The sequence below is a fragment of the Thunnus thynnus genome, chromosome 1, assembly GCF_963924715.1.
Source record: "Thunnus thynnus chromosome 1, fThuThy2.1, whole genome shotgun sequence".
Taxonomy (NCBI): Eukaryota; Metazoa; Chordata; class Actinopteri; order Scombriformes; family Scombridae; genus Thunnus; species Thunnus thynnus.
The window spans coordinates 31,382,030-31,606,685 of record NC_089517.1 but is presented as its reverse complement, the minus strand read 5'-3'; the positions used below and the strand labels follow the sequence as shown (position 1 = coordinate 31,606,685).

The window sequence follows — 224,656 nt, the reverse complement described above, 5'->3', positions numbered from 1 at the left end:
CCTGTTTGTTCTTTTTTCCTCTTCAAGCTTTTTATAAATCAGTTTTTCTGGCCCACCCATTTTTATATTGGCCTACGCCACTGGAGTAAAGCCTATAATATGAGAAACTGTGTAGCATTCAGATACATCATGCAACCCTAAAGTAATTTCCTGTGGTGAGTCAGGCAGGGCAGAGTGTGAAGGGGTGGGTGGGTGGTGGGATTAATAGACTAAGCAACAACTGATTCAAGTGTTGTTCAGCCTACTGTAGATAACACTGAAATGTCACACCATGAATACAAAATGAAAATAATCATAAACAGTCTGATTTGATCACCTGTTTCAGCCTCAACAACATAAACTGGTGTTTATGAGTTACATTTTAATGTCGATGCACCTGTAATGTAGCACACGGGAAACGTATTGGTGATCTCTTCACATCTCTGCCTCCGGTGAGCATTATGTTTTAAAAGATGCTTAAAAAACGGAGTATTTATTCAAAGAAGAGTGAATGGATGTATTGTGTGTGTTGTGTATAAATTTGCACTCAGTCATTTAGAAACACCCGAGGAGAGAAATCAGTCCTTCTCAAATCAATGGCAGTACAGTGAGATTGATTGTGCTCAGACTGATCGCTATTGGATCATCAGTTTGAGAGCGAGGTTTTTAATGGTTTCTTCGATGGGCTGGTAATGATCTGAACCACACGTGGTAAAAGGCAGATCCATCACCTGTAAAGATCAGACTCACTGTTGGTGTGAAAGATGAAAAATGTTGGTTTTTGAAGGAATAGGTGATGAAGAAGAGTAGAGGGGGGGAAAGAGCCGCAGCAGGGATGAGCAGTCAGCGGTCAAATGCTTGAACTGGCAAGTGAAGTTGAGGTGAGAAACAGCCACAGATAGACAGAGTGGAGGAGGACAATCATCTTCTGTACATCCCCCGTTCCTCTTCATCCTCTCATTTGTTTTCCCAGAACTTCTCTCTCAGTCACATGACATCTACTGCATGACCTTTCCAGGGTCACAGAAATAATCAGCGCCGAATCATTGACCTTTAACTTCCTTAATACAGGTTGGGATCCCAAATCCAATCTTTCCTACTGTGGCACTGACTGTAAATTCTCCTCAGTAAAGGTTCGAAACAAGTCAAATATGAAATGTGAAATGAATGAACCTGAAATGGAGTTTAATTAAAGATAAAATGTCAGTTTAAAAAGTGAAAACTGTAGGATAATGGAACATAGAGTATGTACACAAGGACTCTTTCTTAGAAAAAAATCAGCTGTGCTTTCGACCAATGAGTTATAAACAAAGCACGTCACAGAGATGAGCAAGACAACTCAAATATCAGCTTAACCACAGCTTCAGAAGATATTTGTCCCATATAAACCAGAGAAATGTAGGAAGTTTTCTCTGGTTCAAGAGAGATTTAAATGTCTGCTGTAGATACATCATTTTCTTACTTCCATACAGTAAACTTCAGTGATGTTTCCAGACTGTCCTTAAATGCACTTCATTTCAGCACACTTAGGTCATATTAAGACCAAATCAGCTACATACATCGGCTGTACGCTACACTGCCTGATTTGATCTGAATACAGCCTTACAGTACTTTAAAAATTCATGTGTATAAAATCATGACAGCCTAACAAAAGCACAGATGTGTGTACCCTGCAGTATGCTCTTCTCTTTTAGCTCAGCTTCTCGCTGTGTATTTTTGGTAGTATTCAGTATTCACATCTCATGCCTTGTGGCACTGGTAAAAAGAGTATTCATGTATTTGACTATGTAAAGTCAAGGACTCCAGGGGCAAACAGCGGGACACTTCATACACTGAGGAGAATCTCAAAGAGACTTTCTATCAGGGCACACTGGTACTCATACACACATACTGTATGCCTGCATACACAGTGGTGAATATTAGCAGTATTTAAGCATGACAAGCAGTATGAGCAGTGCTGTAAGCTGAACACTGACTTGGATGGAGCGATTGTGAGATCATATGATGCATTTAAGTTAACAAAGTAAATTTGTAAAAACTATTTCTCATATTTTTTTTAGATGTTAATGATTCTGTGTTCATGCAACATTCATGAAAATAAAGAATTAGATTGAAAGTGAGAGAGAAGAAACAGATGGAAGCACAGCTTTTAAAATGCCATCAGCCATCAGCTGGGTTTCTGTGCTGCAAATGTGTGCGTACGTGTGTGTGTGCACATGTGCAGGTGTGTGGACGTGTCTCACCAGCTGACATCAGTGTATGTCAGATGGTACCTGCACAATTTGTGCACTTTGAAGGGATAAACAGGTTGTTTTCTGCACAGACAAATGGAGAGGATGTGAGATGTGTGAAGAGGATGCAGAGAATGAAAGTGCGCACAATTTCAATCTCGCTCTGAGTCTCTAACACTGAATTTTAATGTGGAGCACTTGTTTGTGTTTGTTCTCTGCAGCCTCACTCTGACACAACGCTATTTACATTTCAATAGTATCTTGTTATTAAAAGTTTTACTTTATTATTCAGCTGATTGTTTAATCATCCTTCTTAATAAGTAAGATTAAAAATATCACAATAATAATTTAAGAAAAATACAGAAATGTCAATAAATATGTGCAAATACACTCGGCTGTATCTGCATTTTCATGTGGACACACAGCTCTCAGTAGCCAGTCTAGTAGCCAACATGGCTCTGAGGAGCTCAGCTGCCCTACCTTTTACCCGCTGCCTCTGACGTCAGAGGGCGCGGACATTTTGTGAGCAAAGTCAAGCGTGATGCAATGAGGCAGGAAGTTGAGTGACTTAACCATCACATTAAAAGCGATCAGAAGATTAAAAACAAAGAACATGTTTAAAATATTATTATTATACTGTTAACTTTAAATTTAAGAAATCTGCATGATCGAAAATAATAATTAACAATAATACAATAATATATCATATTACCTGCAGTTAGCATGTACTAGCCTACAGTGAGGACTGAGACTGTCCATTTATAATCTGAAATGGCTAATCTACACTAACAGGCAAAATTCTTAATGAAACTGGTTTGTCATTAAAATTCTTAATAGATTAAATAGGGATATTAATTAACTGTCGCTTAACAACTGATGTTGTTGAGGGACAGGCAGTGAGAAACAATCCTTTCCCTAAATGTTTTCGTTTTCCCAGTTTTAGTTCAGAAATTGTTCATTCTTTTGCCATTTAAAAAATGTGTCCGAGTAGATGAAGGTTGGTGTTGAGTCGTGTTGTTGTGATATTTTCTGGAATAATTGGAAGCTGCAAATTGAAATAGTCTGACAGCTGCGGTAATCAGAATCAGAATCATCTGTGTTGGCCGAGTATGTTTACACATACAAGGAATCTGACTCCGGTTTAGTGGCTCTCAAAGAACTTACACAAAAAACAACACAACAATCTTCAGAAAGATACACAAGGAATGACTAGATACATGTGAAACTGTTTCTATGAACACTAAACAGGATACAAATAGTGCAAAAAGAGTGAAGAGTGCTGATAAATATTAAATGTTTAAAAAATGAGGTTACTTTATATACATATAATAGGTAGCTGTGGACAGTATATGCAGCCTGTTCAGATATACAGTAGTGAGTGAAATGTATTGAACAGTAATGCTAACTCAACATGTCTTTACAATATTTATATGGTTTTGTTCTATTAAACACGGTGTGACAGGCTGCAGTAACCCAAACTACAAATTGATACTGAATGGAATGATATGTTATTTTGTAAAACACTAACAGGAAGTGTGTAACTTGTAAACCCGTCCGGTTTAACACTCGGTGTGTTTCCACCGGGGACAGTCCCGTTAAGCGGAGCGGCAGAGCGGACAGACATTTTCAACCTGAGTCCAAACAAACACAGCAAAATAAAAAGAAGAGGAAGAGCAGAAGAAACTTGCTGAGGTGGGTCAGACTCATTTGTTTTTCTTTGTTTTCCACCGGTTGAATAATAAAATCAGTTAAAGTTTGAATTATTGATTAAAAATGTAGTTTTAAAGTCGCACTGCTTATTTATTACAAAGCCCATGAAGTCACATGTAAAGGGAAAATCATTATAATGCTCCTGTGCTGTTGCTGTAGTGTGTGAAGCGCATCGGTACATGTTTATACGAGGAAAGGAACCAACTTTTGAGTGATTTTCCGTTTCAACTGATAGTCTGGATCGCAGTTTCCGTGCTAAATAGCCTGTATCTCAGGATTAAAGTGGTTGATAGTTGTAAGGATTAAATTAGAGGATCGTTCAGCAGCTGTGAAGTAGTTTTCTCGTGTTTCAGAGGGCTCGGCTGGAGGCGGAGGGCTTATAAGCGTCTTGCAGAATGAATCGAGTTCAGCACCGCGGACAGCTCCGGAGCTCTCTGACATACACAAGTCAACCTGCAGGCGCACAGTGACATTCAGTGTGTTCAAATCACAGCGGAAACAACCACATTTATCTGAATGTTCTCCTTAAAAAGCGGGAGGATATTTAGGAAGTTTATTTGGCTGCGAAGCAAAGCAGAGAAATCAGGTTTTTCGACTAAAATGATGCCTGAGATATTAAATAATAGTAAATGATCTCATCTATGTTGTCATATCTTTGATAGAGAAGAGATGTTCAGCTGGACACTATTTTGTATTTTGTGGTGGAGAAGGCTAATTCTATCTATCTATCTATCTATCTATCTATCTATCTATCTATCTATCTATCTATCTATCTATCTATGCAACATCTATCTTGTTGGGGAGCTTTGTGGAAAGTTAAGGAACTGTTGTTGTTGTTTGACAAAGACTCTAACATTCTGGCAACAGTTTTGTTCCTGTGTTTCAGCTGCGGGTTACTGAAGTTGAGGTTGTATTCAAGGCAGGACTTCATTGTAAAAAAAAACAACAACAAATCAAAACAAAAAACAACAACAAAATGAAGTGAAATTATTTTATCAAGAACTGCATGATTCTAGAAATGAATTGCACCTTCATTCCAGATAAAATCACATTATACAAACTCTCTGCTCCCTCTGTCCTGCTTCTGTACCTGTTGTAATGTCAGTGAGGACAAAGAGCTCAGGCCAAGCAGATCTTAAGCAGATCAACACATGTGTGTTGTCTTTGTTTGGCAGCCTGGTTTTGTTTGTAAGCGGGAGTAAACAGACAGATATTTCAATGAGAGGAAGTGACCACAAAGCATCTGACATATGCTGCAAGTGTGTTATGATTCTTTTGTCTAGTGAGACAAAATAAAAAAGGAAGACTTCTCTATTATTCTTTCTTATTATTATTTCTGCTCCAGTTTTAGTTTGTGAAGAGGACACAAATCTAAATCAAATCAGCTTTTAACTAGCTGTGCAGTGTGAACAGCTCTGTTCTATAAACTGCTGGTTGAAATGACGGTTTATTTAAGCTGCAGGTGAAACAGGTGTTTTTACTGATTCTTTGGCTGAAATGTTATGATGAACAAGAGCCCCGGGTGAGAAAACAGTTCCTGCTTTGACTGGCACAACCCTTCCATCCCCGCTCTCTCCCTCCCTCCCTCCCAGCACCCATCACTCACCACTCCGTCACCCTGCTCACAAAAAGATGAGAAATCACCACCAGCCTCCAGCTCAGTCCTGCTGCATCTGTGGAAAAACACACAGGCACACACACACATGATAACACACTCTTTGTCTTGTCTCTTTCCAACCACAGCCAGGTGTATTACTCTTATTATTCATAGTTCTTTTTGTGCCGCTCTCCTCGTTGAATTTCAATGTAATCTGCTATAAAAATGCTAGATAGTAGATAAACAGTAATATCCAAGAATACACTGTGATCACAATCTTGTTTTTCAGTGTGTGTTGCTCACATATTAGGTTTCAGCGGTAAAAACTGGCAGGGAGATCGCATTCGCAGTCCGTTTTTGGCAGCTGCTGCCTTCTTTAGCCTGTGGGATTTTTAAATACAGATTTGTTTTGGACACACACTCCGTTCAAACCTGTTGATGTTTGGATGGCACATCATTTAACAAAATAGACTTGTTGTAAATGTGACAGTTTGTCGGCTTTAGTCTATTCTGGCTTTTCTGGGAGGAGGGAGAAGCTCCACAGGATGTTTTGGTCTCACCCACACAGTCTGGATTTAGAGTTAAGTCATTTGTGCCACTTGCAGAGGTGTGGACTTGAGTCATATGACTTGAACTCAAGTCACAAATGTAGTGATTTTAAACCTGACTGAAACAAGAAAGACTTGGAACTGACTTTAAAAGTAACTCGTGAATCTGCTTACATTTTCTTCCTTTGACCTGGAATGACTTGATATCCTCCCAAACAAATATTAAAAATGATGTTTTTTTTTAAGTGTGCAGCGAATTAATTACATTGAATCAATCAGATGGCAACCAGTCACATTGAATGAGGAGGAGGGAAAGACCAGCAGACAGACAAATAATGACTTGTTTAGGACTTGAAACACAAAGTTTCACTTAAGACCAGGACTTTAACACTTACTGTACTCTGTCAGCATAAAAGACAGCTAAACAGTCATCATTTAGAAGATGTTGATAAAGTTTCTTGCTCTGACCAACCTCTCTTTCATTTCACACACACTCACACACACATCTGTTTTCTGATCCTGGTGTTCCATCGACAAAGCAGATCATTTCACATGTTTGGAATTATGATCTGCTCTCCTCTCATCGATCAGGCTGACACGACAGATCTGTAGTAACCTGACGCTCTGTAGGGATGCTCATCAGTCTCTCCCTCTCTTAAGGCAAGGTTAAAGACTTTGATGATCTGAACACAATTTTAAAGTGGTTATGAACGAATTTTGTGAATAACTTTGCAGCTTTTTCTCATGTGACACGTGTGTGTGTGTGTGTGTGTGTGCATACTGCAGTTGCCGTTTTGGTTGCCGACATGTGGAATAAGCTTTAATCTTTCACATGTCTTATTTCTTCTCCCTGTGTTTCATATGAATGTGCAGCAGGCAGTATGTGTGTATGCACCTATCTATTTTAGTATGTGCTGTATATGTGCCTGTCACCTCTGTTTGTGTGTGTGTGTGTGTGTGTGTGTGTGTGTGTGTGTGTGTGTATAAGTGAACAGCATGCACAGAGCAGCATGTTGACAGGTGTCCATTTGAATGTGCGCAAGCCGGAGGAGAGCAGAGAAGAAACAGAGGAAAGGCGGGGGTGGTGGAGAATGTGTGTGTTTGTGCTTGTGTGCTCCAAGTTTAGTGCGTGTTAGTGAGAGCAGAGAGGCTGTGAATGCCAAAGTGAAAGAAAAGGGAAAGCATGTATGAGGAGGGAAAGTAAACGAGAGTGAGGGAGCGAGAGTGGTCCATGTGTTATGCAAGTGTTGTGAGGCACCTCTCTCTCTCTCTCTCTCTCTCTCTCTCTCTCTCTCTGTGTGTGTGTGTGTGTGTGTGTGTGTGTGTGTGTATTTTGTAGGACTACAGATTAATCCAGTGGGTTTTATCCTCAGTGAATGGGACAGTGGGGCTTTGCAGTGATTATCCCTGCAGGCCTCAGATGATTGCTTTGAATCTCCTGTACGTCCCACTCTACCATGTTTCCCTGCCCGCATATTTGTCCATCTGCACATCACTCTGTCTGTTCTGCCTCATTTATTGTAAACTTGTTTAGTAAATGTTCCATATCATAACATGTGACATTTCTGTAAATCATAATTTTATAAAGTTACTGTTATTACGCTTTAAAACAGTTCAAAACGGTTCCAAAAGCTGTTTTAAAGTATGGTTTAATACGTATTTTCTATCTTTCTGATGGCCCGCTACACCTCTGCACATCTTCCGATCAATAGTTTGCTTTGTCTTCCCGTCCCGTCCATTCCTCTGATTAATCTGCCTGTTTCTCTGCCATAGCTTTCCATCTGTCTGTCTGTCTGTTTGCCCGCCTTTGGATTATATAACCAAGAAATGTCAGAAATGCAATCTGCTCAATCATCCCCGCTCAGCTGAGACAAAAATGGCTGAACCCTGGGAACCTGCCCCCACCGTTTGTTTTGGGTCCCCTAATCCTCCGTCACAGTGAAGGTGTGAAAATCAGGTCTGGGGGCATCTTAAATAGTGCATTTTTTCACTCGCTGCCAGATGGTTAGGTTGTGACCTTGTACCTCTTTGTTCAGTCACTGAATAGCAGCTGAATGATTATGAAACAATAAAGGAAACGTTTTGGCAAATTAGAAGAGTTTTTGAGATAATGACAATTTAGAAGTAGATTATTTGTTATTTGTGGCATTTTACTTCAAAATTAGCACAAAAAGTAATGTTTTTAGGCATCCATATATTTTCCTGGTGAGTGGGCTTTTCCTCCAGATCTCCTCAGTGATTTTCCATGGCAGATTTCTCTCTGTGTGTCCCTCCTGTCTCTCCATAGGGAATGTTATAATTCGCTGAGGCCATATTGACACGGCAGGCGTTGCCACGGGCAGAAACCCAGCTCTGTATGAGGTTTTCTACCTTGTTCTATTCACACTCAAAAACTGTGGTCAACCTGAAATGATTATAAAGCTGTCGTCTGAGCATTAACATCCCCCCTGCATTTTGAGTACATCTTTGAATTTATTTTTTGTAACTGAAACAACTATACTAGAATAGTGCTCAGACTATAGTTGCATTCATTAAGACTAGCTAGGACACCCAAGTTGTGTGTGTGTGTGTGTTTGTGTTTGTGTGTGTGTGTGTGTGTGTGTGTGTGTGTGTGTGGCTGTTCATACATGTACATGTATGGTATATTAGCAGTCAGGCGTGAAGTGGTGGGTGTACTGTCTGAATAGTTTAGCCCTCAGGCTCTCATCATGCTCTGTGGCCCGGTCACATCTTGGCAGATGTGTTTACTGCTTATAGGTCAGCATGGAGGTACAATATGTATGTAGTATTTGTGTGTGTGTGTGCAACTGCAATTGCAAATACATTTTACAGGAAATATAATACCACTGAATTACGCTTTCTGTCCACATAATGAGAAAATGTATTTGGCAAGTAACAAAAACGTTGATAATGAATGTACTGTATGAGTAAAATGTTCAGTCATAATGTATTTCATTCTAACAAAGTATAATAGTACAATATCTGCTGATAGTACAGCATTATTAAACTTTATTTATGGTTATGTTTAGACTCTGGTAGCACTTAGGAAAATCATGGTTTTGGTTTAATACAGAAAAAAGTCTGCAGTGACTTGCAGCACAAGACATGACGTGTTTATTAACCAAATTCAATTTAACCAAAACCACAATCTTTCACTAACTTTAACCAAAGTGTTTAACCTAACCCCGCGTGGGTTTTGGGATGCAAATCCCTGTTTCCGATGTCAACATCCTGTGTTTTATACGCCCTCCATCCACCCTGAACACCCGCCTCCAAAGTGTGCAGAATATAAATCTAGTAATAAGATAAAAAAAAAAATCTTTGTTATATACTTTTCAAAACCCATGTTACAAAGTGCTTCACATGGGCAGCAAAAAATGTGGTGCTACATTCATTCAAAACAATGTTGCCTGTGAACATAACACGTTTGCTAACAATTGGGAAAAAAATTTAGTAGTATATAAACCTACTTTTTATGAGACATGGGTGGTATGTGTGTACTTCAGTCTGGATCATCGCTCGAGCCAGTTTTTATCCATGCTAGTTAGAGATGCTAGCATGATTAAAAGCTGCACTAAAACAAAAGATATCTTGTCTGCTTGTAATGGAATTTAAATATATAAAAGATGTATTTTTATCAGTAGACCTATAATCAGTAATATTTCAGTCTATTTCATTAATAGACGAATTAATAGAAAAACAGCTACATAACAAACAACCAGTGAATTAAGTTTTGCTTGCTTGCTTCTTGCTTGCTAGATATGGAAACTGACACTTGAACAGTGTTAAACTCAAAAAGTTTAGCACTTTGCATTTTAGACCCTAAAATGATCCTGTAACAGAGACGCAGCAGGACATAAACGCAAACAAAGAAACATGAGCTACAGGAAGTGATACACTGCAAAAATCCTGATCCTTCACTGTTGCGTGGACACACTTGATGTAAAATGAAGGTCGTTTGAGAATGAATAACAGCGACATACAGTACCAGTCAAAAGTTTGGACACACTTTCCCATTTACTTCAATGACAAAGTGTGTCCAGACTTTTGACTGGTACTGAATGTGTATATAAGTGTTTCTTGTCTACATCAGCAGGTGCTCTTATCTCCTGAGTCTATATGACAAGTTTGGTTCTATATGTTGCTCTGCTCTGTCCTGACTGGTCAGGTTAACAGCAGCTGACAGACAGTGAATATGGGCGAGTGTATGTATGAGCTTGTGTCCATGTGTGTTTGCTGTACATGTATTTGTGTGTGTGTAAGTGAAAGGTATCAGCCTCCTCATCTTAAGAGCCTCTCTGATGCCGAGATAAGTGTTTTTCCTGGATAACAGTAGGATCCACAGGGTTACACAACTACATGTGTGTGTGTGTGTGTGTGTGTGCGTGTGTGTGTGTGTGATCTGCTACAGTATATTGATTGCAATAAAAAGCCGAGAGAAGTTGAAAACAATGTACTGCTTTGTTGAGATCCTTCTTAAAATAAAGAAAATTACAAATATCTTCATTTAATTTAGCCTAAATATATGATATAATCTGTATGGCAGAAGGCAAATTTAGTCTTGATATTGTTCTTATCGCTAGTGACGTAGCCACGTGATTATATGAGTGTGATGAGGAGACTAGAATTGCTATTTGGCCAACAGAGTTAAAGTTAGCAGCGACTGCATGTACTGCTTAGGACAACATAATTAGTTCAAGTATGGACAGTTATTCTTAAAGGTCCCATATTACACACTTTTCCAGTGTTTTATTTGAAGTTTTGATACCCATAAGAAGATATTTGTGTGGTTTTAAGTACCAAAAATCATCTCAATATAGTTTTACATCTCCTCTGTCAAGCTTCTCTCTGGCGCTCTGGCAAGGACAGGGTGTTTTGTGTCTGTCTCATGACCCTGTTCTCTGATTGGCTGATTGAGTGATGCAGGCCAGCTATAGGTAATGGACTGTAGCCTACTGTAGCTAGGTATAACCAGGGCTCTGGGTAAAACTCAATTATTAAATTGCAATGGCCACTGCCGAGAATAATGTTATCCAACCTTTGGAAGGCTATGCAGCAACAAATTTGCTTTCTGACACACCAACAACTGTGCAGTTTTTCCTCCGCAACTGTCCATCCTCTGCTCCGCTCTGTGAGTGTGTGGAAGGGCTAAGCCCCACCCCCGGTGAAACACAGAGAGCAGAGCAGGGGAGAGAAACTAGCACAGACATAAATGACAGCAAAACGCCGTAGAGACTCTCACACTGAGCTGAAATTAAACAAGCGCATATAAATTAGATGAATAACATAAATAAACATATTTTGCTTGTTTCAGGAGGGGTGGGGGGTCCCATTGGAGGTGTGGGCCGACCCCGCGAGGCAAACACTGAGTGTATAGTTGTGACATCACAACCTTACGGAAGTCCAAACGGCTCATTTGAAGGCACGGTTTCTGAATATAGGCTGTGTGCATTTCTCCATGGACTGAGCATTTTGATACTTTCACAGTATTTTTATAGCACCTAGAACTGCTTTATAAAAAATAAAGAAATAAAAATCTCCCTTTCTATAATATGGGACCTTTAAGTGTGTGATGTGAAAGTGATTTAATTCACCAATCCTAGTCTTTTTCCTTTTTTTTCATTTCTAGAGTTAGTTTTTGTTAACCTACTGCGGGTTGGGAACCCAGATGGTCATAGTCTTATAATTGGAATTTGAAAAATAATAGATACGCTTACACACACACACACACACACACACACACGATGTTGACCTCGCCCCATCCAGTGAATAATGAAGCATGGTTCTGCTTTGATGTGGTAAGATGTGAACCTGCCTACACACACCCCTAGACCCACACCAATACGCACACCTACACACAAATACACACACATACACACCCCTTATCTGTCCTGCTGCTGCTCTTCTTCTTGTCCTTGACCCACACACAAATACACACACACAGTAATTCATAGTGTGACATGGTGAGTCTATTGTCTCCTCTACTTTCAGTGTAAAAGGACAGGGCCTAGAGAAGCAGAGCCCTTATGATATGACATAATTACAGAGATTATTGTAAAGCTGTTATTATTAAAGCCATAATTATGAAGTTTTAGCTGCAGTCTGGTATACCTACTGGTGTACTAATTATCATGATGAATTCAAGAAGAAATATAGGATAGATAGAAGACAGAAGGTCACATCTCATTTAAATAGAGGAGGGTGATAGGGAATAAGAGAATGCTAAATGCTCCTCAAAGATATTTCTACCCTTGCTTCTTTCAAAATCATTAATATCACCTCTTTCACATTCATTGTGTTTCGTGCGATAATACTGAGGTAAGACATGCAAGAATGAGAACAAAACTGCTTCACTGTGTTGAAATCTTTTTAAGCTTTCCATTACAGTTCCTTCATGCATGTTCTCCCCACAGGGTTGAATTGTTATCCTTCCTAAAAACCCATTGACTACCCGGGGTTCACTTTTGTGCCATTCAGTTCTACACAACCAGCTTTGCTCGCAATTATACAAAGAAAAGCAGCATTACAGAAATAGCAATGCTAATTTTCAGTCATACCATGCCCACCGTCTCATTTACCCTTCGTCTCCCTAACTAATCCGCAAAAACAAATGCATGAAAGCGAGGGAAAAGTGCACCAGCTAGATTAGGTTAGTGCTTCTAAACCCGTGAGAAACATACAACTGAACAACTGACAAGCTGACCTGGTTTCCCTGACTGTGAGATGTACTGCAACCAGAGTGTCCTGATGTCCTATTTCCTTCACAAACATTGTTTATCTCAACAGAACATGGCACTTGATTGATAGCAGTCCTCTAGATTCATAGTTGAGGCAGTTTATCACGACAGCCTGCCAGTCTGCGTGTCTTTGTCTTTTTAATCCCACATCCTCTCCTGAATTAGTGTTGTATGTAGAGGAAGACACTGTAGAAATTCACATGGAAATTTTGCATCTAGTCTGCATTAAATCTACCCATTGAAGGTGAGTCTTAGAGAGGAGAACTAAATTTGCATTTTTATGCTGACTGTCTTTTGTCTCCTGGATGTTAACAGAATCCAAACCGACTGAAATACTTTATCTGGTACATGCTTTATGTTGATTTAAAAAATGTATGTGGTTTGTTTTTTTAGCAGTGTTCATGAATGCCCCTTGCAGTCATCTGTCTAGATTTACATCCTTTGTTTTACCTTTTGTTGTTGGTGGTTTTGTGGCTGTTCAGTGCTGGATTTTGATGTAAAATGCTTTAACTTGATTAAAATCTATGATATACTGGGAATCTCTGTTGGGCTACGGCTTAAAGCACTGACCATGAACCGAAACATCCCTGGACAGGGCCCTTTGTTGCATGTCACTCCCCATCTTCATCCCCACATTTCCTGTCATCTCTCTTCTGACAGTTATCAATACAGTAGTCCTGCAACTACCGATTATTTTCATTATTGATTAATCTGTTGATTATTTTCTCAATTAATCGATTCGTCTTTTCAGTCTATAAAATGTCCACAGTCCACAAGCCAAAGATATTCCAGAAACCAGAAAACATTCATGTTTGAGAAGCTTGAACAACAAGAATTTGGGTCAGTTGACTGACTAATCAATTAATTAGCTAATCGTGGCAGCTCTGCAATAAAGGCATTGAAAATGCTCAAAACATAGAACAGTGAACAGTGTGCATCCCATTAAGTCATGTGGTGCGACAGAATAGCTTCAAATGTCACAGAAAATGTTGGGATATTTGTTTGCAGATGCCCACAAAAGAGACGAAGGTGTGTTCTTGTATAAACTGTTTAGGTGCATGCAGTTTGTTCGATTAAAAACCCTGTCATGTGTACACTCTAGCTTACTGTTAAATTCTTGGAAAACAGCACGTCTTTAATAGGTCATCCTGACCTGACAAGAAGTCCTGCCATCTGCCCCTCCTGTCAATCAAACAGCCCCTTTCTCCTCAACTTGTTGTTGTATCCCACAACATCCTGTTTAAACAGAAAATACATCACATATGTATAGGTCCAATGAAATCAGACACTTCCATAATCATTACATACAGTTGGTGCATTTCAGTACATTAACATATTGAAAACACACACTGCAGATGCTATATGAATGTGTCCAAAGTGTTGAGAAAATCTACAAATTGCAACCTTTATTTGGATCAACAGGTGAAATATTTCCAAAGTAGAATCAAAGCTCTTTCCTTACTGCTTCCTCACTTCATTGTCTTGTTCATACAAACACATACTGCTTTTTCAACTGGGTATTCAGAGTGGAGTTTTCCATTTGTGCGCTTTGACAGGATTTCTCTTTGTTGCCTGAAATAGCTTGTCGTTGGATTCTTGCACGATTGGGACTGTGTGGCTCTGTGTTAATCATGTCAGCCTATGACAGTGCTAATCCATTCCTCTTCTGGAGATATGTGCCAAAACTGTATGCTGCTCTGTTTTACGGCACTGTCTTCAAATGCACACACACACACACACACACACATACACACACCATGAAACAGACTTACTTTATCTAATTCAAATGATGAGCCGGTATTCAATGGCATTATAAGAAGATGTGATGATGGATGACATACAAAGTGGGAGGCGAACAACGACAGAAAAGAATGTCCATGAAAACTAATTCAGGACTTTTTAACCCACAAAAGAAATGACAGCATTAGGAGCCCACATATACAGTAGCAGCTGAACTTTTCCCTGGTTAATGTAAGGGCAGCACTTTTGTCCGACTATAACACTCTACAGCTATGCTAGCAGCTATGTGAGGCTGTTAGGGACAGCAGTGTTTTGAGCTAAATGCCAATGTTAGCATGCTAACATGCTGATGTTTAGTAAATCTGATTTTCAACATGTTTATCACCTTAGCTTAGCCTGTAAGAATTTTGCTAATTAGCACTAAACACAAAGTACAGATGGGAATGTAGTAGTTTTGCTGCTAGCATGGCTTAAAACAACAGACACAATTCCCGTCCTTGTCACGTGACGAGTAAAATGCTACTGTGTTGTACATGTTTCTTTCCCTCTCTCATCCTGTTTCCACATCTGCCCTCAACAGCTTTTAGGATTAATGCTATTAGCCTAATATTTTGATCAATAATTCATTGGTGCCCTTTTAACGTCTCCGTTTAAGTCAGTGTTTGAAAGGTTGCTGTTTGTCTGTAAGTCAGAGGGCCAGTCCTTTCATTTGTTGCTTATTTTTTCCTCGAAGTGAAGCACTCATTGCTGCGGTGCTTTTGCTCTGCACTTAACATCGCTCGTAACAGTTATTATGATATGATGGTTTTGTCCTGTGTCCTTGTCTGAAGATTTCTGTAGGTAAGATTTCAGCAATAATGGCTTCTCGTGCTTACTTTGTAGTCTTCCTTCCTTTGTGGGAAATTGTATCATTTCCTGTGTGCCAGATAATTTGACCTAGAAAAGATCCACCTGACACCAGCAATGTAATATATCAGCTACAGACAAGTAAAACAAGTATTCACTTATAGGTAGATGTTATGGATTGTTACTTGAATCTTCTGTAATATTTGCTCTCTCATTCACTGTATACATTCATGGACAGAGAGGGCGTGGAGAAGGGATGAAGCGGAACAAAGAAAGCAAAGAGAGAGGAAATGGAGTTAGAGGAGAGAGTGTGTGAGAGAGAGAGAGGAGAGTAAATCCTCTTTCCCCCCTGACTTTAATCTCTCCACGGGCTGAGCCTGGCAGTTCAGGCCTTACAGCAGCCGTCAGTCAAACAAGTGACAGCCAGCAGAGCCGCAGGTGGGGGATGGGGACGGCCGGACCTTGTGTTACGTCAGCTCGACTGTCGTGTGTGTGTTTGTCTGTCTATGAAACATGTTAAGCATGTTAAAGAGGAGCTGACTTTCAGATGGGGGATGGATGAACACAAGGATTTGATTTTGAGTTACAGTGTGATGTGAGACATTCAAAAAGCTGACTGGCAAAATCTGAAACATTTTTTTTCTTTTGGAATTTGTAACCATGAGTGACAATGATGCAGACCTGCTGTTGCTCCATTATGTTATGTTATGATCTGTTATGCTTGTATGGCCATTAGTTGGTGCATAAGAATGTTTCCAAATGTCTTTTTTGTTGAGTTGCTATCTGCACATTAAATATCAATTTTGTTCACTGTTTGGTTTTCCATTTTCAGTAAGTTGATTTTGTTGCCATTAAAAAATGGAAATGAATATAATTTGGGCCTATGCTCATATCATGTTTTAATTCACTTCAGTGATGTTAAAATCATATTAAACTTACTGTGACACTGTAAACTGTTGTGTGTCTCTATTGTACAAACAATGTACTTATAGCTAAGAGACGCTAGCTGAGCTAACATGAACACACAGTAAAACACAAAATAAACTAGTAGGATAATATAGTAGAGCAACTGAAGTTAACAGGGAATGTCTGCTTGCTTGTTTGTTACCTTGTGTGAGATAAGATGTGTTTACAGGATTGTGGTTGTTATTTGAGCAGATACTGTGGTCAGCCACTCTGTGGATGTAAATGTCGGTCAGTCATTCTGGTTGAGACTGAAGTATCTCTACAACTATTGGATGGATTGCCATGGAATTTGGTCCAGAAATTCATGGTCCCCAGAGGAGGAAATATAATAACTTAAGTGATTCTAAACTTAAACATTTGAATGTGTCCAATAGACTTGGATTTATGACCAAATTCCTGCAAAATAAATGACATTCCCCTCAACTTCAACTGTGCTTTGTGTTCAGTGATAATTAACAAATATCAGAATGCTAACAAGCTAAACTAAGATGGTGAACATGGTAAATATTATGTCTTCTTAACATGAGCCTGATAGCATTTAGCGCAGAACATAGCCCAGGCCTATCTCTGACTTGAATTTTACTTATTATAATACAAAATTAATCTGATTTATTAGTGGTTAAATTGATAAGATGCCTGTCAGTTAACAAGCCTGAAATTTGTGTCTAAACTGGTCTTAAATCAATGTCCGCTGGGGTAAATCTATGGCTTACTGTACCAGCCAAGGTTAAACTCAAAGTGAGATTGTTACATGAAAGAAGAGTGACAGGAAGAGTGAGTGTAAGAGGGAAGAGCAGAGAGATGGAGTGATTACACGCAATATTGATGGGTGAGATGTTTTAAGGTCACAGGTGACAGATCCAATTATCCAATCAGGGACAAATGGTGGGAGTACACAGTTCTTATACTCAGCATCCAAACAGAATTAACTGCACTACTAGGATGCATCATTAAGGATAAATAGCAGAGCATGTCCAGGACATTTAATTGTTATTAATAAAATGAATAAAGGTTGGTTAAAAGAGAAGCTGGAATGCTGATCTTAATTTTGATAGAATGAAAGAAAAAGATGTGGGAGATAATGATAGAAAGGCAGTGTGAGAGGAAACTAGAAGATGAATCTGTGTTGGATGTGTGAGTCAACAGGAAGCAGCTCAGCAATCAGCGACTGATCAATAACAGCAGAAACCTACACTGAGAAGATAAACATGCTGAGGAGCAACAGCGAAAGAAACGATTGAGCATGTGAGAGCACGTGTGAACAACACAGTACTTAGTTATATTCAGTTATTGTGTTTAAGGTCTGTAAATGTAGTGTGACATGTTTCATTACAGTACATTAACAGAACAGTCTTTTTTAATGGAACATGCATCACCGGATCATCAATACTGTTGCCACTGACAACACAACAAGTGGGCATGAAGTGAGCATTGCTATGGATATAATCATTCCTGGATCCCTTCCATTTTGGAAACTTCATTTTTTTCAATCATTCATATCTGAGCGGTTCTTTTCAACAGAAAAAGTCATGTTTGACTGGTAAAATCATATGAGCAGCTGCCTCTTGTACCACCTGAACCATGTGATGGATTTGGCATTTGTGCTGCCCTCTTTTGACATTTTCTTTGTCTCCTCGCTACGGGTCACCTGTGATGTTGCTGATCTATGAACTGATGCTTATTCTGCTGTTGCAGTCATCGTAAGGTGCTCCAGGTTACAGCGTCAGCCAAACGGCTAAAATGTAAAATTTCCACATAAATATTTGAAAGTGCAACTGTGCACCAGGCATAACAAACAAAAAAAAAACACACACACGCAGAGAGAGGGAGGGAGAGAGCATGAAAGAAGGAGAGAAGCACTTTCAAAAGGCTGTTTTTCTCCCTCCCCCCCTCCCCTCCCTCCATCTCTTTTCCCGGCACATGTTCAATTATTAACCGGCCTGACGACTCTGCTGGGATGGAGGCAGAGACAGACAGACAGACAGAGGGCGGGATACAACAAGGAGATACTTTATCAAACATCCAGCTGTGGCTCTAACTGACCTTGTGTCTCCTCACCTCAGAGTTGTCCTGACAGGGACTGACTGATGGACGCTTCAGGCCTGAGCAGAAAATGAACTTTTTAGGTCCCAAAAACTGGTACATCGACAAAACTCACCAGCTGTGTTACCTATTTTAACAGCAAGTTAGAGTTTAACAGTGTCAAAGCATTAAAATAATGTAAAATAAAATATAAACAGAAAGCAACTTAAAGTAAGCCTAGAACATTGATGTTTTAGCATGATGATATTCCACTTTTATCCTTATAAATCTGGTTTTGGAAATGTTGTTTTGTCTTGGCAGGTTAATGAAACTGACAGTCTCTTCCTACAGCTACAGCAGCTGATTGAGACCAAAACTCAGTGGTCTCTTGGTCCCATCACTATACTGTATATTGCAGTAGATTACATTACATAAAGCTTTAATGATCCCTGAGCTGAAAGCTGCTTGGTGGTTAAATTTATATCAGCAATGAGCCACATTAGAACAAAAACTCTTCAATATGATTTGTGCAATAAAAACAAAAATGCACTCGAGGCACAAATGAGATCTGATTGGACCAAAGCAGATTATTTCCCTCATTAAAGGCTTGATTGTCCAGACATACAGCAGCAGAAAAAGGACAAGGAGTGAGAGAAGCAATGAAGGAAACAGAGACTGAGCTGGTCTCCTCAGCCCTCGCCACCTTCGTCCTGAGCAGCAGCAGCAGCAGCAGCAGCAGCAGCGTGAAGCTCTGTCAGCCTGCACAGTAACAGCCACATGTATTTTTCATGGACCATACCTCCAGCTCTACTGTGTGTGGCTATATGAAACACTGTCTGGCAGCGCATCAGAGGAACAAAAATAGACCTCTGTCTCTGTCCTGATACTTTTTCTTCTAACTGTTAGAGCGATGCCACTCCTACCTCGTTCATTTCGATTCACTGTTGATCCCTGAGGAGGAAATTCAGGGTCAGCGAGGTGGAGGTTTCAACTCGCGATGTTTTTCTTGTCCAGACATGCACATGTATGGTTGTGTGAGTGACTGGGGCTGTAGACAGAAGCAGAACCTGTTTACCTACGGTGTTTTAAACAGTAAATTATTCATCACTTTTGCTTATGAGGTTGCATTTCTCTCTCGCTCAGTCATCAACTCTGGTGCCTTTCTTTTATTTCTAAAACATTGTTTAGTCTCATGCGTTGATGGTCTTTTTCCCTGCTATTGACAGTGACTTGTAACGACAAACGCTTTTCACACTTTTTTCACATTTTTGGCTTCTGTGATCGCAGGAACTTTTCCAGGAACCTTTTAGGGAACACAGGAACTTTACCTGCATTGAAACATGGTTCCTGATCTCCCTAAAAGTGGTTCTCTTTCATTGCACTGTGAAATGGTGCTTTGACAAACGACAACTTCAGGGTTGACACAGGTGTCAAGTTTAGTGTTCAAAGTCCTTCAGTGTTTTCCTGAACGACACTGTGACAAGACTAGTTGCTGTGAGTGATTGAGTCTGTGACTCTGCTGTTACTGAACAATCTTTCAAAAGATGAATCTGGCAACAGCTGAGAACAGAAACTGCCACAAAAAAGTTTGAAAACTTGACTCGGCTACAACAGTTCAAAGATCTCACAATGGAAGTAATGAAGGATCAGAGCTGTGCTGCCTGTACATTATATTGATGATGAGTAAATATATTGATTTGAGTTAATGTGGTGTATCTGTGAGGTTGTTGGGGACTGACAAGTATAGGAAACAGACATTTGAGCCCACTGGCCACAGTGAATGGTGTTTCAAACAAATCACATATAATTGAACTATTTTATCCAGAAATCTAGTGATTTTTAGACGTGAAATTCTTTCTTACACTGTAGTTCACATGCTGGACATACAGTAACATCTGTTGGTGTACTAACCTCCAGTCTCTCTGTCCTTCTTTCTTTCAGTCTTTCTTGTTTGAGGTCAAAGTTCAACAGTCGTCATGGCAGATGAAGCAGACATGCGCAATGAGCTGGCCGACCTGCAGACACGCGCGGACCAGATAGCGGATGAGGTACTGTAGAAGACACACATACACACCTGTGTACACACGGACCAACAAGCTTACACAATGACACACACGAAAACACTGTTGTCTGCTCTGATATTGAAAAGAAAGATAAAACATCACATTATATTTTTCAAGTAAATACAATTCACAGAATTTCCCTCAGGGCCAGAAAAAATATATTTTTGGCTGCAACTCAAAGTGACTCAATATGATCTTGTGTTATCTGCTGAACTGGCTGCTGGAGAGCTCTAACTTATAAATCTCTCATTTATTTGTTATCTAGTTATAATTATCCAACTTCATTGCATTTAATACATTTTAGAAAACCTACAATAACAGCCCAAAATATTACTTCTTATTTAAACTATTCAAATTGCAAATTATTTCATTATTAATCTCAATAAGAAAAGTGTGCCATTTATTATCATTTGAAACATATAATCTTCTGTATTTGAAATTAATTTCAACTCTTTTTTTGGGTTAAATAAGCACCAGCCTCCAGTCAAATTATGATTGAATTGTATTTGTCAACCCTTCATTTTATACTGAATATCCAGACAGAGGGTTGTATCCCAGGTAGTTAATCTTCAATCAATCAGTCAATCAATCAGTCTTCATGAACATGCGCACATCTAACCTCACGTCTAAAAACATGCAATTCAATTAAACTTGAAACAGAAACAGAAAAAAACAGAGAAGTGGAACTCTCTGGTACAAACAGATAAATTGTGTTATTTGTAAAACTTGGTCTACAGTCAAAACTGGTTTTGGTTTATGAAGTGATAATTATAATTTGACATTTCAAAATGGCCTGTTCTCATGAGGACAGAAATGTATTTCCAAACCCTCCAGGCAAACAGACACAGCTGCTGTAATGTGACCCTCCCTTGTTTAAGCGATTTGTTCTCTTCCTCTCTGTAGTCTCTTTCATCAAAAACTGTGCTTTTTTGGGGGGAAGGAAGAACTTTGCCATTTTAATGAGTTGAGAGGAGCTCAGGAAGAGGAGATAATTCTGTGCCGCGGAATAATAGAGCAGCTCAAATGGCCTTATTAAACATTCATGAGGAGATAATGCACGGCCAAGAGGCTCCAAGGAAGTGATGGGAGGGAAGGAAGAGAGAAACAAGTAAGGCAGGGATGGATGGATGGATGGATGGATGGAGCAACAGAGGGGCAAGGGAGAAGTAGGAGATGAGGAGATTACAAAGGGGAGAGAGTGGAATGAGGATTAGGAATGAAAAGGTGTTTGGTTTAAGAAATGGTTGAGTTTTAGAGGGCAGAAAGTTAGCGAACAAAAGGTAGAAATCAGATCAGGAATAATCAAGTCTAATTATGCAACCAAGTGTCATTAATTTGCCTTCACATCTTTGAATATAGAATATTAGTGATGTTTTGTTCAAAACCTCAATCTTTCATCTTCACACATTGAGATGTTTTCGTGATATTTCTCACAGGTGATGTACTGTACTGTGCGTCTGTATTTGCTCTTTTGTGGATGTTCAGCTTATCATCTTCTCTCTCTCTCTCTCTCTCTCTCTCTCTCCCTGCAGTCTCTGGAGAGCACTCGGCGTATGCTGGCTCTGGTTGAGGAGGTGAGTCCAGTGACACACAGCAGAGAGGGAACAGGCTTACTCATATATGGCACAAACAACAATTTGTTTTGGTATTTTCAGTTGTTGACATTTACCAACATCTCTCTCATGCTGAATAATTAAAAAGAAGCCTGGGTTGGCTGTATAGAGTGAGACCAGTATATAGTTTAACCTGTACCCATACGTTCATTCACACCTTATGTTTGAGGTAAAGCAATGATTAACAGCAGCAAAGGGAAATGTGTAGTAAATGAGAAAAGGTTTCCTATCATGGCATCAGTAAGTACATTTTAAACATAATCTCATGAAGCAAACATTTCACAGAGGACAGGCAAATACCATCTTCTATCATTTCCTATCACAATGGTGACATGCTGTATATCGCATATAGTAATTTTCTTTACAGTAAAATCAATTGGGAAACGATTAGATAAAATTTCCAGATTACACTGGGTGATACTGACTGAATTTCAGCAGATGAAAGTGAAAAAATCCTTCTAGTGTCAAACTGCACATACATCACTCTGCACAGTGAAGCTCAAACATCCAACTGTAGGAACAAGAAGAAAAACACATTTTTGAGTGAAGGGGAAGAGATACAGTGTCTTGATATTACAATAACGAGATAGCAAATCTTACATATCGATATCGATATTAAATTGATTTATTACCCAGCCCATAAACATCACATATAATATAGCCACAACTTGATAAACAAAACAGAAATACTGTTCACATCATGAGAAATCTTTAGTCTAAAAGGCTCCTCTGAAGTAAAAGTTTAGATACAGCACACATTTCAATAGTAACCTGTTAACAGTCCTGAATTTCACGACACAGGAGAGTTTGAATGAAACAGCAGTGATCCATTACCTTTCTCATATCGTCATTGTGCATTTACAGCCATATGTTCAGCTACAGTACTCGCTGAATTTGAACGAGAAATGGGCTTTGTGTCCGAGGAGTGTGAACAACAAGCGCAGTGACCATCTGTAGAAACTTAATGGAGGGTTGAATAGCCAGGTGCCTGCGCCGAGTTTATTCATTATGCTGTGCGTTTGTGAGATTTTAGAGGTATAAGAGGGGGCTCAGCAAAAATATCTTGTACAGCCAGCCAGGTCATTTTGTCACTTTGGAAATGATGTTCTTATAACACTGTAGACACATGGTGAAGAGTTTGTATGTTCACTCTCTTATAGTTTAAGATGTTTGTCTTGACGTAGTCTGTACACAGGAAGTGCTCCTTTATATCTTTTGTAGCTTGTTTCTTATGTTCAGGTGGCATTTTGAGTTCTTGAGGCAAGAAACTGAATCAATATGCAAGCTGATACTGTTTTTTACTGGCATTTCATCGCCATCAGTCTGTGTTGGACCTTTAGTTCCTGTTCTATTCCCACTGGCTCCAGAGACATGGCCCTGCTCTAACCCCTTGACCAGCCACTATGTCTTAATGAGACAAAGCAGCGAGGGACTGAGCAAGACCTGAGGCTGACCTGGACAGTGACCTGCTGGACAGACAAACCTTTTCACTGGCAGTGGCTGAATTTCAACCTTTAAAGATAATGCCAAGGGAATGACATTTGCTCGATTCTACTGTTAGATACTGATTTGGAAATGTCCTGTAGTTTTTTATCTCAGAGTGCGATGGCTTGTGATGCTCCTGGACTGCGACTCTCAAGTTGAAAACTAGTGGAAAGACACTGAGACAAACAGCTACAATGTCATGTTTTGGCTTCTTCTCTCTGTCTGATGAAATGCTCTCTATTCCGCTCTCTTACCATCTCTCTGGAGAAACAGGCTCAATATAAACTGGGATGAAGCAATAACACAGCATGGATTATGGATGAGAGTCAACATGCCTCTTCTTATAACATACTGCAGATAATATAAAACTATCTTCGGGTTTATTTGAGCTTATAGCCTGAAAATGTCTTTTTCACAAGTAATTTGATTTTTAGCATTCATCATCTGACAGTTCTTATTACTCTGCATGTTGACAGTAGTTTCCTTACATGCACACTAAAAATAAAACAGAAAGTTGTTAAGCCTCTCCGTTCATGACGAAACAAAGAACATGCCAGTTTTTGGTACAGTGGAGTGTTCAAACTATGGCATGCATGGGGAAGAAATTGTCATTTTAAGAACAAAAGAAAGTCCCCTCTTTAGTTGGCACTCATCAGACATAAACAGATCTCTAAATTATTCTCCTGACTCTCCATCAATGTTACCAAAACTCACAGAGAGAGATTCACCAAGTCTGCTATTTTTGTATTTGCTATATTAATTTGTAATGAAAGTGACCGCGCAGTGCACTTTTCCTTCTCGTAGGAAACTGTGAGCACATGCTAATGCTCCGTGACCTCTGTGTTACAAAGGCTTATTCTGTAGTGAAGCTTACACTAATTGAATAAGTGGAGAGCAGCCAGAGCAGGGAGCACACACGTCCAGTGATCTGTGCAGTGATACCTGTCCAGGTCTGATTCTGCACCGAAACTGTCTCAGATAACACATCGTCCAAGTAAATGTATGTCTGGAGAGAGTTTTGATACTGTGTAATGCTCTGCTAAAAAAAGTGACAGTGATGGCATCTAGTCGAGGCTGTTCTGGTTAGTCAACACATTAAATTCAACAATTTTCTCCAATATCAGATTTTCTTTGTTGTTGTCTTGCGCTTCTTAATTTCTTACAACAGTTTTTGTTCTGGAAAACCTGTTTTCTTCATGACGTTTGCTTGAACAATTTGATGATATTCCTTTACATAATGTTTCTGATGATTTCAGTGTATTTCTACTGATATCTATTCTAGTGTTTTTGGTTAGTCTAACCAATAAATATAACCAGTAATATCATTAACAATTGGATCAATGTATTTCTAAATGAAAATGAGTGAAAAATAGCCTGGCTGTAACAGAACAGTTTAGAGTCATTATTTCATTTTTAGGATGATTATGCTCAAACTCTGTGTGGTCTTACTCCTGCTGTTTTGGTGCCACACTGAGACCACAGAAAATAATTCTGATTACACTTTATAATTCATGCATTTATGTTGTGAAAAATGACACATCTGGAGCGCTACTACATTCTTAATAATTCTACATTCATTCAAGTGTACAGAGAATAAATCAACCAGTAGATAAATCTAACCCTCTTTAAGCCTTCTCTCCTTTTCTAGAACTTTTCGCTTACGTGATCCTTTAAGGATAACACCCATACCGTCACCGCACTGCAGCTCTCACTCACTTAACTATCTATTTGTTGTAATGATGATGAGCCTGCTGAAGTTAAAGCTTCTTCTGCTTTTGTATTCTGTAAGTCGCTCTGGTTGAGATCATCAGCCTAATACCTAAAATGTAAATGTGAAATCCATGCTGTCTCATTATACCGCTATATGCATGGAGTCTCATTTGAAATGCATGAACTTACATTTGAGAGCAACACTGTGAAATCAATTTATGTGAAGTGCAAAAGTAAATCTGAGAAAACTTCCAGAGCAAATAATAAACAGATATTTCTTGGTTTGCTACTGACTCAGTATGTAAAGTACATCTGTAATAACTGATGTAGAAAGCCATAAAACACTCGAGGACATTGACCTTCATTACTTTTAATTTCCATAAACAAAAAAACCCAACAACTTTCTAACAATGTAATGTAGTGGCCAGACTGTGACAATCACAGTGAGTGATACAATGTGTCCTTGTCTCATGCAGATGTGACCCGTAAATCATTCTCGCCACGTCTACGAGATGACCTTTGTTTTGTAAGATAGCAGGAAATGTCTGAGCATATCTCCTCCCATCAGCTGACTGACACATGTACCGTGGTGCTTCGCTCCCTCATAAATAAACTCCAAGCAGGGATGAGGTTTAAGGCTTCAGGCACTATTAAAATTTAAATGAGTGGCTAATATGACTGATATATCGGGGCCTGTACCATTATGTCTGAGAATTCTCATGTAAGATATTTCGTGTTACATAGCACAGGGTAGTTTGAGGCCAACAGCAGTCTGACAGCGAAGAAGATTTCAGTGTGTTACAAATTATAAAAGTCTTCTCTCTTTTATTTTTATCCAGTTCACATCAGTTTATGCATTCAAAATCTATGCATTAGTAGAATAAATCTTATGTACAGTATCTAAAGTGCATCTGCAATGGAGAGATGTGGGTCACTGAATTATTGGAAGTGAAAGAACTTTGTAGTGCAACACATTTAATGTATTTTTGTAAAAAGGTTTTACCAAGAAAGATCCAGATTAAAGTTGTTATGAAAACTGTTATCTTTAAATTCAGCCTGCAAGAAAGAAAATAAAATAAAAAAATAGAGAGAGATGAATATGAGAGCGACCGTGAATGAACATAGGGATAGATGGACAGACTGATAGTAAAAGCCTGTTCGGTCCAAATCCAATGTCTCTGTGGAGCAGATTTGTAAAATGAGAGATCTGATTTGATGAACAGCAATAGGCCTAAAGTCAGAGTACATTACACAAGATGGACATGATATGATGCAGGCCACTGCACTGTAACTATTCACCGTTAGTAAATCATTTAATTCCTTCTTTTCAGTCTTAAAATATTAATTTTCTTTTAAAACTGAGAGAACTTATTATTATTAATACTAATACTTACAATATGTATTAGTATTGTTACCAATGCAAATCTGTTTGTTTAAAGAATTGTTTCAAATGATCCTTTACGTGGTTGTTGTAGGGACATCTGCTTGTAAACTTTAATATGAAGTTCACATTATAATGGTCACAAATTCACCCTCTGAAATTCTTTGTAATTTTTCAAACAAATGTGGTAGACAAAGGCATTCATTTTTAGCCTATGATTTTGCCGGCTGGAATGGTAACTGTCTCTAGCAGATTTTAACAGCTGTACCTATCTAGCTAACGTTAGCTACATGAGTTGGTTTAAAATGTGTTGTTTTTTTTCCCACCCGCATTCTGTGAAGACCCGTCCCTACTCTGCCTCTGATTGGCTCTGCCCCTGATATTCTTACCCTAACCATGGATGTATAAAGAGAACTGGATACAGCGTCTGAGGCGTTCATTCCTATGAAAGTTGCTCAGTGGTGCATGAAGCCAAGAAAGCCTCCTCCCGCTGTAAAGAAATTACCCGGATGAAAACATACTGAGCATGCTCTATGGGCCCCATGTTCCCCATACACCCATAGAGCATGCTCACTAGAGACTTCTGCAAGCTGAGACAGCTAACTTCTGGGTTAGCCTTCCAACCAACTTGAATGGGGCTAAAACAATAAAAATATGAGGCTCTTCTAGACTTTCAAAATGTCATTTCACAGGGTTGTGATGCTCAAAAAAAATGTATCCACTGTTTTACAGCTGCTCCTTTTCCCTGTGACTGTGTGAGAGAAAAATACTTTTTGGGCCCCTGTCGGACCCGGAATTTGTAATTCCAAGGTTTGGCTACTATGTCAAATTGGTGTCAAAGCCCGGTGCTGTTCCTGGGGGCTTGACCCTAACTCTAACCATCTCACTCTTCATGCCTAAACTTAACCAACCTAACCAGCGAAGGCAACAAGTACTAGCCAATCAGAGGCAGAGTAGGGCGGGTCTTTGCAAAATGCAGGTGGGAAAAAAAAATAGGACGTTCAAAACTCTTGTCTCCAACTGACTTTTTAACGCTTCCAGCTAAATCATAGTATGGTGAGGAAAAACACAAGATCAGACTATTTCATTGTAACATAACCTTGTTTGGCTTCTTAGCTTAGCTACACACTGCCCATATCTTCAACAGTATGTTTCAAGAGGCCTGTAGAGGCTTTTTGGATGGAGACTAACCGGTGTTTTTGGCAATAGTGCTCTCAGGTAACGTTGGCTGAGATTTCTGGAGTATTAACCTCCCCAAATCCAGTAAAGGGCAGGAGCCTCTAGCCTCATGGTACAGATATGGCTTATACTACAGCCTCACATACACCACTTCGACATATTGAGAAATCCAAAGCTTGACAGGCATGCCATGCCTAGTTACGTTTGCTGACCTAGGTCCAAACAGCAATTGAAAGGATGAGTTTGCCAATTCAGACGAGTAAATTAATTTACATTTGTAGTGGTTTTCATTTGTTTTAGGACAAACTAGAATAAAAGGCTGAAAAGCTTTTTATGATGAACATTTTATTGTAGCTGTACTGTAAACCCAAACCAAAATAATGATGACCATATGATACAGTTGAAAACTTCGGAAAAAGCTAGTTAGTGGACCTTGAGTTGGAATTATAACTATTTTGACAAAACAATTCTAATTCTAATTCAATTTAAAAAATTCACTGCCATTATCTGTTGTGGTTGCACAGAAGTGAATAATATACATGGACACATTTTATCCTGGTGCAGGCGTCCACAGTGGCTGAATTAGAACAGATTCCAGGAGACAGCAGAGCGGATATCTCAATGAAAAATCAATACCAGTCCACCAAGGACTCTGTCTTAATATCCACAGACCTCTTGCTTGCTTTATTTGCCTTGGTCTATTTTCTTACTCCCGTGTTCTCTGTATTATTCATTTTCCTATTTCTTGCCTATATGGACTTTGACACAAAGAAAAAAAAACTTTATCTAAGCAGAGAAAACTGGCAATAATTTATTCTGATGATGGTAACTGATACAGACACCCCCTGAATGTTTTACCAGCATGTTTACTACACCTCACCAAGACAACAAAGGTTTTGGACAAAACATAACTACTCGCATGTCAAAGAGAATTTTACATCTGACTAGATCTGTCAATTAAAAGAAAAATTAAAGGCTACATTAAAACTGACCTTATTAGTCAACTAAATGTGCTTGAAAATCACAAAATATTCTGAATGGATTGCTTTACAGCAGCAATGCTGCTATTCAAAGAAATGAAGAACAAAAAAAGAAAGATGAAATGAGTTTAAAATATTCATCCCTATTAATCTCTTGAAAAGTCGTCAGCTCCTTCTACATTCCATTTCCTGGGCGGCAAATTATTTTGGGAGTAGCTGTTAAAACATAACAGAGACTGTGGGACTCACTGTATCACAGCAAAGTGTAAAAAAGACCTGATAGTATGTTTGCATGTGTGTGTGTGTGTGTGTGTGTGTGTGTGTGTGTGTGTGTGTGTGTGTGTTTTAACTAGCCATGCAGAAAGAAGTGATGTCACCGCATCACTTCATGCCAGTTGGCGTGATCAGATATCCTGTCCTGTAGCTCTGGAGCCACGACGGCCCTCGCAAGTCTTTGATTTCCCATAATTCCTAGTAGGTAAACAAACAATTCCTCACCAAGTTCCCATGCTGAGGGTTATATGGTTATCATTTAGTTTTCTGTAAAGCCAAATAAACGACTCTGTTATACTTTCTGAGCAATCATTCATCAGTAGCAATTTAACTTCACACTGAAACAGATCCATGGCCACTGGCAGATCTTTTCACAGTCAGTTTGATTGATACTAATATCAATGGCATGTCTAACTGGCCTCCAGCCCTGGTCTCTATCTATCACCGCTCCAAGAAGGTCAGAGCACACTTTGATCCAAAATAGCTGATGCATGAACTGAACGGCCTTTGGACTTTAATATCTGTCGGAGGAAGTCTCAGGCTCACGGACAGCACAAAGCTGTTGTTTTGTCAGTTGCACAGTGGTTAATGTAGTTATTGTGTGCTTACTGAACTGTGTTATTATGTGATGAAAAGCCCAGCGTATGCATGCACAGAGAAATAACAGTGTATGAGTGGATGTTTGGTCCGTACATGTGTGCCTGCTTGTGTGTCTGAGCGTGTGCCAACTCTGTAAGCCAAATCAGAATGTTACATTACTGGAGCTTTGTCAACAAATCTCTGCTACCAGCCCAGTGAACATAACAAATATAGCACATGCCATTTGGTGGACGAGTTTATCCCGAGAATCTTTGCAGGATCGTGCATGAATATATTTGTGGCATTTTCAGATTTTTTCAGGTTTCAGGAGGTGTGCCATCTGTGGTGGAACAAATACTCAGATACTTTATTAAGTAAAAGTAGCAATAGGCTACAACTGTGTAAAAATACTCCATTACAAATAACATTTCTGCATTCCTACTTAAAATTCCTACTTAAAAAACTAAAAGTACACTCAAACTGTACTTGTAGTATCAAAGTTATGACCTGGTTCTGCTGAAAACTGGTTCTTGTGACTGATATATTATTAAATTATTAGATTGTTAATTCTGATGCATCAGTGCATAATTAGCAGTTTCTTGTTGAGGTGTAGCTAGTTTAACTACCTAATATATAGTTTTGGAAAATACACTTATTATAGTTAGATGAGACAATCATTCTGATGCCTGTATGCTAATTGTGGAGTTGTGGTTAGCTTAGCTTAGCATAAACACTGGCAGCAAGGGGAAACAGCTAGCCTGGCTCTATCCAAAGGTAAAAGAATCCACCTACCAGAACCCCTAAAGCTCACTAATTAAAATGATAAAATTATATCTCATTTGTATAATCATTACGAAAACCAAAGTAACAGACGTTGTGGTTTTATGGAGAGTTATGTGCTGGACTTTTTCTTGGATGGGCTCAGTGATTTCCTAGATCTCTGCTCTTTGCCTGGCAAGGCTCATCGATTATAACCTTTGGTTTTTGTGTAAATCAAACAAATGCATCACAAAGTTGTGTTTTTTTAACCTTGAGCTGTTTCTCCCTGCTTCCAGTCTTTATGCTAAGCTAAGCTAACTATCCCCTGGATGTGGCTTCATATATGAGAGTGGTGCCAATCTTCTCATCTAACTAAAGAAAGAGGATGAGCATATTTCCCAATATGTCAAACTGTTCCTCAAAAGTCAAGCGGTTCCCGCTGTACCAAACAAGATCAGTCACGCTCTAAAAAGTGATTGCCAATTGTAATTCGACTCACCTCTGATGTTGTAACAGCTCTGCTCTGTTCCACTCTGTTGACCTTCACTGATCTGTCACATTTTTCCTCTTTTTCCCCTCACTTTTCTTCCTCTCTTTCCTCTTTTCATCTCTCTTTCTGTCTTTCTGTTAGAGTAAAGATGCGGGCATCAGGACTCTGGTCATGTTGGATGAGCAGGGAGGTAAGTTGGTAGGGAAAGATCACGTAACACTATCTCGCTTAACATCTGTCTTCACTTTTAATCTGCTCCCCGCCCAATTCTCTCGCTGCTATTTTATGCTGTATAATGGGAGAGTCGTCATCAGTAGAACATCCAGTATAACTCTGTAGAGTCCCAGTGCAATTACAACACAGAAGAAAATGAAATGACTTTCATGGTTTTATAGTTACTTAAGAAGAGGAGCAGTTTATTTCTGGAATGGAACATCAGCTGCAGTCTGAGCTAATAGGGCTAACATGATTATACTGGATGTCACTGATGTGCTAGACTTCTGCTTTGCCTCCCAATACTACACTTTTATGCTTATTTGCTATTTAATATATATTTTGTTAATCTTAGTTATTATGTGATTATGTAGTGAGCTTTGTTAAGTACTTTTAAGCAATATACAAGGATATAAACTGCTGTAAAACAAATACATCAGTGCTTTTAACTGTGCTCTCTGAAACCTGGTTGCTGTGTTTTCCAGGACACCACTGACTGACTGAGAGAGGTCAGAGGTCAGCCGGTAATCAATATACTTTAACATTATCTTTTTTGTGAGGGGAAATAATGATTAGTTATCATATTCCTCCACATACTCTCAAGTTCTGCCCTGTTTCTGACTTGTTCCATGATTAAGAATTAAAGGGGCACTCCATTACTCATCATGAGGAGTAGGCTGCTACTCAGCCTGTGAAAGCGGGTTTATAATAGCTTCTGAGCCTCTGGAGAAGATTTGTTAAGTTTGAGAAAACTCTCCAAGTGATGGTTGGGTCTATTGATTGAGTGATTGACTCATTTGTTTATTTGAGTGTCCTGCACCTTTCTGGTACCAGCCCATATGGGCTTATAAGACACTAGACAGTAACCAGGATGGCCACATGACAAATCATAATGTTCAGTTCCACAAATTCAAAAGGAGAGTATTTCAGAGCATTCAGTTTACATGACAGAAATGTCCTGTTTTGATGGATACAGTGTTAGCTTAGCTTAGCCTTAGCTGCCAAGTATCTCCTATAAATCTTGCCAAAACACAAATCTCTACATCAAAAAGCCAACTCAACATATAAACTTCAGACAACCATAACAAGTCACGATTCTTCAATTGGATCTTTTCAAACTAATAATTCCTCAAGTCACTGTCCTCGGCAACACCAAGATCACAAAAAACACAAACGCAAAGCAAAGTAGCAAATTAACACATCCTCATGTGTTGCTGTATGCTACTCGTATGACTGTTTTACACTTCAGTGTAAAACAGGTCATAGGCTATTTCTGTCACTTGGTTCAGTCTACGGCAACGAGACATTTACACCGAGCAGGACACACTGTTAAAAGTATTATTCTTTGGGACTTAAAGGTCCTTAGGGGTCCTTGTCCAGACTGTCCCATGAAAAACTGCATGAAAAAAAGATTTAGAAACTCACTTCAAATATAGGATTTTACAAGGAACCCTTAAGAGATATTTTTTTGTAATGAGGAACCAAATGGTGCTCAAAGGTTACGGAGGAATGTCCGATCAATCCTTTCCAGCCATGCTAGCAGCATAGCTCTATGGCAATGTTAGTCCACCACTTTGGTCCAAATTAAAATATCTCAACAACTATTGAACTGATTGTCAGACATGTATAGTGCCCAGAGGAATAGTCCTAATTGTTTTGGTGATCCTCTGTCTTGTCATCTAGTGCCACCTTTCATTCATCCTTTGAAAATATCTCAACATCTGCAACATTTGCTAGATGGATTTGCTTGAGGTTGAGAGAAAGACTAATGTTTAAAAACTTGAAGGGAAATACCATACTTGTAGTCGTGTAGATTCAAGTCACATTTATTGTGTAGAGGAGTTAGTGAGTTAGTTAGTGTGGCGGATGTGTGTGTGTACATATATTACCAAAGGCTTGTGCTTAGTTCCATGCATGAAAGAGCAGCCTAATTGGCCTGTCAAAGGAACAGATAACCCCCCCTGTCTTCTTCCCTCCAGAGTAATAGCTGCCACAGTGCACAGCACACTGCTGTTGTCATAGGACAGCAATCAATTCACAGATTTAAATTACCTCTGCCTCTCGGCTAACGTCCTCTATACCTGATCCTCCATCTGTCTTCCTCTCTCCCTCTTCTTCTGTCCTTTTCTCTGTTTCATACTCCTTCACTTTATTCCCATCAGCCCCTGCTCTTATTACCTTACCTTTTATCTCCTGACCTCTACTTTTTCTCCCCCTGTTCCTTTGCCTGAAGATCACTTTGGTTACAATAATGATGAAGCTATTTCTTGTCCTCATTCTCTCTGTCTCTTCCCCATCTCTCCTTCCAACTGAAGTACACAAGCCTGTCGCTGCTGAAGACTCATGTTTGCCATATTATTTACATCAAGAATCCCCTCTTTATATGGTTAAAAAAGGAAAATAAAAGACTCATAAGTAATAACTTACCAAGTCTGTGGTAATTAATACAGTCTTGTTCAGCTGTAAACTGGGGTGTAACTAATCCCTCTGCCCTTTACACACACACACACACACACACACACACACACACACACACACACACATACAGAGGTCATACATAGGAGGGGATTTGTAATTTCTTGCAGTGATGTATTACCTGTAGTGGAGGTCTCACTGCAGCTAATGAGACCCTCCCTGCTTGTCTGTTACATGCATGTTGACCTGAATTACACCTCAGTCAGGGCTGATGGATTGCATCTCCGCCTCAGTGAGCCCTCACTGCTTGCAGCGTTGAAGCCAGCAGCACACAAACATGCGTTGGCTGTAGCTCCTGCAGACTGAAAATGTACAGAGAGCGTAATAGGGGTTTTGTCCATGATAATAGCTATTAATTGCATAAAATGTATAACTGGAGATCGCAGTCTGTCCATCTGTTTGTTCACTGGAGTGGAGCATTATGGCTTGTTCCAGTGACACCTTATTTCCACGCTCGTTTCAGGGTCCTTGTGTTGTACGTGCTGTCACACTGTCATGGCTTACTAGGACATTTGAATAGAACAGAGGCATTGTTAATGTTATTGGTAACACCTATGCTCTTCCTCCCACGAGAGCTGTGGAAAATGCCTGTTACTCCTTGATTTGAATCACTTTACGTTCTAATTGGTTGAACTCGTGTCTGGCTATCCAGTAGAGAGGAAGGGAAGGGAGGCCCTCAGTCTATAATCCCCAGACGGAGGGGAGGAGGCATGTTGTTAAGTCTGGCCTGGCTGGCTGAAGCTGAGGAGATAAACCATGCTTCTCTCTCTCTCTCTCTCTCTCTCTCTCTCTCTCTCTCTCTCTCTCTCTCTCTCTCTCTCTCTCTCTCTCTCTCTCTCTCTCTCTCTCTCTCTCTCTCTCTCTCTCTCTCTCTCTCTCTCTCTCTCTCTCTCTCTCTCTCTCTCTCTCTCTCTCTCTCTCTCATTCCTCCTGCACTCAATCCCTCTCTTTGCCAGGGATTAATATCGAAGGCCATTTAGCTGTCTTGTGCAGCACTTTGTCAGTAAATGCCAATAGATATATATAAAACTCAGCTTTTGGAAATAAGTTTTCAGGTCAGTTCTGTTAAGAACTCAGGAGGGACCCAAACACAGGACCAGGACAGAGTGGTGTTGGTTAAGAAAAAAAGGTTTATTGCAGGAGTTCTAGGCTTGGAGTGATGATGGGGAAAGGGATCTAGTGGCAGCAGGTGAAGAGAGGGGAAACAGAGGTGTGTGGGGAATGAGGGGAAGCGTAGCTGGCAGGGGTAGCTTGAAAGCTAGGAGGCAGCTGGCAGGCAGGAGTGAGATGATCCTGGGACACAAGGGAAACAGGTTAGTATTCAATTAAAAGTGTGACACAAGGATTTCACAAACTGAGTTGGCCTGAAAACGTTTGCTATCACTGTGGTTGCAACAACAATCTGGTGAAGAGTGGGTAAACAGCCACAGTTGATATACTGGAGAGGAGATGAGATGATGGATGGCAGGTGTGCAGGTGAAGCAGGAAGCCGGGAGAGTGAGGAAGGGAACGCCAACAGACACACAGACAGACAGAGGAGCACTAGAAATACAGAGGGTGAAACACAAGAAACACTCGGGAATCTGCTGGGGTACAGCCACAGCTGTTGCAAGTTCAATGGTCACGGCATGATTTTATTATTTAAACTTTAAACAATAACCAAAACCAGATTGTTATTTACCATCAGAAGTAGAGACAATCTGTTGAGTATATGCAGGTGTTTCTATGAAATATGAAAACCTGAAAATGTCCTTTGCAACAGCTCTTGGTAAGAGATCAGTAGCACAAACTTCTACAGAACTTGAAGCTGTGTTTTGTGTCCTCTGCATTACAATGTGACCTATCAAACCTTAAGAGTTTTCCCTGGAGGACAAAATGCCCCTTTCCACTGATGGAGATTGCTGCTACCCTGCTCTATAACCATTAACCAGCCAGAAAGTGGAACTGACCTTGAATCAGCCTTTTATAGCTGTGTGCCCCATTGACCATCTGAGTAAGGAAGCGTGCGTGACTTCATGTGCCTGAATGATGCTTTTCATCACATTCATTACATGATTTGTTGCTCATTCAATCATTTGCCATCACATTAACAGACATTTCATGTGTTTCTGTCTGTTCTGCCTCCTCTAAATTCACTCTTTCTTCCTCCTAATTTCTGATCCACTTCAATCTGTGGTGTTGTTCCCCTGTACTTTGTATCATCAAGGGAGTATTCAGCCTCACAGTTCTTCTTATCAGGCTCTTTCATTCTCTCTGTCATCTATTACTGTGCAGGGGTATTCAGACAAAGTGGCCGAATTAACATCCTCATGTACAGATGCGGTACTGGATGACACATACTGCTACAGATGAAATACTTAAAAAAGCAATACATGCCTTTGGATGGTGGTAGGAAACAAAAGCTGTTGCAGCCATGCAGAATGCAGGGAAAAATTGTCAGTTTTTTATTCACTGTGTGAACAGAAATAGCCAGGTATTCTCAATGCTTGTTGCCTGCTTTGCCTACTGCATCTAGCCAAAACATTTTGCCTCTTGCACTGTAGCGTAGAGCGCCAACCCTCAAAACAAACCAGTCACACTTATTTCACTACTCTCATGCCTTTGTCCTCACCAGAGCAACTTGATCGTGTCGAGGAGGGCATGAACAAGGTCAACGCAGACCTGAAGGAGGCCGAGAAAGATTTAAAAGATATAGGACAATGCTGTGGTCTGATATGCCCATGTATTAAAAAGTAGGTACCGGCCAGGAGCCCCACGCTCTTGCCTGTCCAGTGCTGGTAGTGGTGGTGGTGGTGGTGGTGGTGATGTCTGATGTCTCTCTTGTCACAGTCAATGTCTTTTTTTGTCTCTTTTCCTTTGTTTCCTCTCTCTACTCCCCCCCCTTCCCTCTTCCCGCTACTTCTTCCCCCTCCCTCTTCTTCTCTTCTCATGTGCTTTCGTTCTTTTGCTGGGAAAAATGACAATGTGTTGATAATCAGAACAACTGGAGCGCATCGAGGAGGGGATGGACCAAATCAATAAGGACATGAAGGATGCAGAAAAGAATTTGAACAATCTAGGACAGTTCTGTGGTCTATGTTCATGTCCCTGTAACAAGTAGGTGCTGCCTATGTTGCCCGACTGCATGTGTCTCAGTGCCTGCCTACCTGCCTCTCTATCCGTCTGCCTGCTTCTGGTGTATAGAGCATGGTGAACTGTGGTGTGAGCAGTAAGGCCCGTAGCCACATCAACACACCCTCTGAACAGGCACCTGCACAGCATGCATGTGTGTTTGCTGAAGACTGAGATCGAGTGGATGATTGTGTGCATGCATGAAAAACACACATCTGCAACAACAGGTCCGACGCCACTTTTTCTTCTCTCCAGCCTCAATGGCTGTTTTCCTCAAAAGCCCTTCATTCCACATTGGATGAGAGATTCTCTTCCAGCAGGTAGCAGCATCAGCATGGATCTGGGCCACGGAACACCCCCATCCCAAACCGCACCCAAACACCCACCCTAACACCCTGCAGCATGATGCCTCATGCTGCTTACAATGTCCAACCAAAGAATAAATCTACTAGTTGCCTTCTCTTCTAAATTATTATTGGCATTTTAGTCATTTTGCTGCCATTTGAAAGCCTGTAAGTGTTGGCGTTCTCCATATTTTTACTTCTTTTAACTAATTACATCATCCTCTGTGTTTAGAAAAATAACCTCTTGGATCTTGTAGCCCATTTAAAGAAAAACTGGCAGCTATTATAATCAAGCACAAGACATTATATTACACAGCAGGTACTTTCAGCCAAGCACTGACATGGGTCATTCAGATCATTCCCCAAAGTGTAATGAATTGGTTCTTATGTATTTATTCTCATGAATGTGTAGTAATTTGTATAAAATTATCCAAAGAGTACACATTGTTTGGTTGTATTGCAAGCAACACTTAATATCGTTCAAGGTTTTCTTCATGCAGATGAGAGGTGATACAACAGGTGGAGCAGTAGAGTTTCACTTATTTAACCATTTGCAGTACAGTTATTGCATAATCAAACACTTTTTGTAACGCACTCTTTAACACACCAATGACGTAAGACCCTCAGACTACAGGTTGTAAATACAAGACGCCTCAGGTGGCTCCCTCCCTCTCCTCCCTCAGGACTGTCCTACATAATGAAATCTGTCATGCAAGAGTGAGGCAAACTTGTTTCCTGAGCACAAACTCGAGCTATTAAAGCCTATGTTTGCACTTGTGTGCACCATACTGATTATGTCTACAGCTTTGATGTGAATTTAGCATCCTAACGCCAGTTTTGCCAAACTCCTGTGTGAACTCCTGTTCTCTGGCCCTCCACAGCCAAACTATGGCCACTGGGTCATGTCTGAGCATTCAATACTCTGGGACCAATAAATGTACTGTATACAGTTGTCTATCTCAGAGCTATAGAAAACACAAGTGGCCGACCAACCAAGAAATAAATTAGTTTATTGGATTTTGTTTTTTGCATATTTTTGATACATATACTGTGCTACATTTGTTAGTGTTGGGTTTGTAGCTTTTTCAGACAGTTATGGGGATGAATAAAGTGATGTCATGATGATTTACCGAATGCAGAACATGTAAAGTCAAGTATCAGTGCAGAATATGCTGTTTTTTCTCTTCTTGAGGAAAGGCTAAAACAGAACCAGGAAAACTTACTTTTATGTGTTAGATCTGACTTAGAATGGTACATTTTAGTATTATTTTTCTTTGCCTTCACTGTGTATTACCCCAATTTTTAATATTCACTCTGAAGATTAAGTGTATTGTTAGAAATTTCACAAAAGATTATTCTTTTCTCCAAAACGGGGCTGAACAGGCACAGCAACTTGTAAATAATCGGCTTTACTTGCACCACAGCAGTCATTTGTAATAGCGGGTCATTTTTAAACAAAATAGTCACTTCCTGATTTTGGAATTAAATCCTTTGGTTTTTTGCATAAAGGTATATTAGGAGTTTGCTGCTTCCATTTGGTCCATTTTGGTCCAGCTTCCATATGTTTTGGTTCAGATCTTGTCTATTCTATAGCTCTCCGGTCCTCCCTATCATGAGCCCCTTGTTACGTAATCCTGTGGTTATGTCATGTGTTTCATCGGATTTAGACTTTTTATATGGCAGCCCTGGGTCAAATAGCATAAGAAACATAATTCTTACTTATTGTTATAAACTGTCTGGAGCACCAGATGGGTGTGCCTTACCACCTCAAGACAACAATGTTGCATAGAGTGGGATGTCATTCATTGAAAAGTGAACGAAATCAACTTTACAGCCCAAAAAAGTGTATATTCTGTTGTCCTCAGTGGTAGCCTCCACTCATTAGATGCTCCAAGCAAAGTAAAACAAACGCTAAGAATTACATTTGTCTATTTGACTGTATACAGTGAATCATCCTACAGATCTATCCATCCAGATGAAATGAAGGGCTGATCACAGCTATGTATAACTTACACTGTTCACTTTGGGGTTTTTTTTTGGTTGATTTTTCACCATGGATCTAACTGTTTGGCTTTCTTTTAATAGATAGAGCATGTTGATGTGCTCTGATCCTGTTCCTCTTGACATGTTTTCCCTCCCCATGTCACTTTGTGTATGTTTCTGCCTTGCATGTCCTCTCACTCTGCATGTTTATATATATATACTGTATATATATATGTGTGTGTGTGTATGTGTGTGTATGTGTATTGTTTGTGTCACCTCTGTCTTGAGTCTGTCACGATGTTCTGTTTGTGCTCTTCTGTATGTGCTTGTGGGAGAGGGTTTTCTGAGTCTTTAAAGGACCTTAATTACTTTCTAACACAAGCCACATGTGAGCTTACTGTGCTCAATTCAATTGATCTGCTCATTGGATCAATTATTCACTAACAGATTGCAAATGCATGTATGCAACTTAATCATACGTGGCTGGCATGTTGCTTTTAGTAGACGAATTGGCTTGACGTCATATTATGCAATGCATTCTGAACATATATTCATGTATATGTTTCAATAGTGAAAAGAAAACACGCACTTAACACAATATAGACACCCATGTACACATTCCACTTCAGTGCAAACATACACTTTGTCACACACACACACACACACTCACACACACTCAAATGCAAACTCAAATACATTTACATTCACAGGCACGTACTGTACGTCCACACACAAACACTAGTATACATGAGAGCAGTTACAGCCGCCCTGACTGGTAAATGTGTATGTGGTAGGATTAAGGGCGGGGGCCAGGCCTGGGGAGGGAACCAGGATGGAGTTGTGAACAGCCAGCCAGGGGCTCGGGTGATGGATGAACGTGAACAGATGGCCATCAGTGGGGGCTTCATCCGCAGGTAAGTGTATGTGTGTGTGTGTGTGTGTGTGTGTGTGTAGGTGTTGGTCTGCTCATGCTCACTTGTTTCTGTGTGTCTGCATGAGCACTTGTGTGTGATAGTGTGTTCATGTGAATGTGTATTTGAGTATGTGATACTGTTTACATCCGTTATGTTGTTTTGTCAGTTATTGTAGGATATTATTTTATCCTTAAATGTTCCAATATGTGAATTCCAAGGACATGTAATTGATTTTACTGATGTTAAGGAGTTCATTAAAAACATACTGTATCTACTTGTACTGCACTATAGAGTTTTGTGAAGCTTTCATTCAACAGACCACAAAAGCAGCTACTTGCAGTATAATCTTTAGGAACTAACCAGTCCCATATCCTCCTCCTGTGTCTTCCAGGGTAACAGATGACGCCCGGGAGAATGAGATGGATGAGAACCTGGAGCAGGTGGGCGGGATCATTGGCAATCTGCGTCACATGGCCCTGGACATGGGTCAGGAGATCGACACCCAGAACCGCCAGATCGATAGGATCATGGAGAAGGTACTGTACAAAGAGCACTAGGAGAGGGTTAATTTGTTTCTAGACAAAGGCACAGCTCTGCTGTAGTACTTACAGATGGAAACAAGTTTCTTTCAGTACAATTCTACAGCCTCTCCTTAGTTGTTGGAGTAGCAAAGTCATGTAAAATCCAAGGTGGACAAGATTGGGCAAACAAAGTTTACAGTTAGAAGTGTGATACTCAAAAATATTGGAAATATGGAACTACAATGAAAATAAAAATGGACTGTTGTTATATGTAAGAAACAAGATGTGAAATAAGCATTTACAGGCCTATTTGTATTGATGCTAGGATAAGGTAGAGAAAACTATGAGGGAAAACAGAATGTGGTTTGATTTACACATTTATTTAAAGTCAGAAAATGTGGCACTATAGTGTCAGAATTGAGGGTAAGTAAATGAAAGGCAACAAATCTAGCAAAAACGGTGGCTAATATATAGAGTGTTAAGCTGATATTTAGGGTGGATTACATGCTTAGCATTACGCTATGTTACTGATTTTGAGCCGATTTATCTCTGGTTTGACACAGTAATGGAGAAAATCTGACTCACATGCCAATAGGCAAAATCTGGGTGTTAAACACCCTTATTGTGTATTTTGTCTTCATTAAAGTTACTTATCCCCAGCCTCTTTTTGACCACATTTCCACTATGACCTGAGCTGTGTAACAACCAGTCCTTTTTCCCTTTCAGGCTGATTCCAACAAGACCAGGATTGACGAGGCCAACCAGCGTGCTACAAAGATGTTGGGCAGTGGCTAAACTGCAGCGAAAAGTGCTTTCATCCCCGTTTAACCCCAATCACCCTAAAAAACAAACACAACACAAACCAAACCCAGCCCCCAACACCAACAGCCAGCGCCCACTTCCTTTGCTCGACAGCAAGCGCTGCAAAATCATGCTTTTATTGTGATACTTGTAGAGGTTTGCACACATGCACATATCATATGTCCCTCTGATCCCCACCCGATCCCCCCAACTCTCTCATTTCAGCCCATCACTTCCCTTCGCCCCTTCCACCCCTTGTTGTCAATGTTGTTCTGTGGTGTCGGGCTTTTGATTTTGTTAAAAAATGATAGCTCTGTTTCAGAATATCCACTCAAACTCTCTCCACACTGTACATAGTGCTTCTATAATGCTTCATTGATTTAGATCACTTGTCCTGTTTTCTTCATTGCTCTTCTTTTTTTTAAAAAAAAGTCTGTGTGTAATATAACTGTATCTTGTTCAGAGATGTCCTTCCTCGATGTCAGTATTCTGGTGTTGTCCATGTAAGACACACGGTGTATTCATCAGATAAGATGTTGTGATGCTACATGATAAGGCCACCGTGAATATAGTGAACATACAGCCCTCACAGCTTATAAGCAAGGCCACTGTTTAAAGTTATTTAATGTAGAACCGCTCCAATCTTAATAACCACGACATAGTAGACTACAAACACTCTGTTAGGTATTTGTAAGTATTTGAGCCATTTGGATGAAAATATGGCGTTTTGGTCATGACTGTTAGTTCACCAGTATTCCACCAGCTCCGTTGATGGAGCAGTGTTGACGCAATTTGATGCCATAGATTGTATATAAACCTTTTCCTCAGGGAGCTAAATCTGACCATTTAAAATCAAGGTTTGAATATTTCATTGATGTGTTGTAATTCATAATAACTGATACTTCATATTTGTATCATAAGGCTCAGTTTACAGTATATGAGGAAATCACATGTATGTGGTCTGAAAACTGATTAACAGTAAGAGCTAAAATTGTGATTGATAAAGGGGATGGAGCTTTGCTAGAGGTCAAAGTTCAACAGTTACCCATTCAACTGTTACTGTTGGCTCTCCACTGTCAAACACAATGGCAGAGGGGTCAACAACCTCTTCTCATTTCAAGCCAGACTGCTTTACCCATGATTCAACCCTAGCACTATCAAGCAGCGCATTAAGTGTGTTATGCATGTCCATCCGCTGCTAGAAGACACTGAATAATTCATTTATCTAGGCAGAAATATCTTAACATGGCAACCGCATGCTACTTATGTAGGCCACACAGAGGACAGGCCCATATTTACTCCCCCTCTGCAATAGTGCCACTCTTTTTGTTCCATGTCTCCTTACCTTTCCGGACTGTGACCATCACTGTAAAATAATACCTTGAAAAATGCCAATAAAACCATCATAACTGTAGAACCAAACTGAGATTCATTTCTATTTTATGAGTTTGAACACTGATAGAGTTAATATCATGAGAGAAATGTTACTGCATGCTTACCAGGTGTGTGTTTCTTTAGAAACTCAGTAACAACTTCATGTTATTGATACTGGTGGTTTCATTTACTAGAATTAGCTTCAAATATTAGAAAAAACACCAAAATTATTAATGCAAGGATCAGAACCACAGTTACTGTAGATGTAAAAACTGTTGCTTGAATAAGAAATAATTGACTGCTTAAGTGAAAAGAAGATAAAGATCAGAAAAAGGCATGCATTGGGGACATAAAGCACTAGTTTTTTGAAATGATGTGAACAATAAAATCTTCCCAGACACTCAAAAATCTTTTGTTTCAAAAAATGCATAAACGATAAATGTTTAATGATGCAGGATATCACATCCTGTACTCAAGTATCATCCTATTTCCACTGAGATCTCATATTATGTTGAATTTTCTACTTTCCATCAGAGGTAATTGATTCCTCTGTAATGTTGAAAAAGTAAATTCCTTCACTGACACAGAAAGGTGACAGCTGACTTCAATCTCCATCCTCCACACAGTCAGATGATTTAGCTTTACATAAGAATAATGAGATGTTACAATCACAGTAGCTTCATTCAACTGCTAAAGATTTTTTTGTAGGTGATATGACTGTGGTAATATTTTGATAACATAACATAAGTTAATATAATGTTATACAATATTCATTAAATTCAAGAAATTGTGTTTTCTCTTATGTCCTTTCACTGGGAGGTCAGAGGTCAGAGAGCTTATCCTATCCATGAGCCTAAGCACTTGTTTTAAGACGTTCTGAACCTGGAGATATATGGCTAAAATATGCAATGTAACACATATTCAAAGCCTGGAAGCAAAGAAGACAAGGGACAAAATACAAGACAGACACAGATGGAAAGAGAAAGAGACAGGCAGAGACAGAAGGAACGATGTGCAGCAGCACATTACACTAATGGACATCTACTGTGGTGCCCTGGGCTTAGGGCGGATTAGAGTTTACCACGTCACTAAGAACACTGACACATACACACACACACACCAACTTGAATCAACAGTAGATACACACGACAGGGTAATCCACTATACCTTGGTTATATCCATTATGTTACATCCTGTACATGCATGCTCACAAAAACACATAAAATGGATGAATGTTATCAGAATCTAACTTAAAAAATTCAAAATACATGATAATTTGTGGTTTTATTAAATACAAAAAGATTTTTTCCTCAAAATGGACGTCATGTTTTCTGTTCTTCTGCTCCTCATGTGCGTTCTCATGTATTATAAAAGTTATTAGCAACTAGACCAATAAATGAAAAAAAAAAAAAACTAAATTGTTGAATTCATTTTTAAACCAAGAGCTCCCCCTAGCTGCAGAAGGCTATAGTGGACTTTAACCTCTGGCATTGAAGGCCTACAGCAGTGGTTCCCAAACTGAGGGTCGGGTCCCCTCTGAAGGGTCACAATCTAAATCTAAGGGGTCATAAATGATTAATACATTGAGAAGAAGAAGAAAAAGTTCTGCTTCACAAATTTGTATTAATTTTTGGACTTTTCTCTAATCTTTTTTTGTGTGTGTATGAAAGGTTGGATAATTGTAAGAGTTATTTAAATGAAACCATCAGAGAGGTTAAGAAGCGAAATCACTCTTTGTTGGAACTGCAAACAACTCATAGACATCTGAAACATGACAAATGGCCCCAACCAGACATTGTTTTTATATAAGGGGTCATAAGCCAAAAAGGTTGTAAATCACTGACCAACAGGAGCCATGTGTATTTTTCATGTTTTATCTGGCCAGTGATCTTAAAGAAGACAAACTCTGTCCTAACCAATGAGCTGTTATTGTTTTGTCAGTAGACTATTCCTGAAAGCCTTTAACTTGGGTTATCACAGATTGATATTTTCTACTCCAACCATTGACAATTACTCTCAGTGGTTGTAAAACTCCTTTTAAATGTACACACCCCCGACAAAAGTTTGAAAATTCAATTATTTAGGTAGTATACTAGTTTAAATTTGGCATTAAATGTCAATCTATATTCAATTTGCACAGGAGCCCAGGTTAAACCAATTTAGGTCTATGACTACAGTTTGACCACAGATTATGGTCAGTGCTAGAGCGAAAATCAAAATCAACCAATGTCAATCAGACTGCCCATAGCATGACTGTATCTAATTTAATGTGATTCCTTCAAATAGCCAGCAACATTTGGCTGTGATGTAGAAATGAATTCTCCACATTTATAGTGCATCTGCTGACTTGAGTAAATCACACAGTATTAAATAAATATTTAAAGCAATCTTTAAGACATTATATTTCTCATGCAGTTAATAAGTTAAACTCAAACCACTCACATTTACAGTACGGCCAAAGAAACGGACCAATCAGCAGCTTGGACGTAGAGCCTTCGTGTAGTTCCGTCGATCACGTGACCCTCGTAACCCTCATCGTGTACGCCCGGTCAGGCTGTCTTTTTAGCACTCAGGTCGGTGTTGCCACCACTGCGACAGTATGTTCCGTGCTGTGTTCCGCCTGTCGGCCACCGGAGCCCGGAGTCTGGCTCGGTCGCGGCCCTGCTACTCAGGTACGACTGTCAGCTTCACACCTGCCGTGAAATAAAGCAGCTTCTGTTACAAAGATGACTAGAAGCAGCCTGCTCGGCGAGCGACTTAGCTTAGCTTTCTCACCCTCTGTGTGTACGTGAAAGCTAACGTAGGGTGACATTGAATTATTTTTAGGAGTATGTATCCTTGTGAGCTTGAGTTGAATATATTTTTTAAATCCACAACTTTCATAGAGTATTTTAAAAGAAGCGGCGCGAAATGAATCTTAATGAAAAAAGGCTCGACCTTGTGATGACCCTCCTCAGTTAGTTCAAGAGTGTCAGTGAGCGCAGTTTATACGCAATTTTAACGTCTGACACGTTCAACACAGACTATATTATATAGTATGTATATAAGGATATATTTAAAATACAGATGTGGTTGACTGTGGACGTTTTGGAGAGTTTAGTTGGTGACCTGTTGTTACTATTCACCTAAAATGAACTGTCCTGAACTTCCCTATTTAGGTCATCATGCCCTAGCTCACTATAAGTATATGTACATGTGTGTCTATGCAGACTACTTTAACAGGTATTAAGATGTAATTCACTATTATTAATACAAGAAGAAATTATACATGTATGTATTGTATAAAATGCGATCCAAATAAAATGATATGCTTGTGTCTGTGATGAGTTGACGAGATGGAAATGAACTGGAACATGCTGCATAAATAAGTTGTAATTATGTCAGATAACATGCTAGTTATCTCGTTGTTATGTCATTGTTGTGTGATATAAATCATGGTTTATAATTTGTGTGGGTTTTACTTTTTATTGTTTTGAATTGAACATATGGTGGAAGTCACAAGACCAATCACTCATTGCGTTTAAAGAAACTGAAGCTAACCTCATGTTCCAAGTCAAGTTTATAGCTGTGTATCATATACACGTCTAAACATCAACCACCCTGATGAATATAGCTGCAAATGTTGTGCCTGCTTTAACTGAACCTACTTTAATTGATTCAATTTGGGTCCTGCAAAATATATTTTTCTTTCTTAAGAGCAGTTGTTGTCAGATAAGAAATTTGTAGAAATGACAGTTTTACTCCTGGAAAAACAGAAAACAAAATCATATTTCTTACCAAATTGTCTCTGTTAGATGTTTGCTTGCTCACTGACAGTCATATCATGTGTATAACATGACGTGTTGGCTTCTTGAATACACTGGGTGCTTTGGTTTGACAGATTAATTCTTGGATGCAGTGTGAGGCTATCACAATTAAAAACCAGGAAATTATAACTAGTCACTATCACATGTCATTATCACTGCTTGTCATTTTGTTTAGTCATTCTTTGATTCAGATTTTGGCCTGTTTCAGTTTCAGAATGTATTTTATTCAAGTTCTTGTACCGCTGCTTGTGTTAAGCAGTAGACAACATATTTGTTAACATAAAAAGTATTTTTGTTGATAAAATCTTTGTATTTCTCAAGGTACATGTCTACTTCCTGTTTTTCAGCTCCGTTGGCCTCCAGATGTTACTCTCATGGAAAGGTGGAGACAGACGAGGAGTTTGATGCCCGCTGGGTCACTTACTTCAGCAAGCCTGACATCGATGCCTGGGAACTGAAGAAAGGTGACTTTCTTCAGTCTTATCACATTCTGATGAAGTGACTTCCTCCCTTTATTATTTCTTGGTTTTATTATTGTTAAAAGTCCAGTTTTGTTTAATTTTCAAATCATTATGAGATCATTTAGTCACAGATTTGAACTACGCCAATATGTATTTTTGAAGTAAATGTGGTCAAATTATGAAGCTACAATGATAAATCACTTATGTCGAAAGATAGAAAATGAATCAGCAACTATTTTGATAACTAATTAATTGTAACATTCTCTGGTTAATCCAATACTATAGATTCATGGTCCATCAAATGTTGCTTTTTCTCTGTTATGAGTTGCAGCTGTTCTTCATTTTGATTCTTTGAAATCACAGATGATTTTTTTCTATTAATTTTAACCTAAAGGCATGAACACCTTGATCGGGTATGACTTGGTACCTGAGGCCAAGATCCTGGATTCGGCACTAAGAGCATGCCGAAGACTGAATGACCTGGCCAGCGCCATTCGCATCCTAGAGGCCGTCAAGGTGAGTGACTTCATCATAGCTTTGTACAGGGTCTGCCAAACATTTTGTCTGAGCTTTGTTTCATTGAGGAGGTGTAACTTCTGACATGCAGAGAGCTTGAATGAGAATCACTTAACCAAAGTCAAGAGTTTGTGACAAATCAACAACTTCTACTAGTTCATATTGTCACACAGGCTACTGAGAAAAGGACCACAAGGTGCAAACGAATAGTTACAACAAACAGAAAAATAAAGCTAGTTTTGAAAAGTGTAGCACAACTGCACAGTCTATTCATTGTTTCCCCCATTATTTTCATAGTAAGTGTATTACACAATATTACAATATTATATAATAAACAAATGATTATAGAGAAAACAGATACATCATATTGTTACATCCTGGAGAGACTAAGGCTGCATTCAGACCAAATCAGGCGGTGGGGCGTTAAACCACACAGTCAAGCGGAGATGTGTGGGTTTGTGAGTGTGTTTATTTGTGCTCTAGAACGTCACCTCTGTGAAACAATCAGAAAGTAATGTTTTACTGATCTGATTCATCAGCTTTCTTGCTATCAGCGCTGCCTCTCTTCATTCACTCTCTAGCTCGCTCGACCACAGCTGCTCTCGCTCTCTTTCTCCCGTCTTTTTTTTAAATGAGTTGGGAAGCAGACAGCAAAGTACTAACGTTATTAAGCAAAGAGAAATGTCCTTGCTTTGTCCTCATGGCAGAATTTACAACTCTTGTCAGTCTGATCTCCCGCTGTGATTGGCTACCACAGCCTTCAGCCGCAGTGACATTGGGTTGCATTTCTCCAAAAGTTGACTCTGACTCAACTTGCCGGCCGCAATCCGATGCGGCACCACAGTGGCCAAAACGGCCGCAGCCAAGCCAAACTACCCCCATTCAAATGAATGGGGCGACTGGCGTTTTCGCCGCACCACCTGATTTGGTGTGAATGCAGCCTAATCGTTACTTAATTGTCTGTTACCAAGTTTGCAAGTTTGGCCTCTGAAAAAATGCTCCTGATCTGTTGTTGACATTTTTTTGTCTTGCAGGACAAAGCAGGCCCCCACAAAGACATCTATCCTTACCTGATTCAGGAGCTGACACCCACCCTGTCAGAACTCGGCATCTCGACACCAGAAGAGCTGGGCATTGACAAGTTATAGACTGTTGAGGTGAGACCGCATTATGTCGTACTAATACAGGTTACCAGAGAAGGTGGTGTGTCTGTAGAAAGGTTGTTTCAGGCATCAGTACTGATGGTGTCCAGTGCTGCCTGCAACCTTGTATGTGTACACCGGCCTACTTTATGAACAGGCACTAGCAACACAATGAGGCAGTACAGCAGATAATATGTGCTTTTCTTTGTGATGGTAAAAAAGAAATCACTCATATGCATTCACCTGACTACATATAATACTACTACTGCAGCACTGTATGCAGTAACATGGATCACATTGCATATCACTTGCTTGCAGCTGAAAAGATCTTTTGTTGCTCTTTCCTCAGGTCGTTTGCTGTGTAAAGAGATGAGCTCTCCCGATTCTTTCCTTTCAAAAATGTCTATATTGTTAATTGAATCCATGACGTCTTGTTATGTGCAAAATGGTGGACCTAATAAAGAAAACCAATAATGGAAGAATGTGTGTTAAGTGTTTTTTTTTTTCTGGTAAACCATTGAATATTTTTAAATCTATAAAATCTCATGGAAGGTGAAGTTGTTTTGGAGCAGGGTAAAAAACAGTTCAATAACTATTACACTGTTTCTGTATACTTGGTCATTTTTCATTTAACCCTTTTAAAAAAAAAATGCAAATTTTCAAGGAGACAGTTTAGACAGACAGAGAAGATTTACCTCTGAACATCATTAGGATAAGCGGAAAACTTTTTTAGCAGTGTCTTTCTCTATGAGCAAGTCAGGATTTCTTTTCTGTCAGCTCTTCTCTCACCCACCAGAGGTCGACAGGAGGCTGGAAACCTTTCAGCTGGATTGTGCATTTTGTTGTTACAGAAATGAGATAGCATGCAGTTCTCTGCCAGTGAATATTGTAAGCAACTGACTCACTGTACAGTTGTATTTGCAGTATATTCAGTATGTTTTGGAAATACATAAGGAACTCCCCTGTGGAAAATGGAGTCAGGGGACTACGCGTAGATTTTGTTGGCATTATTTACAACTATTTATAAAATATTATAAACCCTGTTATATAGTAATCGGATTTTCATTTTGTGTCCCTATCTATTGATTTAAAGTTTCTGGTACACTTTTTGGATAACTCCTTTTTGTCCCTCTCTGTTAAACTAATGTGATGAAGGGCGTGGTTAAAAAAAAAATACGATTTTTAAAATTTACTTAGAGACAAACAACTGAAAAAGACGTTATTTCACAAAAAGAGAAATTGTGGGTGAATCATCTGACTTCTCTACCACACAGTGACAGTGTGTCATCAGGCTGTTTTACGGAACATGTTCGTGACTGCAGCTTTCATTGGACGAATTTTGAGCGGAAGTAGCATAAAAACCTGTCACTGATAGCATTAGCATAGCAAGCTAACAGAAGTGCCTACCTCCTCCTCCTGAAGAAAACAACAAAGTCCCTCTCCGGCGGGGCGTCTATCATCATGACTGTGTTGTGGTGTAATTTGTGACAACTGACGCCAAGATGATGAACGACATCATAGAGGAACCAGAGAAAGACACCCTGCTGGAAGCGCAGCCGGAGCCACAACAAGTTTTGACGGTAATGTCAGCAAGGCTAGTGCAGCTAACGCTAGCTTCTAGTTAAATACAGTCTGGGAGGCTAGCTGACTAGCCTAGCCTGTGATTTTTGACAGTTGTTTAGATGAGACATACATGAGAAATTATGGTCGAGAGGGTAAGCTTTCCAGCTGAAGACATTATAATGTTAGCATACTAACTTTCACTGTAAATGACATGATTAATAGGCCTAAAACACGTCAAATTGATTATCTCTTCCTTTAAGCCGATTGGACTTCTGGGAAAGTCTTAACCCTCTTCAAGTTCTAAACAGAAACTAATTTGATTCATGAAAGTGTGATTTGTTTGTGAATTGGTTGATTGGTGGGTTGGTTCACATGCTTTTTAAGACATCCCTAAAAACTTTATTGTCTCGTCATTTATCACATGAAAATGTTTACCTGGCTACTATAAATGAATATTAGATACATATTCTCCTTCATCTCTGCCACCTCAGGGGCCCAGCAGCGGCACCAGACCTAAGACCACTGATGGAGGCATCAGGCCGGTGGAGAAAAGAGGACCTTACATCATGTCCAGAGCTCCAGCCATCCACCTCAAACTACGTAAGTGTTTCTTTGACTCACCACAACCAGTGGCATCAACAGGCCATTATTATGCCTGTTGCTAGCTCAGGAGTCCTTTCATGATAACTGTTGTTTTTATGAGTTCAGCTGCTGGTTCATGCTGTTATACACCTCAAAAAAATGGGTAAGGTAGAAAGTGTTGAATGTGTGGCCAGCAGGAAAGCAGAGCCTGAGTCTTCAGACCCGGATGAGCTCAGTAGCCCACAGTTTCACTGCGTGGGTGTGTGTATAGAAAGTAGTATGTATAGTCAACTTTTCATAATATTGTGCACTGCCTACTTCCATCATATCCAAGGCACTGACATCTTTGTATCACATAAATGAGAATGTGCTGCATATCTTTAAGTTGTTGAGATCTCTGCAACAAAAATATCTGCATTGCATTACTGACAGACTGGTGAATCTGATTACAGTATTCATTTTGCATCTACAAAACGGACTTTGTGTAGCCACATATCACTGCATAATGCCAGGCAAATGTCATAGACAGGGAGGATTTCCACTCAGAGAAGAGGTGATGCTGGATGTTGTGCATGAGAAGTCGCTGTCGTGTGAATATGTCATGTGAGGCTGGAGATACAAATTCCATAAGACACATGACATTTCACATACTCTTCTGTCTCTGTTAGAAATAAGCCAATATGTTCTCACTCAATAAATAGGAAAAGAAAAGTTTTACCCAGTGTGTTGTATAATTCTCTGGAAAGTATTGTTATAATCCAGTTATCAGTTTATCAAGCATCTATAGGCAGAAGAGTAAAATATTTGATCAACTTTTTGAAACCAGAAAAGTCATCATGTCTCCTCCAGAGAGCTGCAGAGCTGCTCCAACCTGTTAAAATTTCTAACTCGAGAAATGTGATTGGACAAACATGCACATACATTCCTATATGTAGGTGTGCATATATATGTGATGTTTAAGTCCTGTTTGTAGGTTGTTAAATAAGCTTCTACAATAACAAGCTTATTGATTGGTGTGTTTTGGACCATAAGAGAAGAACAACAACAGTAACAGAGCCGAGGCATGTTTACTTTTACAGTTTTTCACAATTATTTACACATGTTTGCTGAATCTTTGGCTCATTTTCTCAAAACTCTAAACACAAAACTCTACGAATCTCTAGCAAAAGCAAACACTGCATTCAAAACTGTTTTATCTCCAAAAAAAAACCACACCGATGTGCTCAACACAAAACACTATGAATATCTTATCTGTAGGTTTATGCCTTTTGTATTTAGAGTGTTACTGTAGCTGGTTGTAAAACATTGTTACAGTAATGTGTATCTACTAAAATATATATAAATAAACACACAAATGCAATACAGTAACAAAAATTTTATTTGTTTCCAAAATGCAGTCAATATGGTGAAGCACAATACACTATAATGCATCCTGTAGACTTGTTTCATCTGGATTTGGTTGTGCTGTAATACACGGTTCAATGTAGACAAGCCCACCTGGGGAATATTATTGAATATTGTGTTGTCTGCAATTATATGGTTCTGGATTTCTGGTAGTCTAGTAGTATTGTTTGCCACTAATGGTATTGTTTGTTGGCCTGGTCTCAAAAACATATGATTTGTAACACTGAGCTAAAATTTATTTTTCTTCAATATGAAATAACATTACTGTAACACTGGTCAACAATCACTGAGTATCATAGACCTACTGATATGTCAGACTGCAGTGTACTACAGTATACAGTGGTATGAAAAAGTTTAGGCACCCCTCTGAGGCTGCATAATAATTTACTTCACAGAAAATGATCACATAGGCATGCCATTCATTTTCTAATAAAAGCTGAGTACTGGGGTATCTTCCAGACAAAGATTTTTAGTGTAGCAATATTAAGTTGTATGAAATTAAATGAGACGTGACGGGCTGTGCAAAAATTTGGGCACCCTTGTCATTTTGTTGAATTGAACACCTGTAACTATTTAGAACTGATTCATTGGAACACAAAATTGGTTTGGTGAGATCATTAAGCCTTGAACTTCATAGCCAGGTGCATCAAATCATGAGAAAGGGTATTTAAGGTGGCCAATTGCAAGCTGTTCTTCTCTTTGACTCTCCTCTGAAGAGTGGCGACATGGGGGCCTGAAAACAACTCTCAAATGACCTGAAAACAAAGATTGTTCAACATTATGGTTTAGGGGAAGGCTACAAAAAGCTATTTCAGAGATTTCAGCTGTCAGTTTCCACTGTGAGGAACATAGTGAGGAAATGGAAGACCACGGGCACGGTTCTTGTTAAGGCCAGAAGTGGCAGGCCAAGAAAAATATCGGAGAGGCAAAGGCGAAGGATGGTGACAATGGTCAAAGACAACCCACAGACCACCTCCAAAGACCTACAACATCATCTTGCTGCAGATGGTGTCACTGTGCATCGTTCAACAATTCAGCGCACTTTGCACAGGGAGAAGCTGTATGGGAGAGTGATGCGGAAGAAGCCTTTTCTGCACACACGCCACAAACAGAGTCGCTTAAGGTATGCAAAAGCACATTTGGACGAGCCAGCTTCATTTTGGAATAAGGTCCTGTGGACTGATGAAACAAAGATTATTGTTATTTGGTCATAACAAGCGGCGTTATGCATGGTGGCGAAAGAACACAGCATTCCAAGAAAAACATTTGCTACCCACAGTAAAATTTGGTGGAGGGTCCATCATGCTGTGGGGCTGTGTGGCCAGTGCCGGTACTGGGAATCTTGTTAAAGTGAGGGTTGCATGGATTCTACTCAATATCAGCAGATTCTTGAGAATAATGTTCAAGAGTCAGTCACAAAGTTGAAGTTACACCAGGGCTGGATATTTCAACAAGACAACGACCCAAAACACTGCTCAAAATCTACTCAGGCATTCATGCAGAGGAACAAGTACAATGTTCTGGAATGGCCATCCCAGTCCCCAGACCTGAATATCATTGAAAACCTGTGGGATGATTTGAAGCGCGCTGTCCATGCTCGGCAACCATCAAACCTAAGTGAACTGGAGATGTTTTGTAGGAGGGATGGTCCAAAATATCTTCATCCAGAATCCAGACACTCATTAGAGGCTGTTATTTTTTGCAAAAGGAGGCTCGACTAAATATTGATGTGATTCTTCTGTTGGAGTGCCCAAATTTATGCACCTGTCAGTGCATGGTTGAGCGTATGGTCAAGTAATGTGACCCTGATCTCATCTGAGACACTTTCTGTCCTCGTCCTCTTCCTCCTCTTCCTCTCACTCTTTGACCACTAGCTCTTGCTTCACCATTGACTTCCATTTTCCTCCAAAACAGGAGAGCTCATCTGTGGCCTTTTCGTAGTGCTAAGCTCTGATTTCTAAGTGAACAGTTAAGCAACTCGTGTTTACACCTGTGAGTAGCTGGCGTTGCCAATTGGTAAATAAGGCTCGGCATCTTGGTTAGTGTTGCTTTCCAAAGGAACACAAGACATTTTAAGTTTGAATGCTGTGCATAATGTAGAGAATTGTGTGTGGTCTTTTGCAAAAAGTGTGATTTAGAATTGAAAACTGAGTGTGAAGCAGAAATTGTGCTTTGCAGATTTGGTTTAGGGTTTTGGTACATGAGTTTCAGGTTTCAGTGATCGTGTTTCAACTTCCAATTTTGGTGTGTAAACAATTGTAAAAAGTTGTAATATGGATGTACAGTTGAGGTCCAAAGTTCACATACACTTGTCAGGGATATGTTTACTATGGCAGTATTGGGATTATAATTATTCATGCAGCTGTTTTTGTGTTTTTGTTTTTATGGTTTTTTGTTTTTTTGTAACAATGCATTTCCTTGTTTTACAAAAATATTCAGAAATTTGGCTTCTTTATAAAAAAAAAATTATAACAAAATGTAATGGGTCAAAAATATACATACAGCTGAGCTAGTATTTAGGTTGCATGTCTCATTGTCTCTCAACAGAGGGACAATTTGACCACTGTTCCCAGTGATAAGTTGCTTGCACTGATGATCTTGGGACTTGAAGTTGCTTTGAGATGGCCTCAAGTTGTGTAAATCTATTATGAGCTTTCTGTACTGAACTATTGACTTTCCTATTGTAGTGTTTGTGACTCATTTTGACACATGCAGTCGAACAAGCCCTATTTATACAAGCACAGAGAAGCTACCAGCTGTAGTCGACCACAGTCCCTGACAGGAAGTTGAGAGGCACTTTCATAAAGTTAAACAAAATTTTAGAACTACCTTTTCTATGCTACCAATATTTTTAATATACTGTAAGTTGCAGAGACCCACAACAAAACCTAGAAAAGAAGTTCCCCAATCATTCAGTCACAGGAAAAGACCAGATGCAGAAATTCCCAAACGCTCATGACAAAAATGCAATTGACGATTGAATCTGTAAAGCATTCATTTAACAGATTTGTTTGAACAGGCAGATATAGTGTGTGTGTGTGTGTGTGTGTGTGTGTGTGTGTGTGTGTGTGTGTGTGTGTGTGTGTGTGTGGTCAACACTAAGCACAAAAATGTCTTGTTCTCTGATTACTCATAGAAAAACACAGGGAGATGGCGAGGAAAGCACTGAAGAAGAAAGCCCTCTCACCAGGACCTCCGGTGATGCATCAGCCCAGACAAGGAGCCAAAAGGTAAAGAGAAGCGAGGAAAAAGGAAGCTGCTTTTTGTGACGTCAGCATTACGCAGGAGAGGATTTGTTTGTTCAGGGTGATTTCATCAATTTCTTTTTTTCTCCATTTAGGACGGTGAAGTTCAACAAGGGCTATGCTGCTCTGAGTCAGCATGCGGAGGATACTTTGGTAGCACTGGAGTCAGACAGGTAAGGTTACACCAGGTACACAGGTTATAGGGATGTAGAATTCACTTTAAACCAAATAGTGGAAAACTACAGTCAAACCTGATTTAAGAAGGGGAGCAACACATTTTTTTCTATTTATCATTCATTAGAGTGCATCAGCAAAAAACCTTTTCTAGTCATTTCATTTCATTTATGTTTTGGGGAAACAAAATCTAAAGCTGTATTTGTGAAATCCAATTACAGATGAAGTCTTTTGTTATTTTTCTCTGAACTCATTGTTTTACATTGTCGCTATAAAATCACATCACCTGGGCATTTCATGTTTAGAGGTACCCTGTGGAGTTTTTGACCTCTAATAGTGCTAAATAGCGGTTATTATTTTTATAAGTGGGCCCCGTTCCCTACCAGCAAAGGCAGGAAAGAAGAAGAGTGCAAACAAGTAAACATGGATGTAAACCAATCAGGTTTCAAAATGTTCTATTTTTCTTTTGTTGTATGAAGAATTAAATGCATTTAACATGTTTTCTTAGACTTAAAGGATACACAAAATGTGTTTTTAATGTAAACGTCACTTTTGTTTGCGTACAAGAAAACTCCGCAGGGAACATTTAAGTATCAATCTGGGCATTTTCACACAGCTATGGTTTCTGTAAACACAATCCCAGTAGACACTTAAATGGTTAAATCAGAATGACAGAACCTGTTCTACTTGTTTTTGCAGTGATGAAGAGATTGATTTTGAGCAGTACTCCTCAGGATACTCTTCAGCTGAGGTGAGCTTCCCCGTGGCGGATTCTTTACATGCTATCAGAATCTCAGTTACCACGTAGTCAAACTGGCGGGTTGTGTGTCTGTGTGTGTCTGTGTCTGTGTGTGTCTGTGTCTGTGTGTGTGTGTGTGTGTGTGTGTGTGTGTGTGTGTGTGTGTGTGTGCGCGTGCAGAAATCTGTTTTTTGGCCATCCATGCACAGCTATTTTCAGTCAAGGGCTTTACTTTTTCATTTTTGTCTTATTTCTGAGTGATTTCCATGCAAACTTTAATAAACACTAATATAGTTTAGTCAGTTGGAACTGTGACTTTGGAAATCTTGAAACAAATCTGTCAGTGAGATAAAACTTGTAAAGTATTTATGGAGTTTTTGTAGGGTAGTTGCACTATTAAATGATGCAGATTGCCAGACAGTAGTATACTGTACATTTTAGAAAGCAGTTTAAGGGAACAGATTTGTCTCAAATGATTCACATAAAACAACACAAACTCATTTAAAAGAATTAGTACAAATGATATCAGTACATCAAACATTTAGAACTGTGGCCAGATCTCGTTTGTGTTTGAGTGTTTTTATACATATTGTAGGTACAGTATTTACTGTGTGAATGGATGTGAGAACAAAAGCTGTCTTTGTTGTTTTTGTCAGTCACACACACTAAACCTCTGACTATTTCTTCACCTCAGTTATGTAGCCAGAGTTGTTAACACTGCCTTAAATTCAGTTTTACCTGTTTTCTCACATTACTGTTGAGCAACTGTAGGATTTTCATCATACCTAAGATTACATAAAACAAAGACATAGTACCAGTCAAAAGTTTGGATACACTTTGTCATTCAAGAGAGAATGAGAAGGTGTGTCCAAACTTTTACAGGTACTGAATGTGAATAATTCATGATGGAGACAGACTAATAGACCCCTATCCCAGCTATGCAGTTATATATTTGGAGTGGATAGGGTTTGGGTTATTCAAACTTAAATTAAAAAATGTTTAATAGCACTTTAACAACTGTAATTGCTAGCAGTCACCATCAGACTGGAGGCATCACTGGCAACCTGAGTTGAACCCAAAAGCCAGTTGGATCTATCATTGATGCATGTCCTTTCTCAAGGAGTTCAGTTTGGTGTTGTTTCATTTAAATGTTTTAATTGCTTTAGAACTATTTAGGCAAGCCCACACTACAATTATCAGAATTCTTGTTGAGTTTGGTCGCTTATTCCCACCATAAACTACATAGTTACATTGGCAAGAAAATGTCTTGAGCAAAGATGACTTTTGATTTAAGACCATAAAGAATATCTCACATACTGTTACTCAAATCTGTTATGTCCTGTTTGAGGTGTAGGGTGCAATTAGTTTGGTTCATAGCAGCAAGGCTACGTAATCATAGGCCATGAAAAGGCTGCTATAAGCAGATGATATGTGTGTGTGTGTGTTGTCAGTGAGGTCTCTTTCTTTGTTCTTCAGGTCCATCCTGATTTAAGCAGGCAGCTGCTTCAGGACGGCTACCGTCTGGACGAGATCCCAGATGACGAGGACCTGGACCTGATTCCGCCCAAAGCCCTGGGCTCCTCAGTGTGCTGCTGCTCCGAAGGTCCGTCCTGCTCCATGCAGTGATGCCGTGACTCGAACGTGACAGTTAACAAAGGCTCGGCTGCAGTTCCAGTCCTTGACTTAAGTCACTGGTTCTGAGGCCTTCTTACTAACCTAGCTCCACTGGCTGCTTCCAGCTCTGAAGCCAAATCCCTGCTCATGCAGGACCATGTGCACCGAGATTGCTCGACCCACATGAAAGCACGGATGGACGACAGAACAAGCCTTATCCACTGTGACCCCAAAGCTTGACCTATTTTTTTAGTATTATTTTCTTTTTATAGAATTACACGAGATGCTAACTATGCCACCGCTCAAAATAGAGTGGCAGAGTAATTCATTGTTTGGGTTATTTCCTCTGGACCCAATGAAGATCTGGTTACTGTCTCATCCTCTCTGGTCAACAAGTCTGCAGCCCTCTACACGAGGTGAAGGGACATGCACTACAAGCATACATGTGTGGTGCACTGTGTTTTAATGTTCACTCTCTTTGGTGAATCTGCATTTCCCAATTCTTAACTAACTGCTAAATGAAGTAATGGCACCTGACTAAACCATTGACATTCCTTGACTACTGTTACATTAACTGGCTGTTTTATTTTTTACCTGTATCTGTTCTCAAAAAATTACATTCGAGTTTTATTCCAAAATGAGATGGCCACCACTTTGGGAAAATATGACATCAATTTCAACAAAAACAACTTAAGTAATACTTTTTTTAAATATGAAGCAGAGCACTGAATTGCAAAAGGATGTGTAGTGTTTGATGGAAACCATGTCATGTGTTCATGGCTCATGTGTGTTCTTGTTCAGCGAGTCTTACTATCTCAAAAACCTGAAATGAAGTGTGGAAGGTAAGCCTGGGCCCAAATGATCTTCTAATGGATCCTTATTTTTTGTGTTGCGTCTGAGAGGACAAAGAATTGATTACATTTTACTAATTACACTCCTACATACCAAGAAGGACGCACTAAGTCACTGCCCCGGAGTGGAAAGTGTATGAAAAGTTGTCCCAAAGTTAGAAAAAACACTGTTTGAAAGAGCCACAAGTACCAAATGATGCACTACTGTAAACAACACAAACACAAGCAAATGAGTTACTGAAGTGCTTTGGTGGATAAACCAATGACAGTTTATTTGATTGGAGATAAGTTTCATTCCCATGTAACTCATCTTGTCATTGTGATACATATTATTATGTAGGTAGATATGTATATGGTAATCATTTAAGTGATCTGTTTTTTAAACAGTTGATACATTTGGAATGAAGGGATTTTGATTCATACACTCAGCAGTTTATTATGTACACCAACCGACAAGTAATGCAGTGTAATACAACAGCCCTGCAGTAATATCACACCCTTATAGAAGGTGTAATGTTTAGATTTTGTTTCCAAAGGTGATAATTCAACTTTACCATCATTTTGTTGCTGTAGTTTGCGGTGCTGTTGAACTGTTTTCCTTTATTCTGACAAATGTTTCTCATCTTTCATCCACCACATTTAAATCAATGAGTGGAAAAACACAACTCGGTATATAACCAAATACAATTTAAACAAACACACAAATTACAGACTCCAAAATAACTGTTAAAGTTGAATCAAGACGTCTGTAAAACATGTTCAACAAAACGTAGCATTTATTGCAGAGCCGTTGTATTAGATATTAGGTAGTGTTAGCTAGGTGTACCTAATAAACTGGCATCCGAGTGTAAATTTACATTGATAACCTTTTTTTTTTTTTGACAAGATGTGATCTGCTGCATTTTGGATATGTTGTCCGGGATTAGATATCACTCCTAAAAAGGATGTGTCATCTGAAACACATGGCAGATTTGAGCTACATTCTTTTATTTATTTATTTATTTGTTGGGGACTCTAAAAATAGTTGTTACAGGTTAAAAACAGTAAAACAGATTTTTCAAAAGGATTTCTAGCCTTGAGGTATCTGACTACTCTTGTTACTTATTAGGCTTTTGAGATATAAAACCATATTTACATTCATCAGTTTATACTAAGTGTATTATGTTCTGTTTGTGTTATTATGTGTTGTTGTTTCTCATACAGGTGACACTTTGTGTGCTGAAAATGGCAATTCAGAATCTATAAAAAAAAGTGTACACTACACAAAATGTGTCTGCTCACTTATGTTACAGTCTGGGTCATATTTTACTATTAAATGTTGGTGTTGATTTTGAAACTGCATTAACAAAAATAGTTCAATATCCTCAGGAGATTTTGTTTGTGAGTGTACAACTAGAGTACTTTGCCTTTCACATACATTTTTAAAATTAAAAAAACAGTCTGAAAAGTGCATAGAGGTCTTAAGTCAGGATGAGTGTGTGGCTGCTGTTACACGTACCTGCAGACCACATTGTTAAACCTCATACTGCGGTGTTGGTTGTTATGAGGCGTAACTCTGTCATATAAATAACTGGTATAGCAGACCACTTGACCACCAAGAAGAAGTTAAGGACTGGAAAGAGTTTGAAATGTTTAAAAAAGGAATCCTGATTTGTACTCAGTGGAGTTTGGGGTCAATTCACTGTCAAATTCACTAAGTGGATTTTGTGAAAACCTGAAAATTGGAAATGTTATGTTTGGGTTTGCATTATCAACGTGAGTAATGTACACTATCTTTGCCCAGCACTCCATGGTTGTAATGTGGGTGGTTTAGGAGTAAAAGCTGATTCTACCATTAGACTAAGTGTGAGTCACTTGATACAAGTGTGAGCTAAATGCTTTAGATGTAAGAGAGTTGGGTGAATATAAAGTGTATCAACCCCAGCCATGGCTCTGCATGATGTTTTAATGTACATAAATATTGCACTTAACACCAGTGGTCAGTAGCAAGTACACTTGACTCACCTGTACTATGCAACTATTGGGACAATCTGCTTGTTATACAACATTGTGACAATATAGTGTTATTGAGTGCTAAATGCAATAGCTTAAATTGTTATTTTATGATGTTAGACACTAATCTTTTTTATTTGATTGTACCGTTTATTGGTTTACATTATTAAATAAAGCTCAGTTATCTATACTGTCGTGTGTGACTGTTATTATAATTATTGAGAATCTGAATTTCTTGTAGTGTTTGTGTACAGATGCAGCTGCTAATGAAGCTTTTCCATTATGGGATAAAAAGCCACAGTAACCATTATGAACAAGGTAGTTGTTGTTCCACAAGGGGGCAGCATGGAGCTACGCTGCATTCCCAATGCAACTACTAATCCTTCATTACTATGCACCTTTAAATTAGTATTTGATGGAAACATTACACTACATTCATTATCAAGTTATGTAGCATTCAGAAATCGATTCAGTAAACCATGTATAATGTGAAAAAAAACCCCAAAACAATCTCCACTGGTGAAAACATATATTTCCAACCCTGCAATTTGGATTTTTAAAATGATTTATTTTCATTAATAGTGCCCATAAATATATTTAACAGCATGTAAATAATTTCTGATTAGAAAGCTGTAAAACATTATATATCCTTTTGCTTTGGGTTTTTAAATTTAGACCATGTGGTGCAGTAGGATGCCATTATAACTACTTTTGTGTGCGTTGGCCTACCTACGTTTAGTTTTTTAGCCTTCTGAATGCTATATTACAAATAAAGAAACCCATATGAAGAAATAACTTACAGGTAAGACTACTTTAAGTCCCCCTCCACTCAAAAATATGTTATTTTTTTCTTGTTCCTTCAGTTTGATATTGGGGCTTCACTGTGCAGAATGATGTATGTGCAGTTTGTTTTCACATTTATCTGCAGAAAGTGGAAAGTTTCTTTGAGCTCAATGAAAATCTGATTTTAAGGGGTGGGCCTACGAGCATGATTTATGACATAAATAGTTTGGAAGACAATTTTGGTCTAAAATTCAACTCACACAATTGTGATGTGGAGGCTTGAAGCCTCCAGTGCACTAACACTGAGAATTGACTTTACAGTGAAGTAGGAGGCATCTCCTGTCCAGCAATTAAACTACTGAAATTAAATATATTTGCATATTCATAGATCTGGAATTTTTAATGAGGGAGATGACGTAGATGTAATTTTAAGGATTTTAACAAGATAATTGAACTTTTTTTGGTGGAAAAGCCATACCGGACACAAATTATTATTCAGAGTATTTTATATAGGCTCCCTCTTATAACAGGTTTGGAGGGGATCTTTAATGAGTGTCATGAAACTGAAAAGGCAGTGAGACTTGTTGCTGTCGCTGGGCGGGCCTAACGCTGCTGTGCGCCATGTGGGGGGGTGTCAATTGAAGGGGAGGAAAAAAAAAAAAAGACGACTGAAGGGAGTTACCTCAGCGCTCTCCGAGATATGAGATCAGGCTATTTCCCAGTCGATCGCCCTCTCGATTAAAGAAGTAAATCAGAAAAAAAAACAGCGGGGAAAGAACGAAGGAAATACAGCCACATTTTTTGGAGAGGTCGCCCAGAAAAGAGCATACATAGCGCCTTTCTGCTGGCGGATCAGTCGGAGTCACCGGTGCGTGCACAGGATTTCTGCGTGCGCGCGCGTGTGAGTGAGTGCGTGCGTGTTGGCGCGCGCGCGTGTGTGTATGTGTGTGTGTTTACAAGTGTTTGAACGAGTGCCAGAAACGAGGGAAGAAAGGAGGATAAAGCCAAGGAAGGAGGGATGGTGGACAACTCAGGCAGCAGTAAGGCACAAATGGTGAGTCGTCGTCTTGCTTGGTGTCGCTTTTACGTTTTTCTAATCAGTTAACGAGCGAAAAACCCTCCGAGACACGCAGTTAAACCGCTCCGTATGTACGGAATAGAGTTGGCTTAATATAACGTTAAGAAGGAAGAAAAGTAGGAAAACCTCACAGAGCTAATTCGACCGTATGGTAGGCTACTTTTTACTTATTTTACAATGTCAAAAAATACACATTTAGATGAATATATAACGTTAGTATGCTAGTTTTGCCTGTTTGTGTGCTTAAAACGTGCTTCGTATGTATTACGTGGATGTGGTTGTTAGCAAAGCGTGGAAAAGGTGTATATTTCTGACAGCCTGGCTTATTCTGTCTCTCAGGTGGTTGTTCGCCTTATAATGATGATGACCCTCCTTTTTTCTCCTTTTTAATGCCGAAGTATCGGCTGCAGGCTGTTTGTAAGCATTTTATCTGCCTCTCGAGTTATTTAAGAGTTTTGAACACTTTGCGGATGACTTTTTACTGTCCACACTAAAACGCAGTCGTTTGGGCGAAAGATTCCCACCTTGCTTTGCAAAAGGCGTTCAAACGTGTAACAGGATTCATTATGAGAGGTCCCTCAAGAGCATTTCCTCTTTTTTCTTGTATTGCCAAATATTTTTTGTGGTTGCCATGTGTAACATCTAGCTCTGACGATATGTGAGGATTAACACGCTAAAACGCTCTTTAAGATTGCTTCAGTCCCTTTTTTCGAGCCTGACTACTTTGTAATGAACCTGGTTACATTAGTTACAGTATTAGTGAATTTTCCTGCTTCATTGTTTCTAATCAGGTTGAGTTTAGATGTAAATATTGAGAGTTGAAGCCACAACCGGGTTTACATATTTTTCTGATTTAGTCCATGTATGTATGTACTTACTTTACATTAGTGTCTTGTTTGCACTAGTCTTATTTGCACTAGTGTCTTGTTTTACAGTTTACATTGTCTTTGCACTACTGTCCTGTCCCATAGTCTATATTGTTTTTCCACCACCGTCTTCATCTCTTGCGCTATTATGTTATGCACTGATTTGTTCAGTTTATGTCCTCAGGTTTTATGTCATGTATTTCAAGTCTTGCATGTTTAACTGTTGCACCACAGGCTCCTGGGACACAGCATTTAATCCCAAATGTATACTTGTATATGGATGGGTTTATAATAAAGAGAGTCTGAGTCTGAGTATGAGTATGTAAATGTAGTTCATATTTATTGCTCTGTGGATTTTCCAACTGTTGACTCAGTGGCATTCAGCTAAGGTCCTCTGGTTCAAACATTGACCAAAGTGAATGAGTGCAAGGAGTTTCATCTTAGCAAGTTTTTACTACATGCACCTGATGGAAATGGTGTGGCAGGATTGTCCGTATGTGTGTGTGCGTCAGTTTATGTTTCACTATGTTTCAATCTGGCTCTTTTGTGTCCATTGTTGTTTTGATTTTTTTGTGGGACGCAGGTGCTTTACACACGTCTCATTTCAGTATATTAGGTCATCCATGACTCCTTCTCTTCTACCCACAGCCCAGCATGTCTCAAGAGCCTGGTGTGGCTTTTCCTCAGAGCACCTCTTCAGGGGGGATGAAGCTGGAGGCAGTGATGGAGCAGCTCCAGCGCCAGCAGCAGGCGCGACTGGAAATGGAGCGCAAGGAGAGGAAGCTGCGAGAAGCCCACATCATGTATGCTCAGCAGGTCGCTGCTCAACAAGCTATCCTGGCGGCTGCCCGGGCCTCTGGAGCAAGCTTCATGGGTAAAGGCCTGGCTGGAGGAGTCCCTGGTGGCGGGTTGCCTCCCCGGGTGTCCAATCAGAGCAGTGTGGACTCGGAAAGAGAGGATGACGAGGACAGAGGTCGGGATTCTGGGGACAATGATGACGACAATGAGATGATGGAGGGGGATGAGGGCAGTGACGACGAGGAGGGAAGTGCCAGCGGTCTGGAGTTCCTCCGCAAGCAGACCCTTGCTTTGCAGCAGAGCGCCTCACGCATCCCGCCCCGTCCGTTTGGCAGTTATTCTGCGTCGGCCCCCCAGAGGGCTGCATCGCCACCTATCAGAGTGAAGCAGGAACCTGACGAGGGCCTGTCTCCAGCGGGGCCTCATTCTGCTACCTCTCCTAACGGACAGGCCGACTGGGGCTTTGATGATCACTTCAGACAGGTCAGTGCTCTGCCTTGGCGCCCTGCCACACTGTCTCTTCCTTACTACATCAATTCCTGTGTTGGTCTTTTCCCAAAGCTACCTTCCTGTCAGGTACACAAAAACAGGATTCCTCTATCTAGAATGAATTTTTTTGACACTATCTCTGAAGATTTATCTCCAATCCTAGTTTTGGTTTAAATTCTTGTATCTTTCCTTAAATTTAGTGAGAGAACACAGAGCCGCATCATAAAAACACTGCTGTTCATTGTGACCTAAAGAAGGAAGTCCTTTCAGTCTTCACTACTCTCCCATTGAGCTTTCTGTTTGATTTCTCAGTCCAGCCCCCTGCTGTGAGCAACTGCTTAATCTTAACTGTAGCACAAACTTCTCCAGCGGTATCTTTGTGAGACACTTAAAATCTCAGTGGAGGGTTGACCGCCGATTGGCTTTTGTGGCTAAAAATCCTCCTAAGTGAGTCCTGGCAAAGAGCCAGGCTGGGGTGCAATGTGTTCACGCTCAATAGTTCTCTCCCCCGTGTTCACGTTCTGTGTGTGTGTGTCTCTCTCTCCCGTTTGCTTTCCCTCTTGGCGCTTTGCTCAGGCTCTGGTTTGGCTCTGATCCAGGTAGCGGAGTCAGGCAGGGCAGGGCTGCTGCTGTGAGGCTGTGGGTGGTTGGCCGGGTCAGCACGAGGATTTTGGGTGGGTGGGAAGTTTTGAATGTAGTACACAGTAGCAGCCCGTTACACCCCCCCACTCCCCCCACCCCAAGAGTTTCGGCTGTGTGCCAAGTGCACTTTCCCTTCAAGGTAAATATTGCCTCAGCACAATGTTACAGAACGCTGGAATGCCAACTGGGAACCAAGCCGAGCTACATGTGGTTTAGCATCATAGCTCAGGACATAGCAGGTTAAGGAGAGCTCAGCAGCCTGTGGGTGATATAAAAAGCCTTAGTTGCACAAGAGTGGGCAGTGTCAAGAGGACATATCTGAGCTTGATCAGTGGGCTGAGGGTGCTGGACTATCATATGTCTGGCTTTTATTACTGTCTATTTAAAGGCAAATGTCTTTGAATGGTGCCTCTCTTGACCACATTTCCTAATTTAGCTTTGGAGCACGGACATTTGGTAATGACACGCGGGAGCCCTGCAGCACTATGCTGAGGGAAGGCAGTAGTGTAGAGGTAGGAGGAGGAGCAGCAATAGTAGTTGTTTTTATTATTATAGTACTTCTACACTCACAGGGATCTACCGGAAATTATTAATAGCACTCTATAGCGTAAGGTCACAGTATGAAATGGAGTTTCACTGCATTGTTTCCAGCTGCTTATTGTTTCCAGAGGTGTCGGAAAGAGTTGAGTAGTAGTATTCTGCAAGGTGGCCGGGCTTTGTGTGAACGTTGTCAGAACAGAAGATCAGAGCAGCAAAGTTGTAGCTGACCAGTGCCCTATCTGTGGCCCGGTGTCTTTTATTAGGAGAGGCGGGCTGAGCCTGGGGGTTGGGGGAGGCATTATGGGACGAGAATTGGTCTGGCCTTTTTTTGTTTCCTCTCTTTTATCTTTCCTGTCATTATGTCAGCTCTGCAGTATTTAATGACGGCTCATCTCTTCAGGCAGTTTCAGGTTGCACCACTGTAGGGGGAGGGGGACAGTGGAGGCAGGGGAACTGTTTTTTTTTTTTTTTTTTTTGATGTCATTGTCTTCGAGAGGCCAGAGACAAGCCTGGCAGATGCCGCAAATACCGACCCCCTATAATAATGGGGGGAGCGCATTTATTATGTTTTAAAAAGTGACAGAGAGGAGATGAGATGACTAGCTAAAAGAGCCAAATGTACAGAAGACCATTTACATTAACATTTACATTTCATGCAGCCTGTCACAGTGGGTGGAAGCTCATAACCAAAGTACCGTGTGTACGTTTAATGGCTGTGGCCATTCTGACAGAGGTACCGCCATGCTGTTGAGCCACAGCGGACCATATTTAAAGAGTTTGGCTCCTGATTTTGCGCAAAGAGCGCACAGAGAAGCAAACAAGAGCATAATGTTTTCTAATTCAGCAAGACTGAGCAACAAATAGTGATAATTGTTAAGATCAGTTATAAACCTGAAACAATGGACGGGCCATGTGTAACATGCCGTAGATATAACAACAAACAGTCGGCGTATATTCCTGTAGTAACAATGTAATGTCAAGATGTATGTAATTTTCCTCACGCAGCAGCAGCATTCGACTGACAACCATTTCATTAGTCCATCTTGAAGTCCTGTACTCCTCAATGTTTTGAGTGTACACCAGTGGTAAGGGCCTACACAGGTCAGATGGGGGATGACGGACACTGGTAGCCAGTGTTTTCGTGTCAATGATGTATGTGTGGTGACCTCAGCCCTGTCCTAAACAGCAGAGTAAATAATTGTCAAACAAGGGGATGGACAAAGGCGCGTGTGGAGAGAGGGCTGGGGCGGGCAGCCGGCCAGCCTCAGCACTTTGGCCTCCACCGCAGTGGGACAGAGGCTGCATGACCCCTGTAATCCACCACCCCACCCCTCCTGCTCACACACACACACACACACACACGTCCATAGACCCCTCCGCTCCTTGCGATAATCCCTGTGTGATTAATAGACTTTTAATCATGCCTGCAGAACACAGATTGTGTCTCATGTCCGACTGTATCGGTGGTGACACTGCTTCGCTTGGATTGGCTGGACGTTGTAACTGAGGGATGTTCTGTGTGGTATGCTACAGGTGGTGTGTGAATGCAGTGGTTTTTTTGTTAACATGCTGTTTGTTCCTGTACAACTCTGCTTTCTGACAATTGAGGCAAAATGGAGGCAGTGAACAGAGCATGTCTTGATTTGCATTGCTGTGATCACAGAGGTAGAATGATGACAAAGCTACCAGAAACTGATGTGAGTCTATTTCTTACAGTTTGGCATAATTTGTCCATATTTTAATTTTAATTTTTAACTTGAGTAATGACGATTCTGTGTAATGATACCCCACAATTCAATGAAGAAAAATGACTTTACATAGCACAATTTGGTTCTCTCTCACCTTGGGTCACATAAACCAGCAAGTACAATGACATAAATTAACTCTCACCTAAGACAAGTGGTTAAGCTTTACCAATAATGGAGCATAAAATTAACTGTGATAGACTGTCAGTCGTCTAGTAAATTCAGATTTCACATTTGCATGATAATATATTTACCAGACTCAAAGGCAGGACCTTCAAACTGATTAGATTTGTAGTTTGTCATTTGAGTAAATCAGACGATTTTGATCTGGAGATGCCGCAAAAGCAGGAAAAGCTGGAAAACGTTAAGTAAATCAGTGCAACAGCAGTACTCTCATTTGCCTTGGAAAAACATGAAGGGAAAACCAGCCTACAGCTTAGATGAGGGAAAAGTTACTGCCAACAAGGGCAACAAGACCACATCACAGTGGTCCAAATCTCCCCAGAGTAACTGGACCTCTGTAACTGCTAAGCCCTGCCATCATTTTGCCACCCTTGAGCTCTGCTCTGCTGTTGAGGCGCTGAAGCCTGTCTGTTGAGCCAGCGCTGTTGCATAATTTAGCTGTCGCCCCAGCAACACATCAGCCAGGAAGTGGGGAACTGCACGGCTGCAGCGCAGAGATCGATAAGGATTGTGTGTGAGCTTTTAGAGGTAGGAATGTTTGGCCTTGTTCATTTATGATAAATGAGGAGGACATTGTATTTAACAGATGGACTCAAGTTTTCATTTTGACGGTGGAATGTGGAACAAATATTCCCTAGTGCATCAGTCCAGCGCTGCATTGTTGTTGGGAAGGCCACTGGATGTATGACAAACATACTCCAGTATCACCATGGCTCTTTCTGGTGTTGCGGTGGGAGCTTGGAGGCGTCATTGCCTGTTGTGCAGGCTGTGTATGCCAACTTGGCCCGGTTTGTGCTCTCTGAAATGCTATGTTGGTGTCTCAACATGCCACAACTGTCAGTGGGTTTTAAATGGTGTACTTAGTCTTATTCTGTTTACTGGACTTCCTGTTATGCTGATGTAATAAGGCTGGAATTACAGTCTTGACCCCTGCTTGTACAAACCGCCTGCAAGTGGAGGTCATTGAGATGAGAAATAAGAAGGAAAGCTGAGGTCCATTAAAACATTTTGCAGTGCTTGTTCAGAACAAAAAGCGTGACTGTAATATGTGAGACCTGTATTGTATTTGTCATGCTCAAACTGTTGAGCTACACAGGGAATTGAAAGTCCATTCGCTTCTACTGTGAACACACTGCATATCCATCTACCTGCTTTTATGCACATTTTCAATTTGCACATAAAAAAACCCCTCAGTGCCATAAATTCACAACAAGGTTTTTATGTTTGGCTGAGGTGGTTAATTTGCATTTTGTTTTGCCTATTTTATGGAAATTTGATTAAAGTTTGAGCTATATTTGGATGGAAACTTGACTACAACATACATTGTCTCACATGTTTTGGCGCAACAAGAATCTACAAATGTAACAGTAAAGGACTGATTCAAATTGGTATCTGTTCAATAAGTCATTATATAAACATTATATATAGTATAATATTGTGTAGCGCCGTGTGAGTTCTTTAATTTCTTTTTCAAGCTACTTTTGTGTAGCGGTTCTGTTAATTCTGCATTTGAGTGTTTCCGAGCACCATGAACACCAACATTTAACACTTTGATCTGCTGTAATCAAATGAGAGGAACGACTTGAAGATCATCACAGCCGGGCTTCCTTCACCTTATGTGTCAATGGATATATAATTTTAATTTACATACACTATAAATAGATTCCCAAATCTTATTGTTACATATATTTTTCATTTGAATATGTTAATGCTCTTTTCCATTTTTCTTCTTAATGCCTTTTTGTAAATTTGAATTTATAGTTCCTCGCCAGGGTCTTTGTCTTGTGAATGACTTCATGACTACAAAATTATATTACTAATGGCATTTGTGATGAATAAGCTGGACACTAAATGGTTAACCTAATTTCCAGATTTGCCTCCTTAGCTACAGCACTGATCCTAATACAGATTAGGCTGGGTGAAGATGTCTGATTTTAGCTTTAATTTTAAGTCACAGGGGTGATATTTCTCCCAACATTTTAGCCGACCCACCATTTCTTTCTCTCTTCCTTTTTTGCTGTCAGACACATGTTCAAATAGAGCAACGTCACAATGAATATGATGTGTTCTAGTCAGGTTTACTAAAACAGGCAGAATGAAAAGATTTTGTTGCTTACTGTGTATTTCAAATTATTCAGGTTTTAGCCTCAAGCACTGCCCTCAGTCTAACATGAGAGGAAGAAGAAGTAGTGCTGCCTTGAGCTGCAATGGTAGAGATTTTGAAATTTTCACGGGCTGTTAACATGTCACTTTATTAAGTTTTTAATATTTTTTAGGTGAGAAAGTAACCATTTAGATCAGTGAGTGATAATTCTGTGAAAATGTTGGTGGTTTCTTTGATGCAGGTGGCTAAATTTTACATAGTGCACCTTTAGTGAGAAATTAAAGCATGCTAGTGCATGTTTTCTTATCAGGTGATAAACTCTCAAAACAGTCGGTGGTAGTCGAGCATTTTTAACAGACTGAGGTGAGGTTTGGCGTTTACACAGTCATGTATATGGCACATTGCTTTGGGATTTTTTTTGTTTATGTTTGTAGTTCAATGCTGTGTGAACCTTGTTTTGCCTCATTAACAGCAGACTTTGGCTGGATGAAGGCAGCCGGGCTTTTAGCTCTGGATTGCCTTTTTAATGGCATCTTTCTGATGGATGCTGCTCCATGCTTAATGTAGCCTGATTGTTATGGCTACAGTTGAATTTGTGTCAGGATGGAAACAAATACAAGCCTACAACTACATGATTAGTGATGCGTAATTCTATTTTGCACTTCCAGTTTCCAGTAGAATTGGTGAATAGGCAAGATTGGAACATTAAATAATTAAATTTAATCTTGCTTGTATTTAAAAATAGTCACAAGAGGTCAAAAGTGAACTTGTTATTACAGTATTTATCCAAATAGCGCAACCCGTGAGCTCCTAATGGCATTTGCCAAATTATGATACATTTATTTGAAAATGCACATCTTTTGGTTACTTTTGGCCTCCCATCCCACTAAGCTGATGACATTTTTTGGCTGCAACTAAAGATTAATCTTTTAAAAAATGCTCTGTATTTTTGAAAAGATGAAGATGCATTTCAAATATTGGCTAGACTTATCTCCAATATCACATATTAGTTTGGACAGGGGAAAACAGAGTGTTTTTGGTGTTGATTTGATTCATGTATTCATGTGTAATGCTTCTTGCTCAAGTGACCTGAGATTGTAACAAATTTCTATGATTTTTGGTGTATCAGTGTGGATGGCAAACATCTATAACTAACTGAAAATGTCAGTGTGGGTATTAAAGTTTTCACATGCGAATGTCAGTTTTAGATTTATATGAATTAGTGTGTCAGGTGTAATCTTACTGGCAAAGACCATGCTTCATTTTGTGCTGACTTGCTCTTAACAGTTAAGTGTGGAAGATTCCCCCTGGCCAGAAATAGAGGTATTGAATTTAGTAGGGAGATGAAGGGGGAGGACGAGGGGGGAGGAGATGCTGTGGAAGGAGAAGAAGGGTTAGTGGTCTGGTTCAACACACTAAACTGCCCCACCCAGAGGAAACATTCCAGACGGAATTAAAGAGTTAACTCTTCAAACAGTGAACATTCCCACCGGGGGCTCCCAACAAGAGACAGGGGGTTTGATGGGGGTGGGTGGGTGCATGTCCGTGTTGTAGTCGGGCCCCTGATTAGTGATCTTTCAATTCATTTCACTCAGTGTCGCAGGGGCTGTAAAAGAAAAAAGCCAAAGGGCCTGAATGGGAGGAGCTGGATGGGAGGTCCCGCTGGTGCAGGCAGAGACACTTTCTTTATTTGTCTGAGTGCCAAAGGGCACATCTGCTGCTGGCAGACAGGAGGACGCTTCTCATGGTGTGTCCAGTCCCTTCAGCTCCGCCACACCATGGCCCGGTCAAACACAGCAGTAACTGGCAGTGTCAAGTCTTGTCATCCTTGACGTCATGATTCTTTCGTGCACGCACAAGACTGCTGGGTTTAGCATGTGCCAGGTTATTCATTCATCGATTTATCAACTTACAACTCTCCACTGTTAACATGGACACAAAGACAAACATCTTAAATGCAAAATACTTGAACCAAACTTTTATTAGACTGAGCTCTGCGGTCCCATGATTTGAAAATATTTAGCAACCCCTGGTCATTTGTTACATATCTAGTGTGTTGTATATCAAATTGAAATTTTCTTTGCTCCTATTCATTGTTTTATTATTAGTATTATTATTACTACAGATGGCAATTGTAATTTTGTTGTAGATTTTAATTGGACTTTCCCTTGTTCCTCATGTCTATACCTCCTTTGGAGAAATGGAAAATGCAGCTGTTGCTACATTGAAATGCTTATTTCCTTTGTGGTTGTATTGTCTATATGCTCTAGTGCTTTGCATTGTGGAGATATTTGTGTATAGTTGTGCCCCCTTAAAGAAACGAAAAAGGTGTTTATGAGAGGAATAAGTATATTGTGCTCCTCTCAGAAGGCCCATTTAATTTTGTTTTCCACGTATACCTGTTTAGAGCACAAGGTCTTCTTGCCTTTGTATGTGAAGTGTCTGCTTTACAGCTGCCTTACAGTGTTTGCTCCTGCAACATCATGCAAATGACTTTTTGGATGACCCCTCATGCGCATCGTCACTGAGGGCCACACTGCTCTCCATTTAATTGAATTGAAAGGCAAAAAGTTCTCACATTTAAATGCAAATCGTGCATGTCCATTAGTTGTCACACTTTTTTTTTCCCGAATCGACCCTGGAGGATTGACTTCCTTGCTTCTAATGGAAACTGAGCTACTGATGCCTGCTGTAATTTGATCAGTCAGTAGTGAAACCACAAGCCCCCCTCCCCACACCATTGCTGATTCCATTCGTCCTTTACAGCCACTCCCACTCAGCATATCTCAACACCTGCTCTTTAATGAAGGCAAACAGAGAAAGGGGAATAGCCAAATGAAACAAAGACATCCACCAACGCCTTTGGCAGCTGCAGGGAAGTAGAACCAAGGTCATATGACACTGTTGAGCAAAGTCTCCTTGAGTTTTATATAGGCTGACTTCATATAGTGATATATACAGTGCACATGTATATAGACTACTGTTCACACTGTGTTGCAGTGACCCTTGGCACAATATGTGAGGTCCTGTTGTTCTTTTACCATATATGGTCTCTTATACTGTATACTGCGTATTTAACTTGTTGGTCTGTACCACTGCTCACATGAATAATTCTCAAGCATGAAGCCCTGCCAGGTTAAATATATTTCTTAGAGGTATAACTATCCTCTTATATTATTTACCACACAAATATTTTACAACCTTACAATCATTAGCTATTCTAATATAGTCTATCATATATTAATATATCCCTTCTAAAAAAAAACACACAGGTTTGAACCATTCGAATATCTATTTTTGTGAGACATAACTGCTTGTATAGGTATATTTAATTCAACATAAACGTGTCTTTAAAAAGATCTACATACCTACATATTACAAAATAAACAAATAAAATAATGTACTATACTGTAAAACTTCATTTAAAGACCTTAGACCTCTTTCACTCACAAGGCAGACAGCCACGGTAGTGCTGCTTTTTTTCACAATCGAATATTAATTTTCACAATTGAATCGTCTTTTTTTCCTCTTGTGGGATGCTGACGAGTGAGGCTGTGCCATCCTGAATGAAGCACTATTAGCATATCAGGTGCTTTCTTTTAATTTGGTTGAATGGGTTTGTTGTATTAACTCCAGAAGAGCCCACTGTTGTTCGACAGAGTTAACAGATAACTTTGGCTTGGGAAATATCTGACACTGCATAGCCAAACCATTCCCATACTACTGACGTTGAGCTCTCTTTTGGCACAAGTGCTGTTGTTCACAATACGTCACCCAAGGTAGAGCACCGTGAAGTTATTCGTCCAATAAGCATATCATATATCGTGGATCTGGTAGTCAATGAGATTATGTGAATTTTAGAAACAGAAGTAAGAGGATATTAAATACCACAATCTATGATTCGCCTGAAAAGTAGATTGTGGACGCCTTCAAGATCGATCACGATCAAAATCATCAGATGGCCCACCTCTACTCTTTAGCACATAGAATAATACTCTGTGCCACAGACACAGTTTTGTTGGTCATGAGGTTTGATTCACTGATTACATGTGAAGTGACTTCACTAAAATAATAATTTACAACGGTCGGTGTGTTGTAATGTTGCTCAGTGTAAATAAAGTCATACTGCAGTAGTGTGATATTCATTTTTAGCACTCCGGAGTAATTTAATGATGCCTTTGATGGAAGTGAGTAAATTTTAGCTGTATAGCGTCTTGGAATAGATTGGAGAAAGCAGGCAGACCTGAGGTTTACAATTAGCAAAGTAATCAGGCTGCATCTGCTTTAGGGCAGGGAGGAAGAGGAGATGTAGCCTATTTCCTAAATTTCATTGTGGCCAGAGATCCACTACCTGAAAATGCTAGGACACAAGACAAGTCTTTTTCACAACATTTTGTGGACTTAATCAAAGAAACGGTTCCAGTGTCGTAATGGAGTGCAAGGGAGCGACTTCAGCAGCTGTTTTACCCAGAGCACAACTCTATAATGCTGATACAGATCAAGTAAAAATGCCCTGATCTGCCCAAGCCTGGGTTTCTGGTCCCAGCTTTGCTCCTTGTATAAAGGACCAGCCAGTGAGGAGGCTTGGAGGCAAAGAGTGAGAGTTACGAGAGTTGTCTATTGTTTGTGGTTTTCTTAGCTGTCTTGTGCCACTACTTTGGCTGAGCTCCAGGCTGGTGTCAGGGGCCTGTAGGTGCTAACTGGGCCACTGTGTCAAGGCCCTTGGGTAAACACAGCAGCTGACGGGGACCTGGCACAAAGCCATGCAGAGGAGAAGGAAGTAAAAGTGGAGGAGGCTTTCCTTTCACTGTAGCCCGCCTGCTTTTCAGCTTGCACACTCATTGCGCTGCTTGCCAAAAACCCATGTAGTTTATAGTAGCATGTGGCCACGCTGTTTGTCTGCCAAATCTTCAAACACAAGCTGAGCGTAATCATGTGCTTGTAAGAGGGCGCTACCATCAGAGGAGGAAGGAAGAAAAAAAAAGAAAAGCTCCTGGCTGCTGCCCAGGAAATGTCACATTACACTAAAAGCAATGTGTTCACAGATCAGTTTCAAACATTTACACTCTACACTCAAGGCTGTACGTCATCCAAAGCTGCTCCCTTTTTGGATCACAATTATCACTAGAAACCACCAACAAGCAGTGTGTCTGTCAAAGCCACTGGCCAGTAATCCTAAATGTTGTGCCAGTGTACACACAGCTTCATATAGGAAGAAAACAAGCTTATTCCCACTAGCATGAGCAAAGTCCTGTTTGTAACATAGTGATTCATTTACACAGTTTATTGTGCAGCAGATGTATGTTGACTTATTAGAGTTTTATTTTCTTTGGGATAAAATCACTTTTGCAGATGAAATGCTCAGAATTGTGCTTATCAAGCATTTCTTAAATGTGTTGATGTATCTACAATAATGTACGTAAAGTAATTGAATAAAACAAGCCAAAGAAATGGACAGATAATCACATCATGTAAGGGATGTAATGAAAAATCAAACTTTGATTCAACAGGGCATGCTGCTGTCATGATATAATGCACAAAAAAGAAATACCTGGGAATCTGCACTACATCTCCATTATCAGTTTATTTATTCAGCTTTATAGAAGTGAAGTATTTCAGACTATGCAATAAAAAAGTAAAATGTTTGACCCTTTTCGATTAATGTATTGGTGTTATCAGCACACAAATTGTTGGATGTATTGAATTAAAAGTTGTGTATTGAATCATTGAATTATTTCAGATGACAAAAAACCTACATCAGGTTTGTGACTTGTAGCTGATCTGGTTAATAGACAATCACTCTGTGAATAGTACTATGGACCATGTCAACTGCAGTCGATAATTTCAAAAGCCATGTTAGTAAATGATTAAAGAGTGGCACAGAAAATTGAATTATTAACAGCGGGGGCTACAGTGAATGTAGGTTATTATAGAACTGTATGTTGTAGCTTGAGGAGGTCTGCAGTGTAGAATTTTTCCATTGTTCTTAATTATTTGACAACAGAAATGTAGTTGGGATTATGCCATTGTTAATGTGCAGGTGAGTGCAGCTCTCCATGTCTGAAATTTACATAAAGTGCATCGGATTACAAGCCTCTTTTCGAACAAACATCAGCATATTAATGAAGAACATGGTTCAATAATGTTAGTGGTAGATTTGGGATGCCCCAACCCCCAGCAGAGCCAGCCTTGATTAGCCAGCCATCTGGTCAAACAAAGGCATCTCAGGTTTTCCTGCCCTAAATAAATGTGATTAGAAAACCTGAGGAAGCCCTGTGCTTTCAGCACAGACAGGATGTGTGGTCAGGCTATTTATTTTTTTAAAAGCAGCAAGTACAAAATGATTGATAGCACAACATTGGAACACTTTTGGTAGTGTTGATCACACATACTTTGGAATCACACTTAAAGTAATGTGCACTTTACATTAGTGACAAAAATGTCAGAGCAAATTAGTTCACCAGCTAGAGGATTGTGCTTTATGGAGTTAGCAGGGTTAAAAAAACATTATTTACAGTGGTTAAAGCTATGCACCATAGGAGCTGAATTAAATTTGTACTAGCTTGAGTGAATGTGAACTACTGTATGTACTGTGCAAATATCTGCTCAATTGTTAATCTGTCTTTGGAAACACTGTACGTCTTTGTAGGGCTGGGCGATGGTTTTCACAATAAAATCTTCAACAATAAAGGTGATAAACTTATGAGATTTTTTTCCAATAGTTATTTTTGAGTTTGTTTTCCTCTGCCCACAAAAACACTTCACAAACAGCCCAGCGTACAGCAGAGAAACAAGCACATGTGGTTGACGCATGTTTCCAGCCCCTCCCACTCACAGCAACTCAGAATGACCACCTGTGTGGAGTAGCCTACTCAGAAGAAAATGAGCAGCTGCCAGAGCAAAACCGAATGCAGTGTTAACCACAGAATTAGATTTTAATTATGGTGGTAGCGTGGCTGAGGACACCGGGGAGAGTGAGTGATAATGCCAAGCCTGTGGCTGGCATGCTAATCTGCTAGCTCACACCAACAATGGTTGGCAAACCTCAACAAACTTTTCTGAGGGCAGGACTGATCCCGGTTTACCTAACGAGGTTAGTTACTTGTCAAGCCTGAGACAGTCGACAGATTAGTCTTTCTTGCAAGAAACCTGTAGTGAAGATGCAAAAAAAATGTGCAACATAATCATCCTCAACATTGATAAAGTTTTTATTTTATTTTATTTTATTTTATTTTATCAATGTTCATTAGTAAACTACCTCTAAAATGTTTGAGAGATGTTTGAAACAAGGTATTTGATGTGATGGGAATCATAGCAGTTGTTTACATATTTATTATTTTATTTAATCATTCAGTGTTTAATGTAAAGCCATGTTGGTTCTGTTGAATGTTTCTCACCTATTCAGTCTGATAATAAATGATTGTATATTATAAACCATAATTAACCTTCTGGTTTCTATAGGGTTCTGTCCTAAAGAGAATATTCTTCAAACTGTAAATTGAGCATTATTATTATTATTATTATTGTTATTATTATTATCATTATTATTATTAAATATATATTGTGATAATTAGGGACATCGATCAATATAGTGTGATAACATTTTTGGCCGGCCCTCATCTATGCTTTTATTGGTTTGACTATTCTCAATATGTGCTTTTTTTCTGCGGTTGTAATAGAGTCTATTTGCTCTTTTATCTATACCATATTGCCTGCTGCTGCTGCAGTAACCCAATTTCCCCATGAGAATCATTCATCTAATCTGATCGTATGTGCTACATTTCTGTGATGTCTGCTTATGGACTGAACTGCAGCATAAAGCAAATGTGTAAGTGGGTCTGGTATTTATTTTTTAGGATAGTACTTTTATTTCTGACATCCAGATTGGCAAAATACACAGATTCTCTAAGTTCCTACTCTAATTCACTTTTTCTCATCAGCACAGCAGTGAACAAAACATTTAGCTCGCAGCTTCTTATTTTTAGACAGAGCTGACAGTCGTTATCGCTGGTTAAAATGATGCTTCCACCGGTGGATTATATCAGCTATTGCTAATTAAAGTTAATTGTTTGAGTAACTTGTTGAGAGGCCAAAATTAAACTGGGATATTGTTGGTTTATATGCTCTCTGACAGCCAGTGTCTCTACTTCCTAAAGATTATTTTACACTCCACTCTGTAACATCAATGTACAGCGGACTGTGTTTCTGTAGTTCCAACAACTCCAACAGAGTGATACGTCTTCTCCAATAAAAGTATCCAGATCACATCAAGTCAACTTTATGAGTCACATTCTCCCAGTAAAACTTCAATTATATTGATAATTTAAGGGACTAGATAAGTAATATCCAGTACTAGAGCATATGTTATTATATAGTTAACTATTCAGGGTTGGTTTGCAATAGTAGAATGCTTTGTGTGGTTTGTCTGATGCAACAATGAGTGGAGTTAGCTGATTAGCTAGTAGAGCCGGCAGCTGATGTAATGCAAGCATTATTTATCCATATATTCATGTTACACAATAAAATTACATTGCAGGTCACATACAAGTACAGTGTTGGGTTACACAAACTGGATTCTCAGTTTTTTTTTCAAACCAGTCAAAAAGTTTCATTGTAAAGGACCAATGCAAAAAGTAGTGCCAAGGCCCTACCACACAGCATGCCTAACATTTTATTCGGTGAACTTGATAGTTGCTGGTCTAAATACAGTTACACATTGACAGCATAACTTCCACAGCAATGACAGTGAAATGTCTTAAGCTTTGATTTCTTATATTTTGGTTCAGTAATCTCCATACTAACAATGAGTTTTGTATGGTATGTTTGTTCTTTCAAGTTTTTTGGTGTCTTTGCTGTCTTTTGAGTGTCCAGTAGAGATGTAGTGGCTTGTCAGACCCTGGAGATGAGCTCCAGATGCGTGACGGGTTGCACCATCCCAGATCGGGTCCCTGGGGGGTACTGGCCTGTCAGAGGTGGAATGCCCCTGCACACTTAACGCTAGCTGAGAGGAAACAGATACCTCTGGCTCTGAACAGGGAAATCGCTCCCTATCGATTAGACTCCACAGAAAGCTGTGAATTGCGCTTATGGTTTGAACATTTGATACTGCGGATTCAGAGAGATAGTCATAACACTAACTTCTCTGATGGAGGAAACCCTCATAATAACAGGACTGGTTTTATACCCCCCCCCCCCAATACCTCTCTGCCCCACCACCATACACCAGACAAAGAAGTCATTTACCCATCTGACTGCAGGCGTTGTGACCTCTGTCATTTCATATGTAATTAGATGTGATGTGTCCTAATAGCAGTCAAGGTTTTTTGTTGATTGTGAATGTATCAAGTTCCCGGCGCTGTCACTATAATGAGAATGTATATAAAGGCCTATCAGGTCTGTGTGATGTCTCCAGCTGCCATTAGCACGGGGGTGAAGTGGATGCTTGCTCTTTGAAAGATATGAGATATGCAAGGTATTTTAACCAAGGCTTTTAACCCAGAAGAAACCCTCATAGCTGCTTCAACCTGAATGCAGCAGAATAGCTTGTTTCTTACAAAGGGCCTTAAAAATTTGGGGGTTTTTGTACAGATTTTTTATTGTTATTTTGATTCTGTGAGAATCTGAATATGTTTTTCTTAAAATAATAAATACTTTGCATATTGGAATTTACTTAATATCTGTCACTGTACACTTCACACAGCAAAACTAATAGCTTCAAATCAAATTATCCGCGATGGGGCACCGAGGGGGCCCCGTGCAAGTCTGTGCATAGTTCAGTTGGAAAATCCAGTCTCTGAGGTCTAGTTTCTTGTGGGCCTGAAAGACCGCTGGAAAGGGTTAACTTATAGAGTACTGTATGTGGTGGCACAGATGTGATTCACTAAAATGTTTGCTCTGCCTGTGAAAGGGTCTTTGAACCAATGAGTGTGAACTTCTGGCCACACCAGCCTATAAACGTTGCATTTGTGTGAGGCAACGAAAGGGGCCAGCTAGTGTAATGGGGGATGGGGCCTCTGCTTGTGGAATGTGGTGTCTTGGTGAAAGGGCTGGAGCTGTATGCAGTCAGTTTATTTGGCAAACCAGACTTTCTAGTCACCAACAGACATGTTTACCCAGGGACAAAATATGCAGATCCTCCCCTTTCTTTCAGACATAGGTCTTTCTTGTTGGTTAAGCTGCCAGTATACTCCGTCAGAACTGTTTGTCGGATGGTTGAATAGCCTCCTCCCCACACACCTTTCAGACTTTGGAATTGGGGTGCTGTGTTCAACAATTTTCGGTAACTTTAAGAAACCAAAAAAACTGACAATCCAACATTCACACCCACTTCACACAGTGATTGGCCAGCTGTGTGTAGGTGAGAAAGGAGCCAGGGTTTGAACTAGTCTTTCAAGCTCTCTGTTTTTCATTCTTTACACAACTATTTGTCACTTTTCACGTCTAAAACACTATGAATTCCTTCCAGGAGAGACAGTGAAAATGTGCACCTTTAACCCCCATATTTAAACAATATCTCATCCCCCACTCTCTTTGAAGGCCGGCTTTTCAGTCTGAGTGGCCGTTCAGAACAGCTATAAACACTTGATTTCTGATGTGGTTGGACAACATTGACTACAAACCTTCCTCACAGTGTCCTCTCTCTCTCTCTCTGGGTCTGAAAATGGACGAGGTGAAAAAGTGGACTGATCAGTGTATAATTTAGTTTTTTCTCTGTGAGTGTCTGTCTGCCTATTTTCATTTTGTCTCTCTATCTTTGTCTCCCTCCCTCTATTTTTCCCGTTTTTCTTTTTCAGCTTTGTAATTGGAGTGATTAATGGAGGGAGGGGTGGTCTTGCCTGGAGGCCTGTTTTTCAGTGGCCTGTTTAGAGGTGCAGCATTGCTGAGGCCAGGGCAGGTAGAAACACGTTCTGCCCCTGGACGTTTAGCCCCTTGTCCCCGCCACTTTGTCTGTTCCCCAAAAAGCCAGAAATCCCCTCCAGCTACAAACATGACCGGACATTCAAAGGCAGGCATGCCCCTGGGTTCTGTTTTCTGCTGCCGGCCTGCTCTCATGTGATATGTGACCTTTTTTATGCTCTATAATAATTCTTAATGAGAGCAAAGAATCAGCAGTGGATCTGTTTGTAACTAGGAACTCTACCATATGTTCCCGAGTGGCAGCGAGATTTACTTCCCTCTCGTCGCACATGGAATCACGATTAGCCAGAGCCTTTGTTGGCGGTAGCGTATGGCAAGCTCACCATGAGATCCTTTACAGTATTTAGCAGATAAAGGACACCATCCGCTCAGCCTAACGCCCCCGCCCCTCACCCCTCACCCCCTCCCCATGGCAAAAGGCACTATAAATGATTCCCGGAGTCCCGCAGAGGGATCAGGGCTGCAATTATTTGATTTGGATTAGAAATCGCTGCCCCCTACAATGCTCGTTTTTACAGGCATGCTGAGAGGAAGCAGATTCGCTTTCTTTGAGAGCATGAAGGCGGCTTCACAGATGGACTTAAACTGAAGGCAGCAAGGCTCTCATTCCTCAGTAGATGAAGAAACAGGCTTACTGTATATGCAATCTGCTTCAATCACATATCCACTTCTCTTCACAAATTCCTGTACAAAGAAAATGCCAAATAGTTTTTATCTTTATCTAGTAGTTGTAATACCTTTTTCATTCAATTGTACAAATTAAGCAGTAGTTTAACTACTAAGCAAGTGTGAAGCCTCTTTTCTGGCTACTCTCCATTTATCACTGTTGTTGGCTGTGATCCAGATTTCTGTCGGAGGCCTTGATTAAATTACTGCCGCTGTGTCTGTTTAAAAGATTTCCCTCGCTGAACTGTTTTGACAGGCAGCAATTTGGCTAAAAAAGATTAGCCCGGGAATGAGATGTTAAGAGTACCTGTGGGATGAGAGGGGCTCTCTTGTTATTGTGAGGTCCTGTTACTGGTGTACAGGAATGTTGGTGAATTTCGCTAAAGTCACCCTCTCTTCTGTCTCTATTCCGGTAGAGCTCGCACCGAGAGCACTGCGTCATTTCGTTACTCTTGATTTACTGCCTCGGCTTGCTAAAGGGATGTTGCTTGTATGTGCATGTAATTTGTTTTCAGTGAGGATAGGTGTGGTTGTTTACACCTCAGCCGGGTTACCGACACAAGGGTCTCCGGCAAAACAACACTGGATTGTCCGGCAAAAAAGTTTAACCTGACTCAACTTTTGGTGCAACACAATGTGATCTGGCAAGACACTGCATTGGCCAGTCATATACATGCAAGCGCACATTCCCGGTGGTCACCACAATAACTTTCCCGACTTGTAAAATCCAGTCTGTGAGTATTACAAACTGCTATGTAGAGTTCTGGTGTCCATGTGGGAGTTGCCATCTACAGCAAGCCATGGGTAGTCAGCTGTAGAAGAAGAAAGCGGGAAAAGCTGAACGCAACAGTCATAGATAAAACTTATACAGTGGCCATATGTCACCACTTTACAGCATGTGTGTTTTTCTACTTGCTTTTTTCGTCTGCTCGTCTTTATAATACATTATCTAGTTAGTGGTGTTTTTAAAAGGAGTGTTAATGGGTCCAACGCCTGTTCACCAAAGCTGGGCAGTGTCCGACCCACATCCAACCTGGGTCAAGAGGATTGTTGTGAGGGAGGGTCGGCTGATGCTGGTCGACCCTCATCACTGTGTCAGTCTGAACTGGGTAAAAGTTAGGGTGTTCAGTTGTAAGTGAAGGGGTTAGGTCACTCTGGGAGCTGTGATCCTGCCCTCATCTCAGTTTCCCTGGCGTGGCGGTAGATGACTGAGGATGATGAGTATTGACGTGTGCTGTGAGATTGCGTCCGGAGGGGGCTGGGGACTTCCCTGTGTTTGCACATCCAGGGCTATTGATTTTGGCCTCCTGTTCAATGACTGTGGCCCTGGGGATTTGGTCTGCAGCGTGTAGCTGTGTATTGTGGGACACAGAGCCGTGACAGTAGCTCGGAGTGGGAAGTCAGGAGATAGGGGATTGGCTCAGGGCTAAAAGGACTTTGATATGGCAGAGACACGTGCCTCTCTTCATTAGGCCTTGTTTAGTCCGCAGGATCACACTGGCAGGCTGCTAAATAACAACTGTTCTCTGGCCCACTCTTGCCAACATGTCACTTATGTCATCTAACCTGTTATCTATAGTATGAAAATGAACTATTTCACATAGGTTCAGTGCTGTCTATACAGTATGCAATTGTGGAAATTAGCTTGATCTAGTTTTCCCCCTACTTTTATTATTTCGAGATAATTCCCAAAGCGAGTCAAACACCATGAATATTTCCATCACCCAATAGCTGCTATTTGAGCCCCACCTCCTACTGGAAGAGTGAAGGCAAATCACATGATGCTTTTATTAAGGACAAGCCTCTTCATCTAATAACAGCTCCACTATCAAATTGGAGAAGTGCTGTCAACATCCTGAGCAATCAATGCCATCCATCCCCCACTCCCCAAGCAGCAGCCATTAACCCTTTTTGTTCCGGCATGCCTGGCCTCACTAAAATGGTGGCTCTACTCCAGACATCTTTCTATAATGGCTGCGTAGAATTACCCCCAAGCTATGCATTGACATTCAAGTAGGAGTGTGTTGTGAGGTTTGTGTGATGCAGATGGTGGGATATGCAAAGAATGTCAACTTGTTGTAGACTATCCACTGTAATGTGTGACAATAATGTCACATGATTGCACAGTCCAAACGCATAGATTTCACAACTGGTGCAGTCAAAATTGAGTGGTCTAGGAAAAGGGACTCACAGGGAGACAAAAAAATGAGCCAAATCTTCCCCATGTCAAAAATGGACAATAATAGTTTGTGTAATGTTATCAGCACTGGAATAACAGTGGAGATTAACCCATTTTTACAATCTGTACAGGGTAATACCAAATGGAATTACGTGGTAACCACCTGGGCCATCTGCATGAAACCTTTTCCATAAAAATCACTTTTTTAGGCACAGGAGCACTGTTTGCATATTAATGTGTGGACAGCCCCCCCAGCCCTCCCACCCCACTTGGCGATAGCCAGCTACAGCTCACTTCTCATCTTATCTACCTTATTCTTATCCCTGATTTGGCCCTGCGCCAGTCAGTCACGTATGGTCATAATGTGATTAGGCCACCCACAGCCTGGCCAATAAACCTGCTAACAGCATGAGAGAGACAGAAAGGAAACATGGGCCGCTTAAACATATGAGGGCTTCAGTTCATCCCACATCCAACACACACACACTGCAATGTATGTGCACAGACACACACACGCACGTTTAATGTGTTTATTTGAATATTATAATTTAATTTGACCTAATTGAAATTGTAGTTTGCATATATACTCTCAGGTGTTTGGCTTTAGGACTGCCTAAAATGTAAAAAAAAAAAAAAAAAACTGGCAACAAAGGCACACACAAGATGCATACATACACACATAGTATTATATTCGAAACAATTACGCAGTATATCAGGCAAGTCAAGCCTTGTACGTCTCTGTCATGAACGTAGTAGGGTGTGGGAATTTCTTTTTTTAAAGAAGTTATTTCAGGGTGGAGCACTGGATGTGATGAAGGGGCTGAGGTGACTGATCATAAGGAGTGGTCCCAAAACATCAGTATCCACTCTAACTTGACAAAAAGCAACATAGTGTTAACATTCCTCAGCTGACCAAAGTCCCAATTCAAGAGCCAACATGTCTATTCACGGTTAAGGGCTTCCATGTTTCAATTACTGTTCTTTTTTTGAACCAGCTAGAGAAGCAGACATGGTTTCTTAGATGCAAATAATGTAAATTGCCCTGTTTTTGTTGTTTTTTTTTTTAAAAAAGGGGGTTAGTCTATTCTTAAAGTAGTTTGGTTTTATCTTAACTGTCATCTGTCCTTTTCATCATAGCAGCTGCACAGCCTCAGCTTGCTCTCCACATACTACACAGCAGTTGAAGAGGGACAAACTGTCAATTCTTGTTCAATGCAAAAGAGCTCTCCATGTTTCAGTTAAAGTGATGCTACAATAGTCTGTTGGGGCAAACACAGGTGGATATGTTGTTTTGTTTAAGTTGCCATTATGTGGGTGGGAAATTGCAACAGATGAATGCTGGGATACTAGTCTGTCCCAGTATGAGACCTTTTTCTAGGTTGTGCTCTAGTCAAACAATCAAAAAAGCATTTAATTCAGAGGAACCAACATAAGTGTAACATTGGACTTTATGATTTTTTCTTTCTACACATGGATATCAGCCTAGTAGGAATGATTTCTGTTTGTGGGACAGTAAAGATCTGAAATCAACTGAATTGAATGAAATATTACTTTTCTCCGTATCTCCCACCTCTATGTACAATCACCATTTAAAAAAAATAAAGAAAAAGTAATATCTCCAGTTACTTTGGCCCTCATTAACTGCACAATTAAAAAGGACGTCAAAGTGTTCTACATGGTCAGTGAGAGGAAAAATTCAGAATCAGTGGCAGTTTCACTCTTGTGAAAATGAGAAAGTAATGATCCAGTTTTTTTAGCCAAATCTTGTCTATTACAGGCATCTCAGAAAATGTAGTAGAAGCAGAGCAGGGAGAGGAGCAGGAAGCTACAGCCTGACACTGACTGGACAGTGGTGTTCTGTCATTTTAGACCTTTGTTCTCAGTTGATGTTTGGACCACCTTGACCTCTGCGCTCCCATGACACAGAGTGTCCCTCAGGGAGGCACGAGTGTGTTGGTGTGCATGTGGTTTGTGTGCAAACACATTTGTGTTCCCCTAACAAATCCAAGGCCAGTAACCCAGCAGCTACTGTCTGCTCTTTTGTAGTTACATCTGATACTATGAGCTGGGAGCTCCTTCTCATTTTGGAAGCCTCAAGTTTTTTTCCTTTGGATAAGAGCATCTGTTAAATGACTAGACTGTAAATGACATATCACTAAACAGAGTTCAACTATCAGTGTACTCTGTATCTACGTACACACACAGTAGATGAAGCAGTTTGGGTTATACTGTTAAAAAAAAGTCTTTATTAATGATATTTGTTATAATAATAATACACATACAGGTTTATTTAATTATTATTAAAGACTGGTATTGATATTCCACACGTTTGTGTTCCGGTTTTTCCAGAATATAACTTGTTTGTACGACGTGTTTTAAAAAAAAAAAAAAAAAAAAAAAAAAAAAAAAGCAGGGCCTCATAGTGAGGGGGAGACTCAGTAATCATTAGGAAATGGGATGATGGTGTACCTTTTCAGACAGTCTCTCCTGGAAGGCATTCATAGTGTTGCACTAAACACAAAAAGTGACACAAATAGTTGTGTAAAGAATGAAAAAAGAGCCTGAGAGAGCAATTCAGAACCTGCTTACTTTCTCACCACTGCAATCACTGAGTGAAGTAGATGTGAATGTCGGTTTCGGAAAGTTACTGAAATTGTTGGACACCAGCGCCCATTATTTTGACTTTAGAAAGGTGTAGGGAGCATTCCGAAGCCATTTGACCATCCGACAAGCAGTTGGTGGAGTATACTGGTGCTTCAACAGAGTACTGTAACTCACTAAATAACAGAATAATGGTGTTTCCCATATAGCTTTATGGCTCCCCATTTGGTTATTGCCTGTGAGATTACACAGTGTCGACTTCTAGGCAATTGAATAAGAAACATTCTGCGTGTATAAAAGGTGCCGAATGCAATTTTTATGCCTCTGCGCCACCGACATCCCAGAGGCATTATGTTTCCTGGTTGTCTGTATGTCCATCCGTACATCTGTCCGTCCGTCCCATTCTGGTGAACAAGATATCTCAGGATCTACTTGAGGGAATTTCTTCAAATTTGGCACAAACGTCCACTTGGACTCAAGAATGAACTGATTAGAATTTGGTGGTCAAAGGTCAATGTGACCTCACAAAACACGTCTTTGACCATAACTCAAGAATTCAGACGCTAATTATGACAAAGTTTCACACAAATGTCTAATAGGATAAAATGATGAAGTGATGATGTTTTATATCCAAAAGGTCAAAGGTCAGCTTCACTGTGACATCATAATGTTCTGCAAAACACTTTTCTGGCTGTTATTCAACTCCATAATTCAGGAACAGAAGAGGAGATTGTGACCATATTTCACATTTGGTCTGATACTGAAATGGTGACATTAATCTTGGTGTCCACCTTGAAGCTGTGGTGATTATATAGATCTTCTGTGCTGCTAGGTTGTCATCTATTGGATTATTTTAGAATTTGTAGCTTCTTTGCAGTGATATCATATCTGAAGCATTGTCTATGGTCTATCAGAATCAGCTTTATTGGCCAAGCAGGTGAACACATACAAGGAATTTGATTCTGTCTTTATTTTGTTTCTCTCAATGAACTTACACACTAATAGACACACAGCAGAACAGCAAAGCTGAGGCAAGGGAAAGGAAATGAATAACAAGCTAGAAAACAACAAAAGGAATAGTTTTCTAGGGAGTTGACTAGGGAGGTTTTGCTTACCACTGTAGCTGAGAAAACAATCTTGCAATGAATGGGTGAAGAGCCAGGGCTGAAATACTGAAGAGGTAATGAGCTGATGAAGGCAGGTTTTGGATGAGCTGAGTCACTTTGTTCATAGAACAGCAACCCAAATCACATCATGGTCACTGTATGAGGAAGCAGGACAGGGGGCCTCCTGTTCCTCTGGTAGTCCACCACAAGCTCATTGGTTTTGCTGATATTGAGCTTCAGGTGACTATCGTTACACCATGTGACGAAGCTCTCTATCAGTCCTCTCTAAAAATAGTCTTTAAGTGAAGACAGCATGTTTCTCACTGGAAATTACTCACTGGAATCAAACATGTCAATATAATGATAACTTAATTTCGCCAAAAAGTACACTTTATATCTTTTTATTAATTTCCATCAAAGTCTTCACTACAAATATTATATAGGTAAGTCTAGACAGACATGGATGTAAAACACAACTTGACTGGTTGGAGGAGGCATACAACCACAAGGCGGTATTTCTAGTTTTTCATACAAGGGCAAGCATGTGAGATTATATGCTGCAGTCTGAATTATCTTCTGTTATAATTGTTTATAATGGTTAAAGGTTAACAGAAGTGGTCAAACTGTGTGCAAAGGTCTGTAAGTCCTTCAAATGTACTATACATTTACCTTCACATGATGATCTTGCTGTAATCTCTGTCACATACTGTAGATAATGTTGACCGCAACATGAACTGTGATTTTGATAAGCACTGCTTAGCTGTATTTTTAGACTAATTTCAACACATGGTATCAGTATATGGCCAATATGATAAAATGATGATCAGAAAAGAAAAACTCATGGTTTTATTTTATTTTGGCTGTAAATTTGAAATGAACTTGAAATACTAGTTTTTAATACTGGAAATGAAGTATTTTGGAACTTAAGTTTTCATGCTAGTTTTAGTAAATAAATAAACCCTTTTCCCATTTATCAATGTTGTGAAAGTTAATTGCCAAACTTAACTAATAAAGATTAGTATTTTGAGGACCTTTTAATTTTTCCTGTGTAAGTGAGGATGTTGCCTGTTCTAAATAGCAGATAAGTCTAATCTGAAACAAACCATTTAGTGTGTTTGCTGGTTAATGGCTGATGAGTATTTGTTTAGGGAGCATGAATGTTGACAACCGTTATACGTACAGAGAGTGAGAGGGTGAAAATGACTTGCTCTCAGGGGCCTTGACAACCTTTGCCCTCCTGGCTCTCGTTTCAGGCCCCGTAATTGCCACTGACCAATGGGCTCCCGGTTGAAACTAGACCCTGAGCTGGAGCTATTAACGTCCCCCTCCAAACGGATCTTGTTTTGATTCCTGATGCTTTTATAGGTTTTGTCTTTAGGAGACATTCCTGGTCGGCACATACCGTGCACCCCTTTCTGCCCCTATTTTCCTTCCTTCCCGTCTTGTGGGGCCATTGCCCCCCTCCCTGCACTCACAAACATACACACAGCCATGATCAGCCTCTGCAGAGAGTGTGTGTGTGCAGAGTGTGTGTGAGAGAGAGAGAGAGAGAGAGAGAGAGTAAGGGCTACTGACCAGCCCACCCTCCCCTGGCCCCTCCTGATAGCCAGCTACACTCCATGAACTTGGCCACCCGTCACAGCTGCGTTAAGATTGAAGGATGGGGGGCCCTTGTATCCAGCTGGGTCGGAAGACACGGGTGGGGGCAGGGCAGGCCCAGATGCAGATGGTTTAGGTCAAATGGAGATGTTTGAGGATGAAGGGGGAGGGGGACACAGGAGCTCAGGGGCACAATAACTCCAGAGGTTACTCCTCCAACCTCTGGAAAAATGCATTCTTGGAGTTTGAGTATATATTAGTTTTCACATGTTTGTGTTGCAGAATGCTGGCAGTTGTGATAACTAGTTCAGAGTTTACCTGTTTTCTTTAGCCCGTTATGAACTTTTTGACCTGCAGTCAGTGTCAACCTAATGAGGTCTTTGTAGGTAAATATCAAATAAACACATTTTAGAAAAAATGTTACATTACAGATTTGCACCTACTTTAGTGTTTGACACGGACAACATCCCTGATTCGATTTCAGCTGAGGAACTTTGTTTTATGTCATACTCTTCTGTCTCTCTCTCTACCCATGTTTCTTGTCTATATCTCTACTGTCACCATCAAATAAAAGCAAAATGTCTCATAAATAATCTTTAAAAAAACATCATACTATTGCTGTTTATGGTATTCCTACTACTACAGTCTGGATCCTCCTCTGTGTACATGTTTATAACCACTTTTTTTTAGTTTACTGAGCTTATCTGTGTTCCCTCTCTTGTCTGTTGCAGAATGGAAGTGCAGGCTGGGCGGATGAGGCTGACAGTAGCAGAGGAAGAGGAGAGGCTTCCAGAGACTTCGCTAAGGTGAGCATTTTAGAGATTGTGATCAGCTATCAACTCTCACTTTTGCACCAATTATATCATAACATTAATTCAGTGTAATTGTATTTTCAACATATAGAGCTATAAATACATTTCTAAGGGCCCTGAAATTCCAAGCCGGCTTCAAAGAACCATCACTGACAAAGACTCATGTTACATCACCTCTTATGTTAAAAGTTGCACTTCACAAAGATATAGTTAGTCAGTAGCTTGTGTTTTTACTCCAGAAAACATTGCAGAAGAACAAAACAAAGTACCAAACCCTTTTAACACCACTGTGAATCTGATTAAACAGTACACACTGAAAATATGTCTGATAAAAATGTTTCCCTGGCACAGTAAAGTTTGTCATTGTCAGCTTAGTGTTGGAAGAAGAAAAGAAAGAGCAGAGATGAAACAAATAGAGAAACTCTAAAATCAGCACAGTTCACTATGCTGAACAGGCAGACAGTTCTTCCAGTGACTATTTAACATGCCTAATAGGCCGACGACTAGAGCTTACACTATTAGATTCTCAGCATAAACTACGCATTGTGGTCGGCCACATGAAGCCCAATGGCGCCTGGTCAACTGACAGCTTGGTGCGTAATGGCCCTTATAAGCTTCTGTTTTCTTCTTTTAGTTGTACGAGTTGGACAATGACCCCAAAAGGAAGGAGTTTTTGGATGACCTCTTCACCTTCATGCAGAAAAGAGGTAAATGTTCTTTCCAGAAATCTACTGTATATTAAGCAGCAACTGCTTCCTCATTATGTTCCTCCCACCTTCACTAGCGCTCTCATAGACGCACTAGCATAGACTTTCTTTTACATATGTCAGATCCAGCAGGTTTGGCATACACTTAAAAACTGGTGGTTCAGTTGGGGTTTAGGTAAGATTTAAATGGAACCTCAAAGTATGTGAGGGTAATTTTTCTACAAATGTGTTTCCCCTGGTGGTTTCCTGAAGAACTCATGTTTTGTGGAGTTTTGTGGAAATTTGTGTCTATGTTAAGGGATACCTCAATGAAAGTAATGCTGTCAGGCTGTAGGTCCTTTAGACAACTCGATATACATGTATATTCTATATTCAAAGCTACAACCATAATGTTGGTCATTTTCATGGCATGTGGGGTATTTTGAATCCAATAGAAACACCTTTGTGCTATAAATTGCAGTGTGAGAGTTGCCACAGGTGAGACAATAGCTGTTCATTTCCCGCACTTTGCCTATGTGGAAAAGGAAAATACCACAGGACTTCCATTTCTTAAGAGTCATTTCCTGTCTCATTGTGAGGATGGGTTTCTATTTTTTACAGAGTTTTTGGAATTTCACTATAGGTTGATTGTTGTTAGGCCTGCAGCACAAATGGTTTATTTAATCATACAGCATTTAGAAGCCATATGAGCTGAGAAAGGATAAAGGAATAAGAATAATAGTTCTTTCATTTGTGGCTTTGAAATGTATCAGCTTGTTACATGGTTGTTAAGTGTGCTATGTCACTGATGAACTCAAAAAACATGCTGTAACTCTCACTGGCTAAGAAATCCTGTACTAATTCCCCTCCCCAGAGTAAAGGCCTTACGGGGTCAGCAGGTGAGATCTGCCTCCGCTGATCCTGTGGTTCTGCAGTATCAGAGCCAAGAGGATCTGGCAGTGGCCTAACTTATTTAGTTGGCCAACAGCCGGGGAAGCTCAGCTGACCGCATGCTGCTTTGATATGGCCTACAAGACCCCTCTGACCAGGGCAGCTAATGTGCTTAGGCATTTATCAGACAAATCCGTTACCAAGCAAATGGCATGGCTCAAGCAATACCTCCCAAGGTGAATCACAATGTTATTACAGTGCTGCATATTTCACATTATGTTTTGGCAGGTTATGATGGGTTATGATGGTCTGTGAGAGTGTGTGTGGTTCATACCTCATTATGTTTTGTCACAGGCAATGATGGGTGATACCATATGTATACGAGTGTGTATGTGAAGCATAGTTTGTTTTGTCACACTGTGACGGATGATGATGGTGCGTACATTTGTATAGATGGGACCATGTGCATCGACATTCATGTGTGTCTGCTCGTACGCAAATGTTGGCAAGCTCACGAGAGCAGCAGCTTCGGAGTGTCTGGTCTGGTCTTAGCACCCGGAGGTCTTGTTTGGAGGGTGATGAATTAAGCTGAGTCAGAGAGAGGGAGGGACAGGATCTGTCAGGGCCCTGTTAGCATCTCTGTCCAGTGGCAGACGCTGGGAGCTGTTGGCTGCTGACCCTTTACTCACGCTGGTCAGATGGAGAAATCCATCAAGTTGACTAAAATGCCACCTGACAGCAGATAACTGGCTGATTACAGTCCACCACATCACATTATTTTCATTATATTTTAATTTGCATTTATTTAAGACAGGGAAAATAGTTGACTTTGAAGTGAGTTTTATAAACAGACCTGTCTTTTTATTTTTACAGCCGCAAAATGAATGTGATAATTAGCACTCTTGTCATTTACATTTTGTTGAACTTGTTGTGAGTGAATTACAGTGAGTGCAACAAGAACCGACATGGATCAAGTTCCCTTATCATCTTCAGTACAAGTGACCAGTAGTGAGACAGCACAAGGGTCAGTAGCCGACAACTGTTGTAACAAATATAACTGTGTCTCCAGAGTGCTCATCTATAATAGACAAGAGTGAGGCGAAGGAAAAGAAAATGAGGAGAAACAGAAGTAGCTTTTTTTATTTTTTATTTTAGTATTTTCATTTAGGAAAGAGAATGAGCACCACAAAAAACATTCTCATTGTTAGAACTGGTAAGGTGAAAAATAAACAGCCATGGCTGCACAGTGCTTCAAATAAGGATGCAGGATATGACAGGGATGTTGCTATTGACATTAGCGAGACCTGATGCAACCATTGTACTAGAGGGTAGGGTATAATTTCAGCTACTCCAGAGTGAGTTCTTCACCCCTCCCTTAAGACAAGAGGCACTTGGCTGACCTCTGCTGTCTCTCAAACTGGAGTCTTAATCACAGGGAACAAATTGCTTGGCTGAATTCCCTTTTTGCCGATAGTGCCAAGAGTATATGAGATGAACAGCAAACCTTACAAAGCTCTTGTTGATGGCACCCTCTAATTACTTTGCGTTTACTTCTCCTTCCATTTCCACTTCATAGATATTGGTTCAAGATTATTGCACTCCTTTTTTTTAATGAAAGAGCACTCAGGCTGCTGTTTCAATTTAATGTCATTATGTGCTGTTTGTTAAAGCTGGTCGTGTGGGAAAATGTCAGCCTCTTTTGACTGACCTTATAAGCAAAATGTTTAAAAATACTGGCCCATTTTGTGAAGCACATTGTGAGGTTAAGTGAAATCCAGTGGAATCTCAGGATGAGGGGAGACAAATGGTGAAGTGCTTTTCCCACCTCGTCGTGGGGCCTCCAGGCCTTGAGAGGAAAGCAACAGCGGAAGGAAACTTACGAGGGATTCCCATTTCCTGCCTCTGTGCTTAAAAACAGGCACGTGTGTGTGTGTGTGTGTGTGTGTGTGTGTGTGTGTGTGTGTGTGTGTGTGTGTGTGTGTGTGTGTGTGTGTGTGTGTGTGTGTGTGTGTTAATGGTTGAGGAATTTTAGCAGCTGTCCTAAATCCTGTCTTTGCGTAAAGGGGCCCATTGATGGGCTCTGCATCACAAAAACGGCAGAAGACACACATACAAATCCTCTCTACCTTTACTTCCTTGGTTCCCTTTTCTTTGCTGATTACTCCTCTGTCTTACAAGATCATTGTAGGGACACAATAATATTTGTTAGATCTATTGCTGGGCCCCTTTATGCATTGACCTGCGTACTATTTGTTGCTTGTAATGTTAGAGAAGAATCATAGTCCTATTGTACTAGAAAGCCTCTTGTCATTTGCTCCAGATAAAAACATCAGCTAATGGCCTGACATGCAAATATAATGTAAATGCACCGTGGCTGCTCATGTTGGAAGAGTGTGGGTGGAGGATATTAGCCTTCATGAGTTACGCCGACATCATTGTCCATCATATCCATTACAGGTTTTGCTCCTTCACCCCCCACTGGGAGCGCAGAGAAAAGCTTTGACGGTGGCTTGATGCCATTAACCACCTCAAAGGTTTCGATTAAGCAGATGGGTGATTGTTTGTTTTGGTTCGACACCCGGCCACTTTCTCATTCGGGATGGGGGCAGCGAGTGAGGCTGCGGGAGCTATGGGTGTGCTATGAAGAAAAAAAAGAGACGAAAAAAATAAAAGAGTGATGCAGCCAACTGCCTGTCAGCGCTGTCCACTTGAGATGATTAATGGCCACAGGCTGTGATGGACAGACACAGAGAGAGAGGCTCCTGTTCAGTGAAATCACCAGTCGAGAAGGGCGGGAGTAACAGGCGGGGAGTAAAGACAAGTGTTTTAGCCCCTTCTTCTCCAGCCAGAAAACCCCACACGTTGCGGTCAGCAAAGGCTAGATCCATCGCAGTGTGACAGTCTTGTGAAGTGTAGATTCAGCTTAAGAGGGACCACATGGTGTGCTATCACTGCCTTAGAGTTATTTTAGGGGAAAATCCCTTCGTAGTAGATTTAGGTCTGTTAATAGTAATAAAGTGGTAAGCCGGACTTGTCTGTGCCATTAAGTCGTAGTGGTCTTAATGAGGCTGAAGAAAGATGTATAGAATTAGAGGAAGGAGTAAGGAGGGGAGGAAGGGGAGAAGGTAATGATTATAATGAAGATGTCTCATTTAGCTGCAGCTACATAATAAACCAACTACCAGTGGCTCTGCTCTGTTTGTTCCTGTAAAGATTTACTGAGGCTGCCAGTAATGTTTTCAGGGGCCACATAGCAAATGAACACATGTGGGCTTTTGTTTGGTCTACAATCAAAATGGAGCATGTCAATAAGTGTCATTTTCGCCCTGCAAAGCTTATTTTCCTGAAATAAAGAAACAAACTGACATTTTTAATTTACTACAGATAACATGAGAACGGCAGACCACGCTCTAAAAAATTTAGATAGCTCATGTCTTTGCCAGTTTTTTTTTCACATTTTTAGAAAAGCAAGAATTTTGCGTCTGTGTTAAACTGGATACTTTTTGCAGTATTTGTGCTATGGGAAGAGTGGCCTCCCAGCAGGACATTAGAAGAAGTTCTCTAACTGTAACCCTGAGACCAAGAACTCTGTCCACACCAATTACACCATGAATGGGCTCTGGGGGATCCATGTATGCATTATATTGCTCCCCCGGTCAGCCTCACACTGGCCCTCGTAACAGGCGGGCCCTCTGTACAAACACAACACTACAATAGGAACATTCTCTGACTCTTTGAAATGGCCTCATTTTCCTTTAGTTAACACCCCTCAACTTCTGGAAAGTGGCAGCACCTGGTTGGTTTAACAACAAAAACACAAGGTATTGTGAGCACATTCGCCCATTTTAGAGTTGGATTGTGAGTGAAATGATTTTCATTAGAGATCGACCTTTTGAACTGCAGGGCAAATATTAGACAACAAATGTAATAGTTATTTTAAATTTGGTGACCAACTTATTTAAACCGGTTTCTATAATCTGGCTCATTACAGATGCAATTCTCAAGATGGATGCGGTCTACGAGGCCTGAGAATCATGTTTTACATAGAATGCACCAATAAAATGTAGTTAGGAAATTACATTTTGTCCTCTCTTGTCTTTCTTTCTTTCTGTCTCCACCCCCTTCCTCCTCCTTTGCACCCACCCCATTCTCCTTCCCCCTCTGTTTATTGTGCTACAGTTACAACCACTGAAACTTGATAACACCATGGGGGATAGGGGCAGAGGGCCGCGCTGTGGCCTGCTTGGTGAGGCCAGGGGGAGGAGGGGCTGGATTAAGGGGCCTCCTGTCCTACATGGGATGATTAATGATCTCCAAATAAGTGGGGGCCAACCTTTTTGATAGGGCAACGCTGACGGACAGCAGACAAGGGAGCGACCGTCGCGTGTCTGAATGTGTGAAAAGAGAGAAAAGAGAGGATGAAGGATGAAGAGGGCAGACATGGAAACCACAGTAGGAGACAAGGGCAGACGGGGTGCCATGGTGACACAGGAGAGGTTAAGGGAACCATTGACCAGCTTGTAGAAACAAGGCCATGCTCTTTCATTTCCCTTTGGAAGCATTCTGTCAGTGGGCTGAAGCTGACTAAACTTGCCAACCAGACAGAAAGATAATCAGGCAAACATACTGAAAGACCAGCACTGGTAGCACGGGGCCCCTACATTCAGGAAAGGGTGGGAACCCAAATGATATACAGATTCCAACCACTGCTTTTTAATCATTGCCCCAAGACAGACTCCAAAAGAAGAGGGCAAAACTATTCTTATTGGACACATCCTTCACTGCATTTGGGATCAAAGATTTTATGGTTACCGTGTTGATATATCTGAGGGCTGAGATTATCTTCGCCTTTGGCAAACTCCACCCGTTGGCTGGCAAATTACAACCCAGCTTTTGGGGAGTAAGCACATCTGTGGCAGCTCCGCTCTTCTCTCCCTTCAAAACAAAAGGAAACACTAGTTTTCCTGGTGTTTTTTTGTGTTGGAGGGTAAGTCAGATTAAAATCTTGAGACTTTTTGTTTGTTTCATACCAACCAGGACTACTCTTTGTGTCTCTTCCTCTCTCTGTCTCCTCATCCCAACCCCCAATCCGTATCGCCTCCCTGTTATTTCCTCTGTCATTTAGCCAGACTGTTCCACAGCCCTAGATTGCCACTGTGCTGTCCATCTTTAATTACGACCATACTGTACAGGGATTTGAGTCTCTAAGCTGCAGTGCTGGGAGATTCTTAATCACCACGCTCATAAGTAACTGAGCAGAGGAGAAGACGAGTGCAGGCCTCAAGCAGATTCATGCTTCCCAGCGAGGTCATCGGTCAGGGTAAAAATAACATTGGCTGCTCAGTTCATCTCAGCACCTTGTTTTGTCTTCAGTTGAATAAATTTGCAAATACTCTGCAAAACAAATGTGGCAATCAAATACTCCTATCCATTTACTGGGAAATGAGGAAATGAGCATGGATAAGATGAGAATGACACGTCAAGGCACAATGGAAAAAACTTCCATCAAAAGAAGCGTGAGGGGTTAGGGCACATGCCACATGGCCACAGCGCCAATGGTTCGATTCTGGCTGGGGGATCTTTCTTGCATGTTGTGCCATCTCCCCACGTTTCCTGTCTGTCTCTACACTGTGATTGACTAATAAAGGCAAAATGCAAAAAAGAAAAAGTGTAAAAGAGTAAGTTAAAAAAAAAAAAAAAAAACGTGATTAAAATGTTGATTCTCTGTAAAAGCAGTACAGAGACATGATGGACATATCCTAGAGATGAATTTAATTTCATTCAATATAGTTGAAACACATTTAGTTGTGACATAAAACTTAAGGCAGGACCCAACATTTTTCAATTCAAAAAAAGAACATTAAGCCGCATTAAGAGACTTTGTTAAGCTGTTCCCACATGAAACTCTCTTGTGACGCAAACTTCTGCTATCCCTGCATATCTGTGTGTCTTGCTTCTCCATCTGTGTCCTGTGTGTGCTCTTAAAGCAATGTTTCCTGGCCTCCACACCCCTGTGATGGATGGTATGAAATACATTACAGCCCCCAGAGGAGCCCTACACCAGTACAATAGCCCTGAGCTCACTTCCAGTGCAGCTCTGCAGCAGTGTTGCATAAGCCGCACACTAACAGAGATCTGAGTGCAAAGGGGCCTAATGGAAAACAAGACGCTTGATTTGAGGGAAGAAATGGACATGAAACACACAGTTGCCAAATGCTTTTACCTCTTTGTTGATGGCAGTTTAGTTGATGTGCTGTTTGAGATACATGAGTAGATAAAGGTATTGGTCAGTTAACAAGTTATTATAGATGAGTGAGCAAAGATGAGTTTTCATCTTTCATAACTAGCTTGACTTTTCATGTTGTACACTTTATATTCCCTTTGTCATCATTCTCCTTTATCATTCTGTTGTGTAACTGTCGGTCCTTAAAAATATTAAAATCTTCTTGATGTTAAAGGCCCTAAGAAGTGTTCTAAATACAGTAATTAGTCATTTTCTTTTTTTTTAACTAACATTTTTAATATCATTTATTTGATGCTTTGTATTGTTTGTAATTTAAGAAAAGCTGTGTGAAAAGCGTCTTCTGCTGCTGACTGCATTTTAAGACACTTTGCATAATAGCATCAGCGAAAGCCCTGAAAGGTAAATGTATGACTCTCTGTCATGGATTCCAAAAGCCAAAAGTAATTAGCATTGACAGGAGTTAAAATTTCAAAGATGACTGCACAACCCCCTACAATCTCCTCCCCTATTTCAACATATCGCTCTTTCTCCTCGGCTTATAGCAGCTGATGTCTCCTGTATTGATCGGTGCTGCTGGGCTCCAAATGGGGCTCGTCAGCTGATGGCTTTATCTGTCAATCCGGGTGTCCATTGATTGAAGCAGTTAGCTGCCTTATAAAGCTTGCTAGAAGGGAGAGGGAACCCCCTCAGTGTTGCACCTGCTAGTTAAGACATCACTGCCACCTACTTACCCTTTAAACCTAACTGGCAACAATCAGAGCTTGAAATTGAAGCCAATGCGGAAGTCTCTTAAAGTGCAATACCACTGACGGTCACTAGAGGCTGGCTCCAAGAGACTCCCATTCAAAAAGCGTCAGCTTCTCTTGTGAAATACTAAGTTAAACATTTTTTCAGCGAGCCATTATGGTCTCAATCTCTAAATTCAAACCCTATAATAAGTGTGCTGGTGGTCATTTTGGAAATTATTGCTCCGTTAATAAGATTTGAAGGCTTATAGTAACTTTGATGTGTGCTGTGTGGTTGTTGATTGACAGTTCGCTCACCTGCTGCTCTCGACTATTGTGACTATTGTCGTAATATTTCAGTAAGTTTAAGGTTACTTTATAACTATACCTGCTGTTTTAATTAGCTAATGTTAGCACAAATCTGCACGGCTCTGTGTTCCCAGTAAGTTAGCGTTAGCTTTGGTCCAAGGTAGCGGGGTGTGCTTCTAGACCCCTTATGTGGAAGGTCCTGGCTCCAAACGGAAAAGACGGCGCCAACCATAAGCAGCAACTCTGGGCTTCAAACCGGCTCCAATGCAGACCAATGGGTGAAGTCACGCCTTGCTACGTCCATCGTCATATATAGTCCATTTGTAAACCAAGAACACTCTGACCAGTGACCTGTCACTAGTGTTGGCCACAGATCTATTTAAGAGATACTCTCATTTCTATTTCTGACCCTCTCTTTTTATGTTTCTATCTAGAATTCCCTCCTTCATTCTTAAATTGTGTCTGGAAAAAAATACATTGGGTCTGTCATATATGGAATTTTTCCCTTAAACTCTGTGTCTCCCTTTGTTCATTTTATTCTTTCTAAATATTACTCCCTTCCCTCATTATCTGACTCTCTATTTCTGATTTACTTTACCTGAGTTTTAAGTGACTTGAATGGAAAAAATTAGGCCTACTTACTGTACCTTAATCCCAGCAATCTACAGTTGATGCCAAAGCTCCTCCCTCTATTATGCGTACAACATACCATTGTCATGTTGCTGTGACATATACATTCTTGACATTTCTGCAAAGATCAGAGATGGCAGTTTACAAGGCCAAGCTATTGTTACTTTTCTCTCACTGGATCTTCCAGTCAGATGTAAACATGGAGCAGAGGTCTTTTAGTATAGGCTGTAGAGTTTTAAATTGTGATTTCAGAATGATATGTACTCTCTCAAAAGACATGTTCTTATTGAGTGATCTGATGCAACACATTAAAAACTAAATGAAACTACTTAGACATTAAACATGTTTACACAGCAACTGCTTTAAATAGAAATAATACGTCTTGAAATGTAGTTGACTGTATACATTTTTGAGTTTACATGCTTGTTGAGTAGTCAAGCTTGTGGATAGAAAATAACTTTTATTGACCTTTTTCCTAAGTGACTGTAACTCATAATACAGGGCTGTATCAGACCTGTATTTACTACCATTGTATATGTCAACAAAGAGATTTTACCTTTTCCAACAACTATACACTCTAAATCTTCTCTGTCATCTGCTATTCGCCCTTGTTTCTAAAGCTTACTCATAAATCCAGTGTTGCCTAAAGATATTTTCAGTCTAACCATAATTACGACGTGGGCCTTTTAAGCCAGTTCAAACAGGAATGGGTGAGACAGAAAAAGGAGTCATTGATTCCTTCATATCAGAACGGGGTATTCAACTGTAATACTTTTTGAGTTGTTACCAAATTATGTCTGTAGGTCAAAGTGTGGAAAACTTCTTTATTTCAGAAAATATAGCTAACTATACCAATACACTATTTAGGCAAAGCTCCTATACAGCTTTTTCTTGCTCAGACAATACTAAATTCTCTAGAAGAACATGTTTGTACATGCAAGTAACGGACACTCAATGCAACGTTTGTAATGATACCATTTCTTAACCACAACTGTGCAACAAGGGTGGTAAAACGTTCACACTAAATGTATGTGTCATACATGCAACAGGTTTTAGTGGTTGTTGCAATCAGTAGTGCTTCAGACATGAAGCAATAAGAAAAACGCAACACTTTCCTAAGACCAATTATTGTTTTTATTATCTGAATCATTCATTTACTCACTAAAAGCACCTTCTTTCCAGATAATTGGTTGTTACCTTCAAATATGGCTTCTGGGTGGAGCAACTTAACCCCCTGAAGCACTAATGGATGGATGCATAAACAGATACACATACTACACATTGACTTTATCAAGCCCAAAGCAGAGCAGAGAGGGGTAAATTTCACTTGTGTATGGTAGGCAGGTAACAGACATCTATCAGGTAGCCTTTATCCACCGAATGTCTTATTTTTCTATGAATTTCTATCACAAAATTGTTACATCCTCATGACCTAAAACTCGTTTGCCATATATTTGTAATGTGCTGAAGAGCCATTTCTCCACTAGAAATTAATGTATGCAACTATTTGTATAGTATGTGCAACTATATAGTCCAGTATATTCCTCTAATGTGATTTTCCCTAATATGAATGGACATCCTGAGAAAGCATATCAATTATCCAAATTTTCCCTATCTGGCATACACTTCTTAGAGGTCCTCTTAATCTTTCTGAGGTCCTCCAGAAATTGAATGACCAGTGACCCAGAGCAACTACGTAGTGTAAAAGACATCAACCATCTCTCCGTCAGTTCATCCATCTCTCTGTTGGCTCCATATCAGCCAGTGTTGATTGGGGTCTAGTCAGTTGATCTGCCGGGTCTCTGGGGATCCAGGGGACTTGGGTTACAGTTGGAGAGGCCATCTCACTTTTCGCGCCATCCAACCTTTTCAATCCCCTTCCCCCTCTATTTCACCAGGTGACCCATCTTCATGACCCACGGAGAAGGAGTCATGTTTCTCTCTCTTTTTCTTTCTCTCTTCTGTCCGCCTCTCTTATTCAGTTCAAAGATGCTTTACTGGCATGACTGTCAAAAGATGAAGTCTGGCCAAAACAGCACAGTACGTTAAATATCCTATAAAACTGTATCTGTAACTCTATGGCAATACAGAGATTTATTGCCAAATTGCATTTGACAAACTTCTAATCGTGTAATTCAAGTTTTAATAGTGTCATTATTTGCAGTCTGACAGCCTCCCCAGTGTGTGAACAGCAGTGAGATTTACAGCTTCTAGCTGTTGTTTGGAGCCTCGCCAGTTTTGCAATGTTTTACACCACAGGCTGAAGCAGTTGACAGTGCACAGAAGACAGCTCCTTTAATATATTGGCTGCCTGCTTGCTGTAATAATTCTTACTGAGAAGCTACTCTCACTGTTTCCTGAGTAAATATAGCTTCAAGTGACTTATCCATCATTGAATGTTTCCTTTTTTCCCCCCTCTTAGTATTTGTTCTTTTAATTGAGACAGAAGGAAAAGTGAGAGGAAGAGACAAGAGAGAAGGATGTAGTGGTTTTTGATATTCCTAAAATAACAAGCTGAATCTGAACTGTGTCTACAGTGAGACCTGCAGAAATGGTTGTTTAGGCCCCAAAATTTATGAAGATATTTACATGAAAGTCATAAAAATATATGTCGAGTATATATGAGATTCTTACACGAACTCCCAGACATTCCTGCTTATTGTGTTCCTCATCACATCTCAGCTTAGTACAGTTGGCAGAAGACAAACCATTATTTCTTTATCTGTCCTGTCTTGCTGCTCTCCCTTTGTCTGCCTCTCTCTCCCTGCTTTTCTCCCTTTGTCAATTCACATTAATTGCACTTTATTGACATGGCAGGAATGAAACCTATGCAGCCGAAGGTATAGAGCATATCGACAGACATATTTTAAACTTTATTAGACGACTGTCCCTCTGTTTCTATCTCTCTGTCTGTCTCTGTACCAGCTGTGGCTTTAGCTTCATGCTTAGAATAGCGATGTATCTATAGTGTAACGTTACATTTAACTTCCCTTATGTGGAGGGTACATATCTTAACACTTGATATGAATTGGTCCGTCATGCGAGTGGTGGCTCTGCCTGGACTAAAGATAGCGAATTCCATACACTCAAGGCTTTTTTACCTTTTATGTCCCTGGCCATGCATTAAAAATAAAACAAACATGCCCCAGCATACAGCGGGGTCCTGACAATATGCTGCCCCGACATACGAACATATAAACTACAGCCAGGGGCTGCCCGACATAAAGTAAACTCCCAGCATGTGGAGTCCAGACTCTCGTCTCTCCTGTCAGTGTCTCTCTGTCCCGTGCTAATGAAGGGTTTTGGCTGTTCTGTATTGGTATTCCCATCAAACGCAATTTTTGAAATGATGGATTAAAGGTGGCAAACAGGTATACCACTTATTATTGTAATCCTTTTCTTGTCACTGGTGTAGTTTATGCCTTCAAATAATTTATCTTCTTTATATAATAAAGAAATTTAATAAAGAAAGTGTTGTTGCAGTGGACAATTTATAAACTGCTTTGGCAATAGGGTCTCTTACTAAAAGCCATTCCACTAAGTGAACTAAATATACTAATTTTGAACATACTAAGTGGTCTTAAATGCAGAGTGAGATGTAACCCTGGTTTGGTCTGATGTGGTGTGTAGATGTGGTGGTTGGGGCTTGGAGGAGGGGGAGGAAGGTGTGGGGGCTCTGAAAGGACTCAGACACTGCCATGAAGCCAGGGGCTGTTTGTGTTGGCTGACACCTTCCTTACAGCAGTAATCCAGTCTTTCTCCAGCTGGCTGGCTAGTAGCTACCACACCTCCCCCTTCTTTTTTTCTTTCCTTCCTTCTATCCTTCCGTCCTTCCCTCCTAGTGGCAGAAAAAACAGTCACAGAAAGTGTTTCCTTCCCTGCTTTTTTTTTTCTCATCCTTTACCTTTTTTTTTTTACGTAATCTCTGCTCATTTCCCTCCTTTCTTTTCTCATCCCTGTTCTAGTTCTGTTTTTCTATCTTTTGCTCTCTTTGTAATTATATTCATTTCTTTGTATTTATATTCATGTCATTAATCTGAGTCTCTTCCAGTAATGATCAGTAGATTCAGTAGAGTTCAATACAACCAAACACTATGAGATGATGTGTTGTTTCCTCCTCTCTGTTCGTTTCTTCCTGTCTTTCCTCGCTGTAGATGATAGTGAAACCTCACACCAGCCAATGCTCATTCAGTAAAAAATTCATTTCCTGTGTGTTGTCCGCTGGAAGGCTGTCGCTCTGTCACTTAATTATTTAAAAAATGCCCATCATGTGAAGTCAGTGATATTTAATTTACCACTACTGGCGTCAGGGGCACCCAATTGATTTATTATAGAGGCCCTTTAATGTGAACAGCTGTTTCCTGCTAAAAATAGGTCAGGGGTCAGATAAAATGACCTTGTTCCCTCTTTTTTTTTTTTGCCCTCACATTGAGATAGAAAGCTTGGACTGTAATGTGAGGTGGGAAATGTTAATGTTTGATTCAGATGGACAGTCTGCCTCTGTCTGTCACAGTCTGTTTAATGTCTCCCAGTGCATGAGGCCAGTACTGGCGATGGTGATTATTACGAATTGTGTATTGATCAATGTCCCCAGCCTCTGAAATTATGGACATAAGGCTTTTTACTTGATTACAGATTTTACTGTATAAGTGAGTGTGCATGAACATGGTTTATTTTCATTCTCTTGTGTGTCAACACAGAGATTTATTTTCCCTCAGTGTAAATGCTGAAAATTAAATTAATCAAATACAAAGATATCGACTATCTGCACAAAATATCCGCTATATCACCTAACATTAGATTCTCTGTAGAAGTATCAGCTTCAAAAGGTCTAGTCAAACCCTAGATTTTATGTCTTTATCTCAGCTTTTACAGTCTTTTTCAGTTATACTCACAGCCTTTTTTCCCCTCCTCTGTCTCACTCTCTATCTGTATTCCTTATCATTTGAAGTCTAGCCGTTTGAAGGCTAGCCGTGTGGCTCTTGTGTTCACAGTGGAAGTCAGAGGAAGGACTTAGGGAGTGGTTCAGGGGCCCTCAGCCGCGGCACTTCCCACCAGAGCGACCTCTGACCCCTGGTGCCATTAATCACTAGGCTCCTGATGGCCCTGTCCCTGGGGGAAAATCAGTCCGGGGCAAAGGATGATGGGAGGTGAAGCCTGTAGCCAATTACAGATTGGCTCAGAGCAGCCAAGTGGACAAATCACGGCTTTACAGAGAGATGAAATATCCAATAGCTGCCTACTTGAGTCCGACGTGGCCTGATGCCATGAAGTGTTTTTATATGTGGTCTCAAATCATTGTGGATTCTGTTGTCTCTAGTCTTCTCTAAAAAAAAAGAAAAAAAAAAGTATGCAATAGGGTGAAATGGGAGCATTTATAACAACAGAATAATGCATAAAAAGGGGCTGTGAGACAGAGGAGTTGTACTGCTGTGATCAAAAGAAATGTTTTGGACTGGTCTAATTAAGCCTGTTAGAGCTAAATGTCTCCAGGGTTGAAAACACAGCAGATGTGGGACACCAAAGGCAAGCGGCAAATTAGGGAACTCTCTGGCTAACTGCCCAAGTGTTGCTAATGTGATTTTTGGTCAATTACAGCATTATCAAAGGTGCTTTCCCAGCTCTTTCACATATGATCGGGCCATGCTGAAATGTGAAACCTGGTTGATGTCACGTGTTGACTAATTAATGCTGTTTTAGGTTTCAAAAGCAGCTCTGGTCCTCTTAAGATATATAGATAGCTATTTGGTTTCCTCTCTTCCACACACAACAGTCACTGTGCTCCTGTTTAAAATGTAATTTTATTTTCTCTCTTTGTGTTCTTATTGTTAAGTTGCTGAAAATAGCTCTTTGTGAATACATTAAATCAGATTTTGATTTGACAGCAGATACTGATAAAGGGCTGAATAAAAGCATAGGTGTGAATTAAAGCCTAACTAACAGCTGGCCTGTCACTGTGGGGCCAGCGCTGTTGTGTCTCATTTGTTTTGCTCTCATTGTTCATGGCCGGGCCAGTATGAAAACATGGCTTCCTGCTGACCTGCAGTTTAATTCACACATCAATAACCCCTGGCTGATCTCTGACCCCTCTAGTTGTACTAATTGTTTGATGCAGGATTGATGTCCAACGCTGCATTAAATAACTGACGGGGCGCTGGCAGCAAAGCATTCCTGGTGCTTTGATCCACTGCGTGTTCTGGAAATGTTGCTACTGCCCAGAGTTGTAGTCAGAGGTCTGCCAGCAACATCATGTTTACTGTGCCACCACAGGATACAATTTATCTTCTTTTTCAGGTTGATAGGAGGGAGAATAAGCAAATGTGTAATCTACAGAAGGACAGGATTATTTAAAATGTGAGATTTACACAGTTGCCTATTAAACTATATAGTATTTGTTGTAATTTGTGTGTACATTTATATACTACTATGTATGCTGGTAACTTGGTTGCAACTGAAGATATATCAATACAGCTGCAGTATGAAAATAGCTACAACACAGTGTTAATAGTAAAAACCAATTAAGGTCCTTTTTGAAGGCTAATTTAACTTATTGGTGAACTAAATGGTAATACAAGCCTGACCTTTTAACAGAGACATTTAATACTAACTTATTGCTCCTCTCCTCAAAGCTAATCCAAATGATCTGTAAGGATGCTGGTATCTTGGCCAAAGGCCCTCTTGTTTTGCTAATTGTTAATTGGCTCTAGAGATAAGATGTCTGTTTTCCTAGAACAGAATTTTCTGCAGCTTTAAGAAGCTGAACAATATTAACTGCATACAGTGTGCTGTGGTGCTGTGGTTATGCTCAGGGTGAGAGGAGGCATTACAGATCTGTCTAGGTGGCTGTAATTTTCTTTTTTTATTTTCAAGGTTATATCTGTTTTCTACTGTTACCACTAAATCACACCGGCATTCAGATACAATCTTCTAATATTTTGTCTACCCACATGTACATAAATGGAGGTGGAGGTGTACTTGAGGTGTATTTGATTTTACAGGTGTACCTTATAAACTTGTTCCACTCTACATTTGTATTCCTGCATTCCTACCTGTATTTTCTGTATTATCCCGGCTCTCTCTGATTACTTGTTGATCTGTGTTTGAATGTATAGACCTCAGCAACAGGTTCCTATTCTCTCCAAACTCTAAAAACCTGATTCACATTCCATTGTTGTAATGTTAACGTGCAGAATGAGGAAACTGTGATGCCAAACAATGATTGTTCGATGTTGCAGCCACACCGGCACTCCCAACACCTGTGTAGAGAAGCAAGTGCGCCATAGTCACGTATATTAACAGGCTTACAAGCCTTTCCTCACTCCCGCCTTACTCAAATACCCAAGTCCCAACACCTGTCTGCTAGAAATGTGCTGTATTTATGTTTTTACATTTCACTCAACCTTTTGAGAGTGTTTTTCAGTTAACACAACAGTATAAGTTTTACTTACTACCACCAACATAACAACCACTATTATTAAGCGCACGGGTCAGAGCTGCCACACCTTCCTGATCTCCACTCTTATGCAGGTCCATGTGTTCACTTAGGCCCTTTGCACATGGCTTAAAGACATGTTGCTAACTTAAGAAAATGAATCAGGGCTAATCTTCATGGCCTGATCACACTGCTATTTTACAAAGTCATTAATGAGTCCAATTCCAGGTTAAGAGCAGCCTGTGGAGGGGCTGAGGGATTGGCTGGCATTAACTGAGAAGGCAAATCTGTACGACTCCCCTGCGCTGGGCCTGGCAGCACTAACAGCAGAGGGGTGTGGATTTACTCAGTACAATCCTCTAAATGAGCTTCATTATACTGGCCTATCCAGGAGCCCCCCACCCACCGCTACCCATGGATTAGCAGGTCGTCACAATCCCCAGTCCCCTCCTCCCGCTCCGTGCTTACACTGTTGCACATTGCACTTTTTGATTCTGTTGCATACTGCGAACCACCCCCTCCTCCTCGCTGTCCTCCCCCCGCACGCTCCCTGCAAGCTTCACTGCAGATAAGCTGTTGACAAGATTAATGCATCTGTATCAAAAGTCTAGAGCCGCTTTGCTTTGTGTTGTTTGCGAATCCCCTTTTCCAGGTCAAGCCAGATTGCCTTAACTGGGCTAATATGTTTTCAAGCCAAATTTAACAGACGTACAGGCAACATGCCTGTCGCCCTTGTTTTACCAGTTTCCTGACAGCACTTAGATCAGTATCTGAAGGTCACAAAATGATCCCGACTGTTTCACCATTGATTTGTTGATGAATAAATGCATAATGTAGAATTCATGCTGCCCTTTTCACTGATGCAGCTTTAAATATATTTTCTGTTTTAGGTGCTAGTATGTCTCGGCAGGGACACACGCAAAAGAAATTGTCAAGATTATGTCCTGTTCTCATTGATACAATCCATGTTTATTGTACGTCACTTAGCTATTCATATTCAGATGTATTTGCACGGTATTGATTTATTTTCTGGTTTTCCTCTCCTCCATAGGAACCCCAGTCAATCGTATCCCCATCATGGCCAAGCAGGTCCTGGATCTGTACATGCTGTACAAGCTGGTGACAGAGAAGGGAGGCCTGGTGGAGGTCATCAACAAGAAGATCTGGAGAGAAATCACAAAGGGACTCAACCTGCCAACCTCCATCACCAGTGCAGCTTTCACCCTGCGCACACAGTGAGTCTTTGTGTCCGCGTCACAAAACAACCAGCCAAATCAGTTGCTGTGGTTACTATAGATTGACTGTTTACACTCAGATACGCGGCCTGTTCTTAATGTCTTGTAAACTCTAATTTAATTTACTCCAAGTAAATAAAGAATCTCAAGTGTGTGACTTATCAGCTGGCAACAAGCGGCTTCCTCATGCCATGAATATGCGTGCGTGTGTGTGCGTGTTTTGAGAGAATGTGGATTTGTGTGTGTGTGTGTGTGTGTGTGTGTTGCTGTGGGTGCAGATGTCAATATTAACCTGTGCCCGATTGTTTATACACATGCGAGTTTGTTTCCTCCACCAAGCCGCCTTCCCTTTTCACATTCAATCCCTCTGTTCATTACATCACACATAGAGCTCATTGATTCCCATAGATTTATTGATGTGATTTGGGTCAGAGTTCACAATGACTAAGGTGGGGTTTGACTGACAGCTTGTAGGCCGAGCCTCGACTAAAACTCTCTCGCTCTCTGGACGGAAACCCTTCAGGAGACATAACACCTCTCTATCCTGTCCACTAGCAGGGTGCCCTAATGAACCTTTATGTATTTTTAATGTTGGTGGGCTGTTATGTAGCATCGCTCCACTGGTTTTATCTAATGGACGCTGCTCTTAGCTTCTTATTGATCCTCAGTGCTGCTATTCCACCATTATGCAGTCAGCATGCATATGTTCATTTTACTGTATGTTCTAATGGGATGGAAAAAATACCAGAGCTTTGACTTTGCATACTTTTACAGCTTATGTGACGTCATCCAAGTATACTCAGTATACAAAACACGTTTTGAACAATTTACATACCAGGTGTTTCACTAAAGTCACTGTGATAACATAAATGACAGGACAACAAGGGACCTGGTTGCTATAATAAGTGTATAGGATTAGAGAAAAGTGGCTAACACAGCTAGGTATCTACTAGAGAAACCTGATTTCTTGACCTTGTATTTACATAACCAACTTTCTAACAGGGTTTTTACATGTGTGTCCTAAAAGTAGATTAAAATCTTTTTTTATATTTTGTAAACTTGTGGTGATCTGATGTATTGATTTGTGTGTGTGTGTGTTTTTCTCTTAAGGTACATGAAATACCTGTACCCATATGAGTGCGAGAGGAAAGGCCTCAGCTCCCCAGGTGAGCTTCAGGCCGCCATCGACAGTAACCGACGCGAGGGTCGTCGTCCAAGCTACAGCAGCAGCCTCTTCCGCTTCTCTCCTTCTCCTAGCACAGCTCCCCGCATCCTCTCACCTCCCAAGATGCACCTTTCGGCTCTGGGGGCAGGGACCTCAGGGGCCCTCAACGGCTTGCAGGCCTCACCAGGACCCTCTCTGAAGAAAGGTAGGCACCTTAGATGTGAGTTGCAGAGGAACTGCGGCACAGAGACTTCTGATGGTGTGAATAAAATGTGATTTTTTCACAGTTATGTCTAATGAAGCCATTGTGTGTATATGAGTTTTACACTTAATATTTAGTATGATTTATGTTTTGAAAATAATCACAAACATGTGGCTGCCTATAGAGGAGGGTAATCTTTATGCCACAAATGAAAATATGGGAAAAATAAGTTTATGGTATGCAGGGTTTTTAAAACATTTTCTGCCCACAAGCAAACAGGCTTTTCACAGATTTACACGTGTGTAGCTGTTAAGAATGAAGAAGGGTTTTGCTGGAAAAAAATATGCTCAGAAACCCTTTTTTATGGATTTATGAAGGTTTTATTAAACTGGGTAAATGTTTACTTCAAAGACTGGAGCCTCATTACACTGGTCAAACTGGAGTGTTCCAGTTTGAGACGTGTTGAGACTGTGAAGTATTTATAGAGATATACTGCCCTCTGTCGCAATTGACAGAAACTACATCTAGTCATTGCAATCTATAAAGGCATGGATGGAACAGTACTTACAGATAAGGTTATAGTTAAATGTTTATGGAGGCTTTTTCAGTATCAACATGATTACAAAGCATTTGAAAGACATTTATAGGCCCTGATAGTACATTAAAATGTCTTTTTTTTTCATCATAGTAGCTTGTTCCCTTTTTTGTCAAGTGTGTGCACAGGAATGTTGGTACAAGAATGTGTTATTACATGTGTTTATTACATTGAGTACAATGACCTTCCTTGTCTCCGCTGTGTCCCGTCGTTAGTGTGTGTGTGTGTGTGTGTGTGCGGGCATCTTTATGGTTTTATATGACTTTGTGAGTAAGTGCGTGCCCCAATGTGAGTGTTGTCCGTCCAGGTGTTTAAGAGTCCATGTGTGAACCAATTCTGCCTCAGGCTGCTGAGAGCCCTCACCTTTACTACTGATTAATAACATGGTTCCCACGCCGGGGGACACTTTATGAAATTGGAAGCCTTGAGCCCACATCAGTAGGATCCTGTTGATAACTGTCATTACCCTGCTGTCTGCTATCTGATGTCACTTTGACTTGGCTGGAATGTGACTCCGCCATAGACCCCCACACTATCCATGTTGACTTGTAAAATGCACTGTATTTTACTCCTCACTCACTTGGTGTTTTCATGTAGGATGTCACATGGTTTTGCTGACCCAATCAATGTTGGTGTTAAACTGTTTTGCATGCTCAAGATCAGCTCTGTCTGTCCTAAATCTGTGGTTTTAAAAGTGGAGTTATGGGAACTAACAGGGGATCTAGAAGAGGGGTCAGGGGGTCCATCAGCAGAATAAAGAATGGTTTCATTTTAATGGAAGTTATACTAAATAGAGATTGCTTGAACATTATGCCACTATTTAAAATGCTGGCGGTCTCTGCAGTTCATTACCACTACAATCACTTATTTTATTTAGAACTAAAGGAGACAAATTCAAAGTTTTAGAAATCTTTTATGAAATTCTTTGTGCAAAAACTGAACTTTTCATTCAAACTGATTTCCTGAGAGATCTGTATCGTCTTTGCACTTTCCAAGTTGCAAATGAAGTAAAATTATACGTAACGTTTCTCTTACTGATAGGAAAATTCTGTTTCATTTAATGTGAGGATATATTCAGATTCTTGGACTAATGAATAATTAGCATTGCATAAAACTATCTGTCCATTTCTCTGTTCCAGATGACCTGACCGCCTCCATCATGGCAGCAAGGCCCCCTATGGCATTGACCCTGGGTCAGCAGCAGGTTGCAGGCTTGGCACGAGCTGCCACGCTGGAGCAGCTGAGAGAAAAACTGGAGACCAGCGGAGGAGAGGGGCCGGAGAGGAAGATGGCTCGTCTTGCAGAAGAGCAGCAGCGCCTGATGCAGCAGGCTTTCCAACACAACCTGCTGGCCATGGCTTCCCAAATGCCCATGAACTTGCGCCTGGGAGCCCCCGCCATCACCACCAGAGGTCAGAGCTGCCACGTTTATCAAGATTATGTTAAAAGAACCTGAAAATGTTTCACATTCAGTGTGTTTTATGTCACAAGAGGAACTTAGAAAAAGTTGTGCTTAACAGGTTTGCCACATCTCATTTCAACAAAAACAAGAACTTGACAATATTCTCTGAACATTGTTTTCTTTAAATCAACATTTTTCTACAAAAGTGAATGAACCTTGTAACTGCTTTGAAGTCAGTATTTGGTTGAGGGACTTTTGGCATCGGCATTTGTAAGCCCACTATTTCTGAATAAGCAGATCTAAATATATTACAGGTACTGTTTAAGGGGGAAATGTATAATGCATGTGTAATGTTGGAACACAAAAGATCAAAATTATTTCCTAAAATACAAAATACACAAAAAACTTACCATTTAACAATTATTTCTGTGTATCTTCAGATGAGAAGCAGCAGGACATGTCTCTGAGCATCTCAACCAATGGAAATGCCAGCATCACTGTCTCAGTGGAGGTCAATGGCACAATCTATTCAGGTGTGTATGGGGAAAGAGTGATTAAATGTCACATATGATTGATAAATAATAACAATGTTGAGAGCCCTTTACTTCCATTCAGTGTAATGTGTAATTTTTCCAAGTTAATAAGTTTGTTATGAGGATTTTTGGCCTACAGCCTCCACCACCATTTCTTTTTTCAGGTTTTTAACTAATTTGATGTCCCCCGTCTTCCTACAGGAACCCTGTTTGCCCAGAAGTCTGGAGGGGCCCTGGGGCCCGCTGTGTCAGCTGCTGCTGCTTCAGCCTCCCCTGCTGGAACCAGCTCTAGCTTTGGCTTCTCTGCACCCCTGGCTCAGACCCTCAGCCCCACGTCCTCCTCCTCCTCCAAGGGTCCTGGCTCGGCTGAGCCGGCTCCCAGCGGGTCACCCTAACTCAGGCTGCCCCTTGTACCTGTTCCCCAGGCCTCTCTTCCACCGGGAGGCCCAGCATGAATATACAGTACAATGAGAAACCGATAAGAATAACAAACTGTTGCACAACAAATACCTCATCGACCCTGTCAACCTCTTGGCTGTCCAATCATGAACACAGAGCCCGAGAATATAATATGACAACACGTGCCCAAACGCACAGCTATGCATTTTAATCAACATACAAGTACATACGCACACCACACCACAAACACACACAATCATACACATACAGACACATAACCTACACATACAATCCCAATGTACATGCTAAACACAATCAAGTCAGCCAAAGCCCACTGACAGGTGTAGTCACAACTGAACTTGAAAAGTTTTATCTTAGGACATTTTGTTTGTTTGTTGCCATTTTGTTGTCTTTTTGATTTTGTGTTTTAGAATGATTTTGTTTTTAGTTTTTCTCTTTTTACATACCTCAAATCAAGTAACCTGCAGTTGTGTCTTTACCTCAGGAGCTGTAGTATATTTAACCTGAATCAACTTTATTTTTGTATTCTTTTTTTGACCTAGTTGCAATCAGGGGAAGTCGGGTATCTCTCACCAGTGGAACCTCGTGTACAGAGCACCCACCTCATAAAAAAAAAAACAGGCCTCCAACCTGGGCCACTCAGGTTTCTTTAACATGCTGTAGCCTCTCACTGAACTCAAACTGGTCAATGATGGGATGCTGTAGATCAGCACACTAAATACCTAATTTCATCACTCCGCCCTCAGTTCAGATCATGTAAAGTCCATTAGAATGGCTGGAAGGTTAAAAATGTACACAAACCTCCCAATGTGGACGTGATGTCACCAAACAAATTAGCAACGTGTGGGATTTTTTTATGTCCAGAGAGAAACTTCAACGTCTTGCAGGTCTGCACAAGCTGTTTTTAAACAAGTAGCGCACAATTTTTGGGGAAACAGCAACTCTAATCCACCTCCTGCAGGCCTAGCAGACCCTGAGATCATTTTACCTCCCAGTTCCCACCTATCTAACAGAGAGCTACAGAATCAGGTTTGAGTTTGTTGTCCTCCATTTTGTTTGCGCATCCTTCCTCCAGCTGCAGCCGCAGAGTTGAATGTCAATCCCAACAGCGTCATCATCAATACATAGTCTCTCAGACCTCATACCGGCCTCTCAGCTCTGGAGGGCGTCTCTCTCAGGAAGCAATGTGACAACTGCAAGGAATCACTGTTAATTTAAAGAAGAAAAAAAAAAAAGGATTCACAACTGAAGAATGCACAAGTCTACATGATGTTTAAGAATACCTCATCGGACTCTCTCAAAAGGAGAGCTACTACATACCTCATACGGCTGCAAAGCCATCGAGACTTGACGCCTGAACCCATGATGGAAATCCTACCTGAACCGAAACCGACAAGAACGTACTGACACACTGCTGGTGGATTTTGGGGACAAACAGAACTGGGATGGGCTTTCTATCTCTCTCCTGCATTTACTTGTAGAACTTGTTTTATGCTTGCTTCCGTTTTCTTCTTTTTTTTTTTTTTTTTCTTTTTTTTTTTTGAGATGTTGTCTGAAAAGAGTGATATATCTGCTTTTTTTTTTTTTTTCCTCAGGGAAGAGGATAAGACACTGACACTTGTATTTGTAGAATTGTTAACAGGACTCAAGGTCGCAGAGGTCAAAAAACATAAAAACAAACGACCACGTAAAGCTTAAATTTGACTGCGAACACCAAAAATCGCAGTTAACGTTTTTCACGACAGCGGCGAAATGATATGCATGTGTACAATCATGTGACCAGTGTTTTAACACCTTGATCCTCTGGTCCACGTTAGCCTCTGGTTATTGCACAGCTAGATACCAAAGACTAGCCCAGTCGCTCCTCTTGAAGGATCCTTGTACAATCCCGCCCACACCAGCAGGTGGCGCAGTGGGTGGCAATTAAAATGATACATCTCATTTAATTTGATTTTGAGGGTTTTCTTGAAGCAAGTGAAAATATCTTTAGATGAGGTAAATTCACCAGTTTCAGGAAATAAGTGGGAATATCTGTTTCAGTGAATTCAGTTCATTATCCTTTTCTTGCTTGATTCAAGAAAAACTGGATTTAAAGACTCAAAATCTTATTAGATGACATGTCTAGATGGACATTTTTAAAGGCTATTAGTATATATATTTAAATCCTGCCATCAATAGCAGTAGCGCCTGTTGCTGTGGCATTCTTGAGCTAGCCCCCTAATTAAATCTTAACACTCTCCACCACCCACTGTGGACGTGAGCCACTTCAGCCAGTGTGGACAGAGGCCCACAAATCTGGCCCTTTTATTTAAAAACCAACTTCCCGATAATCCAGAAAGGTATCAGGTATTTTTCTCCCTTTAAAGTAAACTTTTAGCATTTTGAAATACCACAAATGAATTTTCTAGCTTTATCTGTGTTGAATGTGGGGCTTTTTAACTGTTTAGAGACCTCTTAAAGCCCAGTGTGATCAGAGTTGGGCAGCCTTGTTGCTTTTAGTAGACTGTACTTTAGCCATTACGTGTCAGATGTTGCAGACGTTTTGCAGTGCAGATCACAGTTGAGGGAGTGGAGGACTTTGAGGACGGTGCCGTTAGTCCTTTGGTGTACCCTTCAGAACCCTGTATGACACATAACTGTATTTTATAAACGTGAGAATTGTAGATGCCGCCTTAAAGTAGTTGCTGGTGAGAACCGGCCAGTGCAGGTTTCACTACTCGACTGGCTGGGAAATGTCTCTCTTTCTTCGAGCTTAAACCTTTGGAGAGTAATCTCTTTTTTTGGGAAACAAATCAATCAGATGTTGAGACACCAGTTGTTGTGTTAACAACAGAGTTTTGCTATTTATTTGTTCTGAATTTTTTTTTTTTTTTTTTTCCTGGTGGACCTTTTTAGTAACTATTAAGCTTGATCATTTAGGCTGTGTTACTAAAACATTTTCTTGTTTTCAAGTCCAAGCTTTCTGTTTCATCTGCTTAGTCTAAGCAATGACTGTTTGATAGTGTAGCTTCACTGCCTTTGTATGTACATGTGTGAGTGTGTGTGAGAGCAAGTTCAGTTCATGGGTGCAGTGTAGTGTCTCATCTAAACACACAGTAATACCATTAAAGAAACTGCAGGTGGCACCACCACCAGCTAAAGGGGAGAAGCTTGCGTTGCAGCCCACACAGATATATTTGACAGCTCAGACATGAGTGTTGATAACTTTATTTTTTGTTTTGTTTTTAACATTTATTAAAAGGGGAATATTTCCAGCATCAACCTCCTTTACATTCATACAATTTCAGTGGAGTGGGAAGTGTTGAGGGTTGGTCACTCACGACTTCTCCTCTCTGATCTCTGGGCTTTAAACTAGCAACCCTCTGACGGCTTCATGACCCTCCAGACTCCTGTAACCTGACTTGCTGTGTGTGTGTGTGTGGTTGAGTATAAATGAAGTGTTGTGTGTGTGTGTGTGTGTGTGTGTGTGTGTGTGTGTGTGTGTGTCTATTAGAGACCCCCCTACCTCGTCATACCACAATACCTCAGGGCAGTGGGCTGCAGTCACTGTTGAGTTTGATGTTGAAGCTACATTGAGGGGCGAGTACTGACGGAAGCTGCGGTCACTTGGCTGAATGCTACTTAAGACTGACTTTGGTTTTGGTGTTGCATTTTTGATTTTTGTCGTCAGTAACTGCAGGCAAGGTCTCGTCACTCAGGAAGCTGTGAAGTTGGAAGTCTGCAGAAGCTTTTGTCTCTCAGATGATTTTGGAGTTAATTCAGTTTTAAATTGTTTAAAAACTAACCTGATCTGTGTAAAAACAGGCGCATATGCAAGTGGTTATCGAATACCTCATTTATCAATTTTATGTTGTTGTTTTTGGCTTGTACAATGCTCCGTATATTAATTGAACTGTGGGGTTTGTGCATATTTTTGTACTGTTATTATTATTATTAGTATGGACATGATAATAATGATATTACTTATATTATAGTTTTCTCTTTGATTAAAGCAAACAAAAAATAGGACAAAACACATGAATGCTTGTAAAAACTGGTTTGTGCTGATTGTATTTAAGAGGAGCACTTTTCCAAAGTGGTTTTCACACATTCAGTTTTGTTCATATTAGTAATATAAAGATATGGTTCTCAGGGCTTTAAACTTGTATGTCATGATAAAGTTTTACTTTATATCTTAATCCATGTGTGTTTGTTTTACTTCTTCTTTGAAACAACATCTGGCTTCTGAGAACACCACATAACACACCCATTTCTGTTTATCTCACGTTTGCTGTTTGCTGCAACACAAAGATTAGAAGCATTTTTCTCCCAGAAGCATTTTCATATCTTTTTAAAGTGTTCTTCCAGTAAGGTGGTTCAAACAAACTTACACTTTTTACTAATGTCCATAGGCAGGTTTGTGTTACATCAGTTAAACAAGTTCCCAAACACGAAATGCCACCCCTAGGCTTAATTATTGAAATTTGTTACTTCACCACCACCTTGGGCTTTTTCTGAGTCATTCAGGGTTGGGAAGTGCCAATACGTAGATAACGTTAAGCAAGGGGTATTTGCATGAAAGCTTCCCCTCCCCCGTCACACCTTAAAGTGATATGTGGGTGACACATCACACTCAGGAAATGTCACAATGCAAGTTGAAATCTGTCTTCTCTTCAAGCCATTTCGTATTTTACCACCAGTTATAGTGTCCTTTTACATTACTGGGGCCAGACTGGAGCCAGTTGTTATTTGTGTGTTTCAATGGAAACTGTCGATGTGACCTCAAAACCAAAAGTGTCTTTTTCTCGTCATATGTGTGGAGGCTAGTTTCTGTGAAAGGGAAGTGGTGCACATAGTGTGATATTGTAATTCCCTATCTGATGACCTAGTCAGTTCAGAGAACATTAACTAGTAGAATATTAACAGTTACAGTAAACCCCAGGATGACATTTAAATAACAGATTTGCATTTTATATATACACCAGTACGAAAAAAGAAGAATGCACATACACACAGATACATGATTTAAAGATCCATTTTTCTTAACATACAAAAATATATTTATCAGTGTAAAGTTCATGTGTACAGATAAAAAGGGTTAAGATCAAAACAACATCCAAAACAATCAGCTTTTCACTGCATACTGATGTCTGCCCAGTGTTGGATGTCATTAGCAATGCTGGAAAAAATAGCTGGTGCATCAAAATGATATTCTATTTACAGCATCTGTAACAATTTACATTTTTTTGGAAATGTACATTCAATATGCTTTGAAGTGAGCAGCACCAAGATCTGAGATACAGATGTATTAGACCTGAGCACATGCAGCCAGAACTATCTTCATGATTAGATACTACTCTAGGTAAGTAAGTCTCTGTAGTTTTACAAATCAGTGGTTTTAGTAATTACTTTGATGGGTAATCAGCAATTGATTTGGATTTTTGCCCCATTTTTCTCTCGACCTTTATTCCCTTGAGTGTTTCCTGAGCTATAATTATCAAAGAGGAACTTTGATTCTTTATGGTTCTAAAAAAACACTGAAGCAACATGTTAAAGGGGAACTGAACCATTTTCACGCATCACAGTCTGTTTAAAAGTTTTGAGAAGTATCACTATGTATATGAAAAAGATTTTTATGGGAGCTGTGTAAAATCTGAGAAATTCCCTCAGCTGATGTCACTGAAGGCAGCGGAAGGAGCTGAAGACTACAAGTCTCAAACTTTTAAAAAAGGTGAGGAGGTGTGGCGTTAGAAAGAAGGGACGTTACCAGAACCTCTGTAGCCTGCTGCCCAGCTCTGCTTCAGGTTAGCCCTTCCAGGCTACATTATCCACTAAGAGCATAACACAAGTTGCACTGTGGGGAATGTAGTCACCAGGTTTTGGCAAGGAGGAAGAAATCATAAAAAGATTGCTTCTGCTGTGTTGATTTTGATAGCTTTTTACAACTGCCCATCATGACAATTATAGAGATGTGTGTGATTTGGTTGAACACTATAAGTAACATTAAACGTCACACAATCACATTAAACATTCCCAAAATAAAGTGCTTAAGCTCTGACTGAAAGCAATAAGGTGCAATGAACTGGATCATATGTTTAAGTGGCAACAAATTACACAGTCACCAAGGATCACAACTCTGTTCTTCCAATTCAGACACCATACTGACTAAATATAGGCATGGCTGGAAAAATAGAAGTCTCAACTGCATTTTCAACACAAGCACTATGTCACAATCTGTAGTTTTAAGCTTGAATTTGTCTCACAGTCTTGACTAACAGAAAGTGGTTCAGAGTGCAGGCTGTTGAAGCTCAAAGCCTGTTAACCAAATCTGAGGTAGGACACGATGTGAAAGAGGAAATTGCAGCAAGTTCACGCCTCTCTTCTGAAAGTTCACATTAAAGGAAATGGGTGCAAACACTTGCAGTAAGTCAGAAGTGAAATGCATCATGCTGTAAGAATCATACTGCAGGAGTGAGTCAGCTTTCTGTTTGACATGTATAAATCTGGTTTTAGCATACTTAACACCATTCAACGTGGATTTCCTACATGCTGCTAGCTTGCCCTAGTTCATGTAGTATAATTACATTTCCAGCAAAGCGTCTGGTTTCCTGATAGATGATCACTAGACTCGCTTCCGCAAAAGGTTCTTAGATTAACAGATAACAGTCAACAAGGTTTAGATTTAGAGAACATGTTTCTCTACACATATTATTAATCCAACGATGGCTCTTGCTCAATTTGTACGGCACCTTAACAAAATTCAAAAGTTAAATTCTCAAACACATTTATTTATATTACTTTCAATTCATAATAATATTTATATGTCAAATTTTCCTGGTGTCGTACAAAACAAGCAAGAAGACAATATGTTATCTTTTATCCAGTCTTTTTGTCTGCCATCTGTGACTTGTATAATAATAATAATAATAATACATGAGACAAACCATAGTTGTCTACTCCCATTTTACACTGAATTTTGGAAACTTATTAAAAGCAAAATCCCAGAGAAACCTAAAAAAATAATAATTTGCATTGAACACATATAGAACATAGTTATCAAGAAACATAGATACAGTAAATCAGGAAGATATGTTTTAACTTAAATTATGCTAACAAGACACAGGTTAAAAGGGTCAAAGGATTTGCATATGTTAAGAGGGGAACATTTGACATTTTACAACTAATCAAGTAGGATAGACGTTAAATAAATTTCAATTTCCACAATCAATGAAGCAGATTGTTAGCCAAATTAAAATACTTGTTGTCATCAACAATTGCCACTGCACTTAAAAAAATGTAATTTTGTTAGTTAAATTAAAGGAAAAAATTGTGATTGTGTCATAATTTGTAACAAATTCATTTAGTCCTAATGTTGCAGCCCTCACATAAGTAGGGTTGGATGATGATTCAATATCATCGTCTGTCACCTTTCATTGGAATCATATCATAATATTTACTCATGACCAGCAGGGCACACTCTTGATCAGCGCCACCATCAGACAAACCCAAACCAGCGGGCTTGATGAACGGCCTGCCGATCCACTCCCCAGCTGTAGTTGGTACTGTGCAAGGTCTTTGCTGTAGCCCATCTCCTCTGACTTACATGTGTAAGTCCCCACCTGCTCAGGACCCATACTGTCGATCAGAAGAAGGCACTGCTGATCTCTCATGCTGCAGGATACTTGTTTTTCACCATGTTGCCAGAAATACTGGGCATGGTGAGAAGTCACCGGGCACTGGAGGAAATACTTGGACTCTGAGGGAATTGTTACGCTGTCCTCAGCCTTGTCACGTCTGAATGCTGAGAAAAGAACACAACAAGGTCAAACTTTAAGGGAGATTTAATTTGCTTTGTTTATTTAACCTTTATTTAACCATGGAGGTTTCTTATTACAATTGCATAGCGTGGAAAGCTTGCATAGCGTGGCATGGACACAAGTGCCTGGATCCTGGATCCAGGGCGTAGATTTATTGAAGCAATCATTTCATTTAGATAAGATAAATGAAACGATCTCTTAGCTTTTACACATTTGGAGTGTACCAGTAAATTATAGGTGAAAGAGGACATCCTGTATTGTATGTAGGAGGGGTTTCAGGATGTAGGATGGTCTTTTATTTTGTCAGGCAAGTAAAATAACTGAAAAATGATGGTGAGGGGAGATCCGATTAAAATTGATTTAAAAATTTGAAATGAACAATCTTTGCAGAAAATGATGAAAGAGACTCTACTTTAAGTTAGGAATGAAAATACATTGTTGTACGCTATGGAGCCGCCAAAGGAGGGAATTATTTTTCTCTAAGCTACTTTCGCTGAAAAATCGGCGACTGTTAAAACTTCTCAGTTAAATATTAGACTATAGAATAACAATCCAAAATACAACCACAACCTGCAGGTGTCTCACACCTGTCCATCCCACATCACAAAAGATCCACTGTTCATACCCAATACAACAGATACTGTTTTCAAAACATGGGATAAACATGGGTTGACAGGATTCTGGCAAATGTACACTGAGTACAAGGACAAACAGACAAATCTAGACAGAGTATTCACCCCCTTCTGAAATATATTGTGACAAACTACAAGGGGCGATACAAAACCATAGCAGACGCTGTGTTTAAAATTCTGCAGGGAAAATATGAAATTAAAGTTGGAACTAATAAGGCAAAATGGAACAAAGAACTGGGAAAGAATTTGCATGGAAGGTGACGTATTTCTTAACCCCAGATGTCAAACATCTCCTCTCTTCATTAGCATTCATTTGGAGTCTAGCTACTTCATTAATGTAAGTCCAATGCTACCTCTGCTTTTAGCTCTGTCTTGGTCTCCATCAACTCCTGAGGGAATATCTAGCTGCTAGATGCTCCATTGTGTTCACTGGCTAACTTCTTCTGTCCGCTGTGCAGTGGTGGACAGGTAGTGCAAAGTGGGTTTTTAGAGCTTTTTCAGTGAACAGCTGCCTGCTGCAGCCAAAAATGCTACTGATGAGATTGTTGAGAGTCAACCAGAACAGTTAAGTTTCCATGCAAGAAAACAATGAAGACGTTGTAAAGCTCTGTCAGCTGATAATACTGATCGTAACAGTTTTACAAGCAGTTTACCAGCAGCACAACATTGTGTGCGACCACAGAGCAAATGTCATGAGCAACAGTCACTGTGTCACTGACACAACAAAAGAAAAACCATATTGCATGCTAAGCAAGATATCACACGCTTCTAAGAAGTGCTGTGCTTGCTAGTGTCCCATATCACTTGACGCATGTGGTAATGATAAAAATGATAAGAGTTCACACCAGTATGGACACCAAATTACAGGAAGTGTGTCTCGGCAGAACGTGATGACTACTGAGATACGATGCTGTGGCTGTAATAATGGGGATTGCTACTTTTAAGGCAAAAACATAACAAGTGAACCACTAAATTCAAATTCAATATTTGGTGCTGTAGGCAGCCTTGTCTAAACCCGATGATCTCATACGAGCAGACACCTCTCCCAAACCTTTACTGCTTTACTGCCTTACTGTACACAGTAAAACAGGTTGAGCTCTGTCTATACTTAGATATTATGTCCAGCATGTTTTACATGTATATTTGACTTTATGCTGTTTTATTTGCATAGCATGTTTGCCTATTATCAATGCTGTCCCAATGGAGACCCGTTCTGCTGCATCTGGTTCAACAGCATTGTGTAGAAATGAGAGAGAGAACTTGAATGAACTTGAACTTGATTAAAGGGAAATAAAATAAAACCCAGCTTTTATTTGTTACAAATACACATCTTTTACATATATGCAGACTCTGTGCTTTGCTTAAGATCACTCGCTAACATGAGCTCGCAGCAGTTGTTAGCTCATATTTGGAAGACATCTGCCTGTCAGGGATCAACATCCCTTATGTGCAAGGTGTCTTTCAAGGCCATACAGAGCAGTTCCTGTCATCATCTATTCAGTTCACTAAAGATCAGTCCACTCAGCAAATAATACAGCAGACTTTAAGATTCTTCCTGGATGTGTCTGTTCTGCAGCCATAAATTAACTGATGCACAGTCACAAGTCCAGTATGAAAAGACCTGCGAGTAGGCAGGTGAGCTGTATGTGAACTGTAAGGCAGACAGACTTTGAAGTTGTATTTAGTCATTTATGGTGGGGATAAACAATAAGATATTAAGGTTGTTTTTATCTATAATGGTATGTTATTAGAACCATATAACTATTGTTGGCTGAATAAATTGTTTGAAAGCCTGTTTTTGTTGTGTCTAAGAGAATAATGGAGCCTATGTGCGGCCCTCACCCTTATCTTTAAATGCAGTAAATATGCTGATGCTAAGAACTATTAAAAGTGCTATTTATGACCAGCTGAGACCACAGCAACTTCTTGTTTTTCAGTACACTGTAAACAGCATGTCGAACCTCTCTGTTATATAATTAATAAGGTCTTAAGCAATCACAGATTGGACTTTTCATGTAGTAAACTCATAAATATCCTCATACCTTTGCCAGGGAGCTGAACCGGAGACCTGCATTTATTATGGTTCCCCTCATCCACATCCTGCATTGTGTCCCTGTGAAAGGAACGATGCATCCGGGTTAGAAAGATATATCAGTCACATGACACACATAGTGAGTGTTAGAGACTACAGCAAGTAATAAAAACTCCCCACCCTTATGCACACACATTCAAGAGAATTAAATGTACTTAAACCTACAATGTCAGCAGCCCATGAAAGTGCTTTTGACATTCAAATACATTTTGATGCAGAATACACAATCCCCTCTCACCAAGCTACTTAGACTTTACTGAAACTTACAAGACTTAACTGACAACAACAGCGTAATTAACATGCAGTGTGAACACGCAACGCAGAGTACAAGCACTAATAAGAACAAGTTAACAACAAAGTTCAGGAAATCTATTTTAGGTTTACTTTCTGGCCAGACTTTCTGGTCTGTGTTCTGGCCTTGCAGGCTTTTTACTTTTAAAACATTTTAGGTAACGTGTATAGAGGTTATTTTTGGAAACAACAAGGAATCTGAAGAATTTAAATGAAACTGAATGGTTTCAATATTTGCATTCATCTGCATTCCTCTGTAATGGATAATAGTGTTGATTTCCACATTTATGTAGTGAACCCATGCCCTAGAAGGCTAAAAAAACTATTACTCAGAGCAACAATACACTCCTATCATTGTCATTCTTAGTCAGTCTCTCTATGTGTGGGCAATATGATCCATGACTGATATTACAATCATTTCCTCCCAACCAAGCCAATGAACAAATTATGAATCACGGTTGCCTTTGTACAAAAAACACCTCTGTTTCACTGTAGTTGGGGAGGAAAGTCATCAACCACATCACAGAGAGTGTGTGCAGATAAATTCATTTTTAGTACAATAGGTGGTTTTAGGTGTGGATATGGGTTACGGTACACTTCCACACAACTACACACACCTACACACAAATCACATACTGAGTCTCATTCTGGCTAATTCTCATAGTTTTAGGTGAGAGCCTTTCTTGTCACAAATGTTGCTTCCTTTACAGTGGAGTTGCCCTTTAGGTTTACAAATCAACTTGTGATCACACTATTAGAAGTTTGTGTCTCTGGCAGCTGCACAAAACTATTGTACTAATTATAAAGTTCTCATTTCTTGTTATGATGACGCCCTTTTATTATCAGACTTGATCAGACTTTCTTTTTGAACAGTAAGTGGCTAAACAGAATGAGATATATTTTACTTTTATTTCCTCAAGAGATAAACACACTTTTTAAACGTTATATATTCCCCAAGAGATAAAGTTTGCTGTACTGTTAAAAATCCATCACATTTTTTTCTCATAAAAATGAAAAACATGTCTTGTCATAATGAGAATTTGTTGTAATAAACAACAATGGCAGTTCTGAGTTGTGGTACTTTACAACAATCACAATGTAACACACAGTGGGCCTTGCTTAAGTCAAGTGACTGCAGTCATATGACTTTTGTTTAGCTGCCAGAATTCCTGACGGCCACATCACATGATCATGAAACCAGCAATCTTTACACTGGAACTCAAACACTCCTCACTGGCACAACGACAGTATTGATTAAGTGCTTAAGTATTTACATAACATGAATTATCATCATCAGAGCAGGTGCAGTCTGCAGTGAGTCAGCTGTAGCAGGCTAGGCCACATTAAACTAGACTGATGACACAAGTCACTGATTATGAAACACTGTACACACTGTGGGCAAGTTTGGAGGATCATGTGGTATATTCTTAGCATATTATTATGTATAAATTAAAGGTACCCTGTGGGATTTTTGACCACTAGTAGTGCTGTGGAGCAATGTTTTCACAGGCGGGTCCCTGTTTTGTTGGTATCATGCACACACGCACGGATGTACAAACATTCACAAAAGCACTCAGGCGTTGCAAACCACATTCATGCTGCCACTTTCACGTTATTCTGCTGATCGACAGTTGGTGGCGGGAAAGCCAAGAAATTCAACACCAAGAAACCCAGTGAAGAAGAACAAGCTATCAAACATGGATGTTAATATGCATGATTTAAAATATTTTAAAAATCACCTTTGAAATTTTATTATGGGTGAGGTAACGCATTCAACACATCAGTTAGAACTCAAGGATAAACACAAAATGCCTTTTGGTCAGAAGCAGTGAATGTAAACATAGCTTTTGTTGGTTAACAACAAAACTCCACAAGACATTTTTGGTATGCGTGTTACAATGCTGCAACTAAAGAACGTATATTTGGATATTTAGTTGCCAACACTCCCGTTTTTCCCGGCTTTCTGCCGTGTTTTCACCCCCTCTCCCACTGGCTGTTTTGTTGTTTCTTCTGGGAAACTCACGTAATTTGCATGGCCCTCAACCTCTATTATGAATAGTCATCATACACACGTTCCTTAAATTTTGTATGTCTGTCTGACGTTACCCAAGTTGCCAGATTGTCTATGAAACACAATCTACACACACAATCTACACAACATAAAATGTCAACCAATTTGTCACCACAACCCGATTCAAGGGGCTTGTGCACAGCTGCCCTCTGTCGTCCTCCCTCTGCTGCTGATGTGACTGCCTGCAGGTACCGCTGGTAGAGAGAAGGGGCTGGTTTGTCTCAGCCAAGCAGGTAGCTCCCAGTTTGAAAAGTGAACCAATTGTGGAAGTGCCTTAAACCTTCATTCTCTCTAATGGCCAGCAGGGAGTGACTCTACAGGCTATAGTCTCAATCACTAGTTTCAAATCTTCTTCAATACAGCATGATGTTCATTTTGTAAATTATGGTCCCATTCAGAGTAAAATAGACGACAAAGCAGGGTATGCTTTAGGGTGTGGCTACCTTGTGGTTGTCAAGTCGCTACCAGGGCAACAACGTTGATTACGTGATGTTACTATGGCGTGACACCAGATTCACAGAGTATAGGCATAGCTGTCGCTATTTGACAATGTGTTCAGTTCATGAAAGTACATTGTAACATTTTGGTGGCCTAAAAAAGTCTTGTTCAGTGTTTGGTTGTACTAAAAGACCCTCTAAGGGGTCGGCTGTTCAGTTTTTCCAGTAAGAACATTTTGATTTAATGGTTTTAAACCTGTTTTTCACCAGCGAAAATTAGCATTAACACAGTTAACCATAGACTGTAAATGCACTGTGCTAAATAAACTAGGCGCTGGTGCTAGTGTCAGCTCCACCCTCTCATCCAAATATGGTCACTTCTGGCTACAAAAATCAAAGATGACGATGCTCAAATCCAAGATGGTGACAGTCAAATCACCAAACTCAAGGCTTCAGGATGGCAGTCCAAAAACCAATGGGTGACATCACAGTGACGATGTCAATTTTTTTTACAGTCTATGGTCTCAGCCAGCAGCTAAGTTTACTGGAATTTGCCGAATTTTAAGATACGTGTCAAACTCAGATAAACAGTTAGGCTACATACAGACAGCTTTCATGTTATTAGCTTAACCAGCAACTCTGTGGTTGTGTAAAACATACCGGCAGTGAATGGGACACTGCATGCAAAGCAGCTGAAAATACCTCTTGTTGTGTTTATGCTTGTTAAACAGGTGGTTTGATAAAGTACTTATTAGCTTTACAGTAATGAGCGTAGTTTTCGTCAACTTGAGTAAAATGTTACCTTTCACTTCATCCACCCCCATGAATGTTGGCAGGTATGATTAAGTTTAAAGGTTTCCAGGTAGAGGATCGTAGGTCTTACTTTGTCTCAGGGCTGCAGTGTGTGCCGTTCCAGCCGCAGTAGGGGTCTCTGGCTAAGATACATCCCTCGCAGGTGTCTCCATACTGGGCACAGTTCGCTACGTCCAGTTGGACCAGTTCACTTTTGGAGCTTACATACAGCTTACTCTGTAAAGAATACACAGTACACATGCTTTCTAAAGTAATGGTCCATTATTGACCTTTTTATTAAAAGTAGCTAAGTAGTAGTACCAGTATTCTGGGATAAGTTTAGATTGCATACAAAAAATTTCCAACCTTTTAAGAACCATTTTCGTTTAACTCTCAATACACAATTGCAATAAATAAAACTCTTCCATACTCCCACCATGATGGTGTTGAGGTGGGGAAAAAGCTACTTAATACTCACAGTGGAGGGGCGAAGGATGATGCTGAGGATGTGGTCTCTGTGCTTGAAAGGTCTGTACTCAGCGATGACGAAGGCCTGACTTTCATTCTGTGTGACCTTGTGAACTGCATTCTCTATTTATAGACAAAGGAGGGAGGAAGGAAAATGACTATATACCAAAAACATGTCTAAACACACCAAAATCACCTCTCTCATATTAGCAGTTACTGCTGGATAGGGTATTTATGATTTAAAACTGAAAAAAGTCTGAAGTGAATTTAGGACTGTTTTGGCTACTCAGACTCTGCCAGTTGGTGTGGCATTATATAACAGTCTCGAATGCTCAGTAGGTGAATTTGCACTTACTTAGAGGCTATAGGCTATATCCGCTGTAGGTTGTTATCATATTTACATTATCAGTCAAAGGTTTGGACACACTTTCCCATAGTGTGTCCAAACTTTTGACTGGTACTGTAAAAATGAGCCATATGCCATGTGTCCTGCCCTTTAACACTGGAAAATGTTCAAATGTTTCAACAGTCTTCAGTCCTGCTAGTGAGAGCTTGGAGCTGAAAAGATGGTGATGGTGATGAACAATGTAATTATAGAGCTCCCTAACTTTTTGAAGTAGAACTGAAATTAAAGTTGCTACTGTATATATTGTATCTCCTTGGTGTTGTATATGTATGGCTCAAAATTGAAATGACCAAAAGGAAAATAGAAAACAGCTAATGCTTGATCGTGTGTAGCAGCTGCCAATGAAGCAGGTGTTGAAAAACATGGATAAAAGTAACTTCTGGGGGGAATGAGTGCTAATGTTAGCAAGCTAGGCTAACTAATTTCCACTGTCCAAATTGAATACAAACTCAAGGGCTGGATGGATACTCCCAGATGGTGAATGTTTAAATCGCTAATTGTTGATATCCAGACGGGCAGCTGGCTGATATAACATGGCCTAGATGGATGAGAATCTTCACAGAAAATTGATAAGATCTCTTTTGAAAATTAGAAAAAAATATGCACTGTATCATTATAGTTTGTATTTCCTTCCAAAAAGAAAGTAAGGTTAATTCAAATTTCAGTTTGACTTTAATAGATTGTAAATGTGTTGTCATCTAGGACAAAGTGCAATAAAGAATACAGTGACACATCATATAAATCATATAAGATGAAACACCACAAGATAACTTCACATGATGCATTTCTATTATTGGGAAATAACAGCTAGCCTTAAATCAAAACTGAAGGCCTGGTTCTAGGTTATCTGGAGGTCAGTCAGTTGTTTAGTCATATGAAAACACACGCAGACAGGTAGATTTTTAAGAGGCCAAGTAACGCTAAATTACATCCACGGGATAGAATGGCATCATTTTAAGGAAAAGATTAAAATCTGGGAGTTTTGGTACTCAGTCCGAGCAAACTTGTGCCATGTACCAATGCATTTCAAATTGTTTCATTGTTTCATTTCATTTGTTGTTCAGTTTACAAGTTAAAGCCAGCAAGGTGTGAGATCCAAACAGGAAACACTTGCGTTTGACACCGCAAGGAGTCACATCACACACCTGCTACAACAAGCCTAGAAGGTGAATTGTGCCATGTCCTTATTACTTCCTATCTACTATTCTGTAATACTTCTCCCTACATTGATTCACAACCCAGAAACAAGAGACAAGTAAGGGCTTGTGGGCCAAAAATCATTCGTTGTGATTTCCACTCCTAACAAATCTATCATTTGTTTCATCTCAGACTGAATAAAGTACAAGTATTTTGCTCTATTTGTTATGTCCTGCACTGTCCACGTACACTGCAGGCTACAAGCCAGTCTTATTCAGTTCTGTGCTGCTACAAGTGTCTGCAGGCGTTTTTCCAGCCAAATACTAGAATTTAGTATTCAGTGCTGCAGTAATGGAAGACGTCAAAGCCATTACACCATGTGGAATTGAACATATTTTCAAATGCTTTCCCTCAGTATAACAAACTAGTTAAGGGCTTTTAACCAGTGTGTGTAATCATTCTCCAACATGCAAAAATAAAGAGCACAGTGCACTATTATTAGTATCAACTTCCCTGATTCATGTTACTGTAGTACTCACTTAGAGACAGAAACAGGACCGGGTGGGAATTGTTCCTCTTGTGCTGCGAACTGTCAGCATAGATGTGAGTGTAGCTGTGATGATTAATCAGAAGTGGGCGAGACTTTCCCACAGGCTGGACCCAATCCTCCATCTCTGAGGTCTGCTTGATTATCCCCAGGACGTCTATAGGAATCTTTGTGCTATCTGTAACACACTGGAAGAAAGAATAGTTTTAGTTGTACAGCAATTAAAGAGGGAAGTAGACTCTTTCTCTTGTGTCAGACAGAACTAAATTTGCTAAAATTTTAAAAATACATAAAAGTATCGGATAAGATGCACTTAGGACATTTTACTACCACTAGAGGGTGCAAAAGTCTGGAATTCTCAAAATAAACACACAGTGACTTTAAAACGCAAGACAGTAATATTGCAGTTATGTTGTATTTTCATGACAGCAATTATGACTTTGAGGCTGAAACTGATAATTATGTTAAGCCGAATTTGGGAAAATGTTTATTGAAGAAATAGTGAGAAACACAGCTATTCTGGTGCCTCAATGCCATCTTTAAGGTGTGCTGAAACATCAATTTATGATTGTAACTACAATTAAGATCATGGCCATAGTATTATTGAAGCTGGACTCTGAAGCCAGAAATTGTTTTGTGACAAGACTAGTTGTAACATTTTTCACTTCAAATGTATTTGAATGAAACATACCTCCCTAGGCCTGACCTTATGGCCGACAGTTCTGTGGCCTTTGAATGCAGAGTTTGTGAAGACATTGTCAATGTCTTGTATCTTGTAGAGACACACAGCGCTCATACCCCTGCAGAGAAACATAGTGGTCAGCAGGTCTATACTGAACCATCTGCAGTAACAACAACAAGAAACTGCTCTGAGGTCAGCAAAGATTTAAGCCATGCTGTTAAAAAAAACAGTGAAAAAAGGCTGAGCAGACAAGGTTAAGTTTAGAGGGAGGAACAAAATACTTTGCCCAAAAAAACTAAGAGGAAGCAAAAAGAAAGCATCATCTGTTCAAACAAGTAAAAAGAGAAGCAAACACCTCATCATCATAATCTTCAAAGCACATAGATGATCTGTGATGGTTTGCCCATTTTTTTCATCTGAAGACTTCACTTTCTCTTGTTGTACTTCTGTGTATGCTCTTATTTGTATTTGTCTTTATTCCCATCTCGTGATGGTGTGTGGTCACATATTTAGGTTTGGTTTTACGGATGGACATAACATGTGACTCTGCTGTTTTACATGGAGACATAACAACAGCCAAGTCATTATGGACTTCATATCACATTCTTGTGGTTGACTTTAATCACATGATGCTGAAAAGTCCAAGAATTTTGCCAAAATAGGCCATCAGTCAAGTTTTGGATTATATCTTTGGAAAAAGCACAAGCAATTTGAGTCAGACTTGTTTATCTGATGAAACTCACACTGTTTTTACCTGAGTGAGACATTTAAATATCATTTCCTCCCTTGCTGGAATGCATGAATGATAATGGAGTCTTACCATTCATTTCTAAAGAGTGCATAAACCCTCGTATCCTGCCACCGGTCTGCATGCACAGTAGCCACATCTACCAGCTCAGAGAAGTGCTGTCTGCTGTCAGGGTCTCCACAGAAAAGCCTGGCATTCATCTGGGACGTCCAGCTAAACTGCAGGTTGTTCTTGGGCCCACCAATATCTGCCTAGACACAACACACAGCCAAAGGACAATCACTGGAAGAACCGATTTCTCCTTAAAAATGCACATGCAATAATCAAGCAGCTACTAAAAGCTGCAAATTATATAGTTTTTCTTCATATAATCTTGCTAATATGTTGTGTGACAGGTATTTAATCTGAAACTGTGATTTTGCAGGCCTTACCATGCAAACCTGGGTCACAAAAGGCAGCCACTTCTCACTGTACAAGCCTGTGTCCTTGTTTTTCTCCTTATAGAAGGCATAAACTTTGTTCTGTGACTCATCTTCTCTCCGTTTGCTGAGCACCAAACCCACATAGTGCTGCTCTAAAGACAGAAAAACAAAGAAATAAGTTGTCTCTACAGCCTTGGGACATAAATAACATTTAAGGTAACATCATTTAACTAAAGAAACCTTTCAGGTCTTAACAGAAAACCAGTCAATCTCCATATTAATACCTTTATCGTGGATTGTTGGTCTAACTCTGTATTTCCCAAACTTGTGGATGCCAACATTCTCTTGAGATCCGGAATATGTAACATAGAGAGCTGCATCTTCCGAAGATTCTGGAAAGAAGAAGAAAACAAACAATTGCAATTTTAAAAGGTATCATAGTTGCATCACAGTGCTTTTGGTTTGCAGCAACTATCAGTTCAACTTTCATGTCCCAGACACCAGTTTTTCCTGTCAGTATTAGTTAAAAACTGCTTGTCCATAACTAGGCCTACATCTTTTGTGAGAGACATAATGTGTCTGTAGAGGATTTGATACCTGTAATTCAATCGGAGAAACTGGAATCTTGAGTGATGCACAAAGAATGGCAGGTAAAAGCAGGAAGCATCAGTGCCATCTCATTATAAGCAATTAGAGCAAAGTAGAGGAAGTAATTTCCATTATGAAATGCAACAGACAGATAAGACATCACACAGTAGAGACACTGTAGGAAGTGTAGGGCTGAGTAAAATATGAAGCGGGTTAGCAGTGCTGAATAAACCACAGAAAACTGGTGAATCAGAAAGCAAGAAAAATTCATCAGGAAATTTAAAAATAATCCCATGAGTACAAAAACAACCCTCACCAAGAGCAGACGGTTCGCCTTTCTTTATGACAAAGTCCTTTATGCTTCTTTTTATTTCCCCCAAATTTTTAGAGGGAACACACTCGGCTTGCTGCTCGGACTGCATCTATAATGAAACACAAAAGGTCTTAAAGTTGCAATACATGAAATTCAGCCACTAGATGTCGCACTATAGCACCAACATCTCAGATCAAAACAAACGTGTGTCATTTACTCAATAAAGTTGAAAAAAGAAAAGAAAAAGAAAGCTGATAACTCATGAAACTCAGATCAAACTGTCAAACTAGGCAGTGCTGATCAAACATGGATCAATATTCTGTTAGTGCATTGCCTATTTCTCACCTCAAATGTTTTCAGAAACATATTTTAGTGTACTGTTATACATATATACTGCTAACATGCAAATGCGGCCAGTGCAGCCACCAAAACAAAGAACAGAGAAGCTCGGATAACAACACACACAGAGGGAGTGTGACTTCATTCACTGCTCAGGTCGCCATTACTCCACTATATCTTTACATAGCAAATAGTTGTTTGCTGACATCCAGTGAGGCTCAATGTTATTTACTGGATCTTTAAAATGTCCCTGCATTTCTCTGTCAGCTTTTACATTTGGTGCTTTTAACAAGCACTATATTACAGGTAGAGATTTTTAAAAAAAACTCCAGCTCCACTGCAAAAAGGTACAATTCTCTGTAACATATCAATAACATCTCTGCAGTATCCTACCATGTTACAGCACAACGTTTCCTTGCCATTGGTTCCACACACAAACACTTGGTTGGCCTTGTCCATCTCGTTGACAACATAGATGCGATAGATGCAATCCTAAAAGACAAGAACAAGAATTTAAGGAGTATTTAACAATCAGTTATGATCCAACCAATACTCCAACTGCTCTGATCTGTGCTCACTGTTTGTGCAGCTTGATTGCATTCTTCCCACAACACCCTCTTCTTCACAGGAGCCTGTGAAGAGAAAAAACATAGGACTATCACTTTTCTGTAATTTGATTAACTGACACAAGATGTTTGCTTGAGATGGCCTTTGTAATCAAACCTTATCAGAAATACTCGTTACCTTCTTAGGGTCTTGAAAGTTGAATGAATTCAGGTGTGTTTGTCCAACAACTGTTACAATGTCTCCTTCCATGAGAATATGTACAGGTGTATCTTGTCCAGGTAATTGAAACCTTTTCATTGTCGACTCTACAATAAAACAACATTGAAATCGTGTGACAACTTAACTTGTTTTGGTGTACGCGTACATTTGTATCTTCCTGTAAATGTGTTCTCTGTGTAAGTATTCTGAGAGTTACTGATAACAAGAGTTTATGTATTTTGAAAGTTTAATTTGACTCTTATTGTGATCAGTAGCATTGCCAGAAATGTGATCAGTGGGTCCTGATATTATTGGGTGTCACAAGTAAAACTCAAGTCGACAAGCCAGAGATAGGCCTGTGATTACCAGGTATATTGTTTACCATCTTACTTATTAGCCAGCTAACATTTGCTAATTAGCACTAAACACAAAGTACAGCTGAGGCTGATGAGAATGTCCTAAGTTTTACAGGTTTAAAGCCGTAAAACAAAGCTGGGCGAATCAAAAAATCTGACCTGATGACGGCGGCAGGTGAAAATAGCAAGAATCACTAAAGTTATTATAATTCCTCCTGAGAGGGACATGGATGTCTGTACCAAATTTCATTAAAGTCCATCCCAGAGTTACCAAGACATTTCACTCAAACCCACAAATGTCATCCTAATAGTGGCTAAAAATGCCCACTGCAATCTCTCCAGCCCACAATGATACCTTCAAATTGCTTGTTTTGCCCAACCAAAAGTCATAAAACCAGATATATTCAATTTACAACCATATAAAACAGAAAAAACCCATAACATAACAGATAGACTAGATAGATTGGATTATAGCTGCAAATTGAATTAATAATTTCAAGAAAGGTTCCCTTATTGAGACTCTTTGTTTTCACTGTGCCTGTACAATGTCTTGTCTAGCACAGAAAAGCACAATATGAATGACAACCATCTATGTTCTTCTCACTAAAATCACTGGTGAGGTGTGCTGAACCTTGCTCACTTGGTGCAGAATATCTTCTCTAAAATTAGCTGTCCATTCATAGCCACAAAGGCTTGAAGTCTGACAACGACAGATATGAAGAACGTGCCTTGTTTGCTTCATGTCTCACATAAGACGATAAGATGAATGCCTTCCGATCTTTAAATCCACTTTTGATGAAACAGTACTCTTTGGCTCCTTGGCAGAGTTGACAGCAGCATTGTTTTTTACATGGGAAGGGAATGGCCTTAGTTTGACCTGGCAGAGATTTCCCAGAGGTTACATACTGGCTTACCACCTAGGCCTGATCCTGCCTCAGGCACAGTGGGCTGGGCTCGGCTTTAAGTCATTAGTTTAGTTTAACGTCTGTCTTTCAACAATATGTATTTATTATCTATCTCCTTTCAGATCCAGTAGAATATTTTGATTAATAAATTTACTTATTTACTTATTTATTACTTATTATTCATTCCATGTTTACATTTAGGTTTTCTTACTTTGTGTTCTTTCATTTCTAATTTTTTCTCTCCTCTCCTGGTTGGAGATAACACTCTTGAATGTGTGTAAGTCTCATGCTCTATCAGGCACGAACAATCAGGTTTTTCTTGTTTGCAGAAATACTGGCTCGATCTTCATCAACAGACAGGACCCATACACAGCAGTGCAAATGAAAACATGTTTAAAAGCATGTAGGTTGAACTGTGACTCCCAGTAAAATGCAAGAGGTGTCAGATTGATTTTGCTAGTCAGCAAAAAATGACAAACAAGTCAGCAGAGTCAGAGGACTTGTGAACATGGGAGACTGTTCGTTGTGTTTCACGATAGTTATCAGTGCTACATTACTTTATGATCCAAGGTTCAGGTTTTTATTAATTTATTAATTGTATAATCATATTTATTAATTCTATTAACCATAGCTCTGTACTTTTCAAGTTTAAGACATGACAGTGTGACAGTGAGCCAGCATTAACAATATCAGCACCCTGGAAATGAAGCAGCTAAATGGAATTCAGCCATCAGTCATTTTATTATTTACACCTGTGCTTTTTCTACTGTGACATTATGTAAAAAAAAAAAAAAAAAGACCCATTGTCTGTGACCCAGTGACATAACAACTTCCCCACATTGGTTTAATTCAGGTTAATTAATTTTATCTTCTTGTTCATGTATACATAGTTTTTCATACTTGGTGTTAGTTGTGATATTTCCATAATATTCTTACAGTGACTTTGATGGTAAGCTACTGGTTAATGAGTTCATGGTGACAGTAAAATCTGATATTAATCTCTGATTGCTTTACAAAGCATCAATAGGATCTATTCTTATGGCAGCTATGACTTTAAAGTTTGTGTGTGTAACCACGTAGTCAGCAAATAGCGTCAGTGATGTTAATACTGTACAATGTTGGAAAAAATTAAAACTCAAAGGGAAACATTAAAGACTACTCTATCTTCCACCCAAGGGCTTGAAGCTGCCAAAAGACTGCTGTTACTGCCAGAGGAGCATTTTGATGATTAAACTGAGGCAATGCAGCTCTTTTCTGATGCTGTATGTCGCGACTATAAGGACTTAAAGCTGGTCCATAATGTAACCTATACGCTATAAATGTCTGTTTAATATTAAACAGAAAAAAACATGTACAACAGTTTTAAACACCGTCCTTGTCCGCTCTCTCTTGTGCAAATGACATGTATCGCGATGTTAACAGGCAACTATTAATGTGAGGAAAAGGCGAAACATCTCTTACCTTTGTCTGTGAATATCATCCTTGGTAAATACGTTGAGTTCGCCTCTGTCAAACTGTTGAGGCTTGATAAAAATAAACATACTGGTAGAAATAGGAACATCATTTTCTGAAGGTCTGAGGTGTCGCTTGACAACTACTGTGCGTCTCTTCGCTTCACTGCTCTTCCCTTATCTGAGCTCTGTGTTGGTGTTACGTCAAAATCAGCAATTGAGGAAGTTTCGACCTTCTGCGGTTCTCAGTGGAAGATTTTTACATACATAGAAACAGTCCATTGAAACAGTCAGGCACAGTTTGATTAAGGCAAGATTAGCATTATATTAGATAGGCTACACACTGGACATACATAAATACACACACATAGACCTACCTGGACTTTACATAGACACACACACAAAATCATACTCAGAGATACTGTAGATCAGTTTTAGTTCGTTTTAGTTTAGTTGACTGATAAAAGTTTAGTGTGAGTGAACTAGTTTGAGTGACTTGTTGAAAGTGAGAGTGTGTGACTAGGAACCCTCAAAATATTCATATCCGCATCAATGGTCAGGAAACTGCTGAAATAAAGTGCATGTTGCATGTGAGGCAGCAGGTATGAATCTCTGTTAGTTTATAATCAAACACCAGCAGGTACTATGGAAGATGCTGTCTTGTGTTCTTGTTGTTAGTGTGTATGTAACCCATGCAGCCTCACTTCAGTTCAGTCTTTTGATAGCTTTTAAGTGTTTGGATTCAGCAATGGCAAACCATAAAAAAAATATGTTTATCAGTCTCCCCTGTTTTACAATGCAGTTGTAATCAATTCATTATGGCATGAGTGATATGTGTCATTTGTCTAACGGGCACAAAAAAAAAAGTACCAGAAGAGTGAGCAAGAACACTGATACATTGTAATGTAATGAGTCACCCATGATGGTGCATTGGTCACAGTTTCAAATGAAAAAAAAGATATTAGTAATTTACACAATGCAGTGTTCAGATGAAAGATTTAAGAGCAGATTTTTTAAATGCATGTTTGTTTCTTACAGCAGGAACGTTCTAAAACAGTAACTTTGAACTTACCATTAGGGAGAGCCCTGGATGTCAGAAGAGCTCTGACTACAAATTCAACAAAGGTATTTGTTAAAAACACAATGCAGCACAAAAGGCTATTTGAAAACACTTTGAGACCTAATTTGACCAAGACCAAGTGAGCAACAGGCCACCGCATAGACCAAAAAAAGTTTGCAATATGTTGGCAGAACGGAAAGAGACAGCTGTTACGTGTAAGGTGGTGGGTGTTGTGTGTGTGAGGTCAGACCCCCACAGCTGGCCAGTCTGTTGGTACACATCTTTAAAGAGTCTCTGAATGAAAGTGATCACAAAATAAAAACTGTACATGTAACGGAATATCAAAAGTGACATTTAGTTTAAAATTCATATTGCAATTACATTAAAACATCTTATTATTTATTTATCTTTCAGATTACTAGAGAGTGAAAAACTCAAGCGGACGGAGTGAATACTGTGAAGTATTGTTGTTGTTGCTGAGAGTACTGTGAAGTATTATTGTTGCTGCTGTTTGTTTGTTTGTGTTTATCACACTTAAGTGATTTGTGTTAGCCTGCCATCGTGTGTGAGACTGTGGTTGCATTTTATTTGTAACCCCAAGTGCTGTTTATTGTTGCTTGTGTTTGATAGTTGTAGTTATATGATAGATGTTTGTTAATTGAAGCATTATTGATTTATGATTGGTATTGCTAAAGTTAAACTCTGTTAAAGAGTTTCCTGTGGTTGTTTGTAAACATACTGTGCTACAACAGCTTGGTGACGATTCAGTGCTTGAATTCAAACCTTCACTGTTCATCCTGTCTTGTTAATATCTGTCACATGTCAACATTCTTGGATCAAAACCCTTATTGAGACTGTTTTCACTGTTTGGTTATTGGTCCCTGACCTCAAGGTAGTTTAAATAATTATTGTTGATAATTATTAATTATTGCTAATAACCAAACCTGCTCCTACTGAGTCAAAACACTAATCTATCTAATTTGATATAAACTAATGAGATTTAATCTAATTCATGGTTTAGCTTTAGTTTGCAGAAAAATGATTTCAAAGTAGGATGAAGGTAGTTAGAGGAGTAAAAGACAAATTTTAAATGGTGATTGTAATAAATAGAGTAATTTGTCCTCCCATGAGGGGATGGTGGTGAGTAAAATATTATTTTTAAAGGAATGAAAAGAATCAAAAGAATAGTAGTGTGTGTTTTCCAACACAATCAAATCAAATGTAACACGACAGATTCAAATCTGATTTAATATGATTTGATTTATTCCAAAATATTCTAATAGTCTTATTTCACACTCATGTTTTACACAGATAGAAAAGATGTACGTAACACTTTCTTTGTGCTGTGAACTGGACAATTCAATCTTTAAAGTTGAACTAAGATTAAGAAAATAAAAATTGCTAAAAATGAACAAATGTCATTGTTGTTTGTTTTGACTTGTGTACTTGTTTGGCTCACTGAGACTCTCCAATGTAACAAAGTGTTTTTCTTGTTATAAATTGTGAGCTGGGTTTGTTGTCTATGTGCTGTTTTTTTACAGGATCTTTGAATACAAAGCTACATCATACAGTTACACAGCATCATTTAAAGCAGCACATGTGTCGCCTGACAAACATCTCAAGTTTTACCAGAGTTAAGATGATCCATGATCCAAAGCTCTGAAATCTGGAAACATTTTTGATATTTTATGATATTTTCTGTTTCCATTCTGTTGTTAGTAAACAAAAACATGTTTTCAGGACAATAAATTGGTTTGCTAAAGCAACTAAAAACTGACCAATAAAAACAAGCAAATTATGTCAAAAATGTTTTGAGTCAATGTAAAAAATAAGATGAAATAAAAAAAGAACATAACACTACGCTAATACAACACAAATATTTCCTCATCATGAGGCTCCAGTGATGCAGGTCTCTGGTTGGTTCATTTCTATCTATCTGGATGTGATCTACATGATGAAGGAAACTTTGCCAGTCTCTGCTCCAGCAGTCAATCATCATGGATAAAAGTCCCTTTTACCCTCAACTTGAATCTAAACCAATGAAGTACTCTGTATACTGCTTCACCACCAGCAGGCGGCAGTGTAGGTTCATTTCTGACTGGAACTTTTTTCTTCTTTTTTTTTTTTTTTTTTTTTACCACAGTAAAGATGAAGCAGAATTTCATTTTACCTCACTGGAAACAGCTGACCATGTATTATAAGGACCTTTTTTTTTTTTTTTTTTAAATAAATGGATACAGTAACACATGAGATGAACAGTCATCTACTTAAAACAACTGGGGTTTGATTCCTGTCAGTTTTGGGTTGGATGTCCCACATCACATAAACACACCATCTACTGCGAGACTATAACTCAAATGAGGTGAGTTATACTGATTGTTTATTGATCATTTGGATGGTTGTTAGTTGTTACCACGGCGACAGTACTTTTCCTGGGCCCAACAGAGCTCACACAATCTATTTTCTTAAAGAGACTAAGAATAGAAAGCCTCACTCAATAAATCACACTGTCAACTGGCCAAATTATGTCAAAACTTCTCATAAGAATGATTGTAAAAGACTATTACTGCTCTGAAATCAAAACTTTAATCACACTGGATGTGTGCGTGTGTGTGTGTGTGTCTGTGTCTCTTTGGCCAACAGCTGGAACCAGACTGCAGTTCTGGACTGGAGGACTGGAAGTTAGCCAGCTATATTGTTAGTGCTGCAGCAGCACACATGCTGAAAGCTCACCACTGCAGTTAGTGGTCAGAGCAGCACAGGTGGCTGAGTTAAGTCAATTCACACTCGTGATGCTCAATGAAGGATGACGCCATGAAAACGAACAAAAGGAGAGCATTTTCTAGATAATTTTGAGTCACTCATAATGAAAGGATTTCACCAGCCAGCAGACCAACAGCCAGTGGATGCTGGCTCTGATGAGGCGTGAAGGCTCAACACATGTGAGTCAACTGTTCTGATGTTTGAAGTTTTACTCTTTTTCTGAGACCTTACAGAATTACAGCTGCTCTGGAAATGAGGCAATGTCTTTTTCATTTTCAATTTTACGGATTGATCACTCAAGACAAAGTTTTCCATTTTAAGACTAAACAGGTGTTATATTGTGAGGAAGGATCTGAAGGATGGAAAGAAAAAGGCCTGCAGGTGGTGCTAGTCACATCTCTTACAGGGCCAGGGCCCAAGGGGCTAAAGGCAAAATTTAACCCCCCATGAAATTGGAGAGCCATAAATATCCTAATAAATTTTAATTGCAGTGCTAAATTTCAGATTTATACAGCATATTTTTAACAATATAAGTGCTTTTTCTGGTCTCACCACTCTTTTTATCTTTGATTCCTGGTTCTCATTGCAAGCTCCATCAAAATGTTTTTCCCCACAGATGTTTACCTACAATACGTCGGTCTCATTTCTGTGGGGCATGATGCCTTATTATCCAGCCGAACAGGAGGATCCCAACCAGCCTGAATGGCAGCTTGTCGTGTCTTTCTTCTGTAACGGAATGATCGAAGGCGTCATACTGCTGCTCCTCTTCTGGCTCCTCATTCAGGTTCTCTTTGTCAGTAATCTGGAGGGTAAGCTACTGGATATGACTTTCCCTTCTCTAAACACACACACTGTTGAACATTTGCCAAATAATGTGTCTGTGGGCCTTGGGCCAGATTACCTCACTTTACCTCCCTTTAAAGATGTCCGCAGTGCCATCTCTTGTAGGTGAAGGAGACCACCTACAGAAATCATGCAAGCAACCCTTGAACCAGTTAATAAAAATTCATTGTTGTTTCAAGTTGTTGCAACACAATCAATGGAGTCAAGACATTGTGTAGAGAAACATTATTGTCATCTTTCTGTGAGTTTACACACACAAACAACCCACTTAGCTACATAAAGGTTGAGAGTATTCTAGTGTGAAATTTATTGTGAACAATTTTTTACATTATTTGACGATCGACATGCTTACGAATTAAGCAAACTAATTAATTAACTAAGTCGGGCACATTCACATGGTAATCCCTCCATCTGTACTCAAATAAGTGGCTATTTGACCCACCCACACAGAAGCACAGAGAAGTGACTCCGGGTGGTATGATGCTTTAATCTGGAGCGACACAGGGCTTCCGTTAAAAGCCCTTTGGCCTGAGGGCATCTATATTTATAGCATCAGAAATCACTGTTTGCCAACAGTCTTGTAATTCCTCTCCTTGATTAAGGACTTTAAGGACATACTGTATGTTTCTGTCCTGGAGGTTAAAGAGCCTGACAGGGTGTTGAGATGGGTGACTGAGTCATTCCTCTAATGGGAGGCTTTTGGACAAAGCTTTATTATATTACTTAAAGCTGCATTCATGTATCTGTTATTTGATACTTGGGGACAGAAAAACAAGTTGAAAACAAAATTGATATCCCAGCTTATAAAGTTGTTTAACCGTTGCCTATTTTCAGCTGACACAATGCAATATTAAGCATCTACGCAGTCGTGTCTCTGGCCACCTGATGAATGTTAGTACAAACCAAAACAATGATCCAAAATAGACCAAAAGGCCTCGTAGAGGGCAACTGTATAGTTGGGCGATAATCCTTCATTATAATCAACCCCTTTCACATTACTCATAGTCATTTGATAATCTTTTTATATAAAAAATATCGATTAATGCAGCTCTAAGAATCCCTTTTCATTCCAATTTTAGTATCATTTCACAAACATAACACAGCTGACTAGCAGATAAAGATAAGTTTATACACATAAATCCCAATGTCAGGATTAAAGTTGGAGCTCTGATATAATTATACATCTTATGGTGTATGATAAACATGTACAGTATGTTCACATGGTTGTTGCTGGATGTTGTAAGGTGAATGTGTATGTTCACAGTACAGATATCGCTGGCATCATTGGAAACTGAATAGCAAGGTTGTGGAAACCAGTAACATACTGCAACTCATACATTTTAATTTTTTGGGGGGGTTACAGATGCAGTGTGACTTCAATAAAGATTTATTACTTGTATGTTTTTGACTGAAGCTGACTTGCAATTAAGTGTCATTGTTTTGGACACATTGGGTTCATAAATAATAACTGTGTAAAATGTATGTTTATGTATTCATAATGCATTAGGATAATCTCTAATAATGTAGTATTTGTTTCATTTAACTTTATGGACAAATCATTTAATCAATTGACCAGCCAACCAAATTAATTTATATTGTGGTTATATTTAAAATTAAGCATTTCATATGGATGTACATTCTCTATGGAATCAAAAATGTTAAACGCTGGGACTAAATATTTCTTGGTGCTCACAGCATTAGCCTCAAGCAGCCAAAGCTTGAGTGGATCACAAACAGCCCATAATTGGAGTCAGGAATGTACACAACAAAGCAGCAGAAATAAGAAGACACTTATGAACGCACACACTTAATGTGCACTCATACATCAACCTCAAAAATGGCTCATTTTCTTACCATTCACATGTACATGAACCTTTCATTTGTCACATTCATTTATACAATGTTCATCTCCAACCTGAACATAATCAGGCCAGTGAGACACCTGAACCTTCTCATGCTCTGCTCAACTCCTCGATAGAAGAATCAGTCCAGGGAACCACTTTAATCTGTCAGTGAGTAATAGAGCTTTGGAAGGAAGCAATGCTAATTGAGTTGATGGAGGAAATGCTCATCTAGAGGGTTTTTCTGGGTGTATGTTCAGCTGGTGTAGAAGCAGATCTTTGTGAGGGAGATTTTCCAAAGCTGAGAGGGATTCGGTTTAGCTTTAACTAAAGAAAGTCATGGAGATTCAGAAGTGTGTAGTGTATCCTAAGGCCATGGCTGTATGGACATCAAGGGGCACACAGAAACACATTTGCCAATGGGTTTATAAAGTAAGTCTGCACACACAATAAAATCTGCATTGTTCCTCAATTACCTGATATGTGGTAAGCTGAGATGTGTCCAATTCATCTTTTAAAACCAGAACTGAACTTAAAGAGAATGTAGTTTTGCGGAGAGTTATGTATGTGAGTCTAAAGTGGACTACAGATTATCAGGTGAAGTGCAACACACACAAACATTATGATATGATGCTGCCTTTGAGCAAAGCATACAATAGTAACAGGATGACAGCATTGCTCAGATGATTTGTTTAAATTCATATGCGGAAGTAGAGTGATGTCATTCTGCTGCAAGGTCTCAGTAATCATACGGGAACGCTCATACAGAACAAATGAATGCAGAATGAATAAAACTGAACAAACATGAGAAACAGTGAATTGTTGACAGGCTCTTCACAGAGGAGGGCCCTCCTGCAGTGTCCTGTGACAAACCATTGGCTCAAATCGGTTTTTGAACAAAAAGCAGATTGTTGAATGAATGAAACAAGCAAATGCAATGACTAATCCTCTCTTTCTGTTGACCTGACAGTAATGTGTGTTTGACCTGCACTCTGATGAAAATACAAGCACTCAAATAATGACTCCATTTCCTTGTTTTTTAAGTAGTTAAATCTAATTAAATTGAATAGAATTTGATAATATTAAAATTAAATTTAATAATTAAGTCAAGTACTATTAGATAAAACAAAACGTATAATTAGACAATTAAATATATTGAATTAAATATTAAATTAAAATAAATTAAATGTTAATAAATAAATAGTGTTGTTTTCTCAGCGACTGCATTGGTCATGTTACTTACTACAGACGATGTCTGTAATGTTGCCACTGTCAGCGGTTTCATTTTTCAGCCATTAGTGTGCTTGGCCTTCATTATATCTTTATGCGATAAACTGTTTATCATTCCGTTTCAACATTTGATTAAGCATCCATCTGTTATCATTTCAGAAGCTGCTATTCCTCTCTTGCCCACTGGTTGTCCTCATTGTGTTCCTGTCTGTGCCAATCACCTGATAGTATAGTACCTGCTATATGCCTCTCATAACCCCATGACCCTCATAGTCTGTACTGTATACCTGCCCAGTAGGCTACACACTCCACACATTGTCTGTTGTGTCTCAGCTAGTCGACGCATCGCAGCCCTCTCTTACATGTATTTACCTGCCTGACTGGCCTGATGTAGTCCTGCACTGGTCTGAATGGGAAAAAGCTAAAAAGCTTCTATTCTATATTATTGGTCTTGGTCTTTATTAAGGCAAGTTGCTTTGTGGTCGAAATATCGGTTATCATTGGAGTTTAGTGTGCGTTCATCTTCTCTTCGATATATGCCATTACCATGACCAGTGTATTGTTTTTGGTGAGCATTCAGCAGACAGCTCTTGCTGATATTTTTTTCTGTTCTGTCACAAATAAGAATGAAGGTTTCAAAATGTGTTTTAAACTGATTTTACAGTCTACATCTTAATGTAGTCCAGGTTTGACAAATCTAAGTACAGACATAGTGGTCTTTAATCTGGATCTCATCTTATGTGGTCTACAGTGGTGTGGTTACAGATAAGAGCAGTGGAATTGCCTTTTTCTGTTTTCACAAACTGAATAACACCTTTACAAATCTGGATCTGTAATTTAAACAGTCTTTAGTGTCTATGTGTCCAGATTTGATACGTCTAAATATGGTGGGTTTTGAGTTTTTGGTTTTATAAAAAACAATAAAGCTTTGATAAATCTGAAAGTAGTTTTTAAACAGCATTAATGTCTCTCCTCCAGACATGCACCATGTGGAATAATAAATTGTGTCTGATATGTTTAGCTTTTTTTTTCCCACAGTTGCTTTGTTAAACGTCTTCCCCCCCATTGAATATGCAAATATTGTTAATTTCATAAGTTTAACTGCTGGATACAAGATGTCTCTTATGCCACAAATCATGCTCGTAGGCACACAACAAACTCAGATATAAGGTGAGCACAGAGAAACTTTACACTTTCAGATGAATGTGAAAATTCCTTCCAGTGTCAAACTCTGCACATACATCATTCTGCACAGTGAAGCTCAAACATCCAACTGAAGGAACAAGAAGAAAAACATATTTTAGAGTCCAGGGGACTTTAATTTCTCCCCTAACTTCTGAACTTCATAGAGGTGGAACCACTGGTGAAACTAACACTATAAACTAACAATGCATTGTGTTTGATACACTTATCATTTTAAATATCATATATTTTGTAAAATCTTAACATGAATATGAATAGTAACTAGAGCTGTCAGATAAATGTGTTAGAGTAAATATTACAGTATTTCTTTCTGAATTGTACTGTATAGTACTGTAAAGCATAAAGTAGCAGAAAATGGAAATACCCAAGTATCTTAAAATTGTGCTTAAGTACAGTAAGCACTCATTAGCTTATTTCTTGCTATATTTATATCATTATATATGGCTTTATTGTTTTATGTTTTTGTACATTGTACATGTCACAGTTAAGTCGTGTTTAGTGTTTGTTCAGTCTGTTTTTGGCATCTTTAATTTGTTCTCAAGGCATAGTAACACTTACAGATAATTAATAAGATGGCAGTGAACTGCAGCACTGGCAAACCGAGACGACTGCTGTGTTTCTAAGAAGGCAGTGGACCTTTTCTGCCTCCAACGCACCGTCAGTGCGATTGAAATAAAAGCTCAGTCAACCGATCATGTAGCTGTTGGCTGGGAGGCTTCAGGTCTCTGCGCACTCACTGGCGATGGAGCTCTCTCACAAACAGCGCTCTCACTGACTCAACACACACATCAGAGTGTATGGGAACATGTCGCAGTACACGCTGGGAGGTAAGAAGCATTAAATGTTCTTGTGCTTGTGCCATACAGCTTTTGTTTACTCTCTAATCTCGCGGTTTTGTGTTTATTTGTAGCTGTAACCTATATTTTTTTCCGACAGAAGGAAAACATGGAAATATCAAAATATAGTACAGATTAAATAAAAAAAGTCATAATGCTGCTAGTTTTTTTTGTGTGCTTGTCAAACTGAGCTGGAGGGGAGGAGGTTGACTTTCTGTCAAGTTATTTCATACCATCACTGTTGCTTAGTTTAATGAAGTCAACTGCAGACTGCTGCAACTAAACTAATGCACACATCTCCTGCTCTACATGACTGAAAAATCTTAATTAAAAGCTGAATTTGCACAGCTCAGGTTACTTCATTTGGTCTATAATCATAATGTCCACTAGCTTGCCAGTCTGAGTCATGTTTCACAGCAATCATTTTCTAACATCACTGCAGCAGTCAGCCCCTCAGTACTTTCATCTCTTAATGGAGGCAGTTTGAGAAGCTGCCTGCTCCTGGACAGGCTCTCTGCCCAGGCTGAAATGGATCTGCACTGGCAGTTAACACTTTGATAGTGATCTGGTTTTATAAGGATCCATCTCACTCAGTTGTTTTGCTTTTACACAGTGATAGGTCTCTTGTGATGTGAGGATTTATGTGTGGGTCCCCTTCAGATAATCAGATGAGATTTTATTTTTTCAATGTTTAGCCTCTGATTAAACACATTTTTTCTTATCATGGATGTGATGCATTTAAACTTAATGCATCCTCCTATTTTAGGCTAATTTATCAGTTAAAAAAAATTACAAAATCACAACATTCACCCCTAATAACTGATGGATCTGATATGAGAATATGGCCGTGTAAAAACAAACATAAAGCTTTTCAAATGAAGTGATTTTTGTTCCAGTTGGTGGTTGTTTACCTGGAGATGTCCAATGACTGCAGCTTAAAGCTTGCCAACCTTGTTTCACACCACTGTCCACCACTGGCTCTGATGCATGAGTCATCCCAATACACCCTCGTTATCTGTCGGTAAATTGGCACCAGGAGGATTCAGTGTTAACCTCTTCAATCTCAGTTACTCTGGCAGCTCCAAGTGTTCAAACCCATTTAACTATTGAATTGTTATTCAACATCTGCTGTTTTTTTAAAAGATATTACATACAGTGTGCTAAGATTAATTACAGGGAATAAAATGATGCAAAGGGAATGAATGATTTTTCACTTGATGTAATGGTGCAGATATATCATATATCATCACATCTTGGATTTGAATATTCCAGTCAATATAACCCACATACATTACTTACAAAATGTTTTATCCATCTTCTAATGGACAATTAAAGGGGAATAATGACAACATTAGAGTTTAAATGTTGAAAATCATAATGCTGACCATGAATGTTTAATCAGCAAAATGCTCAAATGATGAATACACACACACACTTGCAATTGGATTGCCAGGAAAACTGACACCAGTGCATTTCTCTGTGAACTGCTCCTGCTTTGGATCAAAGCCGTGACAATACCATTTATGATTATAACCCTGAGACATTTCCTCTTTAATCTCATCAAGGGCACAGAGTGCAGACACAACAAGATAACTGCTTAGAGTCAGATGTCCTACAATCTTTCATTATTAATTTGGCATCTTTGAGAGTTTTTCCTTTGGGTCACTAAAAGCAAAAAACAGATTTTATTTGTCAGTTTGGAAAAATCTTACTGTTTTTAACTCTTGTATCGCTCTGTCTTTTTTTTTTTTGTCTCCCTTTACTTGCTCACTCACAGATGCACACCACCCCAGTTCCTCATGCTCCTCATTAATCCCACTAACGCAATATTAGTTTGTGACTTTTTTTTCTCTCTGTCTAGTTCACCTGCAGATCCTGCTGGCTGTGGGTCTGGCTGTGCTCTGCTACTGTCTGGTTGTTGGTTGCATCCTTTGCTGTCGCAGAAGGAAGAGTGTTTCATCGGAGGACAAGGAGGCAGTTTTCTTATCTCCTCATTCTGCTGAACAGGTGACTGTGACACTGACTCCATCTCCATGTACCCAGCTAGTGAAGCAGCAGTATGAGGAGTTGGATGGGGATGTGTTGGAGTTCCCTTCCTCTAAAAGCAGTTCTACTCCCTCTGAAGATGACTTCACTGCTTTGCCCTTTGACCCCAGCCCTACAAGATCAGCTGAATTGGTGCAGTCTCCTAGGTCCTCTTTCCCGATGCGGCGCCTCAGCACCTCAGCTGTTCCCTGCACACCAAATAAACGTCCAAGTCATGGCAGAGCATCTTTGCCCTCCATCAGTAAGCTGAGCCTGGTGTCTAAATCTCGTCGGGCGATGGGCCGGCGCAGCACTGTGAGCGGTGAAAGTTTCCTGTACAGCGAGAGCAGTCGACTGACCGCTGGTGCCGCCAAAGCTGCCATCCAGCAGGGGGAGCCCTCTCTATCACAGTATGGCTCTAACTCTCTGTCCATCCCTTCCAAGCCAGCTCCTCTCTTGCACTTCTCCCTGCTCTTCTCCTCTGCATGTGGCACTCTGGTGGTCAACATCCTGGGGCTCTCAGGGGCCAGTCGAAGGCGTAGCGGGGTGTTTGTCCGGGCCAGTCTTCCTCCACTCTGCCCTTCTCCTCAGCAGATAGCCTCTCGACGCCGCAGCCTCAGCCCAGAGCTCCACAGTCAAAGCTTTGTTCTGCAAGTGGGCTCTATAGAAGAGCTGCGCACCTGCACTTTGAAATTGGCTGTCTATAGCAGGGACTTCTCAGGCCTCAGAGAGGCTGCACTGGGGGTAGTGGAGGTGCCCTGTGAGCAGATGGATTGGGAGCCTGACACCACCACTACCTACACCAGGCAGCTCAGCCCGACTAAAAGCAAGCTGAAAAAGGTATATGTTGATTTGATCGCTTCATTCATTTGATTTATGCATTGCAATTAAGCTTTCAAGAGGAACGAGTGCACTGAGTAAGGAAACACACAAATGTGCAGTGGAAAACATGAGTCAAACTGCAGACTGCAGATTAGAGGTCTTCCAAACTCAAGTAGGACCTGGCTCTCAGCAACTGGACCTGAGCCCAAATAGCCCTAACAATGCAGTAAGTGTCTGCAGAGTCTAGTAAAAGTGCTGATGAGCTGCCTACAATTTGTTTTAAGCCCACACAGAGTAATTATTGCCTCATTCAGCTCTACACCAACCTAATTTGGAAATCCTAATTGATTAAATACAAGTTGAATATTAACTGGTAGCTTTTATTTAGGACTTGAATTCAGAGCTGCAGTGCAGACAAAGAGCACAAGGAGCTGACGAACTTGTGGAAAAAATTGCCAGCCCCCTTTGGTGAAAATGCAGTACTCTTTAAAGGAAGAGTTCTACATTTTGGGAAAATATGCTTATCCACTTTCTTGCTGACATTTAGATAATAAGATCAATACCACCTTCAGGGCACAGTGACTTCCTGGAGACTCCGCTGGTTACCTGACAACTTCATGGTAATGACAGGACTCCAGGTTGTCACTTCACCTGGCCAAGAAATAGTCCAGTCAATGTGATGTTTTAACACTTTGGTTTTTGTCTGGATTAAACAATTGAGATATAACGTGAGCATCTGACAAGCTCTAACATGATAAGATGCATTCAAGTCAGTAGAGTAATTTGGTGCCTTTTTATTGGCTGGCTAAAGATGCAGCATGTGTTTTTCATGTTATCAGACTGACTCTCTCGTGTCCTTTTAGGTGCTGTCAGATCCAATCAAAATTTTGCACAGACCTTCGCCACATGACAATTTAAGCCTGACCTAAACAGGAAACAATGTAAAGTAGAAAGTTTGGAACCTGGTACGGGTTAGGTCAGGTCCTTGAGTGTCCAGGGGGCTGTGTCCGCCCAAGGAACTCGTGCACTGTATCTTTTACTGTATGTGTGTCTGTGTGTTTCTGTGGGTGGGTGGTAGGGATTTGAGCTCCTTTTTGGGACTGCCCTGCCTGAGCTTAGCGTATTATCTAATTTCTTTTAAAAACCTTTTTAACAAAGTCTGCCTTTTCAGTTGATTTAGCAGATAGGGCAACTACACATGTAGCCCTACGAATAGTCCATATCATGTTTTATCCACAAAGGAATGTAGTGTCTAATCAGTTCTCCCATTAGCCAGTTTTCCACTGTTGTTAGTCATGGTGACATTGTTGTTAGAGACTGCAGAGCAAACAAGCATAGTGCAGAAAATTGGCAGCACGCCCACACCATGCCCTCTGCGGCTCTGTTGAAACACTGCCAGAGGGCATTAATGACAGGGTTTTGAAGAAAGGGGGTCTTGGTGTTTCCGTGGACATTACTCAGTCAGTCACAATTTTTGCAAAAGAGTCAGTATCATTTCTTCATAATACAGTTGTATGGAAATCAACTGATTGTCTCAGAGTCAGGTGTACTTACCTACGTCCCTCCCTTCACGTCCATGACACATACATCATCACCCTCTCCTTCCCTGATATTAGCAGCTGGTGGGTGTGAATGTGTGTAACTGTGAGGAAGCTGTAAACGGGGAGGGGTGCTCACTAATCCAAATAATGCTTTAAAGAGTGGGTGAGTAAGAAAGCTGTGGAGTCGTGACTCCAGCTTTTAATGGAGACACTTCCCAGATTTATAGAAAAACACCAGGTTTTGTAATCAGTGTAATGGGATCAGCCAGTGTGCTGATGATTATTCATCTGTATTACATTACTTGTTCTGACATTTCATGGGAATTGGGAGCATGACGTGGCAGCAATTTGTAGATCGTGAATTTTAGAACAAGATGAGCCTGATCACGACAGGGCTGCTATTGATTTTCAGGCTGATCAGCATTAGGTTCTTTTTTTTGAACATTCCTGTTCTTTGCCTTAGTTTCAGTTTCATATTCACAGTCTCACATCATGCCTGGTAAATGGCCACGAGCAGACAAATAAGAAAGAGAATAACATTAAGAATACATCCTTAACTGATGACAGAACTGAGAATAAGTGGTCAACATATTAAGTAAAACTAAGATATCATCATATTTTGGTTATAAAAAACATGTTTATGATCTGTTTCTGAAGTGTAGTGTGTTTTTTGGGTAGTCCTTGAGCTATAATTGAGATAATTTTCTGGGTCTCTTTTGGCCCACTAGATGTACACCATCCATCATGACTCACTCATTTACTTCGGCTCCCCACAATTTCGTGCAGAGCTGTAGTGATCAGTTGGCTTGTTTGAGCTTGTGGGCTGAGAGCAGATGCCCCCAGTTTATAAAAACAAGCATTGTTTTAATTTGTTGGGCTGGCACAGTGAAACAAACTGAAAGTTGCACAAGGCTGCAGAGGTTTGGCATTAATAACAACCATGTCACATAACAGCTAGTTCCCTCACCAGCAGGAAGAAATTCTCCCAAACAAACAAGCCTGATACACCATTGGATTATCATGCTGCTGTGACTAAACTGCAAAGAGTTGCCTACTTACTTATTCAACAGGCTGAGAGCAGCGTGAGCATCCCATTGGAGTTGTTTTTTTGCCTCTGCTTTGGTCTCCATGAACTCCTGAGAAAAATAACTGGGGCTTGCTGGATGTTTGAATTTTTTGACAAGTCACTAGTTTACTTCAGCGGTCTTCTTACCAACTCGTTCGATGGGAAAAAATTCATACTGGTGCAAAGTAAAGATGGCGCATTGCTTTCTTGCTAACTTATAGTGCTGTTTAGCAACAGTAAGCTCAGTGCCACCAAATTGGAAAGTGGCTAGCGGCATTATTGCAACAATTCTGATTAAAACAATATTCTTGTTTATATTTTAGCTTAGCCACCTGTGGCACCCAAACTCTTTATTTCTGTAGATTGTCAGCAGGTGGCAGTCACCTGAATATTACTAATTTTGTGAATGAAATGTTAGGGGGAGTTGAGTGAGTGACATTGTACCACACTAAGCTACTCACTGGCTGATAGACAAAGACTGCATAAGCAGCTTGTGTGAGTGTTCATCATTCCTGCATAAATAAAGGTTAAATGAAGTAAAACCACAGGAAGATGGTCACTCAGTGTTACACTATGTTTTCCGCCTCTCTTGTGAAGCTTCTATGCTTTGGATCAGAAAGATCGCTGGATGACTCGCATCATCGGTTTGTTATGTAACCCAAGATATTTAGAGTGAACAGAGTTACCAAATAACAGACTTCTACAGTCTCATTGCAAAAATAAGATTCAGGAAGTTACATTTAAGTATAGGGGCTGCCTCTCTTGAAAGATTCAGGCATATGTGAAAGTATAGCCTTCATGGGATTAATGAGCTCAACGTGTACCTCCTCCCCAATGAGACCAAAACTATAAACAAGCCATCTAGTATTAGTACTGGATAATGCTAATATACTGACATAATCAACATCTGGTTAATGCAGTTTCCTCCGTCATCCTATTCCCTTTCATTTCAAAATCAAATATATGAAATATACCTTGTTCTTGCATCCACAAAAAAAAAAACAACATCTGGCCATAGCTTTGAGGTTTGTTTGATAATCTGTTTTCAGGCTCAACGTAACTCCTTTTAAAAGGCAGTTTAAGTGTGAGTGACGGTCTCTGAGGCCAAGTGCTGGTGACAGACAGAGCCAGTGAACCGAAACTCACTTGTTGGATGAAATTGCCTTCACATTCTGCTGCCTGGCCTCAGCAAGTCGCTTGCGGGCTAACACTCAGCCAGTTGTCAGCAGTCTCACTGGACCCCAAACAATGCAAGCTAATGAGATCTGACATGAAATCAGATGTAAATTACCATCATACATTCACATTAGCTATTACTTTTATCTGAAGTGCCTCAGCGCATGAACATTTGTATTATTTTGGGATGGATGGTCAAATTGCCAAGGATTCTTTAACACTGGCAGCTACATAATATGATGACTAATAATAAAAATTAGCTTTGAGTGAATGAAAATGTGCTACAGATTTATCCCAGCTGACCTTGTCAGGCAGGTCAATCCAAGATGCCATGTGAAAAAAAAACTGCTTATTTTTTTCAAATGTCCCTCAAATGAAGATAAACTAATTAAAATAAACCTGTTTCTGTACTTTGACTGGCAGCGAGTCCCGGCAAATCCCTTTGAGGGGGAACTGGTGCAGGCAGTATAAGTGCTTGGTCAACTTCACTGCCAGAAATAAAGAAACAGATTTATGAGCATGGGTTTGAAGTGCTTTACAGCTTTGAATCTGATGTATTTTCTTTCTTGTTTTCTTTCCTTGGTACTTGGCATTTCATTTTAGCCTCCAAAAGGATGAAGGGAACATCTGCTGAGTGAAAGAAGACAGTTTTCCTCCCTTCTTCATCATTCTCTCTGTTTCTTTAATCCCTCTGTTCACCCCCCCCCCCCCCTCAGAGTGTGAGTTCTCAGGAAACGCTGGGTCACAGGAAGAGTTCAGTTTGTGTGCCACGGGCTTTGGGCCAACTGTTCATCCTGCTGCAGTACCAGACACTGGCCCAGCGCATCAAGGTGATGGTCCGAAAGGCTGAGAATCTGGCCAAGCTCACACGGATCCCAGGAGCTCCAGGTATAACCAACATCTCCTCATACCCAAACAATAAAATTAGTTTCTTGTCATTTCCCTCCACAACATCTTTCTCCCCTATCAGCAATACAGAGTTCCCAAAAACTCCTCATACCATAACTGCAATCTTACCCTCCAGATGGTATGCAAACCACAGCCACTTTCTGACCCCACCATTCAGTATTACAAATGTCATGCTACTTCCGCCTTTGTGCTCAAGAGCAGCTAGTAACCCCAAGGAATTACAATTACAATTACACATTGGATGATTCCACACCTAGTAAAATTTACATCCAATGCCAAGGTTCAATGCCAATGCAGGAAAATATGTGCCCTTTATGTAGCGAGCCAAATGCATGTCCAGAGTTTCTGTCCCATCACAGACCTTTTGCCTTTTTATTATTCATGATCACAATCTTTCTCTAACCCTAACCATATGGTAACTGCCATGCACAGATACTGCAGAAAGCAAGAATTGTAAAGGTGTTAGTTTAGGATTAATCCTCCGGGGAACATTGAATGTCTGCACAAAATTTCACGGCAATCCATCAAATAGTTTTTGAGTTATTTCAGTCGGTCAAAGTGGTGGACCAACCAACTGTGCCGTCCCTAGAGTGGGGTGGATATGACTTTGCACCATGGTTATCGTATATCGTTAGTATATTTACACTATAAGCAGCAATGCACATGAACACGCTAGCTCATAAGGTTTACAGCCTCTATCTGTACTCTTCTTTGTTCCCCCAGCCATAGTCAGACTGACTAGATCCCTGAATGGCTTGTAGTATAATCAGATTAGGAACTGATCAGCCCGGTGTCATTTCCCCTCCAGTCTGTATCATATCTCACTGCATCTGATTTAAAGCTCTGCTTTGTTGATGGTGGTTAGGAGAGGAGGAAGCAGGATTTGCTGTAAGAAGAAAACAACTGTGTTTTTGTTTCCCACACTTAAACTGACTGTTTGAGGCTGGGTGATCAGTTTTGTGTTCCCTATGAGTTTCAAGATTCAGACATTGCTTTTTTTTAGTTTTAGTAAATCCATTTAGCATGCTATACTGGTTTTATGTATGAGGGAAATCATATTTTGCGAGTGATAATGCGGATTTGACACCAGTTGTGGAAGAGGTACTCAGATCATTTAATTAAAGAGGACCTATTATGCTCATTTCCAGCTCTATATTTTAATTCTGGGACTCCACCAGAGTAGTTTTGTATGATTCATAATTCAAAAAACTCCTTATTTATCTTATACTGGCCCTTTATGCAGCCCCTCTGTCTCTAACAGGCAGTCTTAGCTCCTGTCTATTTAAGGCCGCCCTCCCGATGAGCCCACTCTATTATGATTGGCCAGCTTTCGAGAAACCTGCTAAGGGGCATCTGTATCAGTCATGTTAAGTCACCGCTGATGAAAACCCAGCATTTCTTGCTTCACTGCTTCCTAATAAAAGCCTTTAAATGATGAAATAAGGAGAGACTTTTACTGTGAAGAATTTACAGGAAATTAAATGTGTTCCTCACTAAATTAGCAGAGCTTCGTTAGCGGTGTTAAAAACTGGTCCACACAACAACATATGAAGATATTTGGATCTCTTGTTCAGTGGATCAGTTAGAAATGATGCAGGGGGGAATATTACAAGCAGAAACAGCCACAGTGATGATGATGTTTGATGAAGAGGTGCAGACGACCAGCACACCTCCAACAGGTAAACTACTCATTTTACTTATCTGCTGTGTAATGGAAAAACACTCACAGCCTGCCAGCTTGTCTTGAGTCATGGCACGGCATGACTACCCCCAAAACAGTGGAAAAACACCATTATGTAAGTGGAGTGAAGCTGCGCACTGTGCATGCAGCAGATGACCATATAAAGAAATCTGTCACAAGCTGATGTCAGCTCAGGCTGAAAGTAGAAAAAACCATTGGAAACTGAATGCTCAGAGCAGTCTGAAGCCTTTTTTTTTCTTTTTATTAGTTGACCCTTGTAGAAAGAGACTGTTTATACTGTTTTTACATAAGTAGAGAAAAAAATTAGTATGTAAATGCCGATGTAATTTTTTTTCTTCTCACAGACCACTATGTTGTCATCAACTTGCGTCAGGGTGGAAAAGTGATTGGTACCAAGGAGACCAAAGGAGCCAGTGGTCCAAACCCCGTCTGGAATGCTCCATTCCTGTTTGACCTGCCCTCTGGTGACATCACTCAGCTGCCACTGGTCCTCGAATTTATTGTCATGCAGGTAGGAAGTTCTACTGTATTTGGCAAAATCCCAACCTTATAAAACAGTATATTCTGTTTTATTTTGATATGCTGAGATAATGGTAACTAAACAGCTGATAGTCCACTCACCAGGTATAATAGACAGTCCAGTGAACATCCTCACATCTACTGTTTACCATGTGTTGACCAAGTTCAAGGAGTCTGTAAATGGAAATTGGTGGATGTAGATCAGACCAGAGTAGGCAGACTAAGTACTGACATGATGATACAAACCCTTCCAGACAAATTCCATATTTCTGTGACTTTTAATGCAGTTATCTCCATGTTTCTACAGGGCCGTCTCTACACTAAGAGCAGCGTTCTGGGACGCGTATTGATTGGCAGTGATGTTTCGGAGGCGGGACAGGGACACTGGAAGGAAATGTGCAGTCGGGGGCAAGTAGAGACGGCTCGCTGGCACACCATCCAGTCCGATGTGCTGTAGGACTGATTGACAGACTGTGGGAGTGGGTTATTATCCCTCTGCTGCTCAGTGAGTGAAACACAGGGAGGTGGAGTAATGTGGAAACTTCTCCACACTTCTCCCTGCTTCCAAAGTATTTATTTTCAGTTCTGTTGTGTATTTTTGCAAGCTATGTCAATTTTTATAGTTTTCCATGTCCTCTGTCAACAAACAGTGGTTATGAATTAATTACCTGGTGATGCTAACAGCTAAAGGGAGAGACTGGCAGCATTAGTAGCTGCTTCTCACATATTCCAGATAGTCTACGTGTATCTGGAGGGAGAAGCACAGATAACTGTATGGCGGAGGCTGTGAGGAGGGCTGTGCGGCAGCTTTCTCCTTATAAAACATTATTCTACATTCTTGCATTGCCTTTGTGATTATTTCCGATGTAGTCTGTAAAACTGTATCATCCTGGTTGTATGCAACTCGTGTTGATGTTGTGGAACTGTATTGTGCCCAGAGGCTACAAATGTTAATGTTGACTAGAAATGGTTGGATTTTCAAAAGTTTGCAAAGTTATGGAGCATATATGTTGCCACCCTGCTCGTGGTTTGCTGTGGTGTACTGTGCTAGTTTTGATGCAGAATGTGCTAATGTCTTATATTCAGTATGAGGCCATTATAGTGGCCTTGCTTTGTGTGGCGTGTTTGCTGATTTATTCCTTTTTTTCAGTCCCCAAGAGGTGAAAAAATGTAGGTTTTGTTCTCTTTTCAGCTACTGTTACAATAAACATGTGGGGGCTTGATGGTTCACAGACACTACAGCTTAGTTTAAATACATACTTTAAAACAATGTTCAGTTTTCTGAAGTTGACCTACTAATGTGTGGTACATACAGAACCACACCTTTCCATTCACTTTAATGAGGAAGTGTGTCCAAACTTTTGACTGGTACTGTACATAATGAAAGATTGTTATAATTACAACTGTATCCCACACTAATGCAGAGAAGATTTATACAATAAAGTATTTTTCTGACAACCACATTATATTTTGGCCAGCTATTTATCACGTACATAGATAAATCTTTTTTTTTTGCATTCTCCCATTATTGTATGCACTGTATCTTCCTTTTTGAAGTGGAGTTGGGAAACAATTAAAAAAGTGAATCGGTGGAAATATGAATCTTACTATTTGTCTTCTTTTCAGCCATAAAACACATAGTGATATTACAGTTTCAGGGTGAACAACAGCACCCAGACTAAAGATGTAAGAAATTTCTTTTCATTTGTTCTTTATAACATTTTAATTTAAAAATGCAATATCCATTATTTGAAAAATGTGACACCATGCCCTATAACATAATCATTCTTAGCATTTATTCAGCAGCCTTCACATATATAATGACACCTTTTAGAAGACGTAATGTGTTTTTAATTCTAACAAGTAACATTTTTTGTTTTAGACATTGTTGTGTTGTATTTGTATGTACAGTATATTGATCATGTTGATACCTGCTCGTGGCATGTATTATCTCAATTGTATATGAATGTCTTTGCTTTTAAAAAGGGAGCAATTTCACAAATATGAGAATTCAAAATAAATGGAAATATTAAATATTTTTTTCCTAACAGATGTGGATTTTATTGAGGTTGGGTATGTTCAAGTCAGCTAACTCACCAGAACATACAGTAGAAAAACTGTGACCTATGACCTTGATGGTGTATTTAAGGACAATTAGACAACCTAAATTTGAAACTGTTGGAATGCATTGTATTCATGAGCTTCATTATATTGCTGAAAAATAAAAAAAATAAACAAGTTGTGTTGTTAGGCAATGTCAATTGTGTCAATTTATAAAGGTGAAGAAAATGTTCAATCAAAGCAACATTTAAACCTGCATTGTGGAACTTTTACATATAAATGAACGTCCTTCAAGCCCTTTCCAAATGAGTTCACACAATGCTGATTAAGCCTATCACTGCCAGATAAATCTTTCTGTATTTCACAGTATACAGAGTTTTTAATCTTATTTCGAGTGCAATATTCCCGCAATCCATTAATCCTGCACTAGAGGAGAAGAATGAGTCAGAGTCAGTAAACTGACCCAGTAATGTCCGTTATACAGTTATATTTACCTTTAGTTACTGGCATTAGCTAACATGAGCAACCATAAGCTACTATTCCAGACCAAGTAAAGCTGTGGCAAAACCTTTGAGTGTGTTGAAGTGAGCAGGAGTGTGTTTTATTGCTCATGAATTCAACTTTTCATAAAGAAAGATTATGTTATTTCTTCTTTCAAACGTTACATAGCCTTGCTTTAAGCTGAACTCTGTAATGACGATGAGACAGTGAATAACTGAACAACTCCTTGGACAATATGGCAGCCATCGTGATGATCTTATTAGGGCATGTGGACATTTTCTGCTTTCTCCACAGCTTGAAGCTTCAATAAAATAAAAATCACATAAACTCAATCAGGTGTAATTGTGACTATGAGCCCACAGAGACAGTAAATGATTAACAGTGGACCAACTCCAAAACATGTCAGTCAATTCAAGTCTTCTGCTCTAATTTGAGCTTGGAGAGACTGTATTTTTATAGATATTGACATCACCGGAACAGCTTTATTCAGTTTTAAAGCAGAATTTCCCTTTTAGTCCTTTTCATATTCCCGACTCATATGCAAACCTTTCCTCTGGCCCCATAATCCCTTCCTGGTGGATTTTTCACCCTGCATCCATTTAAATCATCTAGTCCTGACAGATGTTGTGGCAAATGTATGCTTCATGACTAAATCTTTTCGTCATTGTTTCCTGTTCACAGTAGGTGACATCCCTCCTGATAGTTATAAATGTCCATATGATGTGCAATCCAAAGGTGATGTAATCAAACTCCTAGGGTGACCTTATGTCATATCAATTCACTCAACTGATGTGATTACTGCCACACTCACACGCATAGAAGCAGTAAAGCACACACTCTCATTGAAAGTCATGTCTTTAGTCCTTCTGAGTCTGAAAACCAGCGCGTGCATTCACATTGTGTAAATTGTGGAATATTGTATCTCATGGGTACAGCTGGATGGAAAATACATTCTCGCACTTAATAACCCTCATCATATCAAGTTATGCTTCCCATTCAGATTTTTGAACTCCTTTCTTTCCAAATTCATGGTTCATTTCCTGGCTGTAAGCGGCTGAACTAACACTAATGTCCCTGAATGGAGGTTCAGAAACCTCCAGAGGACCATGAAGTTACTGAGAGGGTGCTTATCATTATTATTATTATTATTATTTTGATTGTTGTTTTATACATTATATTTATTTTAAATTTAGCTAAATATTATTTTAGCTCTTTTTTTTATTTCCTTTGCCCAAGTGTCGTTATCTTCCACAACTTAAAGCTGCCCCTGGAATTTTCTTGTAAACAAATAAAAGTTATGTTTACATTCAGTGTCTCTCAGAGACCACAGAGCCAATTTTTTGAAATATTTTAAACGGTGATAGTTTACATCCATGTTTACCGTCGTGTTTAGATGGTACCCCTAGATTTGCGAAACTCTTGCGAGCCGCTTCAAAATATTCTTGTCTTGCTGTTTTATGGTGTGACAATGCTAAGGTTGAGGTCTGGTTAGGTTTAGGCACAAAAACCACTTGGTTAGGTTTAGGGACAGATCATGGTTTGCATTAAAATGATCACATGAGCAACATGTGAGCGACATGAGCAATGTTGACCTGTTGACCTGTGTTTTCTTCTTCACTGCCGTTATTGGTGCATTGCTTTGTTTCTTGGCACAAACAAAAATGTGGACACGGGCTCATGCATGATGAAAACATCCACATGACCCATGATAACACTAGCAGTTATCAGAAACACCACAGGATACCTTTAATAAATTCAGTCAGTAAAATAAAGTCAATCTTGGCCCAAAACAAAAGTGTTCTGCGGATGAGATTGGACAATATTGTCTATCTTTTCAGGAAACTTTAATATGAAAACGTCTCTAAACTCATTTCTTGGAATAGTTGGGATACTGTATTTGAAAACAGATTCAGCCCATAGTTATTATTTCCCATCCTCTGAAAAGGGATCATCTGTGACTCCACAATCTTGACTGTATTGAACTGAATGTGAGCAACTATTTTTCCCAAGATGCTTCTGTGGAGCTTGGGAATAAAATCCTTTAAACATGAAAACACAAAATACTGCACATCCTGTTTAGTGTAAAAGATATGAAATAAAAATCCTAGCATGAGGCTGTAAAGCATTTGATACAGACACGCCTCTCTTTCTTCATTCCTCTGATCTGCCCACTCTCCTGGGGGATGCTAGCTAAATGAGATTTAGTTGATCTATCCGCAGTGCTTCCTCTCTGTGTGGGTCTGCAGCGCCTCTGCCACTGTTACAAACAGGCATCCAAACAGCTAAGTGGAGAGTATGGGGCTCCCTGGATCAGCGACTTATATAGTTGATTAATCACTTACTGACACTTTATAAATCAAGTATAAACCATAATGAGAATAAGGTGGGGGAGGAATAAGGTGTTTCCTCCCCCAATATAGACTTGCTTTATATTTTTACCTCTTTAGTTGATCAGGAAAACCTCTCCAATGGACCTCTGACCTTCTGGAAAATGTACTGAACAGCATCTAGACACAGTATTAACACTTACAGCTGCAGACATGATAAATGGAAAAACCTTTTATCAGTGATTGATTACAGATTACTTACTAGCTTTTGCTAATTGCTTGTTATTTGAGAAACTCATCAGCATTTATTAATGACTTCATTAACATACGCTGATAAGCTGCTCATTATTGTCACATACTGTACTGAAAGATTAACCGGGGAAACAAGTGTAAAAGCTACAGGTTTTGCTGTAGGTGCTGTTTATTCTACACGTCTTGTCAGTGAACCCCAACGCATATCATGTTTCAAGTTCTCTCAGGTGAGGAGTCAATTATGCAAAAAACAACAACAACGACAACAACAAAAAACAACCTTTTTGGAGACTGACATCATGTTCACTCCCATAAAAACACAGAAAAACAAAACAAGAGCTAACTCTGCCTCAACCCCTCCATTAAACAGCAGTCACTGACTCATATTCCCCGAACAACTACAACTCTGGTCTGTCTGTTGACTGTACGTTGGCGCTATTGATCCACATGCACTAGCTTTTCCACCTGTCTGTTCTCTGAATGCTGTCTGGGTCAAAGCACTTATTAATGGTGTTATTTCCCCTCCAAAAGACTGAACAGAATATAATGACACAGTCTTATTTGTGTTTGTGTGAGGGTACATGCATCACTGATGGCTGTGTGAGCAAATATCATGCGTGGTTTATGTACTGTGGAACATTAGCATAGAAACTATCTGTGTGTGGGCAAAAACATGCTAATGATTGAGGGACTAATGATCTCTACCCTAACAGACTCCTAACATCTTCCACACAGCACTGCAGGCTGCATCTGTGACTCACTCTTTAGTCCAATGCTGCTTCGGTTGCCTTCGCTAGACCCACGGTCTGACATTTACTGCCTGTCACTGTGCACCTGCTTTCATCTGAAGAGACAGCAGGGCCTTTCTGTTCTGGGGTAAAGGGGACATGTCCTCCTTCTCTGTGAAAACTACAGCAAATTGGATGCTGAGGCATTCCACCCCCATATTCAAACCAACTGTTTTCCAGCGCTGCTCTGACAAAGAGATTAAAAACTTCAGTATCTTCTTTATGAATGTAGGAAAAAGTCCATCCAGATTAAACAAACAACTTCCCACACACCGCCTCATTACTTTTATATATGAGTTTCTTCTGACTGTCATAGAGGTCTAATGATAAATGATGACAACAACTGTCATCATTTATCAACATTGAACAACATTCAAGGTCCCCACAGGAGGAATCTTTATGATTTCACTAATTCTGTGACTTTTCCTCTAGTGCTATTATAGGTTGACATCTTTGGTTCATAGTGATATATCTTAACAACTATTTGTTGGATGACATTTGGTTCAGACATTCATGAACTCTTCAAGATGAATTTCCTGACTTCATCTAGGATCCTCATCAGGTCAAACATTTAATTTCTTCAATAGTTTAGTTAATGACCAAATGAGATGAGTGGAAGTTAAATATGAGTAGTATATAATATCATCAGGTGTGAGCTTCATTCTGAAACAGAGATGCACAGTCATCAAAAAATAAATAAATACAGCAAGCTGCCCTATTTATTTATTTATTCATTATTTTTTACATATCATTTACCTTTTTTGTTCGTTTTGTTCTTTTGACCCTCTATTTTTCTTTAGCTTTAGTATTATTTATCTATTTCCCTACAGGCACATATGTAGATGAGCAGGGGGGTATTTGAGGAAATTTAAACACACATATAGATATGTGACTTTAAGCGTATATGTGCACATATATATGGGTATAAGTAGGAACATACTGCTTTTGTTGTTTTGTGTTTTGTGTTCATTGTTTTTTTAAATTTTTTTTCTGACTATTATTATTTTCTTTTATTCGTCTCTCCTGTTCCCTTGGCTCTTAACATTAAAAACTTGAACATGAAGGAAAGGTTGTCATGCTGTATGATATTTACAACTGTACAAAACCTTTGTTCCAAAATAAATAAATAAATAAAAAGTGAGAGTTACCTCATTACTGTCGTCTACCTTCAGGCTGATTCACCTCCTTGTGTCTCACCTCATCTTGGCCACATTTATTGACTGCGCTCTACTTCCACTCAGCACCCAGATCAATAGGAGTAGCGTATCCCAGGAGTGAACAGGCTGTCAGGAACCTCTCCTGTCATCCTGCTGTAGTTTACATAAATGCCCCGCAGCCCCAGTTAAAAGTGGCAAAGCACTGTACTGCAATAACAGACAGACTGACAATCTAGATAAAGAATGAGAGTTTTTCTCTACTGTTTTGGTGAAAGTTTAAGAAAACAGTAGAGGAATCAATGGAGGGATTTTATGAAGAAATAGGGTTTTTAAAAGTGTATTTTGGGGTGAAGCAGACCATAATTTGTGTCCAAATGTAGCCCAAACCATCATATGAATAAATCACTTGTTGGATGAGTGATTAGAGAAAATGTGCATGATTTCTGAAAGTGTTTACAACAAATGTAATTCAATGTTGTGGTCTGTGTTTTGGCCAAAACAAGAATTAAATGTGGTCTATCTGTATTTATGAACATTCCTGCAGCACATAATCTAATAGGATATGACATTTCAAAAAAGAGCAAAGATGACTCTTTTGATGGGATAAGTTTTAGGGCACAGTCCATAAGGTTTATTTGGCAAAGTTGAGTGGGACAACATACTGTGAGTGTACAAACAGCACCAGAAATGATTCATTCTGAGTTTTATTTGGGAAACTTTTTAATCACATCAGGGTATCGACTTACATATCTGACAGTTCCAGCTCACTGGATGTGGGCCCAAACATGTCTAGCTGATCAAGCTGCAACACATTCATAAATCCTAATGGTCTCTCAGGAAATGTCATTGAGTTCTGGGTAGAGATTTGAGATATTAAATATACTAAAGATATTAAACTGTAAGTATGTTATGGCCATTTTCTGTCTTCATTAGAGAGATTAGAAAGATACTGTTTAGTCTTTTCAGAATTCTGATCAGTATGAGAAGCTTGGCATCATCTTCTTGAAAATCCTCCAGTTCAAGCTCCCAAAGCCTCTTTGGCCAGCTGCCTGCTGATTTTCCTTTTTTCTTCTTACTTGTAATGCTCAATGCTGCAGTCAGTGGTAGCTGCTAAAAGAAAAAATGTAATGTTTGTGTATTAAAAAGTTACATAGTTTTTGCTTTGAGGTAAGGTGTAGTGGTGGACTGTCAGAGTGTCTCAGAAACTCACTTTTCTCCACCTCCACTGGAAAGTTGGACATATCTTCAGTATTCACCTCATGTGGGATCTGTTCCTAAGCTCCACCATCAGTGCAGGAAAAAGAAGACAGAAGAGATCTGACATCTTTATGTATAAGACACATGTACAATATTATAAAAATTTACGAGGTATTTTCTATTGGCGTGGTCTTGAAAGATAGTTCTTACCTGATATTTGCAATTGATTTCATTCCAATAGAGCAGCAGATTCCATTCATACAGTAGGTGTGGCACACAACACCTTTTAAGGAAATACTATTACTTATTAGTTTATTCAATATTTTAATTACATTTGGCGATGTTGACAGTTTGACTGCGTTAAAAAACTGTCACATGCCCTGATAGGTCTGAGATGCCTCTGCATCCTTCAGTATACTCACAGTTCTGCCACAAATGAACAGAGTTTAAAGTCTGCAGTGTGACTCTAAATGTTGAGTCACTGGACTCAGCATACTGTAACTCAACCGTTTATGAAAAACACTGTTTGCGAGTGGGAGAGCTATATGCACTTGTGCCAAGTCTTTACTTATCCACATAGTGTCACATAATGTACATAAAGTAATTGAAACAGTTTTAACTGGCTTTAACTGGCTGGTTATCAGAAACATAGCATGAAAATCAGAGAATGTAGCTGGAATATTTCCAGTAAGTGTAGAAACATACTAACGAGGAGCAATTAGGAGCAGCTGGGGAGTAATCAGGACAATGCAGGGCAGCTGCAGAGGGTCCAGCTTCCCACTGGGTCATAAAACATACAATTTCTACTTATATTACTATGTGAACAACACGCGTTGTGATATAAGTCTATAGACACAGCTCCATCATAAAACACTGAACACTGGGTGGCTCAGAACACTTTCTAATATAACGAGCAGAGCTTATATATTTAATAATCTACTTGTTTTAAACATTAAACATGACTTTCAGTTTCTGAAAAATAAGGTTTTCATTATACTAATAAAATTATGTTATTTGTTTATTATTGTTCTTTAAAAATCACACAAGCCTGACTAACAACATGTTATGAAATGTTAACTAGGCCTTTTTCACAGCAAAGATTTTCACAGTAGGAAAAGTACAGAAATTAATACAGCTATGATCACTGAATTCCATTTAGCCGCTGCAGTTTCTGCGTCCTGGTATTGTGGATGCTGGCTCACTGTCACAGTGTCGTGACTTACTAGACACTTGAATAGAACTGAGCCATCGTTAATGTTATTACTAACAGCTGTGCTTTTCCTACAAACTATGACAAGTCAAAATGTCTGCTGTGAAAAAAGCTTTTCAGTCAACACACAGTTATGGTAACTTCTTACTTTAACTTTCTCCATGAATACATTGAAGACTATGTTTCAAACTAAGGTTACACACCATCAATCATAGGAAAATACATTTTTGGAAAAAGAAACTACAATAAACTAAAAATCTTAGTTGTCGTAATAGTGGTAATGCTGTTGGAGATGGTTAAAAAGCTGGCAGCAATAGTGAAGGACATTCATTAATAATTTATGTTGTCAGAAAGATTATACATTCCAATAGATTTAAATGAAAATTGAGTACTGTATTTAGGCAAGATGCTGCACTGTAAATACGTCAATGTTTAGTTACAATCAGTGACTTAATGTACACATTAAGAATCAAAGTTCCAAGCTGCTATACAGACACTAATAACATTAGGTAAGGTTATCCATCAAAGAAATACCAAAACTCGTTGTAATGTTTTGTGGTCTGAGAGTTAAAGTTAATAAGAATAAGTGGATATTAGATTTTAGAGCATTGTTCTTTAAATAAATAAATAAATCTTGAGCAGAACAAAACCAGAGCAGAAAAAATCTTTGTAACGATATAAGCAAGTTCAAACCTTACATGAAAACACAAATATTAAGAAAACATTTAAATTAATTTAAGTGCTTTATAATGTCTTGGTCTAGACTGTGGTGGCAACTATTTGACCATGATTCATATTAAAACTGCTTGAACGTTGCCCTCTTGTGGATCTCTGAGGTGAAACATCTGCCAACTGAAACTTTAACTGAAGTAAACTGAACCTGTAAAACATGGTTCTGCTGTTGAAATGCTTTTATCTGCAGCAGCCTGAACCAGGTCACGTCACAGAACGAGTCAAACGTAAATGCAGAACTCTTTTGTGTATGTCTGTGTCCTTGTATGCACGTAATGAACCCAGCTCTGATTCATCAGAGAGAGGAAAACTGGTCTCTGGTTTCTCCAACTACACACACACAAGCGACTGGATCGCTGTGAAGTAAATAGCATCAAAGGTCTGGCTGTCGCTCTGCGTCTCCAGGTGAAGGCTGCTGTCTCCACTACAGTAATACAATAATGCCATATTTGAGCTACATTATGTCAAAACAAACACACCCTGCCTCTCTGCTCTTTGAAGGCAAAATCCATGTGTGAGTGAATGCATGTGGATGTTAAGTGCAAGACAATGCATGTGCATGGGACTGTGTGTATGTGTGTGTGTGTGTGTGTGTGTGTGTGTGTGTGTGTGTGTGTGTGTGTGTGTGAGTGACTCCACTGTCAGCACTCACATCTGGAGCCCACTACAGACCTAGTGGAGGATCAGAGAACCAGAGCTGAGATCAGATCTGCCTCTTTTCCTTTATTAAAGCTTTGTGTGGATATGATTAATGAATGCTCTGTCACAGTCAGACCAGCTTTCGTGCCCTCTTGTGCCTGTTCACAACGCTGACCCCTCAGGCTTAGGCTGCTTAGGACCCCGAAATCACAGCACGGTCAGAGGTCTCGAGTCTGCCGGTGCTGGATCAAATGCCTGCTCGATCGAAGCAGACAGGGACTTTGCTCAGGTTGCTAGATGTGTGTGTGAGCGGGAGACAGACAGGGGAAGCATGTAACACTCTCACAAACATGGGTTTCTGAAGGCCTGCTCAACTAATTTAGAGAAACATTTCATAAATGCATTCATGTGTTGTTTTCTCCTTGAAATGCTGAATCATCATCTCTTGCATCACTTTGATTTCACTTTCATCCTCGAACAGAATGAATTCAGGTTGTAAAGCTTCACCTGCGACAACATCCCTACACTGTTAACTGAACTGAAGCTGATGAATTAAGTCATATGAGCAAAGAGTCTATATATCTGCACTACAACAACATGGGACAGCATGGTGCCGAGTGCGACTGCAGCTGCAGGGAGGGCTGGCGAGAGCTACAATGAAGATGTGTTAAAAGACTGCATGGCCTAAATATTCCGGAGCAGCTGGACTCAGTGTGCCTCTCTCTTCTCTGTGTAAACAAAGGGCCAGGCGACGTTAAGCAAAAACACATGAGACTTGTTTCTATTCAAACTATCTCCATTGTTGTGTTTTTACTGACAGGCCCTTCTGCACGAAAAGGCGTTTTTAAACTTTACAAAATGTTGGGAGGTTTGAGGATGCTGTGAAAGGGTGCTATTAGTGGTGTTTTACCCTGAAGGATTTCAGACCATTTAGGGGCCAAGGTTTAAGGGAGTGGAGCCTTTTTTTTTTTTTTTTTTAGATATTTTCTTTTAAAAAAAGCAAAGAAAGAAGGGAAAAATCCTGACCGTGACCACATCCAATCCAGATTAGGATTATTATCTGAACATTACGGAGTCAGTTTGAACAAATCGTGAGGATGTTTTTGGAGCTTTTTCCAGTGTTTGTGCTGTCTGTAGCTTTACTCACTGTCAGGGCCATACTCTTGATCTTGTTTTATCTTATGGTCTCTACATTATCTGACTTGTCATGTTCTGATCCTTGTATTTCTGATCACTATTGTATATGTTTTATTTTGGTTTTACTTCCTTGTTTTAGCTGCTCACGCACACAGTTATGGTCTAGAGTTTTTAATTCTACCTCTGCTAATATTTTTAGTAAAGCCTTTAACACTATCCCTTGTGATACAGAGCCCTATTATCAGTGAATGAGCATCTAACTAATTTCGCTATCATCTGCAATTCCATCCTTGATGACATCGCACAATTTCAAACCAGGAAATCTAAACACATGTCCGAGCCCTGGATAAATGAAAACATTTGTGCTTTATTTGTGCTCTGATGAAGTTCTTCAATGCTTTAAAACTCAAGACACGCCTACTCCTCCCATCTCATCGTATATGATATCTCTAATCCCAAGGTGCTTTTTAACATTGTAAGCCGTGCCACTGATGCTCCTCCTGTCCCTTCTGTAGATGCTACTCCTGAAACCTGCAATGAGTTTTTAAACTTTTTTACTCAAAAGTTCTCCCTCATTTGTCAGAGTATTACCTCACCTGTAGATCCCCGTCAGTCTGTTAACCCGCCATGCCCAATACTCGTTTTGATCTTCAACCTTGTCTCTCAACTGACATTGTTAAAAATTGTCAACAAAATGAACCCCTCCTCCTGTCCTCTGGACATTCTGCCCCTTCGATTTTTTAAAAAGTTTTTAACACAATTTGTCTTTTTATACTGAACATTTTAATTAGCTCCCTTTCTTCTGATACTGTGCCCTGCTATTTTGAAAATGCTCGTGTTCAACCCCCGTTAAAGAAACCCGGACTCAATTCAAATGATTTCAACAATTTTAGACCTATCTCTAAACTTCCTTTCTTAGCCAAAGTCCTGGAGAAGATTGTTGCAAATGAACTTGTTGCCTTTATGAATGATAAGTATGTTTGAATCTTTCCAATCAGCTTTTAGAGCTCAGCACAGTACACAAACTGCCCTTCTTAAAGTCATGAATGACGCTGAACGTCTCTCCATTTTAGTATTCCTAGATCTCAGCGCAGCCTTCGATGCAGTTGCTCACACCATCCTCTTGTCCTGTGTAGAGCAATGGGTGAGCATCAGTGGCACGGCCCTTGAATGATTAAAGTCATACCTTACAGACAGGACTCTCTTTGTTGGTATTTCTGAGTCTAGGTCTTCCACCTCTAGGCTGCATTGTGGGGTCCCTCAGGGTTCGGTGCTTGGCATGACTCTGATCACCATTTACACGCTGCCTCTGGGACATCTCATAAGATAACACAACATCAGTTTCCATTTTTACGCAGACGATACCCAGGTTTACCTCAGCTGTGACCCCAGTAACTTCAATTAAATTTTTTTGCTCATAAACTGTTTCAAGGACATTCATAAATGAATGGCTCAAAATGTCCTTCAACTCAAGTCAAAAAAGACTGAGATACTTATATTTTGCACTGACTCCTCCAGCACTGAAATTACAAACATACTAGGTTCATACTCTCATCTTATTACTCCGCAGTGTAGAAACCTGGTGTTTTAATTGATGACAACCTAAATTTTAACAGACATATCAAATCCGTCTTATAGTCATGCTTTTTGCAATTTAGGAAAATCTCTAAAATTAAGGCATTTCTGTCGACCAACAACCTTGAAACAGTCATTCATGCTTTTATTTCATCGCAGCTAGCTTATTGCAACTCCCTCTTCTCCGTCTGCAGCAAAAAGTCTCTCACCTCTCTACAATTAATCCAAAATGCAGCTGCCAGGATTTTAACGGGTACCATTAAACATGAGCACATTACACCTATCCTTTCTTCTTTGCACTGGCTGCCTGTTAGTTTTAGAGTTGATTTTAAAATTTTACTTATCACTTTTAAAGCCTAGAATGGTTTGTCTCCAAGTTATAATTCTGAACTTTTAACTCCCCATGTTCCGTCATGGACCCTGAGGTCCCCAAATGCTGCTCTCCTGGTGATTCCTAGATCCAGACTGAAAAACAAAGGTGACAGAGCGTTTGCCATCAGGGCCCCCAGAGTTAGATACAACCTCCCAGAGGAGATTAGGATAGCAAAATCTATCTCTTCATTTAAGTCTCTTCTTAAAACACACTTTTATAGTCTAGTTTTCCTGAGATCCTTCTATCTCACCTTTCCCACACCATTTGTTTTATTGTTTTAATTTTTATTGTTATGTTTTATTACTTCATTTTATATTTTATTGCTTTATTTTATTTACTGTTTTATTGATGGTGCTATTGTTTTTATTATTTTTACACTTTCATGATTCCTGTTGTTTATTGTGGTTACTCTGTAAAACACCTTGTAAACCTTGTTTTCCAAATTTGCTATACAAATAAAGTTTATTATTATTATTATCATCACATGTTGCGCAAGGATTATATCATTAGTTGTTTAGAGAGAGGAACATATTTCTGATGTACTTCTTTGATCTAGATTATTTCAGATGGGACTTTCTGGTCACAGGACCGCTATTATTGATAGAGTAGTCAATCTTGTTGAGGAATTTGAGTATTGTCGTTACTAAATACCAAACTGAATGCTGAATATAATACTGTTCTGTGGGATATTTACAGTAGTTTTACAGTTGATTATGAACCTCAAATTGATATTTCCCTCTCTAAAAGGGGATCTACATTACATTCAAAAATAAAAAAATAATAAAATGATCATTTTTGGTTTGTGAATGCCACATATTGATGCAGATACACTGTATCTACCTTTTAAATCAGTCTGAGACCATGTACAGTACTACACCACACTCCCAGCCAGCAGACTGCGTCAACTCTGCGTCACCTCAGCTCTGTTCGCCTGCCAGGGGAAATAAATAAATAGGAGTAAACCAATAATGGAAGTCAGATGATGATGTGACAATGATGTTACGGGAAACACTTCAGGCTCAACATGTGATGCACAGAAGGTCAGCTCTACATTTGAAGAGTTTCCAAAGTGTTGTACTGTAAAAGAGGAAAAGAAAAGAAAACATCAGACATGATTTGATATTTCCAGTCTGTAAGAGCTTTATATCTTTATTGCTTTGAATTAAATGAAATCACAGCTCATTATGTTTTAGTCAGCTTGATCACAAACTTGCAATATTTGTTAGGGAGGGTGCAAAGTGTCAGATCAAAAACATGGCACCCAGACAAGAGATGATGTGATAAACATTTCCATGTCACATGGTAATGTTTGACATATAGAGAGGCCAAGCCAAAGATAAAAGCTGAATTTATATTGTTCTGGTTAAATCAGGCAGTTAGTGTGTGTCTATTATCATGACTATTTCCCTGTGGACCTGAAAGAGCCTGTCTCAGATCCTATTAACCCCTTTTGTTGCACATTAACCCCTTTTCTGCCTTTGCTCTGTATCACAGTGGGAGGTGGACATTGGGCTGAACAGTGATACAGACCACACAGATGTGCCTATCCGTTCATAGTCCTGCACCACACACACACACACACACACACACACACACACACACACACACACACACACACACACACACACACACACACACACACACACACATACATACGGCTGTCTGTTTCTCATAAGGGGCACAAAATTCTCAAAAACACCCCTTTCTGTGATGTTTATGTAATTAACTTCACACAAAATCAGTCTTCATGTGTGAAAGCTATCTCAGTTTGACGCAGCTGGGAAAACCCCTTACTTTCTCTCCTTCTCTCCTGGACTCAAAGAAAGTTCTTGTAAGACTAGATGGTTTGTTTCTAATTAATTAAAAAATAAAATGAATTATTATTATTAAATTATTGTTATTATCAAGTTAATACAAATTGAAATGACAAACCAGCAACAGCCTGATGATTAGAAATGTATCTGGTTACTTGGCAGTATGCATAGTTGGTTAATTCTTACAAAGTAAAGTAAATGACAACACCCTCTATTTTCTTACCAACCACAGCTGTTGCTGTCCTTGAAAAAAGGTACTACATTTCAAATTTTACCAATAGGAAGGGAGTGCAGTAAATAATATAAGGCATACCCAAGAAATTATAGCACCAGTGCAGTAACTGTTGCAAATAGGCATGAAATAAGCACCAAGAAATGTGGGTTTTTGTGTTTTTATTACTATCGAAAAGGATCGCCAAGAACAGAGAATAAAATATCACACTGAGTTATTTTCAATACAATAAAAATAATATTGGCCTTTATAGGCTAATGTTTGACTTATGTAAAATCAAAGACATGCAGACATTTTAACATGAAGTGTCTCAATCATGTCTCTAATTAAAAAAAACATAGAGTGTCATTGCACTGTCCTCTGTTGTGATGTTGGCACAGTCCTAGACATCATTTGATCTCACTGTACACACACACACACGAGTACACATACAAATGGTGCTTTAACTTTATACCTGAGTGAAAAACTGATCATCAGAAGATGTATATGTTCCAAATAGTGAATATGATATTATACATACATATGGCTGCTCTGCTGTTTGTGCTGTTGACTGCAGAAGAAGATGAGTTATAACAAAAAGGATAAATTTCAAAATACAAAATCACTCCAAGATTTTTTTGAAGATAACGACTTGATGATGTTTTACAGTGTAAGAGTATTCAGGGGAGTTTTTGTGTTTTTCTTGTCTTTCTCGCTTCAAAAGGTATGAGCTAGACAGACAACTATATTATGTTACAGCCCTCCACTGATGGCTTTCAACAACCGATCTTCAGCAAACTCTGCAGCAGACCGACTGTCGCTCTTTATCACATGGTTTTGATTAACGAGGTTGAATGCTTTTAATTCATCCCTGCTTGTACAAATCATTTTCCATTAATGACACAACTTCCTTGGTACTTGCATTCTGCATATTACTCTGATGACGGCCACTCAAGCTCTATATTTACGAGGAACAGTAAAGGCAGACGAATAATAAAACTAAACATTTACACAGAGCAATTTGAAGGCTTTACCACAAGAGGTTTGACCGCTGTCCCCATCTGCTCCAGCTTACTGGTACCTTTACAGTTTTAAAATAACCGTTTCCCACCCATTTACAAATGGCCTGTTGTGTAGAATAAAGCTGGCCTTGTTAAAGACTGCAGATTTTATTTGTTGCCTGAAGTCCAATTTGTTCAGTATTTGTTTATATTGCATCTCACATATCTAAGTTGGGCCCTCAGTGCCTCTGTCAGGTCTCCGAGGTTTGACCTGTAAGTCTGCAGGGACAAGTGCCTCGTCATCCTCATGAAGGAAATTATGGGAGGCTTTTTTTTTTATTTGGGTCAGTGATCATGGGAACACTACAGGTCTGTCCTATATGTTCAGCATGTATTCTGTTAGTAAGGCAAGTCAAAGGAAATTGTAAAACAACAGGTAGTTTCAACCAAACAATTTGATTGGCCAAAGACGTGATCCAGTGGTACTGATAATTCCCCATAAACAGAGCTAGTGTTGCTTTATAAACAAGAAAGCGGTTGCCATGCTAAGTCTTGAGGTAACCAGTAAACCTAAGTTTATTTTAATGTGGATTGTAAATCCTCATTTAGAACAGCCACCCTGTTGTGATTAGAGAAGCATTTCAACTGATGTCTTTATGAGTAGGAATTAAAAAGGTTAACTCTGTTATTTGCCAATGGTAACTTTGCAATATTATATGTTGTGATCTTAAGCATCTTAAGGCTACAGTTGTTAGTGAGACTTTAGGTTTCTGTTGAAGGGATTTCAGTTTTTGTGCCCTGTTTCCTCGTCTTGTGTGCACTTGTGTGGAGACTGTCATCATCCGCAAAAAGACAGCGCAGGTTGTTTGTTCAAATGCTTAAAATGATATGAGTGAGAATAATTATTGTCCTCTCTCAGAAACAAAGGCAGAAGTAGTGTGACGTTGTTATAATGCTGAACAACTGCGTGGAGAGGCAGATGGTTTGGGGTACAAAGTGTCTGACTGCAATATACCGGCCACTGATGTTGGTTTCTTTTAACTATAACCATGATTTTTCCCTATTAACCAAGTTTCAGTTGCCTAAATTGTAAAACAGAATCAAATTCAGAAACAGAATTCTAACAATGAGGCTTTTGCCATGACAAACACATTTTGATAGGTATGAGAAAGAGTAAGAGTATGTGGGTGCATCTTTTGTTTCTTTTCATTGCAGGTCATGACTAAGTGTCATTGGCATCATCGCCCTTTGTGGTCCTTGATTTTACTCCTTTCTTTACAGTGTTGGAAAGTAACACATTACTTAGTAATACATTATAGTAATGTGATTACTTTTTCTAAGATCCAAGTTAAGAAATACAACTTGAAATATAGTAATTACATCATAGTTACTAATCCCAGTGCTGTTGCGTTTAACATTTTGGCGGTTGGCTTGTTCGCTGTTTTACCAGGAGTTTGGTGGAGGGTTGGTTTTACCATCCTGAAAGCTGATTCTTTCTCTTCGAGTCCATTCTCACTGAAGATCTGACAATGCAGTGTGTTTTCTGTTTTTTCATTTTCCTTTTTTTCTCACTTTGATTGTATGCAGCCTGTGCAATTCTGACTATTCTGATTCTGATTCTGATTCTGAGTAATACAAATGCCTCTGAGTTAACTAAATACTTCAGAAGGCATTCTTTGCTGTGGGTACAAACAGTGACGCAACACATATAATGCGCAGCTGTCCATAACTGATGCTGCGAGAGCCTGTTATTTTTCTCTTTGTAGAGTTTTGGAGCACTTACGCTAACACACTTACATCACACACACATACTTCACAGATCACATGTTAAAATTGTGTGGTAGCAAGACCTCACATACAGGGAATAAGATTTATTGCTTTACTTAGAATTGCCTGTCACTGTTATTCATCCAGACGATCTCATTTGCTCTAGGTTTTCTAGGAAGAACAACTCCATTTAATCAAAGCGTGGTGATTAACTAGAGAAGCCCGGTGCTGTGCGGACAGTGAGCAGACCCTGGCTTCAGCTCACTGTACCATTACTGGGAGAAAAATTGGCCTCCTGCCCCATTAGTCCCCCCGTCTCTGTTCTCTCTGGGGCACTGTCACCTCCACAGTCAGTTAAGACATGAAATATGTCCCTTGAGTGTGAATGTGATGATGAATAATCCTGTCTCTTCCATTGTGTGTGTCCTACCGCCATCTCTGTATGACTTAATGCACGTAGGAATGCTTGTCCCAGGCCACACAGCTGTGCTCGGTATGGTGCAGCCTGATTCATGACAAGGGTTTCACATTATCTTTTCAGAGCTGTTCAATTTGCAGTTTCAGTGAGGAGATTTACACATTATACCCTGTTCTTTTCCCCACTTCATGCTGGCAGGGTGTAAATTAAAAGTTAGCTGGGGGAATAGAGTCCCCACTATGTGCACTTCAATCTCATATATCTGACTTTTTATGCATATGGTCCCATTTAGCTAAAGGGGTAGATCACTGCCAGGCATAGGGCTCTGATTTCTGCTGTGACTATGCATGCTAGAAATTCAGTGCAATCATACACTATGTTACAGGAGGTTATAGATTTTTGAATTTCCTGTACCTCTATGGGGTCAAATGTTTTACCTTTCCTGTGAAGGAGCATTACATTATGGAGATCCTAATGCAAAGAACTCAACTCTAGTGTTTTTCGTTCTATTGTGGATCAGTCAGTCTAGAGTCAGTCAGGAGGCCGTATAAACCTTGCAAGCATGCATGTGCAGAAAAATTGTTGAGGGCAGCACCTAAAAGTCACAGACTTTGTGTCCCTGTGATGTTGCTGATCAGCAGGTCTGACCGCAGGATCTGCCCAGTGTGTGAAGAAAGAGGGTCCCTTTTCTCCCACACAGTAATCCCTCCCATCTGAGGAGGTCATGGCCGTGTGAAGAGGCATTCCAGACATAACCACAGTTTCTACCCCATTAAACCAATCACTGAACACACACAAAGTGTGAGTTCTCTCCGCCTGGCTGACCCATGGTGCCACTGCGGCAGGATCACCCTTTGGCCTGACTGGTCACCAGTATTCATATAGTGTGTAGTTGACGGTTGGGGCAGTTTACACTGATTTTTATTTATCAAAATACACCCGCACAATAAGCCAGATAATAATTACCTCTGGCATGACCGATCAGGGTCACAATGAGGACAGGGATTTCAGGAAGGAAGTAAAAGATAAATTCCCTCCCAATTTCAAAAGAACAATCAATACTGTATGTTTCATCATCAGGGAGTATTGTTCAACATGTACTGCAGGTTCAACTCAATAACTTTTAGTTTTATCTACATCTAGATGTTCTTTGGTATCCTTCAGCTGTGCTTCTTCCAGTAAATTTGAGTGGTTATCTTTTAGAGGATCTGATGGGTGTAATAAGCCTGTTTCCCCAAATGTTGAACTTCTGCTTTAAAAAAAGTCCCTCTTTCATTTATTCCAAACAAACTGCTGTTGCTGCGGCTGGAAATGTAATCATATCCTCTACAGCAGATTTTCCCTAGAAAAAGACCTTCCAGAGAACAGATGTTAAGAGCAGCAAATATTCTATAGTTCATCTGAACTGATTCAGCATATTCCAACATTGCGTCAGTGTTGCTCATCACAACATTAGAGCCTGGTGTCAAGCAGCATCTCACCTGTTATAACACAATGATTAAACTTTGAAACTAATTGTTCTTTTATAATTTGACTGCAGAATTATAATTTCTTTTGTTGTTTTCCTTGTCTAGGCAGCTTAATCACATCATCATCCGGCGAGCTGTGCCAAATCCATCACTGCTGACAAAGCTTCTGCACATACAGCACAGTGCAACATATGCTGAGGTCTGAGTCATGTCAAAGCCGGACTAGCTTGTGAGTGTATGTGTTTTCAGCTGCTGACTGCTGGGTGCACCTGTGAATGCAAAAGAAACGGGCCCTTTCAAAGCCTCCTACAAACTATAAATCATAGGCGCCTGTGCAGGTACAGCAGGGGAGGCGAATTTCAAAGAGGGCAAAATGGCAGCGTGGCTTCAAACTGGAGGAATCGTGAGAACTGTGAACAAAACTTTTAGCCAGAAACCAGCGTTTGATTACAACAATTTATTCTGAAAGATGAGATGATTGTGTAGAGGTTGGGACAACAGCAGGAAGTATTTGTTTCATGTCTACCATTACATCGTAAACGTCAATTTCATAAGTTATTTAGGCTAGGATTACGCTACGATTTGTATTACTCATTGAATAATGCCGAGAATGTGCACACAGCGGAGGGGGTAGAGAAAATGTTTCCTCAATATCATGATAGTTTATATGTACAGTATATATTGGCATTTTTAATATTTAGAAGTTTAGTCAGCATCAGTGCAGCACAGTAAAAGCAAAGTCCTCCTCACACAAATAACGTTATAAAACACAAGAAAACATTATATATATGCCAGATGTGTTACAGTGTAATAGTTACATTTTCTATCCAAAGTCTGCCCCCTTGATCAGCTGTCAATGAATCGCACGCTGAAACTGAGCCAGACAAATACTTTCCAAAACACACACACACGCACACACACACACACACACACACACACACACACACATACACACAGACATACAGGTGCTGAGTCCAAAAAACATGTACAGTGATACCCAAAGAAGAGAATTTGGGCTCAAACATACCTTTTTTATTAATATCCGGGGTTCTGACCAGATCACTGGCACTCTAAGCTAACAGACTGTTGAACATTTTCTGCTCACTGCATGACTTGCAAGTCATGCACTTTCAAAGTACAAAAACAACTCTGTTTCCCCATCAGCATTCAGTCATTCTGGTTCGTGGTCTACTCCTGCATGTGCATGATAGCGCTCAAAAGCCATGTATTGATAACCCCAACTTTAATCTGCAAGAGTGATATAAAATCAAGACAGGAGACAGGATTTTATGATTCAAAGTGTTTAATATACTACAGACAAATGGGATACTGTGAAATTGAGGTTGTTTTACAGTAACAAAGTGTTCACTTTTTATCAACTACAAACAAATCTGCTGTAAATAAGTATTAAAAATGTCATTTTCCAAAAGAAGCCTGGTTCTCAAGCTGAAAGTCAGATGTTGCACAGCAGTTGGAAGGTGGGAGAACAAAACCTTGTAAAGTAAATCAAAAAATCATTTTCCACTAGCCGCGCCATATCTCCAGAGCTTTTTATAAGCAGAAAAGAAATCTACTTTTACTTCAGTTTGAATTTCATGAAACAAGAGGTGATACCACTATGTTTTTACAAGTCCTTACCTTGTCCCGGTGGGGCAAAGGCCCTAGGTTCGTGCTAGTGTGGGACCACTGGAATAAGGCATGTACTACACGCTACACTGACCTCAACTCCAGCCGAATTGTAACAATAGACCCGGTAAAGAGAAATAAGTAGTCTGTGGTTTTTAAAGAACAATTTCTGCTGCATTCATTGCTGCCTGTTGTAATAAAAACAACAAATTGCCAGAAATGATGAAGGAACGAAACTAAAAAGCGAGCCAAAGAATTTGTCTAAAGGTCAGCCAAATGTCATTTTATTAACTTTTGCCTCTGATAAACATAAACCACCACCAAAACATTTGAGTTGTGAAATGTAAGTAATATTACAAAAGACGTTTTAATTCCACACGGTCTATTCTGACACTGATGGATCGCTTCTGTGTTTTTTGATTTTTAAGAGAGGCATGCAATGCTCGTATTTCTGAATCTCCCTCAGTTTCCAAGCGACAAAATTACAATATAAACAGCAACAAATCCAACTGGAAGACATGTAAACTAAGACCCGTTTGCTTCATGCAACTCCTTGTCAGTAATTTATTGACAAACAGAGCTCAATGGGACTGTTGCTGATGGTGGCGGACAACTGTAACTATGAATAAATCACAGTGAGACAGATGAAGAGCCTGATGTACGAGGTCACAGAGATCTATTTGTCTTCCAAGCACACTTGTAAAAATAAGTTATCACCATGCAGATCCATGACATGAGGTCATACTTGAGTTACGTCTTATCAGGCAAGAGTGATTTTAGTATTTTGCCACCATGGCAACTGGAAACAGTTAGTTGGTTAGTGTGGATATCATAATGGTCCGTAAGGACAGAAAGTATTTAAGGAGATGGAATTGTTTGGATTTTTCTTGGTTGGTGTATAAGATGACAAACATTATTATATTATTTCAGTTCTGATAAGCAGGTGTTTCCCTGAATTAGATATTAGTAAATGCAGAAGTACACACAGCAGTGTAGTGTGCTGAATATAAAGAGATTTTTCCTTATTGACTTTTAAAATGACTGACAAACACATAACTGAAAGTGAAGGCAGTCAGAGAAGATGTTTGAGAGAGAGTTTATTCAAGAAAAAGTTTTAGAAGTCCAACATATCTTCTTCACATAGGTAGAAAAAAAAAGAATATGATACTTTTTTAAAAAAGGATAAAAACATCACACTTCAAGCTTATGAGAGAGTGTTTGGAGATTACCTAAACTTGCACCAAAACCAGCAGTAGGTCATCCACTGACACCTTTGGAGATCAAAAGCAGAAAAGATGTTGCTCCACCCAGATACAGCAACAACAACATTCTTTTGCGAGGAAGCTGCAATTCCCAATTGCTCTTGTCATCCAGGAATCACATTATTTCACATGTTCAGATGGTTTAGCCCACATTTGCATGGACTTAGAGACAAGGAATTTAGAGAGATTGATGTCCTATACACACCCAACACAGATTGATCTTTAGACCTTTAAACCACATGTATAACAGATAATTAGAGGATTTGAAGTATTTAAAGCTTGTAACTGACATGTTAGATTATTAGTACCAGTAATTAGCTTAATGGTGTGCATATTTTGAGTAATGCTGAGGACTTAGTGGCAAATGTAATTTCATGATGTCTAAAGGTGTTGAACAACATAACCATGTGCATTTTATGCAACAAGTTCAAAATCTTCTAACTCCTTTGGGAAGTTAAGGATAAATGCCTTGCTTTTATGTGTTTCACAACTGGGCAGTTTTATCCCTTGAATGACAAGAAGTTGGTAACGATGCAGAATGTGGCCCCAGCCCTCAATGAAAAACACATTTCTTCCAGCCTGCTTATATGCAGATAGACAAACACCAAATAAAAACCACAACCAAAGTAAACCGAGAAAGGAGACTCTCCTTCGTGGGAACAAGAGAAAGCCTGGCCTGTGTGGTCGTAATAACGAGGCAGAGACTGCCATTTCAACAGCTGCCTTTTGCTGCGGTTCTTTAATAATGTTGCTTTATATATTTTATGAATTTACTTGATTCTGGAGGGAATGTTGCCAAAGGAAACCGTGCAGTTTAATTTGACGTCCAAGACCAAGTTATTGTGTGCATGCATGTATACAGTACGTGTGTAAGTGAGTTCATGTGTATTTCGAGTATGATTCATTTGTGGTGAACAAAACCAGCTGTTTCTATTGAACGGTGGCCAAGAACCCCATGCACCAGGGGGAATAGACGGTGAAGGAGACCACTGAGTGTGGTGTTACCTAACATCGCCTGACCATCCACTGACCACTGCGCCGCACTTTCTACTGAGGTGACTATTGGTCAGACCTGTTCCCAAAACAACTGAACAACCCTTTATATCTTTCAAGAACTCATCAAAAACTGCCCACAGCAACTCATGCAATGCACAATGCAACCAAGTCACCCTGAGTGGAAAATTACTATAATATTTCAGTAATGTTCAGGGACAAAAAAATCCCCTTAAGTGTAGAAATTTGTTGTGATACTCAGTGTCAAATTATCATACACACTATGCAATTTTCTTTAGCTCTCATGCCATCATTAGTGTATTATACATTCCTGAATATTTGTAGTGATATATGTGTAATATCCAACTAAAATTTATTACAGGATTGCTCTAGGTTTTCCCCCTTATCAGGTTCTGAAAGAAGAAAATGTTGAGCAATGCAATTTGGCTCTGATTTCTTTCAATGACTCTCCTACAGTACTCTGCAGTACTTTGTATTAAAATTATTTCATATTAACCAAATGTCAAGAAGAGAAATAAGGAGTATCTTCTCAGCTGGCCAGCGCAGACATTTTCATTTCACAGTCATATGAAAGGCCGCTGAAAGAATGAGGAATATTCTGTTCAGTACTAATAAAGTGAAACTTAAATGTACAGTTAGCAGGCCTCGCATGAGACTATTAATTTTCTAGAGTTTCATGCACGTCATGCAATTCTTCATAATAATGTGAAAATACAAAATCTGTACATGGTGTGCTGGGTTAATCAGATAACAGCATGGGCATTTCAACCCTAAAAGCCTATGGCTAATTTAAAGCTCCAGTAATCAGGCTGTGATTGCAAGTATGATTACAAAAACACACCAATAATGAGCAGATAATTATCATGTATAGCAAACTGACTTCTATATGGAGGCTATTTTTATCCCCTTCTTCTTAATTTACTCAGATTTATGTCGGTAAGTCATCCTCCTGCCACTTTTTGACAATTTATCAAACCAAACTTGACAGATTAGTGCGTTGAGATAAGGTTTATCTTGTTTATTTTAAAACTTGCATTTTTGCAAGTATTTCCATTATGAAACAGATCAAAACTGGCACAAGAGAAAGTGCAATGATGGAAACAATACCATACTGAATACATACACTAGTCATCAGTAACTCTAATGAGAAGCTCAGTCTTATCACAAGAAATGTATACTTATATGTATAAAAGTGTACAGTTTTTTTATCTAATGTGCATGAAACATAGCAGATCATGAGACAGCAACACACAGTAAATCCTCTGCCATTTGATTGGCTGTGAGTTTGAAAACACCTGCACTGACTACCTGAGATCAGCTCATCTTTCAGTTCTTCCTTGTTCTGATGCTTTCTTGGGGCTTGTGGTTCCACTAATGTTTTGCAATGAGAGGAAAACACCACGTTTTGTCTCATTTGATGTTCATTACCAGTCAATACTTTGGACACACCTACTCTATTGGTTTTTCTCTATTTTTACTATTTTCTACATTGTAGAACAATACTGAATACATCAAAACTATGAAGTAACACATATTGAATTATGTAGTAATCAAAAAAGTGTCAAACAACTCATAATATGTTTCATATCTCAGATTCCTTAAAGTAAGCACTGTTTGCCATGATGACAGCTTTGCACACTATTGGCAATATCTTAACAAGCTTCACGAGGTCATCACCTTGATTGGTTTTCAATGAACAGGTGCACCTCATCAATAATTAATTGGTGGAATTTCTTACCTTTTTAATGTACAATAATGTTAATGTACAAGTAAAGAGAAACAACAGTCCATCATTACTTTAAGGCATGACGGTCTTAAAGTCTTAAAGTGGAAAATTTCAAGAACTCTGAAAGTTTCTTGAAGTGCTGACGCAAAAACCATTAAACACTATGATGAAACTGGCTCTCATGAGGACCGTCAGCAGCAAAGGAAGACCAAGAGTTCCCTCTGCTGCCGAGGATAAGTTCATTAGGGTTACCAGCCTCAGAAATCACCAATTAATGGCACCTCAGATTAGAGCCCACATCCACGCTTCCCAGAGTTGAAGTAGCAGATACATCTCAACATCAACTGTTGGGAGGAGACTGCATGAATCAGGCCTTCATGTTTGAATTGCTGCAAAGAAACGACTACTGAGGAACACCAATAAGAAGAAGAGAAGTGCTTGGGCCAAGAAACACAATGAATGGACATTAGATCAGTGGAAATCTGTACTTTGGTCTGATGAGTCGAAATTTGAGATTTTTGGTTCCAACCGCTGTGTCTTTGTGAGACGCAAAGAGGGTATATGGACTGTGAAGCATGGAGGAGGAGGAGTGATGGTTTGGGGGGCTTTGCTGGTAAAACTGTTGGCGATTTATTCAGATTTCGAGGCACAATTAACCAGGCTACCACAATATTCTGCAGCAACATGCCATCCCATCTGGTTTACGCTTAGTGGGACCATTGTTTGTTTTTCACCAGGACAATGACCTAAAACACACCTCCAGGCTATGTAAGGGCTATTTGACCAAGAAGGAGAGTGATGGAGCGCTGCATCACATTACCTGGCCTCCACAATCACCAAACCTAAACCCAATTGAGATGGTTTAGGATGACTTGGACCGCAGAGTAAAGGGAAAGCAGTCAACATGTTCTCAGCATAATTGGGAACTCCTTCAACAGTGTTGGAAAAGGATTCCAGGTGACGACCTCATGAAGCTCGTTAAGATATTGTCAAGAGTGTGCAAAGCTGTCATCAAAGGGAACAGTGCCCACGTTAAGAAATCTAAAATATGAAACATATTTTGATTTGTTTAACACTTTTTTTGATTACTACATAATTCCATATGTGTTATTTCCTAGTTTGAAAAACTCTTGAATGAGTGTCCAAACTTTTGACTGGCACTGTATCATACCTTTTATTGTCATGGCAACAGCCTGCTTGTTCCTTATTTTTGAAAAGATCAGAGAAAAATTGTTCCAGTTGTCCTCAAATTTTGGACGCAATTGGGAGTTCAGAAATAAATTGTATCATAGCTCTGCGGCTAAAATGGCAAAAACAGGTGCCACACCAAAAAGGTGTAGCACCTTTCCCGTGATGATTATGCAGATGACGCTCATTTTTACATACTTGTATCATCAAATGAGTCGGGTCTCCTGTTTCCTGATTAAGTGCCCTGATCAAAATTAAACTCATAAATGAATTCAGATAAAAATTTTGACAACCATTACAGAATTAATGGACCAATAATATGTTCTTTTTTCTCTGGTCTTACTAAAAAAGCTTTCAGACAGCTGCAGCTCATTCAGCTGCTATTTGAATCCTAACAAAGAACAAACCACTCCAATTGTCAAATCTCTGCACTGAATTTCAGTCTGTTAAAGAACTAATTTTAAAATACTACTGTTTGTTTATAAATCACTAAATGGTTTTGGACAAAATGTTGAATCTTCTGCCAGCCAGACAGCCCTGCTGTGTTGGTTGTTCCCAAAATTAAATCCAAACATGGTCATACTGCTTTGGTAGCTCTGTTGTACATAGCAGATCTGGGACTTGTCTCAAACACTCATAAACTTATCTGTTTGGCTTTGCAGTTAATTAAGTCTTTGGGCATTTTGGACTTTAAAATGTATTCTTTCATTGTTTTTTTCTCTGACATTGCTAAAGCGTTCAATAGCGCCCCCCAATGTCTGAATTAACAGTAAACCTAGAAGAAATTTGGGGATTTAGGGCGCCATCTATTGTTATTATTATTATTATTATTATTATTATTATTATTATTATTATTATTATTATTATTATTATTATTATCATATATACGTCATTACTACAAATGCGCAGTGGACTGTATCCTCAGTCGCTTTAAGTCTCTTCTTTAAAGGCAGGAATGTAAATCCAGAGGGATTAGTGAGAGCGCACTGGGCTGTGAACCCTGCAGTAGCTCTCTGAGGGGTCTCTGCTTCAGTGCGTAAAAAGTTAGGACGGGGCTCCGGACGCACCGCGCAGCAGTCATTATCCCAGAGGCTCCATGTGCGTCACCTCTGCGGGATACTGGACAAGGATTTCTGATATTTTGATACCACTGCGAGCGCGGGCCACTGACAGATGAAAACATTGGCGTTTTGCTTTATGTTAAGGCGTTTTCCTTGAACAGATCATCTGTCCCGGAGCGCAAAGGGGACATGGGTCAACTTTATGGTGCGACTCTTTTACCATTTGGCGCTATCTGTGTTGTTTTCCTTTGGGAATCTGGTGCCAGCTCTATCAGGACGACGCTTGGAGTGGACACCTCTAGGTAGGTATCAGGGACATGATTTGTTGAGCCAAAAATGTCTTGATTTTTTTTCTGAATGAGCAGCAGTGTTCTGATGAAGCCCTGTCAAGCTCAACCATAATAAGTTTTATCAGGGATTTTGTGGTTAAAAATGTCGCTTTTCATCATGACGCAAAACTCAATGAAAAGCTTTAACAAAAACAAAAATTTCAAAAACAACATAAATTTGTACGTTTTCATCTTGAACCACAATGAATACTAGTTTTCTAGTATTAAAAAAAAAAGATTTAGGCTGTGTCAGAAAAAGAGCTGTAAACCTTTTGGCAACATCCACTACACTGATGTTATCAGACATTATCAAGTTTGTTTCGGTATCGAATTTAAGATGAAAACAAGCAGGCTACCTCACTCTCAGATTAGCACACGCTACCAAAAGCGATAATTAAGTTTAGACTGTGCTTTATTGGTTTTCACTCTTTCCGACACACTGTGTGAGCGGGCAGTCAAAGAGCAGACCCCTGGATGAACCAGCGCAGCGCGTCTAATCTAATGTGATTTTCAAGGAAATGCAAAAAGGCAAAGGGAAACTCCAAATGGTTGGAATCGGTCGCGGTGCAGGGAGCCAAATGTTACTTGTGCTCAGACATAACATGACAGATGCTGTTAAGGTGCCCCTCAGAGAATAGGTCAGGAGGTGAGTAGAGGATGTTAGTGGAGCACATGCACACAATATTCTGAAGGAAAGACGCAGGTTATAAACCCCAGATCATAAACCAACAGTATTATTTTTACCACCTTGTATAAAATTGCAAGGACCTACTTCAGATTTATGTTTTCAAGGTTTAGTGTAAACTCATCAGATCCTGTTACGATGGATTACATCATCCACTGCTGTGATTGATGGGCCTCCTAGATACATAAACACATATACTAGCTGTGTTCATACCTTAAAAATGCTTTATAGTAGGCCTATAGGCTGTGTATGATATAATGTAATATTAATGTTTCCCTGTCTGTGAAATTCACATCAATACAATTAGACAAACTGCTTTAATATTTCTTGTTAGTTTGGATTAAGTCTTTGAAATTCACAGTGTGTGTTATTTAATGTCATTTCTTGCTGTATGATTTAGAGCTAGATTAATAAATCAGCCAGGGTGATATATCAGCTGATATAGCTTATCACAGATATTGGTATCGGCCTATATGTCTATTGATAAATAACAAGAAGTTATAGTGTAGATATACTAAAGGTATGTTAGAGGTCATTTAGAAACTCTGTCTCCATTACATATTTTGTCCGCGAGAGAGAGCACTGACAAGTTTATGTCTACTGTATAATGTCCTGCTTGGAGTTCTTTAATAAGCACATTTAAGGAATCCTTATCAAAAATGATCGTTATATGTACATGTAGACAATAATCAATAAAGAATATTGTCTGATATGTTGCTATCTGATTTTTTCTCTCAAATATCGATACCAGTATTGTCTCAAAAGTACAGTATTGGTCAGGCCACATATGTGTATAATGATATAAAGAGAACGATTTTAGTCATTCACGTCAAGGTGCTGTTGAGCGAGGCTTAATCCCTTGATGCAGCTGTCAGATATCAGCCTTTGTTCTCATCAGTCTTATGTCTCTCTTTTCTCAGGACGGAGTGTCCAGATAATAAAATCTTGACAGTGGAGTACTCCTGTGTCAGAGCTGGGGGGAAGAACAGCACTTGTTTCAGGTAAGACTCCAAACTGTCCGATAGTTCACAGCTCAGGTTTCTACCAGGTCCTCTTGGGTGTAATGAGCCCGAGCCACTGAGTGAAACACTGGGGCATTACATTATACATTCATATTTTGTTATTGAGCTGACCGTCTTTTCCAGAACAGTAATTTGCTCAAGGACACTTTGACAGAGCAAGTGGCTGCGTGGGGAGGATTGAACCTAAGGCTTTCTGGGGTTATGGAACGGTTTCTGTAACCACTAAACCACCCTGACATGCCATTCCTGGAGCTCTACACAATATATCCCCTCTAGGAAACTCAATATATCCACTTGGGGGAGAAAAATAAGAATTTCCTGAAAATCATCATTCAGAGACTGAATGATGATCTGAAAATCCAGTCAGTAAGTGTTGTCATTTGTCAACCAACAGCAGCAATACCCTTAAAGATGTCAAGATGACCACTTATCTTACTTGGATTCAAGGGTCCCTTTGATAATGAAAACATAGTTTATATAACAATAACATGGCCAAAACCAGATAAACCTGTCCATCAATATTTTTTTATTTTTCAGTTTGTAAGAGTGTCACTTTTTTGAAAATAGAGAATAATGTAAGTTTTGAGCAAAATTGTTGTTAGTTTCCTCATACTGTAGTTTCCATCTGTACTAAACTGAATTCCACCAGCCTGGCTCTGTGACAGTAAAACAGAACATGAACTTTCTCAGCTTGAGTCCAGAGCTAAAACATTTAGGGAAGGCATCCCCCTCAGGGAGTTAGGCCCTGCATTATAACCTAAAAAGTAGAAGTAGTCTGACAGGAGATGATATGATTAGTTATTTTTATTGCTCTGAGGAGGACAGGGACAGCAAACTCTTCATAGTGAGATGATTATCAACGCTAAATTTGGTTTTACTATCAAATCAAAAATCCAGTGAAATAAATCCAGTGGGAAATAAATGAATTCAATGAAGACTTTATGGTAGGATGTAAGGCTTTCAGCTCATGATACATCATACAGCAGGAGAAAACTAATGTAAATCACTCATTTTGACGTTTAGATAACTTTCTTCTGAAGCCAAACTTTGGCTTGGATTCTGTTGTTGGCGTAAGAAGATCCTTTAATAAATGAGGCACCAGGTCTGGTGTGAGGCCAGAACATCTGATCTGTTTACTGTCAAGGATAGACCGTAACAGGCTCTGTGTCTTGTTTAATTTCTGGCTCTACAAGAGATGTGTGGTACTGGAGGAGACGGATTAGATGAGGTTGTATTTTCCTTGCCATGTTTCTCAAGGCAGTTCAGCACAGACCTGAATCAAATTGATTTTGCAAATAACTCAGGGGCAACCAGATTGATCCATTGTGTCTGTACAGTACTGTACTGTAAATATTATTTTCAGTTCAGTTTCAATAAGAGCAGTGTGTTAGGCAGAGCTGATGAAGCTGTCATCACATATTTCCATCTGTTTAGACAGACTGAAGGTTTAAGTAAGTTGTACTTTTTACGGATGTTTACTCCTTATTGTTGGTCTGCAGCCTGTTTCATAAAGCAGGTTTATGGGTATAACTGAGTGAAATATGTTTTTTTTTACTATAAATGTTCCAGAGAGGTTAGGCTACTAGGTTTTACTGAGCAAAATTCCCCAGATACTTTAGTAACTGAACTGAATGTTTGCTAAGCCCCACCGCAACGCTTGTCAAGCTTTCTGTTCTTGCACGGCACATGTGCACTTTACAACGATCAGATTTAACTCTCAGCTCTCAATTGACTGGTGATTTTTTTAAACAATTCTTCCTTGATTGCAGACAGAGGTAGACAAAAGCAGGCTTCTCATTTCTAGTGGGCAACCATCTCTTTTGACAGCTAAAATGGCAACATTGCTAGCAGATTTGTTTACCTGTAGTATGCTAGATATTTAAGCCAATGTTAACGGTCTCTGCCTGACTTTTTAATATTTCCAGCTTTACTAGAGGAATCTTATAAAAGGTGTCTTAAATATGCATTTGATGGCTGGCTGCATACACAACGTTGTGTTAGAAGACTGAGGCTAAAGCTGCGTGAGCTTCATCACCAGCTGACGATCTATGTAGCAGACATGGAGCTAAATAAAGAAACGTTGTTACTGTTTTGCAGTGTAGAAATAGTTTGTCTCAGTATTACTCCCATAACATGGACAAATGTAAGATCAGACAGTTATTTGGTTCCAACATACTGCAACTTCCATTCACAGTATGTTTTCACTTATAATGTTACATGAGAAAAGGTTTTTAGGACGAGGAATAACCAATTTGTTTGGTAAATGTAAATGGTAAATGGTAAATGGACTGTACTCGTATAGCGCCTTTCTAGTCTTCTGACCACTCAAAGCGCTTTTACACTACGAATCACATTCACCCATTCACACACATTCATATGCTGAATGGTACAGGGGCTACCATGCAAGGTCCCAACCTGCCCATCAGTGGAAATCTAATCATTCATACACATCCACACACTGATGGCACAGCCATCAGGAGCAATTTGGGGTTAAGTGTCTTGCCCAAGGACACATCGACATGTGGACTGGACGAGCCGAGAATCGAACCGCCGATCTTCCGATTAGACCCGCTCTACCTCCTGAGCCAAAGCCAAATAATATCTCATATAATGAGTCTGGGTTGCAGGTGTGCAAAGTTCCCCAAATCCAATATAGAGCAGGACACAGCTGCTAAGAGCCTACACTCTGATGTAGTAGCATTCAGGATCAGCCTCCACACAGTGGGGAAATACTACACGGTCAATGTGTTAGTTATTAGTAATACCTGTAACCTGTAACCCCTTGACTTATGTAACAAGTTAATGATATGCTCCTTGGCTGTAAGTAATGCTTGGTCAATACTGTAGGTAGTAAGTTAGTTAGCCGGACATGCTAACAATCACATACTACTGGTTTATAGAGCAGAATAATACGCTGTTTAGTGCTTTTCTTACACATTTTCTCTTGTGTTCTTGGTTTTGGAAAGACGACCCATGCAAAGTGCAACACCTGTAGAGAAATGCAAACGTTTGGCCTGCTGTGCTTAGTTACTTATGTGATTGGACAATTGGTGTCAATTGCTTCATGCTCCACCTTCAGAACAACAGAAATCAAGCCATAAAAAAGTTCATACCCAAGAATAAATAATCTGTGACTGAGAACATCTGGGACTGCAATTATTAAACTGTATTTGACCCAGACCTGGTCAGTCTAACAGTCTGACCATTACCCAGAGCTCTGCTGTGTCCAGACAAGCTGCACATTTTCCAATCACTTCTACTTCTCTTCTCTTATTTCTTCACCTGGCACGTCTCTCTCCTACTCAAATAATCTGGGAAGAAGTAATATTTATAATTTTGATTCAAGATGACATGTTAACCATTTGGAAAAACTCACACCTTCTTAAAGAAAGTGGGCTTAGTTGCTATCAAAACAGTGAAGCAAATTATGGTACTTATGGTGCTTAAATTATGGTTGCAGTTAGCATGAGTGCTTTCTTGACTCAGTGAGAAAACTCATGATGGATCATCTAATGTTTTAGAAAGCTTGACTATATTTCAGAAACTTTTAATTTAGAAAATACTTAAATTTACAAAGTTTTATCAGGCCACTGTGATCAGAATCCACCATTCATTGAATTAGAATGCTTATAATGTTGCTGATCTTCTCGTTCTCCCCATCATCTTCGTCACTGATTGTGTTTTGCTGTGGATTGACAGTGTTTGCTAAATGCCAAAAATCAAAATGTAATGTCTCTGTCTCAGAGGGGTTTTGTGGTGTTGTGCAGAAGTAAACCCTTGCTGCTCTCACCATCCAAACAAAGACCAGCCGGCCCCTCATCTGTGGTTTTCACAGCGATGAGGGTGAATCAGCTCGATTTCTACATTTCTATTGTTCTGCCCATTTCGTGTTCTTTTTCTGTCTTTGCTGGAGGTCAGATTTCAGCCGTGCCAAGCCAAATATACATGGTTCGTACCCAGATTCTGAGTGATGTGAGTGTGTGTGAGCTTGCATGTTTATGTATGAGTCCATATAAATTGTGTCTGTATTGTCTGTGCTGGCAGTTATAGCAGGTTTTTAGATGATGAGAGTTAATTTTCTGCTCCTCTCTGAAGCGTACTCTCTAAACACTCTCAGCTGTTGGGTCCTATTCTGACAGGACTGATTGGCTTCACTAAACTAGAAACCATCCTTTCTCTTGATTGGCATGTTGTTCTAGTTTAAATACCCTGCATGGCTCATTACTGCAGCAGATAACACCCATAACATCACGCTACAGTACGTGAGCTCAGGCTCTGATCTCAGTGAGTGATGATGATAATTGTCATTGAGATGACTAATGTTTATTATTTCCATACTTTCTGCTACTTTTATTGCTACAATGATCCATCTTGTTCAATGTGATCATTAGAGTTTTGTATTCCATTGTTCATGCGCAGTGATCATCTCCAGTATCATCTCACAGAAGGACAGAGTGGAGGGTACCTGTACAAAGTGATTTTAGCGCATATTGTGAGGAAGTGAGCTTTTGTACTTTTTCCATTTGCACAGAATACATTTTTTTGTTTTACGTCATGGGAGAAAGTGAAATGAGAAATGTCTGGAGCTAAAAAGTAGGTTAGTATGCTGGTTTCCTTCACCTGAACGGGTCACAGAACCACACATTGAGACTGAAACTGTATCTCTGATGTTCAGTACCTCTGCCAAGCAAAATCATGTTTGAATTTTCAGTAAACAGGTCAAAAACCAATAATCAGTGCCATCCCAACAACTACATTTGAGTATGTGGGATATCCAGAGAGGGGAAACAACTCAAACAGCCTCTGAACACAAGAAAACAGAAGAGTTTGCCAGCTATGCAAACAAAATATTTAAAGGATGGGTTCACATGTTTTCAAGTCTGTCTTGGAAGTATAGTAACAAAAAGAGAGACTTTGGCACAAAAAAACTGTAATGTTGAAAGATACCTTCTTGATTTGTCTAATTTGGATGGCTGAAGGATCATATTAGCTTCAGATCACCTTTTAAATACATTTTGCACAGAAGGAGGTCTGTGGATTTTGGCCCCATCACTTACATTTATGAAGGGATCCTCTAATGGCCTGTATGAACAGGAGGAATGAAAAACCTATGTCAATGCTCATTTGGGCACCTGAATATTGTTTTAAGACAGACTTGGAAAATTGTAAACCTATCCTTTAATTTAATGGAGAGTCCTCTCCTTAAATATTTAGATACTCACTCTTTATTTCTTTTGCTGGAAATCATATCAATATTAAATGACTAAAGAAATATGTTATGGTGTTTTAAGACAAATTAAGTAGTAAAGCGGGAACTATACTTTCATTTTATTTTGTCATTTTATAGACCAAATGGTTTATCGATAAAGCAGGAAAATAATCAGCAGATTAATCGATAATGAAAATAGTCCAGCTGTAATTCTTCCATTTTACTTTCTCCTCCTTACACTCCTCCACAAACACATGTCTGGAGTACAATGAATTGCAGTGCATGTGGTCAGATGAAAACAGTGCAACTCAGTTTCTGGACTGTGCCTGCAAGAATATCTCAAGGCTGAGTCACACAATCTTTTGGTCTTTTTGGCTGAATATTCTTCTCTGAAGCGCCTTTGCGGGGGTCTCTGATATCATTACACTGTTGGCCCCTTTCATGCATTTTTGCTTTCGAATTTACTATCCATCTGTTTTATTTGTTTGAAAACCTTCACTTCAGTCCACAGATATAGTCACAAATGTAGCTGTGCTTGACTTAACTACATCTTTACCGTCATCACCAGACATTGTTGAAATGGATGAACAGCAAACCAAATCTATTTTCCACTGCATCCAAAATCCTACTGCTAACCCATGTAGAAATGAGGTTTAGTTGAATTCAACCATAGATTATAACCACAACCACTTCCTGTCTTGACTCATTATACTACTCATGCAGGGTTTGCCTCTGAACATGTAATAGCGTGCCGACTGTAGGTCGGAAGGCAGGAAGGCCCCTTTACACCTGGCATTCACATGCGTCTCATGTGGATTGTGTCCACATCAGATAAACTGTAGCTGCATTCAGTTTCCTCTTTCTGTTGCCAAAATGCAGTTTGGACGAGTGTCCTCATGTGATTTCCATTGTTTGAAACAATACACATGTGTCCAGAAAATCCATTTTATTACAAAAATGATCCACCCAAGATAGTTTTCCCTAGAACAATGTTGCTCTAGGGAAGGGGATGTCGGTTGATCAATCACTTTCGTCTAGGAGGAAATACCTCAACAACTATCGAGTGGAGGGTCATAAAATTTGATACACACATTTATATGTACCAGAGGATGATGATCCCCTAACTTTTCACCCATCACCAGGTAAGATTTCACTTATGCAGTAAAATATCTCAACATATAGAGGATAGATTAGAACAAAAATTTGTACAGTCATCGATGGTTTTCAGACAATGACTCCCAACGACCTGGTTTTATACTACAATGACACCATGAGTTTGGCATTTGTGGTTTTTATGTGTAATGTCTGGATAACTGTTGGATGGATTGCTATGAAATTTGGTACAGACATTAATGGTCTCCACAGGATGAGTTGTAGTAGCTTTGGTGACCCCTTAACTCTTTGTTTCCTGACTGAATACCTGTAAAACTAAAGACAGTGTTTTGGCTTGTATTTGTATTTAGGGCTAATTAGCAAATGCTAGCATGATAAACTAAGACAGTTAACATGATAAACATTCTAACTGCTCAACATTAGCATGCTGGCATTGTCATTATGAGCATGTTAGCATGCTGATGTTAGCATTTACTGACTGACTCAGTGACTTGAAAACCTGAATTTCTTTAGTGAGTGACTTGATTTGAAAAACGTGAGTTAGTAAAAAAGAGTCAAACCTCTCATCTCCACCATGCTTGTGTGATTAAACCATGCTCTTCAAGATCTTGTAATTATACCCTAAAACTGCAATAATTCTGCAACAAATGGCAAACTGGAAGAATGCCCACACATTTTCCACATAAAAAATAGAATGTTTTTGTAGAAGCCAAAGTAAAGCAAAAACACTCTTCAACCAGAACAATCCAAACTCCTCTTACCCTGAAGTGGTCGTCTCAGGCAAACCTACATTTCTGTGGTGACGCCTTTGCAAATTTTCAAGTGTACAAACTTTTATTGCAAAAAGTAACAGAAATAAATAACAAACAACAATAAACAAAAAGAGATTTATTTCATTCATATTTTTAGCAGTGTGGCCAGGTGTGTCTCTCACATTCTGCATTGATGATTTGAAATGTACGGTCGTCAATACATCCCGTGTTTCATTTATGCCATTTAAGTATCTTATGAAATCTCATTTTAAGCATACAACTCGGCCAATCTGAAGCTTGAAAACTCTTAGTTGCAAACTCATTTTGTGTTTTGTGTACCCAGAAATATGAAGTCATCACCACATAAGCTTCCATTTTGCACTTCCTTTTTGAGTCTGGATTTTCTCGTTTCACTAAGTAGTGGGATGAGTTCGTGGGCCACAGCTTTGGACTTTGCTTGGTGTTTTATGCAATCTGAATTCCTTCTTAAAAGGTTTATTTAAAGTTAGCTGTTTGTTTGCTGATGACCATGCATCACTTGTCTTATCTCTTCTCTTAAGACCTAAAGCCTTTGCTTGTTGTACAAGCCATGCCTAAATGTCTGTAGAGCAGACACCAGTGGTAATGAAGGTCATGCCACAGCGCATGTTTGTAGTATAATTTGAACAAGCAAAAGTTCTGTATTTTTCTTTTTGTTTTTTGGTCATTAAGAAAGAGGTGACAATATTACAGACCTTTTTCCCATGGATGGAAACTCTCAAAGTAATTTATAAGAGAGACTGATTCATTCTCAAGCACCTAGTACAAATTCAACCCCCACCACCCACGCACAGTTGTCCTGTGTATCACCCAGCAACATTGAAAGTGTTCATTACTGAAACTCGACTGAGACTGACTTAGTTCCGGGCCTGGACTCCATCTTCATCTTTCTAGTTCTATCTGTTTTGCTCTGGAGAGACAGAAACCAGGCCTCCATCTAGTAGCCTGAGTATTAATGCTGGGGTTGAGGTCAGGTCAAATGGAATAAACAATCTGTGTCATACATGCCATGTGTTGTTTTGAAGTGCGCATAATTACAGAAGCTGTTAGAGCTTTGTGCTAACCAGATAAGGTCAGTCAGGTTGATGGTGAGAAGTTTATCTTGTCTTTTTTTTTTTACTTATTTGACAAACACACATTCTTAATAATGAAATGTAGTTTTTAGTCATTGTCAGAAATTATCATTTTAGTTTGACCTGAACACCAGCATCCTCTACTTGTGCTGTTAATTCCACCTCTTTGGACTGCTCTGGGATGTGGTAGGATGAGGCCACACAAGGGAGCATCTCTGGTGTCATGGTCCCTCTGAGAGATGAGGATGTGTAGAATTTCAGCTGTTAAACCTCTGAAATAACACTGAGCTGGGAGACACAGAGTCTGCTGCAGGGTGAATGACATCCTGACTTCAAAACTCTTTCAGACTGGATGACTGAATAACAAACACACTAACTTATTTGTTGTCATGTCATTGACATGATGATTGATGAACCTACTGACATATGTGAGTGAGGATAGCAGGATCGATGGCTAAGATCCCTGTATGTCTGGTGTATGTGATGCATATGTGTGAGAACATGTGAACATTGCTCTTTGACACCTTCATTGCAGGGCAACAGATAAAACAGGGTTATCTCTAAGTCTTAAGCTCCCTCTCATCTCCTTTGTTTCCTGCTGGATTTATGGAATGAGACTTGGCTTTCACCTCAACTCTGCCTGGTCTCTGCAAATACTTTAAAAGCTGCTAAGCTTCCCACCATAAACACACTCACACACCACACATCCTTGTGAAACCCCAGTGTTAGTGATGCATCACTAAGTTGAGTAGTAGTGATGCATCACTAAGTTGAAAACTTATGTGAAAAAACAAGCCTACTGAGAGCTGTTCTCATGCAGCATAAAGTGCATAAAAAAGACCACAAAATCATCATCAGCTCAGAGACATGCAGCAACACAGCAGATTAGATAAAGAATAAACTGAGGTAATGAGTTGTCCAGCTAAGCAAACACTGACAAGACAGTCATTGAGACTAGCAAGACATTTAAAGAGTAAACAGAAAAGATAAAGACAAAGCCAGAGACATACATAGCATCCCAGTAAGTGAAGAAAAACATGATGTGGTAAGCTGCTGTATGGGGTTCTTATTCAACAATGAATGCCTGTCATTCCCAAATGGAAAAGCTGAATCTACTCAGATGCATGTTTCTCTGATTGTAATCTAACACTTTGAACACAAAGAACTACAGAAAGTGGAATAACAGCAGGAGAGATGAATAAAAAGAGAACTTGCTTCTGCGCTATGGCAAAGTTGTCAAAAAAACAAATCCATCTACTGCATCTGCAGTTTCTCAGCATTGGGGTGCCGCTCATGTGGGTTCACTTAAGTTTCAGACTTGTGCAGGGGAGATGCAAAGATATTTGTTTGATATATTCTTTGTAAAAATATAAATTAAATAGTTCTTATAATAGGACTATGGAAAACTTAAAATAATTCCATCTGATGCACTTTTGTGCTCAATGATCCATGTTTTACATTTCATACTGATCATCGCAAATGGGCCAGAGCAGATCAGGATCATTGAGCATATTAAATCACTATATATATATATATATATATATATATATATATATATATATATATGTAAATAAAAAACAGTACAATAAATGAAAAATATACATAGCAGTGAGAGGGACAGGAAGGTGGCAGATGGAGACAAGGAAAGAAAGTAAAGTAAGGGGGGGGAGTTGGGGGGATTTGGAAGCGAAGGTATTTTTTGATCCAAATGAAATAAAGCTGCACCCTGGCAGGCCGAACGCTCTCCTCAGTGGGGGATTTGCCTGGAAAACCATGTAAAGGACTATAAAAAGAGCAAGAAGGGGAAATCAGAGCAGGGAGGGAAGTTGCTGAGTGTTTTTCTCTCTCCCTCCTGTAATTGGCTCCCCACCTCGATGAGTACATGTGGTGGGATGCTGACAGAGGTTCCACTAACTGTCGGTGGATCAGACGTTCAGCAGCTCCACTCTGTAGACACTGACATGACATTCACTCAAACTATTTCCTCTCATTCTTTCTGCATGCATTACTGTCATATTTTCCATTACTGTCACTTTCTCTATTATCTCTACCGTCTCTCATCCCCACACATCTCCATCCTTTCTGCGCCCTCTCGCTTTTGCTTTTCCTTTGCCTTTTCCCTCCTCCTCCCTGGAGTTTTACATTGCTGTCTCCTGTTTTCACTTGTTTTTCCATCTCTTTCCAGTCCGTACATGCTGTCTCTCTCTCTCTCTCTCTCATTTGTTCTATGACTCACCTTCACTCTTCCTCCTATGTCTATAACTCTGTCTCTGTCTTCTTTTCCACTCTACCTTTTTGTTTTCCTCTTTAAATCAGAGACATCAGCTGTTTTATAAATATGTTAGTATATTTGCATTCACTGCAAATGTTTCGTGGTCGTAGTATAAAATACAGATTATGTGCTCCACACACACAAACACACAGTAAATTTCCTTTAATGCAGCAGTGCTGTTTAGTCTGAATAGCTACCTTGTGGGAAATCGGGGAGGCATGTTCAGACAGACAAGAGCGAGAAAAGGCACAAATACACTCACTGGCTACTTTATTAGGTACACCTGTGCCAAAAAAAACATGAACAGTGTTAAACAATTACATAACAGAGTTTTGAAAGTCAAATCCCTACCCAACTACTTCTGAACACAAGCTGAGAGCAACTTTATGTAAGCTAACATTATTGCTACTCTGGGCAGTGAACCTGTTGATGTAGCATCCAATAAAGATGGCTACCACTAGCCAGCTACAGTTAGCAGTAAGTAATATAATGTCTGTTGGTAAAGGGGCTAATTCTGTATTTATACTCACAGAAAGACAAATGATAAAAGACAAAAAAGTTGAGTGCAAACGTACCCTTTAATTATTCTTGTTTTAGTTGTATTTAAGTTCTTGTACCATACTGGTTACCATATATTTGTGGCAATGAAGTGGACAGCTAAAGCTAGATTTATGCTCGACGCAGTATACCTGGCGTGATGGTGCGAGTGCCAAAAATGCTGTCATCGCATCTTTCGTGTCGAGTGCGAAAGCCCCACAAGTTGTCATGTGCCTCTGATTTGTAACTAAGCACACACTGCTGAGAGGGACTTCCCAATGGTATAAAGCTGCTCTTTTGTACATAGTTTTGTTATTATTTTTGATTTACATGTGTGGAAACAATACAAATATGTGTGTGTTTTTAAATAAACACTTTTGTATTTACAATGTTTGTGTGTGGCTTATTTCACAAACAAAAAAAAAAACACCTCACTAGTTCAAACAGCCTTTCCTAATGACTGTGTCCAGCGAAATGAAGAATTATTACACAACATTATTTCATTGGCATATTTGTACAGTAGCAAGTTAAAGTAGCATATAAATGAGAATTGACTCCAGTGTCCTTCATATAGGGCTACCGATGTACTATGTGAGTTTTAAATCATGAGGTTCTATCCAACTCTTTTTTTTTTTTTTTTGTCAAAATCAAGTTCTTTAAATATTCATGACCATTTGAATGTGGAATTATACTAGTGAGTTGATATATTTAAAAAGCACAATATTTGTTTGTATATTTAAGTTGCATGTCACATTTCGAAGCTCAGAATCTAAGAACTGTACTCAGATGGGACCTTGAAAGCCCTTAGGATAATGATGTTTTTCTGGTAACACTTGTTGACTTCTTGCTTATTGTTAGGTTGAGCAGTACGCTCTTAAGTAATCATTAGTAGTTCCTTCTGGCTTTTTGGCTGGCTGGTAGTGGGCAGGGCTTATCAATTAACCCAGTGGCCCAGGTGTGATAAGGCTTCTGGATAACAGCATCCAGTAGTGATTTTGACACTGAACAGCTGTGAGAATGAGACTCGACACCAGAATAACTTTTTGTCCTTAGCCATGTAATCTGCAAGCCAACTACGACTACCCCCAGCTTTGTTTAATTTTGGGACCAACCACCACCAACGAAAAAAACTTGAACTTGCCACTCGTGGGGAGCTCCTGGTTGGAGCTAGCTGCTGTTGCTGACCGGAGGTAAGCCCCGCACACAACCCACTGCCAGCTAGTCTTATTTTTCCAACCGCAATGAACTTGCCTTCAACACGCCAGAAACCGAACTGCCAGTCGTTTTTGTAACACTTATACGTAACACAGAACATTTTGTTTGTACACCCCCTGGTGTTTCGGAGAATACTGCAACAAACAACGCGTTGAGCATTAACGCCTTTGTGCATGCTAATAGCTCATGCGCCATCTGTGGAGGTCCGCACCACGATGTCTCACGCGAGTATAAACAAGGCTTAACGGTCTGCATCTCTTTATTACTGTGCTGAGAGACAGATGCAGAGAGAGGGAGCGGAACTGACAGAATGTATCACATCATTGAAGTGCTGTTCATCTGTGTCTGGTTGTAAAGACAGCAGGCTGCTTTCTATAGCAGGTGATGAGAAGCAGGCATGTGTGTGTGTATTTTAACATTCTCTCACTTCCATGTGCTGTATGTTGGTGTGTGGCTCCAACACTGCAGGGTTTAACGCTCAGGGCCTGCTGGGATCTGCAGTCAGAGGTCCCCCTCTTACAAGCCATAAAACAAGCCATTATATCGCTGCTGTCGCTGAAAAAAAAGAAACCTCCCACCGCAATTATCATGTTGTAGCTTTTTTGTCTTGAATTGAAAATGTGCACTTTCATGTGTTGAGTGAATTTCATCATCCCTTACAGTCCTTATGGATTGTTAAAACCCTGGTGTATTTTTCTCTCCCTTTCTGAAAAATGTGCTGTTAGCACACAAAGTTATCATCGCTCAATGATAATATAATCCATGCACCTTACATTTCATCAGCAGACCTGGTAGGCTTGTCCTCCAGTCATAGGATTAATACAAAAACGGACAAACAGTAAACGGTGTAATTAGGTACTAAAACCAGTCATGTCAAACAGCAGGAAACTTCTCACTGAAGAATGGAAAGAGGTGATTTGATTTTGGTCTGAAACAGGCAACAAGGACCAGATGCCTCCATCGGTGTGTGTTGTGTGTTTGGACATATGTGAGGGAGTATGTGAGTATGTTTGTGCATGGGTCCATGTGTATGCTGTTATGCTTGGTAGATGTCTGGACTGAATACTTCCACATTTTTATGTGTGTGTCTGTCTGCATGTGTGTGAGCACAGGTGCACATAAATGAGATCATCCTTTATGCTTGTAAATGTGTGTGTACAAAACAGTGGATAAGTGCAGCCCAACTTTGTAGATGTCTGGTGGTATTGAGTGCGATGACATTTGATAAATATAAATGTATGTGCGTACATATACAATATGCACATATTGTGTGTATTGCGTGTGTGTGTGTGTGTGTGTTCTGGTGATTGAATTCCCTCTTCCAGCAGTCTACTGTTTATCATGCAGAGAGGACTTTACTGAGGCACTGACAGCTCTGTCTTCAGCTCAGTCCTCATCACTGACACAGACAACAAACTAATTCCTTGCCCTCTCAAGCAGCTTGTGAGCTCGAAACGTTAAAATACGTGGTGAAACCTCTGCTATCGCCAAGTAGAAAGAAATAGCCGGCTCACACATAAGGGCAGCACGTTCAGACTGAACGCGATCCGCATACGGATTGTTTGCATTGCATCCAGAAATCCGCAGGGGCATCCTATTCAAACTATCACTCTCTTTTTCCCTTTGGCGTTTTCTCTCTGTGTACTTTGGACGGTGATCAACAAACCTGAAGCTGTGGGAACTGTAACCTGTTCATTTTTCTCACACTTGGAGTTGACACAAGATTCTTTCAGCAGCTATACCACTTTTGAGTGCTGTTTCATTACACTGAGAAGCACTTAACGCTGTCCTCCGTCTTCATTTTCTCAGAGAAATCTTTTACGAGGCCCTTTGAGTTACGCTTCCTGTGTTTAATGGAGGTATAATTGTCTTTGTCGAGCTGTAGACCCGTCGGACCTCCCCAAAAACTCCAGTCATCACCTTCCATCTTTTTCTGATTAGTGCGCACCTGAATGGCCCTCTGGACAAGCACAATAGCTGTTTTTCTTTCTTCTCTGTTTTGCGTAAAATCTGCTCCAGATTAGCTCTTTTGGGCCTTTTTATTGCTGCACTGTCATTGTCAATACCTCAACAAAACAAATCACCAGCCAATTGATAACAGACTGGAACGACATTGTTGTTGTACTATTGTTTGATGTCAAGAAGCCCGGCGGGGTGCATGTGCCTAGATGCATGAAGGTTTGTCTCATGAAACAAGATTGAAAATAGAGAATAATGGAGGTGCGGAGTGTAACAGCTTGGGGAGTTACAACTGAAAACAGTTATAAATCTTGCAATATCCCAAGGATTTTCCAAAATCAAGGCAGTCACAAGGCCTTTTAGAAGACTTGGAAGACCTTCTTGGTCTTATCAGTCCATAACTTTGAGCTTCAGTGACATTCTCTGGTGAGATTTTTGGTAAATGATCCTCCTTAAAACAGTTTTCCTGTCTGGCATGAAAACGCAACCAGACACATAATTTTGAGAGACCTTTCGTTAGCTTGACCTCACTGCTTAGCTGCTTTCACTCACCCATATCTGGCTCTTACACATCCCACTTTGGTCCCTGTTAACCCTCTTTCCCTTATCTCTGTGACAGACCGACAGTCACTTTTGTTTCTCTCTGGCTATGCTGCCATTTATTTAATTAATTGATTAAGCTTAAGTGTATTTTATTGGTATCAACAAAGGGTGGGAGAGGGATGTCAGCTTCATTCTGTGTCACACACAAATAGTGATGTGATAGAGTACATTCTGCCAGGCCAATTCTGGTTTTTCATCCACTTATTTTTTGCCAATGTTTGATGCCAAAAAATTATACAATGAATAATGATGGAAACACATTGGTCTGATAAATAGTAATATTATGATATTTCCTGTGGTTTCCCAAATACTTTCACAGTGTGGGCAGGCGGCATCAACATCTGGTAACAAAGACATTCTTGGTTTGAAACATTACAGACCTTGAAATGCCATCTGTAGAATATTCCTGTGCTACACAGGAAGAAATATGTATAGCTTGACATGACAGATCAATACTGTTCAATACCTGGCTTATAAGGTAGATGTTTTTTCTTTATGGAGCTCTGTTTTAGTGATCAAGAAACCATGGATTCACTTCAACCAAGCTGATGGAAAATAAATTTTATTTATGGCAACATTTTAAACATTTACTTGCAGTTGTTTGCATAGAAATATAGCTGGAAACATAGCTCGTCTGTCCATCCCTCCCCGTTTCCTCCGCACACATGTTCTCCGATCATTGTTGTCTGTCAGGTAGGATACCAAACCTCCAGATCCCTGTAGATTTGGAAAGAGCAGATCACATGTGCGTCTGTCATAGAAAGCAGCTCAGAGGGTCAGAGATGCCACATTCCTGCAGTGACACTGAGCCTGGACGAGGTCACAGAGGCCAGAGACCGCTGGGAGAGCTTTGTCAGCCCTGAGACACACACACAAGATCTTGAAATCCTGCTTTTAATCTTCTTGAAACAAGCAAAACAGTACACATGTTCCCAGGGCACAAAATTAGCAACAGCCACCAGCCAAATGCTGGTCAAATATCTGAGTGGCTGGTAGATTTGCTTCACTCACCAGCCCAAAAAACAATGGTAATCTATTGAGCGGCTGGTTAAATTTGGCCGGTAGACAAAAAAGTTAATTTTGCACCCTGCGTGTTCCACAATAAAAGTTCCTGCCCCATAATGACAGAGTCTTTACAAACCCATCCTGTTTTGACCGAAAACAACAGTAGTTGGTATGAAGTGGGAAAATGAATCATTCGCCTTCGTTTCATTAAAAGCTAGTCAGTGGTTCCAGGAATCATGCATGATGAAACAAGCAGGGTAGTTTACAAAGTGTCACAATGAAGTGGTGAGATGCTGCATCATCATCAGGTTTAGTTGGAAATCTGGTCTGCGGATTCTGAGGTTTTGTGTGTGATGGAAGAATGAGGAACAACGGAGGAAGAACGAGGTCTACTTTCTCCCACACAAACACTTTTAATAACCTTTCCAGTCAACTAACTCCCCTTATTTTCTTTTCTTTTCTTTTCTTTTCTTTTTTTAATAATCTTTTTATTGTTTTGGGCAGTGTAAAAACAACAATGTCAGGAGTATAGACATTACAATCAACTATGCCTTCTATGAACCCAAACCTACTTCCTGTTCCACCCTTCCTTGCATGGCAGTACATAATAAAAATACATAAATAATAAAAAGAGAGAAATTAAGGATAAGTTAAAGTACTCAAATAGATAATGCAAAGAATTTAAAGTGATACTGATGGTAAAAATAAAAAATTTCGAGACAAAATATAGGATCATGAGGCTTGTACATATATGATTTAATTAATTTTATTTATGTTTCATTTTGGCCAAGAAATTACTGGCTTAAATTGGTTAAAGGAAGAGTTTGACATTTTGGGAAATACACTTATCTGCTTTGTTTTGTTGAGAGTTAGATAAGAAGATATGGAGGTACCATCAGCAGATGGTTAGCTTAGCTTAGCATAAAGGGTAAAGTATCTGCCAAACAAGCCCTCTTAAAGTCACTAACATGTTTTATCTTGTTTCTTTAATCCGTACAAAACCCGAGTTACAAACATCGGTTTTACAGGGGGCTGTGTACTGAACTATTTCTTGGCCAGGCGCAGTAACTTCCTGTAGTCTCCACTGTAACCACATGGCGCTGACAAGACCTCAGGAAGTTACTGCGCCCAACCAAGAAATAGTCACACGTAACATTAACTTTCATAAAACCAACGACACTTCAGTTTTTGTAAGATTATACCAAGATATAAGTTAATTTGTGAGTTTAAGAGATGGTGGTCTATCAGTTCCACTAACTGGCTGTAGCTTCATATTTAGCATACAGACATGAGTGGTATTGATCTTCTCATCCAACTCTCAGCGAATACGCATGTTTTCCAAAATGTCAAAGAAATATTTCACAGCTCAACATTGTAATGAAGTGAGAGAAAGACAGAGAGGGAGGAAAATGTTGCTTTCCCTTGCATTATTCAGTCAACTCCTCTGTAATGCTGAATTTCCAAAAATCATCATGAGCACTGAAACCTCAGCAGTCATTACCTGAGAGAACAGAGGCAGCAGGAAGGAACAAAGAGGCAAGGGATATTATGATAGCAGTTAGCAGACACTCATAAAAGAAATTTCCATTTGAAAAAAACAAAACCTAAAATGTGAGAACTGAACATTGACATACAATAGCTGTATCAAACTATGCCTATAATCCTGGAATAATGACAAAAAAGAAATACGAGTGAGGGGAAAAAAGGTTAAAGGGTGTTTTTAAAGATGGGGTCAGGATGGGAAAATAAGAGGAGAAACGATGAAAAGATGAGGCGAATGGGGAGAGGTGAGGCATAACAGAGGAGTGGGAGGTAGGGGAGGAGGAGTGCAGGTCAACCTGTACTCTGGTGGAAGTGATTCAGACCTCCTGTGCTCCAGTCAAAGCTTCCTCTGTTAGGCCAGAGCTCTGATGTTTCCCCTGAGGCCTGGGTCCTGGAAGTGGGCTGGCAGAGGAAATAAACAGAGAGGAGGTGCTCACGCTCGCCACACTAACACCTTCACATATGTATACTCACACAAGCTTAGAAAGAATACATACACACGCAATTATACGCCAACACTAAAAGAGCTGAGCATGTCGCTCTGCGCAACACCTTCACACCTTTAGGAGGAAGGTGACATACTGTGGAGGCTAGTTTTGTATAATTTTTTGGTGGAAAAAAACTTAAAACAAATAGAGAACAAATTTCAGTACATACAATATGTAAATCTCTTTAAGTAGTCACAGGTTGGAATTTGTGGAGCTTCATAAGACAAATGGGTAAAAAAGTGTGAATTCCTTTAACCTATTTGTAAAGTACTATAAATGTGCTTTCACTGGGGATTAAAAAAACAAAGGGCTTATGGATAGAACACCTTCTGAAAAATCTCTTAAACTCCCACCAGAGCAGCAGCAAATTAGCAACACATTGAAAAGACAAAAACAAAAAAGCTCCACATCAGAAATGAACTATTCTGACTCCCACAAGAATATATGAAATATTGGACAGGGCAGACCATGTGTTTTATTGTTGGTTTCATCATGCTAATGTGTTTCAGCATAATCCATCATCACACCATCATACACAACATGACCTGCCAAGTTTTTTGAACCATTCGCAACTGTGAGGGTTGCTGTGCAAATAAATCAATTACAGCACGGTTGATGAATACAACATGCTGTAATTGTAACACGTATAAACCACATTAGTAAGAAGCATCCATCAAAATGACAAGACATACGCTCACACTTACACACACACGACCGCTCTCCTGTCCTGGCGAGTCAAGAGGCCGTTGACCTTCACTGAGCTCCACTTCCTGTATTCCTCCCACCAGAGTCCCAAGAGGGAAACTTTCAGCTGACAACAACCTTCATCCCTGTCTTTTAACCATCCTCCTCCTCCTGTTAATGTCCTCCTCCCTCATCTCTTACCCGTGGCATTTCCTCCCCCACCATCTTAACATCCAGCTGTGTTCATCCTACATCTCTAAAGTCTGAGGTGGTGAACAGAATATGTGGTTCACTTCCAAGGACATCTGAAAAGGTGATACTGAAGCTTCTTATAATCTCCCTCAAATGTAGAAACCCTACCTACAAACTGGTACAACCAAACTCTGTAATGTGAATGGGCTCATAATGTGTAGTGACTGCAGCATCGTCTAAGGAAAGCATCATCCACACTGTGCCCTGCTCTCAGGACCCCTGCACTGTCTGAGTGAGGGACTTTGGGAGGTAGTGGGGTTTTCTCGGGGTGCTATAATGAATATCCTGTCTTTGTAGCGCATTCCTGCCTGCGAATGCACAAATAAATCACAGTAATACTGGATGGGAAACCATAATAGTGAGCTTTCCCCCCTTGGAAGGAGACCCCTTGCTAAAGTACATAATCTTCAGTGTAAAGTGATCCAGGCCCAGGCCTGCCTCTGGATCCTGTCTCAGTGTTTCTTCTAGTGCCGCCGTGCTGATTTTGGCAGCAGCTTCAGCAGCAGAACGGGGTCGGACGTGGGCCTGCTTGCACCCCTTGCTGGGCAGGTAGCTGCTGGGTCAGCCACCAACAACACAAGTGACTGGTGATGCCCAAGGGCCAGAGAAGAGGATGGGACAGGGCTGAGGTTTAGGATGCTTTGAATGGGATCGGGTCATTGTGACATGTGGAGAAGTTACGACATACTGGATGGATGATTATTCAGCTTTAAGACGCCATCCTCGAAACACACCACTGGGCCATGTTGAGATTAATTTCTTTTTTCTTACCAAAAATCAGCAACAATTTTTTTGCAAATTATTTTCAACCAAGCCATCATTTCAGCAGCCTGGCAGATCTGCAGGATCAGTATCAGAGCCAATCAAGGCATTTCTTAATGGATTGGTATGGGCCAGTTATTTGTTTATTGCGATCTGTTGCAATCTGGATACACAAGCTGTCAAAAACAGCAGCCAGCAGTTTCAGCTAATGATATCCACACTGACAGTGTGTCAGCAAGCGATGTGAGCAGAGCCAAGAGAGGCTGTACAAATCCCGTCCAAACCTTCCTGTCATCCAGGCTACCATGTATTTTCTTCATACAGAGCTAATCAGCTGTGAAACATATGTAAATTAGAACTAATTACGACTATTATGAATTTCGGTGTGGGCCTGCAAAGACAGAAAAATCAATATTGCAATTCAGCCCGTACAAGATGGTAGACTTAAGGCCTTACTTGCTACAGGCTGAGCCATAACATGACATACGCTGACCGCAAGCAGAATGCAGAACAGATACGCTGCCAATGAGACATTCTTAGTAACAATATCCTGTATCGTGTATACCATTTAGTGCCAGACTTTCAATTTAATGCAATCATTGTGATGAACTGAACAATTCACTACTTGTTTATTTGACTTCTTGTCTATGTCACCACATCTGGATACTTTTGTTTTATTACACTGTTGATAAAACACTTAAAATGTGTCAGTATGGGGCCAATATTGTAGAAATATTATTTGCCAATGTGTGAAACTGTATCTCAATTTGTACATGTGCACTCAGATTTGTGAATGTGTAAAGAATCTCTAGATGTGCATAAGATGTTTACCTGTGTATGGGAATATGAAAAATGTTCTTTTTGGCACAGATTTTCAGAACTAACTAAAAAGAATGCATATGTCATTTTTTGGGGGTGTGCCTAAAATGCAACTGAAAAAAATCTCTGTATTTCCAGCTTTTGAAACAAATTACTTAAACTTCCCAGCCATTGATAAAAGACCATCTATGTTTTTTTTAGTACATATTTCAAATTTCTTTACATGTGTATAAATCTTATGCATCTTATTGATTATTTGTTCACACATTTACAAATCTGAGCACACATACAGATTGATATTGCTACAATAGTTAAAAGGTATAATAAAGTGAAAATGCTTCGTACATTCTCTACATCTACTACATCTCTACATCATTACTTTCATACCAGTTTAGTGAGGTCTCTCCTGAGGTCCGGTATGGAGTCCTCCACATGGCCATTCTGCTGGACTTTTATTTACTGCTGGTTTTTATTTACAGCATTTGTGTAACAAAGAAAGCCCTGTTGATCCTGGGAAATAAACATTTGAAGTTGGACCTGGAAGACAGATAATCCTGTTTGGTGCTGTAGTGTAAAAGTAGCTGTTCAACTCTTTGAGCAATCCTGGCCTCCACAAGTCTTGAGAGGACAGAAAAATATTCCTCTCTATGAAATAAAGATGGAAAAGGCAGACACCTCATCAGGTTTCACAGACAGAGGGCAACATGAGGCCAACAATATGTCAGTCTGAAGAGAAGAGACAGAGATTATGTCAACAACAAGTGAAGCTATGGAGTGCACTGTGAAATAAGAGGCCAGTAGAATGGCCTGAATATAAATCGACATGTTTCGAATCACAGACTCGATGTAGGGTGAATGAAGTAAAGTGCACAGAGAGGACATGAAAAAGGAGAGAGGAGGAGAGGGAGCTTGCTAGCATCATAGAGCGCTCTCACTAATAAACCCTGACTGACATTAAAAGGCTGTACCCAATTACTGGATGGTATCCCAGCCCTCACACAGACTCACACACACGCTGTATGTACACATGTAGTCTCATGAACACACACACACACAGTTGAACTGGGTTTTGGCATACTGGTTACAGATTTTTTTTTTTTAATAAATGCTGCTGATAATTACTGTTTGGTGCCCATTTTCAGCGTTTGTCAAATTTCATGCAAAAATTATACTACCACATTATTATATTGATCAAAAAAACACACTCTCTGCTGTGTGTAATGGTCTGTGTTTTAGAGACCATGTCATGTCGACCGTGCCTGTTGCCTGCCTGACCAGCATACTTTCACATTCCAAAACAAAAACGCACGGGTCACCTCTCCCTCCACCCTCATCTGCTTGTCCAGACAACTCAGTTTCCCCTGTCCTGTCCATCGAAGACACCCATGGGAGAGATGCTGAGGCTGCTGCATTGCTGACTGACAGGCTGCCTGTCGATGATGTTTCTGGATATGTAGTGTGTTGTGGAGATATCAGGCTTTCACTGCTCTGTGGATCTTTTAAACTACTTGTTTCTCTGCTATTTGCCACAATGTTGCATCTTGCATTGGTACTTGCTGGACACCTCTTAATGTCTTTGGTTGAGTGCAAAACTTTTTCCTGTATTTTGACAAACCCATCTGTAAAATTTAAGAGTCCACTCGTGCTTCCAATGGCAATGCCAAAATGCTGATGTTTAGCAGGCATATTTTCCATGTTTACTATCTTAATTTAGTGTTTCAGCATGCTAATACTTGCTAATTCACACTAAACAAAAGGTACAGATGAGGTTGATGGTAACTTAATCGGTTTTGCAGGTATTTGGTCATAAAAAAAACAATTGAACAAACTGAAATGACCTGATGACTTTATTCTAGATGAAAAGTTAAAGGATCACAAAAGTCATTGAAATTCATCCTGAAGGGAACATGAATGGGTGTACCAGATCTCATGAAAATGTATAGTAGTATAATAGTTATAGGAACATTTCACTCAAAATCACAGCTGTCGGCCTCATGTTGGTGCTAGAGGAGAGTCATGGGATCACCAAAGTCAGTAGGGTTCATCCTCTGGGAACCATGACTGTGTACAAAATGAGGTGGCAATCTATCTTGTAGATGTTGAGATATTTCACTGTTTAAGTGAAAATGTTGTCCTGTTGGTGGAGCTAGATGAAAATTAATCAATTCAAAGTATAATCAAAGTTAGTAGAATACATCCTCTGGGGAAAGTGGCAGACCGACTGACCGACACTGTCGTCCAAAGAGCATGTCTTTTTCAGAGTCAAACATAAACATTCTGTCAATTCTGACATTAGATGGATTCTCTAAACTGACTGAACGAAATGTATGTTGCTATCTACATATTGCTTGATATTGGATTTAGCAATAGTCACCTGCTATGGCTTTCTAATGGGGCTCCCATGTAATCAATGTTTGTTGCTTAAAAGCTCAATTGTAATACATTCTTATAGTTGTTTTACAAAAAACACCTGTTTCATTTCCCACCTACGGAGGAATTTCTCTTGCATCCAGGACCTCAGTTGTGGAGGCAGTTGCTCAGAGTTGTGGCCAGAAGGTCATCGGTGCCTGTTGGGGCGGCAACCCGAGAACCCGCTGGTGGACACCAGCAGTGAGGGAGGCCATCAAGCTAAAGGAGGCCTTTCAGTTCTGGTGGGCCCAGGGGTCTCCTGAAGCAGCAGATGGGTACCAAAGAGCCAAAAGGGCGGCAGCTCAAGTGGTTGCTGAAGCAAAAATCTGGGTTAGGGAGGAGTTCAGGGAGGCCATGGAGAAGGACTTTTGTTTGGCCTCAAAGAAGTTCTGGCAAAACTGTCAGGTGACTCAGGAGGGGGAAGCATGTCTTAGCCCAGGCTGTTTTCAGCAGGGGTGGAGAACTGCTGACCTTGACTGGGGACATTGTCAGGCAGTAGAAGGAACACTTTGGGGATCTCCTAAACCTGAGTGACATGCCCACTGTGGAGGAGGCAGAGTTGGACCACACAGGAGAAGCCTCACTCATATCCCTGGCAGAGGTCTCCGAGGTAGTCAAAAAGCTCCTCAGTAGCAAGGCTCCACGTGTGGATGAGATTCTGGACATTGTTTGGCTGTCATGGCTGGCATGCCTCTTCAGTGTTGAGAGAAGGTCGGGGACAGTGCCTGTGGACTGGCAGACCGGGGTGGTGGTTCTCATTTTCAAAAAAGGGGACTTGAGGGTGTGCTCCAGCTATCAGGGGATCACACTACTCAACCTCCCGGGAAAGGTTTATGCCAGGGTGCTGGAGAGGAGTCTTTGGCCGATTGTCGAACCTCGGATTCAGTAGGAACAATTTGGATTCCATCCTGGCTGTGGAACAGTGGACCAGCTCTTCACCTTTGAAAGGATACTTGAGGGGTCATGGGAGTTTGCACATCCAGTCCACATGTGCTTTGTGTACTTGGACGACCGTAGGGTACCAAGTCCATTGCCGTGAGCCATGCGGTCCATATATAACCACAGTGAAAGCTGTGCCCACATTCTTAGCAGTAAGTCAGACTCGTTCTCAGTGGGTGTTGGGCAGAATGTCATGGCACAGCCTGGAGGAGGAGAATGTCCAATTTGGAGACCTCAGGATTGCTTCTTTGCTTTTTGCAGGTGATATGGTTCTGTTGGTTTCAACACACTGTGATCTCCAGCAGGCATTGTGACCGTTTGCAACCAAATGTGAAGCAACCGGGATGAGAGTCAGCACCTCCAAATCTGAGGCCATGGTGCTCTGTCGGAAAAAAGATGGACTGTTCTCTCTGGGTTGGGAGTGAGTTGCTGCCCCAAGTGGAGGAGTTCAAATATCTTGGAGTCTTGTTTATGAGTGAGGGTAAGATGAAGCGTGAGGATTTCAGGCAGATCGGTGCAACATCTGCAGTAATGCGGGCGTTGTACCAGACTGTTGTGGTCAAGAAAGAGCGGAGCCAGAAGGCAAAGATCTCAATTTACTGGTTGGTCTACGTCCCAACCCTCACCTATGGTCACGAGTTTTGAGTAGTGACTGAAAGAATGAGATTGTGGATACAAGCGGCTGAAATGAGTTTTCTGAGGGTGTCTGGGCTCAGCCTTATAGATAGGGTTAGGAGCTTGGACATCTGGGAGAGGTCAGAGTAGAGCCACTGCTCCTTTGCATTGAAAGGAGCCAGTTGAGGTGGTTTGGGCACCTGGTTAGGATGCCTGGTATGAGACCCCAGGGCACACCCAGAACACCCTTGGAGGGACTACATATCTCTTCTGGCCTGGGAACACCTTGGGATCCCCCAGGAGGAGCTGGAGGGTGAACGGCTTATTTAGTCTGATGCCACCGTGACCTGGTCCTGCATAAGCGGCGGAAAATGGACGGATGTACCTGTTTCAAGGTCTTTAGAGGCCACAGAAGCACATGCAAATATATGACTGGTGAATAATTTCATTTTAATTGAAGAATAAAAAGTAAAAATTCTGTTACTGTCATATCAGCAGTCCCAAATGGTCAGGACAAATTCACAGTTTTTGTGTAGCCCTCAGTTTTTGTTGTCAGAGCAATGATCAGTTATAAAAGCAGGGTCATCATCTTTAATAAAGAAGGTAATAGCCTCTGATTTAAAGGTAGCTGTGACATGTAATGCCAGAACCAGATCAATTTGAATCTTTAAGTTAAATAAAGTTTAGGATTTAATACAAAAGTATAAACCTATGGAGTTCTTGTGCAGGACAGACTCGCATCTGTAACACATTATCCCAACTTAGATGACTGATTGATTGACTGGCTGACTGATGGACTGGATGATTGACAGTGTTCATCTTAACATTCACTCTCCTGTCTCCACCTCAGCTCCGTCCCAGCCTCATTCATCCCACTCAACACTCCCAACTAGGCTGCAGATTAAAGCTGCTCTCATCTGGATCTCATCAGTTTAGGCCAGCCTTGCCGTTTTATAGGTTATTTTTCATTCAAGAGAAGGAGGGGGTGATCTCAGAGTGATTTAGGGTTACACACTGCATGGAGGCTGGAGGAGAATAAAAGCAACTTGTTGTCTTGAGGGGGCCATGAATGAAGCAGCATGCTAAATCCCCTCCGGTAACAGCATGCAGTTTTTAGGAGTGGAGTTGTGCATTTCTTCCGTTTTCTCCAAGCATGTGTGTGCGTGTATGTGATATTTGTTGTGTGGCTATGCAGCTCCAGTTTCTGAGCCATTTCCTCTCTGTTTTTCCAACTGTAATGTCTGTAACATGTGGTGGATTGTTGTGGGAAGTGTCATTGCCAAACACCATAAATCAATTTGGGGAAAAAATGTTTCCCAATATTCATTGCACAATGCTTTATTTTAAAAAAAAATCTTCCAAACTGTTCAAGCTTACATCACAAAAGTAAGGACTGTAAAGGTATCAAACACTTGAGTGCAAGTAATATTTTTTAGTTGTTTATTTGATTCAGGGTTCAAGCACTCTCAAATGATAGCCAAAATGGAATAAGAAAAGCCAAAACTGCTGCTGCTCTTCCTTATATTTATTATTCCTTATACACAGGTTGCAATTTGTGAGGGGGGATGTTTTTTGAAATGTTCTTACTCATGAAAAAAATCCAAAACACAGTGGGCCTACATAGACTATGGAGCCTATTAGGCATTTATAAAATAATTATGAACTCTAATAAAACAGTTACAAAACTTGCATGTGACCACCACATTTGCAGGAATATTTTAATCCACTTTAAAAAAAAAAAAAATTAATCAAATAGTGTGATATTTTCACTCTCAGGGATGTTATCATGATGATGTGTCATGCCTTTTCCTTTCCTCATCCAGACACATAGATGTGATCATATACAACAAAGCAAAAGGTTAAATGCTAATTTAACCTCTTACCAGGCATCCCTTTTTTGTGCACAAGCCCAAAAATAATGTACAGGAAGTAAGGAGGTTACTTTTCTTCAATCTTTTTGATTTAAGTCATAACCGTGGTCTTAATTAATCTCAATAAATCTTTAAATTTTACAACCAAACAGTCAGAATGAGTATAGGTGATCATGAAAATAGTGCCACCAAGGCTTAAGTGTTGCACTGGTGGGACAGTGTCAGGTTAACATGCCACAGTTAAATCCCTCAACGCTCTTTTCAGTACTGTGGATAGCACCACTCAGCCAGATGTGCAAATACACTTAAAGGACTAGTGTGTAGGATTTAGTGGCATTTAGCGGTGAGGTTGCAGACTGCAACCAACTAAATACTCCTCATCCTCGCCCTCCAAGTGTGTAGGAGAAACTATAGTGGCCGCGAAACTCACGAACAACGTGAAAGGCCCTCTCTAGAGTCAGTGTTTGATTTGACCTTTCTGGACTACTGTAGAAACATGGCGGTGCAACATGACAGGCTCCGTGGAAGAGTACCCACTCCCTATGTAGAGATAAATGACTCATTCTAAGGTAATGAAATCACAACGATTCTTATTTTCAGGTGATTATACACTAATTAAAACATACTTATGAATATTATACCCCATTTCTGCCACAGCTGTTCTGCTAGATGTCCCTGTTTTACCCACATCCCTGCAAATCTCCTGGGGGAAGGAGGCAACCATAGATGTATTGTAAGAGCTGGATACCAAACCAAAAATGGCGTCTATTCAGTCCAATAAGAAGTGCTCGCCCAGAGCATATGCCAAAAAAGTTTCTAGCTTCTTGGTTTACTTCCAGGGGTAAGTGCATATTCTGGGGGTAACCCACTCAATATGCACAGTAGTGTTTCTCCCACTGGCCCTGCCTGTGAGTTCCCTGCTGAGCAGCGGCGCCATATACAGCTCTTATAATACATACATGGAGGCAATTCCTCATCCATTTACTGCATCATCAGGTAGCCTAGACGCAGTGTCATCTCCATTGTTGTGAGTGCTGACAGTGAAAGTCCATTCCTGATTTTATTGTTGTTTGCATTAAAGACTGTTCTCACGTTGCAGTTCTTTACTTGGAGAGAGAGGGATACATTTTTGTTCTGACTGGGGATAAAAATAACTCAGCAGAGGCAGGGATATATAGACCAGAGAGGGGGAAAATCCCCACTATCCCCCTGGGCAAATCACACCCTGCTTGTACATGCATATATTAGACTCTCTTACAGTGGAGTAAGGCCAGAGGGCAACAGGCTGCTGAGGTGACAATCAGCTGAAGTGTTTGCAAGAAGCTAATAAGTATTTGCAGTGACTTTATGAACTGGCTGTGACCAATAAATGACAAATTCATTGACCACAAAAATGACTTGATTTAACTTCACCTGTGGTTCAAGATCCAGCGTGTCAGAATACATGTAATGTCGATACAAGTTTTACTCTCATGTAATAATTAAAGAATCGCATTTTTCAAATGATGACTTTCTTATCAGCCATGCTAGTGGTATGGTTTTAGGGACTGTAATGTTGGTGTGTCAGTCGGTCTGTCTGTCTGTTGGTTGGTCTGGAATCTTGACTACAATTGGATGGATTGCCATTAAATTTACTATAAATATTCAAGTTCCCTAGAAGATAAATTTTAACGACTTTGGCGATCCCCTGACTTTTTGTCTTGCATGAATGAATGAGCTGAATGAACTTTATTGACCCCCACAGGGGAATTTCATGTGTTGCAGCAGCTCAAAATTAGGAGAAACGTATGATAAATAAGATAAGATAACAAGATAAAAGATAAATAAAAACTAAAAACTAAATAAAAAACTAAAAACTAAGGACAATATATACACATATACACTATACACACCTGTCACATATACAAATATGACCTGCATTGGTAATACACATATGGTGTGTAGCATTGTACTGAAATATTACACTGGAAATAATTGCACAACAGAAAAATGGTACACAATCTAATTGCACATAAGATAAGGGTGAATTATAAGATAAATATGATGATAAGTAAAAGACAATAAATATGTTGATACTTAAGGCTCCCACCACAAGGTCCACTTTGTTGTTCTTTTGAAATATCTCAACTATTGGATGATGAAATTTGATATAGACATTCATGGTCCCCAGAAGATGAAGATAAAATCTTTGATCCCCTGACCTTTCACCTAGCACCATCATAAAAATTATAATTTGGTCAATACTTCCCTGCAGAACTAATTTATTAATTATCAAATGTTAGCACTGTAACACACTAAACCAAGCCACTAAACACCAAACTTACTATACATCAACATGCTAGCATTATCCTGAGCATGTTAGCATGCTGGTGTCAGCATTTAGCTCAAAGTAGCGCTGTGCTTAAGCACAACCTCACATAGCACGGCTGTAGACTGTTACATTACTGTATATTTGTGCTCTGCCCTGCTACAAAACATTAGGAATACTGTAGCTCAGTTTGAAATAGTGAATTAATTCATAAAGCGGTCAGATACATTCTGGAAATATCTGTTAAGCCTGGTCATTAGTTGAGGCAATTACCTTTTTTGATTAATGGTTATTGATGCTTTGGTAGCATGCACCTGTATTGTGTATGTGTATATTGTAATGTTAGTTGAAGGCTAGTATGGAGTAGAGAAGAGAGGATTATGTCAATGTTTATTTAATTTTAGGGAATGAAACATAAAATCTTCAAAACAGCTTGTCACACCTGATTAGATCTATACTCACCTACATAAATGTATAACTTCACACCTAAAGCGTTCTAAACTAACTGTTAATCTTAATGGTGATTCGCTGAACTGCTGACCCTGCTGCTGTGAAAAAAAAAGGCAAAGGTGGAAAAAGTTATATACATGATATATAACATAATTACTGTCTTTTTCTTCCAGGAGGAAATGCTGTGAAGGATTCAGGTTTGTGATGGGCCAGTGCATACCTGAAAGTAGGTAAACCAAACACACTATCCTCTAAGTCTGGCTCATGAAGTCTCACATCTGATTCTCATGCTCTAAATCTGATCTAGTTTCCCCATTACAGCAGTTTATTGATTAGAACAGGCTGCACTAAACATGGTCTGGAGACCACATTTGTCCATGTGGACCTCCAAAAAATTCCAGATAATTCTCTTATTATGGTCGACTTTGGTCAGTTTGGAGTAATTATGTTTAAAGAGTTGTTTCAGCTAACTTCCACATTGCTGGCATAAACAACATAACAGCCAAAAAGGAAATTGCCCATATTTCTGGCACTGACCACTTCCACATTTTATTGTAGTTATCCATAACAATAAAAAAAGTATGAGAATTCAGGAATTGAACTTACCTAGTATCCTGATGATGAACATTGCTAAACCATAGTGACATACAAATTTAGTATATTTAGTGTCAATACTTGGAGTATGGACTACATTGTATCTCTGTAAAATCAGAGTGAATTACATCAGCCACTAGAGGACACTGTTCCTCCATGAACATGGTGGACTATTGAGGACAGATGTCAGTGCAGCAGAGTCTCAGCTGGATGTACTAGATCTGAAATGTTAAATCCAGCTGAGTTGGACCACACCAAAGTTTACTACACAGTCTGAGGTTCCACTCTGTCTTCAGATGATGTATTTCTGTTTGCAATTTTTCACTACACAATCAATTAGTTGAGTATTTGCAGCAGCAGGGTGTGATCTTTATCAAACTTTATTTCTAACAAGGTATAATCTAAACCTTGTTGAACTACAGAGGAGCACTAATGTAAATCTGTTTCAAATCATCTATAATTGTCTTTTTTTCACCTTTAATTTAAAAGCATTAAGGGCTATGGTACTTTTCACAGCCTCAGGCATGAGCTTTAATTGGGGCATAAAAGAAAACAACCCTGGGATCAGATAAAAGACCTGTGCGTGATGATGCAATGGTGGTAGTGTTGTTTTTCAGACAGTGATCTAAGTAACTTTGCTGTGCTCAGTCCTCACACACTCTGCTTCTCTCTGTAGGTGTGGATGTGTGTGCTGCGTCGCCCTGTGAGCAGCAGTGTACTGATAACTTTGGGCGAGTTGTCTGCACATGTTACCCTGGCTATCGGTTTGACCGAGAAAGACACCGCAACCACAAATCTCCTTATTGTCTGGGTCAGCACAATCTCTTCTCGTTTCCCAGATAAATACTTTTGACAGCCATGACTATTACTGTCATGTTATTTTCTGGATTTGTCTTGACTGGAAGAACAGCGCCCTCCTCCAGTATTGTGCAGCAGTGCAGTTTTCCCTTATGCCATAAATCAATCCAGTATAATTCTCATCAAATCTGCACCCCAGAGGCACATAATGTAAAATGCCACATGGAAGCAATTATACTAATGTAAAGTTTCAGCAAGGTTATTATACACACACTTAATACCCTTGTTTTACAGTAACCTCCCAACTTAGATTTTTATTTTCTTTCTGATAATGTATTTAACGTTTCTTTCATTTTCTCCACACATATACAGATATTGATGAGTGTGAGCACCCAGGCGGCAGCATGTGTGACCATGAGTGTGTGAACACAATTGGCAGCTTCCTGTGTCGCTGTCGCAGTGGCTACATACTAGCACCAGATCAACGCTCCTGCATCCCCGTTCACAACTGTAAGCTTCTAGTTTGTCAGTGAGCCTGTAAAGCTTTACAGGTTTTGGGTGAAACACTGGCAGAGACAGATTCACTTTCCGATAGTACATTTGTCCTGTTCATTGCTCTGTGAGGGTGTTAAGGCTATGAAGTCAATTATAATGCATGAACTAAGTTATGAGATTATTAAACTTCCACTGTTTGAAGGTTTTGTAATTAATTCATGAGGATACTGACATAACTCGTGTTTTTCTGTCAGCTTGAATGGGCCCACATGTCAGGCAGTGACTAGGAATATTATGTATAAATTCATGTGTGAGATAGACAAATACTTTGGACTTAATCCACCAAATAGCACATGCCCAACACAACATATGAGAAACTGCATCTGACTGCCTGTTAGAAGGATTTTACATGTGCTGTCAATCTATTTTCTGTCTTACAGTGAGTTCATCGGGGAAATCAGACACCTTGATGAGTGCTGGTACCTGCTCATTCACCTGTCAGGATTTTATGAGCATGAAAAACAGTCTGTTGCAGCTAAAACTGAGGCTGGGAAACACACAGTTACAAAACCAGGTACCATGTCTAATTTAGACAAGCTTAACAGTGAACCAAATAGTATATATCAACTTCAGATAGTAAGACTGTCACCTAATAAAATACAGTCCTGTATTTCTTATTTGTCATGGACAACATACAACATTGATTGTTTACTAAATTTACTACAGCCAATGTGTAAATGTGTTGCAAATAGTTAAATTTAAATGTTCAGATTTGGTTTAAGACACCAGAAAACTGAGATGGATTGAAATCATAATGAAGAGAACCACAGACCCTACCTTGCTTTTCTCCTTTTTCTTCTACTTAATTTTTCTCTTCTCTCCTCTTTGTATTTGAAGGTACCTGACCTGGACAACAGCAGTGATAAACCATCTCTGGGGAGGGCAGGAAAAGGTCCTGACAGCCCTTGTCTTCCTGGTCTACCCGGTCCTCCAGGAGCTCCTGGGGTCCCAGGTAATGTAGCAATAACTGCACGGTTAGAGACAGAAGTCAAATCCACCACAGTCTCCAGATATGTGTGCAGCAAGAGTTACTGGTTGATGTTCTCAGCACTTGCAACTGTATCCATGTTGCTTATATTTGCAAGAATAACAAAACTTGCCAAACAAACACCAAAAACATAAGACAAAGCACTGCAAGATGAAGGTATATAAGATAATGTACTGTGAAAATTTAAGTTAAAGCAAGCATGAATACAAGCAATCATGTAGACAAGCTAAAAAAACTCTGGCTGCTCTAGTCAGTTCTACAGTAGTAACCATTAAATTGCCAAAACCAAAGCTTTAAGGTGACAAGGATTAACACACAGTAAGTGAGAAGCTTAGTAGGGAGGTTAATATTTCTGTGTTCTAATATGTTATGTGTTACTATGATGCTCATGACTGTCCCGTTTCTAACAGTTGTCTTTATTGCTTTACCCATCTGTCCTCATAGGGCACCCAGGAGAGCCAGGAAACAGAGGGGACCCAGGGGACTGGGGCCCTCCTGGCCCTAGGGGTCCACGGGGAGACATGGGGCCCATGGGTCCAGAGCCAGACCTGAAGCACATCAAAAGAGGCCGCAGGGGGCCAGTGGTAAGAAAAAAAAAACTGTGCCATAATGTAGGGGTTAGCACATTTGTTTTGCACACAAAAGTTTTTGAGTTTAGTTCCCACTGGAGCCTCAACGTCAGGACATGAAAGGAGCGTAAAGAAACTAACCAGGAGGTCAACTTAAACCACTTAAAATCGACATGTCAATAGCAAATAATATAATTACAAAATGATTCAGGGAAATTAGCCCCTGTTAAGAGGGAAAATGATACTAAACTGATAGCAATGACTAAATCTTGAGTTCTTAGGCTTGTTGATCAATAAATTAAAGCTTACCAGTTTTGTTTTTTCATTTGGATCAGCTGGTTTGATTTACGCAACTACTTCACATGAGCAATGATGTATTTATTCACTGTTCAGTGACAGCACACAGGAAGGAACTTAAGGTGGAGGGGAGGTAGTCAGTGTTATTTAAAAACAGTATGAATGAATTATATGTTGAACAAAATTTGCTTATCCCTGATAAAAATCAACACACCTAGTTACATACTGTTTAAGATTCCTTACCAACTACCTGAGCTACAAGTTCTCGTTAGTTTTGGCTTTAAGGAAACTTGTTATCACAGGAAAAGCACAGCTGTCATTAACATCATTAACAACGGCTCTGCCACTGGGCCCTGTGACTGAAACACGTCATTATTAGTTTTATTGATGACACCTGTTTTTTATCCTGTTTTGACATGTCAAAAGGTCTGCTGTGACAAAAGCCTCTCAGCTCTCATGTATACTAATATGTTAGCATGGAGCCTAACTTTTGTACAGGATTGTGTTGCACCGACTGAAAGGAAGCAAGCTTGTAAGCTGTAACAACCTACATGTATGTGTTATTAACCAGAACGGTGTGTCCAGTCATCTGCACCACAAATGCCTTTCTCAACCCTCCCACCACAGGTTGTTCAGCTGACTACAGTTTTACAGTTGCTGTGGTGAAAAAGCTTGCTAAACTTTCTCAAACTTGTGTCTCATCATTTATGCAGGGACCACCTGGGGCACCAGGAAGAGACGGACTAAAGGTCATTATCACATATCTGTATTTCCTTATACTCTATGTGTTTTCAATTCTTGTCTGTGTATGCATGTGCAGAGCTGCACTGTTGATAGCTAGTGTCTACACTGGCTTTAGATGTGTCAATGTGAATGGAGTCCACTGAAGCTGCCACACTGTCTGCTCTGACTGGGTCATACTTGGCAAAATAAAATAGCCATCAAGCTATAACTGAAATGAAGCTTGTATCAAATAGTAGGAACTGCTCTTAACCTATCTGAATGAATTTGGCACTGAGGTGTATGTAAAGCTGTGTCTGTTGAAACTGAGTTCATTTGGGTTTTCTCATCCACAGGGTGACAGAGGAACTCCAGGTCCCAGAGGTCCACCTGTAAGCTTATTTACACATACATTCACATTTTAAAGCAACAAATCTCTGACTAAACAGATGCTTCATCACACTCCTACAATGTCAATTCCTTACCTTATCTTATGTCTTAGCTTAAATCTAGGATCAACATTAGTCTTTAAAGGATTTGGCTGGCCATTTTCTATATTTTTCTTATTGTTAACAAATCTCATGCACAGAGCCAAACCAACAATGAACTAATCTACTTACTGGTTACCTGGTTACCACCTTCTGGTGCTACTTGAACATGTCATCAGCAATGAACCCAGGTCATAGGGTGTTTTGGGTCTTTAATCATCAGACACCCTCACCTGAGCTGTGGGTGATCAGTTCCCTACCTATGTCCAAGTGGCACACTACTCCACTGATCCCCCCTCCGGATCCACAGCCACCAAGAGGCCTTCTCAGCAGCCTCCAGAATGTTCTTTGTGCCTCTTCTGCACTACAGCCCTCTTACTCCAAGGAGTTTGATGAGTTCACTGTAATGAATAGCCAGCAAAGCCCCAGCACCCAACTTTGACTGGCTCACAGCGGGCTCTCCAGCCATTTCTCCAGCACTCTGAGACAAGGTCTGTGTATTTCGCCCTTTTGCGCTCGCTGGCTTCTTCAATCCGGTCTTCCCAGGGGACAGTAACATCCAGCAGGGCCACTTGCTTTGTAGACTACGATGTAAACACCATGTCTGGGCGGAGTGCAGTGGTTGCAATATTTTCTGGGAACTTGAGCTGCCTTCCTAGGGCGACTTGGAGCTGCCAGTCCTGTGCGGTAGACAGAAGCCCCCCTGAGGAGCTAGGCTGGTGTTGTACCTTCTCCCCAGCTCTGATGAAGGTGATGGACTGTTTGGGGCCACGCTGATACTTGCTGTTTTGCATCGCTGTGCTGATTGTGTCTGCCACAGACCAGCGGTATCATCCTTCCCCCAATGGGCAGCAACTCATAATGTGCTCCAATGTACATACTTGCAAGTATTCTATGTCTATGTATCCAAAGCTTGATATATTGTATTCCTCTGTGCCATAGACCTCCATTGTTGTCCAAAAACAATTTAAAAACATGTCAATGAGTCAAACTGTTGCACTGGGTGACATGTTCCCTTCACCATAAAGATTATGGTCATGTTAGTTTGTTTAGAAACAAAAGAAAATAACAGTGATCAGATTGTTGTGTGTTTCATCATCACTACAAACTGTAGCGTCACCCTCATACATTGTTTACAGTTTGTGTTGGCTCTGATCAATAATTATTTAATACCCCCATCACAAATGTGACATCCCATTCTTTTTCTGAGTCGAGTGTGGAGAACTCTCGGAGAATGGAAACATCATGTTGCCGCACCTTAAGGCAGACCCACTGTGCAAGGCACCTTAAGGCAGACCCACCTCTTGACTTTGTACAAGTCAAGTACCACAACAAGCTAGCAGAGCTCTGTAAATGGAACCACGTTCCTGTACATGCTTAGTGGAGTCTGCCTTACACAGAACTACTCTCCAGAGACCGAACATGTGATCACTGTTATTTTTCTTTGGAGCCATTTCTAAACAAACTAACGATGACCAAACTCTTCGCGCTGAAGGAAAATGTCACCCAGTGCAGTGGTGTGGTTCATTGATGTGTTTTTAATAGTTTTTAGACAATAATGGAGGTCTACAGCCCAGAGGAATACGATATATCAGGCTTTGGATACACACACAATACTTTCATAAAAAATAAATTAATAAAATAAATTCATTGCTTGTTGTTGGTATGGCTCTGCACGTTAGATTTTTTGACAATAAGAAAAAATATAGAAAATCACCAGCCTTACCCTTTAAACTTCTTTCCTACCTTCATCTACCTTTTTGTCTTCATTGTATAATGTAAAGCAGCTAAAAATGTACATTGTATTGACACCAGACCTGGACTGTTAAATTATAATCTACACTATAATATATCATCCTATCTATGTTTTAGTTTTTGCAAATGAATTTAACTTTTATTTAATGTGGCTGAAGTTGGGAATGTTTCCTTTTCTTGATGAAGAATAATCTCATTATATTTTCATGTTTTGAAGTGGATCTAAGCGATGTAGTCTGTGAGGTACTGTAGCTTACTCAAGAAGCTGCTGCATATATTGTGTATTATTTTTTTATCTACGTAATTAGGCTCCACACCAAGCAAAATAAAACCCAGTTTACCAACTGTCAAACCAAGTGAAAAATTATATGGTAGGACATCTTAATCAATTCCTCAATTTCCTGTCTGTCCCCAGGGACCACCCGGCTCCTTCGACTTCCTTCTGCTAATGATGGCCGACATCCGGAATGACATAATTGAGCTGCAGGAGAAGGTGTTTGGGGAGCGACGAGGCATCTCTCTAGACAGTCCTCCTCATTCCAGTGGGGATGTGGATTTTGTAGAGTGGGGCTCTGGACAAGGAGATCTCATGCTCAATACCTGACCTCTGACTTCTTTCCCACAGTAACAGTCACTCAAACACAGCAAAACAAACACCAAACTTTACTCTTTGTTTCTTCATTGATAAAGAATGCTGGTGGTCAAGTGGCAACATGTAAATAATTCCTAACCTCACAGCTGGGATGAACTGGGCGAGGAGCCTTCATTGCACTCTCAGCACTGCTACAGACAGACAAAACAGAGAGAAACAAGGATAATAATATCAGAAATGGGACCACGGGCTCTCTCAACCTCTGCAAGCCATGTCTTGCTGCCTTTCGTGTGCCGTGGATGTGAGTGAGAGATGTGCGTGCAGGACATAGAGTGAGAAAGATGCAGTGTGTGCCTTTATGTCTGAGTCTCTGAGCTGTGCCTCTGAGCTGAACCACTTCAAACGATGAACTTTATCGTCTACATCTCTTCCTGTTCCTGAGTCTGTCCGGGGAAGCTCTGCTGCCACTGACAGTTTGCCTGCAGGGCGCTGGTACAAAGACCCAGGACCCGCACTGTGAGCCTCTCCTGCACCTGTCTGCAGTATCCAGCCATCAAGTCTGAGCTCTGCAGCTATTCTCTACTCTGAGGCATCTTCAGAAACTAACTCATGAGATTCATGAATATGGGCAGTTCCAGTATTGAACTGTTGGAAAAAAGAAAAGAGTCATGCCTAATGTATTTTGGAAATTCTACAATAAAACAACTCAAGTTTAAGTTTGATAAAAAAACAAAACATATAGTGCTGCAGTGCCTTATGTTCATCTAATTGTAATGTAAAAGAGATGTAGACAATCAAAACTTTAAACTAAAAGGATGAAGTGGATTTGTGAATCGGGATGGGTCGGGAGGCAGAAAATCACATTTAAAATCACTTTTTTAACAAGTATATTATCAGGCAAGTTCACCATGACATATTCTTAATTGAAGAAAAGGAAAGAACAGTTACATGGGAAAGAAGTTGCATATATTCTCATACTTACACTTGGGAGTTGAAACAAAGGCATTAAAAAGGTGCAAGGTTTTTACTGTGAAGGAGCTGCTAACAGGAGCTAACTAATTTTTCAATAAAAGTTTGTCAAAATCTAGATTTGGAGATTTTTATTTTTTTCTTATTATCAGATTATCACAAAGGATGACTGAACATTACTGATCCTACAAAGCATGGCAAAGCTGAGTGCATCAGAGACTAAGAGGGTCTGTTGTTGAGAAGAGTTAGACAAAGCTTCACCAACGAGTGACTCTTGTGTTATGGATGGAGCCATAAATTAACTAATTCAATTGATCAATATTTTGAGAAATATACTTATTTTTGTCTTGCCGAGAGTTGGATGAGAAAATCATTATCACCCTCACATATATATGGGAAATATGAAGCTACCTCTATGAATATGAAGCTGGCTAGCTTATCTTAGCATAATGACTGGAAACAACTGCTGGCTCTGTTCAAAGCTAAAAAGAAAATCCTGCAAGCACCTCAAAAGCTCAATAACTAACAAATTATATCTCATTTGTTTAATCTATACAAATACCAAAGTGTAAAAGCAAGTTTTGGTTTTAGCGGGGTTATAAACTGCACTAATTCCTGGCCAGGCGCAGTGGCTTACTGGAGTCTTGTCGTCTCTGGGATGTTGCCAGACAACCAGCAGAGAAAACCGCAAATTGTTTTTTTTACACTTTTGTATGAATTAAACAAGCAAGATATAATGTGTAATATGTGTGTAAATTGAGCTCTAGAGGTATTGTTAGGCAGATTTGGTTGTCTTTCGGCAGAGCCATGTTAGCTGTTTCCTCACGTTCAAGTCTTCATGCTAAGCTAAGCTCTCCTGGCTCCAGCTATGGACAGCCTCACTCAACTCTCGGCAAGAAAGCAAATAAGCATATTTCCCAAAATGTCAAACTGTTCCTCTAAGTGAAGAATTGTGAGCATGTGTTGCAGTTTGGAGATCTTGGAACCTCGAATGCGTGACCAAGATCAGTAGCACAGTACTGTATTTATTTCTGGGTCCATGGGAGCACAGTTGAAACGTTGTACAGCACAACTGCAGTGTGGACTGTAAATCTGATATTACACTGGTATCCATGTTCAGCTTGATTAGATCAGTTGGACTCTAATCTCTTGATCAAGGAAATTTTAATGGTGGCTAAATAGAGAGGGGTGAGAACTGCATGTTTCTTTTCCTGACAAAACCTTTGAAAGCCAGCTGAGATTTGAAACCAGTGATTTTATATGCAGATAAAATAGACTGAACGTCATGGATTCAAATCCCAAGATGAGCTGGGGAGATTTATTTGTGTTGAAAGTTAATAAGTATCACTTTCTTTCCCTCAACAGCAACTGCCAAAGTGTCACTGAAAAGTGATTTCTACTCCATTTTGCACCAGGAGAGCTGTGAAGAAGGTCAACCTTTCCTGGACAAACTAAATTTAAAAAGTACATTTCTCTACCCACGCAGTACTCTTCCTCCTAAATAACATTTTAATCACTGTTCTGAAGTCTCTCCCCCAGCAGAGGGTGCTAAGGCACAGATAATCCCCCAAATGTTGAACACCAACCAGGTGAGACAACCAAGGTCGCAGTGAGCTTTTACACATCCTTATATAATTATAACCTTAAATATTCCCTGAGTTTCCCAAACAAGCAAGTTATTTGAAAAAAAGTAAATCATGCTAACATTTATGTGCAAAGCACATGCCCCCACTCATTATCCTCAGTGCTGCCTGTTGAACCGTAGCGTGGCTAGGTCTCATTATGAAAGGTGTAAGTATCAGAGGTCAG

The 224,656-nt window shown here is 39.8% G+C and overlaps 7 protein-coding genes and 4 long non-coding RNA genes across 14 annotated transcripts; 7 read left to right on the top strand and 4 right to left on the bottom strand.

Moving 5' to 3' along the window:
* Nucleotides 1-3,770: 3,770 nt before the first annotated feature.
* On the top strand, nt 3,771-42,672 carry LOC137186612 (synaptosomal-associated protein 25-A-like). 2 transcript variants are annotated; one of them, XM_067595675.1, is made up of 8 exons: nt 3,771-3,902; nt 20,318-20,424; nt 21,972-22,013; nt 31,030-31,078; nt 36,555-36,672; nt 39,809-39,928; nt 40,320-40,464; nt 41,176-42,672. In XM_067595675.1, exons 2-8 carry the CDS (start codon nt 20,353-20,355, stop codon nt 41,242-41,244), a joined length of 615 nt encoding a protein of 204 aa, XP_067451776.1. In that variant the 5' UTR covers nt 3,771-3,902; nt 20,318-20,352; the 3' UTR covers nt 41,245-42,672. The 2 variants fall into 2 exon arrangements, with proteins under 2 accessions (XP_067451776.1, XP_067451785.1); XM_067595684.1 differs by lacking the exon at nt 36,555-36,672 and adding an exon at nt 36,191-36,308.
* On the bottom strand, nt 34,780-45,157 carry LOC137186640 (uncharacterized). The gene is made up of 3 exons (XR_010929058.1): nt 45,067-45,157; nt 40,289-40,467; nt 34,780-34,869 (listed from the first exon to the last, which is right to left on the bottom strand). It is a non-coding gene; the product is annotated as an uncharacterized lncRNA (long non-coding RNA).
* Nucleotides 45,135-49,031, top strand: LOC137186631 (cytochrome c oxidase subunit 5A, mitochondrial-like). The gene is made up of 5 exons (XM_067595706.1): nt 45,135-45,296; nt 46,778-46,894; nt 47,286-47,407; nt 48,442-48,564; nt 48,899-49,031. The coding sequence occupies exons 1-4, from the start codon at nt 45,224-45,226 to the stop codon at nt 48,553-48,555; spliced, it is 426 nt and encodes a 141-aa protein (XP_067451807.1). The 5' UTR covers nt 45,135-45,223; the 3' UTR covers nt 48,556-48,564; nt 48,899-49,031.
* LOC137186645 (uncharacterized) lies at nt 45,199-50,043 on the bottom strand. The gene is made up of 2 exons (XR_010929059.1): nt 49,957-50,043; nt 45,199-45,317 (listed from the first exon to the last, which is right to left on the bottom strand). It is a non-coding gene; the product is annotated as an uncharacterized lncRNA (long non-coding RNA).
* Nucleotides 49,827-60,903, top strand: fam219b (family with sequence similarity 219 member B). Its single transcript, XM_067595694.1, has 6 exons — nt 49,827-50,129; nt 50,604-50,712; nt 55,235-55,328; nt 55,439-55,516; nt 56,217-56,268; nt 57,733-60,903. Exons 1-6 carry the CDS (start codon nt 50,052-50,054, stop codon nt 57,880-57,882), a joined length of 561 nt encoding a protein of 186 aa, XP_067451795.1. The 5' UTR covers nt 49,827-50,051; the 3' UTR covers nt 57,883-60,903.
* A 1,028-nt stretch (nt 60,904-61,931) lies between these two features.
* LOC137186600 (AT-rich interactive domain-containing protein 3B-like) lies at nt 61,932-116,468 on the top strand. 2 transcript variants are annotated; one of them, XM_067595652.1, is made up of 9 exons: nt 61,932-62,550; nt 64,089-64,721; nt 89,741-89,815; nt 90,456-90,528; nt 107,790-107,973; nt 109,084-109,343; nt 111,075-111,347; nt 111,778-111,870; nt 112,072-116,468. In XM_067595652.1, exons 1-9 carry the CDS (start codon nt 62,515-62,517, stop codon nt 112,263-112,265), a joined length of 1,821 nt encoding a protein of 606 aa, XP_067451753.1. In that variant the 5' UTR covers nt 61,932-62,514; the 3' UTR covers nt 112,266-116,468. The 2 variants fall into 2 exon arrangements, with proteins under 2 accessions (XP_067451753.1, XP_067451763.1); XM_067595662.1 differs by lacking the exon at nt 61,932-62,550 and adding an exon at nt 62,561-62,725.
* Nucleotides 116,469-117,218: 750 nt separating this feature from the next.
* On the bottom strand, nt 117,219-135,789 carry LOC137186592 (semaphorin-7A-like). The gene is made up of 14 exons (XM_067595641.1): nt 135,539-135,789; nt 132,796-132,923; nt 132,630-132,683; nt 132,445-132,543; nt 131,716-131,821; nt 131,096-131,203; nt 130,821-130,963; nt 130,462-130,640; nt 129,651-129,759; nt 128,952-129,147; nt 126,880-126,992; nt 126,493-126,638; nt 122,761-122,831; nt 117,219-120,070 (listed from the first exon to the last, which is right to left on the bottom strand). The coding sequence occupies exons 1-14, from the start codon at nt 135,639-135,641 to the stop codon at nt 119,727-119,729; spliced, it is 1,899 nt and encodes a 632-aa protein (XP_067451742.1). The 5' UTR covers nt 135,642-135,789; the 3' UTR covers nt 117,219-119,726.
* Nucleotides 135,790-138,492: 2,703 nt separating this feature from the next.
* Nucleotides 138,493-141,064, top strand: LOC137189544 (uncharacterized). Its single transcript, XR_010929658.1, has 4 exons — nt 138,493-138,950; nt 139,232-139,530; nt 139,968-140,160; nt 140,275-141,064. It is a non-coding gene; the product is annotated as an uncharacterized lncRNA (long non-coding RNA).
* A 4,040-nt stretch (nt 141,065-145,104) lies between these two features.
* Nucleotides 145,105-157,314, top strand: LOC137186585 (synaptotagmin-5). The gene is made up of 5 exons (XM_067595628.1): nt 145,105-145,295; nt 147,166-148,169; nt 152,651-152,822; nt 154,890-155,056; nt 155,372-157,314. Exons 1-5 carry the CDS (start codon nt 145,274-145,276, stop codon nt 155,519-155,521), a joined length of 1,515 nt encoding a protein of 504 aa, XP_067451729.1. The 5' UTR covers nt 145,105-145,273; the 3' UTR covers nt 155,522-157,314.
* A 5,477-nt stretch (nt 157,315-162,791) lies between these two features.
* On the bottom strand, nt 162,792-164,017 carry LOC137189541 (uncharacterized). The gene is made up of 4 exons (XR_010929657.1): nt 163,770-164,017; nt 163,558-163,630; nt 163,361-163,424; nt 162,792-163,257 (listed from the first exon to the last, which is right to left on the bottom strand). It is a non-coding gene; the product is annotated as an uncharacterized lncRNA (long non-coding RNA).
* A 19,492-nt stretch (nt 164,018-183,509) lies between these two features.
* On the top strand, nt 183,510-222,965 carry LOC137186570 (collagen and calcium-binding EGF domain-containing protein 1-like). Of its 2 annotated transcripts, XM_067595610.1 has the most exons (11): nt 183,510-183,872; nt 185,505-185,585; nt 214,696-214,748; nt 215,793-215,927; nt 216,287-216,424; nt 216,850-216,983; nt 217,307-217,421; nt 217,902-218,041; nt 219,037-219,072; nt 219,400-219,435; nt 221,702-222,965. In XM_067595610.1, the coding sequence occupies exons 1-11, from the start codon at nt 183,760-183,762 to the stop codon at nt 221,888-221,890; spliced, it is 1,170 nt and encodes a 389-aa protein (XP_067451711.1). In that variant the 5' UTR covers nt 183,510-183,759; the 3' UTR covers nt 221,891-222,965. The 2 variants fall into 2 exon arrangements, with proteins under 2 accessions (XP_067451711.1, XP_067451718.1); XM_067595617.1 differs by lacking the exons at nt 183,510-183,872; nt 185,505-185,585 and adding an exon at nt 197,564-197,791.
* Nucleotides 222,966-224,656: the final 1,691 nt, after the last annotated feature.

Bases quoted from the DNA above. Each gene is read 5' to 3' on its own strand.
- LOC137186612 (XM_067595675.1), top strand. From the start codon at position 20,353: ATGGCAGATGAAGCAGACATGCGCAATGAGCTGGCCGACCTGCAGACA. The intron at 22,014-31,029 runs GTGAGTCCAGTG...TCTTTCTGTTAG, and splicing joins TGCTGGCTCTGGTTGAGGAG to AGTAAAGATGCGGGCATCAG. The intron at 36,673-39,808 runs GTAGGTGCTGCC...TGTATGTGGTAG, and splicing joins TGTTCATGTCCCTGTAACAA to GATTAAGGGCGGGGGCCAGG.
- fam219b (XM_067595694.1), top strand. From the start codon at position 50,052: ATGATGAACGACATCATAGAGGAACCAGAGAAAGACACCCTGCTGGAA. The intron at 50,130-50,603 runs GTAATGTCAGCA...CTGCCACCTCAG, and splicing joins AGCCACAACAAGTTTTGACG to GGGCCCAGCAGCGGCACCAG. The intron at 56,269-57,732 runs GTGAGCTTCCCC...TTTGTTCTTCAG, and splicing joins CAGGATACTCTTCAGCTGAG to GTCCATCCTGATTTAAGCAG.
- LOC137186570 (XM_067595610.1), top strand. From the start codon at position 183,760: ATGGGTCAACTTTATGGTGCGACTCTTTTACCATTTGGCGCTATCTGT. The intron at 216,425-216,849 runs GTAAGCTTCTAG...TCTGTCTTACAG, and splicing joins CTGCATCCCCGTTCACAACT to TGAGTTCATCGGGGAAATCA. The intron at 217,422-217,901 runs GTAATGTAGCAA...CTGTCCTCATAG, and splicing joins AGGAGCTCCTGGGGTCCCAG to GGCACCCAGGAGAGCCAGGA.
- LOC137186631 (XM_067595706.1), top strand. From the start codon at position 45,224: ATGTTCCGTGCTGTGTTCCGCCTGTCGGCCACCGGAGCCCGGAGTCTG. The intron at 46,895-47,285 runs GTGACTTTCTTC...TTTAACCTAAAG, and splicing joins TGCCTGGGAACTGAAGAAAG to GCATGAACACCTTGATCGGG. The intron at 47,408-48,441 runs GTGAGTGACTTC...TTTGTCTTGCAG, and splicing joins GCATCCTAGAGGCCGTCAAG to GACAAAGCAGGCCCCCACAA.
- LOC137186592 (XM_067595641.1), bottom strand. From the start codon at position 135,641: ATGATGTTCCTATTTCTACCAGTATGTTTATTTTTATCAAGCCTCAAC. The intron at 132,684-132,795 runs GTAACGAGTATT...TTCTCTTCACAG, and splicing joins ACTTTCAAGACCCTAAGAAG to GCTCCTGTGAAGAAGAGGGT. The intron at 126,993-128,951 runs GTGAGTACTACA...GTCTATAAATAG, and splicing joins GGTCCTGTTTCTGTCTCTAA to AGAATGCAGTTCACAAGGTC.
- LOC137186585 (XM_067595628.1), top strand. From the start codon at position 145,274: ATGTCGCAGTACACGCTGGGAG. The intron at 148,170-152,650 runs GTATATGTTGAT...CCCCCCCCTCAG, and splicing joins CTAAAAGCAAGCTGAAAAAG to AGTGTGAGTTCTCAGGAAAC. The intron at 152,823-154,889 runs GTATAACCAACA...TTCTTCTCACAG, and splicing joins ACGGATCCCAGGAGCTCCAG to ACCACTATGTTGTCATCAAC.
- LOC137186600 (XM_067595652.1), top strand. From the start codon at position 62,515: ATGGTGGACAACTCAGGCAGCAGTAAGGCACAAATG. The intron at 107,974-109,083 runs GTGAGTCTTTGT...TTTTCTCTTAAG, and splicing joins GCTTTCACCCTGCGCACACA to GTACATGAAATACCTGTACC. The intron at 109,344-111,074 runs GTAGGCACCTTA...TCTCTGTTCCAG, and splicing joins AGGACCCTCTCTGAAGAAAG to ATGACCTGACCGCCTCCATC.